This window comes from Ornithodoros turicata, chromosome 5 (assembly GCF_037126465.1).
Source record: "Ornithodoros turicata isolate Travis chromosome 5, ASM3712646v1, whole genome shotgun sequence".
Lineage (NCBI taxonomy): Eukaryota > Metazoa > Arthropoda > Arachnida > Ixodida > Argasidae > Ornithodoros > Ornithodoros turicata.
In genome coordinates, this window is record NC_088205.1 from 84,028,480 (window position 1) to 84,252,955 (window position 224,476).

Below are 224,476 nucleotides of genomic sequence, written 5' to 3' on the forward strand. Positions count from 1 at the left end.
TTTTCAAAACCTGTCCAGCGCCGGCATCACCGACCACAGCCTGGTTAACCTGGTCTACCCCATGGGCCCACGACACCATCGCCGACTTATCCAGAGGGAGCTGCTGCAGTTCCTGAGCTCTACCGGCCTGGACACCCGCCTGTAGCTGCCACCATCCGGACCTCCACAGCCTGACGCTGCTTAGGGCAGCGTAGGACCGCAGGACCTGCCAGGACACCAAGAGCCACCCGTGACCCTCCCTGACCACCTCTCCAGCTGCCGTCGCCCCCCCCCTCCCCCCGCCTGACGTCACCCACGGCAGCGTAGGACCCCCAAGGACCTGCCCAGACCCAGGAGAGCCAGGACCCCAAGAGCCCCCCTGCCTCACCCAGACCTCCAAGACCACCCCAGCAACCTTGGACCTTTGCCACCCCGACCACCCCTGACTGATTCCTTCTCTCCTCTCTCTTTCTCTTTCCCTCCCTTTCCCAGCGGGAAAAACTTGCCGTCGTTGTTGACAGGCAGACCTCTCCCGTCTTCCTCTACGCCACTCCACTTCTGTAGGTCTGCGGTTCCATTTGCGAGTTGTTGAATTCACAGAACAGTATATGAGCAGGCTTTCTGTATCTAGATGGTGTTGGCCGTGCTGTGTTTCCTTCCTCCATGCTGGCACAAGTGGTTGGCCCCTACTTCCTCGTAGCATCAACGTAACGTAAGTAGATTGAATTTAAAATAATGAATAAAATTAGATGATATAATGCAAAATCTTACGTATCAATTGCGTCTTTCTTGCTATTTTCTTGGGATCCCCGTCTTAACTAGGCCTAACGTTAGCGACGAAACAATTCATTTGCGCATAACATAAACAATGATGGCGGAGCGAAAGTTGCAGATGCGTGCATGAGGATATATACTCACAGTATGAAATTAAAGTAGTCTGTGAATTTTTTTTTTTTTTTGCCATAAATCTCCGCTTCGCCGTTCCAAGCACCGTCCTCCATTTTGGAGAGATTTTTGTGTCATGGCGGCCCCCATGGAAAACAACAACCAGTGAAATGCACCCAAGGGTGTGTTGGTTTATTAAAGGGACTATGAAATCTCCCGAACCCCCTAAATCTTCTTTTTTTTTAGACGGTTTTTCCTGCCAAAAACCTAATACGGCAGAAAATTTTCCGGACGAAATCGCTCCAGTCTGTGAGAAGCGCGCGCTTGAAGTTTCTGTTCTGGATTCATCCTCTCCTGTGCCTTTACGTCACCGATGTTGCGCAATGCCAAGCAACGCTCGCCTCAGCTGTGAGCGCACCTACAAGGTCTCTGGTCGCATCTGAGATCTGCTTTTGATGAATAGCCTAGATGAATAAATGAATGAATAGCTTTTGATTTAGTGTGAATTGTTTGCTACATTTGCGCTGGCGGTATGACATGCAAGGAACGCAAGCACCCATCTCCGTGGCCATGAGGATTTTGCTGACGAGATACCGTCACGTTGTATCGCCGTCACCAATGGAAAGTGTGCGTTGTGAAACGCGACTGTGGTATTTGGAGCTGTCCTCCTTTCAAACTCGCCGTTGTAGGCCTCACCGGTTAAATGGGCCTCAGCCTATCATGATCGAGAAAGATCACGTGGTGGACTGGAGCCAATGAAAACCCAACAAAGTCGAAATTTGACGGGAAATGCCAGCGGCGAAACCTCTGCCTTAGAGCACTCACTGCACGGGCGTTTATGCGGACCGGGCTTGACAACGCCGGCCATGGTCGGGCACGTACGCGAACATATTTCGTGAGACTGGACAGCAGAATTTTCGTGTCATTTCCCCCCCATTCCGTGTAATGGGTCTGGATTTCACACACACACATTCGGGGACGATTGGTGTGGCGGACGCGCTGAGAGTCCTGCAGTTATAGGGTTAGGTGTACATTTCGTTCGCGTGAGTGTTGGAGAAAGGGGATCTAACACCGGTGCATGCGCAATAGAGAGGAGATGAGTCTCTCTTGAACCGCCCAAGCAAGCAAGCACAGAGCGCAAAGAACCACACTGAGCTGTTTAGTAAATCTAAATACGCCTCGAGAACATATATAGAGCGGAGGCGGGCTGTGACAATTAGGCCCGTGCCTCCCCTGTTGGGAACCCTGCCGGCAATGCCAATAGACTATTTCAGAAAATCCCAGTGCGCACGCAATGCATCCTGGGCGCTTACTGGGACCAAGTTTCACATTTCGGTTTCCCTGACCTTGACACGTCGTGTGCAATGGACCGGTAAGGGGAGAGTTTGGAGGCAAACCAGTTTCTTTCGTATTAGCAAACTCCCACAGTGCAAAGTGGGATTTTCTCAAATTGTCTACTACGTCACCGAAAGAGAAGCAGGTAAGGGCCGTTTCGATTACCAAAACGGATATGATTACAAAACTTTTTCTTCTTGGAAGGCATCTCGAAGTGGACATTAGATTAACTTTAGAATTGGGATTCCTCGTGGAACGCAACAGGTGCAAAGATAATGACCTCATCAATGAGCTGGGAGGTTACAGTTGGAAAATGTTTATCACCTTGGTCTCGTTCCTGTTAGCATATGATTGCAGACATTCAACAAGTGCTCATACCATGACCAGCATCACACATTCTCGGAAATTAGTTGGATTCCAAAATGAAATATTTTGGATTCCTGAAGGTAGTATGTTCGTATCAGGCAGTAAAAATGATATAGATAAGATTAACCGGGTTATTGGAGCTAGGTGGCTGCTGTAAGAGAGCCTGCAGCTCCAGTTCTTACGCACTAAAATATAATTTGGAGGGATGGAATTTAGACCATTATCATTTGATAAAGGCTTTGCATTGTAGCTGCTTTGTGGGCCTTCTTCCGGCAATCTTGCAAAAGTCTCGCTCTGCAGTCTGAGAGCATTAGCTGGTGCCCTGTAGTTCCTATTTGGAATTATGCTGTCTGCTTCAGGCTCAATGAATGCAAGCTTTTCCTGTGCTCTCATTGTGTGTGCATAAAATCCACGATGCCACAAAGATGCATGTAGTGTTTACACAAAAACACTGTGGCACACTTTATTTCGTGACCCATTCACCGTGAAAACTATGACAATGAACCCTATGTACAAGTTGGGGATGACGTCAGTTTGATTCCGCCACCATGAGCTCCGATGGTACCACACTGATGAGACCATTTTGAACAGTGAATGTGTACTTTGAGGCTTGGCTCTGCAAATATGTGATCATCAGTTGATTTTCGTGAGAAAGGTGAAAGACAAACCTCTATAGTGGAGTGCAACCCATTCGACACATCATCAGGATTCGAGCCATCATCATTGGAGTTCCTCGAAGGAGAACAGTCTTTCCGTGAGCTGCCAGAATGGAAACGACCTCCTTCCCCTCGGATGCGATTCATGGCATGTCGGTGACGTGATTCATGCAGGTATTTCTAGGAGAAACAAGTTTGGAATCTCATTTGGAATCTCAAAGACAAGACGCTCACCCGTCGCTCCTTGGGGATCCGACCCTCTGCCTCCAAGCGTGCTCTTGCCTGACGTCTCTTGAGGATTCGATGATATTGTTTGGCATTCACGTAGAGCGGTTCTTCTTCCACCAACTCAGCTCCCGGAAGAGGTATCCTCTGCACCGCTTGCAGGGCAGCCGTTTGATTGCTCGTGGCACCCGTCGCATTATTTGGCACCACCTGCTTGCAGGGCCAGCAAGTATGTTAGTAGTGGTGGACTCGAGTGGCCTTACTAACCATGACAATGTTTCCAGCACCCATAGAAGAAGGTAAAGTAATCGGCTGAGCCTGCTGAGGTGCCTGCGTTGCCTGAACCACCTGTGGAATCTGAATGATGCCTGCGCGCAGGGGACATGCTACAGAGACAGACAAGTCATAAAATATGATAAACCAACCTCCAGGCCCTTGAACAAAGTTTGCTCCTTCCATAGACATGGGCTGATAGACCAAGGTCTGACCATCTGAAGTTTGAATTATCTGGCCCTGCTGAGGTTGCTGGATAATTATCTACAAGAAGAGGGCAGATAAGCTTACGAGATAAGCTCAGGAGATAAGCTTACTTGCTGTCCTTGCTGGGCTTGCAGCTGTCCAATTGGAATCACCTGAATCTAAAGCCAAAATGAATTTCTCTCACGTAGGTACGGGTCATGTAGGTACCTGAGGGATTTGCTGTCCTGGCTGTCCTTGAATCTGAATAGCTGCTGTTTGTCCATTAGGCAATGTCTGAACCATGATCTGTTGCCCTGCCTGTAGGAGTTGTCCATTTGCAGCCTGGGATACCTGCAACACCTGGGGCTGACCAACGTGAGCTATAGGTGACAGAGACTGCATGACCGCTACTTGTTGCTGTTGCTCCGCTATCTGTTGACCCTGCGATGTTCCCACAGAACTCACCACTTGATACTGCTCCATCCTCTGAAACAACATGAGCCTTCTGTTGTCAAAACAAATAATTGGTGCTGTGTAGCATTGTACCCAAAATTAGGTTTATCTGCTCGAGTAACATTACATTTATGAGTTGCACATCCCTCGATAGTCGGATTTTCAGAGTCAAAGTTTCATCCGGTGTTTGAGAGAAAAGAAGCTACTGCCAACAACAAAGATAAGATCACTTTGTTATTTGGCTCGTAACAGGGTGCTGCCAGTCTTACTTTTTAGTAATATAACCATCCTCATAATTTCCTTCAACAGATGTGGTTACTTCTCGAGTAGTAACAAGATATAAACAAACTGACGACTAATCAAGGTAAAGTAAAATGCGCAGTAAAGCAACATCCCAGTTGCTGCGGCAAACACACAACAGGTGCCCGAAAAGTGTGCCACACCAAGACCATTTTGGAAGTGGCGAGATACTTTTTCTAGTTTGGATACAGTCATAGGCCTAACGGTATTTCTCAGTTTAACGACAATTCAAAATAAGACGGTTAATAATACCAGTGAACGTTGCTCACTGCGTAAGCTGCTCCAAGCAGTTCGTCAAGTACGCATTAGAACGAACAATTCACGTTGGTTTTGTCTGACAAAGTTGAACCCATGGTTGAACCGTTGAACGCCATTGTCTTGGGTGTCTCATAATATTCGGGGCAGCCACGTGAGTAGCTTAAATCTGGCGGTGATGAGTGCCATGGGATGAAGCTATGGACAAAATCGAAGATAACTTGCCAACCAACTTACGTTCTCAGAAGCAGAGTGGTTCGCTCCGAAGAAACTCTTGATTGGCTCGGGGTGACTATGGAAATGCTGCGCCAATGGACAACGAAATCAACCCTCATAAAAACAAGAACCGATGTCTTTATTGGTGACAAACTCCTACGTCTCTCTCTCAACTCAAGCTTTACGTCAACCATTTAGCTTTTTTAAGGAATCAATTATTACGTGTGTAGAAGGTCATGACGTTTGCAGCTCAAAAAGAATGTTCAAGGAATGTTCGCTACGAGGGAGGGTGACAACTACTAGAACAGCCGTCTCCCGGAAGCATGGAGGAGAAGCCCGGAAGAAATATCTGCAGCCATAGACCATAGATATGCAGTCGTTGATTGGTTGGATTGGTCACGATGCTGACGTCGCACAGATGGCGTCGGTAGTAAAATACCGAAAAATACTGGTGTATTCCTCTAGGTTCCATCCTTAGAACTTGAATTTCCATCGTGTTCATTGTGTTGTGTTTGTGTTCAGTGATGGGGGGGTACTGACAAGACGGCTGATGAGTGAAAAGCAACAGATACGTTTATTTATTTAGGTGTCTTTGGAGTAGGATGCCAGTTGGATAGCCAATGTTCTCAGTGAAGTGTTGTCAACTGTGTTGTGCGGCTCCTTTGTGTCTCCGGCTTCTGATGGCATGAACAGCATGAATACGCAGTAGGACCCTTCGATATATTCGAAAAAGAAAGTGCCAACTGTGCAAGCTGAATATAGACAAGCTTCGTTGCATGTTATACTTACGGTTCGATGAAGTGTGACAGTGGCCCGCGCTTGTCAATCCAGTCGTAAAATTTCGTTAATTCTTGCAATTCTTCATTACGGCCACTCTTTGTGGCAACGTATAAAAAAAGTGGTCGGATAATAACGTGGTATTAGGGGTGGTGCATTGCCCATTCAGGCAGTCCCGTTTGAGTCAAGGTGGGCTTCTGTCCAAGGCTCGCCGTAGCCTTTGGGACTAATAAAATACGCAGGAAAAAACGGAAGAAATGCAATTAAAATGTTACTCGTACTATTGCACAAATGCCGTCAAAAATTGACGTTTCATCGAATCGGTAGCTGCAGCTTTTTATTCCAGCAACGTGTGAAACCTGTAAAATACTCTCTTGACCTAACCTTGGTCAGGCGTCGATGGAATGGGTGGACACCTATTTGCGCTTCCTCCTCCATGCCATGAGACAATCATTGGAAAGTCCTTGCTTTCTCTTCCGGGTGCCTTGTCGTGTTTGGAACACCAGGCTGCTGCTTTTTATCTCTTATGTCTCCAAATATCTAGGTCTCTGCCACGCTGCATTCCAAATTAATCCTTTTCGTTTGCTCGATTTGTGCACCAAGGTAATCTTTGTGGATGACTACAATATTTTTGTCATTTCTGATGTGGATCCTCGATATTTGTATTCTCTCGGGATTTCTTTGCCTTTCAGGTACAGCTTTGGGTGATGGTCTTGACTCCAGTTTGTTTTTGCCTGCACTGAAGGGTCTTGCGAGTCTGTTTCTCGATTCTACGAAGAGAAGTACGTCATCCGGAAAAGTTTCTCTCCTTCGGCCGTAAATCCGGGTCGTCTTCATTGTGGTTCACATATAGATTAAATAGGGTTGGTGAAAGTCTTTGATGTCAGGTGAGCCAACTCAAAGACTGCGTCTGCATAAAGGTCTCTTTAGAAATGTTACCTCGACAAAATGGCATAGATGCAGTCTAGCTGGTCGATTGACTTCTAAATGAGTTTGGGGATTGTCTTGTGGAGTCCTTTTCCTATTGTTTGTGTGAGGATCAAGATGTTGTCTAAAGCCATTTTGGAATTTATGTAGTATACTCTCTTTCTCTACGTATTCAATTCCCTGTATTCTACTGTTTAAAATTTCGAGATAGAAGGCAAAAAATAGGCCATGTCAAGTTGCAGATGGTGAGTAAATCAAAGAGCATCAATTGAACAATTGGAGCAACTTATTTATTTACGCGTGATATTGAGCTTACAAAAATGTGAACATGGTACTGTTGACGGTGATGGAAAGGATGCAAAAGCAGAGTTGGGCAATGGGAATTCCTTTCTGGAGTAGTTTCATCTTTCCAGCTGTAGTGTTGAAGCTATCCCTTCCACCAGTCAGTTCAGAGTGCTTTTCTATTGTTCTCATCATTTCCGTGCTGGTTATGAGTTTCGATACATCTAGGTTCCTCTATGTTTCAACTTCTTTGGTTGTAATGCCTTGTCAGGTATTCCTCTATTTCTTGTTTTGTGGCCAACATCTCGTTTGCCATCCCTTAGTTCTGGCATCCATTCGCTTCATGTTTGTGCAATATTCCGGAGCATCTTACTGTCCTTTTCCAGCTGCTGGTGATATTTGTCAATTTTATACGCCAGTAGTTTTTTTTCTTCCTTTTGCTCTTCATAGCTTTCCCATAGTGCTGCTGTTGATGGTCGATGCAGAGCTCTTTTCACTTTTTCTCTCATATTCCTGGGTAATTTTGTCGGTTGTGGTCGCTGCTTTCAGTTTGTCTATTTCTATAGAGTTGATACGTAGGCCATGATGGTTCGCTAAGATGAAATCGATGGCAGATTCCTGGTGGTTCTGGCTCTATGCCCTGCCCTGGAAGTTGTCCTCTCCTGCCCCCACTGGTTTCAAATCCCTAAGAATGATTGTTGTTTATTTCATCGTTGAAAGCACGATGATTTGCATTACTCGGAGGCTCTTTCCACGAGACAAGTGGAGGCCTGTGTGACGTCAACCTCAGGCTCCAGTCATCAAAATGGCTTTGAATCGAGTTTACTTTTTCTTCTTCCTAACTGTCCATCTAATGACTCAACTCGAACAAAGTGTATTTTCCATCGGGTGCCGCCGTATATTTATTCGTTTTAGTGGGGCAACATCATACTGCAGCAAGGTGCTCTTTTGTAGCAACTGTGTTACTTTCAAACAACAATCGCTAAAAATGACAAGAAATACCCCAATTTTTTTATACGTGCAAGTGGACACACTTGAGCATTGACAGGACGCTCATATTGCATGGGCCACATTACCTTTCTGTTGCCAAAAACAGTATTTTGCCAATGAATGTTACATTACGGTACTAGCGTAAACCTGGACTCATAGGGACTTAACCTAAGTACCAGTGACAAATCCTGTCAAGTTCAATCTGCTGTGCCTTTATTAACTTGCAAGAACCTATTGCTGATCATCATGGTAAGGTACATACGAAGGACAATCTTTTGACTGTCTTTGTCACTCATTGTTGCCATTTTTGTTTCTTCGAAGTGATCTGGAATACAGAGCTCTCGTGCGTATTTCTCCATTTTTTTCTTATAAATTCAACTCATACTTATGGTAGAAATAAGAGGGTGCTGGCAACATCTTTGCATTTGATAAAAACAAAAATAAAAACTTGCTTTTCACCCTTCTCACTTATGACCATGTAGTTCCTGGCTCATCTCGCAAAAATGTACACACAAAGTTATTGACCATCTCCTCAGGAAAATGATCTTCTCTGCTCTTCCTCATTTCTTGGGTTATGTTTGGAAACACTAGAGCCAGCTGATGGGTGATATTGGGTGCGCAATCCTTGAGAAGTGGATTCATAGAACAATAAGACCATGACTGAAGCAAAGTGTTATTTGGGATTCCCAACCTTTCATCTTGCAAACACGCCACGCTTGTGCTATCTAACTAACAGATTGCCATCGGGACTTTTTCTTCTGGCTGCGAGCCTCGCTTTGGTTGCGACCTTTATTTATACAACACCTACCATTTACAGAAAATAAAAAGTACTGCAATGGTGCCCCTCCTTAAATGTGTGGTTCACTCTTGGTGGTGTGATCCAACTGGTGTTCCTTTGAGGGGGATGGATCCGTTTGCAACCCTGGGGATCCTTTCTAAGGGGGTGGGTGACATCATTGAAAAGTCATTTTGCCCATCACTAAGCTTTTCAGGTATTCCTTCCGTGTGGCAAGATCCCTACTGAGTGAACATAGTTTTGAGCCAATCATCTCCGTAGCTACGGCCGCGTTGCTTCCCTTTAGGGACCCATCAACAGAACTACGCTCCGAGGAAAGAATCGTAAGCATTTATTATACAAAAACAACACGATTATAACGGCGAAAATAGGTCTTACTTTGTCTCTACACGAAGAGTCTTGGCATTTTTGAGTAAAAATTTATTGTTGAGTCCATTGAGGTAGATGCCATTGAGCCCTGCGCGCCTTCTGGAATCTCCTTTGGGGTACTTGATGGAGAATATCCACAGGTCAAGGGCATCGCGCAAGTCCCAACTCGCATACGTGAAGTAGCGGGCAAAGTCCATGATGCTGTACACCTGTGGGCAGCTATAGGTGTCACACAATGTCATCCACCATAGCACCGTACCCACCATAGAACAGAGTAGTGCTGATTGGATGGGCAATGACATGAGAAGGAGATTGAGGCAGAGAAAAAGAGGGGCCACCAGACTACTGTCCCATTTATCCATGTCTCCATAAGACACAGAGGTCATCTGAAATGTCGCAAAAATAAAATAAACTCCAACCAAGATTTTCAACCGGGCTATAAGTACCACTAAAGTGACAATGAGTTTGGCGTAGGCAAAGCCAAATGTGACCAGGAACAGCGTGGGATGATCCTGCATGAGCCCTGCAGCAAAGCTCATCCACAGGCACAGGGACAGGACCAGGACAGGTACTGCTGGACTAAAGGTTCTTTCCTTTTGCGGAAATAAGATATTTTGCCGAGGGTCAACTCGAATGTCAACTCTTGACTCACTTGCTTCCTCTGGACGTATGCGTCTAGGGGTGTTCTCTTTCCCAGCACAATGAGAATGTTGCTGGCTATGACGAATGTGAGCGATACAAATGTCATCAACATGAGTAGTTGACGCAGTTCCAGATGATGCAGCACCTGCACTGTCAATCCTTGAGCATTTTTTATCCCTGCCCTAAATACAAAGTCTCACCTTTGTTAGCCACAGGTTCTGTCCATAAAATGCACTCACAAGGTGTATAATGATCATTAGAAACTGGCACTCGGAGACATCCACCCTGCCGTGAAAACACACCAATGATGCGTCTTTCTCACTTTCACATTTTTCACTCACTTTCCAAAAACCATGACATGAGTGACATGATCCTGCCAGTGAGTTGAGTAGAAGCCACTCATGGAAAGGAAGAAAAATGTCACCAGCAATACGGGAGAATCACCCAGACGCAGGGCTATGGCTATTGATGTCGTCAAAAAAACTGCAAAAGGACACAACAGTATGGACACAATTGCAATACAAAGTCTCCCACTTACAAGTAGAAAGAGCATCACAGCCATGGTCATAAACCTCCTCCAATTGTGTATTTTGTACATTAATTGCCTGTTTTCCATCCAGCGCATCCAGCAGCTGATAGAGGAACAGGGAAATGGCACACAGTAGAAATGGCCATCGTGGGACCTGTTGACATTCAAACAGATAAGCACTTGGAATCACATCAAAGATATGATACTACCTCAGAGCTCAGATCAGGACTGAACCAAAGCAATATGAAGCAGCAGAGCACATTGATGCTTAGTCCCAAACACGTCAACACGCAAGGAGCCACATATTCTGGAACAAATTTGGAGCACCATGTCCAGAACCTAAACCATTATTAATATTTCAACTTAATCGTAGTCAGATAACACTGAAGCAAAAAATATAGGAGAAACAGCTAGGTACCTCTGAAGGAAGAGACATTCTAGGAGAGACCCGGCACTGGCGTTGTATTGGTAGGGTACCTTACGCAAGTGATCCATTTGTTCCACAGGGAGTACCCAGCCCCCAAAATTATCCCGAGTCTTTGTGGTCTTTTCCATTGCCCCTTTTGAAAAAAAAAAAAAAAAGCTCAAATCCGGATGGCAAGAATGACACACTAGGCAGCTGGAAGGAACTATCTTTAGGGTCAACATTTCCCTTTAAAAATGGCTGAAAGGATAACGTAGGGCATTTCAAGCTCAAAATTCAAATTCAAATTGGGAGTATTTCGAGCTAAAGAAGCCGATTACAATCATTGGCGTTTTTTTAGCGCGGCTGCGCCCAACAGTCATTGTTCCGTGTCTACAGTTTGGACCACATCCTCTGGAGGTTTTATCTTATCTGATTGCAAAGTGTTTGTTCTGCAAATGTCCTTCTTTCACAAACGATCACTTTCACAAGGTTGCCAACAATAAACGGCAATGAGAGTCTACTGATTCCATCGGCCTTTGATGGGTTTGATCTATTGGATTTTCCCAACCCCCAAAATGCACGCAAAAACATCCCCTAACGAATGGTACTTACCTCAAGTTAGAGCTGGAATTATACGATACGTAGGGAGACATTCATAGTCTCCCTATATGTCGTATAATTGACCGAGAAACGTCAGTGTGATGTTGGTATACACACTCAAACTGACACAAATTGGAAGGCCCACGGTAGGACCGAAGGTCGTGGCTTTCAGGTGCAACCTTGTTCGAGCGTACTACAGCTCTACCAAATTGGTGGCGCTGTCCAACACTATGACGTACAAACGTCTATTCCTTTAGGTAAGTACCGTTCATTAGAACTGGCGCACATATGTTACTATCAGGGTTAACAACTTGATATACACCCGAGAAATTAAGCTATCACACACAAAAGTCTGCTCTCGTGCTAGAATCTTCACTGTAGAACTTGTCGAATATTACGCAAATTATGTCCAGATGCCACTCCGCTCAAAGTTGTCTTGAACTTGGAAGTAGCTCTAGTGGAATATGCCTCGAAACTTTTGCTGTGGACGACGCCAGCACAGTGAGGGAAGGTATACGAGACAACACAAGAGAAGCCACTGGGATTTCCAAGAAACGTATACGAGGATGTACATTTCAAGCGTAAAGTCTGTGAAAATTTTCTCTCACATTGTGTTTGCTTTCGTCGCCATTTTGGGTAAAAAGCAAACCAATCAGAGGCACGAAACTATGCCTTTTTTTCTGAACGTGAAGCAGACGGACGAAGAAATGACTGCACAGGCCATAGGAAATGCATAGGGTGAGACTTTGCTTTGCTTCCAACTTTTTTTCTACAAAGTGATGGCATTTGAAAAAAATATGCATAAAACTTGAAGCAAATGACTATAAGTCTACAGAGTTTGAAGCGCCAGAAACGTAATTTTCTTTTTTAACGACGCGATCAACATGTGCAACCTTTGCTAAATTCACCCTGTACTTGTTTGTGCGTCGCTGGCATCTTCCCTGTCGGCTGTGACATTTCCAAGACATTAACTTGATCCGGCCAGCGTTTTTAAACAGGAAAAATCGGAATTCATAGACCAACCCAGAACGCTACACACAACATGAAGACATACGCTGGTTCCAGCTGCCGACGCGCTGTCGCCTGTTTGAGCGCTCGCGTACAAATTTTAAAACGGCCAATCATCACTCAGAAAATAAATTTATCCCCATGAGAACCAATCGGTAAGCACTAGCCCACGGATCGCGTCGTGACGTGATTTTTCATGACGTTATCTGACGTCGGATGACGTAATCGCATGAAGCGCCTCTGTTTATCCCGCGAAGGGGCACTGCTATCTGCTACTGACCGAAACCTTGAGTGGTGAGCTGCCACGAATTTTCCTCCAAGAGGGAGACAAAATCTATCATGATAGCACTAGGATTTACAAAAAGATGACTGGTAGATTCAACAAAGAAGAGGCTACAAGCTGACAATGAACTGACGGAAGGATTTCTTTCGTTTCTTTTATATTCATTCTTCGTATTGTCAACTGTGGGACAATCGCGAGCTTGCTAGGACGTGCAGGTGAAGCTGCGTTGTCCGCCCGCTACAAGGGGAAAAGCAAACCCGAGCAAGGGCACCAAGATCATCATATGCACAAGTATAACAAACTATGCATGTACAGCATGGCTCAAACAACGGAGTGCAATAATATCTTCTGCGCACTGGATTGTGGAGGCATGCAATTACCCACCTCACAACAACAAAAATCTTCCCCTCATGTTCGTGCGCACACGTTCAAGTATACCAATGTTTTACGAATTTTTAGCGGGACTACAAACCACACTTTTCGATGCCTTATCGAAGACACCGCGCAGCGTTGTGTGGATAAACAGAAACCGCACTGAATGCAAACCAAAATAATAATCACGTCGGTATATAAAAGAGGAGCGTTGAATACCACTTACTTTACACAGCGTGAAATGATGTCGTCTGCACACGCACTTATCATCCGCTAGACGATGTCTGCGCCGCCTATGACGCTCCAAGTGATGCAATCAGCGCCAAGGGAAAAAAACCGCCCGATAACGATATTTCAACGCTTGCAGAATGTTCATTTCTATGAATAATTTTTGCGCGGGATCAAATGTTCGCAAAATACGCATATTTTCAAGTCCTGCCCGTTGCCAGACTTTATCTTTGGCTGCCACAAAACAAATCACACTTGTAAAAGAAAGAGAGAAAGAGAAAAAAGGTGGTTCAAGGTCGTGCGTCTTATTCAAAGATGAACATGACATAGCCCAAAATAAAACGAAAGTTATTTCTTTATAGCATATGAGTGAAGTATATACAAGACTCATTCGTCGTCATCGTCCAAAGTGTGAGCGGTGATGACAACATCCGCCTGAGATCCCTCGGCCAGGATGTCCGTCGAAAGCAGCTGGGCTGGATTCACTACCACTACAATCTGCTGACCAGATGGAGTTTGCACAAAAGTCCCTTCTTCCTGTGGTAAGAAACTCAATGCACACTCCAAGAAAAGGAACCGCAAAAAGTAACTAAACACTCGTTACAATACAATGATACCCACTGTAAAATCAACATGCGCTCGATTATTATCGGGACTTTTAACACGCATTAAATTTTAGCAACACCCGATATTGGAAAAATTGATATCAGATATCTCGATTTTCTTGCAAAAACCTAGCCGATGGAAGCACTGTCCTTTTCTTTCGCATTAGTAAACTCCCACAGTTCAAAGTGGCACTAAGCACTCTGGGATTTTCTGAACTGGTCTATCGCAAAATCGCAAACCCAAATTGTTCTCTGGATATACCTATGGTCTCCAGAATTGTTTTAGCAAAGGTTAGCCGGCTATCTACCAAAATGAGGTTATGGACACAATCAACAATTTTAACTGTTGACAACGTTAGAGGTCTCCCTGATCTTCCAGTACCTTTGTTCTGAAAGTTGTTCACGGTTAAGTATGAGGGGCACTTTTTCAGTTAATGTTTGCATCACGCAGTCATAGATTTCCCTCAGAGTTTTTTGCTGCATGAACAGGAACTTGATGATAGCCCAAAGTTCAACTTTGGAAAACTTTTGCTCTTTCTTGTCTCGCTCTTTGTGTCAACTGTGACAAGATGACATTTATCTGCAAGTGGGACAGGCCTCTTAAAACCTCGGACCAGCCTACAAGAGCTCATTTCATTCCCACCATCTCGCAATAAAGTTGTTGCACTGTTCAAGATTCGCAGTAACAAAAAAGAAGGTACCACAAGGACAAACCTCGTTACAGCGAAAACGCTTACAACGAATTATCAGTTATTGCGAGGTTCTCTTTCAGTTTGGTTGGTCACGCTTTATTTCTATGGCAGTTTTATTTTTATAACAAACTAGTAACGAATTGGGGTGGCCATTTTGTGGTAATCTTTTCTTGCCATACCCCGAGCGCCATGAATTTGCCAGCTAGCACACAACTATATAGCCCACACCACGAGGGTGGGTTCATTAAGAGAGAGTTCTCAGACCTAGCAATAATTTATTGCTTCATCTCAACTTCAAAGTTAAAAATCTTCAAAGGGGTGCGAGAAGGATAAGTTTCCCCTAGGGAAAATCTCTAAGGATTCCCGAAACAATCTTCGGTGTGTGTAACGTCCCACACAACCACGGTGGTACCAGTGATGGCCAGTAGTTAACTACATGTAGTTCAACTACTTGATTGCAGTTAAAAAGTAGTTATCAACTACTTGCAGAAATGTAGTGGCAACTACTAGTTAAACTACTTCCGACTTTGCCGCAAGCTTTACGGCACGATTGTGCTTCCGACTTTTACCTTGAGCTTTGATGAGAACGGAGGTGCAGAGCAATTGTGCCGTGCATGTGTACTAAATCCTTACTTTTTATCGCTGCTTCATATTTAGGTGTCCAAGGACACTATAGAATACAATAGTATAGAACAATATAGAATAGAATGGGGTTGGTGTTGATGGACAACGTTAAGTAGTTATAGATGTAGTTAAAGAACTACCTCCACTGAAAAGTAGTTGAACTACTAGTTAAACTACTGCATTGTGAAGTAGTTATAGTTAAACTACTGTAGAAGTAGTTAGTGGCCATCATTTTTGTTGACAATTGTTTGTTTGTTCAGAAGAATTGTGTATGTATTGGATATCGAGATGGGAAAGCTGACGGGTTGTGGGAGTCAAAAGCATAGTTTGATTTGTCAGTTTGTTGATGACATCATTGTTATCTCTGATGCTGGTACAATATGTGCGGATTCTACCGTACAGTTTGTTAGTGCCCGGGTTTTTGCTGGTCATATGGAAAGGAAAACTGCGAGCCGGTCCTGCCCTACACGAGTGCACATTCTAAACTTGTCACTGTGTTCTGTGTTTGGTAACGAAGAAAAGTTGTTTTCATTTCGTCCGGGGTAGTTTGGAGAAGCAATGTGCAGGCTGAGTATGACATCCAATTGAATGCAAAGAGGGCCATGAAATTGCTCCAAAGTTGACAGTAATGACGTAAACTCTCGTAATGTTGTTGTTAAGGAATGTGCAGCAAATGTTAAAAGAATGGCTGGGTCTTCGGAACTGGGGATCATTTACGGGAATGTAAAGAATGCTACTATATTGCCTACACACACCGAAGGTTGTTTCGGGAATGCTTAGAGATCGCCACTAGGAGAAAAGTAGTTAGTATCACACTCCTTGGAAGATTTAATAAATTATTGCTGCGTTTGAGAGCCGGAAATGGATATTCCATGGGTTGTCCAGAGCAGCGTGACAAGAAAAAATAAAAACAAGAAGAAGAATTGTAGGAGCAACTCCAATCTGGATATGCTTGAGCGTCAAGGACATTACAAACTGACTAATCCACGACCATGTCATAACCCCTATGAGAAGTCCATCCGCACGATCTGCTAGGGGCACTACTCACTGACCCGCATGAGTGGAAATTTCAATTTTGAACGTGCAGAAGCGGCTACTGTAGCAGACAACAGCAATAGCTCCTATGAAAACATCAACTTTCGAAAGAAGCATCTCTCGTGTGGCTTGTCGCAAAATACTAAGGCAAGCTCAAGTTGAAAGTATATCGTAGAGGAACACCTCCAAATGCGGTGCTGGTCTATTAGGTTGTGGTCATATCAATTCCCACTAGGGATTGTGAGAGAAGCGTCGCAACAAAACTCGGAAACTAAGGAACAACTGCCCTTGGAACAAACCATAATGCCGAATAATGCGTTTTTCCAAATAAAAGGGTCCCAATTACTTTACTGCGTTTTTTTGGCTTTCTCATATCCATTCCCGGCTAGAGTCATATTCAGGAATTCGTAAGCAGAGTTTACAGTTTTTTCTATTATAGTGTTACGACGAAAATTGGATTATGTTGAATTGGATTGGACGAAAATATGTTTTTTCTTGGCGCGCACCAAGCACAATGCAGATTTTGGATCCAGAGTGTATTAAAAGTTGCGCGAGAAGCTGGGCTAGTTGGCCGAAGATGCAAACAAGAGCAGAGACGAAAGGGAGGACAGACTGTAGTTTATTACTGAGCGTGACAGATTTTAAGTACGTTTTCTGTACTTAAAATCTGTCGCGCTCAATAAGAAACTCAAGTTTCAGCTTTTTCTCGTAGAAATCACACCTTTATTTCGCCAAGTAAGTTGGCACTCAGTTTGCAATGTGTAGACAAACATATGGTTTACAGGGAAGAACTTACCCCGAGTGTGTCCAATGTAAGCCCCGACTGCAGGGTTAAAACATTTGTGCCGCTCTCTTGTTGCAGGACCGTTTTCTTCTTGCTGCTCTCTTCATCCTCCTCCGCTGAAATTATGAAGGACCCGAAATATAATTTGCGCTTTCCAGTATAATGGAAGTGATAAAGGCGAACCCTTGTCGATGAGGCCATGAGCCGTTCTCCTATGCATAGCCAGGGTAGAAGTCTGTCGATAGTTTTTACCACACAGGTTGCACAGGTAGGGTTTGCTGTGGGTGTGAACTACGTGATGTTTATAGAGGCTCGAATACTCGGTGAAACGCTTCCCACATGCGGCCACCATGCAAACGTACGGTTTTTCTCCTGAAATATGAAATATGCTTGAGTGAGTGCACTGCTTGAGTGAGTGTTAACTGACCAGTATGAATGCGGATGTGATTCTTGTAGTTTGTAGCACTCGCAAATGCTCTCCCACATCCTTCTTCTTGGCATACATAGGGTCGCTCTCCCGTGTGTGTACGCATGTGAACTTTACGGATGTTGGAAGTTGTGAATGCTCTGTCACAACCCTCAAAGGGACACACAAAGGGACGTTCCCCAGTGTGAGTACGCAGGTGTTTCTGCAGGTCTCCAGAGGTCTTGAAAGTCTTGCTGCAATGGCTGCACTTGTAAGGGGTCTCACCCGTATGAACCCGTGTGTGACTCTTTAGACCGTAACCCGTCGCAAAACTCTTCTCACAAGCTGTGCACTTGAAAGGACGGTCGCCCGTATGCGTTCTCTCATGAACCTTTTTTTCAAATAGAGAAAAATTGAAGAGATTATTTCGTTTCATTCCCGAGTCACCTTGAGGTGATGCGGTGTTGTGTAGAGCTTCCCGCAGCCTTCGTAAGTGCACTGAAACGCCTTGTCACCCAATGCCAGTGCACTGGCACTGCCACGGCTCACATTCTGTAAGCAACCTTCTGCCTTTAAATTCCTTCCCATTGAGCCCAAACTTACCAAGTGGACGTCTTCTTCCTGACTTCCATCGCTGGATACCTGTAAAATTTTTGGTCTCATTATTCGTGACTCAGACGAGAACAGTTAAGCTCACGTGAGCCGAAATGCCGTCATCCAAGAGGTGTTCCGCCGTTGTTGAGATGTACGCTGTGCTGCCGTCTTCCAGCTGGACAGCTTCCAGACCTTCTACGAGAGGAAAAAAAAAAAAATTACGTACTGTATCCAAGTATTGCGCGATACAGTCCCTAAATAAAATTTCGAGAAAAATCTGCTGCCAACGTATCTGCGAGAGTAAGTTAGGGTGAGTACCCCCCAACGATCAAGTATCTCCAATAATTTTCGGGAAACGAAAGTGAATATAAATAGTATGCTATGTTATATAGTTGAGGATCCCCGCAAATTTATATAACAATTGCCGTTTTCGAGCATAGCTGAGAACTGTTTGCATATTAGTTTATCTTCATCGCGATATTCATTTTGAAACATTTGAAAATGGTTTAATACAGTAGTTCATGTTCCTTAACTACAAAGAGCGGTATTTTTGACAGAGCGCCCATATTTACCGATGGTGCCTTTGCCAGTGGCCTGAATATAAGCGGTTGTTCCATCTTCTAGTGTAAGGGTCGTGCCCAAGAACTTGTGGTCCAGTCCTTGCAGAAAAGCAGTGGATCCGTCACCCAGTTTAACACCAAGACCAGAAGAACCGTCCACCAGGTTTAAGGTAGCCACTGCAGATTCCACTTCATTCTTGCTCCCATCCTGTTATCGACAGACTTTCATATTTTTCAAGAAAAACAACTTTCATAATTTGAGTCATAAAAGAGGGCGTACATTTGGAGTAAGTAGCAGCCCTATAACCTCCTGTACGCTGCTGTCGTCCACATTTTCTTCTTCCATTAAGGACGCTTGAAGAAAGGCCACAAGTTTATTATGACACCATTGCGATAACAAATTAAGCATTTTTACCATTCTCGATTCATTGTGACTGACTCGGCTTCTTGAATAACATCAGACAACCACAAAGAATCTTGGGTAATGCTGGCTAAATGAACGACGGGAATTTACTCACCTGGCCTGCCCACCATGCACAGCGAAATAAATATGGCGGAGTACTAGACCGTGTTGCCAACATATTTGTCGGACGGCTCGGTGGCAAGATGGACTTGAGGACGTAAACTCCCGTTCCAAGGCCGACAGAAAGATCCCAAACTTTCCATGACGACGAAAAAGAATTATTTACATACGCATTGCAATATCCTTCACAGACACGCAGAAACTATGTTACAAGTGCGTAAGAAGGATTAGAAGGTGGAATCATATCGACGACCCAGACGGATTGTCACTCAAGTGATTTATCCAGACCCCACCAATACTTTTTGCCTATGTACCTCCTACCATAGGCAGGATCGATCTCATTCAGCGCCCCAATCAATTTCAATGAGAATATATACCTAGTAGATGTACCTAGCATATATAACATTTAAAAAAAATGTCCCAACAAGGTACCAGATCATGTCTTTAGAAGACATCCCAGCGACATGATATGGATGCTTCTTTTAACATCCATGGGATGTCCACTCTGACATCATCGGGAGGATTGTGGACGTCCATATGTCCTGGTAAGGATGTCTTGCTGTCATCCCAGGGACATTTATGGTTTACTGGGTCACCCAATTCATTTAATGCGAATAAATCGGGTACTTCTCATCCAAGTAAGGAGAGGTGTTGTGGGAAAGCTGGCCTCGTGTTTCAGCGCTCTGACAGGTGTTGTGGTGAACAAGATTCCCAGGAAATCGAGAACCACATCAAGTAGCCATCGGGTGCCAATGAGAAACAATGATTCCCACTTGAACTAATGTGAACCGACGTGTCGTGCACTGAAGATCCCCTTCACAGATCATCATGATCAACATGTTGTGGGGGTAAGAGTAGTCCATGCATAGATGAAAGAAGACGAAAGATGTTCGAAACCAGTTGGACTTGAATGGGCACAAATTAAAGGAGTTTAAAAGTGCTGTTTTAAAGTTGACGAGTTAAAGTGCATATATATTTTTCGTTATGCATGAGGGTGAAAGAGAATATTCTTTCCCCCAGCAGGTCACGCCCTGGGCCGTCTGAGGAAAAACCCCACAGCCGGCTCGAAGACCTCCAAGTCTCGCGGGAGTACCGCCATCCAATCGGGAGAGCCAATGAGGACACTCTGCCGGCTGGGGAACCGGAGAAAACTTCCCCAGCAGTCCCTCCCATGGTGTATTGCACTAACTGGAATCAGTGACTATTAGAGCACGAATTTTCGCGTCATTTTTATATTTGTTGACGTGGTGCGCGCCCTGTCCGGTTTCACTTTAGAGCCGGCGGCTGCCTAGACCCGTCCGAACGGCAGGTCCTGGCAGTTTAGTTGGACAGTACAAACTACGAATGAATATAATTTGAATTTACGGTTGGCGTTTTCGTTTACAAGACGTGACGGCAGTGAGCGTGCATGGGGGCGCTTCAGATCCCGCTACGGCTCGTCTACGGCTCTGCCGGCTGTTCAAATCAGGGTGGCGGAGCGAACCGAAAACGCTATTTTGGTGCGAACCGGAACAGAATCGAAACCGTAGGCGTTTGTTTTTTTTTCGCTCTGGACTGAAACCGAAAAATTTATTTAACGGTTTTCGGTACAAGAAAAAAATTTGGCCGGTTTGGACTACGGATAGGAGAATGAAACTGACGTCACGTGTTCTCAAGTCATGACACAGATACTTTACGAGGGATGCGGTTACGGTTCCACGTCGAGAAGGCCTATTTCAACAGACAGTCTTTCTTTGTTTCAGGATTGTTTTCTTTCAATGTTCTTAACTGGAGCCAGGAGCTACCAATTTCTCAGCTGCCTATTTAATATTAAATACAATGTATACGGAATAAACCGGTTTACATTTTGCAACATCGATTTTTATTTTTTTGCTCGCACCGTTTATGATAGAACCGGAACGAAAAACGTTTCGGTTCGACACCCTGGTTCAAATTCCACAAGGAAACCGTAGATTAGAAGACACAGAAATATGCAATAAAGAATGCTCGTTTACGTGGCTAACAGTCGAATGTTGCGAACAAATATACTTGACGATAGTCTCTAGAATGGTGCATATAAGAACATGTCAGAATATGTATTTAACGATTGAATACTTTTATACCGACGAGTAGAGCCTCAAGTAAAGCTTCCACACCAACTAGCAGAAATGGTATCATCCATTTCCTATCGGAATCTCTCTCAATGTTGTCACACGTTATAAAACCCAGGAAGCAGAACATTCAAAGAGGTTTATTTGACCAACCATTCATGGCCACAAAAATAGGTTCATGCAATTGAGACCAATTGAGCACGCAGTGAGGCCAATTAATTTAGGGTTATAAAGAGGCTACAATTACTCTCTCGAGCAATTGAATTATTTGCAAAAAACAATTTATATTTTTGGGTGCCAAAATAACATCTCCTTTAAAACACATCCACAAATCTGTACAAACCACTCATCCATGTAAAACGTTGGAAGAAAAGAAACAACAACAAATAAGCGTCATTTACAAAGTCTCGCCCCCTTTTTTGTTATACTCTGTGTTACAATTAATGCTCTCAGAAACTAGATATGTAGCAAAAAAATAGTGACTCTATGTACAGACCAAATGTGACCAAGGATATGTATTCATCTAATGTTATCCAGCCATTCACAATGGAACGCCCACGGATGAACAACTTTTCTAACCAGGCAAGTAAAATTTATCCGCAGTTGTCAACCAAGTGGGTGACACAATCAGTCACAACTTTTGGACTTGCTCGTTGCTGCTCAACAAATACTCAACATTTGCTTACGAGGACGAATCAATGAGTTGTTGAGACACGTTGTGATCAAAGATGATGTCAAATTACGGTGCAAAACAGAAGACTACTCTGTATCTAATGAGAACTGACAATCGCCCCACTACACAGAGAGTCTCCAAGATAGAAATGAATTTGATACTTTGCTTCACTTTCATACTCGTTATTTCATACGACCAGACTAGAGCATCTCTCGAGACAACAAAAACTTTGGAAATAATAATAATAATTAAAAAAACTCGACATAAAAATAAATAGGTGCACTTGAGGTAGTAAAATGTTTATGGTGCATCAGGAAGACCCTCTAAAAGACTGCACCACACTTTGCAACCTGTGCAGTGCGTTGTGCACACTTTCGTAGGTGGCCTGCAATTCTACACGACGTTTCTGTTGAGTCTGGCAAGAAGAAAGCATTCATTAAAATGGCTCAGTCGAAAGACTCTCATCACGGACTCACTGCTATCATTTCAGACAACTGTTGTTTCTTCTCTTGGAGTTGCATGCGCTCTGTTTTCAGCTCAAGGCTCCTCTTCAACAGCTTCTGCTTCTCTACTGCTTTGGCTGAGTGCACAAATAATATATCTAAACACACATGCTCCTCACCTCACCCGTATACTAGCTCACCATTCTTGAGCAAAGTATAGTCGCTGACCCAGGCTTCCAGGCGGTCCTCTTCCTTCTGTCCATTCCAAGGAAAAACATGTTTGTAGAAAGAAGCTACTTTATGAATTATCTTAAGAGTACCTTAATGGCAAGCACTGGAGGTGAGACATGTCCATTGGTGCTTTCTGCTATAGGATGGAGGGAACATTTAAGATCCTTTCCCACTCTTCTGTCCCTCTCACCTCGAAGCGCATTCTTGCGCTCCAGGGCTGCATTAGAAAAATGAGGATTGGCTGTTGTACGTCGCTTGCGTTCTCCACGACGGCTCTGCAGCTCTTTCAGGGCTTCTCGTGTCATCAACCCCAATGCTCTCATCAACTCCATCTTCTACAACGAGAAAATCCATTAGACAAAAACAGACTGCTACATGGCCATTCCTAATTTCAATTGATTTAAATGATGCAAAATCCCTTGAAGAGTGCGAGATGTACGTAAGAAAAGTTGCTTTTCTACTCTGGTACAAAAATGCATATTGGCGGACCACCTCAAACATGTAGGAAACATATTCAGGAACTCAAAGTACATTTGCACACGCGTATCACATTTCTGTTTCTGCACCTCTAGCGGAACCCAAATCTCTACCAATATTGACGTACTATTGTAATGTACCAAAGTCCAAGTTTGGTTGCCGTATTCATTTTCAGTTTAGTTTAGCCTTTTATTTCAAGCTGAGAATCGTGTGAGTGCAGGGAAGGAGGTCATTTTCTCACTTCTTCGACATAAATGAGCGGCGCTTTGCATAGCCACGTTTTGTAGATGGACCTCATCCGATATATCTCAAATAAACCACCAAACGCACTGTGCGTCAACTCCATTTACCTCATCATTTATATCTCAAAAATAGGTATTCATTTTTTTTTACTTTTAAGAAGGGCTGGATTCAAATAATGATTGCCTCCAATTGTGCTCTCGCATATTTTCCAAAAAATATATAATTAACGAGCGAATAAATAAATTTTAGTTAATTAGTCACTTTCCCTGCCCGCAAAAATGGCATCAGTGCTGCTTTTTTCGAGGAGACCAACTACTGCAGTCCTCGTGACGAATGAGCAAAAATTGGTGCTTCTTCAGCTGAGAGAGGGAGGTTGCCCCTACTTTTGTCTCCCATTTACCTCAACATTCAGTTGCCTATTACACATTATAAGTCATGGAGGAGTCGCAGTCATAGCTGTAAACAAGGTGCAACAACTTTAATCGAGTTAAAATCACGGCGGATTGGTGAACCATTCTAAAAACGATAAAGACAAACTCGATAAGGTGGTCAACTTTCTGCTGAGCTAAGTGCTGCCCATGTTGGATAGGAGAAGAAAGAGAAAATAAAAGTCTTTGCTTTTTGTCCCTTTCGTTGTCCCCTTGCACTGGGGGGCTTTTATCGTTTTTAGAACAACTACTTTATGTTGAGCTGTTGAATGGGGAGCATCCTTGTATACTATTTCCCCGCAAACAAGGAAATAGTCATAGCAGGTCGTAAATCTTGGAGGTAGTTTCATACTACTCTCATTGTATAGCATAGAGTAGCCGCAAACGAGGAAATAGTCGCGGGTCATAAATCACGCAGTTAGTCCCACACTGTCCCATAGTGGTGCTTAGACTAGTCGCAGTCATAAAAAGTCAATTTATAGCTGTAAACGAGTAAATAGTCGCAACGGGTCATAAGTCATGCAGGTAGTCCCACACTATCCCAAATAGAAATAGTAAATGACAAGATAACCCAAAAATTTGCGATTAAATTCCGCGGCATAAGGATTAAATTGCACGGTATAAGGAATAAATACCTGTAGTTAGCATATGTGGCGTACATAAAGTTGACTCAGCTGGCATTGTTAGACATTGTTAAAGAAAGATTTCTTGAGAGTAAGACTATAAATGGTAAGACATTTCAGTCGTTTATGAATATTCTATCTGGAGACACACTTGGTGCTCTAAAGAGTCCAAAATCTCAAACTTGAAGATTACTTTGAATAGCCCAGGATTCAGGTATGCATAGAGAGTAATACAGGGGTTGTTTTGGGGAGTAGCTGTTCAAACACAAATTCTGCCGGGAAAAATGTCACACAATTTCATTTATACTGAAGGAAACGTAACAATTCCACAAATGACATTTACCGAAAATTTTGAAAACAAAATCAAATCAAAATTGTCCCAGATTTTCGTCATCATGTGGAATACTCAAACATTAATTAATCATTCGACCCATATTCTGAAAAAAATCACGAGGCACACTTTTCCAGACATTGTTTTTGCGCTGCCTTTTTAATCTTAGCCAAAACTCGTGCCGTGCCTCACCCTAGTCTGGTCCTAGTCAATGTGACACGAGGAAATACACAAACGTCATCTTATTAAAGCATGCACAAAGATCATGGAACTGAACACTCCTCTCTTATTTAGTTGGACAGAACATAATGGTTGGCAAATAGCTCTTGAATGAGCACAAGTTCCTCAAGGTGTTCTTTTGTAATGTTCTTGCTGCTCCACATTTCCTGGTGCCTACCCAGGTGTACTCCCTGTACCATGTAGCTGAATGTCGTGCATCTCACAGAACGCGATCAACATGTGATTGGAGTCGCTTTAGGCTAAGTGACTGTATCTGCTGCCGAAATGAAATGTGTCCAGCGTATCATCAACTAGCCACGTCCTCCACTATGCAAGCCCAGTATAATAACTCTGCTCTCTTCTAATTTCGCTCAAGTTTGCCGTAATGATCATCTCATGAAGGTGCTTCACCAAACTCTGTTCACTTTCCTTTCCAGTCATGCAATCTTTGGTATTTTTGCTAGCATTGGCTCTGTTACGGGCTGTTTTTGTGTGTGTGACCTTGTTGCTGATTGTTTTATCCCATCAGTTCCAGCAGCAGCAACTAATTATTACTAATTACGACTATAATAAAATTGAAATTGAACCGAGGGCAGGGAGTTGGGACTGAATTGCACGTCCCAGACATCCAGACTAAAATTTTTTACAGCACCAGGTTACTTTCAGAGTGATGCTTGGAGGTGCCTGAAAGAGTAAGTTTCCATTCCTGCAGAAAACTAGAGCCTGATGTCCAGGTGTCTCTCAAGAAAATTGGAAAATTTAATTTGTACGCAGTCGGCCTATCTAAGCGCACATAACGTGCACTGCTCATTGGTGCCATTTTTTACAACGCGCGCATCATACACCGGAAAATATGGTAAACAGCGGTGTGAAAAAGCTGATAAAATCAAACCGAGACATAACGACAAAAACAATGAAAGAAAATGCACGTTGCCCTTTCTCCGATACTTTCCAGCTACTTAATTAATTTGCGTACCAATTTTAACGAACAGTCTCTGGAAGTAACATGCCCTCCAATATCAGATCTGTGTCAGGTGGCCAGCATTATGTATTGTTTAGTTGGGACTAAAAATGTCATCCGATCACCTTTAAAGGGAGACGGAATTTCATTTAGCGTGGCTATTCGATAGTCCGAGCCATCAGTACAAAAACGCCGCAAATTTCATTCCAATCGGCGGTGCAGTTAATTAGAAAATTTAAATTAAAGATTTCGGACAACACTGTATTGGGTATTCGGAAGGGATCTCTACTCTCAGCTAGACATCCCATTCCAGAATCCTTTATTGATAGCAATCACCATGGTGCTTCTTACACTCACGGGCTCTGCGTCAAACCACAGGCGTATGACACGGGGCCCGACAGCCGAACAGCGCAAAGAACCACACTAAACAGGGGTCACTCCTATGGAAATATGATACCAAATAATATAGCCACAAAAAGCGTGACAAAATAGTGCTGCATACATAATACATATTCAACAGTGTTGCCCGCTGCACAGGGGTTTGTTCGACACCAGGCGCCGGATTTTTCGTGATAAATTAAAAATATTTAGAGAGGTTGTCGGTCGTATGGTTCCGCATATGGGATTTACGAGCAACGAAAGTCTCAAGCCACGTCGCCAGCATACCAGTACCTTTAACCAGAGTTCGAGGTAATTCGTTACTGTAACTAAGTTCCTTTTTTTGGTAACTTGTAACTTAACTTTTGCGCCGTGGTAACCTTCGGAGGAACTTGTTTCTTTTTCGGGTAACTTTGCAAAAGTAACTTAAGCTAAGTTCCTAGTTACTTTTAATTCGCTTTTCACTCACGTTGACATATTTTCTCGCGTTCTCTCCAGTCTTTTGTGGCATTGTATGCCATAAAATGCGATATTCAATCAACAACAGTATTCTATTCAGGAAGTAAGAACCTCTGCCATTGAAATGAAGCTGAACCATTGTGCGCCCAGAGGGAGTAAGATGCAAAGCGTCAGAATTGTTTGACATAAACGAAAACCATCTCAGCATGTTGCATTCCTCCACAGGCACCTCAAGGTCCGACTCATGGCATCGTTTGGCTCAGGCAATCCTCACATGTGGCTGGCAAGTTCCACTGTGTCCAAGGAGGCACGGGATGACCCAAACACGACCATGAGACCAAACAGCAGTCATCGCAGTGGAGATCTCAAAGGCAGTAGACAAGTGCAACAAAAAGCATGCTGGTTGTGCACCAACAATTGGTCCCACATGGTCAACTCTCAACTGTACTGCAAAATTGGGTGCTCCCTCACACTCGTATTTGCCGGACTTGTTCCTGTTCCCTAAGCTCAAGTCCAGGTGGAATTGCAGAAGGTGCATTCCGGCAATGACAATGTGGAGACTACTTTGAAGGGGCACAAATTTAAATAAATAAATGATCGGGCAGCATTCTTATAGGGCTAGTCCAGGAACTTTTTCATCAACTCTCGTATACTGTAACAAAACTTACGGTAGCGTAAATTTCTCAGTCTTTATTTTTCGGCAGTATTTTAACCGAAATTCCGCGGGACGGATAATCGATAAAAAAATAGGAATGTTTCTCTGTCAAATGGGTAGTTGCTCATTATGGGATCTACCTTTTAATTGCTATTCTCTTACTCCTCCTGCCCTTTTTCACTCAAAGAGCACATTCTATCACACGTGTCCAAAAACTTGAAAAAATGAAGGGTGACAGAACATAGAAAAACGTACTGTGTTTCTCTGTGTTATCCGCCTTTTTTACGAGTCACTTTTAGGCACGTTGGACATCCACCGACAAGCCCAAAGGACATTGAGGAGAGCCAAACCGAAAATAAACCAAACTAAAAAATTACATTAGCTGTTGGTGTAGTTCTGCGTACCAGTTCCATCGTATCAGAGGTAGCCAGACAGGTGTTCATTTTGATCCGTAAGAACGTAGACTTTGAGGGCATGCTCTTTAAGCAGTTGTTGTAGAAATTCGTACAACTTGCACTTGCATAATGCCTATCGATTCATGTATCTATTGTGTATGCCTGGCAAGAATAGAAGGCTTATCCTTGGATGATCTTAAAGGTGGCCATTTGGGAGAATCCAACAGATTCACTCCATGTGGAAGTTGCACAAAAGTGGGTCTGGCCATCATGAAGAATGGGGACAACTTGCAAATAGTATTGTGAATGAATAGATTCAGCTCATTGATCACCTATTCAAAGGAGTAGTGTCTTAGTGTTCCAATTCCCACATTTAAAAAAAAAATTTCCCATTTCACATTACAAGTATCCTTTAGTGTGTGACATTTTTTTTCCCCGATATGGCCTCCCCTGGCGTGACTCGAATTTGAATGTTAAAAAAAGAAAAGAAAAAGGATTCAAGTGTGGTATCAGCTACGAGTTGTGCAAAGAAACAATATACGCGAGTCACTTTAATATGCATTTTGTGCCGTATAATTAGGGTTCTTTGTTGCTCTCGTATATGTATATAGCATACCACAGAGTATGATTTTACGCAAGATAAGATGTACTAGTAGCACACAGAATTCACAGGAGTTACTCTGCCACTCAATCAAAGGCAGATGAATATAGGTACAACTGTAAATCTGCTGCTTCACTTGAGATCTCAACAGCAACAATGGGGATGACGTTGCGAGAATAAGATACGTACTTTCCATTTGTTGCGAACAGATCATGGACTGGAACACACTGCAAGAACATTATAAAAAGCTTCACAATTTAATGTACGATTTTCTTTCAATTTTGTTGACACGGTCTCAACTGATATTGTCCCACGATTTCAACTGTAACAGCAGTGAGTCCCAAAGGATTGAAAGACAGCAAAATTTCAGAGGGACTTACATTATTGTCCTCCTTACTTGGCTTGGCTCTTGACGACACAACACTGGGACATTCTGCCTTACAGCTTGTTGTGGACACCACCACCGTTACAGTCTTGGGCACACGTGGAACCTGAATGGAGCAATTTTATAGAAATCCCTTTTGAAAAAAAAATGAGGGTTGCTTACATTCCTCGGAGGATATTGTGGAACACGGATTGGATGGTTGGGCAACACCACCATACTGGGCAACAGCACCCCTTTTAAAGTACCCTTCACGGGTGAAACAGTTTTTAAACCACGCGTAAAGAATGCTTTATTCGTTTCCCTCACCACTGTGCGAGGAGATTTAAGGGAATTATTCCTCTCCAGGTCGGACCGAAGTTGCTGCACTACTTGTTTCTGAAACACAAATTCACCCTCAAGACAACAAACCTTTACAAAAACATCCGTGGAACTGAAAAGATAATAAACTTACTTGCTTGTCACTCAGTGCTTTGATTTCGGCTTGCAAGTCGTGCAGTTGCTTTTGCAACGCGGTATTCTGTGACAACATATCATCCAACCCATCCAAATATTATTACGACAGTTCTCTGAGGGATCCGGTTAAGTGCTACTCAACAACGCGATCGATGAAAACAAAGTGAAAGTGCCTACCTGAGGATCAATGCGCATTTTTGACAGCACGATCTGCGATGAAAGAAAAAAGTACCGTTGCAAACACATTTAAAGAAGAAAAAGAAGAAAAAGCCAGCATAAAAAGGAGAGGAAAAAAAGTTTGCGAGAAACGTCCCGACGTATGGCTGCCACACAACTGCAATAAACTGCAGCAACAAAGTTGCGGTTACTCAATAGAATACTAATCTCCATGTCCATACAACAAGCTTAGACGACTTTTCTTTTGGTTTCAAGCACGTCTTATTGGATGTCCTTAAGTTATGGATGCATAGGTGGAGGATACTTTTTCAAGATTTATCAAGTTGGCTAAAGTCGTCCGACAGTACCTGATGGCTTTGAATGGCACTTTTAAGTTGGCTCTGAAGGTTTTGTAGTTCCATCATGTTCCCTCGAAGAGCATCCAGCTTGACTCAGGCTACCACTTAATGCCAGGGTAAAACAGCTTGCCAAACAAATTACACCAAATGCATCAAGTCCGAGATGCCGTCGTCCCTGCCTACCTAGGACCACTAGGACGCTGCGCTCAAACTGCGAAAATAAATACACTTCTCGAAACTCACAATACAGTTGCAGTGGAAGCTACAAAATTCAAATTAATAGTTACGCACAACTTTCCTTTTTTGTAAACGACGTTAGCAAAATCTTGGAAACAGTGCACACGAACTATTTTTCTGTAGAGCAAGAAGTGTGATGAGGCGCTATTTCTGAAATGCGTGCCCCGGATGAGAAAATATTTTAACTTATTAGCGTCTTCCAGGCAGTACCGTTTACCGATATGCCCAAGGATTAGTTTTGTGAGCCCCTCAAGGTGGACGTTGTTCTTATTGGGTTTGAGAAGCACTTCTGCGCAAGTAGAAAAAAAAAAAAAAAGAAAGTTTAACGGAGCACACATTTTGCGGTCACTGTGCAAGTAGTACGCTTCGAAGACAGGTGGTTTCATATTTTCCTGTGATTTGGCTTTCATTCTACTGTTAGACAGTGACAACATAACAGACACCCAAGAGGTTGAGAGCACCAATCTCAACATGATGCACCTTGACATCGTCGGTTGATAGATAAGGCATTCTTTTCAGAAATGGCCAAGCGACGAGCAGATAAAGAGATGAACCACGACAATTGGGAAGATGATGATGAAGATGAAGAACCAGGGCAGTTTAAGCAAGCTCATCCGGAAGAAATGAAGCGGAGAGTTATTAAAATTGGGAGACGCAGTGCAACCAATACTCCAGTGAGTTGTTTAGCATTAGTATTCTATTCCCATGTGACAACCTTCCCCTTGTTAGAGCCCATTTTCAAAGTTAACCTTTGGGGACGTCAATGGAACTTCAAATCCTCCCGAATTCCTGGGCAAGCTCAAGGTTTGTGGCGATACCGTATTTATGCGGAGTGCCTTAGAAAATATTTTGCAGTCCCTGAACGATTGTCTCGTGCGGTGGATGAAACAACACATGGAAAACAGTCCGTACTGTGATTTTACCCCAGTGTTCAACGACTACCAAAGACACCTGCAAGAACTCAAGCAAAAATACCATGCAGCAAGTAAGATTGAGACTTTATGGGTTTTTATCCTCTTTGGTGCGTGACAAATAATATTATGCAGAATCCCCTAAAACAACGGGCTTCAAGTCTCTACCAAAATTGAGCCTCACAGTTGACAGCGTCCACAACTCTACTGGAACAACATTGGAGACAGGGGAAGAGGCTTATGTGCCTCCAAAAAATGAGTTCACTGCGGTGCAAGAGGAAGGTGCCATATACAGTAAAAGGTACTCCTTTCCTCAAATAGAGAAGAAAGACTAATAAGATGTCATAGGTGCAAGCTCTTCTACAAGAAGGATAATGTCTACGTGGACAGGGGAGTTGGAACATTGTACTTGAAACCTATGGATGGGAAACACCAGCTTCTCATGAGAGCAGACACAAACTTAGGTAAGTCTTATCTTTCTTACGTAGAAGAAACAAAAGGAGTTGTTCTCTCATTCTCAGGGAACATATTACTCAACATCTTGTTAGTTCCTGCATTGCCTGTGTCGAGACTAGGAAATAATAATGTGGCTCTCGTGTGTGTCCCCAATCCTCCCATCCCAAACTCCGAGGGTCCCACAACTCTTCTGCTACGTGTGAAAACTGCTCAAGACGCCGACCAACTGAGAGAGACCATCGATAGATTGAAAGAAACTTGTGTTTTGCAGAAATAAAGCCAAAGAAGAGCTTTTATTTTGGAGATACCTGCCATGTGTACAGGAATGATGTTTCGAACCCAACGCAACTCTCTGGAATGCTTTCCTAGTGCATGCTTAGGGTAAAACCCGAAATCCTCGCGGTCCTCAGCTTGTCGGAAAAATGAATCACAATACGTATCAGCAAAGGGGGCTTTTATGCAGGAGTGGAGCTGTGGCAAGTGTTTGAATAAGAGAGTTGAACCGAAATGTTTATCGGTTCAGCTCCGGAAGGTAACTTTGAACCGTTCAGGGGATACAGGTGGGAATGAAGGCAGGTTATTCAGTTTGTGTACTTGAAATGGACAGGAAGGTGTCAGTCAACCCCTTTGTCACACAGGCAGTCTTCAAGGAACCTTCATATCAATGTAGCACCACCTAGCGTGTGATGTGTCAACCTGTCAGGAAACATTGGATCCAACCCTGTTTGAGAAGTTGACACGCTTGGTGGCGCTACGTGCATTTTCCATGGTCCTTGGTTTCAATGGCCGTTGAAGACTGCCCGTGTGGTTATAAGTCAACAGACACTTTAACTGGATTTGAGCAGGGGTGGGTCTAGACCGCTTCTCAGAAAAATCCTGACTGCTGCTGTGCTACCATGTCACTGCCAAGTCTCTGTGGAACAAAGACCAAGCGTGGGCAAGAGGAACTGAGAGAGTTGGACGCATTGGCAAATCCTAAATATGTCCACCTCACCTCTTATTTGAAATGCAAAGTTTGGGTATGTTAATTATAACCAGCATGAGGATAGCTGGCACTTTGTAAGGTGCGTGCTTATGTAAGCTCACAAGCAATTATGGTGGCCACCCTGTATAGCTGAAGCTTGGTAGTATATCGATGAATGCTACCCAAAACTGTCGTTAACTGTCCTAATCCTTATATATTCATGTACATGTCTTAGACATTGGTAGTCGTGCAAGTTTTAAATTACCATGTTTGTTGTGGTTATGTCACCCAGAGCATTCCAGCAGGGCAAGACTTTTTCGGATAGAAACGGGACAAAGGTAAAAAAAAAAAAAAAAAAAAAACAGAAAAGTAGTTATGTTCATACAGCAACATACAAGGTTTTGCCACTAGTGCCGTATGAACTGTTTAGTTCCGGTTCAGCTCCAAGATGGCATCAACTGTTTCCTTTCGTTTCGGTCAAAAATACCTAACCGGAACGTCATTTCACCCAAAAATTCCCTAATGACATATCAAACAGAGATCGTAGCACCAGATTCCCCCCCAAATTTGAAAAATCCTAAAATCCATAAAGGAAGAATGTCAGATTTACAATCTGAGCCACTGCAACATAAACCAAGCACACACCTATTTTGGAAATTTTAACCCACCAATAAAACCTATTTCAATACTTTCCAAATGAGCATCGTAGTTTGAGTGACTTTATTGTCGATGGAACTTAGGAGTCCTCCCCATCGAGGGTCTCCTTGTCGAACATGTATTCGCCGAGACCCGGACCAACACGTTTCAGGTTAGTGACGTAGTCGGACAGCTCTTTGATGGCTTCAACCTGTTCCTTTAAGTATTCAGACTCCAGGAAGTCGCACAACTATGAGAAAGAAAGAAGGAAAGATTTAAAATAAGCTAACTGAAAGTGCGAGTGAGAACCTGAGCATCGTTGTGGTCTGTGGCAATACGGTGCAAGTCGAGCAGTGATTGGTTGACAGTCTTCTCAAGCTCCAAGGAAGCCTGCATTGCTTCCAGTCCAGTTCCCCATTCGTCCTGCGAGGGTTTCTGGATTGGCTGCAAGACAACTCTGCCACCACGCATGTTCTGATACTTCATCAGCTTCTCAGCGTGCTCCTTTTCCTCGTGGCTACTCTTTTTAAAGAACTTGTGGAATCCACGCAAGGCCACGTCGTCTCTGTCAAAGTAGTAAGCCTGCAAAGACCACACGTATTAGATTGAGGCTTCTTTAACAAATACCAAATCTCTCGGCTACAACTCGATAACTTTGTCCGGAAATTCAAAATCCACATATTCTTCCAAGGGTTCAGACAGAGTGATCAGTAGGCCCACTAAACTATGCATGTGATGCAGAAACATGCCATGACCTTCTTGGTGCAAATTTTGCTTAGACTGCATCCCACTTACACCTAGATTTGCAGAATCAAAATGATCAAATGAAATGCATTTTGCCCATATAACGTCAATTCCACAACTACGAGGGTTCTTGGTCGGATCCACATCCAGAAAAACTGTCTGACAGAGGAACGCGAAATGTTCAAAGAAAAGATGGCTAAGAAGCGAGCGACCTGGTCAAATGGATGCATAATGGAAGGACTGAGACTCTGTGTACCTGGGTTTTATATTACGCGCAATCTTCATTTTTGCTCAGGCTATCAACAGAGCCATGTCACTATAACAGTCAAAACTTTCAAAGGCTCAAAGTTCCTGTTCATGCAGAAGAAAACTCAAATGGAAATCCACGAGTGCATGATGCAAACATTGACTCAACCGCGAACAAGTGGTAATTTTGACGCACGATGATGGAAACCTCCAATGATGTCAACACCCGAAATTGTATCCATGACCTCAGTTTGGCAAACCTCAACGGAAACAATTGCGCAACAAGAGGAGGCATCAGGTTTGCAATTCATCCAAGTTTGGTATGCCAAGTGGGTGTTTGAATGCCAACGATAAACAATGCCAAATGGATGCCTCAAAGGTCATTTTCAGCATTCTAGCGACATATTTCCTGTAGTTTCAGTTGATGGAACATGGTTGCCATCATGGTTTTTTTTTTTTTTTTTTCTTTCTTTCCAAACCCGAAGAAAAGTCTGAGGTGATAGGGGCATCCAGAGCAGGGTTTCTTTTTTTAGAGGCTCAAAAAAGCGTCAAATCTAGAGGTATTATATGTTGAACGGTAATTCTTCCTTGTCATGCTTCTCAGCACCCCATTTCTGAGGACTCTGAAGGGACACGCATCAAAGCAGACTAAAAACCATGGGTACAGTCCATTAGTGAATGGTTCCCTCGAAAATCGTGCACAAAATGGGGTATCAACGCGAGATGAAAATCCTGATTAGTCTACCTGGAAAAAAGATTTCTCATTGACTCTCCAGTGTTGACATTTCTGGATATGAGCCACTATGTCATCCTCTCTATAGCCTGGACACCCCAGATAATGACTTGCAGGTTGTATATGTAGGAGGTTGTCTCATTCATAAGTTTCCTGAGTTTGGTGTGAGCAAAATGTGTTGAGGGAATTCACGTGCCAAAATTTGAGATGGTAGCGACAATGGAAACTCATAATTATAGAAACGAATATTACATTTTATTTTTCTATTTGTGGGTCGTTGTAACAAGAGCGTGGAAAGTGTCCTATTCAGCACAACACATGCAAACATATGGATGCAACATTGGAAGGTCACACCCATCTAGAGTTGCTAGACCCCCACTTTGAACACTGTACTCTACACCATCAAGACTCGTTCTAAGGATCCCACCAAAGCGTCATTACTTGTGGAGCGGACACTGACGCAGCATGTAGGCAAAAGGGAGTGCTGACAGAAACAGTAATGGTAACTCAACAAAAATGAAAATATGCTGGTCAGAAGCACCACCAAAAACAGACAGGAAAGTAGTTCAAACTGCTTGGGATTAGCAAGCAACGCTATTTTCACCCGTGTCAAGTTTCGAGAACCATCAGAGAAATTCTGTTGGTGGATTAGGACTGTGTCATCGTATTTAGAGGGCGAAGGGAAGTCTTTTTCCACGAATAATTCCGTCGGGTTATTTGTAAGGATTAACACTAATGCTAAGTGTGCAATATGTAACCTACACGGTCCTCAAGAGCAAAAATTCCTTTAAATACCTCGTCCAATGTGTTATGTCCACAGATAACTGACGAGTTCCTTCTTACTGTTAGATAATGCCCGGGCCTCTAATCCCTTCTCACTCAAATTTTGCGTTGTATACATTCCCCACCTGCAGTTCCTACCGTGAGACCCCCCTCCCTATAGTACCATGTCACCGTCTTGCATTCTTGCAATGAGAGTCTTATACCAACAGGCCCAAATGGACGTTTGAGTGAGGATCTTCTGTGCAAACTCCGTAGCAGATTATGGCCTCACGCTCCGGCACCTAGTCATGAACAAACTCTGCAGGAGTGGGTGTTTTCCATTGATGTCTATCCACTGTCGTCCTTTCGTGAAGCCATTCTGCGTTATCTCAGCTTTGACTTTTGGGCACGCAAGAGTCGTCCTATCAAGCCTATCGAGAATGAGTTCACTTTTATGCAAGCGGGCCAGAGTTGACCAACTACGCTGCCAAGGAACAGACCCACTCACCATCGAGAGATACACGTAGCTAGCGTAAAGCTCCATGTTGATCTGCTTGTTGATGCGTGCTTCGCAATCCGAGTGGTAGTTTTGGCGAGGTTGAGTCATCTTTCTCAATTATAAAACGGTCGTTTGGCGATGCTCGTTCAATCACTGTTGAAGCAAAACATCTACCAAAACATGGCCGTTGATAGGTAGCCAACGCTTATATAGCCAGCAGCTGCTGTTCCGATACCCGCTGGCACCCCCCACCGATGATGGCATTTCACGGATGTCATAACTCTTTAGGAGGTGCGTTCGAGGGTCATTCAAATCAAGTTGTGGGTCAAGAGTGGTTAAGAGGTGCCAGAACCGTCAAAACGTCCGAAATGATCAGCAGCCACGTGACATCCTCCAAGTTATGATTCATGCTCACGAGCAGCACGAACAAAACAACACATTGCAACTTGCATTGCAAACTCATTTGGTTGCAAAATATAAAGAAATGGTACTTTGACAACAGTCTTGAATGATCTGTGCATATTGGATTAGGTATTTTTTAAGACGATTTTTGAGAAATGTGCTCAAACTATATTGTCGGAGCCGCAAAGAAAATAAATACTTGCAAACCAAAACGACTGTCATTTTTCAATTTTCTCTGCTCCATGCACTATGGAGTCATAGTGTGGGATTTTCAACTGATTATAATAGTGACAGCACCAGTAGCCAATTCGGCTCCAACAAACGATGGAAACACTCCTTTGAAAAAATGAAATCCCTAGATGCTCAGGTAATCGTAATTTATCGATTTGGAAACTCATTGTTGGGCATCTTTTTGCCTTCCGGAAATTCCTGTTATCGGTAACTGCAGATTGCACCATAAAATATATATATATAGAAAGGGAGTGGTGTCTGCCCAAGCCTAGTCGTTCAATCCCGGGTGTTGAAAATCTCAGATTTCTTGATTAAAGCTTTAAGGTGAAGAATGGCGGAATGATAGTGTTGTATAACACATATTACTGACAAGCCTCGCAGTAATGCGTGATAATGACGTCAGTAGAAGTCATTGTCGTGAATAAAAACCCGGTTTTTGGCGACCGTTAGGCATAGCATGGCGCAATATGTTAGCATCAGAGCAGTGGCGTAGCCAGACCTCCTAGGTAGTGGGTGCTCGATACGAAAACTCGCCCCCCCCCCCCCCCGCTGATCCTGTGTCGACAACACACACATACTTGTGCACACTGCAAACTGAGGATTAAAAAAAGGAACGAAAATAGTTGATTTAGACGTTCACAGTACGATTACATGTAGCTGTCATGACCAATGACGGTGGTGTCACGAGATTAGAAGTATTTTGAAAAGCTCATACTTTGAAAACCATTCAAGAGTGCTTCTTAGATAGACGTCATGAACTGCAAGAACTTTCGCGATCGTCACACTGGTATTGTACGTATGGTACACACACATATATTATGTTCTCGGATTTGCACGATTTGTGTGGGTCGGTCCGTAGCAGGTAGGGGGGGCTCGAGCCCCCCCTAGCCCCCCCGTGGCTACGCCACTGCATCAGAGTAGCAAGAATTACTAGATTTAGGTTAGGTTAGATGGTTTTTTGGACAGTTGACGACTCACAGTTGGGCACGCACGCAACGCTACGCTAGCACCGCTTGGGATTTTGAGCATATGCGATTCTAAACGGTGTCATTTCGGGGCCTAGTCTTATTTAACAAAATATCAGTGGCGAAGATCCTCCGGGAACGCGAGCATTTCTTTGATGCCATTTCAACTGTTGAGGGAATGGCGACCAAACAAAAATAAACGTTTACAAATGTCCACGCGTGCAACCATTCAAATGTCCTACGAGCCTCGCAAATATTTCATGGTGGTGATGCCCACTACTTGGTCATCCAAGGATGAACTTTGTCATTCTTGTTGACGCGCGTATCAAAGCTCTCGCTGTACAAACATGATAACGTTTGACGCTGCAAGTGATAAGTCTTGTGGTTGTGCAATGACAACGTGGAAGTGTGTCAGACATTTCAAATTAGCTGCTCTCTGAGAGTCAAAAGGGGTTATGCGTATATGCCCTAGTTTTGGGAAGGCACCGTACTACAACAGAACACAAAAACTGAAACACTCGAGAAAGTTTACACGAGCAAGATTGCATCATTTTGCTTTCAACATTCTAGCTGATGGGAACTACCACTGTGGTGGGTTATTCTTTGCAGTATAATGCCTAAACAATATAAAGGTGCTACCTAAATTTTCTACGTGAACCAAGAAAGTACCTTGAGCTTGAGGAACACAAGGACAAAAGACGCAGCTCATAACCATAGCAAACTCAAGCTTTAATGAACAATCCTGGAAAGCACATCTTTTATTGTTCGGAGAGTGTGATAGAAACAAGTTGTCACGCAAGAGAAGGAAAGTTCCATATCCTCATCATTATTTCTAGAACCTTTTCACGCTAACCTATAGGCACGAACAAACAGAATTAAGGTTCTTGCTTGAACCACGCTAAAAGAACTTTCTCCCTTAAGAGTGTGGTGACAGTACTGATAATCTCTTGAGGATGAAAATGGTTTGTGGCAAACAACAGCTATCTTGAAAAGGTTCCCAATCAGCGTCTAAAGAACTCAAAGAAACTTGTAAAGCTATGTTAAGCACAGTTAAGAGATGAGTCATTTCAGTCCGACACACAGGAATCTTGACTGGCAGTCGAGAGCATCAACCACTACATGACTTACCGATAAGTGAACTCAAATGGGACATCCTCACACAACTGTCTCCCTGCCATATTTCAATCTCTCGTGTTCTTTCCCTCATGTTTACGGATTTATACCGCGGTATGCGTTACGGACATGCCAAAGTAATCCGTATCGGTTAAATCGAGTTTATTTATGCGTTCTAGACACAGCCAGCTGAGAAGGAACGCATCTTCAACTCGGACACAATGAAGAGAAGTTTATTGCCTTTGCCTGACAGAAATCTCTGCAGTTGTTTGGTACAAACGTACATTACCATTACGACTTTAGTGTTGCTCAGAATTGTTCTTCTAAACTAGCCTTCAGCACTAAAGAAGAACTTTGATTTCAAACAAGGTCTATGACACAAAGGCCGGATCAATGAAAGACAAGCTCCCATTTTCTTGTCCAAACTGCTACTCTCAACACTGCCTTCGGTTATGAGGTCCATCCATGAAGGCCATCAGATAAGATATACGCCACACAACCACTGTTGGAAGGACTAGACAACACACAAATGAGCACTGATGCCTTTCAGTTCTTCTTGTCCAGCTCAGAAACTGTCGCATCAACGTGACACGTTTTTGTTACGCTTAACAAATCCAAATTTATTCCGCATAATATAAGGCCAATTGAGAGTGCCTGTATTTATCCATGGTGGGAAGGGTTTTTCACTCAAATTAAAAAAATTTTGTGCTACAAGTTTCTGGTAGCCACGGATTGACTGACACTATTGATTCCCACATGTGCTACAACAACACTGTAATGCTTGCAATAACTTGAACCTCAAAGACTTTCAAAGTATTTGCTACAAGGTGGAATGCCCATAGAGGTCCAGAGAGTCCAATCCAAAGTGTCACTCAGAAGCAGTATTCAAGTGTGCTTACAACACGGAGCTCTACGTGTTGTGTGTTTGGCCACCAAATGGTGACTTGCAACTGAGACACCAGTTTCCAATGGGAAATTATGCTAATTGGTAATTTTCAACTGTGACATCTGTTCCATCGCCATCCTGTAAGAACGTCGGTTATTAATCAATTACAACAAGTTGGCATAGTTGACTAGACAGGATTTAGAATGGCCAAGAAAAGTGTTTATTGTCCTAGTTAGCGAACCGAGTGAAAACAAAATGAGTGCTTACTGCAGGCGTCAAGTGCAATTATTTCCTTTCATATTGCACGCTTAACCAAGGCCAGATTTTAACGTGAAATTCGGACCTAATATGTTCTTGAAGAACATCACTAGCTACCAAAAGCTTCACCTCATGAAATTGCTCATGCTTGTTGTTTTCTCAATTGTTTTGAAATTGTTTTTCTTTAGTATTGCAGTACAGGTATAGGACATGAGGTACTTGGTGATGATTCCAAGAGTGGACTAACACCCTGCCTAAAATAAGAATCATTTCAATCAATTCACACCATATGGAAAAATCATGAATAAAAAATCAATATTTGGCTGAACCTTTATTTAATAAAACTATTCCAAATTGCTCCAGAGTGTCAGCTGGCCAAAAAGTCCTTTCCATAACGCAGAGAGAGGTCCCGAGCAAACTCTCCTTTGATGATGGAGAGGCACTTGCGGTATTGGGCACTGGAGCGGAATCTGGCAATGTCGAAGGACGGCGCATGAGGCATGTGTACCATGAACGCATTTGGGAGAACAACAAACTCGTAGCCTTGGGCATGAAGCTCCATTATGTGAGAAACCTGCAAACAAGTAAATCATTCCCTTTCTGTGAATCAAATCAACATCATCCAATGGAATCCTCAAAGTTAGATGGCGAGTTACCAAGTCGCTTCTTTTTGTCCCTGTATTCTTGCAACCCAATTTTCATTAATCTTTTCAGCGAGTGGTCATCCTGTCTACTTCTCTGTCCTTGTCACATTAAACGTTTAGCAACTAACAACCGTCAAGTTAGGAAGCAGTTTTCACAAAAGAAGTGGCTTTCAAGTTAAACACATTGGTGTTGCACTGAAGAAATGTCCCTCTTTGGAACTAAAGTCAAAGTTCCAACGGAGAGGTTTGTTTCGACGCTCTTAAAGACGTGTATGTTGTCTTGCACCCTGTCATCCTTGCGACTGAGGATGGCTTTGCTCTAGTTACAGCTCCTGAAATGCTCCTGAAATACTCCCAAGCCGCTAAATGAGTTCACCAACGATATCAAAAAGAAACCACTTGAGAAACCAAGTAACGGAATACCGCTGCTTCACAAAAGAAGCGGCGCAATGCTAGCCTCGCTACAAATTTGACAAAGTAACGCGCTACTGCTACCAATAAAAGTAACAAATATATGTCTCTACTTTTCCACTACACCTTACCAAATGCGTCTAAAGACGGTGTAATATTTTTGTTCCTTCACATAGCCAGCCACTACTTAGAGCCAAGACACATTATTTCACATTCATCTTCACCTTGAGATGATGCACATTTAAAACATAATAAGACAGTATTTTGTTCGGGATATCCATATTGTTGCAAACTTTCTTCTTTTTTTAAATGCGTTAACATTAGGAGTGTCAAAATGGAAAAAGCTGTATGTATGTAGCCTCACCGTGACAGCTGTATAAGTGCAAAGGGGATATAAGAGGATAAATGTAAATGATTTGAAATTGAAGTAATTGAAGGTAATTAAAGGAAATTAAGCAAAAAAGTTGAGTTTAAAAGTAATGAATGTAAGATATACTACATAATTAAGAGGAAGATTAAATGATATTGAAGAGTAACGAAGGTAACCGCAAGTTATACCATGGGCAATTAAATGTAATTAATGTCAATTAAAGGGAATTGACAGTAATTAACGCGAGCAAATGTAACTAAAGGTAATTAAGGAATGAAAATTACCTAATGTAACCTGCAGTCACCCAAAGTAAATTAAGGGGTAACTGAAAGTAACTGAGGCTAATTAAAGGTAATTAAATGGAGTTACATATAATAATTCACAGTGTCAAAGCGGGAATCAAGCATTTACTGGAGTTGGGTTTAAACCGGAAGTCAAGTATGGACAGGAAAAGGCGGTTCTTATTTATAGCTTTTGCTCGATCCAGTGTAGTCAGAAAACAAAGTTAAAGGCTAATATGTCGGAATGTTGGATTCATGTGTAGACAATCCGACTGGTTTGCCTCCTTGTCCACATCTGGTGCCAAAACCTAGGAAGACCAATCCCTGGTATAAAGCACTTTTTACTTGCACTGTGCTGTTTCAAAGCCAGTAAGGCCAGTAAGTAGTACTGGCAGTAAGCCAGTAAGTATTCCTGAAGCGACAATGCTTAAAGCGAGCATCCAAAGAAATTTAAAAGCCTCCCACTACATTTGCTGGAAATTGATTCTCCAACGAGCAGCTTGGGGGGAAATAATGACTGCAGGCGTTAAAGCAGTATTGCGCAGAAATCCTCACTTACCTCGCAACTAGCTACATTTTTGACAGAAGCTGACGCAACGAATCACTTTGTGGATGGACATGGAATCACAACGTGGATGCATACGACAGTGACAATGTGGTAACCCATTTTTTGATTGGAAAGCGGCTGACCTGTTTGACTCATCAGCACTAAAGCCTTATGTTGCTAACTACAGTGGGTCAAAATAACGATGCAGGAGTAATGCTTATCTTTCTGTCTTAGGTTCTGCGTTTACAAGTTTCCACACGGGGAATACATTAAGGGAGACGTGGTGGTGCACGACGAGTACTTTTGGATGTTGGGAACTGTTAATCTTGAGAGCATATCTTGTCAAGATTGTCTACATCAGGGAGACTAGGATGAAGAAAGATATCAAGACCTTGATAAGCCATCCATTCTTGCACGAGAAACCAAGTGGGGTGCACGGAATCCTGGTACAACCACCCTCTCCCCACCCCTCTAATACATAAATAAGCTTCTTCCGATGATAGGACCCCAAATGTCAAGTATAATGTTGTTTAATGCGTTGCTTGCCGGTGCGCTCAATTTATTAAATCTGTCTACTCCCGGGCTCTGGACTATATTCAGTTCTGTTACGGTTCAACAGTGGCATAAAAATTCCTGTTTGGGTTCAGTCGTATATTCGGGTTCGGTAAAATGTTGTACAACGATTTTTGTTCATTGGAACACGAGCAGTCCACGATGCCATTTCTTGGTGCAAGGGCTACTTGGACACGAGTGATCTTCCTTTCATCTTGGCCCTTCTTTCTGTCAAGTTCGCTTCTCTATTTCAACACAACACCTTGTTTTCTACGTTTACAGTCAAACTCCTTTACAACGAAACTCAGGGGGACAGCAAAAAAAAATCGCAGTAAAGGTATTTTCGTTAAAAAGGATGTCTATCATTGGACCTATAGGCTCCAGCGGGACCGCAAAAAAAATTTGCTGTAGTGGTATTTTCGTTAAAAAGGTGTTCGCTATAAAGGAGTTTGACTGTATTACCAACATCCTCAGTGGACACATTTTTTTTTCTTTTTCAGGCATGGCAAAATGAACAGAAATAAATAGTGCACCAATTCCTTATTTGTTTTGAGATTTCAATTGCAAATTTTTATTATGTGCTGAACAAAAGACGTGCGGTGTGATTAAAGGGGTCGATATAAGAGCAATGACGTTCATTTAACTCTGAAACATCTTTTCTTAAATTACGCAAGTCAACAATGACATAGCTGCGCACTAATCTAGATAATGCTCCGCTCTCAAAGTTCTCACAACAATAGGAGCGACGCCATTTTGATGTTTCGTGCGGGCCACCACCCATGTTGATGCATTTTTGAGTAAGTGTTTCTTTTTTTTTTTTTTTTTTTTCAGAGCCACTAGACTGTATTCACGAGGGACGTCCTTTGTCCGTATTATTTATACATGGGTTGCCTTGATGAACAGAAATGAGATTATTTTAGTGAAATCCCTCCACAGCCACGGATTCACAACAATGGAACAGTTTCAGCAGGTTCTCCCCCGCGGCTGACCTTGTGGGAGTCCAGGATTGGTTGAAGACGCCCTGTTTTGTGTAGCAGAGTGACGTCTGCGGATGCATCCAGTATATATGGGTGAAATAGAGCTTTGGAGTAATACCCAACTGACTGGCCAGGTAGCTTAAAAAGTGCATAGGATGAGCCTCAGTTGAAGCGACCTCCCTAACCGTGTCCTATCGTCAGCCATATTGATGCTGAGCGTTGTTTAGAGCTTCCCTTAGCACAGGAAGCTGTAGGTCGTAAGCCGGTGATTGACCGCGACAAAACCACCAGATGGCTGATGAGAGGATTACACTTGGAATCAGGCTCCAAAATCTCTCTATACATCCTGTAGCGCCATCTAGGAAAAGCATCAAAGAGCTTTTTCTCATTTTGTGGTCTTCCCCAAAGAGAGACACAAATCATGTTCAAAGCATTCCAACTCACCTTGTTCCACCCAAATCCAACAAATCTTTTGTCATACTCTGGGACGTCTCGCTTGACGACAATATAGGGTTCAAAGTTGGGTTCCCAGTTCACCTTATATGCCGTGGTAGCAGTACGCCACTTTGCAAAATTTGTCGGAGCATGCCCTTTCTGCCAAACATGATACCTACAAGGATGACGCTAGTTTAGCTACCAGGGTTGCTCACTTTTAGAGAAGGTACCTGAATGTGAAGAGTGTACCCATGTCGAGCATTGATAGTAGCTCTGCCTTGGACTTTGGAAAGCTGAGACGGTACCTCTGAGTCTCAAAGGCTGGAACGATGAGAGCCTAAAAATACACGCACAAAATGAGGCACACAAAGTGAATGAAAGCTTTCTTTTTTTGAAACCTTTCTGTAGGACTCAAGTCCCATGGCCAGCACAGAACGCTTGAGGTACTCATACAGTCCTTGCATGGGAAGGAAATCAATGTCTGTGAGAAACACAAATGGGGTGTTGACCTGTTGCATGGCTACGTTACGAAGCAAGTTCACTGGGTAGAAAGTCTGAAAAAGAAACAAATGGAGCTAAACCAGAAGAAGGAGCTAAAATAAAAGTTATACCCCATCTTTGTAAACCACGTGGTAGCCAATGTTTTTTCGGCTCTGCAGAATCTCAGAGTTGAGGGTGTAGCTGAGAAATTGCTGCACTTCTGAGTCAGACATGTACAGTGCTAGACTAATGGGACCTGCAATTAAATGACCCTTAATAATAAGTGGCCCTTAATAAATAGGAAACCTACCTTCCCAGTTCTTGCAGAGTGATTCCACCATCTGCAATCTATCCATAGAGAGTTGTGCCACCAACGTTACGTCATTGCCCTCTGGTGACTAAAGAAAGATACTCTCTTTGTGTCCTTCTCGGTCCTTTACAGTCCACTTACAGGCTCGTAGTCGTACTCGATGTAGTACAAGTGAGTTCTGTGTTGCACGACCCTGGCTCTCCGGAAATCGTAACAGGGATCCTCTTCATCTATCAGGTTCAACTGTGCAAATTCTGATATGTTACAACACTGCAAGTCATCATACGGCATCATCACTCACGGCATCTTGTAAGTGGGAAGTATGGGTGCTGCCATTGCAGCCGATCAATTCCCTTCGAAGCAGGTTGCCGTCGTACTCAAGAAAGGTCAGATAGAGATTGCGGAAAAACTTGACATGCTTGTTCTTCACCTTGAGCTTCTTGGGCGAGTTCCAGTGAATAATCTTCAGGTCTTGAACCTCAGTATAGCATACCTGAAGAGAGAGAGATTTAAAAGAGGAAAAAAAAGAGAAAAGGAGGTTGTACCTCACTCAAGGTATTGTCCCCCAACTGGACATTCCACTGGCAGGGCAGACGATACAGAAGGTCCATATGTTGCTTCAACATTGCATTGAAGATATCCTGGAAAGATGACCTTTCCTAAGCTTGCTGATAAAAGTTGCCAAGGGTATCCAAATATCTTGTCATACTGCCTCAGTTGGAGCACGAATCAACACAATCATCAATAGCATTCTGCTAACTGAAACAGTGTGGACAAAACAAACACTACATCAACATTGCCCAATATTTCATCTGTGAGCAAGTACCAAAGATATTACTTAAATGCACTGCGCATAAAAGGATTTTCATGGAGGACTACAAGAATACAGGAAGTATCTAGATAAGACAAAACAGCCAGCGTCGTTTTGCCTGGTGTACAATTTTGTGATTGGAGCATATTCCAAGATTGGTAGTGTTAAAGCGTGAGTGATTGTGGCAACGACAAAGGCATGTCATGTGCATTTTCATTCTATGATTAAATCATTAGCTGTCTTTGCTTGGTCCGCGCTTTCTCAACTGGTTCGATTCAGCAGTGGTGCAGCCTTTGCACTACATCCACCATTCCACTATAAAATGTACAGCACGAGTTGACAAAATTGCTGTCTCGGACAATGTGAATAAAGCCAAAAGCTAGCGCTACTCTATTCACATTGTCCGAGACAGCAATTTTGTCAACTCGTGCGGCACATTTTATAGTGGAATGGTGGATGTAGTGCAAAGGATGGAATCTATCTGATAGGCGTTTCTATTTGATTGGGCTCAGTGTACTCTGCACAAGAGCAGCACCTGTCATGCATCCTTTACACTGTGCACATTTTCACAAATTGAAGACAGCTGTGGCCATTGATGTCCTAATGCCAAGAAGGTGAGCTGCTATTGACCCCGAAAAGAAGAGCATTGTATTGTGGTCCATCCATGATGTTGTGCCTCCACACTCAATACCTTAAAGGGGTGCTCCACAAACATTCTCCAATTATTATGCTCCATGCAAGAACGTGGCTCACGATATCCAAATACGGAATTCATTTACTTTCAACGAGAGTCTTTACCACGAAACAATGCCATTCAAAGAGCACATCCTTCATCCCTGGCACCAGATCTCGTCACAGCGTTCCACGTATAGAGGTGGCTGAGATTTTGCTCTCCTAGTCAATGACAGGCCCCACTGAGTCAAGCTACAGCTCACTAGGGAACAGGTTGTGCGGAGAGAAAACATAGTCAAATGGAACATTGTGAGGTTTTCGTACTCGTCCCTTTCATCTGGCTGATCGACAAGTGGAAAGATGTTTACGATTGACATGAAAATGATGCGTGGTTGCCAGGGCATCGCAAGGGCAGAGCGCCAAAGAGTGCAGTCAATATTCGCTCAGTTTAGAGCCATTATTTACTTTCTTGAGACAATTTTTGGCAAACGTTCACCGTAGGCAATGAATCGCGCTGCATTAAGAAAAAAGTGCTCCTTTAAAAGTTTACAATTTTTCCTCGTGGAGATGATTCACCTTCCAGACCAGTTCCTGTTTGGGTTTGAGCTTATTTGCGTGGCAATATTTATCTACGGATACTGCCTAAGGTTTATACGGATTTTGCTGCACGTACTTGTTTCAGGATTTTTAAACGGGCTTTCAACTAGGATTATCTGCCATTCTCCCTTAAATATATGGAGTTATTTAATGAATTTAGGTAATTAGTCATTTTGTAGTTTGATAATCTCTCGGAGAGGATGGATCCCTTGGAGCCTGGCCATGGAACCCAAATGCAAGAATGACATCCATACTTCTCTCGTAGCTTTCTCACGAGGGAGGGCAATGATGAGCTGCACTGATGTCTCTCAGGATGACATCAGTGAGGCTGTAATATGGTGCCGTGAAGGGGATGTGTTTCAGGCAGAGACCAAGTGGATCAAACGCGGTACATAACTGAAATTCACGAGAATGTTTTTCTCCCAGAATTTGCGTCTAGCGATGGTGAAAAGTGACTTATTGAATTATTTTTTCCCTAAAGAAAAAAGCTAGAATGTGATCATAGCGGCAGTTGGGGCTTTGTGTACGATTACCTGGTCAGCGAGAGACGTGAACCACATGCTGATGAGCTCCTTCTCAGCAATCAGACGCCACATCTGCATCCAGCCACGGTCCCTCAGCCGTTGAAGGTGCAGGAGAATAACGCCAGTGTTAAAGCCACGGCCCTGTTGACATAAAATAAGCCTCACTATGAGACCCTCAATATGGACAGAAGCTTACAAGTGCTGGCCAGGGACGGTGATTTTTCCACAGCTTGCCCAAGTACCAGTCGCTCTGATTCTCCACAAGTCCTATGGCCTGAAACTGCAAACGTACAACCTTTGCAAAGAAAACCAGCTACCTTCCTACCTGTTTGGAGGTGAACTCGTCAAAGATACTCCACAGTTGGGCTATGTCAGATGCGAACGTGATGTCCGTATCCAGAACGATCACCTGCACCAAACATTTTCTCTTAGCATTACAACTCGGATATTAGGCCAGAGTAGATGATTTCACCTTTTCGAGAGTGTCGGGCAGGGCCTTTGGTAAGACCAACTTCATGAGTCCATAGACACCAGAGTAGTGTTTATTGGGAATCCAGGACACTTGGCCCTGAAGGTTGTCAGCCAGGTAGAAACTCACCTCCACTGTAAATTTCTCGGTAAATATTACTTATTTTGCTACCACTCCGTCTGTGTATTCCATTACCAGCAGGAACATTCCAGGTGCGGAACAACGTCTGCAGAATGGTATGGGCGACAGAGTCCGAGATAAAATGCAAGTGGAGAGGGTTCTTTCGGTAAAAGAGAACACTCTTGACGAGTGTGACCACAGAACGGGATGCATTGTAACCTGCACACACGATGGCTACGTGCAGTACTTGGCACTTTGGGACTTCGGAGGATGGTCTACACGCTTCACTTTCATTACGAAGACCCAACAGCTGCTTACGGGAGAAGCTGCAAACGTCACTTTCTACTTTTTCTTATTATTTTCCACCCACTCGTTCCTTACCCGAGCTGACGTCGTAAGAGCTGGTTTTCTTGTTGTACCTCTCTAACCCGCTCAGCCAGTGCAGCTTCTCGTTTGGTGAAACCCAACAGGTTGTCCTCGGCTGCACACAAATATACAAGTACGTTCCAATCTGAATGAGGAATTTCGCTTAATGTTCCATGTCCAGCTTTTTAAGTAACCAGTGAAAGGCGAAAAACAAGTTAGTTGGGGTAGTTGATAGGTAATGATGAATGGGGATCACCAGGGGCTGGTGGTAATGTGGGAAATGGTAAAGGGCAGAGCAATTTTGACAAAAAGTGGGGTCCAGTTGACCCAGAAAGTGGAAGGTATGGGCAATCAAGAAGAACGATATGACCGCGGTGACAACAGGCAATATATTCTAAGCATTGACGGGCAAAATGGATGAAGGAAAAGTAAGAACCTCGATCCTGCAGGTAGAAGAGAAGCAAAGTAGGCACAGCCAATACAGCCAAGGCCAGAGACAGCAATGCCACTTGTTTCCTACGTCGCATCACCAGCCTCGAGAGTCAACCTCCATGCCACCCTGTCAATCATTTGAAACGTTTCTCTTCTCCAATATGGACCCTTGCTGTGACCAATCCTATTTCCAAGCGTTTCCAACGCAACAACCATTATTTTGGTGACAATCTCATAAAATTTCATGCACAAAGTACACAAAACTTGTTTATATAACATTTTTCGTCGACAGCAAACGTTTTCTCGCAATACTACCTAAGCCCGATCCAGACAGAGACTGAATAATACCTGAGTAATGAGAGCCGGCACGCCTAGGAAAATGTTAACGTCTGCACCTTTGCTATGATAAAGGTTTCCACACGCTTTACAAAAGCCATTGCGGTTACAACTACTACTCTCCAGACTCTCCCATCCCGAATGCTGATCTCGATGCGGCCTCCCACAATTCAAATCCCGCATCGTTGGCATCCCTTGTCCACGTCAGTCGAGGGAAGAGAGCTCGCACGAGCCCGTGATTATGGTAATGGTACTGTAACGTTAGACGTTACACGTATAAGTTTAAATTTTTGTCACACGCGTTTCTGTCTTTTTTTTTTTATGGTCATAAACCGCTGTATGTAAATTAGCGAGAAAAAAAAAATTTCGTCACTATATTCCATTGCAGCTCATTGCTTAGACAAGGTCGCTAGGACAGCATTTCCCAAACTTGTCATTATTTTGGATAGGAAATGAGGAGGTAGTATTTCTGCCTTCTTTAGAATCATACTTATATCGTTATGCATGAATATCGTGCCCCTACGAACACTCTCGGGGGTCAGCGGACAACACTTTGGGAACCACTGGTCTAGGAAGTAAAAAGTGATGTCTCTCTCGTGTGAAGAGAGACCCTCTCCTTTTCCATATTCAAAATTTACAGGTGCATATTTCTTGTGCGAGAAAAAAAAAATTCATCACCATATATCCTCATCCCAAGCAGCACCCCGATGTCGGACTGACATCGTCCCGATGTGCTCTTGCCGACACCCCAGACATCGGCCTAACGAAAACTTTGCAACATCGCCCAGAGTTAGACCGATGTCGCATCAGGATATTGGCCTGATGTGATTTCAACATGCTGCCAATTTGTTGCTGATGTTGCGCCAACACAATTTTGTCTTTTCATTCAGCAGTTAACTACAAAAACAACCTAAGATGGGTATAAAATGCCACGAAAGAACTGGAGAGAAATCAAGAAAATATGTGGACGTGATTGAAAAGCGAATTAAAAGTAACTTAATTGGAACTTAGCTGTAGTTACTTTGGAAAAGTTAGATGAAAAAGAAAGTTACCACGGTGCAAAAGTAGTTACCAAAAAAAGGAACTTAGTTACAGTAACGAGTTACCTCGAACTCCGTGTTTTTGTAATGAACACCAAGGTTACATGATCCTTCGGAAACACTTACGCTCATTTCTACTTACATATACGAAGAGAATACATACACGCGCAAAATGCTGCAAACGATAGGTCTCTGCTCCAAAATTTCTTTTTGGCAAGGCCATTCCCCTGAAACAAATGGACTGTTATGAACCAATACGGCTAATTTTCCCCAAATATTCTGCGCATCATGCAGTTTACAGTTTAGAGAATTGCGTTTTAGGGAAAAAGAGCTGTTTAGCAAATACCGTTTTAGATTTTGGTTTTGGTATGCTAGCATCAAAGCACATACAAAATGGAAAGAGGAGGGAAAGCAGAAATGATAATAGTTGTAGTTACAGGTTTGAGCGAAGACCAGCAAGCATACATTTCTTACGCATCAGTCTGATGTGCTTGATAAGGTAATGTGTTTTGCGCACAGTACTGCAATGCGTAATGAGGTGGACATGAGATGAGTTGGTCCCCGAAACTGGGGAACGTCTCCCATTTTCACCAATTCCCCGGGCAAAATAGGGAAGCCGACATGGCTGGGTCTCAAAATAATTCAAGGTAAGCTTATCGTGTCATTCCATATTTCAGTCGGACCGGCTGCTTATTGCTCGAGAAATGAGACTCCATCCATGACACCCGAGAAGAGACAAACACAGAGCTGTGTTTGTCTGTCCCTACCTCGTCTTGGGTTTGCAAGTCATGGATCGCTTGCTACCTAACTTTCCTTTCGTTATCGAGACTCCATGTAAGACGCGTGAAAGTGCGGGCAGTCAGACAACAATTCTGGTGTTGGAATTTCTCAAGAAAAAGCTATAAATTATGGAACGTTTGCAGCGGACACACACAACTTTTCCGTAAGAGTGAAAATGAAGAAAATAGCAGGTATCATGATAACAGCGAGATCTTTCTGGAAATGATAAAGATTAGTGATCCTGAGATTATGGGGAAACCCTGAATGCTGTATCAAAACAGGACGGTATAGCATAAAAGATGGTGGCTACTTGGGGAGCATTCTGGTCAGACTTGATAGGCCACCGTGCACAGTCTTTGCGTGCCATGTCAGCATAAAAGGGCACCTCCCCCAGCACCAGGAGTTTGGATGGCTTTGGTAGGAGGATATCAGCTCCTCAGCACTAAAGTCCATAAAGTTATCTCTCTTTTATTCGTCATGATTAGGGTTCCGGGTTTTCGGATTTATCCGAAAAACGTACTACGGTAAAATTTTAAGCAATTCGGATTAATCCGAAAAACTTCGCTTGGCAGATGTTTTCCCTAATAACCGGGTTATTGTTCTTGGCCTCCTTTTGTGTCCTTGGTTTCTTCTGACCTCGGATACTGACCCCACCGCAACATAACAATGGTTTCTGTGACCTAGCATTTCCTTCGACGGTTATCTCGACCACTTGAGGATTCACCGGCCGGGTTTTTTGCCTAGCCAGTTTTCCGATTTCCTTATCCTACGTGTGACATAAGCACTAAAATAAGCATCGAACCGTTGTCATACAGAGTTGTCTTTTTGAAAGGGCAACTAGTTGCAGTGCTGACGACAAGATGGGACGCAAGCGAAAGCTGCCCTGCGACTACGTCAAGTAGTACCCTGGTTTCGAGGAGTTCACATCATCCCTCGATCGCGATGCAGAGGTTGTCCTATGTAAGTATTGCCGCGTAACAGTGAGCACACGAAAAGGATGCTTTCGGAATAGCGGAACACCTCAGTGTGCGTCGCACGAAATGTATTATTAAGGTTATGTCTCTTTAGTGTTGAAGCAATAAATGTGACAACTGCGTTTTCGCTGCACAACTGTGTGTGCGTCGTCAAGTGCTCTCCGAGTTTCGGATATTAACTGAGCTGTAAATGATACACTCCAAAAAAATCTGTTTTTTGAAAATAGAATAAACTCCGAAAAACATCCTCCGGTAACACCCAGAAATAAACTCCGAAATCCCGGAACCCTAGTCATGATGTACTTTGCGAACTTTGCTCAGCATAGAGCGAATATTAAGAGCTGCTGCGTCGAGAGAAACACTCACTTCAGCTTGTAGGAAGAATCTCTTCTCCTGGAACTGTTTCTTTTCTTCTTTGTTTTTTTTTCTTTCTAGTCCAGCTGATTCATTCTGATTATATATCAACTGTGAAATAAAATTTCAGTTTCTTTTTTGTGTATTGGTGTTGATATTCTTCAATAGAAACCTTGTTGCACCGCGCCGGGAAATGGGGGACTGAGTGTGTGACTTTCTGTCTAAACAGTATGTCACCTTCCACTACCTCTAGTACGATGTTTGCGACAAATGCGTAGTACACCGCAACTTTTGCTTGTCAAACCGCCCGATTTCATGTTATGAGGTAAACAAGGAGCAGCTTGCATAATTTGATGTCAAGGATTAATGGAAGGATTTGTGTGACTTTCTGAGCGTGTATCACGATCCCAAAACGGAAGTGACTTTTCCTTGGGAGACGCTGCCTTTACCACAACATTCCAAATGCGAACTCGTCCGTCCGTCGTAATCATATCAGCGAAGCGTGACGCATCGGCGCCCATCCACTGGCGCCCATCACGGGAACTCCCTGGAATCCACCGGTTAAATGAGCCTCAGCCAATCATGATCGAGAAGGGTCACGTGGGAGACCGGAGCCAATGGAAAGTAAATAGCCGGAATTTGGTGGGAAATGCCAGTGACGACACTATTTGCGCGGCGGCGAAACCGGCTTACTGTGCCTCCTCTGTCCCTGGCGCTCCAAGGTGCTCTTCGCATATGGGGTCACGTGGCCGTGAGGGTGCAAAATGCGGCAGCGAGCCGAGCGCAAGATCAGTGGCCGAGCCCTTGGTAGCCACCTGTCGGCAGGCCCGTCGTCATCCCCTAGTGCCAGTGGATCCCGCCAGGGAGACCTGCCTCGACGGCCTCGAGCTCGACTCAAGGAGGAACGGCGCCACCTGAACCTAAACGCCTGAACCTGTCATGACCCGGTTTCAGTCGCTGTTCAGCACACCATTCATTCTAGCTCACAACATGGAAATACAGCCGAAAAGAGGTTCGCTTCGTCCCTTTTGAAACAGGGCTAGGTAGAGAAGCAAGAAACTAGACAAGACGTAGACGTCGTAGACGTAGACGTATTCAACGTAGACGTCGGTACATTCGGTAGACGTCGCTGGTTCTCGGATTTTCTTGGTTGATTCTGATACGCTTGACCTGGCTGCCGGCTTAGCCAAGGTCTTTACTTTTGTCCCAAAGGGTCCCGGTTTCGGAATCTGGAGATAGTACGGGTGCTGTCGTCCTAGTTGGGCGTGGAGGAGAGAAGAAAAGGAGGCGACAGAAGCGTGGGGCAAATGGAGCCACGCGAGGATCGTTACCGGAAACTTCTCCTTGGGTATGAGGAGCAACGAAGGGGGGAAACCTGGTTGCTCCTCAGACTCAAGGAGATGTTTCCGTTCAATCGTATACACCTTGTCTACTCTACTTATGTTCAGGTAGCTTTGCACACGTCACTTTGGGGGCGGCGCGTTACCACCACACCTCTCCAGGTAATCCGGGGCAGTAAACGTTGGGGGCTCCCATAGAGATGTACGTAACCGGAAGGCGAACGGTGATTTCACTGGACAGGTCCCCAATCTCGGCTTCAGTTCTCAGAGCAATCCTATTTTTCCTTCCTCCATGCCACCTAGGGCGGTGCTTGAATGCATGAAGAAGACACACGTAAGTTCTCAGAAGAACTTATGTGTGTCGTCCCCCCCTTCTGTGTCCGTGTCTCTCGGTCTTCTTCATGTATACCAGCTAGCCTGCACACTTTCCCTTGTTTCATGGGTGCCTCAATACTAGCGCCCTCTGCACAAAGGGCGCTAGTAGTGAGGCACCCAATTTGGGCCAAGTTCGAGGCGCCCCTAATGTTCAAGAAAACAAAACCTTGAGAAAAAGTTTTTATCCTACATGCACACTCCTAAGGGAATAAACAAAATATTTTTGCGAAACGCCTCTGGCTGGTTTCTGCTGGAATGACCCACCTGGTAGGGCATTTGGGAGAGGCAAACGAACGCAACGTATCGCCATCTGACGGAGCAGCGTGGAGTGAGGGAAGCCGCGGCAAGGAGCCAAAGAAGCGGCCGCGTGTTGGTCTCTCAGTCAGCTGGACTCTCGCCACCTCTCTTTGTCAAAATTGCTTGGTCCATGGCCGAATTCAGCCGCTCTGCCCACAACGCTCTTCTGACCTTCTTGGGCACCGTAGGACTTGTGTCCCCACTCTGAGGAGACTCCACAACCAGAAATGTGGTAGGGTATCGTCCCTGGCGATCATCATCATCAAACAAAGTTGTCGTTGCGTACTTAATAATCTCGGCTCACCTCGGTAACGCTATCCAGCAGTGTATTGGCGCCAAATTCACAAGCAACAACATTTCACCCAGCCTGGTCTCAGGTGACTAGTCGTTCATGATTTCAGGAGAACAACCAGAATTTGTTCTGGTAGGATTAAAAGCGATGCGTTAATTTTCGTGCGACAGCTAAAATCACTTTCTAGATGAATTTAAATAAGGATCCTACGTCATGGTACAATACCGGAACACAAATTCTATTGGATTTGCAGATCCACCTTGACAAAAATCAATTCTGTCTATCCAGAAGGAATTTCTATGTAGTACAATATTTGTGCTATTCCAAGGTGAAAGGACAAATAATGACTTTCCACGGGAACTTTACTTTTCCCAAATCCACTACGAAAGGTCTGCGCCGTTGCAATTTCGAGATCGGGTAAATCGAGACTGTCCTCCCGTATTGATCCTTCCTTCAATCGAGACATTGTGCACTTGATAGCTCTAGAGAAAATTGTAACAAAAAGGTAAAGTTTACGTAGGAATATATTTCTGTCAACTGCTTCTCCGGAGCCATCCATCTAGAGAATGGTTTTCTACACCACTGAGTTAGATTGCCTCTTTCGTGGCCACCTGGATTTTCATTTATTTATTAAGAATCTCAAGCACGGAGTATTACACGCAGTTACATCACAACATTTACGACATTTGATCGAACGTCGTTTGGTCGAAACGGTCGTTTCATCCATTGTTTTATTAGTTCACTCGGAGCGTTGATGAACCAAAAAATAACGAGAAACGAACTATCAGAAGGCCGAATGCCAAAAGGCCGAAAAATCACAATGCCGAACTATCATAAGGCCGAACTGTCAGAAGGCCGAAAATGGAAAGGCCAAAGAGACAGAAGACCCTGGAATGGAACTGTTCTTGTCATAAGATTATAAAAAAGTTTCCTGCTGGCTCTTGATCAGAAATCGAATAATTGAAATACGTAGCATTTGGTGCTCAGAAATAGACTGGCTGGAGAAAAAAAAATTACATGTTTACTACAAAAAGAAAGTGACTCGTGGGTGAATACCAGTGAATGACTAGTATCACCAACTGAATGGATTGTAGAGGAGATGGTGTTTCTCTACATTTGGTGACCTCAACTACTCACCGTACTTATCGAAAGGCCGAACAATTAGGTGCGGGTTTGTGATGATAGGGAAGTGGTTTTAGGAATGACCGAGGTTGAAGCAGTTGTGGGATGAGAATGGGAAACATCATCGCATAGCTCGTAATTTTTCATTTTAACTTATTGCCATTGTGTAAAATAAACACATACAATAACACAGTGGTTCATATGCCTACTTTTCCTTTTTTTGTTTTCCCCTAAGTGATCGAAAGTACGTTATTAACGCCAAGTTCGGTGAAATAATTTATTTGCTGTATTAATTCGCAGCAAGCCTATCCTACTTAATTTGTAAAGCTAATTTTTTATCGCAGTTGTAATAAAAGTTTTCGTATCCTGGGTTCCTTATATTTCGGCCTTTCGATAATTCGGTTTTCTGATTTTTCGGCCTTCTGATTGTTCGGTGTTTTGATTTTTCGGTCTTCTGGTTTTCGGCCTTGTGATTGTTCGACGTTTTGATTTTTCGGCCTTTTGATTTTCGGCCTTCTGATAATTCCGCCTTATGATTGCCACCCGGTCCAAGGACCTGGGTTGTTCACCCTCTCCCGTTCCATAACTTGATAGGTTTTTCCGCCTTGACAGATAGTGACTAAACACCTTTCACCCCCAACTCTTTGTCAAATAATAATTGACGTCAATTGTCAAATAATAAACATTTTTGACAAATAAATAAACGAAATTCTCGAATGATCTATTCGCGTCGAACGTGGACACATTTTAACGATGTATTATTAATGTTTGTAGTTAATTGACCATTGTATAGGAGAAAGAAGATGGTGTTCCACTCCATGAGTCCTGACCGGCAATGATGCATGGAATGTCCCAGCGGGCAGATGTGTGTGGCCCCAAGCTAGGACGGTGCCACCCGTCGTCGTCGTCGTCTTCCATGCCTATGTGCAAGTGAATCGAAATTTGCTTCTTCCAGCATACTCTAAACAAGGTTGAAGTAATGTTTTATATGGCCGTTAATTAAATATCTTTATTTCCAGACTTGGAGTGGCACAGCAGAAGAACCGCCGTCTATCGACTACTCCCAACCTGAGCAAATTTTCTTCAATATGTGCTTCTCTTTCGCATTGTTCTATTCAGCTGTGCTGTTCGTGCAAAAAAACAGTGGTCTCCTCCCTTTAGATGAAGAAAAGCAGAAAAAGACACTCCGTATGCCCGAGCTAAAAGTTACAGAAAAAGAGGTGCTAAGGACACGCTGCGAGCTTTTAACTCCCTTGGAACAAACGGCGTCGATCAACCGGCTTTCGATCGAGCGGACTTTCCGATGTGTGCCTAATGCTAAAATAGCAACCCCTGTAAGGGGTGCACAGATAAAAAAGTTTGGGGGTGTATAAATCACTGTTACAAATGGCGTCCTAAGTGTGCAAAGTTCAAGGAGGCGCGTTGTGTGGGTTCATATTCCAAAAAGAGGAGAGCTCTTGAATACGTGAAAGCAGCAGAAGATGTGGGTTCGAGTCCTACAGCCTAGCGAAACTTTTGAGTTCTTTCATCAGTAAGGAGAGCACTTGTCGTCTGCTTTCTCCTTGTTTGTACCGGATACCGCCTTGATACTCTGCTAAGTGCTGGTCATCACGCAAGGAATCGGCTTCAAATAAATAAAGAGTTCACTGTGTGTTTCATTTCAACGAATACCTCGTCTCTTTACCGCCCGTAGACGGTGAGCCTTCACAAAGTTTCTACTGCTGTGGCGGTATGAACCAGACTCAACAGCATGTCAACGATCGCCGAAAAACCGGTTTGAGAGCCGCCAGGATTCCTGCAAATTATTTGCAAACACACGTGTCAAAAGAGGACCAAAAATGTCGCCAAATATTTCCGGACGACAAAATAAATTATTTTCTCGTGCTAGATGTGCTGACTGAAATAAGGTAGGGGGAAACATCTTGCCGGATGCAAGGTTTTAGACGAGTATCATGGAGATCATTCCAACAAATGACATATATTTTAAGACAGAGCACGTGGTGGTCTCACAAAAAGAACGAGAAATAGTGTTTTAATATTTGCACCAAACACTAACGACAAAATCGCCTCAGGTGTGATGAGACGAGAAATATTTCTATAACCATATGAACATCAGCAGAAGAAACGGCGTTTATTTTTTGCCAGCGCAAGAGAGGCATAATTGCGCTGTTTCATCACGTCTGCCTTAGCTGAATATTTGCACATTCAACTTCACACAATGTGTACAAATAAATGCTGAAAATATTCATTACTTGGGCTCCCAATCGGAAATTGACAGATTGGGGAAAATTCCAGGGTGATCTTAGGCGATGAAATGTGGTACTCCTCGTATCTTAGGGATGCCATTATCTGCTTTGTTTGGACCAAGGTCAGCCTTGGAGGTTCAACCCTTCCCATTGACCCCAAAAAGTTGTCGACCAATGGCATTTCCCAAAATAGTCAGAAATCCCCAAAAATCCTCGAGCCCAGTGGCGGGTGTCGTGTCCATATAAGCGACCATGCACCAGTCATTAGGGCAGTATACTTCGAGGGACAGCAGCAGGAGCATGGTAAGCCACTTTGACTATGTTGTCAATCTGTGCAGTTTTACAAATTGATTATTGCAACCGTTACAAGTGTTAACGAACAGGTTGTCGCTCAAGGTCGAGGTAAACTTCCGCCACTGGTGAATATAATAGCGCAGTAATTTCTGTCTTTGTCGTAGCCCAAACCGGTTTGCAAGGGTACGCGAAGTACTCTCGTACCAAGGCGCCTTCAATTGCAACTCCCCCCGCGAGGCTAGACTGTAGGTAGGACCAACCACGTGTTGTTCCGTCCGCTATTCCTTCCGTTTGTGAATTCCACCATTGTTCGTCAAGGGGTTTTGGCGGCAAGTGTTTTCTGAGAGGGAGAAGAAAAGCCTAAGGCAAAATTCTTGTTAACGCGCCTTCCATGTTCATTGGGACGGCTAGGGCCAATGGCAAAGCTCGAGCGGCAGTTTTAAGCCACGTGATTGGTTGGTGACGGAACGCGCTTCCTCCTCTCTGCCATCTTTGTTGAGAGGTCTCTAGCACTTGTGGCGTCTCGCTGGACCTATGCGTACGTTCCGCGTCCTTGTCCGAGATCCTCGGGAATTTATTTCGTGGCTATTGATGACTGTGCCTCTAGTCCATGTGAATCTAGCTCATGACTAGATCCACACTCATCCATAGAAACGGAAACACGTCGTCGCTTCGCTCGGCATTATCTCCATTGTGTGTGTGATTTCCCTCAATAATAAATTGTCGTTCTTATTCTGTGCCTCCTGTCTTTCGTTGCATGCTTTCAAGTTATGTTATGTCTAAACGCTGGCTTTATACTGCTCAAACAACTCGCCATAATAACGTTCATTACAAAGGGAAGACCGGTTTGGGCGCCATGACACAATTTCATTCCCCTTCTATAGTTACTTTATCCTGTATTTCCAGATCCGCGACAAAGAACGCTGACACTGTCAAAGCTCGATGAATGAATACTTGGTCGATGTTTGAAAAGCACCTCATCACCGGGTATACATTCATCCGGTTTTGGACAAGTGGCGCCACCTATAGCCGTCGTGCGCACCTACAGGCAGTCCTCGTTCATGGCGCAAGAGGACACCACGAGCCGCTACTTGACCACCTGGTGACCATGCACTGCAGTGTGGATGGATGGATAGATAGATACTGTGTATAGAAGTTCATGCTCTGGGCGCCGCCAGCGGGAGTTGCGCAAGGCTTCGTGGAAGGAGGATTTTGCCCATGACAAATGGCGATGGGAGAGCTTCTCTGAGCATTGTGTCACTGGGACTTCCTTTTCTTCTACATTCGTTATCGCGCGGCTTGGTATGTGTAATCGTTCAATAAATTTACCTAACCCTGTCTTGTTTTTGTTTGTTCACTTCATTTCCGTTTACGGGGTATATGACTGAAGTAAAGCCCGAGACAAGGAGATGGGACCAATTGTCGTATTCGGCAAGAGCCTCTATATGATGAAAGTCCTCCTATATGATCTATCTATAAATGAAATCATCAAGCTACCGAATCCAGCTACCCCCCTCCCCCCAGCCGGCATAGGTTAAGCCTTAAGGCCTTAAGGCTTTTAAGGCGCGTGATTACGGCCCTAACTGTGGTATGTGTTCTCGAAAAAGATCAATGGGGTACCAGCAGAGAAGGAAAGAGAGTGAATCGAAAGTGAGCTTCTTGCGCGCAAACTGCCGTCAGATTAAATTTCAGGTGACTGGTTTCGGTTCGGAAATTTGTATACTGTAGGGCATAAATTTATTTTTTTCGGGCTTTTCTGCCAAAATGCGGCGAAAGCCTGAATCCGCTACTCCCCTAAATTCAGCCAGGACTCCGCCAGAAATTCCACTAGCCGCTAAAGAAATCCTTTCCCGTTAGATGCAAGTCGAATCCGCCAGATCTGGCGGGAAATCCGCTAAATTGACAACTAAATTGGGGAGGCTCATGGATTTGGGACGTTCAGACCTGTTCAAATGGAAGATTGGAGTTGTGGTGGTGCAGAGAAATTCCGTTAAAAGACGCGGTTTTGTTTAAATCGTACTTGGCTAGGACGCGCCTCATCAGCGTTGTCCGCCCGGTACAAAGGGCACAGCCACTGATCTCGATTGTAAAAGGCTGGATCGCGGATAGGGAGCGCGAGCGTGAAGAAACCGGCCGCCATCTTACGGTGCTCACAACAGTCGCCGCAGCGATCATGGCAACTTCTTGCAATTACGGTCGTACCAACCGTACTGGCAAGGTTACAGGGCCTAAATTTATACAGGTGAGTCACTCTTTATCGAGGAATAAATAGGCGTTCATTCTGTATATTTAGTTGACCATTATGAAGTGTTTTTTTTGTCCAAAACGAGCATTGGATGCAGGTTGCTTGATCGCTCTTCCGACGTTCAATCGAGCACACTTGCATTTTACCCTGCGGCAAATACAGTTTGAGTGCATAATATGCTTGAAAGAACACGTTACACTACACAGGTAGTGTTGTCATCAATATATGTGCGAGCACTCGAGCGCTTTTTTGCATGCATTGCTAGCATGGTACACGGTGTTCTCTGCGGAAGCAAGTGCCACATGCATTTCTTTGAATTACCTTCACGCACAAGTTCGGTACTACGTCATAATGAGACCACGATTGTCACCTTTTTTCATGCATTGGTATTGTTTTGTGCCTTGGTTTGATTTGTGACAAAGAATCCTACGTAACGGTGGTGTGGCGCGACTTGAATAACGCCTTTGTCTGAGCTGTATCGTCAGCTTGTTACGTAGTAATAATTTGTAGCGTGTCGTGCTATATGAAGCAGTTTTTAAGGCAAAAGTGGTCTCTCAATACAGGTTTCGTCATGAGGGCTACCCAGTGAATAATCTGTGTAGTGTGATACGGCTGGGTGTACAGGTAAGTATCACGTTCCTCATCCACTGGTTTCTACTTTACAGGAAGGAACAACCTCAGTGCACGCACTGTGGTTAGCCTCTCTCAGTTTTGCATATTTTCTTACATGTTCACATCAGAAACACACCTTACACTTTAGGCTCCTTCACCCAGCAATATAATAATTAGATATTATAATTCTTTTTAGAAGAGTTCGCCATATTCTTTTTAGAATAGTTTTTCATCTTTTTAATTTTTAGAAGATACAGGGATTGTAAACCATGTTTTAAACTGATATTTTAACATTTGTCCAATGCATTTATTAAACAACATATTCATTTTTAACTGGTTGCACCCAAACCAATGTTCTGATGTATTATTTCCTTTGTTGTCGATGCACCATAAAAATTGGAATAATCATCATCAATGCAGGTTACTTCACAGCTGCCTCGACATACTCAAGAAATGGGTGCAGAACCTGCGTAATGCCCACAAACTTTGATTACCACAGCACCTCCAGAAAGTATGTGTCACATGGGATTTTTAAATGTATTCACAGTATATAATACCTTGTATTAACTGTTGTAGATCTAAGCCGTCTCTACAGTACACTCTCAGAAATTAAAACCGTGAGAACCGTGATAATTGTTTCAGTTAATAGGCATGCACATATATGCTATAAGAAGAAAATTATTTCTTGAGAATGCACTTCTCTGGCTACCGGTGTTGTTTACATCTACTGTTGATCACATTCATTTATCACGTATTATATTCTTATATATACTATTATATTAACACATATTTGATCACATTAAATTCAAAATTCATCATATATAAGAAAATACCAGGAGGGAAGTTGCTATTCATTGCTCGTTCTAACCTAAAATTGAGTGCTACAAATTTAGAGACAGTACCTGTTCCTAAAATATATATTGTCATTGTAGCAAGGTCATAAAACAATAAATGTAGTCTTTTGTGACCTCCCTGCACGTTCATTGTATCCTGAAACGCATAAGTGCAAGAAATAACTTTAATAAACTTGATGTTGTATAAACTTGATATAAAATGTTGAATAATATAATGTATGATATAAAATGTTGAATAAACTTGAACTTGTATATTCTCTTTACTCACCATCAGTGACCTTCTTTACAAAAGCATATCGTGTTAGATTTTTTTTGTTTACGTTTCACAGACGGGGTACACGAGGGCCAAAATGACAAAATCACAACTGTTTCAAGCTCCAAATCGTCCTGCTGCAATTATCCTGTTGCAGACCATACGTGTGTAGTGCAAGAAGGCCCTTGCACATCAAAATGTAAGATGGGAGTCACAGTTAATGCAAAGTGGTTCCTATGAGAGACTTCGATGCTGAACAAAATTGTGCAAACTGCGGAAGGTGCCATAGAAGATATTCAGAAAGCGTGTCTGGTCTCACAACGGTGCTACAACGCTCTCTTTTAGATGACGATGAACTCATTGGAGTTTCAGATGTGCAGCTGCATTTTTTTCGAACGTGCTCCACATAACAAGCATGACAAAGTCAGCACTGGATAGCAGGCCCCCGTTCCTAAGCAGCTTTGCTCACGCTGCAGTTGTATTCAGCAAAAGCATGTGAGTACTCGAGAAGGACATTCAGTTTGGCACAACCTCGCCTGCAAATAATCAGAACAAATGAAGGAAGAAACAAACAAACATAGAAGGGCTGTACTTCAAAAAGAGGTAAATCTTGCGTCTCAAGGAGGTGTTACCACTTTTAAGTAACTTAATTGATTAAGCTTACATCACTACCTGATTAACTGTCCTAACGAGCGTGTTCTAATTGCGTGAAGCAATTAGATCACGCTCACAACGTATTTGGGCTGCTTCGGTGTGTCGATATTTGCGAGGCAAAGCACCGCAGTCGTTCACTAAAAGACACTTTCTGCGGCGGTGCTTGAAATAAATCGTACGAAACCGATACACGGCTAAAACAACGGCTGTGATTCTACAGAACGATCTCTTTCTGCCATGCGAGTATATCCTTTCCCGGACCGTTCTTTATGGGACAATTTTTGTCCAGAACGCAGCACGGGATATTACATACATGGTGGTTGTTAACCTCACATCGTTTCTTGTTGAAATATTGACTGGGAAACGTACTGTAGTACAATCCCCAGCGCTGCACTGCTGTGACGGTCTAGTTTCGGATTGCAAAACATAACGTAATTAAGAATCGAACGGCAGGACACCTGTGAAACATTGTTAGGATACATCAGTATACTGGCACCTTACAAAATTCTGTGATGACAAGCAACGATCAACGCCTGCAGCGCCGTAAATACTCACAATCTCCGTTGCCTCCCATTGTTTTCTATGGGCGCACACTGCGCTTTAGGGCCTCCCAACATGGCGGCCCGAAGGCACGCCTCTCCCCCACGAGCCCCTCTCCCATGCGCGATCCAGCCTTTATACATAGAGATCAGTGGGCACAGCCGATAGGATCATCATCATCAGCAGCATTGATCATCATCCTCCAACGGCTCGAAGCTCGCGCCGGCGGTTGAGGGAATGTGACCACGTGACACACACATTCAAAATGGAAGAGCAGAGGTTTACTCAAAGACACGTAGGCTCGCACTTTGTCCAGTTTTTGCAAAAGAAGTACACCTATTAAGTCGGGTTTTGTCTTGCGAAGTGATGGCGCCCCAATCGATGCTGCCGTGATCAGTGGGTCGGACTCGTCGGACTCATAGAGATCAGTGGTCGGACTCGCTCAAAAAACCGTGACCACGCGGGAGCTGCCATCCGTTGGTCATAGAAGGTGTGGCCTTCCGTTGGCTGCATCATTTCGCTAAACTTGACGTGCTCGTTTTCCTAAATTCACCACTTGCTATCTAAATTCGGCGTACTATGTACGTATCTCATACGTATTCGTTAGACAAATAAGCAGCGAATATTTTCCCACTATATCACTTGCTTATGTGCTTCCCTTCGTTCATCAGTTTATTATCACGAAACTCGACAGACCAGAGCATGGAATGGCGGGTGGTTTCGTTTTTGCCATTTCCGGTTCCCGTTGGTTCGCAGAGCAGCATGAAAATGGCGGTTTACTTGTATTCATCTTTGGAAGTCTGTTGCCTTCGGAAATACATGTCTACATTTGTTACGATGGGTAACGATTTATTGATTTCGGGTGTAGTTCCGTATCGGGACCACTCGTTTTTAAAAATTAGTGAAACGGTTAGGAAAGTGAATATTGCATAGAAGTAGAAGAAGATCATATATCTAAAAATGTAAGAATTATAAAATTCTGTGGACTAGAAGTTTTTTATATGCATTTGAACAACGCCATCTGATTCACTTTTAGCGCAGGAGAAACACGGGAACGCTAAGCCTAACGGATTCGAAACTTGCTGTCTTGCGCAAGGTAGGGCCGTTGAAATGGGCTAAATCACCTCACTTTAGTGAGGTTAGGGCGGTCTGGGGGGCGCCGCCCCTCCCCATCCCCCAGGCACGCACTAGGCGGTGCGGGCGTGACTGTGCCTCGGGTTAGGTCAGTAAGGTCCTCAGCCAAGATGGCGGATCGCCATCAAGAAACCGGCGATAAAATTCAGTTTTTATACGGTTTACGCAATATACGAGGGTCATTCCTGTTTAATTTCGTTACTAATTACTTCCTCTTTCACGTAAAAGCGTTTGATTTTTGTTTTTATTGGGTTTTCTTTAAAAAAAGCCAGTGGTCCCAATACGGAACTACATCCAACATCTTCATCCGTGTCGGTGGAAAGCAAAGGGTTGGCGGTGTCGAAGGTAATCTCATCGATAATATATGATTCACGTTTGATATGGCAACGTTTAGCTTGTGATGCCGATATCACTACTCAATTCTCCACGTATCTCCACGTAAGATTCGTGCGCACTCAACGCAATTACACGGCAGGCCTCGCTTCCTACGGTGGACATCGTTGCCTCCATCGGCTCGTTCCCCCCGTTTGTCATGGATGGATGGATGGATTGTTGGTGCACCCCTAGTGGGCCTCTTTGAAACGACTGCGTCCCATGTGACTGCACAGGGTTGGTAACCAGCGGAGCAGCTCCACAGTTGTTAGGGAAATTCGTCCACTAACACTGTCCATGACCAAGGTTAGGTCGGTTAGGTCAGATGAATGCGTATTCCATGTGCCGAAAGGGCTGACGTAGACTGTGTATCCGGCGTGACTGAGGTTAGGTCAGGAGAACACGTATTCCACGTGTCGAGAGGGATGACGTAGACTGTATCCAGCATGACTGATGTTAGGTAAGGCGAACACGTATTCCACGTGTCGAGAGGGTTGACGTAGACTGTATCCCGCATGACTGAGGTTAGGTCAGGTGAACACGTATTCCACGTGTCGAGAGGGCTGACGTAGACTGTATCCAGCATGACTGATGTTAGGTAAGGCGAACACGTATTCCACGTGTCGAGAGGGTTGACGTAGACTGTATCCAGCGTGACTGAGGTTAGGTCAGGTGAACACGTATTCCACGTGTCGAGAGGGCTGACGTAGACAGTGTATCCGGCGTGACTGAGGTTAGGTCAGGTGAATACGTATTCAATGTGTCGAGAGGGCTGACGTAGACTGTATCCGGCGTTACTGAGGTTAGGTCAGGTGAACACGTATTCCACGTGTCGAGAGGGCCGACGTAGACTGTATCCAGCGTGACTGAGGTTAGGTCAGGTGAACACGTATTCCATGTGTCTAGAGGACCGACGTAGACTGTGTATCCAGCGTGACTGAGGTTAGGTCAAGTGAATACTTATTCCGCGTGTCGAGAGGGCTGACGTAGACAGTGTATCCGGCGTGACTGAGGTTAGATCAGGTGAACACGTATTTCATGTGCCGAGAGGGCTGATGTAGACTGTGTGTCCGGCGTGACTGAGGTTAGGTCAGGTGAATACGTATTCAATGTGTCGAGAGGGCTGACGTAGACTGTATCCGGCGTTACTGAGGTTAGGTCAGGTGAACACGTATTCCACGTGTCGAGAGGGCCGACGTGACTATCCAGCGTGACTGAGGTTAGGTCAGGTGAACACGTATTCCATGTGTCGAGAGGGCTGATGTAGACTGTGTGTCCGGCGTGACGGAGGTTAGGTCAGGTGAACACGTATTCCATGTGCCGAGAGGGCCGACGTGACTATCCAGCGTGACTGAGGTTAGGTCAGGTGAACACATATCCATGTGTCGAGAGGGCTGATGTAGACTGTGTGTGCGGCGTGACTGAGGTTAGGTCAGGTGAATACGTATTCAATGTGTCGAGAGGGCTGACGTAGACTGTATCCGGCGTTACTGAGGTTAGGTCAGGTGAACACGTATTCCACGTGTCGAGAGGGCCGACGTGACTATCCAGCGTGATTGAGGTTAGGTCAGGTGAACACGCATTCCACGTGTCGAGAGGGCCGACGTAGACTGTATCCAGCGTGACTGAGGTTAGGTCAAGTGAATACGTATTCCACGTGTCGAGAGGGCTGACGTAGACAGTGTATCCGGCGTGACTGAGGTTAGGTCAGGTGAATACGTATTCAATGTGTCGAGAGGGCTGACGTAGACTGTATCCGGCGTTACTGAGGTTAGGTCAGGTGAACACGTATTCCACGTGTCGAGAGGGCCGACGTGACTATCCAGCGTGACTGAGGTTAGGTCAGGTGAACACGTATTCCATGTGTCGAGAGGGCCGACGTAGACTGTATCCAGCGTGACTGAGGTTAGGTCAAGTGAATACGTATTCCACGTGTCGAGAGGGCTGACGTAGACAGTGTATCCGGCGTGACTGAGGTTAGATCAGATGAACACGTATTCCATGTGCCGAGAGGGCTGATGTAGACTGTGTCCGGCGTGACGGAGGTTAGGTCAGGTGAACACGTATTCCATGTGCCGAGAGGGCTGATGTAGACTGTGTGTCCGGTGTGACGGAGTTTAGGTCAGGTGAATACGTATTCAATGTGTCGAGAGAGCTGACGTAGACTGTGTGTCCGGCGTGACTGAGGTTAGGTCAGGCGAACACGTGTTCCACGTGTCGAGAGGGCCGACGTAGACTGTATCCGGCGTTACTGAGGTTAGGTCAGGTGAACACGTATTCGATGTGTCGAGAGGGCCGACGTAGGCTGTATCCAGCGTGACTGAGGTTAGGTCAGGTGAATACGTATTCAATGTGTCGAGAGGGCTGACGTAGACTATCCGGCGTGACTGAGGTTAGGTCAGGCGAACACGTGTTCCACGTGTCGAGAGGGCTGCGTAGACTGTATCCGGCGTTACTGAGGTTAGGTCAGGTGAACACGTATTCGACGTGTCGAGAGGGCCGACGTAGGCTGTATCCAGCGTGTCTGAGGTTAGGTCAAGTGAATACGTATTCCATGTGTCGAGAGGGCTGATGTAGACTGTGTGTCCGGCATGACTGAGGTTAGGTCAGGTGAATACGTATTCCACGTGTCGAGAGGGCTGACGTAGACAGTGTATCCGGCTTGACTGAGGTTAGATCAGGTGAACACGCATTTCATGTGCCGAGAGGGCTGATGTAGACTGTGTGTCCGGTGTGACTGAGGTTAGGTCAGGTGAATACGTATTCAATGTGTCGAGAGGGCTGACGTAGACTATCCGGCATTACTGAGGTTAGGTCAGGTGAACACGTATTCCACGTGTCGAGAGGGCCGACGTGACTATCCAGCGTGACTGAGGTTAGGTCAGGTGAACACGTATTCCATGTGTCGAGAGGGCCGACGTAGACTGTATCCAGCGTGACTGAGGTTAGGTCAAGTGAATACGTATTCCACGTGTCGAGAGGGCTGACGTAGACAGTGTATCCGGGTGACTGAGGTTAGATCAGGTGAACACGTATTCCATGTGCCGAGAGGGCTGATGTAGACTGTGTGTCCGGCGTGACGGAGGTTAGGTCAGGTGAACACGTATTCCATGTGTCGAGAGGGCTGATGTAGACTGTGTGTCCGGCATGACTGAGGTTAGGTCAGGTGAATACGTATTCAATGTGTCGAGAGGGCTGACGTAGACTGTATCCGGCGTGACTGAGGTTAGGTCAGGCGAACACGTGTTCCACGTGCCGAGAGGGCCGACGTAGACTGTATCCAGCGTGACTGAGGTTAGGTCAGGTGAACACGTATTCCATGTGTCGAGAGGGCTGATGTAGACTGTGTGTCCGGCATGACTGAGGTTAGGTCAGGTGAATACGTATTCAATGTGTCGAGAGGGCTGACGTAGACTGTATCCGGCGTGACTGAGGTTAGGTCAGGCGAACACGTGTTCCACGTGTCGAGAGGGCCGACGTAGACTGTATCCAGCGTGACTGAGGTTAGGTCAGGTGAACACGTGTTCCATGTGTCGAGAGAGCCGACGTAGACTGTGTATACAGCGTGACTGAGGTTAGGTCAAGTGAATATGTATTCCACGTTTCGAGAGGACTGACGTAAACTGTATCCGGCGTGACTGAGGTTCGGTCAGGTGAACACGTATTCAACGTTTCGAGAGGGCTGTCGTAGACTGTGTATCCGGCGTGACTGAGGTTAGGTCAGGTGAATACGTATTCAATGTGCGGAGAGGGCTGACGTAGACTGTATCCGGCGTTACTGAGGTTAGGTCAGGTGAACACGTATTCCACGTTTCGAGAGGGCTGACGTAGACTGTATCCGGCGTGACAGGTTCGGTCAGGTGAACACGTATTCTACGTTTCGAGAGGGCTCACGTAGACTGTGTATCCAGCGTGACTGAGGTTAGGTCAGGTGAACACGTATTCTACGTTTCGAGAGGGCTCACGTAGACTGTGTATCCAGCGTGACTGAGGTTAGGTCAGGTGAACACGTATTCTACGTTTCGAGAGGGCTGACGTAGGCTGTGTATCCAGCGTGACTGAGGTTAGGTGAGGTGAATACGTCGTGAGGGCCGACGTAGACTGTGTATCCGGTGTGACTGAGGTTAGGTCAGGGTGAATACATATTCTACTACGTCCAGTGGACATAATTAATGTACTTTTGTGACATCCACTAGATGTCAGTTCAAAGCACGTGAATGTCAATGGAGATCTGTTAGACTGTAATATGGGTCACAAATTTTTACATGTTACGTAAAAATCCAGCCACAGAAGTACTAATATATGCAGTGTTATATTGTATAGAGGGTTTGGCGTTTTCGATGTTTATTTTTGGGCGAATTCGGCATATGTCTTACGGTGTTTGTTGATCTGCACGAAATCGACGTCTTTCGATGTTTTTCCTTGCGTGTACACGGTTTACTCGACATTTATCGGCGAATAGAATTGACGCGCTCGACGATCATTCAACATGGCGTTTTACGGCTAACGAAAAAATAAACGGATATTTTGCACGACCACCGCATTTCTGTATCGTTCTCTGATCTGCATCTACAACTCACTGGGCATATGCAGCAATTTATCTCTTTCATGTCCTGGAATGTTTGGTGTTTTTCGATTAAAAGCGAAAACGCGGAGCCCTAATTATATATCATGGCAATTTCAGGGCACGACCGATGCCGAAATCTGTGTCCAATACGACTGAAACTCGCCCCTACAATTGTTAAACTGTCGTTGTTAGCACGGCATTTCTCCCTTGAGGAGAGGTGTGCGGGAGGAACACTATTTTCTTTCTTTATTCTCTGGAGACGTGTCTTCCCTTCACTCCCAATGTGAAAGGCTGAAGGCCTCTTGCGTCCTGGAAAGGGACGGAAAGAAAACAGAAAATTCAACCCGAGATAAGGGCAGTTCGGATTGAATTAAATAATTGGGGGTTTACGTCGCGAGACAACTGAGATCACGAGCGACGCCACAGCGGTCGGTCTGTGGATTGCTTTTGCCCACCTGAGGGTTCTTTAACGTGCGATGAAAGCTCATCACACGGCACCCCATATTTAACGTCCCTCGCGGAAGACGGCGTGTCTAAGCAACTTGTACCCTGCCACCAAGTTGCTGGCGTCCTCGGAACCCGCGATCTCGGGATCAGAAGGCGAACACGCTACCGACTGAGCCACCGTGGCCGGGGTCACTCGATGCATTTGCTTTTGGTCTGTTTACGCAAGTTATTCTTCACGCAAGCTCATCTTCGACGCATGAGGCTGCACTGTGGTCTTTCGCCCTCTCACAATGGGAGTGAAGGGAAGACGCGCCTCTGGAAATGCGCAATCAACAAAATAAAGCGAAAAAATGGTGTTCCTTCACGATTTTTTTTTTTTTTTGCGGACGATGTATTGAAAGGATCTTTGTTCTGAAAACGGCTACAGTATCAGGTAACCGAAGGGACCAGATGTTCTGAATTGGGACAACTTGGTAGGTTTTATAATTAAAAAGTTAATTATTGAAAGTTAATTCGGACATCGGTTAGGAGTTTGCTGGTGCCCTCCTAAGGAGTGCCCTTCAGCATATGCTATATTGCAATTATTTCATCTAAAAAAAGTGATATATATATATTTTTTAACAAATCTGTTCGCATTTAGCTGGGACACCCTGTATAAGACGGCCAAGTACTAACAGGCGAATTTAGTTAACAGTACGTCGTGGCCTACGTACTTGTAGGGTTCAACTTGAAATAGTGTCGCGTTAAGACGCTTTGTTATTATTTCACGGTAAGTTTCTCTCGAAATCTTTCGTCATTAACTCGCTAGCATACCCGTGTCATATACAAAGGGGCTGCACTGCCACTTGGATTTTCACCGTGGCATTACCATGCCTAAAATCTTTTCCTCGTTTTTTTTCGTGTCCTACAACTGAGGCGGCCCGGTAGTGGTCGTTGGAACAGTCTGCCTCCTGTGTCTGTCATCCAGGACCCCAAACAGAAAGTCATTTATTGTGTTTCTGCCCGATGCGTTTTTATGAACCTCCACGACATGGTGTCATTAGACGTGGCGCCCTCTAGCTCAACTTAGCTACACGAGGTACACGTTCGATTAGGCCTGCACTGCCTGAACCAGTTCCGGTGCTCCACTCGCCCGTTCGTTTCAAACCAGTGCACGCCAAGTGTAGCCCTTGTAGGTATCTTCGATTTGGCCTGCACCTCTGACACTACGTAGTTCAGGCAGGGGAGTGCCGATGTGGTGCCAAGAGCGTGCGCCGCCGACTGAGACAGTAGTGCAAGTGTAGGTTCAACACTAGCGCTTCCAAAACGAACGAGCGAGTGCAGGCGCGGGCTAGTTACGCTTGTCTTTCCTTTCATGCATACTGTTTGTGTGAGTTGTTTCATTCGCTTTACTAGTCATTGGTATAAGTGTTTGTTATGGCTCTGTACAGTAACGACGATGTGTGCATTCTATTGGCTTGCGGGAAGGAAGATCGCATGCGTGTTCCCGGCTATCACGGGAACATTGTGGGCAGATATACGAATAGGAGTCTTGTTTTCCTACTCGGTCCATCATTTCTGTATATACAGGGTGTCCCAGAAAACGTGTCATTGAATTATAATAAAAAAACTACGCCACCTAGAATCATGCGGTCAAGAGCATTTGTTCTTATTAGGTTTTTGCCACCTCCTAATGTGAATGTCATGTACTCCAAGTTTAATTATGTAAATATTTGCGAACTGAACTCTGAAATTTGCCAAGTAAAGGTCACTTTTTTACCCCACCAATATGAAGAGCGTGCCGAATTCACTCAAATTCATGATAATTCACAGTGATATTCACGAGCTATGTCATCGGAAAAAATAGCCGAATATCATGCTTTTCGGAGCACCGGACCATAGCGCGCGATGACTTTTTGAGCGCAATCGCTCTCAGTGCGATGAAAGGAGGTTCCGAAGCCAGACCACAGAGTGATAGTAGAAAAAGCAACAGTTCCTAAAATTGGGAGAGGGAAAACGTTATCCCAGCGAAAGTCGGACGTGATAAGCCGTGCCTGTTTTATCTCTTTCTGCGATATCGGGGAGGGCTGGGTTTCCAACCTCCTTTCGTCGAACTGACAAAGATTGCGCTGAAAAATTCATCGTGCGCTATTCTGTGCGACCTCCGTAGAGCATGATGTTCGGCTATTTTTTACGATGGGATAGCTCCTGAATATCCCTGTCAATTATAATTAATTTGACTAAATTAGGCACACTCTTCACATTGGTGGGGTAAAAAAGTGACCTTTACTAGGCAAATTTACGACTTAAGCTCGCAAAAATTTACATAAGTAAACTTACGTTACACGACATTCACATGAGGAGGTGGCAAAAACCCAGTAAGAACAAATGCCATGGACCGCATGATTCTATGTGGTGTAGTTTTTTTATTATAATTCAATGACACGTTTTCTGGGACACCCTGTATTTATGAAAAAAAAAAAAAAAAACGATTCTCGGCCGCTCCAAAGCTTGCGCCTTTTTCCAACGCAGTAAAGACAAGTGTAATATGCTTCCCGTGCAGGCAAACATTCTAATAATCCGTTCGGCAGGTCTCAGATATGACCGCATTATCGCTACCCACGTGTTTATGGCGACAATGCAACTGGTATTGCATCGCACACATATCAAGAAACCGTCAGCGTTACAGACGACATGTCTGTTCCGTCCGTTCCAACACGTCTACTCCGCGTGCACTCATACTGCACTTTCTATCCAGCAAGTGCAGCCCGGCCGTGAACTCGTGCAGAACTAGTGCTGCACCGTTACATAACGAATACGACAGTGCAGAAGGCACGAGCTGCACTGACAAAACCAGAAGTGCTGCACCGCCGGAACTACAGCTTTTTCCGGCGTTATTAATCCTCTTGTCGTACATTTTAATCCTTATACCATGACATTTAATCCATTTGCCATCGGAATTAATCCTCTTTTCATTATTTTTAATCCTCATTTCACATAATTTAATCCGTTTGTCAAGCAATTTAATCCAAGTGACTATGTGTGGGCTACATGACTTTTTTTTTGTATTTTGGGACAATTCCCATGTGTACGCATATTGCACATGCTTTTCACTAATATTGTGGGTTTCTGCACCATAACGGGATACTGTGGGACTGTCAATGTGGATTACGGTGTTGTGGGACTATTCCCATGTCTACGAGCATTACCCATGGTTTTCATTAAAAACGTGGGTTTCTGCGATACTGTGGGACTCCCCGATCGAAAAGTCCATCAGAGCCAATCCTAATGGAACCATTAGGCCAATAGCCCTATCGTAATTTGGGACATCTCCAATAGTGCTAACGGTTTAGCGGTTTGATGGTACCACTAGGACCCAAGGGCCTGATGGAAGGTGTACAAAAGTAAAAAAAATTGAAGAAATACAATTCCTTTCTGTCTTTTACGACCCCTGTCATGACAGAATTTAATTTCTCTTGCTTCGATTCTCACATTTGGTTCCAAGACGTTTCAAAACGTACATATACGGATTACGATACTGTGGGACTATTCCCAGGTGTACGGATATTACCCATGCTTTTCATTAGATATGCGGGTTTCTGCACTGTAATGGGATACTGTGGAACTGTGAATCTTCATTACGATATTGTGGGACCATTTCCATGTCTATGGGTATTACCCATGCTTTTCATTCAAAATGCAGGTTTCTGGAGTATAACGGGATAGTGTGGGATTGTCTATCTGGTTTAGGATATTGTGGAACTATTCTCATGTGTGCGGGTATTACCCATGCTATTCATTAAATATGTGGGTTTCTGCACTGTAATGGGATACTGTGGGACTGGCAATCTTGATGACGATATCGTGGGACATATGTCTATGTATATTCCCTGTGCTTTTCATTAAAAACATGGGTTTTTGCACTAATGGGATACTGCGGGACTGTCAATCTTGATTAGGGTATTTTTAGACAATTCCCATGTCTACGGGTATTGCACATGCTATTCATTAATAATGCGGGTTTCTGCACCATAACTGGATACTGTGTGTGTTTTTTTTTCTTTTCCCTTCTTTCTTTTCGTTTTTGTTTTTCCTCCTTTTTACGGAGACTCACCTTTTCCTATTCGTCCTTTCCTTTCTATTTATTCTTCAGTTTTCTTTTGATTATTTTTAATGGAATAGCATGCCGACCTTGGTCCGGCAGACCTTTCCATTCAATAAATATATATCCCCCCCCCCCCCGGATACTGTGGGACGGTCAATCTGGATTGTGGTATTGCGGGACTATTCCGATGTGTACGGATTTTACCCATAGTTTTCATTAAAAATACGTGTTTCTGTACCGTAATGGGATACTGTGGGACTGTCCATCTTGATTACGATATCATGGGACTATATGCATGTCTACGGGTATTCCACTTCCTTTCCATTATAAGCGTGGTTACTTGCATTGTAATGGCATACTGCGGGTCTGTCAATCTGGATTACGATATTGTGGGACTATTTCCTTGTCTATGCTGGGTATTACCCATGCTTTTCATTCAAAATGCAGGTTTCTGCAGTATAACGGGATACTGTGGGATTTTCTATCTGGTTTAGGATATTGTAGGACTGTTCCCATGTGCGCGGGTATTACCCATGCTTTTCATTAAATATGTGCGTTTCTGCACTGTAATGGGATACTGTGGGACCGGCAATCTCGATTACGGCATTCCCCGTGTTTTTCATTAAAAACGCGGGTTTTTGCACTATTGGGATACTGTGGGACTGTCAATCTGGATAGCGGTATTGTGGGAGTATTCCCATGTCTACGGATTTTACCCATGGTTTTCATTAAAAACGCGGGTTTCTGCACTGTAATGGGATACTCTGGGACTGTCAATCCTGATTACGATATTGTGGGGCTATTCCCACGTTTACGGGTATTCCCGGCGCTTTTAATTAAAAACGCGGGCTTTTGCGCTGTCATAGGATTCTGTGAGTCTGTCAATTTGGATCACGATAGTGTGGGACTATTTCCATGTCTACGGGTATTACCCATGATTTTAATTCACAATGAGGGTTTCTGCACTGTAATGGGATACTATGGGACTATCTATCTGGATCACAGTATCCCATTACAGTGCAGAAACCCGCGTTTTTAATGAAAATCATGGGTAATACCCATAGACACTGAAATAGTCCAACAATATCGTAATCCAGATTGACAGACCCGCAGTATCCCATTACAGTGCAAATAACCGCGTTTTTAATTGAAAGCAAGGGGAATACCCATAGACATGCATATAGTCCCAGTATATCGTAATCAAGATCGACAGTCCCACAGTATCCCATTAAGGTGCAGAAACCCGCATATTTAATGAAACGCATGTGCACTACCCGCACACATGTGATTAGTCCCACAATATCGCAAGCAAGGTTGACGGTCCCACTGTATCCCATTACGGTACAGAAACCCGTATTTTTAATCAAAACCATGATTGAAAAGCATGGGTAATACCCAGCATAGACAAGGAAATAGTCCCACAATATCGTAATCCAGATTGACAGACCCGCAGTATGCCATTACAATGCAGAATCCCACATATTTAACGAAAAGCATGGGTAATACCCGCACACATGGGAATAGTCCCACAGTATCCCATTACAATGCAGAAACCCTCATATTTAACGAAAAGCATGGGTAATACCCACATACATGGGAATAGTTCCACAATATCCTAAACCAGACAGACAATCCCACATTATCCCGTTATACTCCAGAAACCTGCATTTTGAATGAAAAGCATGGGTAATACCCATAGACATGGAAATAGTCCCACAATATTGTAATGAAGATTGATGGTCCCACAGTATCCCATTAGTGCAAAAAACGCTTTTTAATGGAAAGCACTTGGAATAACCGTAGACTTGCTTATAGTCCCACGATATCGTAATACTTATACACAGTCCCACAGTATCCCATTACAATGCAGAAACCAGTTTTTAATAAAAGCATATGTAATATCTGTACACATGGAAATAGTCCCACAACACCGTAATCCAGATTGACAGTCCCACAGTATCCAGTTATGGTGCAGAAACCCATGATATTAGTGAAAAGCATGTGCAATATGCGTACACATGGGAATTGTCCCAAAATGCACACAAAGAGTCATGTAGCCCGCACATAGTCACTTGGATTAAATTGCACGAGAAATTGATTAAATTATGTGAAATGAGGATTAAAAATAATGAAAGGAGGATCAATTCCGATGGCAAATGGATTAAATGTCATGGTAAAAGGATTAACGCCGGAAAAAGCTGTAGTTGAACGAGTGCAGCCAAGTCGATGATACCTAGTGTAAGCAGTTCAACGGTAGTGCAGAGTAATGGCAGCAGATGACACGAGGCAAATAATAGTTAATGTAGAGAGTCGTTTCAAGTTCCAAGTCCAAATAACGATTCACTACAATTTCGGTGTCACGGTTCCTGTCAGTTCACAGAAGATTCAGTCAGTTTGCACAATTGTTGAACAGTTGATTGTGTTCCAAATAAAAAAGCAGCAATGCACATGTGGCACAAGGCCTGCACTAGCGCTGGCCTAGTTCAGAACTGGCCCTGCACCGTAGTGTAACTGGAACTTGTTTGGATTTACATGTGCCAGAAGTCACTGGGTGAAGACAGTATGGGAGCTACGGAAAGCTCTTGAGGCGGTGCCGTAACTGAATGGGAACAAAAGCCGGAGATGAACGTACTACCTCAACCGCACACTTGGAGAGATTCTAAATTGACTTTTGTGGAAAATGAGTTCACCGATTGGAAGAAAGCCCTCGATAGATTTCAGACACATGAAGCGACAAATTTCTACAGGGACTGCATTAACAGCTGTGAAACAGTGAGCAAATGTGGGAAGGAGAGCAGTATCTAGCTTGCCAAGGGTTGGCCGGCCATGACGACAAAGAGAGCAATCTGCAATAGCTCTTAGAACTTGGCGCAAATGACGTACAGGAGGTCGAGTCATGGCGCACGAAATTCAAGTGGATTTGGCGCGACATTTTAAACCAACAGTTGGAAATGATGGCTCATGATTGCCTGAAGCGGGGTACTATGTCGTGATCATGGATGACATATCCGTCCAGGAACAAGTGTCGAACACTGCAAGCCAACTCAAAAGTGGCTCTTTTGAGACACTGGAGCGAAAAACCTCTTGGCCATCTTAAAAGACATCTTCCTATTGACAAGTGTCCGACGGTTGGGCAAACATGAAAGGGTAGCACAGTGTACGACGATCTACTCGCACTTAGTGCTCCAGGACATGACCCTATAAACAATGTCATGTCCTCTCCAAAGTGCTTCATTGTGTTGCAAGAGTAAGAACAAGAAGCCTCAGAGAATTACAGCAGACATTTCTTGAAGAGATTGGATCAGTAGAACGAAACGAGCGAAAGCTAGTAAGTTTGCGAAAGTATTATCGAGATTGGAAAATATTTTTACGCTCAGTCTCCCGACCCTAGTGTTCCAAGACTAGAGACCATGAGCTCAGCTTTACAGAAACCGGGATTGTCTCGAGACGTAATTAGAAACCGGTATTGAGATTTGACCAAGCCATAGCCTCAGTATATAGGAGGCTATGACCAAGCAGAACAAATGGTGGAAAATGTCTTCACTTCCCCCAGTTGGCCGTGCTGCAGTACATCCGCGAAGCGATTCTTGTGTGGGGTCAATTGTGTCGCTGACAATACATACCGCAATTTTTACGGTGCAGATTTTGATGCCGGATATCTCCAGTTCCACCGGGTCATGGCGATCGCTATTGGTAAGCAGCGTCGTGTCCTTGAAAACATTTCAAGATTATGACGGGAACCATAAAAGCTTTTACCAGAAATAAAGTCTTTCTTCTGCCTCCGTCACATCAAAACGTTCCATGTTCCATGTGGTGCTCCTGCATGACCACAAACCTTGATGCCACTGCCAGACAGGTTCATTGCACAGTCCGCGTTTCAGTGTAGTCTCGAGGGACAGTGACTACATCTATTCTTTCTGGGTCTGCGAGAGTCTTATTTATGCTAATTGTAATAGTGTTCATACCCGCGTTACCTTCGCTCTGTGCAATCACACTTAGTACGACCGACATTACTTTTACTTTTTGTACGTTATTCTTTTCGCCCATTTCAGTGAGAGTTTTGGAATCAGTGCACTGAAAGCGCGTAACAAAAATACTAGAAAACGTTAGAAATTATGCGCATAAAAGTTGCCCCGCACGAGGGAAGCATGGAGGAGTTGAATGTCACACACACTTGGACCAAAGTCCTGGCAAAATGAAAATCAGTTCCAGCAAATGATCCAAGGAGACATTTCTTTATTTTTTTTTTCTCCGAGTGACCGTTACAAAGAAGTAAGTTCTCAGGCTCCTCGCAAGATCTGACAATATTTTAGCAGGCCCTTTTAAATTCATGTCGCTGAAAAGGAAAGGACTCATTGAGCATCCGATAACAACAGAGACACTCCCGGGACAAACGCAAAAAATAAATAATGGAAAGTGCACAAAAATGCGCTATTCCAACAAAACTATCTCGGGAACAACCATTTCACGTTCCTGTTGCGTCTCGTGTACAAATCCTCCCGCGCGCAAGAAAAAACAATGTCTCGCGATATTCTTTTTTTACAGAAATGGTACAGTGGTAAATACCCTATATTATGTTTCAATATTAATTATATCGGTAAACTTCTACAGCCGCTCGCAAAATGCCAATGATTAAAAAAAAAAAAAAAAGGGACTACCGCATCGCCATTCCCTTCCGCAGATGGAGGAATTTGGACATGATCTACAAGGGGGACACACACCACAGAGGATAGCATTGTGTGGCCTAAGTATCGAGAGCGCAACCAAATCACTGGGGAGAGGGTAGGGGCGACGCCGTAGCCAAGAGATGGGAATGCGACCACATCAATTGTCACCACCTTCTTGCTGTTCATCTCCGTCACCTTGAGTGTCTGATGTCCACAGCTGAAAGGAAAGGTAACTCAGCCTCTTCTGTATCATCAACAACAACAACAACTTACAGTGAGGTTGTCTCTCAAGAGCTGCATGATGAGTGTGCTGTCTTTGTAGCTATCCTCATTTAGTGTGTCCAACTCTGCAATGGCGTCATCGAATGCCTGCAAAGTTATCATCAATATGATTAGTATAATTAGTGTTTTTGGGTGGTTGTATTGAAGGAAGGCCCATCTTGTGTCAAACAGGGGATTAGCTACCTGTTTGGCCAGATGGCAAGCCCTGTCTGGGGCATTGAGAATTTCGTAATAGAACACGGAAAAGTTTAGGGCCAACCCTAGGCGTATGGGGTGTGTGGGCTGCATTTTCCCCTTACTGATGTCCAGGGCCTCTTGATAAGCTTTTTGAGACTCCTCCACAACACCTGAAAAATAGACAAGTACCTGCTTTGCCAGCTGACACGCCTTGTCGGGAGAATTGAGGATCTCGTAGTAAAAGACGGAAAAGTTTAGTGCCAGCCCCAACCGGATGGGATGCGTGGGTTGCATTTTGCTCTTGCTGATGTCAAATGCCTCCTGGTAGGCCTTTTGGGATTCCTCTACAACACCTGAGCCACAACAATGTTGGCCTCAATGCCAATCCTTATTATGGTAAAAACAAAACTCACTGTTTCTCTGTTCGCCGGTCGCAACTTCTGCCAAGTACCTGTAGTAGTCACCCTTCATCTTCAGGTAGAATACTTTACTCTCTGCATTACTCGCCTTGGGGACCAGGTATTTGTCTAGTAAACCCTGAAAAACAATGTCCGGGCTCAAACGGCCACGCCCACCAGAGAGAGATCGATAAAACCACCCTAAACGCGGCGCGATGAATCACACAACTGTAAATTTAGCAAGACGGACCGAATATGTCGAAAAAATTCTCAAAGCCTACATGTCCAACATGCAATTGGATGCATTGAGCAAGAACGTCTCAGACATGACGACCTCCAAAGCAGCAGATACAAAGTGTTCTCCCGCAATATCCACAGTGTTAGATTAACACACAGAGAGAGAGATACACACCGACGTGCCCCACCCGTTCGCATTAAAGCTATCCTGTTAGGCCTAACTTTCCCGGCGAAAATGGCTACCCGCCCGTACTCACCAGCACGTCGTAGCAGATCTCCCGTAGTTCTTTCTCTACCTTCTCCCGGTATTCCCTGGCCATCTGCTGCTTACGTTCACTGCCTTCTGTCTTCTGCTCTATGCTGGAAATAACTCTCCACGAACTCCGCCGAGCACCGACGACATTTTTGTAGGCGACGGAAAGTAAATTCCTCTCCTCGTTGCTGAGCTCTACTCCAGTCTCTGTGACCTGTTTCATTGCTGCAGCCATATCGTCGTACCTCTCGGCTTGCTCTGCAAGCTTGGCCCGTTGAACCAACTCGTCTTTATCCATTTTGGGTCTTTAACTGGAAGCAGGTGTTGGAAAGGCTGTCAAATTCGATCACAAGTCTCGAGCCGGGCACAAACGCACGTCAAAATGGCGGACTCAAGTGTTCAGGTCCTCTCACACGTTTTCGTATCCGGTGCGAGATTATTTTCTTACTTACTGCAGCCCTTCTTTCAAACACCGCGTCCGTCAAACTACCACTCTATAAAATTTGTGCTACCACTACGGATAAACATAAAGTATCCTTTACCAACTGGCGGATGATTTCCCCAGGAGTAAACCGGCCGAGGAAGATTCTTTCCGACAAGCACGGGGTTGCGTTTCTAATGCCACGGCGTTTTTGACGTCACACGTTGCTTAGGAACCGACCCAGACGCGTCTGAACAAAGGTTTCGAAATCGCCTGCAAACTATCGACCAACTCTCCAGATTTGCAAGCAAATTTTGCAACTATCGAGAACGTGGAAAAAAATGTTAGAAGAAATCGGCAAACGATGTGTATGTATAATGCTAGCGGATACGTTTAGATGATCAGTTGCTCATTGAAGAAACGTGTAGAGGAAATGTTTCATTAATAAGCAACTCGAAAAAAAAAAAAAATGATGATTTCAATCTCATAAGGACCTATTTTATGTTATGAAGTGGCATAATGAGATTTTCAATGAACCACCCAATCGTTTGGAAAAAGCACTGCTGAGCTAGTATTCGCCGTATCGGCATCGTGCAACTCATCATCATCATCATTTTTACCCACGCGGTTTATCCGTTTATCCAGGTTTATCGTATTCGTATATTGGCTTATTTTATTGCCATGCCTCGTTCCAAAAGGAGTCGTCAAGGTATGGCTGAGTACTATTTCATTCAGATTGTGAGGTAGCTTTCTTCTTTCAGTTTCGCTGACGCAGACGAAAAAGAGGGGAATAGAGCAGAAAGAGAAATTAATTAAAGAGGTAAACGGTACGGTATTGATTACGTCGTAGCGTAATAATGGAATGGTTGGTCCAGGTACGCGATGCTTTTGACCAGTATGACAAGGTGTTCGTCTATTCCGTAAAAAATATGAGAAATTCCAAACTGAAAGACGTTCGACAAGAGTGGAAAGACAGTAGGTGAGAGTAGGTAAAAGAAGAGAGTCTTTTTGCTGAGAAAGGAGTCTTTTTGTCGTAGGTTTTACTTCGGAAAGAACAAGGTGCTGGCAGTTGCCTTGGGCAGGTGCATTGACGAAGATCATCGGCCTAACCTGCACCACGTAAGCGAACGGTTGAGAGGCCAGTGTGGGTTACTCTTCACCAACAGAGTCAAAGAGGATGTACTCAAGTAGGTTTTTTTGTTTAACTTAAGTTGTTGGTAGGGATCCCAAGTGGTCAATTGCAGCTGGTTCCAAGAATACCGAGATAGCGACTACGCGCATGCTGGATCTCCTGCTGCCTGGCGTGTCTTCTTGGACAAGGGTCCCCTGACTCAGTTTGTGCACTCTATGGAACCGCATCTCCGTCAACTTGGACTACCCACCACCTTACAGAGAGGTATATATACAGCATAATTGTCCTCATACTAATGAGGATATTGGCAGGTGTGGTGACTCTCAGCAAAGAGCATGTCATCTGTGAAGAAGGAGACATTCTCAGGCCAGAGCAAGCCAGTTTACTGGTAAGGGTCCTATATTCACTCGTCCGTGCAATCCTGTGACTATGGAGGCCACGTTGAGGTCGCTTGAGGAGTTTCATTAAAGTGCCATAAAGTAAAGGTACTTTGGTTCTCTGCCAAATGTTGTGTCATGAAACACACCAGCGAAGCCTTTCCCTATGTTCATCTCCTTTGCGTCATCGAACAAAGTTTGAGTGACTTTCGTCCCTTCTGATGCATTAGATGTCTCTTTTCATCCTCTTTTTCAGAAACTGTTAGGTATTAAAATGGCAGAGTTTCGAGTGTTCCTGGAGTTTATGTGGAATGCTGATGGGACATACACATCACTTGAAGAGCCCCAGGAATCCAAGAGGGGTACCAAGAGGAGCATCCTATGCGATGAGGAAATGGAGCCAAACAGGAAAGCCACCAGAAGAAACAAACAATAAATTCGGAATAATGACGTTCCTTTGGCATCATTGTGCTAGTAAAGGGGTTCACTATTAGTGGCACACAGATGGAAGGAAGGGTTAGTCTATGACCACGAGGGCTCACTTTCAATGTTGCAAAATATGCTAGAAAATGGAAACTGCCAAAGAGTAATACATTATGCAATACATTTCATGTTTCTTTGACGCATAACAGGTTGACAGGCCACACTTTGGGAAAAGTGTGGACAAGTGTGTGTTTACAATGGACAAATGAACAGATTGTTATAAAGATCGAGAGCTTACTTATGTTTTTACGCGGACTGTTTTGCTGATTTTGGAACGGCACTGTGTGTGGGGTGAAATTCAGTGTGCATAACTCGTATTTCACCTTGGCCGTTACAAAGACCAACCAGATGATGTCATAGGTTTCGTCCACCAACTAGCCTCCTATTTGTCGATGCTATTTTATCAATGACCTTCACGTGTCTGCACGTGTATTGTTGTGTGCTGCAGAATGAAGGGGGCTTTATTTCACTTCCTTTGGTCCATTACTTTTGTACCAAAAACAATGGAAAACACTACATATATTGAGCATTTTTACTGCCCATTTCCAAGATTTGCAGTGCATATTTTGCGAGTTTTTACTACACGTTTATCCGTGCTCTAGTAATGGGTAGCCTGCGAAAAACATGGGAGACAGTTGTGCACTGAAAACAGTATCAAAAGTAACATTTATTGCAACATTCTAGTTTGCAATGTGTTTCATGATGGGTGGGATATTCAGATGGTCAACATAAAAACGACTCCTGTTTACAAAGACTTACTCAAAAAGCGGTAATGTTTCGGAAATAGAAAATGGAATGAATCTGCGCAGAGGCAGATCTTGCTCAACTGCGAGGTCTTGTGTTTGGCAGCATCCTACTGCACCACATAAGTTCAATTGAAACCATATGTAACGACAGAAATCGGGGGGGCAGGATGTCCCCTCAGATCTGCCTCTGTACCTGGGATCCTCTGCACTCAGTCCACTTACTCTGAGCTGAAAAATAAAATTGAAACATTTTCACCACCTCATGAGGGTGATGTCAGGGGAAAAACAGTGGTGTTGATCTGCGGGCAGACGGTAGAGGAGGTTGGTGTTGGGGGAAGTATACAATGGAGTGTCAGGTCAAGTAGGCAACAAAGGAAAACAGAATATGATCAATGGGCTGAAGAGCAACGTAATTAAAGCAAAGGCTTATGCTAATGCATTTCCGATGGATTCACCAATGGCTCTTCCTACTTTTCCACCTTGCTTTAATTTTTGTGCCTATCTTCCATTTTGTGTCATTTATACATAGGGTTCCGGTTTTTTCGGTTTTTATCGAAAAAAATCCGAAAAACGTACTTTGGTAAAATTTTAACCCCCCAAAACTCCGCTTGGCAGATGTTTTCCCTGATAACCGGGGTATTGTTATTGTCCTGGGTTTCTTCTGACCTCGGAACATAATAATGGTTCTCGGCCACTTGAGGAGTCTGTTTTACGATTTCTTTGTCCTACACGCGACCTAAGCAAGGTCATATGGAGTGGTCTTATTGAAAGGGCAATTAGTTGCAGTGCTGTGTCTAGGTCAAGGAGTTCACATCGTCCCCCGATCGCGATGCAGAGGTGGTTGTGTGTACTGTACGTAAGTACTGCCACATAACAGTGAGCAGTGCACACGGAAAGGGTGCATTTGGAATTGCGGAACACCTTAGTGTGCGTCGCACGAAATGTGTTGTTAAGCTTGTGTCTCTTTAGTGTTGAAGCAATAAATGTGAGAATTGCATTTTCGCTGCACAACTGTGCATGCGTCAAGTTTTCTCCGAATTTCGGATGTTAACTGAGCTGTAAACCATAGCCTTTTTGAAAAAAACAAACTCCGAAAAACATCCTCCGGTAACGACCAGAAATAAACTCAGAAAACCCGGAACCCTATTTATATTCCATGCTACGCGGTGTGCACCACCGTTATATTTTGGAACGTGTGAAAGCAGGCATAAAAACCTGAAACAAAATCAGAGTCAGTAAAATTAACTGTCCCCCCGGGGATAATTTTTGCTGTTGATGTGCACAAAGGACAGACAAGAAAGCAGCAATGAAGCTTTATTCATTTTGGAAGGGGGAAGCTTCCTAGAAGAGACTCAGTTAAATTTTGGAGCACACGAAACTGAGAATCATAAACCAAGATCAAAGTGCTGTACATAATTATCTGGAAAATTTACCTCGCAAATGGTTCTTGGAAAGTGTCTACGTGAGGCAAGGCCCCCCATTCCTCTTGCTTTGCTGAGCCAAAGAGGACAAAGACCACAGCGCCCAACATGTAGATAGTGGAAGCGAGGAAAAATATTTTTTTCCATTGTCCGAGGCTTTCCTGGGAATGAGGGAGGAGTTAGAAGGGAGAAAGGAGAAAGGAGTGTTCTTCTCACATTATGCTCTGTGAAGTAACCCGTAACAAGAGGTGCCAACATGCCAGCCATATTGCCCATTCCATTCGTGATTCCCATCACAGTCCCTGAAAAAGAATCGTCTTATTTTTGTCCCATGCAATAGAAAATTTCGTTCCTACCTGCAAAGTGTGGAGCAATATCCAGAGCCACTGGACTTTGGCCACCGATGGTAAATGCATAAAGGGACATTCCCAGGATAAGTAATGTGATGGTCAAATGGTGACTGCAGCCCATCAATGGAACACAGCCTAAGCACAAGGCTGGACCTACTAATCCTAATGGAAACATACATATGATGCTATGTAGGATGACAACAGACTCACCGATTGTTTGAAAGATTTTTCGAATTGTGGTAACAGCAAAGACCTTGTACTTCCTAAGCAGGTCAGCTGCAGGAGCACATAACAGCGTGCTCAGGGCACATGCCATGTGAATCATTCCATTTTGGTAACCATTCTGAAAGAAATATATGGCTCCAATATTGGTCCAATATTTCGTACTTGCCTGCTTACACTATTAAGTGGGTAATGAAGAACGCTCTTGAGGTAATTTGGAAGGTCAATGAGTAAAAGGTAGAAACCCCAGTTGGCACAGAACATGGTCACTCCCAGAGACCAAACTGCTCTGGAAGATAAGAGAAGACGCCACGGTACTTGAGCACTTGCTACATGGCTGTTGTCTCTGTGTCTCTGGATGTAGTGGAGCTCCTTCTTTGATATACGTGGATGCAATTCTGGACACTCGTACACGAACAATGCCCATGCCAGGGACCACAAACAGCCCAGAGAACCTAACAAAGTCCACATTACTTTTTCACTCTGGCACGCAACGTTACACACAACACAATACCAAACAAGTAGAAGACGGTGGGCCATCCTCCAAAAATGGGATTGCTGCAGAGCTGGCCGGTTAGGGGAAGGGTGATGACTGTACCAAGAGACGTGCCCACCACGTTGAAGCTAATCATGCGACTGCGTTCATGGCGAGGACACCAATGGGACAACAGAGCCATTGTTGAGGGAAACATGACGCCCTGCATTTGGAGCCTTTTTTTGTGAGCCAAACAATGAGATGGAGTGGTACCTCACAGCATCCTTCAAGAACCCTGAGGGCCATCAGGGCTGAAGGGCCCCAGTAGGCAGCCACAGGGGTGAGCAGAGTGAGCAGAGAAGTGAGCATGATGCCTCCTCCCAAAAGCCACTTGGCACCCAACAGCTCAGCTAGTCGTCCCCCAGGTACCTGACTCAGGACGTAGCCATAAAAGAAAGAGCCCAGAATGAGGCCCTGTGTGTTCTCATCCCATTGAAACTCTCCCTGAAAAAGATTTCATTCTTTCTTTCCCAATTACTACCCATCTATATACTCACATTTTCCATGTCAGAGGTGACGTTGTAGATGGAGCCATCCAAGGCAGGACACTCTCCACCATTGCTGTTATTAGCTACAGTCCCGTTGACCATGGCCACAATGGCTACACTCAGGTTCACCCGCAACGCATATAACATGAAGAATCCGCAGAAGAGGTACACAGACAAGACATACCTGGTTGGAAGAAGATCTATGTGACACAAGATTATCCTGCTGCTGTCCCGTTTAAGAGAATTCAAGGGGGCTTTAAAACTTTCTCACATACCCAATGGAAAAAGAGAGAGGGTCTTTTATATGCTGTCAGTGTCGCATTTGTTCTAGGGGTTCCTGTGCTCTTGCCTCCTGAGTTATTTCTAGCACACACATATTTCCTCGTATAATTATTGTTTCAAAGCTTCAATCATATTTGTGTAATCTGTGAATGACCATCTTAGCCAAGTATAATGTATTCATTTTCATGTCGTGTGTTGTTGTTGTTTTTCTTTTCTTTTTGATGATACATGTTGTATCCACTCCTACAATGACGTATCTTGAGCGAGCACGTTCTCTCTCTCTCTCGTTCACCTGCTTTTCCCCCTTTCCCTCTATTCCATCTCCTCTCCCTCGGCCGGTATTTTTCACTACGAAACGTGGCAACCTACTTCTGAGTAAACTCTTGAGAAAAAAAGAAAGCTATAAGCTTCACGGGACATGTTTAATTTAGATCTTTCAGGTAAAAGGCAGATATAATGCAGTTACAGCGGGTCTCCTTCCAAGTTCCAGGTGAAGCGCAACCCTCTTCGTCAAAGTCCACGTGCTTCGGGATGACAGTGCGCTTATCATTCCGTTGGAGTCATCGAGGTTGCAAGTGATCAAAGAGAAACGAGATAACATCTCCCCATACCTGTTATCTCGTTTCTTCTCTTAATCACGCTCGCTTTTCGGCGATGCGAGGTACGCGACTCACAAAATTGAGTCCTTAACAGCTGTTGCTGTAAAAAAGGCTTCTCCCAAAAAAATACGCGTTCAAAGTTCACTTGTTCAGTTGAAAGTTACGTTATTCGAATGACCGGCCACAATAGGCTGGACAACCGGGATATAGACACAGTCTTGAAGAACAAATTCAAAATCAGATACCACTGAATTTCCCACCACCACCAAAATCACTTATTTCGCACAGCTAAATGGACCAGCCCTTACCGGGTCGTTTCCGTTGCCCTCCTGCCAAAGGAGCATATTTAGACTTGTTGCCTTTTTCGGGCATAATATCGGTTCGACACCGGTCCCTCAAACCAGGCAAGTTTGCTCACGGATGTGGTTGGATTCACATAAGTTTACATGTGGCAGGCCAACTTCATTCGTCAGCATAGCACTGGAGGCGTGGCTTGCATCAAGCAGACGAATAGACAATATATCGTGCAATGCAACCAGCATTTTTTACAATTCTTTATGATATTGTATCCCAAGAACGGAGAAAGATTAACCATTTGCTGCATCGACCGCTGGACGTTTGCTTCGCTTGACGTCTGCTGTGTTATTGCGGACCTGTGGACCATAGTTTTACTTACGTTTTACTGGTTTTACGCCAACTACGCGAACCAACCAGGATGCAGGACGGAGACAAGGGGACCCTCTGGCGGGAAATTTTCCGCGCGAAATACGACGAGCATTTCTTTGTGGAGCGTTACGGGTGGTTCGACAGAAGGTAGACATTTAAATCCTAGTCATCTGGAGGATTTAAAGGGCATCGTTGATTCCATTTGTGCCGGATACCTTCAGATAACCCTGCTTGGCGTCTTGGATGACACAGTTTTAGTGCAGTTGTCGCAAATGACTGATATTTTCTATCAGTTATGAGAGCCTTTGTGCCACACGATGATGACGACTAAACAGAATGGATCGCTTCGTCAGGAACTATCGAAAGGAAGTTTCAAGACTCCTATTGCTAAAGGATCGAGTAAACCATGGATGGGACGCAGCCAAGTACCAATCATAATGGACGAGTATGGTCAAACCCCGGATCACTTTTACCTATCTCGGAATCTGCCGAAACCGCCAGCACATAGGAATCAGGTGAATTTACCCTCAGTGTCATTCGCGGACGTAAACAATATAGCGAAATTTGACTCGTAGGTAAAACGTCGACTAGACATGGAATCACCAGTGAAGCCGGCAAAGAAGGGTCGTCCACCCAGTAGCCCTCCGAGAGGTAGAAGAACACAAATGGAAAGCCTAGAATGATTTTTTTGGGAAATGTATTTCAGTGACGCAGGAACGGAACAGATATGACACCTCTTTGGGCTTGCTGACCAAAAAGTTCGTCAGTTTGCTACGAGGAGCACCTGATGGGGTAAACTTGTTTCTCCATTGTTATTTGTTCACTTGAGCTGGACTCTCAATTTAACTCCAGGTCGTGGATCTTAACAAGGCATCAGAGTCATTGCGAGTTCAGAAGAGGCGCATCTACGACATTACAAATGTCCTCGAGGGGGTCGGACTCATCGAAAAGAAGTCCAAGAACAATATCAAGTGGAGGTACGTTCGTTACGGCTAATTAATTAACGGGTATAATTTGAATGAAATTTCCCGACAGAGAAGGTCGTGGCAATGGCTTTGCCAGGGCACAGCACGCCTTGGAGATGGAATTAAATCAATTGGAATCCAAAGAGAACATTCTAGATGAGCTGTTACACAAGGCCACCATTGACCTTGGAGTACTCACTGAGAATCAGGACAAGAAATATCCTTTACAAGAAATATCTCTACTTTCTCTCTCTTTTGCACATTATTCCTTGACAGGCTTCAAACGCTTGCATACGTCACTTACCGTGATCTCCGAAGCATTAGCTCCCTGGACAACCAGACCGTGATCGCTGTCAAGGCCCCACCTGAGACCAAACTGGAGGTTCCTGACCCAAGAAAGGTCTTTCCTTTTTATTTTTTAGAAAGAGGAGGTCTGTGTCACATCTTGATTACAGAATCTGCAAATCTGGCTCAAGAGTGAGAAAGGGGAAATCGAAGTGTACTTGTCAAACGCTGAGGAACATTTGGAGCAACCTTCTTCGGATAGCTTCCACGGTGGGTTTCAAGATGATGATTCGTTGAAAAGCACCTGAAATGCTTTTCAATTGAAATGCTTTTCAGGAGACCCAGCCCTGAAGCATGCCCTCATTTCTGAGGATGATGATTTTGCTCCTATGGGGAAAAACTTTCTCCTGGAAACGGAAGATCAGAACTTTGTCCATTTGGAACCGCCCCTTTCAGAAGAAGATTACAACTTTACCCTGGACCAGGCAGAGGGCATTGCCGACCTCTTCGATGACTATGACCTTTGTTTCTCAGAAATGTGTGCAAAGTGAATCTAGTTTTTAACCAATTTTAAGCTTTTCGATGCACTTTGTTTTTTGCCAAGTTTTTAAAACTACTTTTTAGTGCCACCATTGTAGTACAAAGCCAGACTTTTCTGGGGTTCTGGTGACGTGTATAATATATATACTTCGACCTATTTTTCCTTTTATCGTAGCAGTTTGCTTGCCAAAGAAAAGTTGTCCCTGCATGTATATAATGTAACATATTTCTGTACATAATTGTGTTGGCCATAAAATAAAAAGTTGTGAACCCTCTGTGCTGCTAAACCTCAATTTATGAACCCTGTGTAGATTGAGGGTAGCAATATTAACAGTCAGTGTTTCCCATGTACACACACACACAGTCAAGTTAGAAAGAGATTTAAAAAATTCATAACAAACTTAAAAATCTTTCCAATAGGCTCAAATTGGGAGAAAAAACCTGCCAAATTTCTGTATAGTATTTTGTTGTCCTCTGTCAGGGTCAGTTTTATTTGCAGAAGGCAGCAACGTACCTCTATTTGAAACTTAAAAACTACAAAATTAGTGAGAAAAAATGAATAATTTGTACGGGGCTGAAGAGTAGCACAAAAAGTAGTGATATACAGCCACCATTCTTTTTCTTTGTAATATTTCACCCCTGCCACAAGACCTGGCTGTATTTATCGTGCCTTTAGTTTCATAGTGTATATAATTGAAACTGCTGCCCTCGCACATCTCAAGTGGTTTTTGATGCGAGTGTTGAAATAAAATAGCCACTTTGTACCTGTGTCTAAATTGAACACCTTAATCTCACTACCCTGGAATTTCAACTTGTGTTTTGAAATTATATCATGTAGCCTAATGTGGTGTTTAAAGCTCTTACATAAGGGGTTACATTTAATTCGTGTAGTCTTTTTAGTCCCACATATTCCCAGGGCCGGCGAGAGGGTGGGGCCTACTTGAGGGGCCTATCGTAGTCATTTCAAGAGGAGAGACGCCCGTAATTTCACCCGCCGACCCTGGCCGTCTGTTATGCTGCAAAGTTCAATTGCATGGAACTTTACATGGGCACATAAAAAATTTACATTAAACTGAAATTGCAACGTAGGTTACACTAGGAGCAGATCTGGATATCCTGTCTTTACATAGTGTTTAATTGACCTCGATTGTATATCTACCATGCTGGGCAATGTCAGAAAAATCCTGGGTTACATTATTCTTGGTTCTCAGTAGATTTCAATTTGGAAAACATAATCACTGGCAGTAATAAAGTCCTAGGTTATTTGAAATGTAATATGAAAAGGCCTGAAGTTACCTTTGTATGCAGTAAACCTGAGCAGCACACATAATAGCATGGCTTCAGATTCCTTTAATAGACCTCATGGTTTTCTGCCCTACATTTTGAATTTTTTCCTAAAGTAATTTATCTCATTTACGTATGGAATACCTTACCTTCATATATATTTACTCCCCAATTCAAAATCACCATTTCTCGGTTTAACCTGACACAAAAATGAGGTTCGTTCTCTGAATGGTGCATTTATCGGTCGAGTCAACTGTTTCCAGCCTGTTTGGCAAAATTATGACGAATTATTAGTTTTCACTCCCAACTGGCGCATTATAAAGAGCTTCTGGTAGCCGTCCTAGCATCGAATGTGTTCCTCTACAGACCTAATATTTTATAAAGACATTTAGAAAAAAACTTGTAACACAGTTTAAAATGGCAAAATGTAAAAGCCGTTTTTCAGAGTGTGTCTGTCATTTTTCGAGAGAACAATTTTCGTGCATTTCGTAACTGTGTCAAAACAGAAAAATTTCATCAGTTCCACTCCAGGATGACATTTGACAAAATGGTAAAGGGATTCATCGTATAAAATATTTATCGAGAAACTACGGGTGTTTATTTATTGCTTCAGTGGCGAAAATAATCACATGGAACAGAAATCTCGTTGGTGGCAGAGTGAAAGATTTCTTCAGGCGATGATTCAAACAGCTCTCCTAAAAGTAAGCATACGACCATTAGCACTAGAGTGACCTGACCTAGAGTACTAGCACTAGAGTGACCTGCCTCACCTTTCTTGCACTGCTCGCTCCATCTCTTTGGATTTACGAAAGGCATTCCTAATAATCTACAACACATTTTATAAGAAATTCATCGCCATAACTTTATGATGACTTACCTCGACCTGGATCCCTGCCAGTTTTGCAGCGTTGAACCCATAGCTCTTGGGACATGGACCACCAACAAACTTGTACAAGAACTGAATGGTTTCTTCTGTGGGATCATTCGCGTTTTCATTCTCTACCATGCAAGCCTGCAGTAAGGTGTCTTTTTAGATGTGCCGAGAGTCCCTTACCAGGTTCCCTACCATGTGCCCCAGGTAGATGTTGCGCATTTGTCCAAACTCTTCCACCAGGTGGTGATAGTGAGTGGAGAAAAGAGTGCGACAAGAGATACGTTGGGAGAGCTCTTTGACGACTGCGTGCGCGATGGCCATCCCATCGTGCGTGGATGTGCCTCTCCCTAACAATAGACAATTACTTCCGGGAATGGTTAGCCAGTTGCAACGTACCAAGCTCGTCCAGCAGCACCAGAGAGTGGCAAGTTGCATACTTCAAGATTGAACACGTTTCATTGACTTCCACGAAAAAGGTACTTTCCCCTGGAACATACGGGAGGGTAAGACTACCCATTCAGACAACTGGAAACTATGAGGACTACCTGATACTATCTTATCTCTTGCTCCGAGTCGCGTGAATATTCTATCAACAGGAGTGAGCTCACACGATTCAGCTGGAACTTTGGCACCCTTCCAAGGGAAAAGAGAGACGGTGGAAAGAGAGATTACCAATATATACCAATATTTACCATTTGGGCTAAAACAACAGTGAGTCCCGTCTGTCTCATGAGTGTTGATTTTCCTCCCATGTTAGGCCCCGTCATGAGTACCAGAGTCGACTGAAATAAGGAAGAAAGGATCCAGAGCTCCATCCCAGTGTCCAGGTACATACGTACATCTCCCAGAAAAATGTCATTAGGAACAAAGCCTCGTAGACAGGGATGTCTTCCAGCCTTGATGTGGAGGCGAGGTTTTCCAGAGGTGAGGATCCGTGGTGTGCACGCGATGTCTCCTAGAGATGCACTATACTCTGCTAGACTCAAGAGGCAATCCAGGACAGAAAGGCATCTCACTGCTGCTTCCCATATCTTTCTCCTGCACAATAGATGGATAAGGAAACCAAGAGACTCCATAAAAGCTGAGGACCTTTTGTCAAAATTGTTAAACATCCTTCTCATGATGTCTTTAAGCGCAGCCTCGGAGGCCTCTTCTGCCAATTGCAGGTCACAAGTGAGTTCCTTCAACCGTGCCGTGGAGTAACGCCGATAACCCTTGCGTTGTCCTTGAAGGTCGTACGAGCCATCTGCCAGCTTGTGGGCTGACTCAGGAACCTCCAACTGGAAGCGATTCTTGCCAGTGCCAAAATACGTTACCTTGCAGCGGAAATGGCGCCGCTGCTCAACCAGGTAGTCGTCCAGAGTTTTGGTAGCCGCCTGTTGCAATGTTACAACTTGCTCAGCCAAAAGGGGTCAGTCACAGTCATGCGAGAGCAATTCTAGAAAGATTACTACAGCATTCAGCTAAATAAATTTTCCCAAGCTTTTTATTCTATGTCCCTCGTGAGATTAGAGTATTTTCTTAAATGGATCAGAGATGCCCAATATCTGCGCAAAATAGTCGTCTGCAATTACACGCTGCAATGGGCGTCAATGACATCATTTGTTTCCAATTGAAATTAACACTTTCGTTAAATGTCCAGCTTTGATCCCGCATCTGGTATTGCTTGGATCAATCACTGACCTTATTGAACACATGATAAAGAAAGCAAACCAGGCACGAGTTTCCCCACGAAAATTTCTAGAAACCATGGTAGAAAAAACAACAATTGCCAGGGGTGTCAAGTAGGGGTGAGCAATTTTGGGCCAACTGACAAGCCCAAAGAATGGGAAGGCAGAGGACAACACTAGGGTTGTCAATCGGGCTATCCTGGGATCCTATAGGCCACAGAGTCACTCCTTCGTAAGGAAATGACACATGCTTACAGGTATTTGCTGGCTGTCGTTTCTTCCAGCGCGGACCAGTATTTGCACAAAAGTTTGCACCGAACTGGGGGCACAATGGGATAAGCGACGGTGCTGTTCTTCATTCTAGTGGAATGTTACACCGTTTGAGGAAATTATTAAGTAATATTTTCTGTTGCTTCAACTTGAGCGGGACTCGCCTTCTTTTCGCGTGCAACACTCAAATGCAGATAAATAAAAAGGGAGTATCGTAATAAAAAAAAAAGTAAAAACAAAATAAAATGTAACCATTTCGCCAATGTGGTTACACATGTGGTGTAATTTTCGAGTGCTTTCCTTCAGGAAAAGACAGAACATGAACTGCGCCAGTCACTTGATGTAAATGGACTTGGAAGTAGAGTCCTGCACGGACGTTGTTGCGGGTTTTCAGTCTGGTCAGGTGCGGTGGACGCATTTTACAAAAACTCTATTAAACCGAGTTGCTCAATTTCTTACGCGAAAGTGCTTCGAAATATGATGCAAAACGTCGCTGACAGTGGCGGAACCAACGGTCACACCCTTCTTTGTCCCTGTCACGCATTTGCACCTTTTTGCCCCATGCACTGATGTCGTACAAGAAACCACATCTAATCATCAGGCATAGACCAGGGAGTACTCTGAGTTTACTCATCAACGTTCATCGGGTGAGCTTTTGGAAAAAGATATGCAGACTGCGGGCGGATGCGGGTTAGATAATTCCCACCAGCGCAGGACTATACTTGGAAGCAGCATCTGAACACGTCACAATCCCAAAATCTCGTCTTGGAATCCCGGGACTGCAAAAATGGCTCAGGATTAACAACCCTAGACAACACTGAACCAGGACAAGTACTCACTATCGGCATGTTATTAGGAAAAACTTTCCGGAGGCTTAAATAAAACCAGAAGAGGATCACACAGAGGCTTATCTGTATGTTGTACTCTCTACGGCATAAAGTGTTTCTGCTGCTTCTCAGTATCCAATAGAGTCAGTGATGATGACAGAGTTTCATTTATCCCACCCTGTATATTCACTATTAAATCTTAATTATTAATTAATACCGCAACTCAGATAATTTTCTTGTAATCAACAGCCCGACGTAACAAACTCCTCAATTTCCTCATCCAGCAGCCAAGCATAAATTCGTAATGTCAAGAAACGGCACCATTGACGGCAGGAACAGGCTCCAATATTGCTTTGCCCTGTCTGTGGCATCCACCTACTCTATATGTTTGCTGAGCTAGGTTTCACTGTTAAAATTCAATGTGAACATCACTTTCGGAAACTATGGCAGTACAATTTTTTACTATCAAGTTGCGATAATTTCCAACTGAGGTTTTCCTTCCATCCTTCTGTACATGTACGAGGCAAAGTTAAAATAATATACCGAGGAACATATTTTAGCGTTTTGGTGCAGTGAGAATTTCCTTGGAAAACGTGGGCTCATGTTTCTCAGTGACCTCAGAGATTTGCCCATTGTGCAATCCCTGGGTTCAAAACACTTATCCTACTTATTCATAGGGTTTTATCATTTTTCCAATTTGGGGGGTGAAAATCGGGATCATTGGATATCATTTGATCACTCGCGATAATTTGATATGTCATCGGGGAATTTTCTGGTGAAACGAAAGGCATATGAAACAGGCCATTGCTGTACCATGTGGATGAGAAGCAAGAATCTTTATATTTCTACTTGTAACTGGGGCAGTGAACAGTTGCTCGAGCCCCATTTCGAGTCTCGAGTGTTTCATTCCTGGGATTATAGAAAGAGGACAAATAGCTCTCTTTGCTGATATTATGATTCACTTTTACGACGGTTTACCGAGAATGACAAGTTGAAGGACCGCAAGGATTTCGGGTAGATATCGGGTTTTACCCAAATTCTTGAAACCTTGTTCGGGGTGGAACTATCGTGAAAAATAGGGTTTAACCCAAAAACCAAGAACCCTATTTATTCATTGGTGTGCACTAGGGATGACATAGGACATCAAAAGAACCCCATTGGGAATTTCATATCCTGCTGGTGTTGTTTGAGTTACGACATTATCCATCATGTTCATATCAGAGACAGAGCTTATTTACAGTAAAAAGCGTATCTATTTCGTGGGGGAACTTGCAAAAAACCGTTAAGCGAGCGTAAAAAAGGAAAGAAAGTATTTAAAATATTGCAAATGCCAGGAACATATATCATATTTATTACGTAAAACACACGCAACATTTAAATCAGTTTAAAAAGACATTTCGGAATCCATTTGGGTTCCATAATGAGAATGGCATGCGAGCGCCTGCCTATTTAAAGGATTACAGAGGGCCATCGACATTAAGATGTCTGATGAAAGTGTGTTTGTTTCCCAGAAAAAGCTCACCCGGGTATAACGAGGAGGAGAAGGTACAATGCCCAGTTCTCCCGGAGGGATAGAACGAGCGGCCGAATCATCACCAAACAGCAGACAACATTTCTCTCACAGGCTGGTACTGCTCTACACCACATTTTGTGGCATATTTTAAATTCAATTTTACTGGCCTACTTAATAGTTTTAGAGGAAGAAAGCAGCATGTTAAAAATGACTCCTGCGCTACTTTAAGTACCAAGGGGGCGTAGCAGTCAGGCAGAGGTGTTTGTTTTTTTATGTAGTACCAGAATTGCAATTGTTTGTAATGATTTTCCCTGGCTAAGATAAGCGGCCTGTATGCCGATTGCTTTATTGTAGCTGTTTTTATATCCCTATGATGTTCATTCATGCGTGTCTTTCTTCCTGTCTCACCAATGTAAGACAGTCCGAGCAAGACACACAATGCCGCTCGTTAACAGTTGTTTGGTCTTTAGCATGGCAGAGTAGTTGCCTTCTGGTGGTCCTAGGTTTAAACACTGTCGTTAGGGCGTACGCAAACAATTGGAATCCTGGTACTTAAATAGGCAACCGCTTGCGTGCCATTCTGATGATGTAATCTCAATGGATTCTGAAACATCATTTTAAAGCAAGGTGTCCAACCGTTATTTTTGCTACAACTGAATCTGAACCGCAATTTTTATGACACTGTTGAACCGGAGCAGAATCGGAAACCAGTCAGCAACAAAACGGTTCGGACGTAAAAGAAGCAGTTGTATAGGAGATATAAAATGGAAGCGTTGAACTGGTTCGATTTCTGGCATGGCCAAACCAGAACTGAACCGGAACCAAGTCCAAGCAATGCGAACCCGAACCTCAACTGAACCCAACACACTGTTTTAAAGAGTTTGAAATGTTGCATGTGCCAGTGTGTATTTTACGTAATAAATTTTCGTGGTATCTACCGTGATATCTACTAGTACCAAAACGACAATCATAAAACATTGCATGGCACTGTGTGAAACCCTATATCATGAAAATAGTCATAAAACACTGTATGACACTGTTTCAAAATGCGGTACTAGTCCCATTAAAGTGATTCCTGGCACATATCAAGAAAATAGTCATGAAGTGTCGTAACGACAAGTAGTAGTCATGAATCATTGCTTGGTACTCTTCCAAGCAGCCGTGGTTGCGCAAACTTGAGTTATGACCCGTATGTGCAAAACAGTCATGAAATGTCATAATGACAAGCAGTAGCCACGAATCATTGCAAGACACTGTTTGAACCAGCTGTAATCGCGCAAAGTTGCCCGTATCTCGGAAGTGTCATGATGACAAGCAGTAGTCATGAATACTTGCGTAGAACACTGTACTCATGATAAGAACCAATTTTAATGCAAATTTCAGTTTGACACGCGGCATTATGAATATTTTTGCTCGGATAAAATTAGGTAGCGCTTGGATTAAATTAAATGAGCAACGAATTGAAAAGATTGGGAAAACCTGAAGGAGAGCAACTGTTGTTCTCAGGGCCAAATTGCGATGATTATATAGACTGTTTTACACGAAAGCTATTTTGGAAGCAAGTTTCGACACATCCCTTTTCTGATTGCTAAGTTGGCTCACTTTGATCCGGCTCATGGCGTCATCATAATCGTTGTCGATGCCATCACGTGGAATAATTTTCCCGTCTCGACGAGCTTCCTCATGATCAAAGGCAGAATCGAAGAATCTCAGCGTGTCAGACATGTCGGGAAAGTCTCCCTCAAGACAGCGGCTTAGCGCTCTCGAGCGAAAACCCGAGCCAGCATCTTGCAGGGTCTTGATGGCTTCCTGCGCCGCTTTGAATCCATGCAGTGCCAGGAGCAAGTTGTCAATTTTGCGCTTGTTGTAAGTAGCATCTTCATAAAAGACAGCACGGCTCTCAGGATGATCTTTACGGGCCAGTCCTTGAGTGTGGATCCTAAAAGCATTTTAAAAATCATTTTCACGAAGCAACAAACATTATCATGCTACTAACTTGGCCAGCAGTCTTTCCAGATCAGGCAATGTCTTGAGTGACTTGCGAGTTTCATTCATCCGGTCATAGACACGCAGGAGATCATCCACCGCTTCTTGTCTCTCATATATTTCCGCAGGATGACAGAGGGGTGCGCACAGCCATTGACGGAACAAACGTTTTCCTGCAAACATCTGTCTCTGTTCACAGAACAACCATCTCAGGTAACCCCAAATGAGCATTTTACAAAAACAACATCCTGACCTACTAGGTTATAACGACCACGTCATAATCGGCAAACTCAATGAGGAGCTCGTCTGCACGATCCGCTACTCATCAGATTGGACGATGGAAATTTCAATTTAGAACACGCAGGAGCGGACGCACGACCACCGTAGCAGACGGCAGCAACGGTTCCTATCAAAGCGTATAATGATGATGATTATCAACTTTAGAAGGAAGCATCTTGTATAAAAATACTAAGGTAAGCTGAAGCAATTGAGGAAGCTCCAAATGGACCCGTATGACATGGTCTACATATTCACAAGTTGATTCACTACCAACGTGTCAAGCTTTGCTAACAAATACCGTCTCAACAAGGTTCAATTTTTTCAGACAGTGCTATTGACTTATATCTTCCGCTTATCTAACAATAAGACATCTACCTGACAACAAAATTCCCCTTCAAACAGATCATTTCCACTAAAATCCATTCTCACCAAAATGGGTGCAGCAAAAATCCACAGTGTCAACAAGCGTGCCCTCCAGGGTTCCACTGGCACTTGCGAGAATTTCCAAGTTTTCAAGGGTAACTCCATCCAGGATCTAACAAAAGTAGAGAAACTCTGCAAAAATTGTAAAAGGTCTCAATCGAGTTACCATGTTGTGTGCTTCTGATTCATCGGGTGTGTAAACTCGAAATTTTCTCAAAGTCAGCAACTCCTCCTCAATGAGGCAATCAGAAAGGTACCTGCAATGCACACAGTTGTTCATAAAATAGCCTGATATACAATTTCATAGCCTGATATACAATTCCTTACCAAACACAAGCCCCCAGGGCTTTGACAGCCAGATGACAGTCATCCTTTGCAGTCATCTTGTCGCCTAAATGGAAAAGATTAGCAGTGAAAAAAAGTCTCGTCAAATGAATTAAGCTGTGACCTTCATTGAGGAACTCGAGAAGATGAGTTGGGTAGCCTTCTGCCTCAAAGTAACGTCCTTCCCTAAGGAACTGTAGCGTCTTGGGAATGTCCCAGAATTGCTTCCGAGGACACAGTGGCTCCTTGAGTACTGCAGAGAGAGCTCCTTCCAGGATCTGCTCTACCTTCCTTGTCACTTGTCCCTTCTCATACAACACCTGAAATGAGACTTTGTCTACCATCAACCGGATCACCTAAATGTCTTAACCTGAACGGGGCGATGATGAGAAATCATTGTCCGAAACTTGGAACAGTAGCGGTCGTCATGGAACTGACCCATCTGCTCAGTCAAAAAGATTGCTTGCAAGTAGACTCAAGTAGCAATTGCAAGTAGACTCACATGAAATGTTCCTACAGATGTGTCCACAAAGCAGATGCCAAACTCACTTTCTCCACTGCCACTCACTTCCAAACTCTATGGATTCATACATGAAAGTCATTTAATCTTAACAATCTTGAAGCAGTTTTTTGCAAAAATTTAGTCTGAAATAGAGGCATCAAAATGGAAGAAAAGTTTCCATTCAATACTTGTATGATTGCGTAACGGTGTTAGGGCCTTTCCTCATGTCATCCAGGGAATCTTTCTTTCCTTACCAAATGAATTTATGACTGGACCCTCCAAACATATTCCTTGCCTTCGTAACTCATCACTTTAAAACATCACTTTTTTATCCTCAAATGTGCATTTGACTCCCAGCAAACCTTTTCAGCAAAGGCTAACAGATAGGTAGGCGTGTCACTCTGACATCCCTGGCCATCCTGGACACCAAAGAGACGAGTTCCGAGGGAAGTGATGCGGCAAATCTCACGCTTCACCACCTTGTCAAACTTGCTCACTTTGTGCACTACGTACAAACATCGGACAAACATTGGACAAACGCTGGACAAACATTGGACAAGCATTGCTGAGTACTTTTTCTGCAGCGTTCTTCCATAAGCTGAGGTGTCTCCGTTTGTTCCACACGTGCCACCTGAACAATTAAAAGCTTCTTGAAATTTTTTTCTCTAACAGACAGGAATTTACCTTGTACCCCTTCTGGATGAGGCTCTCAGAGTAACGTCCATACGATATCTCTGGAAATCCGCAATGAGCAAATTCACCCTGCAATTAATTTCTCGTTATTCCAGAGGAAAAATCAAAGTAAGGAGTACCTTCATGTAGACCAGGCCCAACTGCTCCACTCCAATGACGGCATCCATGTGATATAACTCGTAAAATTTCCCTACCTAAATGGTGTGAGTGAGACTACACACTTGAACTGATGCACTTTTCTTACTTTGAAGAAGAGGACCACATCAAAGTGCTCACATTTCAAGTCCCACCACTGCTTCATGGCCTATAAGGGGTAACAACTTATTGACATGAACTGGACAAACTCCATTTACCGGTGTAAGGCTTTTCTTGAAGCTCTCTGGCACTCTCAAGGTGTTGGCCTCAAATTCTGGATGGTCTGCCAACCGCCCGTGGCCATCACTGGAAAGCTCCGCGAGAGTGGATATTTTTCTCGGAAAAAGTACATACTATTTACCGTCGCTCTTTCAAGAAGTCGTAGCCCAGGTGAGCCCATGTCTCACCCACCTATCAGAAAGAATGCTCTTTTATTCACTCATATTCCTTTCATGGGTACGTGGGTACCTCTTCTCTTCTTCTCTTTCCCCGCATTTGTACCTTGATGGGTGAATCTATGTTGTTGTCCGGGTTGTATTCCTCGTCCGAGTCTTCACTCTCTGATGCAATTCGACGCTTCTTGGCTTTGGGCTACATGATCATCATTATTATTATTGTCACTCTGAGAAAAGTCACGTCATGGTACCATCTCATCATCACTTTCCCGTTCCATATGACCTTGACAGATGACGACCAGCGAGGGCCTCTTATCTCTTTCCATGGTGAGAGCATTGTGTGCATCCTGTACACCCTGTTTCCATACTGGATCCCTCATTTTGGGTACCTCCACTTGATTGGGTCCAGTGAATAACTTGACTCTCCTGCACGTACCTGTCCTGTACCTGGCATCCTGTAACTGCACTCAGTGACTCACTTGAGTTTTATCCAGCTCCGAGATACGGGGGAATCGAAGAACTGCACATGGATGCGCTTGCTATCGTCCAAAAAGTGGTTCTCGTCGGGAGGGCAGCAGACCAAAGCTGGCCAGTATGGGTAACCCTCCAACTTTGCCCATACCACATCGTACAGCTCATACGGACACTCCGCTACCCAAATAAAATAGCTAAACTTTACAAATGGCTGTTTCGTGCCTACAAAGATGCCTTACCTTTATGTTCCTTTTGTGTTATCTCTGCAAATAAAATAGCTAAACTTTACAAATGGCTGTTTCGTGCCTACAAAGATGCCTTACCTTTATGTTCCTTCTGTGTTATCTCTGCACACTTTGCGTCACTTACTTTTGGTGACTTGGTGAAGTAAGAAAAAAGGGTATTTACTTTCGCCATGCTTCATTCATGCATGCCAAAGCGCGCCTTTCTAGCCGGCTCGGCTCGGCTCTAGCTCTAGCCGGCTGCTCAGCCAATGCCTGTCCAATGAGGAAAGACAGACGGGTTGAAGATAACATGAAAGAACTGATGTTCTGAGGCTGGAACAACATAGAAGGGACAAATACATACAAAGCCTCAATTTGCCTAAGAAATTAACGATGAAAGATGAAAGTCACTGAAAAGGTTAGCCAGCTGTCCTCTGGCTAACCTTTTCAGTGACTTTCATCTTTCAGATAACATCTTTATTCTGTCCTAACCCCAAGAACACTCGCGATCCTCAGGACGTCCTCAAAGTGTCATCGCGTCCTCGTCCGTGATAGGATGTCCGGAGGAGATCCGTAGAGTGTCATCATGGGATCTTCCAGTGAGAGTCATTTGCGTACATCCTGCGGCCGCGAGCCGGAGGACATATATAGGAGAAGTAAATTAGTTTAATAATGCAATGTGCATTTCTATGGCTACGCCCATTAATTAGTGTTTTGGTTTGTTTGTCATAACCAAATTCAACCAAAATCAGCAGTGATCATTTATAAACTACAAAAATACCACAAAGAGAAAATACAAAAAATACAGTGGTACAAATACAAATTGGATGATTTCAACGGATACTCCACGCACTGGGTTCAATGTGCGATAAAATATAGCTTGCTAGACCTTTTATTGTGATCTTGTTGCCATGAACATCCGTGCAACGTCCCTGATGGGATGCTGCACGGAGCATTTCCGTGGAAGATGCAGAAAAGTGATGGCATTTTACAGTGCGTGCTTGGCTTTCGTTGGATGCTTTAAATCAACTAAGTAGGAAACACGGACGTCACCTTGGTTGTAACCTTATCATCCAAGGAATTCGTCACTGGTGTGTTGCTTATACATGGAATTGAAGTAAACTTAGGTACCTCACCCTTGGTTTTGACTGCGATGCTAGGAGGACTCTCGCACATGCAGGAGTTTGCAAGATAAGCAATAAATAGTATATGTTTTATCTGCGAAAGGAAATGCCACTTTTGGATATTCCTTTCAAAGTTGGCTGTCTTAGTCTTACACTTAGTGGCACATGGCCTTTTATATATTTTTTGCTTTTTATGCCACGGCACCCATTGTTCGTCATCGAAAAACAATCAAAAATGAGAGACGGAAAATGACAAGCTGGTGGCCGAGGTTGAAAACTGCACGAGAGAGAGTCCGTTTCCACTGTAAACGTTTGCACACTTGTAGAAATGAGAAATGAAAGCAGATGTACTGGCGGATTTTACATTATCCTATACTGCTCCTGAGAATATCCCAGTCTTGTCCCCATATGTTGTCCCGAGGACCATCTCTGGAGTCTCATTCTAACACTTTCCTAACAAATTGAGGATCATGTGGGGATATTCCCAGGATGTCACTGCTGTCCCGCAATGACATCCTCAGGATGAGTGAGGGATGTCAGCGTGTTCTTGGGGAAGTGCTCGAGATGGGCCAAAAATGGGGGGCCAAGGTCCATGTAGCATTCGTGGGCATCCGAAAGGCATAAACCCAGCAAGCTATGCGAGGGTTGTCGAATGGGAGGGCTGCCCCATGTCAACCCTTGGAAGTAGGCTGTTGGAATCTGGGATTGGCTTCTCCGTGGGGGAAAATGGGCTGAAAAGAACAGTAGTCATTCCAGGGATTCTTTATGCTCACTACTGGCAGAGAGACATGAGCGGGGAAGTAGCAAGCAGTCTAGGGCTGTCCTTCAACCCAACAAACCCAGACAACGATGCTGAATGCCACCATAGTATACAAAGCCAGCCACTGGCGAGAAGCGACACTTATACGTACTTTGGGATTGACATCGAGTTCCGAGGCCTCACCCTTTTTGAACAAAAGCTCAGAGCCAAAGCCATAAAGTCAGCTTCACAGATTGGCATAATGGCGGTGCCACACCCATCATGGTCAAGCGCCCAGGGTGCAAAGTCTGCTTCGGCAACATGGAAGAGGGGCAATGGCCCCCTATGATATATCCCCCACCGCATGCAAGTTGTCAGTTGAGAGCATCACAGTGGATTCGTAACGGGATAACTCAATTTTATTTCATAATTTACATGTAGGCCACGTGTCCGTCTCTCTCTCGTCATCCGAAACCTGTATTTTATCAGAGAAGCTCTTACTTGGCTAACAAAGTGCGAGTGGAGTCCCATGACGTGTCCCTGGAATGTTCAGCTGTAGAGACAGGATGTGTCCAGAATCACTGGACACAGGGCATGTATATATGCGTCCATGTGAAAAGCATAGAGCCGCAATTTGGCGGGAAATGTGCATTTGCCATATGAAGATGCTACAGAAAAAAATATGTTCCACTTGCAGATGACGTGTTACCGCTATAATCTAGGTATTTTTACGTTTTTCGCAATTTAAGTCATATCCTGGGGGGCAGCACATTGCTCGGGATAAAAGGGTTCCTGTTGGTTCCTGGTTGGTCTAAACAGAAATAAATGCGGGAAACCACAGAGCTTGTATCATTTTTAGTGGCTACCTATAATTTTGTAGCATATTGTAACCTGAAACCGGTTCCGAACCGGTTAATCGAACCGATATATGTAAACTCTGGAGCTGAGCTGGAACTGAACCTGAAACAAACTGAAAAGATTGAGAGACTCCCATCCATGTAGATCACCATTAATTTGTCCTAGGTTTATTCTGCCATTAGCGCCACCTGTCCAAGTGGCCGTTACATATTCTCCGACTCTGTTACTTTTTCCTTTCCTATCTATGATTTATGTAAATACAAATGTTTAGTGGTTCTGTACAAAATTATTTGTGGTCTGGTAATGTCCTCTATGAAGTGTATATGCATATGGTTCTCTTATTTTTCCCGTAAATTCTTTCCCTGCGAGTTACGTAACTCTAAATTCATCTAGATGCAGTCTGTGAATACCTTCAATTTCTATATCCGTATATTTTTCTTTTTCTCACTCGAAGAATATGTTAGTTACTTGTAACAGTAGTGGCGTCGTTTTTACCCCAAACAGGAATTCTCACACCTGGCTGTGAAATGGCATTTAAATTCCCTTTAAAAGGTCCCCTTTGCAAATCACACTTTCTCTTATATTTGGAGACTCTGTGGAATAGTTGACTTCCGGATGGTATCTCGTTTTGCTTACCTATTCCAACTCGTCTCTTTACCCTGTGTTTCCATTTTGACATATGTGGTGGTAACTTCCAGAGTTTCATTCCAACTGCATAAAATAGGCTCCCAATTTGTCACCATGATCATTATATGCAGGACTGATACGGGGGCAAAGTGGTGAGCAAAGAAACTGCCTCAAGATGGCTCCTCATAGGTTAAGGACAGGATGCATGTATGTGGAAGGAAGAAGTTGGTGATGAGTAGAGGTATGCATCATGTAACTTGCTTGGAAATTTGTAAACGCTCGATACCTTCCTTTTTGACCTTGTCTAAAAGAATAATCACATTTTGTCGAAACAACTCTTAGTGCAAGATGTTGCCTGTCGGATGAACGCTAAATGTCAAGGATGAACATTGAGAGCAACTTGGGGGCAAAAGGAGCTTTCTTGTTAGAGGATGCAAAAGAACAGACTCAAAAGAGAGTCATTTCCACTCTTGCCCCCTTGGTAGCCCTCTTTGTCAATCTGCTGTCCTGCATCGTAAAACGTGATCCAGATCCACATCTGAGATGAGCAAACCCTCCCATGCTCGCGACTGGCAGTGATTTATTTCCCTCTCCTATCCGCATAGCAGGTGAAAGAGACAACTTTGCTTTGAGTTTTGATATTCAGGGAGACCCTTTGTGCCACGATGGCATCGGAGCAGAAAAATTGCAAAGCTGCAGGCAAAACTCAGGCCTAGATGTTCTGCGGGAAAATATGCGCGTGACACGTACTATTTACCGCGAGAGACCACAGCACCCGTCACCACCAACCACCATAACCCGAGACCGTGTATCGGTACTTTTTGTCCCGTCCTCATCCAACACATGCAGCTCATGGGCATAATCGCATCGCCAGTTTCGACAGCATATCGTTTCTTAAACGAGAAAAACTCAACGCTACTCTCTGAGGAGTGGACTCTTGAATGACCATCTTGGAGGCAACAGTGTGCATTGGTGCTTTGCTCGGCAGCAGATAAAATGAGGCTTGGTGTAAGAAAGACAGCAAAGGGTGCTCACTGATAGATGGCAACAATACGAGTACGTCATAGGTCGTCCATGCTATGGAAGGCATTCTCATTTTAGCACGAAAATCCCCGTGAGAGGCCCACTGATGCTACACCACAGCTACCATCGGCCCAGGAAGTCGCGTCGTGACACACGTGGATGGAAAGGACAAAGGGGAACGGAGCTGCTTTCTGTCATTCAGGAAGCTCTGAAGCATCAACTTTTTCTTGGGTACATGGCATGGCATTGTCAGGCCCCTGACGCAGCTGATCATACAGGTTTTAGCTGGCCTACTACTCATTTCGGTCAGAAATCCCACATACCACTTGAAACAGGCCAGCAAAACCGGATTTCTTGGTGCCTTCGCCTAGGATGTCACCAGTATCATTGAGGACCCATTCCGCCCGTTCTCGCGGATGAGTGTAGAGACATTCACGGACCTCACCTCCGCGAGTGGCCAATTTCGAGTTGTACCTGCGACACCCCTTCAGTAAACTAATGCTGTCATGATTTCTGGACCCTCGTGACATTTCCTTGGTCGATAACGGGATTGAGGCACGACTACTCACCGGATTTAAGCTGAAACTCCTATGGAATATCTATAACGATCTGACCAGTATTGCGAAAGATGGATACTTGCGCTTACAGCAGTATGGAAGCCGACGGGAGAAACACAGCCAGCACCTAACGCCATACAAATTTCAAACTAATTGTCTACGGGACTCTTTTTTCCCGGTGGCCATCAGGGACTGGAACAGTTGACTGTGACACACTGTCTTTATTTGAGGACGGCATCTCACAGAGCGTTATAGGTTTTCTCTTATTGTTAGTGTCCTTTTTAATTTGTGTGATTATCTGTTCATTGCATGTCTTCTGTATACCTCCTTCTATGGCATTCATGCCAGAAGTATTACAAATAAATAAATAAATAAACCTTAGTGCACCGCATGTACAGCTGCAGGAAAAGTCCCCAAATTAAGTGCAGGAGACGCTAGTCCAGTCACGATGGCTCTCCTACCGTGGGAGTACTAAAGTATTATGTTGGGCCGATGCCTTCTTCTTGAAACAATCTTCATTCTAGTACTTTCCGCCATCCTCAGTAGGACACTGCACTCATCCAAGAATATCATCTCGGAGGCCACGAATGCGGCCACGATAGATATCAACATTCGTGGTTTGAGGCAAACGACATCCTAAGCGAGGCAGAAGGATTCATGTGGACGTATCCGCTCTCTCTTAAAGGTTGCGGAGAGTTATACAACAACAGTTACGGATAATATGAAACTTGGTTTCTCAGATAAGCCTCAAGAACCAGCGAAATTCCACACAATGCTGGAGAATAGAAGCAAAATAACGGGCATTGCTGATCCGTGAAGAACAAGCAAGGATGAGACAGAATTCAAAATATATCAACTGTATCCTGGTGAGCCTGGTCATATTGGTGTATTCAGAAGAGAGATGTTTCCTGCCTAGAAGATTCTGCTCTTGCCAATAGGGTGTTGAAAGGAGTTTCTCTGTGATGAACAGAATTTCGTCGTCCGAGCGGCTTCTCTCTGAGCACGTAGATGCCCTCATGAAGGGCCTACCATTCTATGCATGAGGGACAGCTCTCAAGAGCAACTATGAAGACGTGATTGACAGAGCTCTTGATATATGGTTAAATACGCCGCATAGAAACCTTTGAGAACGGAGTAGTAGCCACTATGCCTATATTTCGCGTTTGGTTGTGAACGCAAGTCCTACCTTATCATTTGTGTTTGTCGTGTAACTTTGCAATGTACGAAACTGAAAGTAATATCTTGCTTGTGTTCCACCGTAAATAAAGATTGTTGGAAATAAGTGTTGCGAATGTCGTCAGCACACACCCCCAGACAAAAAATTCTGGATAAACCACTGTTCTCAGTGTGGCCTCTTTAACGTCGACCTCATTTCTTTTAGCCAGTCCAATCCTATTATAATAATTTTTTCCAATATTCCAAGCCACAATGTTTTCAGGGACATGTGCTACCCATTTCCCTGCAGAAGACATCATTTCAGGCAATCTTCTAGAAAGCTCTCTTGTGTTTTCCACTACATTATGTTTCATATGAAGGGAGAAAATATTTTTTAAAATAGGCATTCACCTTTTCTGTTCCAAGGGAAAGTTACAAAAACCTACCATCTCTGCTCCGTGCACACGACAGACACTGTTTCTGCATCCAGTCACTATTTATTGGATTGGGTGGTGGAACTCTTTTCGGCTCCATTCACCAAACACACTATGAGCAAATACAGCGTCACGCTGGCTTCATTTGTTCCCTGAGCTGAAAGAGACGATCAAAGTAAAAATCCAGAAGACGTACATTCGTGTTGTACGTACATTCTTCTCCACGCACAATTTGAGCTTGAGGAATTCTCTGATGCAGTCACCTTTCTTTATGTCCTCCTTAGCAATAGCACACTTCCCATACAAGACTGCCTGTTTGAAGGGCAACTTCTTTCAATTGCCAAAGAGCTGAAAGAAGCACCATAAAAGCCATACCTGTTGAGAGCATCTTGCGAAGGCGCTTGGATATGCCAACATGTTCTTTCGTGCTCTTTGAACAGCGTTCATTGCAATGCTCGGAGTTCCGTAGCCGGGCTTTTTTAAACAAACGGAAGTAGACATCAAATAACAGATGATTTTACCAGAAAGATGAGAAAATTACGGATGAAATCAAACAAAAATCAACGTCGTATAACGTACCAAACATACAAAAATTAAATTTTATCGCTCGTTTCTTCGAGGCAATCCGCCATCTTGGCTGAGGACTTTCCCACCACAGTCTCGCTCGACGCCCGCCTAGTGCGTGCTGGGACCCCCCAAGCGTTCACACGGGGCAACTTTTTGCAGCAACTATGAGCAACTTTGGAGTTGCTGTCAGCCGGCAACCTCCAGCAACTCGAGTTGCTCCGAGTTGCTGCGAATCGCTCCCGGACCGAAAACTTGAGAAGTTGCTCGTGCATCGGCCAATCAGAGAGGGAAGCATTGCCACGTGACTCCCGATGGCGTTGTGGATTTCGTTCGTGGGTTCATAGGTTCAAATCCTGGAGGTGCAGCTAAAAAATAACGTTTTCTTTTTTACGAACTTCACGGAAACATATCAGTTGCCACTTCTGGACGGCAATAATGATCTATTTGAGCAATAAAACTGACTGAAAGTTGATAAACAGCAGCTAAAGAAAAGATTCCACCAGTTCGATTCGAACCCACATTGTCCGGTCGCCATAAGGTTGCTTGTGGGTGGAGCTACAGAGTTGCTGCGTGTGAACGCGGACTCGAAATTGCTCAAAAGACGTTGGTTTGAGTTGCTTCGAGTTGCTGGGAAAAGTTGCCCCGTGTGAACGCCGGCTCTTCTCAAGCCCATTTCAACGACCCTACCTTTCGCAAGATGGCAAGTTTCGAACCCGTTAGGCTTAGGGATGTATAGTTCGTTACCGGGACCACTGCGTTTTTGTAAAGAAACAAGATAACTAGGTAAATGATATGTTTTTACCTGAAGCAGGAGCAAATTAGGAACGAAATTAAACAGCAATGACCCTCGTATATTGCGTGAAACGTATAAAAATCAAATTTTATCGCCCGTTTTTTGATGGCGCTCCGCCATCTTGGGTGAGGACCTTCTGACCTAACCCGAGGCACAGTCTCGACGCCCGCACCCCGCACCGCCTACTGCGTGCCTGGGGGGGGGGGGGCGCCGACCCCCCAGACCCCCCCCAATCTGTAGAACCTAACTTGACCCAACCTCACTAAAGTGAGGCGATTTAGCCCAATTCTCTTGCAAGTTTCGAATCCGTTAGGCTTAGCATTCCCGTGTTTCTCCTGTGCTAAAAGTGAATCAGATGGGGTTGTTGAAATGCCTATAAAAAAACTTCTAGTCCACAGAATTTTATAATTCCTACCTTTTTCGATTCAGTATATGAACTTCTTTCACTTCTACGCAATATTTACCTTTCAAACGCTTTCACAAATTTTTAAAAACGAGTGGTCCCGGTAACGATCTACACCCGGTCTACGACCCCTTTCCAGCACCGCATTCAGCTTACTTTTGTAAGCGGTGGGTATCCCACGGAAGATCTTTTCTTTCATTCTAAAGCTGATCATCATCATCATTCTACGCGTTGCCGCTAGACACAAGACTCATGCAAGACGCTATAATATCCCATGGAGGCGCTGCCATGGAGGAAGGAAACAGTGTTTCCTTCCTCCATGCTAGATCCTGAGGGATATTGCCGCCATAGAGTTAATAGTTAATATATGAAGACTCTAGAGAACGTACTTGGCGCGCCTTCAATGGGATTCTCCGATTCACCTATCCCCGAACGTCGCACGGGCGCAGCCATGATGATGATGATGATCTTGTTGGCTGCGCCCTTGATGATCCCATGACCTACTACTATACTCACTGATCTCTATGTATAAAGGCTGGATAGCGGATGGGTGAGGGAATCGCGGGAAAGGGTACGACAACCGGCCGCCATATTGCGGTGCTCAAAAGAGCGATTACAGCCCATAGGAATGCATGTAAGCTGTGACAAGTTTTGCTGTTTGTGAGCGCTTCCCTTGCTGCTTCGCTAAAATTTTGCCACGGATCGCTGCAGAAATCCCTCGTGATTGGGTTCCTTACGTTTTTTGTGTGAAATCCCGTCACATACATGTTATTTCCTGTCTATTTTGCACTAGCGTGAGGTCGTGTCGTTCCAATTTTGCACTTCGAACTTCGATTATGTGATTTGCTGGTTTTGTGTGGTGTTGTATTTGTTGTGTTAGGCTTCCTTTCTCGTCAGTGTGTGCAGCGTGTTGCTTCCCGTGTTTCTCATGTTTCCTTTCTGCTCGGCGGTGCGGAATGCCAAGGAATGTTTGGCACTCTTTGCACAGGAAGTTTAGATATGACTAGTTATGACACGAAATGCCGAACGGCACTAAAGCACTTCCAAAGGACTAGAATGATATGTGATCTAAAGGCTATATGGCGGTAAAAACATATCGACTAGAAATATGTGCACTGGGGAAATAAATGGCGGTAAAGACAGTTCAAAATGACTAGAGGTAGAGTGGATAACTCATAAAAAGGCTAAGTAGCAAGGTCTTGTGGTGAAAGCTCCAACATCAAAGTATCACAAGTCCAGTTGCAACAGCAAGTTTGAAGCAGTCAAGCAGGTAAGTGGGCAGAGTGCATTACTGGTTGTTGAATATGATCAACCTTGACAATTTCTTTCGCAGCTGAGGCCTGGCTGCCACCTTCTCTGTATATTCCTTGGCAAGGTGGTACAGTCCGATACTGCTGTAGCACTGGGAGACTTCTTTGATCAGACGGATCACGTTGTTTTCATTTGGGCTGCATTCAAACATATGTTGTTGCAAACTTAAGCAGCGAGAATAAAGAGTAGACATTCGAGGTTGAAAAATTATTTATTGTCTCTAAGTAAAGTAAGCATGCTGGAACGCACCAAAGAGACATGTGGCTGGTGTGTTTGTATGTCCCACTAATACGAGTTTGTACGTTAGACAACATTTTCATGCAATACTTTTTTCTTTATATGCTTTTGCCCATCTTCGTATTGTCCTATCCAATATGGAGTGGCTTTTACTGCATATGAATGCATAATTCAGGAGTGTTTTCATATATTGGACTAGCTGCAGCTTTAAGGTGCCCTTCATGCAGTACTGATTCCAATCATTAACCATCGCTTGAAACTCTTAACTAGGGAACATGATTCTAGAGGCTAGATTTTCATGCAAATACACACTTTCAACCAGAGTTCGAGGTAACTCGTTACTGTAACTTAGTTCCTTTTCTTGGTAACTATATAACTTAACTCGCTACTTTTGCGCCGTGGTAACTTTCAGAGGAACTCCTTTTTCAGGTAACTTTGCCAAAGTAACTTAAGCTACATTCCAAGTTACTAATTCGCTTTTCACTCACGTCCACTTATTTCCTCGCTTTCTTTACGGTTCTTCGACAGCATTTTATGTCATAAAACATGATGTCCAGTCTATGACAGTATTCTGTTCAGGAAGTAAGAACTGCTGCTATTGAAATGAAGCTGAACCATCGTGTGCCGACAGGGAATAAGATGTAACACGTTAGAATTGTTGGACATAAACGAAAACTCAACCCAAGCAACTCAGGGTCGAACTCAGCTGCACCTGTGTAGTGTTATTTTGTGTCCGAAGTAATTTGGGAGTAACTCGTTCTTTTTTTAAGTAACTCTGTAACGTTTCAAGCTACGTTTCGGGCTGGATAACTTAGTTGTATTTTTCACACGGTAACTTTGTAACGAGTTCCTTTTGACGGGCAACTTCTCGATCTATGCTTTCAACTCTGCATGCTTTTTGTACACTACATAAAGTAAGATACTTTTGCCTCAGTGAATTTGTTGCATATTTTAAATGCATGCAAGTGAATTCCTAGAGGTGCATATTTTGAGCAAGATAAATGAATTTTTCATGCATGTGAGTTCAACCAGCTTTTAGTGCATATAAATCCGGCCTCTACATTTGACGCATGCATTATTACTTTCTGGGGGTGTTCTGGGAAGTCGAACTTGTTGGGCACAGCGTCAGGCCTCAGTCGAACGGTTTGGCCCGTTCTGTCGAAGCATTTGTTTTTAAAATGTTTGCTGCAGACCAGTGATGTCGTCGACGGCGTCCAGTCCTTTCGCCTGACATTTACCGCACACTTTGTTTAAATGTTCTGGGCGGCCGTGAGGGAACCTGCAATGAACAATTTATGCCATCAATTACGGAAGGGATGACAAGGCTAATCCAAGCAAGCAATCGTCGATACCGTGACCAACAAACTGAGCCGTAGATATCACAGCTGACAAGCGCACTTCAACGCCTGCTGCGTGCCGAGACCATACCCGTGAACTGCAGGAAGGCTAGACTATCACAATGACTCTATCCAGATAACGTACGGCTTAGAGTTTAACGCTTAGATCTTGAGATACGATTCACAAAGTGCCGCGCACATGCATCAACAGCAACGTTTTGTCACCCCGCTCGTGGACTAATAAATCACATTTATTTGTAAAACCAAGTCACTTACTTGTGAAATGTCGTCCCCGGTGCCTTGCCAGTGCGGTCAGCACACCCATAACCACAGCAGGCGGGCATGACACCACAAAAATGCTACGCAAAGGCGCATGCACATAATGCAGCTGAGTGGCGGACGGCAATGTTTTGAGCTTCCCAAGATGGCGGCCGGTGACCGTACGGTTGCACCCTCAATCCGCTATCCATGGACATGCGCAATGCTCCCAGCACCGGGGTAGTAGTTCCTGCAATCGCCGCTTGGCTATGGGATTTGGCGCTAGCTCGCACTATTCGTTACCACGTGACTTGTCGAAACCGCGGCGATGTATGGTAGGCTGTGTTGACAACGACGAAGCAGTCTGAGAGAGATAATAGCGCGTGCTTAGCAACAGCCTGTGTATTGTATTCCTGCGTAGCAGACTAAAGGCGGTGGCAAGGGTGATTCCCTCTCCCCAATAACCAATAATGCTATGTGGCGCTTGCAGCGGTCACTAACGTAACTAACCCGTGACCCGTCTCTCCCATAGGGGATCGCCAGCTGTCCAGGTCTCTAGTATAGAGTAGGTCGTGGATGATCCGTTGGTCATGGACAGAGTTAGTGGACGAATTTCTGCCCCCTAACTACAGTGGAGCTGCTTCGTTTGTTGCCGACCCTGTGCAGTCACGTGGGATAACGCGCTATCCGCCCGGAGCAGATACGGTACCATGCAAGGGTGATGATAGATAAGAGTGTGGGTGGAATGGATCCAAATGTATCGCATATCTCCTTGTTCGTCAAGTGGACGTGGGAGGTCGCTCTTTTTTGCGCGACAGAAACATGCTCCGTCCAAGTTTCGGTAGTCCGGGCGCATTTCGGAAGACCCGGGAAAAAACAAATCGTACCAGCCAGAGAGATGAAAACCACCTGGATTGTTTTCTAATGGCAGCGCCTACAGCTTCACAATTGATATGTTCGTTGTAATCCTCGTAATTAGAAAGTTAAAAAATTAATTTCCACTAATTAATTTGTTAATTGCGGTACAAAAATACTCTGAAACACTTTGGGCTACTAGTAATACTATGCAGTTGGTTTCGTTGTGGTGATGCAATCAGCCGTTTAAGGTGGGGTTCGAGTTAAACTAAACACCGCACCGAAAAGGGGGCTAAAGAAAAAACGGAGTGCTCTCACAAATGGAACCAACTGTACGTGCTTTGCAGTTGTGTGGTCTATCCAAAAATATATTTTTCATCGCCCCAGATTGTCACAGTCATGTCATAGTCTTGTGGGAAGAAGAAGAATGGCCATTCTCTGTGCTGAAGGAGAAGAAGAAGATGTTCCTCCTAGCCCTGCTTTTGCTTCTAGAAGGATGCTGTTCTACGAAAGCCTTTCAAGAGGTAATGTAAACGTTGTTGCCGTTCCAAGTAATTGACGATGAATTTTCGTCCAGGAGCCTATGCAGTCTGTCAAACAGGTTGCTCAACAACAGGTGAGCATGGAAAATGTCCAGTCATGTGGAGTCATTTATATGGTCTGCTTTGGTGGTCCAGGCCCGTCGGATTTTCGTTATTCATGACACTGAGAGAAGGGCCAATTCGGAGAAGGTTAGTAGTGACTGGGTGATCTGCTGTAATGCTGATGTATGATCTGCTCTGCGCAGGTAATAGGTGAAGATCATCCCATGGAACTGGGGAAAGTGAAAATCCGACCAGCGCATGTGGTCCTTTCCGCAAACGACACACTCCAACTGGAGTGTTTCGTGGCCTACAATACGCATGCATCAGTTTCTTGGACTCTTAATGATCGCGTCCTGTTGGAGGTAGATGAGGCCAAGGTGCAAACAATAAACTACAAGGGTGTCAAGATTATGATATCATCTATATCTATTCGCAATGTACTCAAGTAAGACTCGAAAATATACTCGTCTCGCCTTTAATTCCAAAGTATTGCAGGCTTCCGACCTTCAAGGAAATCTATGTCTTCAAGTGCATCTACCTTTTCGACGACGCAATGCAAACGGCCCAGAGCGTTGTTCATGCCCGGGTCACTGATGATTGTCAGTCAGACCAAGACTGTGCTCCTCGCAATGGGCGATGCGTTAACTCCCGCTGTACCTGTTCTAATCCCCAGTTCCCAGTGAAGTTACAGTCTGTACACACCACTTGTCGCGTGGAGTCTTTTCTAGAAACGGAATGTCTGTACGACGAGCAGTGCGAGAATGTAGAACCGAAAAGTGAGTGCACAGTGCATCATTGGTGTGCATGTTTGCACGGTTATGCTAGAGATGCCTGGAGCAACTGTCTTCCGAAAGCTAATTCTGGTAGGTATACGCGTAACCCAGTCGCCTTTTAAATATATCTATTTTTTCAGGGCTTCGCTCCCGTTGTAACTCTGATCGTGACTGTATAGAGCACGGAGCATCTTGCGTCCTTAGCCACTGCTCCTGTCTCGGTGAAACTCAAGAAAAGAACGGCATTTGCGTGAAATCTGCGCAAGACACATTTGCAACAAGTATTGTGGCTCGTGTCTCTCAGAGCAAAGGATTCTCATCAAGGGGCGCTTTATCCCTTATCTTTCTTCTCCTGTTGGTTCATTAAAGTGGTATGGCATGAACGACGAGAGTCAAATCGATCATCAATTTTAGAACACGACCATCTCTATAATATTATAGAGATGGTCGTGTTTTAGAACGGGACGTTGTGACGAGAGCATTTTCGCTCACCAACATGTGAGAGACATTCAATCATTGTCTTGGCCTAGGATGTGGCACCCTTTCAAATATCTCCTGCTACTGGCTGAAAACAAATGCACGTGCGCCGCGGCTTTGTTTTCGTCACTTTCGTTCCAGCGTGGGTTCACTTTTTGAAACCCTCTGTCTGCTTCTTCAAGCGCTGATGTATGCGCAACATGACCCTGCCGTGCCATTCCATACCAGGCCAATAAGTCACTGTTTTGAAGATTCTTGCGCTTGCTGAGTGCATTCTGCATTAAAGCTGTTTGTGTTCTCTCCTCCTTTCCCTGCATTTTTTATCTTAGGTTTGGAGCCCTGTTTCTGCTTCTGTTTCTCCAAGCGTTTGATGTATGCAACATGACCCCGCTGTGCCATTCCATACCAGACCAATAAGTCACTGTTTTGAAGATTCTTGCGCTTGCTGAGTGCATTCTGCATTAAAGCTGTTTGTGTTCTCTCCTCCTTTCCCTGCATTTTTTTATCTTAGGTTTGGAGCCCTGTTTCTGCTTCTGTTTCTCCAAGCGTTTGATGTATGCAACATGACCCCGCTGTGCCATTCCATACCAGACCAATAAGTCACTGTTTTGAAGATTCTTGCGCTTGCTGAGTGCATTCTGCATTAAAACTGTTTGTGTTCTCTCCTCCTTTCCCTGCATTTTTTATCTTAGGTTTGGAGCCCTGTTTCTGCTTGTGTTTCTCCAAGCATTTGATGTATGCAACATGACCCCGCTGTGCCATTCCATACCAGACCAATAAGTCACTGTTTTGAAGATTCTTGCGCTTGCTGAGTGCATTCTGCATTAAAGCTGTTTGTGTTCTCTCCTCCTTTCCCTGCATTTTTTTATCTTAGGTTTGGAGCCCTGTTTCTGCTTGTGTTTCTCCAAGCATTTGATGTATGCAACATGACCCCGCTGTGCCATTCCATACCAGACCAATAAGTCACTGTTTTGAAGATTCTTGCGCTTGCTGAGTGCATTCTGCATTAAAACTGTTTGTGTTCTCTCCTCCTTTCCCTGCATTTTTTATCTTAGGTTTGGAGCCCTGTTTCTGCTTGTGTTTCTCCAAGCATTTGATGTATGCAACATGACCCCGCTGTGCCATTCCATACCAGACCAATAAGTCACTGTTTTGAAGATTCTTGCGCTTGCTGAGTGCATTCTGCATTAAAACTGTTTGTGTTCTCTCCTCCTTTCCCTGCATTTTTTATCTTAGGTTTGGAGCCCTGTTTCTGCTTGTGTTTCTCCAAGCATTTGATGTATGCAACATGACCCCGCTGTGCCATTCCATACCAGACCAATAAGTCACTGTTTTGAAGATTCTTGCGCTTGCTGAGTGCATTCTGCATTAAAGCTGTTTGTGTTCTCTCCTCCTTTCCCTGCACTTTTTATCTTAGGTTTGGAGCCCTGTTTCTACTTCTGTTTCTCCAAGCGTTTGATGTATGCAACATGACCCCGCTGTGCCATTCCATACCAGACCAATAAGTCACTGTTTTGAAGATTCTTGCGCTTGCTGAGTGCATTCTGCATTAATGCTGTTTGTGTTCTCTCATCGTTTCCCTGCATTTTTTATCTTAGGTTTGGAGCCCCGTTTCTGCTTCTGTTTCTCCAAGCGTTTGATGTATGCAACATGACCCCGCTGTGCCATTCCATACCAGACCAATAAGTCACTGTTTTGAAGATTCTTGCGCTTGCTGAGTGCATTCTGCATTATAGCTGTTTGTGTTCTCTCCTCCGTTCCCTGCATTTTTATCTTAGGTTTGGAGCCCCGTTTCTGCTTCTGTTTCTCCAAGCGTTTGATGTATGCAACATGACCCGCTGTGCCATTCCATACCAGACCAATAAGTCACTGTTTTGAAGATTCTTGCGCTTGCTGAGTGCATTCTGCATTATAGCTGTTTGTGTTCTCTCCTCCGTTCCCTGCATTTTTATCTTAGGTTTGGAGCCCCGTTTCTGCTTCTGTTTCTCCAAGCGTTTGATGTATGCAACATGACCCCGCTGTGCCATTCCATACCAGACCAATAAGTCACTGTTTTGAAGATTCTTGCGCTTGCTGAGTGCATTCTGCATTAAAGCCGTTTGTGTTCTCTCCTCCTTTCCCTGCATTTTTTATCTTAGGTTTGGAGCCCTGTTTCTGCTTCTGTTTCTCCACGCGTTTGATATATGCAACATGACCCAGCCGTGCCATTCCATACCAGACCAATAAGTCACTGTTTTGAAGGTTTTTGCACTTACTGAGTGCATTCTGCATTAAAGGGGTTTCTGTTATCGCCCCTTTTCCGTACATTTTTTATCTTAGGTGTGGAGCCCTGTTTCTGCTTCTCCAAGCGTTTGGTGTATGCAACATGACCCCGCCGTGCCATTCCATACCAGACTAATAAGTCACTGTTTTGCAGGTTTTTGCACTTACTGAGTGCATTCTGCATTAAAGGGGTTTCTGTTATCGCCCCTTTTCCGTACATTTTTTATCTTAGGTGTGGAGCCCTGTTTCTGCTTCTCCAAGCGTTTGGTGTATGCAACATGACCCCGCCGTGCCATTCCATACCAGACTAATAAGTCACTGTTTTGCAGGTTTTTGCACTTACTGAGTACATTCTGTATTAAAAGGGTTTCTGTTATCGCCCCTTTTCCGTACATTTTTTATCTTAGGTGTGGAGCCCTGTTTCTGCTTCTCCAAGCGTTTGGTGTATGCAACATGACCCCGCCGTGCCATTCCATACCAGACTAATAAGTCACTGTTTTGCAGGTTTTTGCACTTACTGAGTGCATTCTGTATTAAAAGGGTTTCTGTTATCGCCCCTTTTCCGTACATTTTTTATCTTAGGTGTGGAGCCCTGTTTCTGCTTCTCCAAGCGTTTGGTGTATGCAACATGACCCCGCCGTGCCATTCCATACCAGACTAATAAGTCACTGTTTTGCAGGTTTTTGCACTTACTGAGTGCATTCTGCATTAAAGGGGTTTCTGTTATCGCCCCTTTTCCGTACATTTTTTATCTTAGGTGTGGAGCCCTGTTTCTGCTTCTCCAAGCGTTTGGTGTATGCAACATGACCCCGCCGTGCCATTCCATACCAGACCAATAAGTCACTGTTTTGAAGGTTTTTGCACTTACTGAGTGCATTCTGCATTAAAGGGGTTTCTGTTATCGCCCCTTTTCCGTACATTTTTTATCTTAGGTGTTGAGCCCTGTTTCTGCTTCTCCAAGCGTTTGGTGTATGCAACATGACCCCGCCGTGCCATTCCATACCAGACTAATAAGTCACTGTTTTGCAGGTTTTTGCACTTACTGAGTGCATTCTGCATTAAAGGGGTTTCTGTTATCGCCCCTTTTCCGTACATTTTTTATCTTAGGTGTGGAGCCCTGTTTCTGCTTCTCCAAGCGTTTGGTGTATGCAACATGACCCCGCCGTGCCATTCCATACCAGACCAATAAGTCACTGTTTTGAAGGTTTTTGCACTTACTGAGTGCATTCTGCATTAAAGGGGTTTCTGTTATCGCCCCTTTTCCGTACATTTTTTATCTTAGGTGTTGAGCCCTGTTTCTGCTTCTCCAAGCGTTTGGTGTATGCAACATGACCCCGCCGTGCCATTCCATACCAGACCAATAAGTCACTGTTTTGAAAGTTTTTGCACTTACTGAGTGCATTCTGCATTAAAGGGGTTTCTGTTATCGCCCCTTTTCCGTACATTTTTTTTCTTAGGTGTGGAGCCCTGTTTCTGCTTCTCCAAGCGTTTGGTGTATGCAACATGACCCCGCCGTGCCATTCCATACCAGACTAATAAGTCACTGTTTTGCAGGTTTTTGCACCTACTGAGTGCATTCTGCATTAAAGGGGTTTCTGTTATCGCCCCTTTTCCGTACATTTTTTATCTTAGGTGTGGAGCCCTGTTTCTGCTTCTCCAAGCGTTTGGTGTATGCAACATGACCCCGCCGTGCCATTCCATACCAGACCAATAAGTCACTGTTTTGAAGGTTTTTGCACTTACTGAGTGCATTCTGCATTAAAGGGGTTTCTGTTATCGCCCCTTTTCCGTACATTTTTTATCTTAGGTGTGGAGCCCTGTTTCTGCTTCTCTAAGCGTTTGGTGTATGCAACATGACCCCGCCGTGCCATTCCATACCAGACCAATAAGTCACTGTTTTGAAGGTTTTTGCACTTACTGAGTGCATTCTGCATTAAAGGGGTTTCTGTTATCGCCCCTTTTCCGTACATTTTTTATCTTAGGTGTTGAGCCCTGTTTCTGCTTCTCCAAGCGTTTGGTGTATGCAACATGACCCCGCCGTGCCATTCCATACCAGACCAATAAGTCACTGTTTTGAAGGTTTTTGCACTTACTGAGTGCATTCTGTATTAAAAGGGTTTCTGTTATCGCCCCTTTTCCGTACATTTTTTATCTTAGGTGTGGAGCCCTGTTTCTGCTTCTCCAAGCGTTTGGTGTATGCAACATGACCCCGCCGTGCCATTCCATACCAGACTAATAAGTCACTGTTTTGCAGGTTTTTGCACTTACTGAGTGCATTCTGCATTAAAGGGGTTTCTGTTATCGCCCCTTTTCCGTACATTTTTTATCTTAGGTGTGGAGCCCTGTTTCTGCTTCTCCAAGCGTTTGGTGTATGCAACATGACCCCGCCGTGCCATTCCATACCAGACCAATAAGTCACTGTTTTGAAGGTTTTTGCACTTACTGAGTGCATTCTGCATTAAAGGGGTTTCTGTTATCGCCCCTTTTCCGTACATTTTTTATCTTAGGTGTTGAGCCCTGTTTCTGCTTCTCCAAGCGTTTGGTGTATGCAACATGACCCCGCCGTGCCATTCCATACCAGACTAATAAGTCACTGTTTTGCAGGTTTTTGCACTTACTGAGTGCATTCTGTATTAAAAGGATTTCTGTTATCGCCCCTTTTCCGTACATTTTTTATCTTAGGTGTGGAGCCCTGTTTCTGCTTCTCCAAGCGTTTGGTGTATGCAACATGACCCCGCCGTGCCATTCCATACCAGACTAATAAGTCACTGTTTTGCAGGTTTTTGCACTTACTGAGTGCATTCTGTATTAAAAGGGTTTCTGTTATCGCCCCTTTTCCGTACATTTTTTATCTTAGGTGTGGAGCCCTGTTTCTGCTTCTCCAAGCGTTTGGTGTATGCAACATGACCCCGCCGTGCCATTCCATACCAGACTAATAAGTCACTGTTTTGCAGGTTTTTGCACTTACTGAGTGCATTCTGCATTAAAGGGGTTTCTGTTATCGCCCCTTTTCCGTACATTTTTTATCTTAGGTGTGGAGCCCTGTTTCTGCTTCTCCAAGCGTTTGGTGTATGCAACATGACCCCGCCGTGCCATTCCATACCAGACTAATAAGTCACTGTTTTGCAGGTTTTTGCACTTACTGAGTGCATTCTGCATTAAAGGGGTTTCTGTTATCGCCCCTTTTCCGTACATTTTTTATCTTAGGTGTGGAGCCCTGTTTCTGCTTCTCCAAGCGTTTGGTGTATGCAACATGACCCCGCCGTGCCATTCCATACCAGACCAATAAGTCACTGTTTTGAAGGTTTTTGCACTTACTGAGTGCATTCTGCATTAAAGGGGTTTCTGTTATCGCCCCTTTTCCGTACATTTTTTATCTTAGGTGTTGAGCCCTGTTTCTGCTTCTCCAAGCGTTTGGTGTATGCAACATGACCCCGCCGTGCCATTCCATACCAGACTAATAAGTCACTGTTTTGCAGGTTTTTGCACTTACTGAGTGCATTCTGCATTAAAGGGGTTTCTGTTATCGCCCCTTTTCCGTACATTTTTTATCTTAGGTGTGGAGCCCTGTTTCTGCTTCTCCAAGCGTTTGGTGTATGCAACATGACCCCGCCGTGCCATTCCATACCAGACCAATAAGTCACTGTTTTGAAGGTTTTTGCACTTACTGAGTGCATTCTGCATTAAAGGGGTTTCTGTTATCGCCCCTTTTCCGTACATTTTTTATCTTAGGTGTTGAGCCCTGTTTCTGCTTCTCCAAGCGTTTGGTGTATGCAACATGACCCCGCCGTGCCATTCCATACCAGACCAATAAGTCACTGTTTTGAAAGTTTTTGCACTTACTGAGTGCATTCTGCATTAAAGGGGTTTCTGTTATCGCCCCTTTTCCGTACATTTTTTTTCTTAGGTGTGGAGCCCTGTTTCTGCTTCTCCAAGCGTTTGGTGTATGCAACATGACCCCGCCGTGCCATTCCATACCAGACTAATAAGTCACTGTTTTGCAGGTTTTTGCACCTACTGAGTGCATTCTGCATTAAAGGGGTTTCTGTTATCGCCCCTTTTCCGTACATTTTTTATCTTAGGTGTGGAGCCCTGTTTCTGCTTCTCCAAGCGTTTGGTGTATGCAACATGACCCCGCCGTGCCATTCCATACCAGACCAATAAGTCACTGTTTTGAAGGTTTTTGCACTTACTGAGTGCATTCTGCATTAAAGGGGTTTCTGTTATCGCCCCTTTTCCGTACATTTTTTATCTTAGGTGTGGAGCCCTGTTTCTGCTTCTCTAAGCGTTTGGTGTATGCAACATGACCCCGCCGTGCCATTCCATACCAGACCAATAAGTCACTGTTTTGAAGGTTTTTGCACTTACTGAGTGCATTCTGCATTAAAGGGGTTTCTGTTATCGCCCCTTTTCCGTACATTTTTTATCTTAGGTGTTGAGCCCTGTTTCTGCTTCTCCAAGCGTTTGGTGTATGCAACATGACCCCGCCGTGCCATTCCATACCAGACCAATAAGTCACTGTTTTGAAGGTTTTTGCACTTACTGAGTGCATTCTGTATTAAAAGGGTTTCTGTTATCGCCCCTTTTCCGTACATTTTTTATCTTAGGTGTGGAGCCCTGTTTCTGCTTCTCCAAGCGTTTGGTGTATGCAACATGACCCCGCCGTGCCATTCCATACCAGACTAATAAGTCACTGTTTTGCAGGTTTTTGCACTTACTGAGTGCATTCTGCATTAAAGGGGTTTCTGTTATCGCCCCTTTTCCGTACATTTTTTATCTTAGGTGTGGAGCCCTGTTTCTGCTTCTCCAAGCGTTTGGTGTATGCAACATGACCCCGCCGTGCCATTCCATACCAGACCAATAAGTCACTGTTTTGAAGGTTTTTGCACTTACTGAGTGCATTCTGCATTAAAGGGGTTTCTGTTATCGCCCCTTTTCCGTACATTTTTTATCTTAGGTGTTGAGCCCTGTTTCTGCTTCTCCAAGCGTTTGGTGTATGCAACATGACCCCGCCGTGCCATTCCATACCAGACTAATAAGTCACTGTTTTGCAGGTTTTTGCACTTACTGAGTGCATTCTGTATTAAAAGGATTTCTGTTATCGCCCCTTTTCCGTACATTTTTTATCTTAGGTGTGGAGCCCTGTTTCTGCTTCTCCAAGCGTTTGGTGTATGCAACATGACCCCGCCGTGCCATTCCATACCAGACTAATAAGTCACTGTTTTGCAGGTTTTTGCACTTACTGAGTGCATTCTGTATTAAAAGGGTTTCTGTTATCGCCCCTTTTCCGTACATTTTTTATCTTAGGTGTGGAGCCCTGTTTCTGCTTCTCCAAGCGTTTGGTGTATGCAACATGACCCCGCCGTGCCATTCCATACCAGACTAATAAGTCACTGTTTTGCAGGTTTTTGCACTTACTGAGTGCATTCTGCATTAAAGGGGTTTCTGTTATCGCCCGTTTTCCGTACATTTTTTATCTTAGGTGTGGAGCCCTGTTTCTGCTTCTCCAAGCGTTTGGTGTATGCAACATGACCCCGCCGTGCCATTCCATACCAGACCAATAAGTCACTGTTTTGAAGGTTTTTGCACTTACTGAGTGCATTCTGCATTAAAGGGGTTTCTGTTATCGCCCCTTTTCCGTACATTTTTTATCTTAGGTGTTGAGCCCTGTTTCTGCTTCTCCAAGCGTTTGGTGTATGCAACATGACCCCGCCGTGCCATTCCATACCAGACTAATAAGTCACTGTTTTGCAGGTTTTTGCACTTACTGAGTGCATTCTGCATTAAAGGGGTTTCTGTTATCGCCCCTTTTCCGTACATTTTTTATCTTAGGTGTGGAGCCCTGTTTCTGCTTCTCCAAGCGTTTGGTGTATGCAACATGACCCCGCCGTGCCATTCCATACCAGACCAATAAGTCACTGTTTTGAAGGTTTTTGCACTTACTGAGTGCATTCTGCATTAAAGGGGTTTCTGTTATCGCCCCTTTTCCGTACATTTTTTATCTTAGGTGTGGAGCCCTGTTTCTGCTTCTCTAAGCGTTTGGTGTATGCAACATATACCCGCCGTGCCAATCCATATCTGACCAATAAGTCACTGTTTTGAAGGTTTTTGCACTTACTGAGTGCATTCTGCATTAAAGGGGTTTCTGTTATCGCCCCTTTTCCGTACATTTTTTATCTTAGGTGTAGAGCCCTGTTTCTGCTTCTCCAAGCGTTTGGTGTATGCAACATGACCCCGCCGTGCCATTCCATACCAGACCAATAAGTCACTGTTTTGCAGGTTTTTGCACTTACTGAGTGCATTCTGCATTAAAGGGGTTTCTGTTATCGCCCCTTTTCCATACATTTTTTATCTTAGGTGTTGAGCCCTGTTTCTGCTTCTCCAAGCGTTTGGTGTATGCAACATGACCCCGCCGTGCCATTCCATACCAGACTAATAAGTCACTGTTTTGCAGGTTTTTGCACTTACTGAGTGCATTCTGTATTAAAAGGGTTTCTGTTATCGCCCCTTTTCCGTATATTTTTTATCTTAGGTGTGGAGCCCTGTTTCTGCTTCTCCAAGCGTTTGGTGTATGCAACATGACCCCGCCGTGCCATTCCATACCAGACCAATAAGTCACTGTTTTGAAGGTTTTTGCACTTACTGAGTGCATTCTGCATTAAAGGGGTTTCTGTTATCGCCCCTTTTCCGTACATTTTTTATCTTAGGTGTGGAGCCCTGTTTCTGCTTCTCCAAGCGTTTGGTGTATGCAACATGACCCCGCCGTGCCATTCCATACCAGACCAATAAGTCACTGTTTTGAAGGTTTTTGCACTTACTGAGTGCATTCTGCATTAAAGGGGTTTCTGTTATCGCCCCTTTTCCGTACATTTTTTATCTTAGGTGTGGAGCCCTGTTTCTGCTTCTCCAAGCGTTTGGTGTATGCAACATGACCCCGCCGTGCCATTCCATACCAGACCAATAAGTCACTGTTTTGAAGGTTTTTGCACTTACTGAGTGCATTCTGCATTAAAGGGGTTTCTGTTATCGCCCCTTTTCCGTACATTTTTTATCTTAGGTGTTGAGCCCTGTTTCTGCTTCTCCAAGCGTTTGGTGTATGCAACATGACCCCGCCGTGCCATTCCATACCAGACCAATAAGTCACTGTTTTGAAGGTTTTTGCACTTACTGAGTGCATTCTGCATTAAAGGGGTTTCTGTTATCGCCCCTTTTCCGTACATTTTTTATCTTAGGTGTGGAGCCCTGTTTCTGCTTCTCCAAGCGTTTGGTGTATGCAACATGACCCCGCCGTGCCATTCCATACCAGACCAATAAGTCACTGTTTTGAAGGTTTTTGCACTTACTGAGTGCATTCTGCATTAAAGGGGTTTCTGTTATCGCCCCTTTTCCGTACATTTTTTATCTTAGGTGTTGAGCCCTGTTTCTGCTTCTCCAAGCGTTTGGTGTATGCAACATGACCCCGCCGTGCCATTCCATACCAGACCAATAAGTCACTGTTTTGAAGGTTTTTGCACTTACTGAGTGCATTCTGTATTAAAAGGGTTTCTGTTATCGCCCCTTTTCCGTACATTTTTTATCTCAGGTGTGGAGCCCTGTTTCTGCTTCTCCAAGCGTTTGGTGTATGCAACATGACCCCGCCGTGCCATTCCATACCAGACTAATAAGTCACTGTTTTGCAGGTTTTTGCACTTACTGAGTGCATTCTGCATTAAAGGGGTTTCTGTTATCGCCCCTTTTCCGTACATTTTTATCTTAGGTGTGGAGCCCTGTTTCTGCTTCTCCAAGCGTTTGGTGTATGCAACATGACCCCGCCGTGCCATTCCATACCAGACCAATAAGTCACTGTTTTGAAGGTTTTTGCACTTACTGAGTGCATTCTGCATTAAAGGGGTTTCTGTTATCGCCCCTTTTCCGTACATTTTTTATCTTAGGTGTTGAGCCCTGTTTCTGCTTCTCCAAGCGTTTGGTGTATGCAACATGACCCCGCCGTGCCATTCCATACCAGACTAATAAGTCACTGTTTTGCAGGTTTTTGCACTTACTGAGTGCATTCTGTATTAAAAGGGTTTCTGTTATCGCCCCTTTTCTGTACATTTTTTATCTTAGGCGTGGAGCCCTGTTTCTGCTTCTCCAAGCGTTTGGTGTATGCAACATGACCCCGCCGTGCCATTCCATACCAGACTAATAAGTCCCTGTTTTGCAGGTTTTTGCACTTACTGAGTGCATTCTGTATTAAAAGGGTTTCTGTTATCGCCCCTTTTCCGTACATTTTTTATCTTAGGTGTGGAGCCCTGTTTCTGCTTCTCCAAGCGTTTGGTGTATGCAACATGACCCCGCCGTGCCATTCCATACCAGACTAATAAGTCACTGTTTTGCAGGTTTTTGCACTTACTGAGTGCATTCTGCATTAAAGGGGTTTCTGTTATCGCCCCTTTTCCGTACATTTTTTATCTTAGGTGTGGAGCCCTGTTTCTGCTTCTCCAAGCGTTTGGTGTATGCAACATGACCCCGCCGTGCCATTCCATACCAGACCAATAAGTCACTGTTTTGCAGGTTTTTGCACTTACTGAGTGCATTCTGTATTAAAAGGGTTTCTGTTATCGCCCCTTTTCCGTACATTTTTTATCTTAGGTGTGGAGCCCTGTTTCTGCTTCTCCAAGCGTTTGGTGTATGCAACATGACCCCGCCGTGCCATTCCATACCAGACTAATAAGTCACTGTTTTGCAGGTTTTTTCACTTACTGAGTGCATTCTGCATTAAAGGGGTTTCTGTTATCGCCCCTTTTCCGTACATTTTTTATCTTAGGTGTGGAGCCCTGTTTCTGCTTCTCCAAGCGTTTGGTGTATGCAACATGACCCCGCCGTGCCATTCCATACCAGACCAATAAGTCACTGTTTTGAAGGTTTTTGCACTTACTGAGTGCATTCTGCATTAAAGGGGTTTCTGTTATCGCCCCTTTTCCGTACATTTTTTATCTTAGGTGTTGAGCCCTGTTTCTGCTTCTCCAAGCGTTTGGTGTATGCAACATGACCCCGCCGTGCCATTCCATACCAGACTAATAAGTCACTGTTTTGCAGGTTTTTGCACTTACTGAGTGCATTCTGCATTAAAGGGGTTTCTGTTATCGCCCCTTTTCCGTACATTTTTTATCTTAGGTGTGAAGCCCTGTTTCTGCTTCTCCAAGCGTTTGGTGTATGCAACATGACCCCGCCGTGCCATTCCATACCAGACCAATAAGTCACTGTTTTGAAGGTATTTGCACTTACTGAGTGCATTCTGCATTAAAGGGGTTTCTGTTATCGCCCCTTTTCCGTACATTTTTTATCTTAGGTGTGGAGCCTTGTTTCTGCTTCTCTAAGCGTTTGGTGTATGCAACATATACCCGCCGTGCCAATCCATATCTGACCAATAAGTCACTGTTTTGAAGGTTTTTGCACTTACTGAGTGCATTCTGCATTAAAGGGGTTTCTGTTATCGCCCCTTTTCCGTACATTTTTTATCTTAGGTGTTGAGCCCTGTTTCTGCTTCTCCAAGCGTTTGGTGTATGCAACATGACCCCGCCGTGCCATTCCATACCAGACCAATAAGTCACTGTTTTGAAGGTTTTTGCACTTACTGAGTGCATTCTGCATTAAAGGGGTTTCTGTTATCGCCCCTTTTCCGTACATTTTTTATCTTAGGTGTGGAGCCCTGTTTCTGCTTCTCCAAGCGTTTGGTGTATGCAACATGACCCCGCCGTGCCATTCCATACCAGACCAATAAGTCACTGTTTTGAAGGTGTTTGCACTTACTGAGTGCATTCTGCATTAAAGGGGTTTCTGTTATCGCCCCTTTTCCGTACATTTTTTATCTTAGGTGTTGAGCCCTGTTTCTGCTTCTCCAAGCGTTTGGTGTATGCAACATGACCCCGCCGTGCCATTCCATACCAGACCAATAAGTCACTGTTTTGAAGGTTTTTGCACTTACTGAGTGCATTCTGCATTAAAGGGGTTTCTGTTATCGCCCCTTTTCCGTACATTTTTTATCTTAGGTGTTGAGCCCTGTTTCTGCTTCTCCAAGCGTTTGGTGTATGCAACATGACCCCGCCGTGCCATTCCATACCAGACCAATAAGTCACTGTTTTGAAGGTGTTTGCACTTACTGAGTGCATTCTGCATTAAAGGGGTTTCTGTTATCGCCCCTTTTCCGTACATTTTTTATCTTAGGTGTTGAGCCCTGTTTCTGCTTCTCCAAGCGTTTGGTGTATGCAACATGACCCCGCCGTGCCATTCCATACCAGACCAATAAGTCACTGTTTTGAAGGTGTTTGCACTTACTGAGTGCATTCTGCATTAAAGGGGTTTCTGTTATCGCCCCTTTTCCGTACATTTTTTATCTTAGGTGTGGAGCCCTGTTTCTGCTTCTCCAAGCGTTTGGTGTATGCAACATGACCCCGCCGTGCCATTCCATACCAGACCAATAAGTCACTGTTTTGAAGGTTTTTGCACTTACTGAGTGCATTCTGCATTAAAGGGGTTTCTGTTATCGCCCCTTTTCCGTACATTTTTTATCTTAGGTGTGGAGCCCTGTTTCTGCTTCTCCAAGCGTTTGGTGTATGCAACATGACCCCGCCGTGCCATTCCATACCAGACCAATAAGTCACTGTTTTGAAGGTTTTTGCACTTACTGAGTGCATTCTGCATTAAAGGGGTTTCTGTTATCGCCCCTTTTCCGTACATTTTTTATCTTAGGTGTGGAGCCCTGTTTCTGCTTCTCCAAGCGTTTGGTGTATGCAACATGACCCCGCCGTGCCATTCCATACCAGACTAATAAGTCACTGTTTTGCAGGTTTTTGCACTTACTGAGTGCATTCTGCATTAAAGGGGTTTCTGTTATCGCCCCTTTTCCGTACATTTTTTATCTTAGGTGTGGAGCCCTGTTTCTGCTTCTCCAAGCGTTTGGTGTATGCAACATGACCCCGCCGTGCCATTCCATACCAGACCAATAAGTCACTGTTTTGAAGGTTTTTGCACTTACTGAGTGCATTCTGCATTAAAGGGGTTTCTGTTATCGCCCCTTTTCCGTACATTTTTTATCTTAGGTGTGGAGCCCTGTTTCTGCTTCTCCAAGCGTTTGGTGTATGCAACATGACCCCGCCGTGCCATTCCATACCAGACCAATAAGTCACTGTTTTGAAGGTGTTTGCACTTACTGAGTGCATTCTGCATTAAAGGGGTTTCTGTTATCGCCCCTTTTCCGTACATTTTTTATCTTAGGTGTGGAGCCCTGTTTCTGCTTCTCCAAGCGTTTGGTGTATGCAACATGACCCCGCCGTGCCATTCCATACCAGACCAATAAGTCACTGTTTTGAAGGTTTTTGCACTTACTGAGTGCATTCTGCATTAAAGGGGTTTCTGTTATCGCCCCTTTTCCGTACATTTTTTATCTTAGGTGTTGAGCCCTGTTTCTGCTTCTCCAAGCGTTTGGTGTATGCAACATGACCCCGCCGTGCCATTCCATACCAGACCAATAAGTCACTGTTTTGAAGGTTTTTGCACTTACTGAGTGCATTCTGCATTAAAGGGGTTTCTGTTATCGCCCCTTTTCCGTACATTTTTTATCTTAGGTGTGGAGCCCTGTTTCTGCTTCTCCAAGCGTTTGGTGTATGCAACATGACCCCGCCGTGCCATTCCATACCAGACTAATAAGTCACTGTTTTGCAGGTTTTTGCACTTACTGAGTGCATTCTGCATTAAAGGGGTTTCTGTTATCGCCCCTTTTCCGTACATTTTTTATCTTAGGTGTGGAGCCCTGTTTCTGCTTCTCCAAGCGTTTGGTGTATGCAACATGACCCCGCCGTGCCATCCATACCAGACCAATAAGTCACTGTTTGAAGGTTTTTGCACTTACTGAGTGCATTCTGCATTAAAGGGGTTTCTGTTATCGCCCCTTTTCCGTACATTTTTTATCTTAGGTGTTGAGCCCTGTTTCTGCTTCTCCAAGCGTTTGGTGTATGCAACATGACCCCGCCGTGCCATTCCATACCAGACCAATAAGTCACTGTTTTGAAGGTGTTTGCACTTACTGAGTGCATTCTGCATTAAAGGGGTTTCTGTTATCGCCCCTTTTCCGTACATTTTTTATCTTAGGTGTGGAGCCCCTGTTTCTGCTTCTCCAAGCGTTTGGTGTATGCAACATGACCCCGCCGTGCCATTCCATACCAGACCAATAAGTCACTGTTTTGAAGGTTTTTGCACTTACTGAGTGCATTCTGCATTAAAGGGGTTTCTGTTATCGCCCCTTTTCCGTACATTTTTTATCTTAGGTGTGGAGCCCTGTTTCTGCTTCTCCAAGCGTTTGGTGTATGCAACATGACCCCGCCGTGCCATTCCATACCAGACCAATAAGTCACTGTTTTGAAGGTTTTTGCACTTACTGAGTGCATTCTGCATTAAAGGGGTTTCTGTTATCGCCCCTTTTCCGTACATTTTTTATCTTAGGTGTGGAGCCCTGTTTCTGCTTCTCCAAGCGTTTGGTGTATGCAACATGACCCCGCCGTGCCATTCCATACCAGACTAATAAGTCACTGTTTTGCAGGTTTTTGCACTTACTGAGTGCATTCTGCATTAAAGGGGTTTCTGTTATCGCCCCTTTTCCGTACATTTTTTATCTTAGGTGTGGAGCCCTGTTTCTGCTTCTCCAAGCGTTTGGTGTATGCAACATGACCCCGCCGTGCCATTCCATACCAGACCAATAAGTCACTGTTTTGAAGGTTTTTGCACTTACTGAGTGCATTCTGCATTAAAGGGGTTTCTGTTATCGCCCCTTTTCCGTACATTTTTTATCTTAGGTGTGGAGCCCTGTTTCTGCTTCTCCAAGCGTTTGGTGTATGCAACATGACCCCGCCGTGCCATTCCATACCAGACCAATAAGTCACTGTTTTGAAGGTTTTTGCACTTACTGAGTGCATTCTGCATTAAAGGGGTTTCTGTTATCGCCCCTTTTCCGTACATTTTTATCTTAGGTGTGGAGCCCTGTTTCTGCTTCTCCAAGCGTTTGGTGTATGCAACATGACCCCGCCGTGCCATTCCATACCAGACTAATAAGTCACTGTTTTGCAGGTTTTTGCACTTACTGAGTGCATTCTGCATTAAAGGGGTTTCTGTTATCGCCCCTTTTCCGTACATTTTTTATCTTAGGTGTGGAGCCCTGTTCTGCTTCTCCAAGCGTTTGGTGTATGCAACATGACCCCGCCGTGCCATTCCATACCAGACCAATAAGTCACTGTTTTGAAGGTTTTTGCACTTACTGAGTGCATTCTGCATTAAAGGGGTTTCTGTTATCGCCCCTTTTCCGTACATTTTTTATCTTAGGTGTGGAGCCCTGTTTCTGCTTCTCTAAGCGTTTGGTGTATGCAACATGACCCCGCCGTGCCATTCCATACCAGACTAATAAGTCACTGTTTTGCAGGTTTTTGCACTTACTGAGTGCATTCTGCATTAAAGGGGTTTCTGTTATCGCCCCTTTTCCGTACATTTTTTATCTTAGGTGTGGAGCCCTGTTTCTGCTTCTCCAAGCGTTTGGTGTATGCAACATGACCCCGCCGTGCCATTCCATACCAGACCAATAAGTCACTGTTTTGAAGGTTTTTGCACTTACTGAGTGCATTCTGCATTAAAGGGGTTTCTGTCATCGCCCCTTTTCCGTACATTTTTTATCTTAGGTGTTGAGCCCTGTTTCTGCTTCTCCAAGCGTTTGGTGTATGCAACATGACCCCGCCGTGCCATTCCATACCAGACTAATAAGTCACTGTTTTGCAGGTTTTTGCACTTACTGAGTGCATTCTGTATTAAAAGGGTTTCTGTTATCGCCCCTTTTTCCGTACATTTTTTATCTTAGGTGTGGAGCCCTGTTTCTGCTTCTCCAAGCGTTTGGTGTATGCAACATGACCCCGCCGTGCCATTCCATACCAGACCAATAAGTCACTGTTTTGCAGGTTTTTGCACTTACTGAGTGCATTCTGCATTAAAGGGGTTTCTGTTATCGCCCCTTTTCCGTACATTTTTTATCTTAGGTGTGGAGCCCTGTTTCTGCTTCTCTAAGCGTTTGGTGTATGCAACATGACCCCGCCGTGCCATTCCATACCAGACAAATAAGTCACTGTTTTGAAGGTTTTTGCACTTACTGAGTGCATTCTGCATTAAAGGGGTTTCTGTTATCGCCCCTTTTCCGTACATTTTTTATCTTAGGTGTTGAGCCCTGTTTCTGCTTCTCCAAGCGTTTGGTGTATGCAACATGACCCCGCCGTGCCATTCCATACCAGACCAATAAGTCACTGTTTTGAAGGTTTTTGCACTTACTGAGTGCATTCTGCATTAAAGGGGTTTCTGTTATCGCCCCTTTTCCGTACATTTTTTATCTTAGGTGTGGAGCCCTGTTTCTGCTTCTCCAAGCGTTTGGTGTATGCAACATGACCCCGCCGTGCCATTCCACATCAGACCAATAAGTCACTGTTTTGAAGGTTTTTGCACTTACTGAGTGCATTCTGTATTAAAAGGGTTTCTGTTATCGCCCCTTTTCCGTACATTTTTTATCTTAGGTGTGGAGCCCTGTTTCTGCTTCTCCAAGCGTTTGGTGTATGCAACATGACCCCCGCCGTGCCATTCCATACCAGACCAATAAGTCACTGTTTTGAAGGTTTTTGCACTTACTGAGTGCATTCTGCATTAAAGGGGTTTCTGTTATCGCCCCTTTTCCGTACATTTTTTATCTTAGGTGTTGAGCCCTGTTTCTGCTTCTCCAGCGTTTGGTGTATGCAACATGACCCTGCCGTGCCATTCCATACCAGACTAATAAGTCACTGTTTTGCAGGTTTTTGCACTTACTGAGTGCATTCTGTATTAAAGGGGTTTCTGTTATCGCCCCTTTTCCGTACATTTTTTATCTTAGGTGTGGAGCCCTGTTTCTGCTTCTCCAAGCGTTTGGTGTATGCAACATGACCCCGCCGTGCCATTCCATACCAGACCAATAAGTCACTGTTTTGAAGGTTTTTGCACTTACTGAGTGCATTCTGCATTAAAGGGGTTTCTGTTATCGCCCCTTTTCCGTACATTTTTTATCTTAGGTGTGGAGCCCTGTTTCTGCTTCTCCAAGCGTTGGTGTATGCAACATGACCCCGCCGTGCCATTCCATACCAGACCAATAAGTCACTGTTTTGAAGGTGTTTGCACTTACTGAGTGCATTCTGCATTAAAGGGGTTTCTGTTATCGCCCCTTTTCCGTACATTTTTTATCTTAGGTGTGGAGCCCTGTTTCTGCTTCTCCAAGCGTTTGGTGTATGCAACATGACCCCGCCGTGCCATTCCATACCAGACCAATAAGTCACTGTTTTGAAGGTTTTTGCACTTACTGAGTGCATTCTGCATTAAAGGGGTTTCTGTTATCGCCCCTTTTCCGTACATTTTTTATCTTAGGTGTGGAGCCCTGTTTCTGCTTCTCCAAGCGTTTGGTGTATGCAACATGACCCCCGCCGTGCCATTCCATACCAGACCAATAAGTCACTGTTTTGAAGGTTTTTGCACTTACTGAGTGCATTCTGCATTAAAGGGGTTTCTGTTATCGCCCCTTTTCCGTACATTTTTTATCTTAGGTGTGGAGCCCTGTTTCTGCTTCTCCAAGCGTTTGGTGTATGCAACATGACCCCCGCCGTGCCATTCCACATCAGACCAATAAGTCCTTGTGCCTCGAGTGCATTTTGCATTAAAGCTGTTTGTGTTATCGCCCCTTCTTATTGGGAGACATTCCTCTGTGTACAGTGTGTTCATAAAGGACACAAGGTTGCTCAATAATATGGTGGTTCAGCCCACTTTTGTATTGCAGAGAGGCACACACTGAAAAATTGTGCTCTTTCAGAAGCATAGTCTCACCTGGTGCACGAAATGCTCACAAGAGCCAGGATATACATTGGGGGCTAGTCGATTCCATCTTGAGTGCCATTTTTTATTGTGCTTTCCTAACTTGAAATTGCATTGAATTTCTTTTTTCCTCCATGGTACAATCTCATTTTCAGGAAGAATGATATGTTCTTTCATAAGCTCAACTCCACACTCCTGAGCAGAGAGTTTACCACGAATTGCAAAACTGTGAATGCACCTTGGCTTGTTTTCAAATAATCTATTCATGTGATCATTTTCCAAAATACCTTGACAAGGGTGGTCTGAAAGTGAGAAAGTTTTTGCTATATAAGACAAGGTTAAGAAACATTAGAGACAGTTCAACTGTTTCGACATACAATCTCTGTACTGGGGATGTACAGTATGTACCAGTTGCATGAACAGGATCCAGAGATTTCAGTGTGGGTAGAACCATAGACTACACATCCATCTTTGAACGTATCTGTACACACGTAAGAGACATGTCCTGTCTGCACCCAACGTTTTGTGGGAAAGTACTTTAAGAATATTTGACGCAACTTTAGTTCCTCAATATGGACCCCAAATGTGAGCTTGGAATCAAATATTAAATCGAGGAACTTATATTCTTCCCCACTAAGGAGCAAGTTCAGTTGTTGAGGCAGGCCACGCTTGCGATGAAAACAGACCCAAGAAAATCTAAAGCCATTCTCATCGGCCCATTCGGTAAGGTGATTAATGGCTACCTGTATTTGCCATTCACATATAGTAACGCGCGAAAGCCTATTTGTAGGACATCTACATATAATGAGTATTGGACTGTAGGAGGGATGACACGAACAACGGATTTTCAGGACAAAAAGCATAATGCTCAAGATACTGCCTTGAGGGACTCCGTTTTCCTGTCCAAACAGATGTGATAATGTACGTATTTCCGAGGCGGACTCGAAAAGTTGGGTTAGAAAGAAAGTCTTGAATGCAATGGAACACATAGTTCCTCCGCAATTTATGATGTTTCGTAAAATTCCATATCTCCATGTGGTGTCATAAGCCTTCATTAGGTCGAAAAACACAGATAAGCAATACTCCTCCCTTATCTGTGTTTCCAGACGCTGATCAAGTGTGGATCAGCTACGATGAAACCCACACTGAAAGCGGTCTAGCATTTTAATACTTCCGAGAACATATACCAAACGGTTACTAACGAGCCATTCAAATGTTTTACAAAGGCAGCTCATCAAAGTAATGGGCCGATAACTTTCTGAGAATCGGAATAACAGTCCAAATCCTATTGAAGAATGACAACAGAGTCCTATAATGGATACTGTCAAGCCTGTTGCTTTGCAGCTCGACAATACCGTCTCCAAAGCCTCAGCCTTTTCCCCCGCAGTATGCTCTCTGTCCATTTTTCTCAAACAGCTTTTACTGGTGTTTGGCTGTTTATTCCACTAATGAGCCACGATTTTCACCTGGCTTGTTTTCTAGTGCCTAGGCTTTTGACATAATCACATTTTCTGTTGTGTTCCAGGCTTTGTTCTGCACCTGACGTGTTTTGCGGCACTCTTCGGGATCGCTTTTGATGCTGCATCTATTATTGTGCGTATAATTGCTTCCTTTTCTTCCTCTACTGAGAAGTGCATCAGATGTTCATGATCGATTGTTGCAAGTTCTCTGTATGTATCCCAATTTGCGTGTTTCAGTTTCCATCGAGGTGGATTCACCTATAAGAATGGGAAAGTGGTCACTCCCATACGGATTGCGGCATTCCTGAAGAAGCTAAATGCATGAGAATGTTTTATGTGGGCTCACCATTGTTCAAGATAGTCATGTTCTAATACTTGTTCAATTAATTTGTGTCTCTCCTTTCATTGCCCCAGAGAGGGTGGTCAGCATTTAGGTCTCCTAGAATAAAGGGTGGCTCTGCTAACTGCTTGATAAGGTCAAGAAAATCGCCTGCTTAGAGGTATGTAAAGAGAGATTCCAATTGTGCCCTGACAGCTACTGCTTCCAAAGATGTATTACGATTACACCAGAGTTAAGCCCGAATCCCATAACAAGCGACACGCGAGCGTCAAGAAAGCTTTGTCAATATTTCTGCATCTACTCCCAGTAGATATTTGTAGCATGTTGCTAAGTTTGTTGCCTGTTGTTTGACGATATCAGCTAGATTTGGCGGCGTGAAACAAGGGAAAGGGTGGAGAGGACAACCAACAAAAGTAGGAAGTGGGTGAGGCGTTGGGAGCGCCACTGCGAATATTACGTAGCACCTTCATTACAAGTTCCTCCTCTCTCCCGAATGGAATATTATTTTTGGTATATTTATGGCAATTTACAACTTATCTCGAATAAAATAAGCGTTGCTTCTCTAAAAACATGATTTCTCGGCGACGAAATGTCGCTGCTCAAATGGACCGCCATGGCGAGACGCGACAAATTCTGCTTGTGCAACACCCCCTCCGGTTTTCTGTGTTTGTTCAACATGATTTCCTGCAGGCAGAAGATATCCAGTAGGGCACAAATATCATCATAGTTTTGAGCAGCACCACGGCAGTTCCATCGTAATAAAGAGATGCCCATTATACGGGTAACTAAAGGGACAAACAGCCTTCACTGGAAGGGCTTTATCTTTTCCAGGCAAGCTGATTGACCTTGGACATGACACTTGCTGGAGTCTCAGTTACCTGAAAACAGGTCTGAGTCTCCACAGACCTCCAATGCACCTAACTACTGTAACCTAACTACTCAACTACCATGCTTCAGTTTAACTAGTATAACTACTGCATATTCCTGGAAACATAAGGCCATGTGAGAATAAGGGACTAACTCGTTTCAAAAATAAGAAAACATCTCGAGTGGAACAGCTCCTTATGTCAAATATATAGTGATGGAATAAATGTGCATTTATTGTGTGTCAGTAAAAAGTTGTTCTTCAATCAGTACCTAGAAGTTGATGGAGGTGGTGTCACCGATCCGACGGCCACGACCTAAGCCCAAGAGTTTCATGCGTAGTCCAAGGTCGTCATCCTCATCATCATCATCTGGTGCAAAAACAAGTGTCAAATGTGTTTCTGTCTAATAAGTTTTAAATCGTACCTGCTTTCTGTGTTGTGAGCATCTGCTGAAGAACCTTTGGCTGACTTTTTGGTTGTCTAGGTATTGGCATGCCATCTTCATTCCTATGGGAGGTTATGCACTCTTTAAAAGACTTTTTCCACTCATTAAAAGAGGCTTACGAGTGGAGGGAAGCATAGAAATGTCTGCGTTCGGCGGGTGTCATCTTCTGGACATTCTGGAAGACGGGTTTCACGCTCGGACGGACAATCTTGTGTTCCAGGGGGACGACCACATCGGTTTCTGCACAAAACATGCTAATCTCGAGTACGTTGCAACAAGGAGGCGTCTCCCCACCTGCGTCCCAGTTTTCTTCTGGTTGTAGCTCTGGCGAGTTATACGGAGGAACTGACAGGTCTCCTCTGCAAGCGGGACTCTCTGTGATACAACACAGGTGTCAAGAACGACAGGGCAACTACATCCCCCATGCTTACCCGTGATGTATCTGACGACCGTGCTCTTCATGGGGCAGGTGTTCATATGGTGCATGAGTTCGCTGGCGGGAACCAGGTGCTCCGCAGAATAGGGACAACGATTTTAAGTCTTTCTCAGGGTAGTTCTAAATACAAAACGTCTCGTAAAACCTCACCCACGTGAAAAACGTTTTCAAGCCTGAACGATCTCACCTTCCGGCACTTTGTGATGTGAATCTGAAGGCGGCCACATTTCACTTGATGTGCTGGGTTGAAGGGGCACATCACCAGAGCTTCGCTTCTGTACTTGAATGTAGCCATGCGCAAAATCCTAACAACCTTCTGGGAATGCCTAAATGAACAATAAACCCCACGAAGGCGAAATGCAAAAATTACGGACAAAATACAGGAACCGGAACAAGTCCGACAGCAGCGCCGCCGCTCTCCCTCCTTCAAAATGGCTGATCGAAGTGTCAAGAGAGGTATTGTGGAAGTCGTTTTGCATCACATACGTTGCACGTTTTCCGCTTTCTTAAAGTACCCAACCCTCCGCAATTGTGTTCACCGTCGTGTTGAAATAAAAGAGCTTGAAATAAAACACCTTAAAAAATGCAGGAGTGATGGACTCGTCTGCAAATTTTGCTCTACTTCCGCTTTGGTTACATTATGCATCTTATTGTTGCACCTCACTCATTTTATTAATCTTTTGTAGATTCGACGGATGGCAGCTCGCCCGCACAAGCTGCTGGCAAGAGAATACGTCGACCCCCACCACAGACTACTTTGGTGACCCGGCGTACTTCCAGTCGGCGGTCGACTGTATCTCGCCGCACCGTAGCTTCCCCTCGTAAACATGGCAAGTACAAAAACATGTCGGACTCTAGCTGACGCCACAGACGAGATATCAAAGTGTGTATTTCAAGACTCCTTCCTTGGCAGTCAGGATGGGTAGCATTATAGGACCATTTAGTAGTCCACTCAGTTAAACTATGATTTTTCTATACTACTTTCTCGTCAACAATATTAAATCCTACTTTTACAGTAGTTGCCCTTGACACATGCAAATTCTGCAGCAGAACCCGGTTGGGAAAAGTGGGTGATTACTATTACACTCTTTGACTTTGTTGGTCCTTCTGAATACTCCATCCAAGAAAAAAGGCTACAGTACTGTACACAAACGCCTAGAACCACGCGATACAGAATACTACTTTTAGTTCTTCACCCTCAAAGATATCGAAAGGCCAAATATTTTGTTCGATTATGCATGAACCCTTTCTAGTAAACCAAGGTACTGAAGGAAACGAAATGAGAGAAAAAAATACTAATAACAAAATGCAGAAACAAAAAGTAAAATGCAGCACTCAGCATGAGACTGAAAGGTGCACTTGCACCTCTACAAAAAGGTCGCCAACTAAAAGTGTTCAAAAAGTCTACAATTCCATAGAGTCGACAAAATGTCACATTTAGGCGTTTCTAGGCATTTTTAGGCAAAAATTGCTGGCCGTAGTAATTACACACAGTATCAGGCAGAGACATCTCTTCTTTCTTTCTTTAAAACCTATATCAAAGCATATTGGCAGTGGAAGTAGTTGCAAATAATTGGCAATTATTTTTTAATCAACTATCATTCACATGTTGACCTGTCAGCCACAGCACTTCCTATCAAGTTTGATGCCACATATCTTGATAACTATTAAACATGGCCATGGCTAGCGTTAAAACAATGATAACGGGAATGGCCAATAAAAGTTATCACAACGGTAACAGCTAATTAGAGTTTCTCGGAGGATTAAAAAGTCTGAAAAATGAACGGCGCCGATTTCGCAGTATTTCGGAGCAGTCATCGCAGAGACAATGAAAGGAAACTGAGAGCGCACAATATAGCGCATTGATGCTTTACTACGCAGAGCTATTGAGGTACAAACAAGCGTATTGGCTCAAAATGAGTAGCAGCTGTCCTGTTCCAAGCTAGCCCAGTGCCAGTAGAGTCACTAGGACAAATGTCCTTTTGGGCCGACCACTTGTGACTCATTTTTTTGGTTGGAGATCTGTTTCAAGTCGAAAAGTAGGCATGGAAGAAGGAAAAACCTTAATGCTGCCACGTGGGCGTTAAAAAAATCCGAGTTGATTGGACAAATGTAATTTTTTTGCAAAAAACATCGGAGGGAGTTTATTGGATAAATCCGAAAAGTCTGAAGCCTAGCTATAAGCTATGATCACTGTCTGCATCAGGAGTTGCTGATTAAACTTACAAATCCAGTGCAGGCGTGCGGCTGAAAAACTGCACTTTGGTAATCAGCTACCTTAACTGCTGGTACGGCAAAACTCTGGTATCCAGTGGAGGCAGGAATAGAAAGGACCTAAAATGGCAGATTGTTTCAGCAACCGTGATACGTAGAAGCTGGGAGGTTTCACAGCAATTGAAAATCATAGCCTTTGATTTGTACTTACATGATTCTGTTGAGAGGAAGTCTCTGTCTCTTACCAGACATGAGTAAACTGAGTGATCACCAAATCTTTATTCACTCAAATGTAACTTGACAATGTTTTATCAGCTTATTTTTGGCAACATTTCTCACAAACAATACATTCCTCGTCTCTCTACACAAGTTGCAGTCCATTTGAAATAATGTCCAGGTTGACTGTTTGGGAAGATCCCCGCCTTTGAAGAGGATTATCTCTGGAGTGGTCTGTCTCCTGCGTTACTGAACGCTGTGGTGACTTGAATTACGCCCTTCACCGGGGGATTTGGAAGGATGCCCGAAGGAGTAGTGAATGTTCTCCGACGATGACTCCCGGGTTGTGGAGGACTGACTTCTCCATGTTTCCAACATGCAGTTTTTCCTATCGGGTACGCCACTCACCCGATACGCTAACGGAAGCGCGTCACCAAGCTTGCGTCCTACATGGCCTTCTGTAAAGTTCTATGTCAGGCAAAAGGGGCACTTCCATCATGCCCTTATGTCCAATGCGTTCATCCAAGGGGAGCTTAAATCTGCAGTTGCAATGCCGGATGCACCGACTGAACAGAATCAGCCATCCTACGCCAATTCCTCACATTCCAGTGTACTGTACCATTTGCTTGGTCATGTTGCCACTTGGACGTGCAACACGGATGCTCTTGGTATCCTCAACAGCATGTATAAGGAAGTCCCGCCATTGACCTTTCTTGGTATGCTGAAACTAAAGTTGTTTCGTCTGGCACCTCCACTTAAATATCCTCGTTCCTGCTCTACGCCGTTATCTTACGTCTCATGTTGTCAGCAATACCGTTGACAAGCGGCAGATTAATGATATCCATGTACATCTAACTGGGCCAAACCCTCCTCTAACTGCCATCAATAAAGCTCTCTCAGGATGACCAATGCGATTCTTTACACCCGAGCGTATCTTTGGCACCAGGTTGGCTGTGCTGAGATACACCGGGGTTCCGTCCTCTCTAATAAGCACCCAAGTATTGTTGCCTTTAAAGAGGGTCAGTTCTTCCAGCTATCCCATTACTTAACCATAATACTAAATAGGTTACTCGCCAATGAAATCACAGCTGCTTTGGATTTATACACAAACCACTCCATCATAATGTTGTTGACCTTCTTCTTACATTGATTCTGAGTGTCCTCTCTGATATGCTCAGAAACAATGGGCAGATCAGATTCCACAGGCTGCTTTTTTCTGCCAATTTGTGGAGGGTACTAGAATGCCAGATGGGACTTTCACTCAAAATGTCTCTACGTCTTTCGGCATTGTATGATTGGAAATAGATAATGTACAGATTTGTGGATTTCAGGTTGTGTGTGTCCCTTTGTTTGGGGTTTTGGGATTGGACTGGAAATGTAATAGATGCTACTCCGCAGCAGACACGGCAACCTCTCTGGGAGTTCCCCAAAAGGATAGAGAGAAATTACAATTGGAAGATAATCGAGTTCCCAAAATGAGGCAGCTTTGCAATTTGTTTGCAAGTTCACCTAAATATCTCGAATAGTTATGAATATACGTGGTGTGAAACTTGATATGAAGGCTTGCAAGCTTTGATATAGGTGCACAACCATTTGGCATGCAATGACAGTGTTGTGGGGTTTATGAAAAGGATTCTTTTTAAAGTGCGCAAGTCTTCCAAGGCAGACGATGACATGTCAGAGGATGATTCTGACACTGACCCTGCTTGGATGCCAGATGCAACGAAGGTATTGTTGTCTACAAAGGAATCCTATCTGCAGGATGTACTACATGTGTTCCCTCTTGACAGCCCGCTGAAGAAACTGAGAAGAAAGTCACAAAGAAAGGACAGAGGGTGAGAATCTTAAAAAGTTTAAAAGGACATAAGGATAGAGGACACTCTTTCAGGCCAAGAAGAAGGTTCCTCCTGTCGCCCTGGTAGGACCTGCTAGTGTACTCATATAGGCTTAATTGATTGATTGAGTTATTTGACAGCAGAGTTGCTCAACATCCGTTGATCAAGAGGAACCTCCCCTGAAGAAGGACTACACAAGACGACGAAAAACGTGCGATCCTGTCGAGGTGAAAGTGGAAGGAAGCTTCAAGGTTGTCTTTCATTGTCCTCCAATTGTCCTAGCTCTTAGTCTGTTTTGATTGGTGCAGACTGGAGATTACATAATGGCAGTGGAAGATCGCAACAAAGCTCGACCTCCCATTTGGCGCATTGAGGGTCGATCTTTGCTGCAGCGCTTTGAACCCATGCTGGCTGATGGACTTGTTCTGCATCGTAATATCTCATCTGTAAGTCTCTTCCTTTTTGGGCCCTTCTAATGTGCAGTGTAGTTTTCAGCGTGGAATTCATTGGAGCAGTCAAAGTACACAAACATCACAGTTCGGATCCATTCCAACAGTAGGTCTGCCACTGTGGTGCAGGTTCTGGACAACCCGGAAGATACCAAGCAAGTCTACCAGTTTAGAGGTGTTGCTATCAAAAGCTGCTAAAAATTGACTCCTTTCATGCAGAAATGGGAAAAGAAAAATTGACAACCTGTTGGACAAGTACCAGGTGTACCTTCAGACATTGCTAAGCCACGTCCTCGACCCAAATTTTCTTGCGGAGGTTCACAGGGAAAATGGTGAGTGCAAAATGTAGATTCTGGCAGTTTCATTCGCGGACGTCTGCTACAAACACCAATCTTTTCCATTTCACTTGCTGTTACAAAGAGAATGCAGAACGGCAGTCGTCTCTTATTTCAAACTGAGCATCCGTGCACCGCATGAGCAGACATCAGGGAGCCAGCAGTTGTTGTTTAGTGGCATCTCGTACGTTCTCCCGATTTGAGTGCACCAAAAGAAGGGCACCTACCTAATGCAACGAATGGCTCCTCTAGGTTAGGTTAGGTTGGGTTGGGTTGGGTTGGGTTAGGGCTCCCCTGGATCTGAAACTGCACTAAAGCGTGTCAAAACTAAGTCGGCCATGCTCGCTCGCTCTGTCCGAGCTCACAGCAGTGTACCAGGTAATCTACAACACAAAAGCAGTGTGTCACCACACAATTGCATTACCAGTAAGTGCAACTCCATTCACTTTTTGAACCATGACCAATCAAACAGGCACCATTCTGCATACACTCCTTCTCATGTTTCTGACCCGATTAATTTGTACTGCCTACGTGTAAAGGGCAATGTTGATTAATCGCATATTCATCTTCTAGGGCTACACAACTCCTCCCTGAAGAGTAGATGCGTGCATGTGGCATTCACACAAACGCTTCAACGCGTTAGAAAAGACGCTCAAAGCATACTTACTATATGCCCTCGTTGGACTGCTAGTGATTAGTGAACTCAAGTTTAAAACGTCTTAGATTGTGAGAACAGTGCTAACTAGCGGATTTAGAGCGATTCCAATATTCAAACACGTTCGGAGATTGAGAGGCACTTGAACTCTTATGTTGACTCCTTATATGTCAGAACCGTTTTGTTGCCAACCGGTTCAGCAGTGCGATAAAAATTGCGCTTCTGTTCAACACCACGCTCAAAACAAGCATCAACCATTCACCGCCGCTCCATGAGGCTTTCAACAGCAGGAAGTACAAATTATGAACCATTTATGAACAAGGCTTTACCCAACATTTAGCCCCACGAGTGTCCGAGACAGTCTGGTTAGCAGTGGAAGGTTTCCTCTTCGACATAACACTACGATTTAGATTGAGAGGTGAATCGAGGTATTCCCGGCCATTTGTGTGCATTCTTTGAACCTTCAGGTCGTAGGACCAAACTGCACTTGTCATCATAAATTCCGCCATACCTTTTGCTCTGCCACTTCTGGCTGGCGCCACATTTTGCAGTACTTGCGCATTTTTGCAGGAAATATGCGTTTTTATGTAACTACTGCGCAATATATGCATTTCCAGTCATGTCTCACTTGTCCGACAGCAGACAGCATTCTGTCACACGCACTAATTTTGAGCAGCCATCTTTTCTTTTTCTGGAGCTATAAAGATATCTCCAAAAAGAAAAACTCTCAAGGATAACGATGCAACGCAAGATCATCGTAATCAGGTCCCAAATGAGGACCACATGCAGGACCATGTTGAGAAAAAAAATATGCATTTGCACGAATCTGCTAATGAAAACAGTGAAAACGTACTAGTATTGTCTCAGTCTCGTGTAATGAAAGGACGTACAGCGTGCAGACCAAGTTGTGAGTCTCGGTTCTGAGGATTATTCTCTTTATTTGAGGACGTTTCCAGGCTCACTATACTTTGTGATGCATAATGTGAGACAGCAGAAAGTCTCAAACACAGCTGAAAATTTTACTTTGCATACAAGAAATATATACGCAAACAGAGGGAAGAGAACCAACCAGTTGAGGATAAAATAGGGAGCTCAAGGCCGGACACAGTTCCCACTTGCGATGCCATTCCTCCAAATGCTTGCCAATTTCCGAGTTTGAAGCTTTATTTTTTTACTTTTAACGAATGCTCTCCCAGACTTGGTGCTGCCCATTCGTGTTCCATAGTCATACTTTGGATGAGGAATAGTTGAAACAACTCTTGTGTGTTGGAATGAAGACATTCGGAACGTACAAGCCAGGTATTGACAGCGGCATTCCAAAACCTTGGAGTCACTTACAGGAAAAACCTCCAGCTACCATCAAGAAATTAAAGGCATCCGCATCAGTGGAGCATTTACACTGGGCCTGAGTTGGTGCTCCCAGTTGTCCCAGCATTGATCCATCATCAAGAGCCAGGCGTAGCATATGGTTTTCACGTGATGGTTGGAACAACGATAGCAAACAGGGCTTTCATTCGTATTGGACACACTCCCAACTTTAGTAGCAAGGCCGGATAGTATGACGTCGTCGCCAGAGTGAGGAATTTGTTGGAGGCATTCTTTCGAGTTTTTCTCTGCAACCAGTGGACAAATGCGCAGTGCAATGAAATCATGATGCAATCAACATTGAAAGAGAACGTCTGGGAGTTTCGTAGTGACATACCTGATGGAATGGGAGACTATTTGATGTGGATGTATGCTGTTGGGTTCCAATTTTGTCCCACATATTCAACGCACACCTTTGATGTTTCTATCATCTGAGAATATTAAACAGGGACCAAGAACACGTATATATAATCCCTTTCCTACCCAACACTTTGACCAGCCCCTCGTGGAACACAACAAGTACCTTTCTGCTTTTCTCTACTTGACACTTGGAACTAGCTGGGTGATTCCCTCACAACATTTCTTCCCAGGTGCTGGACATGATCGCAGTGGCTCATAGAAAGCACCTACAACTGTATAGAGGCGTCCAAATCCTGCTTGTCATGCTGGTATACAAAGGCCAGGACACGTAACATTTAAATGCTGAGCGAAGAAATTCTAATGCCATGGCAGAACTACTGGAAGCGTCCTACGTTCCAGTGAGGCTCACAGCTATATAAACCCACAAAAAACTTGCGATAGAATATGGACGCTTGTTGTGATCTGCAGTTTGCTTCACACAGGCAGTCTGGCAATAAACTCTACTTATCCCATTTGTTGCAAAATGTGTTGCTATTCTTTCGTGGCAGCTAAATCTGTGCTTGCATCATGGACGACAGAGAAGGTCAAGTTCGTGACGGGAAATGGCGTTTATGTAATTGGCTAGATATATTCAGCACAGAAACTCAACTACTGCATCAACGCTAATCCCCAATCTCTGTCGCTGACACCATGCACGCCAAAACTTAATCACCCAGGAGTGCAACTATGGTAACCTTGCACAAGTCTGTGCCACAGCTCATTAAAACCAGAGAAAAATTGGAAATACAATGAATTCCCACCAGGTACATGCAACGTAATACCCTATACGCACAAAAAAAAAATAATTATTTTCCCTCGTATACGAAGAAACACCCTCGAGAATATGTTGTAGAGGAAGGCTCGTTCTATAAAACTGCATTGGTTTCAGATGTCTCTTCATAGCATGTTTTACGCACGACTGTAGCAAATTTTGGAAAAACCGCCCCCTATTTTTCCTGCAATGACTATGAAAGTTACATGTCTCGCGATTTTTCCTCTTCAAGTATTCCATGAGACCTTGGAAGGAAAAAATATTCATTAAAATTTCACAGTTGGATTTTCCGCAAAAGAAAACCGCACACTTGTAGGTGCTTTCTATGAGCCGCATCTAGCACCTGCCACATTGAGATCTGGGAAGAAATGTTTCATTATGCCGAGCAGGTCGTGTGGAATCGCCCAGCTTCAATGCTTAAAGGGTATATGGAGGAGATAATCTCCGTGCCATACTCATGGACGTTTTCAGATGAGTACTTCCTGAGCAACCTGCAGGCGATCGACAGTGAGAACGATCACTGGCGTAACAGTTTACGAGGCACACACAGGTGGAGTCCGGACCTGTTTGAGGCAGTCACATCTTTCCCGCGTGTCAACCTGACAGAACATAATGCAGACACTGCCTGTCAGGTAAGAGTTATTTTACTTTCCTTCTGTGTGTAACAAGCTTTTCAGAGTTGCCAGGACAACGGTGTGAGCTTCGAGTGTAGCTTCTCTGGCTGCCATTATGGACGAGTGGATCTATGTGTGGTGGAAGAAGAACCTCAAGAAGAGCGAAAGCAGTTGTGCTCTTTGTGCGTTGAACCACTGCAGTGCTACAGTCGCCTCTACCACTACAAGTTGCACACCTTCCACAAGTGTAAAGAGAAGGTATCTATGACAACATTTTCAAATTTAGAAATGAGCTATATTTTAATTGGATTGCAGGTAGAGGGAATTGAAAAGGAAGGCAAACTAAGAGAGTCTCACATTATCCTGGAGCACTGCCTTCAAGACGATGAATGGGTTAACCAGGTGAGAATTGAGGTCTCCTCGCATGGACTTGGGAAATATTTTTATTTGTCTCGCAGATGCTATTGGATCTGGAAAACCTATGGCAGTCGTGCAGCTGACTGATATGTGTAAACAACAGATATGTGTAAATAATGTTCCTCGTGCTGCTGTCGAACAAATATCTGCCAAATGAACCAGTAGCGGGTATTGTGCAACAACTGTATTCATTGTTGTCGAGAATAATATAAAATAAAAAAAACTGCGTTACTTTTGTGCCTCAGTACAACACATTACACAAACAAGGAAGTTCCTGCCTTGATTTCAATTGAATAGACAGGATTCTCTGCTTACCAAGGCTTGATACAAGTTGAAGAGAGTGAAGGCAAAGAAGAAGAGGAAGCAGATAGTGAGAAAAGTGGCAAGAATGTTTTTGTGCTTCCGCCAGTCATGAAGGTCCTTCATGTATGAGAAACGGTTCCGGTACTCTGGTGTTAACTCAAACGAGGACCGTGTGGGGAACAAGCTGTCATACAGGTCTCTCACCACAGCCTTGACCTGCATTTGTCCCATGTTACTCAAGTGGGAATGTTTACCTATTGTACCTACCATCTGTGCATCTTTTCTTGAATGGTCAATGTTATCGTTGAGACAGATGAATTTCCTGTTGGTATTACTTGGATGAGACTGGACAAGAAAGATTGCTGGGAAACAACTCACTTTGGCCTTTTTCGAAGTTGATCCATTTGAGCCACAATGAGGGATACATTGTTTTTTATCATCACAAATGCATAATCATCTTCCTTGATGGTTGTGAAGTGATTCACATGTTTTGTCTCCAAGGTCTTCTTGAGGAGCTGCACCAGAGGATCACAGTTGATGACAAACTGTTTGGATGGCTCAGCTGTACCATTCTTCTTGCAACTAATGAGCATTTCTTGGAGTTGTCCAACTGTGGATTCATATTCGAGTGGCAGGTCATTTAGATTTGCCACCACTGTATGGATCTCGTTGTCAGACCATGTCCTACGAAACAAGGAATCTAGAGCGGCCATCGACAAATACCTCCTCAACATACCCGGACATATCCACGTCAAATGTGTCAAAGATCTCTTGTACTGACACTTGCACTTTCTCACTCATCAAAAAGTAGAAATAGGAAAATGCAAACTGCATGTCATCGGAGCTACGGATCCGATGCGACGATGTCTTGTCAAATTCCTCTGGAAACCTGAATGATAATGAGTGTGAAATTTTACGAGGCAAAAGACTGGATTACCTCGCTTGAAGTCGTTCAACTACGTCCTTGTCTATTATATGTGCCATGTGTGAGGGCACCTTGCGAGCCTCAAAGCCAAAAGCATGGTTGTAAAGCTGGTTGACGTGTCGCAAAGAGTCTCCAAATGTGTCCAACAGTCTTCGGCTACGCCTCCCACCATGTACAGCTGGATACCTGGACAAAGTCATTCCATCAATCTTGTGTACGTTGTTGTGGGACTTGTTGTTTACCTCTCATGCTCCGGGAACTTTGGAAACACCAGAGGCTCTTGTATTGTTGTTGTAGAAGGTGTGTGTTGTTGTGTGGGGACTTGAGAAACATTCAGATGCACTACAAAAGGAAACTGCATTCCAGGTAATTGATTGATCCAAATAAAGAAAACAAGTGTGGCACACCTCGAATGAGAGCCCTTTCTTGATTCCCTTCAAAACTATATGTACTTGAGTTGATTTCTTGCGAGGGCCAAGTACCAACGTAAGGATTTTATGCTGCAGGGAAACAGCCACTGTGCGTACATGCTCCGTATATTCATAATGACCATCTGTGACCTTTGAATCATTCTGAAAGAGCTCAGTGAGGTTCAAGTAGACGTGGGTTTCACCTAAAAGTAAGAGCAGTTACTTTGTGTTACTTTGCTTTCAGGACCCTTTCTTACCTGCAGGAATGTAGTAATGTTGCACTCTTGTATCCAAGAAAATACCATAAAGTAGGTGATAGCTTGACACTCCACAGTCTCCAGCATCAAAAGCACACTCTAGCACATTACACGCTTGATCGCAGTATCTGTCCGCCAGCCAGCTATTAGCACAGCTGCTACTGCAGTACACTGTGAAACCATTTAGTAACAAGAGAGGATGACAACAAGAACTTACTTTTGTGAACATCCACTTTGGCAGATGGTAAAGTAGTAATCTGATTGCAGTCACCCCCATCCCATTGACAATGACTGTTGTTGCAAGGGCGATCACAATAGCCATCACGTATCCAAGAGGTAGGACAACCCAATGCACAATCGGGGACAGACCATGCAAGACGAACCTTGTAGCCATTTGAGTGAGAGTAGAAGTCATCTGGCCAGACTCGTTTCCCAAACATGACATCATCATTGAGGTAGATGAATCTCTTTGAGAGACCAGGAATGCGATGCAAGTGACACTCTATAGCTGGGGAACTAAACGTTGGCAGGTGGCTTTCATTCACAAAGATCTCCTAGGATGGGTACCAACTGGGGTGTAGATAGTGGAGTAGTATTTCACTTATCTCTTACCTGGTGGGTCACCACAGATATTTTGCCACTGTTTAAGTTGAGCCAGGAAGGGATCTGGCCATTGGTAACTAGGAACACTCTTCGTATCCACGCTGCATTTTTCTCTAATGACCTTAAGGAGTACTTGAGTTCCTGCAACAGCCATGCTGGTTAACATCTGACATGTTAGGATTTCAGCTAGTCTTACGTCATTATCGGCAAATCTGCTCCTGTCCACATCTTCATTTTCCTAAAGTGAGCAAAGACATCCCTTTTTAGACATCCCTTTCCACTGTGTCTATTGTACAATTCCACTCACAAAGTGTACGATTAACGCAGCCGTCAATAAAGACGCACGCTTGCCCAAAGCTGTAAGATTAGAAGCAAGTAGAAGCTCCGATGCTGCAATCCCAGAGGTCAAAACGAGTGCCACATTTTCCTTCTTGCACGGGATTACCTGTACATGCAAAACACTCATTTGTGGTCTGTCGCCCCTATTTTTTTCTACTTGCCCTAGAAACAAGATGGTTGAGAAAGATGTTCTTATCTGGAGATACTGTAGCACCAACAAGGAGAAGCATCTCTGCTATCTCAGATGACTCTGTAATGTATGCCCTGGTAGCTGTCACATTCTTCCCTCTTATCCTCACATATCCTTGGCTGGCAACATTTTCTGTTATTCGAGCATTTCTGAGCATTTTACGTTAAGTGGCAGACAGAATGCTTATACCTGCATAGTGAGAATCGAGCACAAGCGCAGTAGCTTTGTGCTCTTCTTTTCCAATTCTATACTTGACTGGGAATGAGTCATGTCCTATCCTATCGTCAGTGTGCAGCACCACTATGGGAATCCTGTTATAGAACAATCAAAATCATTTTATTGAAAGTACAGCTGTATGGTTTTTTGGGTGCTCTTGATACAAACGACAACTCTGGAAGAAATCTAGCTCTGTTTCATATGTTTCGAGTCAAGCAAAAGGAACTACTGTGATGAGAAAAAATAGCCTCCGCTCGGGCAGTGCATTCAAACACAAAAGCTCGTCCTTTTTCTCCTGCACGAGGGGATTATAAAAGGTTTTCACAAAGAACTGTCTTTGCTCATATTATGATTCACTTTTCCGACGATTTACCTGCGATGACAAGTTCGCAATGATTTTGGGCAAGATATTGGGTTTAGCCTCAACACTTGAAAACCTTTTCGGGGCGCGGAGGACTATCCGGAAAAATCGAGTTTAACCCGAAAATGAAGAACCCTATCTATTACATGCAGATGGCAAAAATTTGGTCCATTTGGCAGAATGAGACAATTATTCGCAGAGCCTGCATCAGGCGTCCCCAGGAAGAACTGGGTGTCTTCCTTTCCAAGCAACTGGAATCACGGGACGACAACGTTTTGTGAGGCAGTGTACATAAGTTGCATAAAATTTCTTACGTGTTTCCTCGGCGTATTTTTCTGTTCCAACGTTTCGCGCAACTTTAAATTTGCCAAGAAAAGACAATTTGGCGAATATTAACGGTGACAACAGCACCTGCTTCGCTTTGTGTGTCCTATGATGATGACATCGCTTTGTAGCTCTACTAGGATACACCTTACCTGGTTTTGTTGTTTTCCAAAAGGGACTTGATGAGAGTTAAGTTTCTTACAACTCCGGGATCAGAACCATTGACCCAAGTGTATACAGCGTCGATGGGAACATTTTGACACAGACTACGAGAAAGACAAGAGCCGTTACAAGAGCCGTGCACATGCATGCATACATACATACGTGTCTTGCAGGTCTTCACTTGCAATGTTGTCGGTGAATACGCTGGACACGTGCCTCAAGGCAATCTGCGTGACATGTGGATCGACATCGTTTGAGTTGCAAGCAAACCGCTGACATACCTCACTGATGCGGTAGACAGACACGCCCATCATGAGCAGTCCTATTAAAACAATCACGAACAGATGCCTCTGCGAAAGAATGTTGTAAGTCTGCCTTTGGACCAATTTGCAGAATAAACTTGTCTTCATCTTGCTTTAGCTTTGTTTATCTGCTGAACGATGATGATGATGATGTACATTACTCTACTCTACAAGAGGGCTACTATTTAGCTAAATAATGTAAAATTGGAATAGTATTTAATAAAGCCCTATTAGGTATTTATTTTCTTGGGCGATCGAGGTTTTGTCACTATTAGCGTCACAAAACACTCTGCAGCGCCCTCTTAAATAGTGTCTTTCAAGCAGAGGAAGACATGTCTGTGAGCATGCGCGGATGACACGTCTCAAACAGGTATACAGCAGAAATATCAACGAGGATGGGTAAGTATTACTTTGTGCACAATTTGATTGAAGGCATCTGATTGTATGGAAATGCAGGCGGCCTCTTAAGTTACTTTCGAGGCCTCTTGGGGAGCAGGGAAATGCGCATCCTCATTCTAGGCTTGGATGGAGCAGGAAAAACAACTATTCTATACAGACTTCAAGTGGGCGAAGTGGTCACTACCATACCCAGTGAGTGCCATCCTTTAGTTGCTCCCCTTGTTCTTTCAAGGCTATTTTCCTCCTAGCTATCGGCTTCAATGTGGAGCAGGTGACGTATAAGAACCTAAAGTTCCAAGTGTGGGACCTGGGTGGGCAAACAAGCATAAGGTAAACAGGGAGAGAACAAGAAGAGCGGGCAGGCGTTTCTCTTTATCCTTTCTTTCTAGGCCCTATTGGCGATGTTACTTCTCCAACACAGATGCCATCATCTATGTAGTAGACAGTGCTGACAGGGACCGTATAGGCATTTCCAAAGAAGAGCTGGTCTCTATGCTTGAGGTGAGGCTTATTTTTAAACTTGGTTCCTTCGCTAAGACTCGTATTGCAGGAAGAAGAGCTTCGCAAGGCAGTTCTGGTTGTCCTGGCTAACAAACAAGACCTGGAAGAGGCCATGAGTGTCTCAGAGATTCACTCTGCCTTGGGGTTGGATGCCCTCAAGAATCGAACCTTTCAAATTTTCAAAACCTCTGCGATCAAAGGGGCTGGTCTGGACGAAGCCATGGAATGGTAAACAGTACACATTGGAAGGACGATGACTTTGACATGGACCACTTTTCAGGTTGTCCAATGCTCTGACCAGCAACAAGTGACGTTGTTTATGTGGTGGTGCTGGTGTTACCGAGAGACATTTCACGAAGCCTCGGTCTAGTCTGCGAACATTCCGCCGACTTCTGTTGTGTGGCATCTCCAAGAATAAATTTTTTTCTCCACAGTCTCCGAGGACATAGTAAGATAATATCCAAATGATTATTGCACACTGTCATTACTTCCTGTGGAAATCGGAGGAATAATGGAACCACTATGGGAAATATCTCTAGTCGATTAGCCTTCTGAATAGGTTGGATTCCTCCAGACAAACAACCAAGAATGATGAATCCTCGTCTTGAGTTGACCATGTAGAATGGGACCGGATATAGTAGCCACAAACTGTGAGAAAAAAGGCCTTTTCTACGGAGTACATTTCTGAAAATGTGCTTGATCCTAACCCCTGGTCTTTTTTGGTGTTATGAAAAGAAGAATCCAAAAGGGTCTGCAACCAACCTATCTTGTTCGGGACATCACCATACCATCTCTCGCAACATTCTTGCAGTTGCAAGCACTGATCTCTATGTATGAAGGCTGCATAGGAGAGGTGTTGGAGTATTTATTGCGCTTTAAATGCTCCTCTTTATTAGGAATCAGTGTGTATTCCTCTGTATTCTAAACGTGCTTCAGCCGTGTTCCTGGAGTTTTTAATGGTGATTGCCTTCTTTTTCTTCTCCGCTGCCTATGTATTCCGAATACGGGGTCGTAACTGTTGTGCACAAGGCGCATACGCATGAAGGTGAATTTGTGGAATGTCAACCTATAAAATTAATTATTTTTGCTCAGAAAGGTTTCACACTGTTTGTTATTGTAAGGTACTTCCGTTTTTATATTTTTTGTTTGTTTTCGTTTGTAGTTCGGTTTTCGTGTTGTGTTCCGCGGTTCTCTTTCGTTATTATGTGATTTGGTATTGTACGGTTCTCGTTTTACTTTTTCCATTATCGTATTATGTTCTACGAGTGTCTCTGTGTGTGTTCTGCAATAAGACCTCGATCCTTCTTCTGAAGGGGCTCATTATTTTATTCCCCATTCCTCATCTTAAAATAACCTTATTGTCACGAGTGCTTTGCAGTTGTTCAGCTGTCAGCGTATTTCATTACAGAATTCCATGATAGGCAAGCCTGAGCGATGGGCAAGACACGTAAACAAACACGAAGGCTGAGCCTTCGTGTTTGTTTACGTGTCTTGCCCATCGCTCAGGCTTGCCTATCATGGAATTTATCCACCAGCTAGCCTGCATTTACGCCATTCTGTTCATTACAGAAATTCCAAGCGCTGTGCACGAAGAGCATGCACATGCATGACTTATCGCACACACTGTAGGAGCGACTGCACATACGAGGTTAACACAGTAGTTTATTTACTTCTACCGTACCTCAGAAATTAAAAGAACAGTGGAACAAATTGGCATATTGGCGCAGGTTCTGCATCCGCTTCTTCGGCACAGCTGAGTGACTGTGAGGGAAACCTGCAAGCACAAGCGCATTGTTTATCGAAAATGGTCTCGAAATGAACATGGTCTTAATTGAGATTTATAGGAGTAGCCACACATACTTTCTTAGTACGTAATGGCACCAGCGAAGTAGCAATGCAAACAAGTCCGAGTTGTGAGATGCGTGCGATACAAATAGATTTTTCCTCAAAATAAAGAGCTTACCTATGAAAAATTATCCCTCTTTCTCTGTCCGTGTGAAGTGTACTCAAAGCTGCAACAAACTGGCATGACATGCCCTTTAGTTTAAAGTAAATTTTAAAAAATCTGGGCAGCCCCGCTTGAACTAAATGCAAACGACAGAATGCGTTGGGCCCACCAATATGGTGGCCGGTGACCACGCTCTGGAGCACCCTATGCGGGGCTCATCCTCCCCGGTGGTTTCCATGCCAAGACTGGCGCTGTGTGCGTTACTTCCCCTTCAAGTCGTCCTTCCTTCGCTTGGTTGGACAAACAGGTTGTTGTTTCGTCTATATAATTATAAGTGAACGCAACCGAAATTGCAGATCTGCAGTTGTCAAGCTTTCCATTGCGGACTGCCACGATTGTCTGCCCATTCTTCCCATGTATTCGAGTTGGGATGATACGAACGCGTTATCTTACTTTTACGAACGATGCGACAGAGGTCGTTCCCCCATGACGTCATGCTCCTCCTTCTTTCGAAAAGGATCCTCCCTTTGGTGGTGGACCAGATAAGATCAAAGATATTTGCACGGGCCGGAACCTTATCTCTGTTTTGACCTTTTTACCCCCCTCGCAACAACCCAGCCAGCACAATGTACTGAAAGTCCAGTGCAATGGGGGTGTAGAAACTATATTACATCCAGGGGGGGGGGGGGGGGGTGACTGCCAGATTCCTACTGTTTTCACATCCCAGGACTGTCGCATAGACATCTATTTTGGATGTTCCGGGGATGTTTTAAAATTTATGCTATTTTTGTGTTGAATCAATTTGAAATTGATAGTTATTATTGATTGCTGTAGCAAATAAATGCTGCGCGCACTAATTAAACAAAGAAGCATCTACTTTTGGCAGCACACCCCGCTTGGGGTGCGACCTTTCGGCCATAATCCAAGACCAATGCAGACTGCAGGTTAATAAATGTGCTTTCGCCATGTGAGACTCAGGCTCCCTTTTTCAAAAATACCAGAGCGAGCATATATTCAAACACAAATTGTTGGAGTATGTTCATCAAGTGTAGCGTGGCGTATCACATTTGCAACTGTGACAAGGTCTTTGTAGTTAATTTGCGAGTCTACAAACCACGATATCTGCGAACGTTCCTGACATCCCATCCTAGCAAATATCGTGTTTTTAACTCAAGCTAGCGAACCCCAAAATTTTCCCCGTTTGCTTACGTCATGCCACTAACGGTCACGTGTCCTAGATGTCTTGGAGAAATAAGGCGCGATTTCCCATCTACGAGATGTCCCAGAGACATAGAAAGTAAGACATTGTGGACGTACATGTAACGTCGCATAGACGCGGCGGATATGTGAGACGTACCTAGAACATTTCTGGTTTACTGGGTGGGAATAAACCGTGCGACATCGCTCTGGCGGAAAAGAATACGCGTCACCATTCCGCAAGTTGGCTTCACCTAACGTCTGCATGCTTTAGGAGAAGCTCGCTTTAGAACACCGTCGCGTGTATCTTGTCTTTTCAAGTCTTTAGCGTCTTTTGAATCATCTCGCGAATTTGGACAGCATTGGACAAAAACGGAGACACAAAAGCGTTACGACCGACCTCTTTCACTGACAGTAACGGAAAATGAACAGACAGTGTCTATTTTCTTGCCTCAATTTTTATTTTGGTTTAATTCATTTGATACGATTTTTTTCCGCTACCCCGTGAGATTCGTATCATCGAGATTCTACTGTATGAAAATGGGAGTCATATTGATGCGCTTATTAGAAATGGCAAGCAATATCCAAGCAAGATTGTGAAGGTTCTATAATGCAGACCCGTTCTTGATTACCTCGAGGTGAAAAAGACATTAGAGCGGCAGTTTCATTAAATGCGACAAATTTCTAGAAGGAACCGAGCGGTTGTACTCGTTAAGAGATTTCGTCTCCAAAGGGTGGGCTCAGGCGAAGACAGAGCGTTTATGAAAAACAAGGCCCGTCTAAGCAAGGCTACTGCATGAATGGCGACGAGGGTGAACATCCATGACACAGCAGAAGAGGAATTTATTGAGAGAGACCAGAAAGCGGCTATGTTTCTGATTTAATTGCTTTTACATCCTAGTAAATGCTTGGTTTCTACTTTTGCCTCTCTGCGTTGCTTTCAAGGACGGGAACATTCGCCATCTTTAGACAGGCATTCCACAAAATGCAAGCAAGGTGGTCGCCCCGCCAGCTCTCTCCACACGCTTCGAGAAAGCAGAGCCTAGTCCCGTTTTCACCTTTCTACCAGGGAGTGCCTTTGCGATTATAGCTTTAGCAGAAATCATATGTTAGGATTTTTCAACACCCCTTCACACACACGCTGTAGACAGGGGTCGAAACCGAAAACCATAAAAACGTTATTTTTTTCTCTCCCCTCGAACGAAGCAAAATCCGAGTGGATTGCGCTCGAATTCATAGAGCGGCCAAATTGATAAATCAACAAGTGGTGAGTCCATGCAAGTCCTACAGCGTCACCTCCAAAAGGTTCACGACATCCCATGTTGCGTCTGCTTTCATTCAGCATCGCAGACACGGACGCGTGGGGATACCATGCGACCGATTTCTTGTCGTGTTTTCTTTAGAAATTTGGCGATTGCCTTTTACAATGGAGTTCAATGGTATGCTGTACGCCATTTCCCAGCACTTTTTGTTACAGTATCTGCTGTCAACTGCATGGTTCTTTGTGCCTATGAGGTTCCCAAGTAAAGGGAAAACTGTCGAGGGCACTAAACAGTTTCATTTGCGAAAAACGAGACTTTCGTGCAGTAGGCTGGTCCAGGTTTGAGGACCTGCTACAAATAGTCAAGAATATATCGAGCCGTTTAAACTGTTTAATGCTCCCAACAGTTTTCTCGATACGTTAGCGCCGGCACATTGTTTTTTCACGTTCTACGATACCGGCGAGGGAGCAAGGCAGGAGGAGGGCAAGCCATCACCGGAACCTGATATTACCTCTCACATGTGGTCAGCCCACGTAGGTTCCGCTGAACCCGAATCCCAGCCTTGAACCGGAACTTGAACCGAACCCCAAAAAATAACGGTTCCGAGCCCTGGCTGTAGATGCTGCTATGGCGTCAATGAAAGAGCGAGCAAGACAAGAAGCTCGAAGCGGCTCGCAAAGCTCACGCAGGCCCCCGTGAGATGGGTAGTGCGCAGGGCTGGACTGGCCAACACCTCGTGGCGCTCGTCGACTCGACATAACAATTAAGAGTCAGCCAAGGATCGTGTTTTCAACGGTCGTAGCCAATCACGAACGTGCTTTCAGCGGTCGTGGCCATGGAGAAGAATCTGTCGTCTGCGAGTTGTGATCGAACGTTTCAACCTTCGTACTAAATGGGAAAACTTGGAAATAAAACGCCAGAATGGTCTCAGTATTTCTCAAAAGTCATATTCTGGAAAGCGTATTGCACTTTTTGTTTAAATATTTAGGTCCGCAGGTTCCAAGTTAGTGGTGAATCGCAGTAGCAAACGAATTCTGACTATATCTGTCTACGTAGCGAAGGAGGGAGAGAAGGCAATGAGCAGGCTTTGTGGTGATGATGATGATGATACTATTGGCTACACCTTTACACCTTTGTATCGGGTGGACAGCGCAGGCACCTGATGCACCACTGAACGGAGTGTTTCACGGTTTCGCTGGTTTCGCTCATTCCCACTGACAAGCAATAAAGGCTTGAGGTTCTGGCTGGATCCGCCTAGAGCTGTGTTTGTCGTTTGTTCACAGACTCAGGGAAATCTTACTCAAAACTAGACTGTGTCTTTGTTCTTGTTTTGCCATGTCTGATGCCACAAGTGTATAATGAGTTGTCTCATTCTCGTTGTATCGGTTGGAAACACTGGTCGTAATGGCCGTCGACAAATATTCGCTGGTACACATACAAGAGAAGGCTGTTCACGTGCCTTTACCACCTTCTTACATCGGATCTCGAAATCGGGGTGTGCGCCAACTACTTGACAGCTGGAAAGGACAATACGTGCAAAGGTAAATAATTTGAAATAATTTGTTTGTGGGTGAAAGATTTCTCTCTAGGCTGCATGGGATACTGTTGCGCTACGAGAGGCTTCGTTTCCAGCACCGTTCAAGCGCCATCATCGACGATCAGCCTTACGTGCACGATGATGTGGTTGCAGATTTTTACGTCTTCACCCCCGAAGTGGGCAGCATCGTTCGGGGATGCATTAACAGGTCAGTATGGACGTTCATAGTCGCTTTGGAGTTCATAGCTGTCTTTGTGGTGCAGGATGACAAAAAGCCACCTGGGTTGCCTCATTCACGGCTCCATCAACGGCTCCATTCCCTACAATCCCCAACTTGTGCCGTACTTGCGCGTGGGACAGGAAGTCCTGTGCAAAATCCAGTTAGTGTATATGCACAAAAACCATACTCTCAGGCTTGGCGCGACCATCGACCGCCAATGGTGAGTTTTGGAGCTTCCGTCACACACTCAAGAGTACTAAAGAGAGCTTTTACTTTTGCAAGCGTGCAGTTAATGTTGGAGAGTGGCATTGCATGTCCTCCTGATTGGAGTGATGGAGTGCTGAGTGAAGACCAAGAGCAGGGTAAATGATCTCACTCTTTTTGTCCCATTTCACATCAGATCAGAATCGGGTCACCCCACATTTCGAGTGTTCCATCTGCTGCTTTGGAAACAACACCTTTTCCATCTAATTTTTAAATGGCTAAACTAAAGTGCCGTAGAAATGCTCAATTTTATTGTGGAACTCATCAAATTGGGCGTTTCACTTGTCAAAAGTCGAACTTGAAGGACTTTTTGGCAGCAGAAGGAAGGTACGATACATAGCTGTGACATTTTCAACTCATTTATTGCTTGAAAAGGCCGATAAATAACAAGCTTGGGGTTTGGATGGTCACTTGGTGTTAAAACCATTGTGTGTCGTGTCTTTATGTTGATAATAAATGTGCGACTCTAGTTGAAGCTCTTTTGTGTGTCTATGCTTTCTGCATTCATCAAGCCACGAAAAGAAGATGTGCTGTAATTTGTGGTCCCTCCGTTTTTAGTGCTAAACATCCAGGCTCTAGTCCATTGCATAGGAGGAGCATTTTCAATCTCCTGACACAATATACAAAGGTCGGCAGGGTGTTACGGTGTTGTCACATAATGAGACAAATTTTTACGGGTGCATGAAACACCCTCGAAACGTTCATCTTAAGTGTCAGCTGGGTAGACTCTGTTCCCTATTCATGCTAAAATTATTTCAAGATATTTCTAAAAATTGCTAAAATGAAGAATGTTTCCAAGTTGAGCACTTTTTGGCAACTTTGGGTCGCAGCGACTGGTCGTGTAAGAGAATGTAAAGCCTTCTCCCTGTCAAGTTAAATCGCTGCAGAGCTCGCGGGTAATTTTTCCCAATTTTGCAAACTTTGACATTTAATTTCTCTGAACACTTTGGGAGTTGGTGTTTGGTACGATTTTGTTGAGGGGAATACGCTCATTCTGCTCATGTATTCTCCTCCGTTGAACGAAACGGTTTCACAAGTTTACACTTGTTTGTGTAAATTTGTTCTGCACTCCTCTGTGAAACAATTTTCTTATTCACCTGATTTTATTGACTCACGTGTTGAAAACAAAGTTGCGGGCGGTCCGTTGCGGGATTCGAAAGTGAGTGTAATACAACGCCAGTGGCAAAGGTTCCGCAAATTCCCCTCGAGAAGAAAATGAGATCCTCTCGGGCGCCTTGGGAGAACAGTGCAGTCTCTTGGCTGACTCAGACTTGACCGCAGTGCTTGGATAGGGTTCGTGGGCCCTGCTTCACCTCTGGCTGCTTTGTGGGCAATTTTTATTCTCAGATATTAATGTTGGCACATGTGCCTAGCATAGTAAGCAATTTCAACGAAATCCAAGTGGGTGTTTTAAAATTTTTGCTGAGTGGTCCCAGGTTCAGAAACCGTTTCGTTCAGCGGAGAAAAAGTAACACGAGTAGAATTAGCGTATTCCTCTCAACAAAATGATACCAAACACATCAACAAACTCCCATGCGCTGAGAGAAATTAAATGTCAAATTTAAGAGGAACACTCAATTTTCTCAGAGTTTTCAAAATTGTCTAAAATTACCTGCGAGCTCTGCAGCGATTAAACTTGATAGGCAGCGGAAGAAGGTCTTTTATCTCTGCGATAGGGGTGTGCAAAGTTGCCAGACTTGGAAAGTGCATGCCATACCTTCTTAACTTTGGCCATTTTTAGAAAAGGAAATATTTTAAAATACTTTTAGCATGAATGCACTATATAGATACTGGGGCATTGTCCAGACCACCCTGGCTGATCTGAAATGAAAATTGACTGACTACCACTTTTGGCTACACAGAGTCACCCATTTTCTTTGTTGTAAGACATCGACACACACAGAGTAGGGCCGCGTTTTGACATATTCATCGCCCATCTTTTGAAGCACAATTTTTTTTAGCAGTGTAAAGGACTGACATCGGTGTTTTTTATTCATTGCACAATTTTTATTCAAAAACTAACAAAGCAAAAATAGATGCTGTTTTAGCAGGTGGGTTATATGGTCATGCAAACATCCTGTAGGACAACGTACGCAACAACTGGACGACTAAATAGCCAAAAATCATTATATAACTATTAATTAGATGTTTTCCGGGAAATGCGAGATAGCAGACACATTACTGAAATCCATAGTCCTCAATAAACACCCTGTGGAGCGAACATACTTTGAGATATACTCTGGCTTTGTGGACACACTTCGTCCTTAATAAACGTCTGCAGTCCTTTTCCACAATCCTTAATTAACGCCCTGTGGAGCGAACATACTTTGAGATATACCCTGGATTTATGGACACCCTTCGTCCTTAATAAACGTCTGCAGTCCTTTTCCACAATCCTTAATTAACGCCCTGTGGAGCGAACATACTTTGAGATATACCCTGGATTTATGGACACCCTTCGTCCTTAATAAACGTCTGCAGTCCTTTTCCACAATCCTTAATTAACGCCCTGTGGAGCGAACATACTTTGAGATATACCCTGGATTTATGGACACCCTTCGTCCTTAATAAACGTCTACAGTCCTTTTCCACAATCCTTAATTAACGCCCTGTGGAGCGAACATACTTTGAGATATACCCTGGATTTATGGACACCCTTCGTCCTTAATAAACGTCTGCAGTCCTTTTCCACAATCCTTAATTAACGCCCTGTGGAGCGAACATACTTTGAGATATACCCTGGATTTATGGACACCCTTCGTCCTTAATAAACGTCTACAGTCCTTTTCCACAATCCTTAATTAACGCCCTGTGGAGCGAACATACTTTGAGATATACCCTGGATTTATGGACACCCTTCGTCCTTAATAAACGTCTGCAGTCCTTTTCCACAATCCTTAATTAACGCCCTGTGGAGCGAACATACTTTGAGATATACCCTGGATTTATGGACACCCTTCGTCCTTAATAAACGTCTGCAGTCCTTTTCCACAATCCTTAATTAACGCGCTGTGGAGCGAACATACTTTGAGATATACCCTGGATTTATGGACACCCTTCGTCCTTAATAAACGTCTACAGTCCTTTTCCACAATCCTTAATTAACGCCCTGTGGAGCGAACATACTTTGAGATATACCCTGGATTTATGGACACCCTTCGTCCTTAATAAACGTCTGCAGTCCTTTTCCACAATCCTTAATTAACGCCCTGTGGAGCGAACATACTTTGAGATATACCCTGGATTTATGGACACCCTTCGTCCTTAATAAACGTCTGCAGTCCTTTTCCACAATCCTTAATTAACGCGCTGTGGAGCGAACATACTTTGAGATATACCCTGGATTTATGGACACCCTTCGTCCTTAATAAACGTCTACAGTCCTTTTCCACAATCCTTAATTAACGCCCTGTGGAGCGAACATACTTTCAGATTTACCATCGATTTATGAACACCCAGGAAAACATTGACATTAGCCTAGGAGCGAGACCGGTTCTTAGAGCCACAAAGTGTTTCTGTCTTGGATATACCATTGAAACTGACGGCCGTCACCCTCACAAACAGGTCAGTCAACCTCTGGTAATTCTTGTGGGATACTGCACGGCTGCTCGACCTTCATTCTTTGTTCATCTTTATTGACGCAATCCCAGTACTTCTGTGTGCATCAACTACACCGTTCATAAATCTGAGAACAGAAACCCATAAACTGTTGAATCCATGGCACAATGAGTCATCACGTGACGAGCATCTCGTTCATATCTCATTTGCGGCAATAACCACGTCGTCAACCTGTCTTTCACAAATTGGTGCTGAAACCCGGCCTTCCAGATCTTGTACAAAAACCGAAGGAGAGTTTGGTTCCTTGTGATGCTGTTCATAAATCGTCCAATTTCGCTATGCAGGTGGGCTGGTTCGAGAAATAGATGCTTTTTGAGACCTTGGTCTTATCTACATGGATTGCTCTTTCTGCGCTCGAGTGTTGCTCATTTGCCTAGCGAAATTTTGCAATTTATATCTCACTTCTCTGGGATTTCAGTAATGACTGGCTCCAGTTCTGCTGTGTGCCACAAAACATTAAATTAATAATGAGAGAACTCATGTTCTGAGGCTCATGTCCTACAGCCGGCTAACCTTTTCAGTGAATCCCATCTTTCATCAAGAACTTTAGGATGTTCGCCTGGCCGTATAACCTATTTTCTCTAATGAATAAAGGAAAAAACCTGTGTGCCACAATTTCTGGTTCGCCTACTGGCCTGGGTATATACCATGTCATAGGCGCTACTCATCGTCCCAGTTACTTCTATTATCCTTTGTACTTCAACTTACCTTAGTATTTTTGTACAAGCAGTGGATATTTCACGGAAGATGTTTCATCCTGAGGTTGATTACCATCATCATTCCACGCGTTTTCATTAGAGCTATTGCTGTCGTCTGCTACGGTAGTCGTACATACACTTCTGCACTTTCAGAATTCAAATTTCCATCGTCCAATCGTGATGCAGATCTCGCGTGCCGATGCGTAGCGCCCTCTTGCGGATCGTGCGGACGGGCTCCTCATAGGGGTTGCCCATTATGACATGGTCGTTATAATCTCGTAGGTCGTGGTATATACTAAAGCATAAAAAAAATTATGCTTTAGGGGAAATAAAATGCTTTTAAAAAAAATTTAAAAGAACATGCTTTATGCTAATTTACGCTCGGGAATATGTTTTAAAACTCACGTGCATGCAAAAACGGTAAAAGTGAAACGCTTGAATTCAGAGCCCGATTTTCTCTGCTCTTACTATTAAACAGAAATGGTTCTATTTTCTGCTGCTTGTTGTCACATATGATGAGCTGATCTGATGTGAAATCATTAAAGGGACCATGAAAGGATTTCCGCGAATTGAGAGTACTCTCGCAACATGGCAGGTGGGTTGTAGCAGCCGAGATTAATATTTTACAGAGGAACAAATTGTCCTTTCATGGTCCTTTTAACTATCATACACTGAACCACACTGGGTTGGACAGTAAAGAACTCTTGTTAGAATGGTTTTGTGAAAATTGTTTACGAGGGTTGACACGAAATTGACACACGAGGGTTGCAGTCTCCCTTTACGGACAAATTAATTTCCTCTGTTCTCTATGTTGATTTTGTCACCGTAGATGTGACATCCTTCTAGAAGTTACGCAGGCAGTGGAACAATTAAGGGAAAACTTTTCGTGAATGTCTCACACGATGTCTTGCAAAGCTTTTTGATAATTATAGGCTGGCTTGAGTGCGAAGCAGCAGAAAAATCCAAGAAAGGGAAAAAGAATATGGATCCTTACGACTCTGATGAGACAGTGGCCCTTGAACCCCTCAACGAGGAGCGTCAAACAGAGAAAAGAAATGCGTCTCACAAGAAGCACAAAAGACAGCATGTTAAAAGCGTCCGCTCATAACCAGAAATAAAACGCACATCTTACAAACAGCTTTCACATATGTCATTCTGAGGCAGCATGTCACTATCTGGCTGCTTTGGGTTGCAGTCCTCCACAAGCATTTGCCTGAATACAGGAGACAAATTCCTGACATATTACATTACCTCACAACGGCATACTTGAATTGTATGATTCCAACTTTCACTTTCTGGAAGTGTTGAAAATTAATTGGTTTGAAAAGTATGGAATACTGAGAGGTAATGACACCACACAGCCAAGTTATGCATGAACCATCATGGTGGTTATATTTCCCCCTTTAATGGGTCAACTCCTCATCAAGAAATGGTCTGTTTTGATATTCCTAAGGGGAAGCTGTCACTTGTACATGCCAATAGTTGTTTTCAATCTCCTTCGTACTAAGTGGTCCACCGATAGATCCTTTATCCACCGATAGATCCTTTATCCACCGATAGAACCTCTGTGGAGTCTAATTAGTGAGCTCAAGTTCGTGCAGCAAGTAATTTCTTCCGCTTCTTCCCGGGTGCTTGGAAGCACTGTTCAGGCCATTCTTGTTCATCTGTTCCACCATATGTCGTCAATGTAGTCAGTTCAAGACCTCGAGTCTGCGACGTTTTCGGTCCCAGGACAGTGTGTTGACATCGTTAACTTTCCTTCGAAAGTACTCTTTCCAATTCTCGCTCTTACCTTATAGCCAATACAGTAAGATTGTCGAGTCAGTTGAGAAGAAAACTTGTTTGATGCCTGGGAATGCGTCCATCAACATTCTTGACATTTTCACAGCTTCAACAGCGGCTTGGAGTTCCAACCTTGGAAGCATCTGCTTCTTGACTGGTGCTCCCCTGGCTTTTGCCAGCACTATGTTTGAAGAAGCAGAGTCCGCTGTTTTAATAACCAGCTTGCGTCACAGAAAACATGCAACGATACATTTGGCGTCCGCATGCTGTATTACCTGTCGATTTTTATCTTAGGTGCTTTCTCAGCTCTCCTGTAGATCCGCCGGAATAGGTTGATCCCAAGTAAGACACATTTTTTTGCATGTAGATCCTTGCAGCGATTGTGTACGGTGACATGAAACCTAACGGGTCGTATATGCTTTCAACCGTCTGCAACACCTTCCTCTTGGTCCATACTGCAGGCTTTCCACCTTGAAGAAGGTCCGTATTCCAGAACCTTTATCACGCAAGAATCTCCAGCGAAGGGCGAGACTTCCTCCGGGTCCTGCAGGTACAAAGCGTTCAACCGTGCTCAGTTGGAGGCCACATGTTCATGCTTCCCTTCTCCACTTGGTTGTACACGTTGATAGAAGCTTCCTCGCAAAATCATGGACACAATCGTTGAAAAGTCTCGTTGTTTCTGGATACTCTGCTTCTGACTCTCTCAGCAGTGTCTTCAATGACCAGGAATGTGACCAGTCTCGTCATTCTCCATATTTGCAACTTATCCTGTGGGCATAGCTTGATACCAAATGGAATTGCAGGGCGGTCCCTTTTGTGGATGAGTATTTGGCCTTTTCTATGTCTGCAGTAAAAGCAACAACATGCTCAGTAGGAGAATGCTTCCATGAAATTGGGTTCCATGTGAAGATTCTCGTTCTCTTGAGTTTCATGAGCGGTGTCGTTGTGATGCGATTCGTGCGAATGACCGCGTCATGAAGTAAATATCTATCCATTTGATCGCAGTCGGGTGTACGAAGTAAACGGCGTTTCGTTCATTTGGTCTATGTCGTCTTTCGTACCTTCTGTTGACGCCCTCTGGTCCCCAAATGTTGTGAATGAATGGGAGGTTCCAGGTCGACACAGAGCATTACAATTACAGCTCATCATAATTCTCCCGATGTCATCTTATCCAATACCAATCGGTCCTAATGAGAATGGAGATAGCAAGTTGATGATCTGCAGTGGTGACATTCGATGCTTCCTCAAATAGGAAAGCGCGCCCTTGAGATGCGCGCATACCTGCTGCGTTTGCAGTGCCCTGCGTATAGTTTGGAGCTTGACCCAAGTTTTGCTCAGTGCCTCGGTGACTGCTGCTCCACCGAACGGATTCCGTAGGAGCTGTTTGGTGCACTGGCTACCGCTGTCAAACAGGACGCGTCCGTTCGCACGTGCCATTGTTGTGCCAAGAAATATCGTGCTTGACTGTTTAGAGGAAACTGTGGAGGCTGCTAAAACCACATCTCCCGTGTTGACTTGCTGGGCTTGCTGGGTATACTCCTATCGGGTATGTAGTCTGGGTCACAGAGGGTCGGAGCCGATGCACTTGCGACACCTGATGTACGACTGACAGCGACTAGCAATGGGATTTCGTCTCGTACATTTTAAGCAGCATCTTGCTTCAATTAATAGCTGCTTCTCCTGTAGTGGGATATCGCTGTCGCAAGTGACCGTCCGCGATGTTGATCAGATTTGCAAAATAAACACGAGATCACTATTTGCCTTATGTGGTGTCCGTAGACGTTTAAAAGAGCAGAAGCCGTTGGTATATCGTCGGTTTTGACCTTACGCTTCTTGCTTCTCCTCACCGGTATACCCTAATGCACGTTCCTTGGACATTATTTTTACCCGCAAGTAGTCGATAAAATAGCCAGAGATTCCCCCCGAGATTTCTCAGGTGACCCTGTAACAGCCGACGGAAATGGACGACGAGCGCCGCCGTTTCGTCCGACGCGTATCTCGCGCATGATTTTCTATCGAGCGCGCGTATCCTCGATTCTTTCAGTTGTGGCCACATTAAACACTTGGCATTCAGCCTTCTGTACCCTACAACTTGGTGACTGGAACGCTGCAGCGGCACAGCCCCTACCACTTATTCCTCGGCCTCCGACGATGCATCAATCCAGCACTACGCCGTTCTGGAGCCACAATCCGGGCGTATGGTTCCTACAGGTGGAATGTCAGTTCGCTCTCGGGGCATAACATCACAGCTGACCAAATTTCGTCATGTGGTGAGCGTACTGCCGCAAGACGTTGCCGCCCAAGTGGTCGACATCCTTTCCGCTCCACCCGCAGCCAACCAGTACGACGTGCTCAAGACCGCTGTCCTCGAGCGAACCACGGCTTCGGAACGCAAGCGCTTCCAAGAGCTCCCGTCTTCCCGTCCATCTCAACTATTGCGACACATACAGGGGCTGCTTGTCCTTCGATGCCAGCCTCCTCAAACAACTCTTCCCTCCAGCGCTTACCAACAACTGTGCAGATGATCCTAGCGTCTGCGTCGACTCTGCTATTACACGAGCTTGCGGATCTTGCAGACAAGATCATGGAGGTTTCCCATCCGTCCATCTCAGCCATGCCCGCCCTTGCCTTCAGCTGTTTCCCCCGCGGCGTCTTCACCATCCGCGCAAGTCCGGCTAACTTCTCCGCCCGGCGACTCCATAGCCCAACGCCCAACTGCGCCAAGATTTTGGACGCCTCTCCGCCACGGTAGCGTCTGTCCTGTCATCGCGTGCGCCTTCCAACGCAGACCCCGCCCAGGCGTCGCCGACGCGATCGTCCACGCCCGCTCCCCCAGTCGACGCCGTTCACCTCGTCCCTCTGCAAGACGAGCCCACCGCCCCTTGCTGGTACCACCAGCGGTACGGCTCCGAGGCCCGTCGGAGCACGCGACCCTGTACTTGGACGGAATACTTGCCCGGGGACCGTTAGCGGCTGCGACTGTCTCCACCACGCCTAGCAGCCGACTACATTCTACGTTGTTGACCGGCCCTCAAAGACGCGTTTCCACGTTGACACCGGCGCCGAAGTGAGCGTGCTTCCCGCTTCAGGAAGTGACAAGCGTCGTCCAGTCATGTTCCATCTTACGGCTGTCAACAATATCGGCGTCTTCCAACAGCTATCTGCCGATCTGGCCTTCGCAGAACGCTCCCGTGGCTTTCCCTTGTGGCCGGTGTCCGCCAAGCCATCCTGGGCGCCGACTTCGGCTTATCTGTGGACGTCGCTCGCAAGCGCCTGGTAGATGCCTCCACCTATCTGTCAGTTCAGGCTCTCTCCGTTCATTCTGCGAGCCCTCTTTGCGGCATCTCCATTTCTGCCCTCCACTCGCCATACGCTGCCGTCCTCAAGGATTTCCCTAGTCTCACGCAACCACCAGATTGGTCACACCCAGTCGCACACGATGTCGTGCACCACATACAGACCACCGGCGCACCTGTTTTCGCCCGGGCACGTCAGCTAGCTCCGGAGAAGCCTCAAGATTGCAAAAGCGGAATTTGAGCACATGCTGTCCATCGGTGTAGCCAGACCTTCCTCCAGCAATTAGTCCTCCGCTTTGCACATGGTGCCCAAAAAGACCGGCGACTGGCGCCCCTGCGGTGATTACCGGGCACTGAACCTTGTTACTGTGCCTGACCGTTACCCGCTCCCGCGGTTGCAAGACTTCATGGTCAACCTCCACGGCACTACCCTCTACAGTAAAATCGATCTGATGAAAGCATATCGCCAGATCCCCGTCGCCCCTGAAGACATCAAGAAAACGGCAATTACGACTCCGTTTGGGCTGTACGAGTTTCCGCGGATGCCATTTGGTCTCCGCAACGCGGCCCAAACGTTTCAACGTTTTATAGACAGCGTCATCAGGGGCCTCCCCTTCGTCTTCGCATACATTGACGACTTGCTTGTGGCCAGCTCGTCTCTAGAAGAGCACGAACATCATCTCCGCCTGCTCTTCTCACGCCTGGCCGCTCACGGCATTGTTGTCAATGTACAAAAATGCGAATTCGGCGTGTCATCCACAGAGTTCCTTGAGCACAAAGTCTCCCCGGAGGGCATAACACCGCTTCCCTCCAAGGTCGAGACTATCTCCAACTTTCCCCAGCACCAATCCATCCGGCAACTTCGGCGCTTCCTCGGCCTCATCAATTTCTACCGGCGCTTCATTCTGCCCCTTGAAGCCCTTCTCACTCAGTCGAGCCGAAGAAGTTTATGTGGAATTCTGACGCCGAATGGAGCTTCCTCAAGATCAAGGCCGACCTCGCCGCTTGCTCTCTGCTTTGCTATCCCCGGCACGGCGCGCCGACTACACTCTGGTTGACGCCTCTGGTATAGCCGTCGGTGCGGTGCTGCAGTAGCAGATTGGCACAGCATGGCGCCCCATAGCCTTCTCCAAAGCCCTGAAACCTACCGAGCAGCGCTACAGCACTTTTGGCCGAGAGTTGCTGGCCGCCTACCTCGCGGTCAGGCATTTCTGTTTCTTCCTGGAAGGTCGCGCTTTCTCCATCCTAACCGACCACAAGCCCTTGACCTACGCTTTCCGCTCTGCCAGCAGCCGGTATTCCCCAAGGGCGATTCGACAGCTCTTGCACAGATATCAGGCACGTACCGGGGGAAGGAAACGCTCCAGCCGACGCCCTTTCTACCACCACGAAGCCCTCGCTTCTGCCCAACTCCACCTCCCTCAAGCTGCAAGACTTCCCCGTTCCCGACACTTCCACGTCGACTCCCCAACCTAGTCCCTGTCACGTGTCGCCGGGCCGTCTTCTCTTCTCTCCACGACTTGGCGCACACTGGCAATCGGAAGACTGAGAAGCTTGTCGCGGACCGCTTCGTGTGGCCTTCGATCAACCGAGACGTCCGCGCTTGGGTTCGCTCCTGTCACCGCTGCCAGCGTGCGAAGGTCCACCGCCACACCTCCGCCCCCCTCGGGAAGTTCCAGCCGCCTGACGCGCGTTCCGACAACGTCCATCTTCATATAGTCGGCCCTCTCCCACCATTTGATGGCTGCCGCTATATCCTAGCCGCTGTCGACCGCTTCACACGTTGGCCCGAGGCCACGCCGATGGCAGATTCTACCGCCGAGACAGTCGCCAACACCTTCGTCGCTTCATGGGTCTCTCTGTTCGGCGTGCCGTCCCAGCGGCCGTCCCACTACGGACCGGGGCCCACAGTTCGAGAGCCATTTATTCAAGGGTCTCACCGACATCCTCGGATCAACTCGCGTCCGAACGACATCCTATCAACCCTGCATCCAACGGCCTCGTAGAGCGCCTCATCGCCACTTGAAGGCCGCCCTCGTCGCCCACGAAGATAGAGCACACTGGGTACACCACCTGCCTTTGGTGCTCCTCGGCATCCGCGCAGCCGTCAAGACCGACATCGGGTGCATTGCGGCTGACCTTGTGTATGGCTGTGCTCTGCGTCTTCCAGCCGACTTCTTCGTGCCGCCCGACCCGTCCCCATCCCTCTACCTGGACCGCCTTCGTCGGTTTCTCGACACACTCCGACCCGTTGCCACCCGCGCTTCCTCCACCCGCCGTGCTGACGTCCCCCAAGACCTGCCATCCGCAACGCACATCTTCCTGCGCACGGACGCCGTGCGGAAGTCGCTCACGCCGCCCTATTCTGGTCCACATCCCGTCTGCCAGGGCAAGAACCTACGCATCTCTATCAACGATCGAGAGGACGTGGTTGCCCTCGACAGATTGAAGCCGGCCTACATGGACCTTGCCACCGTCGACTCCTACACCACTGATTCCTCAGCCTGGAACCGTTTCCCTCCAACGCTTGGTGCCCCGGCATCAACCGACCCCTTTATGCACGAAGATCATCGAGAAACACGTCACGTGGGTTGACAGCTTCAAGCTGCCACTCGAGCGCCGCCATGGACGTTTCGTCAGTTGTGGCCTGGCTGCCACATTAAACACTTCGCATTCAGCCTTGTCTGCTCGTCCTTCTGTAACCCCACCCAGCTCTGCCACCAACACGTTCTGGTAGTGAGTCAGACACAACGAATTACATCCTGTACTGTCAAACTCTGGCTGTAGGACTAGGACCACAGTCATGCAAATGATCGTACCTTGCATTTGTCCAAAATCATTTGAAAGTGATTGTTAGATGCATATATTGCGCGCATATACGAGCAAAAATGCGTGCTCGTGGATCATCACGAACCATTTGGGCCCAACTCAATCAAGCGAGGTATTCTGCTCTTTTCGTCTAAGGTTTTCACCGTTAATTGCTAGGTATCCATTGAGCTTCGTGAGACAATGTGCTAGTCTTTTTTTCTTTGTCGATCGTGCGATATTATGCACATTGAAATGCCGTTCATAATGAATCTGTATTCTAATGTACTGTGTTGTAACGTAATAACGAGTACAAATAAACCGGGAAATAGCTGAGCAGATATGTCACCTTAGTGCCCGATTCTTTCCGTCTCTAAGAAAAATTCCGTGAGTGCAACCTGCACCAAGCATCCTCCAGCAGTGAATTTCTGGGGAAATCACTGCGATAAGGTCCTCCTGGCTGTAAACGTGTACCGCGAGTACGGTCATTAAATTCTTGTCGCTCCTGATGTTCAACGACCATATCTTGGGGCAGCGTCTTAGTAGTGCGGCGTCTGTTGACATGCCCAAAACATGGAGGCCCAGGATTGAATTTCATTATAGAATTGCCGTAGTTTCGGAATATCTGCAGGATCCGCGACTGGGAGCATGCTTCCTCATAAGCTATGCGTTTCGGTTACCCAGAGATCAGTGGCGTTCCCAGTTAACAGCGATGTCAAGTAACACAACTTCTCAGTGGCGGTAAGCGCGTTGTTGTGGTGTACTGCAACCTCATAACGTCGAGAATGAAAATTGTTACCGACTTAACGCAACGGGAAATAATTTATTTAGGCGTTTCGTCTCCTACGCAGGAGACATCATCAGTGCAAGGCTATAGGGACGGGAATGAGGAGCACCAAAACCAGTCTTGCTATTTAAGGGTTTACCGAGGCCAGAGTACAGTCCAGGAAGTGGGCCACGGTTGACATTACATGCTGTTGGCTCCCTTTGTATGTGTCACGATTCGAGGAATTTCCTCGGTCCCCACCGCTGTTCCCGCGCCAAGGTGACGGCACGTGTTCGACTGCAAGGGTGCCTGAGTAACTATTCATCCCGCAATCACGGCCATCCGGCCTCAGCGTGGCTGTCGGCGTGTTCAAGTGTGGCCATACGGCGCTTGACACCTGAAAGCAGTAACTATTCATCCTGCAATCACGGCCATCCGGCTTCAGCGTGGCTGTCGGGGTGTTCAAGTGGTGCTATGCGGCGCTTGACACCTGAAAACAGTAACTATTCATCCCGCAATCACAGCCCTCCTGCCTCAGCGTGGCTGTCGGCGTGTTCAAGTGTGGCCATTCCGCCCTTGACACCTGAAAACAGTAACTACTCATCCCACAATCACAGCCATCCGGCCTCAGCGTGGCTGTCGGCGTGTTCAAGTGTGGCCATTCCGCCCTTGACACCTGAAAACAGTAACTATTCATCCCGCAATCACAGCCATCCGGCCTCAGCGTAGCTGTCGGCGTGTTCAAGTGTGGCCATTGCGCCCTTGACACCTGAAAACAGTAACTATTCATCCCGCAATCACGGCCATCCGGCCTCAGCGTGGCTGTCGGCGTGTTCAAGTGTGGCCATTCCGCCCTTGACACCTCAAAACAGTAACTATTCATCCCGCAATCACAGCCATCCGGCCTCAGCGTAGCTGTCGGCGTGTTCAAGTGTGGCCATTGCGCCCTTGACACCTGAAAACAGTAACTATTCATCCCGCAATCACGGCCATCCGGCCTCAGCATGGCTGTCGGCGTGTTCAAGTGTGGCCATTCCGCCCTTGACACCTCAAAACAGTAACTATTCATCCCGCAATCACGGCCATCCGGCCTCAGCGTAGCTGTCGGCGTGTTCAAGTGTGGCCATTGCGCCCTTGACACCTCAAAACAGTAACTATTCATCCCGCAATCACAGCCATCCGGCCTCAGCGTAGCTGTCGGCGTGTTCAAGTGTGGCCATTGCGCCCTTGACACCTGAAAACAGTAACTATTCATCCCGCAATCACGGCCATCCGGCCTCAGCGTGGCTGTCGGCGTGTTCAAGTGTGGCCATTCCGCCCTTGACACCTCAAAACAGTAACTATTCATCCCGCAATCACGGCCATCCGGCCTCAGCGTAGCTGTCGGCGTGTTCAAGTGTGGCCATTGCGCCCTTGACACCTCAAAACAGTAACTATTCATCCCGCAATCACAGCCATCCGGCCTCAGCGTAGCTGTCGGCGTGTTCAAGTGTGGCCATTGCGCCCTTGACACCTGAAAACAGTAACTATTCATCCCGCAATCACGGCCATCCGGCCTCAGCGTGGCTGTCGGCGTGTTCAAGTGTGGCCATTCCGCCCTTGACACCTGAAAACAGTAACTATTCATCCAGCAATCACGGCCATCCGGCCTCAGCGTGGCTGTCGGCGTGTTCAAGTGTGGCCATTCCGCCCTTGACACCTGAAAACAGTAACTATTCATCCCGCAATCACAGCCATCCGGCCTCAGCGTAGCTGTCGGCGTGTTCAAGTGTGGCCATTGCGCCCTTGACACCTCAAAACAGTAACTATTCATCCCGCAATCACGGCCATCCGGCCTCAGCGTGGCTGTCGGCGTGTTCAAGTGTGGCCATTCCGCCCTTGACACCTGAAAACAGTAACTATTCATCCAGCAATCACGGCCATCCGGCCTCAGCGTGGCTGTCGGCGTGTTCAAGTGTGGCCATTCCGCCCTTGACACCTGAAAACAGTAACTATTCATCCAGCAATCACGGCCATCCGGCCTCAGCGTGGCTGTCGGCGTGTTCAAGTGTGGCCATTCCGCCCTTGACACCTGAAAACAGTAACTATTCATCCCGCAATCACAGCCATCCGGCCTCAGCGTGGCTGTCGGCGTGTTCAAGTGTGGCCATGCGCCCTTGACACCTGAAAACAGTAACTATTCATCCCGCAATCACAGCCATCCGGCCTCAGCGTGGCTGTCGGCGTGTTCAAGTGTGGCCATTGCGCCCTTGACACCTGAAAACAGTAACTATTCATCCAGCAATCACGGCCATCCGGCCTCAGCGTGACTGTCGGCGAGTTCAAGTGTGGCCATACGGCGCTTGACACCTGAAAACAGTAACTATTCATCCAGCCATCACGGCCATCCGGCCTCAGCGTGGCTGTCGGCGTGTTCAAGTGTGGCCATTCCGCCCTTGACACCTGAAAACAGTAACTATTCATCCAGCAATCACAGCCATCCGGCCTCAGCGTGGCTGTCGGCGTGTTCAAGTGTGGCCATTCCGCCCTTGACACCTGAAAACAGTAACTATTCATCCCGCAATCACAGCCATCCGGCCTCAGCGTGGCTGTCGGCGTGTTCAAGTGTGGCCATTGCGCCCTTGACACCTGAAAACAGTAACTATTCATCCAGCAATCACGGCCATCCGGCCTCAGCGTGACTGTCGGCGAGTTCAAGTGTGGCCATACGGCGCTTGACACCTGAAAACAGTAACTATTCATCCAGCAATCACGGCCATCTGGCCTCAGCGTGGCTGTCGGCGTGTTCAAGTGTGGCCATACGGCGCTTGACACCTGAAAACAGTAACTATTCATCCAGCAATCACGGCCATCTGGCATCAGCGTGGCTGTCGGCGTGTTCAAGTGTGGCCATACGGCGCTTGACACCTGAAAACAGTAACTATTCATCCAGCAATCACGGCCATCTGGCCTCAGCGTGGCTGTCGGCGTGTTCAAGTGTGGCCATACGGCGCTTGACACCTGAAAACAGTAACTATTCATCCAGCAATCACGGCCATCTGGCCTCAGCGTGGCTGTCGGCGTGTTCAAGGGTGGCCATACGGCGCTTGACACCTGAAAACAGTAACTATTCATCCAGCAATCACGGCCATCTGGCCTCAGCGTGGCTGTCGGCGTGTTCAAGTGTGGCCATTCCGCCCTTGACACCTGAAAACAGTAACTATTCATCCAGCAATCACAGCCATCCGGCCTCAGCGTGGCTGTCGGCGTGTTCAAGTGTGGCCATTCCGCCCTTGACACCTGAAAACAGTAACTATTCATCCCGCAATCACAGCCATCCGGCCTCAGCGTGGCTGTCGGCGTGTTCAAGTGTGGCCATTGCGCCCTTGACACCTGAAAACAGTAACTATTCATCCCGCAATCACAGCCATCTGGCCTCAGCGTGGCTGTCGGCGTGTTCAAGTGTGGCCATTGCGCCCTTGACACCTGAAAACAGTAACTATTCATCCAGCAATCACGGCCATCCGGCCTCAGCGTGACTGTCGGCGAGTTCAAGTGTGGCCATACGGCGCTTGACACCTGAAAACAGTAACTATTCATCCAGCAATCACGGCCATCTGGCCTCAGCGTGGCTGTCGGCGTGTTCAAGTGTGGCCATACGGCGCTTGACACCTGAAAACAGTAACTATTCATCCAGCAATCACGGCCATCTGGCATCAGCGTGGCTGTCGGCGTGTTCAAGTGTGGCCATACGGCGCTTGACACCTGAAAACAGTAACTATTCATCCAGCAATCACGGCCATCTGGCCTCAGCGTGGCTGTCGGCGTGTTCAAGTGTGGCCATACGGCGCTTGACACCTGAAAACAGTAACTATTCATCCAGCAATCACGGCCATCTGGCCTCAGCGTGGCTGTCGGCGTGTTCAAGGGTGGCCATACGGCGCTTGACACCTGAAAACAGTAACTATTCATCCAGCAATCACGGCCATCTGGCCTCAGCGTGGCTGTCGGCGTGTTCAAGTGTGGCCATTCCGCCCTTGACACCTGAAAACAGTAACTATTCATCCAGCAATCACAGCCATCCGGCCTCAGCGTGGCTGTCGGCGTGTTCAAGTGTGGCCATTCCGCCCTTGACACCTGAAAACAGTAACTATTCATCCCGCAATCACAGCCATCCGGCCTCAGCGTGGCTGTCGGCGTGTTCAAGTGTGGCCATTGCGCCCTTGACACCTGAAAACAGTAACTATTCATCCCGCAATCACAGCCATCTGGCCTCAGCGTGGCTGTCGGCGTGTTCAAGTGTGGCCATTGCGCCCTTGACACCTGAAAACAGTAACTATTCATCCAGCAATCACGGCCATCCGGCCTCAGCGTGACTGTCGGCGAGTTCAAGTGTGGCCATACGGCGCTTGACACCTGAAAACAGTAACTATTCATCCAGCAATCACGGCCATCTGGCCTCAGCGTGGCTGTCGGCGTGTTCAAGTGTGGCCATACGGCGCTTGACACCTGAAAACAGTAACTATTCATCCAGCAATCACGGCCATCTGGCATCAGCGTGGCTGTCGGCGTGTTCAAGTGTGGCCATACGGCGCTTGACACCTGAAAACAGTAACTATTCATCCAGCAATCACGGCCGTCTGGCCTCAGCGTGGCTGTCGGCGTGTTCAAGGGTGGCCATACGGCGCTTGACACCTGAAAACAGTAACTGTTCATCCAGCAATCACGGCCGTCTGGCCTCAGCGTGGCTGTCGGCGTGTTCAAGTGTGGCCATACGGCGCTTGACACCTGAAAACAGTAACTATTCATCCCGCCATCACGGCCATCCGGCCTCAGCGTGGCTGTCGGCGTGTTCAAGTGTGGCCATTCCGCCCTTGACACCTCAAAACAGTAACTATTCATCCAGCAATCACGGCCATCCGGCCTCAGCGTGGCTGTCGGCGTGTTCAAGTGTGGCCATTCCGCCCTTGACACCTGAAAACAGTAACTATTCATCCAGCAATCACAGCCATCCGGCCTCAGCGTGGCTGTCGGCGTGTTCAAGTGTGGCCATTCCGCCCTTGACACCTGAAAACAGTAACTATTCATCCCGCAATCACAGCCATCCGGCCTCAGCGTGGCTGTCGGCGTGTTCAAGTGTGGCCATTGCGCCCTTGACACCTGAAAACAGTAACTATTCATCCCGCAATCACAGCCATCCGGCCTCAGCGTGGCTGTCGGCGTGTTCAAGTGTGGCCATTGCGCCCTTGACACCTGAAAACAGTAACTATTCATCCAGAAATCACGGCCATCCGGCCTCAGCGTGACTGTCGGCGAGTTCAAGTGTGGCCATACGGCGCTTGACACCTGAAAACAGTAACTATTCATCCAGCAATCACGGCCATCTGGCCTCAGCGTGGCTGTCGGCGTGTTCAAGTGTGGCCATACGGCGCTTGACACCTGAAAACAGTAACTATTCATCCAGCAATCACGGCCATCTGGCCTCAGCGTGGCTGTCGGCGTGTTCAAGTGTGGCCATACGGCGCTTGACACCTGAAAACAGTAACTATTCATCCAGCAATCACGGCCATCTGGCCTCAGCGTGGCTGTCGGCGTGTTCAAGTGTGGCCATACGGCGCTTGACACCTGAAAACAGTAACTATTCATCCAGCAATCACGGCCATCTGGCCTCAGCGTGGCTGTCGGCGTGTTCAAGGGTGGCCATACGGCGCTTGACACCTGAAAACAGTAACTATTCATCCAGCAATCACGGCCATCCGGCCTCAGCGTGACTGTCGGCGAGTTCAAGTGTGGCCATACGGCGCTTGACACCTGAAAACAGTAACTATTCATCCAGCAATCACGGCCATCTGGCCTCAGCGTGGCTGTCGGCGTGTTCAAGTGTGGCCATACGGCGCTTGACACCTGAAAACAGTAACTATTCATCCAGCAATCACGGCCATCTGGCCTCAGCGTGGCTGTCGGCGTGTTCAAGTGTGGCCATACGGCGCTTGACACCTGAAAACAGTAACTATTCATCCAGCAATCACGGCCATCTGGCCTCAGCGTGGCTGTCGGCGTGTTCAAGTGTGGCCATACGGCGCTTGACACCTGAAAACAGTAACTATTCATCCAGCAATCACGGCCATCTGGCCTCAGCGTGGCTGTCGGCGTGTTCAAGTGTGGCCATACGGCGCTTGACACCTGAAAACAGTAACTATTCATCCAGCAATCACGGCCATCTGGCCTCAGCGTGGCTGTCGGCGTGTTCAAGGGTGGCCATACGGCGCTTGACACCTGAAAACAGTAACTATTCATCCAGCAATCACGGCCATCCGGCCTCAGCGTGACTGTCGGCGAGTTCAAGTGTGGCCATACGGCGCTTGACACCTGAAAACAGTAACTATTCATCCAGCAATCACGGCCATCTGGCCTCAGCGTGGCTGTCGGCGTGTTCAAGTGTGGCCATACGGCGCTTGACACCTGAAAACAGTAACTATTCATCCAGCAATCACGGCCATCTGGCCTCAGCGTGGCTGTCGGCGTGTTCAAGTGTGGCCATACGGCGCTTGACACCTGAAAACAGTAACTATTCATCCAGCAATCACGGCCATCTGGCCTCAGCGTGGCTGTCGGCGTGTTCAAGTGTGGCCATACGGCGCTTGACACCTGAAAACAGTAACTATTCATCCAGCAATCACGGCCATCTGGCCTCAGCGTGGCTGTCGGCGTGTTCAAGTGCGGCCATACGGCGCTTGACACCTGAAAACAGTAACTATTCATCCAGCAATCACGGCCATCCGGCCTCAGCGTGACTGTCGGCGAGTTCAAGTGTGGCCATACGGCGCTTGACACCTGAAAACAGTAACTATTCATCCAGCAATCACGGCCATCTGGCCTCAGCGTGGCTGTCGGCGTGTTCAAGTGCGGCCATACGGCGCTTGACACCTGAAAACAGTAACTATTCATCCAGCAATCACGGCCATCCGGCCTCAGCGTGACTGTCGGCGAGTTCAAGTGTGGCCATACGGCGCTTGACACCTGAAAACAGTAACTATTCATCCAGCAATCACGGCCATCTGGCCTCAGCGTGGCTGTCGGCGTGTTCAAGTGTGGCCATACGGCGCTTGACACCTGAAAACAGTAACTATTCATCCAGCAATCACGGCCATCTGGCCTCAGCGTGGCTGTCGGCGTGTTCAAGTGTGGCCATACGGCGCTTGACACCTGAAAACAGTAACTATTCATCCAGCAATCACGGCCATCTGGCCTCAGCGTGGCTGTCGGCGTGTTCAAGGGTGGCCATACGGCGCTTGACACCTGAAAACAGTAACTATTCATCCAGCAATCACGGCCATCCGGCCTCAGCGTGACTGTCGGCGAGTTCAAGTGTGGCCATACGGCGCTTGACACCTGAAAACAGTAACTATTCATCCAGCAATCACGGCCATCTGGCCTCAGCGTGGCTGTCGGCGTGTTCAAGTGTGGCCATACGGCGCTTGACACCTGAAAACAGTAACTATTCATCCAGCAATCACGGCCATCTGGCCTCAGCGTGGCTGTCGGCGTGTTCAAGTGTGGCCATACGGCGCTTGACACCTGAAAACAGTAACTATTCATCCAGCAATCACGGCCATCTGGCCTCAGCGTGGCTGTCGGCGTGTTCAAGGGTGGCCATACGGCGCTTGACACCTGAAAACAGTAACTATTCATCCCGCAATCACGGCCATTCACGCACTTCGCGTGCTCTTCTGCTCGCGCGGAATATCCTGCAGGTCAGTAAGAAGATATTCTGTAGCAGATGACAGGACCAATGCTGTCGTTCGCTGTACTCCTTCTCCAACTCCCAATGCCTTGGCGCATTGGGAGTCCCATCAGCACTTTTCTTCTTCTTTTTTTTTTCACTTGTCCTTCCACTAGAATGTTCTGCGATGAAGTTCCTCATGTGAATATCGGTTATAGTGCCTGAATTATTTCAGACGGCACCTGAATTAAATCAGATGGCATTTGAAGTAATATGCAGGACGGGAAAACCTGCAGAATGATTTATATTGAAACGGATATCACTGATGACAGGCCAAAACAAATGATTTTGCGCCCACTTTTATCAACGCCATCTGCGTGGAGAGAGGCATGTTAGGAAGACTCAAAACTGCAGAACTAATTAGCCAGGAGAGCGGCAGAACCGCTTCTTCGTAAGGGCCGGTACCCATATGCGGTAAAGATGTGCGTGTATGCATGCCGGCCCACACTGCCGCCGCCGGCGACTCTCCACAGCGCTTCTGAGACCGTGTTTGGCAAGACGGCGAACGCCAGCAAAGTCGAGTTGTTGACTGTAGTGAACGTGTCCGTTCTTACATGTGAGCTTTTGCGAAAGCACAGACGCAAGAAACGCAGGCATTGGGTTCACTCGCTGTGATGATAGCGCATTCTTTTCTTGTGAACAGTGTTTATAGCTTTCAACTTCCTGATAGTATGACAGTCAATATCTTGCACTTTACTTACCTGCACTCCCAAATTTTATTCCATTGTCGGCCCAAAAAGTAATTTTAATGCAATACTATAATGTAGGCAGCAATTACCTTTTATTTATTTCATAAATTCGCCGGTTGAAAAACGTGAGCACCGCTGCCCTTCCAGTCAACGGCGCCGTCAGTACTCTCCGTGCAGTAGTGTATGCCGAAGGGAGTCTGGCCATTAGGAGGAGCCTAAAAAAGAGGCTCGACCTGTCAGTCAAACTTGGGCGCATTTCATTGGTTACCGTTTTCTATGGGAGCTGCATGACACCAAATTTTTTCTAAGATGGAGGATGGTGCTTGGAACGGCGAAGCAGAGATTTCATGACCAAAAATTTTCACAGACTACTTTAATTTCATACTGTGACTATATATCCTCATGTACGCATCTGTAAAATCAGCTTCATATTTCGCTCCGCCATCATTATTTACGCTAAAATTGATGTATCGTCGCTAACGTTAGGTCTAGCTAAGACCGTGATACCAAGAAAATAGCAAGGAGGAGGACCCTTATATGTTTTGCATTAAATAATTGCATTTTATTTATACATACATCTTTACTCATTTTTGATTCGATCTACTTACATTACGTGACTTAAAACTTGATACCGGCAGTCGTCTGCTACGAAGAAGCGGCTGTACCGCTCTCCTGGCCAATCACTTCTGCCAGCAACCATTTCTGCAATTCTGAGCCTTCCCAACATGCCTCTCTCCATGCAGATGGCATTGATTAAATTGGGCGCAAAATCCGTCATTTATGTTGGTCGGTCACCAGCGATATCCGTTTCAATCCGAATCAATCGAGTTTCTCCAAAATTGTAGCACCCAGTAAATAAGGGTGAGGTATACGCACTGGATGGATGTAATAATAGACAACTGTATTTCGACCTGTGATTGGCTAGGTACCTCATAAAGTGGGTGGAGCTTCAGGTATAGGCAGGTGCCATTAATGGCCAGACTCCCTTTGGCTTACACGGCAGTGGCCGGAAGAGAACAAGAGCGTCACGCGACTTCCATTTACTTCCTGATTGGCCGAGAGTGTGCGGATGCCGCTAAGGGCCCGGTGGACGCGGCGGAAATCTTTCACGAAGTCTGCCGAGAGCGGTATATACTGGTCACCAATAGGGTTACACAGAAAAGCTACGCCTACTGATTTTTCGTCTGCTTTGGACGGCGGAAATGAGCCTCTACTTCCGCCGCCCACTCAAGACGTCGGAAAGAGGAAGATTCTCCTCCATGTGGGTATGCGGCCTAACAGACGGCTGCCGCTATCAACTTTTAATCACGTAACGTAAGTAGATGGAATCAAAAATACCCAAAGATGGATGTATAAATAAAATTCACTGATATACTGCAAAATCTTACGCATCAGTGGCGTCTCTCATGCTATTTTCTTGAGAACGCAGTCTTCACTAGGCCTATCGGTAGCGACGAAACATGTCATTTTCTCGTAAATAATGATATGGCGGAGCGAAAATTGAAGCCCATTTTGCAGCTGGTTACAAGAGGACGTATACTCAGAGGGTAAAATCGTCACGAAATCTCTGCTTCGCTGCTCCAAGCACCATCATCTATTTTGGAGATATTTTGGTGTCATGGCCCCCATGGAGAGCGGCAACCGATGAAATACGCCCAAGTTTGATTGACAGGTTGAGACTCTTTTTTAGGCTCCTCCTAATGGCCAGACTCCCTTTTAATACACGGTACTTGTTACATAGGGACAGCGGCGCCATCTTTAGTTACAAAATTAAACCCTTGCTTTGAATTTGACAGGAGAAAAGCAGGTTGTTGACCCTGATAGTAAATGGGGACATATACGAGGGGCTTTCAAGTCAAACCGGGACTTTTCATTTTTCGCAAAAGTAAAATGAACTTGCAGATGAGAAATCAGTTTTATTTTTCAACGCCATCTCCAGCTGCACTAATGCACTTATCCCAGCGTTTTACGAGGGATAAGTGCATTAGTGCAGCTGGAGATGCCAGCAGCGTAGAAATCCTTACCGGCGCGTATAGCAGCCATGATCGGACCGCATTATTGACCTCGTCGTCGCAGCCGAAGTGGCAGCCCCAAAGGAACGCTTTCAGTGGACCGAAGAGATGGAAATGGCTGGGGGCGAGGTCTGGACTGTAAGGGGGATGTGGCAGCAACTCCCAGCCAAGTTCCTGTAAGGTGCCTGTCGTGAGATGTGCGGTATGTGGGCGTGCATTGTCCTGTAGGAGGAGGACCCCTTTGGTGATGAGGCCCACCACCACTATTTGTCACCATTTTCAGATTTTATTCAACCTGCCAAGTTGGCAATATGTCATGCAAAATAATGTAAGGAATAAACAATTTCCTATAACTGTTCTCGCTTTGGAAAGTGATCTTCATCGTTCTAAGAGCACGTTGTAGTCGCACAGAAAACATGTAATTTTTGAGTGTAAAGTGCCTGTGGTTATGCTTCAAAAACTATTTTGGATTAAGTAGTCTAAATGTTGAACAAGCTATGGGGATCCATATCGGGCAGATAGTTAAGGAGCAGCAAAAGTTATATTCTATTGGTGGTGATTGTTGGAGCAATGCGAAATTCAGAAATATCGTGAGCTATTATGTGTGGGATGGAATTAGGTTGCAGTTGGGGCCGCAAAATTTCTTCAAACAGTGTCAATGCAAAGTATTTAGAGTGGTGGACGGGATGATCAAGTTCCACTTAGTGAGTAAGTATGCATGAAATTGTTTCTCCAGAATTTTAAAGCTTTCCAGGGGAGAGAATCGGTAACCTTGAGAGTGGGATGCTGCACTTTAGTGCGATAGCAGTATTTTAGAACTTGCCTCAATTGTTGACTCAATAACAGAAATAGGCAAGATACGGCTAAATGGTTAGGGAGAGTTTAGGAAGATTTTGTGTCTCATCTTATATAGAGTCTAATCTTATAGAGTCAACAATACAAAGAGCTTATGTATGTACGTCTTTAATTTTGCTCTGTGAAACTTGGTGCTCACTGTCTGTAACGGAAGTACGACGAACAAAGAAGAGCAACAGAGAAAGAAAGAAATTGAGAGGATTGAAAACCGTGCTTTGAGATTTATATACTCTGCTTATGGCAGACACGTTTCAGTAACGGACTGAAGGCATCACAAAAAATCGAAACATTACAAAAACATAGGAAAATTGAGAGATTAAAAACACTTTGTAGGATAATGAACAGTCGTTGGGAACAGCACTGCAATCAAGTATTCTTTAAAACCTTTCCAAAGCCGAATAAGTATTTTTAAGCATCGTACTCTAGACGATTGGAATATGAAATGTAGTACACAATTTACCGGCTTTTATTAGGGCATTAGAGGGTTTTATGTAACTCTACATCCATGAGCTGCATTTTTCGTTTGTTTTTTGTTCTTGGTTGTTTTTCTCCTTTTCTATATTGCATGTGTGAGTGCTTTTGGCGTATGCAGGAACTCCAGGTTTTGTTTTGACTTTACTTCCCTATTGAAAAAAAAAAGTATGGAAAATATACGGGACGCATACATACAGGGCTATCGAACATGGGGCATATGTTCATATGGACATATAGGTTATATAGACCATATGGGTGCTCATATGGCCCGTATGACCCATACGGGAACCTCCATATCCAACAATCCCGTATAAATGTATCCCATATAATTCCCATGTCTCATATATCCACATGAGTGTGTGAGCCGCGGAATTATGAGACCGCTTATACGGGGCAAAGAGAGCACAATGTTATGCTACTGGGGTAGGCGGCCGTATGACGATGCGGAGGAAAGTGACACATAGTAGGGAACCGAAATCCACCTACAAACAAAGCACCAAAGGGTGGGATACATTCTGAGAGCTCTTAGAAAGTGTACACAGAGAGAAACAGGTCACTAGCAAGGCACAAAAACGCGCCACGACGACAACACTCGCTCCAACTGTCCAAGTCCATTGTTAAGCCACTCGAAAAATCTGGAACCACTCAAAACTCAGTTTCTTGAACGTTTTGCCTTCAAATCTGTCTGCCTGTGTCTCTAAATTAGTGGAAGAGCAAATGCTTAGTATTTCGTTCCACTGCTGAAGACCACAGCAGGAATTTATTGCTGCGGCGCACTAGCATTACGCGTTGGAACTTTCGGTTTGCGATGTCCCGTTTTTTGTGACTGGAGTGTCCGCCACAATCACACACACACAAAAAAAAAGTGTCACTGCACGTAGACTTTAATACTTTGACAGCTGTGGCGTGAACATTACTCGTTCCACCATCACAGTGATGAGCGAAGATCACAATGAAGCACAAAAACCATATATTATTTTCAGAGAAATAATGAAAGAGCCAGCCAAGTGAAGGCTCGCAGTCGATCAAGCCCCTTCAGTTTTGTGTGGCCAGTTCTTCTTCTTCTACCTCAGGGCAATGGCCGTTAGCCACTGAGGGCGATTGGCCAGGGCTAGTCATGGTGTAACGCCAGTGGTGGTGGCCAGTTATGGTGCTCGTTCAGAGGCTGTTTCTTTGCTTCGTTTTCATCAAATTAACCCCGGAAAATATTCTAAAATATAGTCGGAAAATTCCCGCGCTCTGCTGACGTTTTTCATCTTGTCGTTTTGTGTGAGACACTGTGCCAGTGCCGGATTTAGGGGAGGGCAGACGGGGCATTTGCCCCGGGGCCCCCACCACAAAGGGGCCCCCAACAGTAAAGGTCTTGTCCAAGGGAAATCTGTTTTGCATGCGTCCTGCGTCCACGCATATCGACCATAGATAACATCACATTGGATAGACATAGAATACACGAGGGAACCCCCACAGCACAGTGCACTGTGCCGAGTGATCCATTCGTTGGAGCAAAAAATGATGAAATTTGTGTAGATTTTTCAAAATGTAGGTCAGCTGAGCAGCAGAGGGGAGAATGTAGTGGCAATGCTCAAAGAGGACGTTTTCCCGTGAAAACGAAACCTCGATGACTGACGGACATTTCTCGACTACCGTTCTCACAAACCCCTCGTTCAGGGATGTTGTCTTGAGGACCATTTTAGGCCTCTATATTGGACCAGCCATGAGGATCTCCGAGAGCATCTGTATACTCCAGATAAATGCCTCCGATACTTTGAGTACGGGAACAGGTTACAAAGGCATGTTAGGGCATATGTATTTTCAGCAAAATGCGACACGACCCGCCTAACCTCACGTACCGTTTCCGTTCTGTCACAGGAATTATCTGCACATTCCTCGAGACACAATTCATTTTTATAAGGTAAGTGGATGACGCAATTAAGTGGTCCATTTCAAAACTGAGTTTGGCATAATTGTAATCATAACTATGTAGCAGAATCAACGTTTCCAATTATGTACGTGTCATATGTAATTACTATGTCACCCATACAATCCTAATGTACATCATACCGCCCATATATTGCCACGAATCATCTTCGAGAAACTTCCAGGTCAGGCACGAAACGGTACATCTCATCCCGGCACGTGCTGAAGAAGAAGCAAGAAGATTCCAGACACATCGCCTGCTCTCTGGCAAACGCACGTTCTGTTTCTAGACTTTTCGGCGCTCCAGACTGGAGCATTCATTCTTTGGACTCAGTTGTGTTCAGAAAGCTATCACTCTTGTGTTTTCTTCCTGACTTGTAAGTGACGGTTACGTCATACTCCTGTAATCGGAGGCTCCATCTCGCTAGGCGTCCTGAGGGGTCCCTTAAACGAGCCAGCCAGCACAGAGAATGGTGGTCTGTTACCACCTTGAACGGCCGTCCGTACAGATAGGGGCGCAACTTTGTGATAGCCCATATGAGTGCAAGGCACTCTTTTTCGGTCGTCGAATAGTTCTTCTCTGCCTTGGTTAGCGTTCTGCTTGCGTAAGCGATGACACGTTCGACGCCGTCGTGAAGTTGAACGAGCACGGCTCCTAGACCATCGTTGCTTGCGTCGGTGTGTATTTCTGTTTCGGATCCAAGTGGGCAAGCACGGGTGCGGTCTGTAGACGCGTCTTCAATTCATCAAACGCCTGTTGCTGGGCTTCACTCCAGATAAACGTGGATCCGTCCTTCGTGGGGCATTCAGGGGTGACGCAATTCTTGAAAAGTTCGGAATGAACCGTCGGTAGTAGGCGCAAAGGCCAAGAAAGCTTCGAACGTCTTTCACGTTAGAAGGAACACGGTACTTTGCGATGGCCGCCGTCTTCTCGGGGTCGGGGCGTACGCCGTCGCTGTTCACGAGATGGCCGAGAAATCTGAGTTCCTCGTAGCCGAATCGACACTTCTGAGGCTTCAACGTCAGCTCTGCAGTTCTGATAGCCTCGAGGACTTGCTTTAGCCGTTCAACATGTTCTTCGAATGTTCTTGCGAAGACGACAACATCGTCGAGGTACACCAGGCAGGTTTGCCACTTGAACCCGGCGAGAACTGTATCCATAACACGCTGGAACGTCGCTGGTGCTGTGCAAAGGCCGAAAGGCATAACCTTGAATTCGTAAAGTCCATCCGGAGTGACGAAGGCAGTCTTCTCACGGTCCCGTTCGTCGACTTCAATTTGCCCGTCTTGAGGTCCATGGAAGAGAAAAATTTTGCGTTTTGAAGGCGATCGAGCGTGTCGTCGATGCGCGGTAACGGGTAGACGTCCTTCTTCGTTATCTCATTGAGTTTCCGGTAGTCGACGCAGAACCTGAGTGTTCCGTCCTTCTTCACTAGTACCGCCGGCGATGCCCACGGACTGGTCGACGGTTGGATAATGTCATCTTTTAGCATCTCTTCTACTTGCGTTCGGATCGTTTCTCGCTCTTTGCAGGAGGCGGTGAATTGGACGGGCGTCGACGGGGCTTCGCAATGGGCGTTTGTCTTACTTTCGACGATGCAGCGAAGCAGTCACTGAAATCGTTGAGCATCTGGAGAAGGGTTTGCTTTTGAGTTGTATTGAGTTGAGGGTTTACGTCGAAATGTTCGGCCTCGTGTTCCGTGGTGACCGCGATGCGAGCAGTGTCCATCAGGCAAACATCCGTGGTGGAGTATTGGTCTACGATGACGGCTATCTTCGTGCCGTTCGCCAGGTGTTGTGGCTCCGGGCGAAAATTTGTGACCAGGAGTTTGAATATTCCGTTTCTCACGGGCACAATTCCTCGTTCGAGGAGAAGCTGCGTGTTGCCTTCAGCCAACAAACAGCCAGTCGGTGCTCTCTCGCACGTAGCGGTCACAAGGACTGACGACAAGGGAGGCAGGTTGACGTGCTGAGTCGTCACGGCGGTTACGTCCGTGTTTGTGAAGTCGATGATTGCTTCGTTTTCGACTAGAAAGTCCATTCCGAGTATTACATCCCGTGGGCAGTTCGGCAAGATGGCAAAGCTGACGACGTACTGGATGTCACGCACTTGTATGACTGCCGTGCATCGGCCAGTCGGTGTTACGACTTGTCCACCAGCAGTGCCGATGTTAGGCTCATCCCACTTCGTTTGCACCTTGCGAAGCTTCTTAGCCAACCTACCACTTATAACAGAGTCGTCGGCTCCGGTATCGATTAAGGCAATCATCTCATGGCCGTCGATGAGTATTTTCAGGTTATTGGTAAGTTTTCGAGCGTCGTGTTGGTGCTGCGTTGCTGTTCGTCGAGTTGGAGGAATTGTAACTTGTCGTCGGTCCGCAGCTTCACCTCCCGGAGCTGCAGTCTTCAGTTTTCCCGGTTACGGCTGCGCCACACAGGTCGTCTTGCCGGTGACGGTGAACGTGCTCTTCCTGGTGACCTGCTGCGGTGGGGGACGCTCGGGGACAGGTCGCGTCGCGAGCCAGCCAATTGAAGACTCTCTACGGCAGCAGCATGCTTCTGCTGACTCACGACGTGACCAGTCTCCGAGCTCGACGAATAGCAATACAGACCGCCGCGACGCTCAAAACCTTACCAGCGACCTGCAATTACTCATCGACGACCACGAGACAACTGCATTAATCGATAACGGCGCCGACGACAATGTTAAAGACGATGACGTGCGCTACGAGGCTTCGCAGGGTGCAAACGAAATGCGATAAGCTGACACAGGTTCTGGTATCGGGACGATGCCACGTCTACGGAGGGGGCAATGCCACGAATCATCTTCGAGAACCTTCCAGGGCAGGCGAAACGGTACATCTCACCCCGGCGCGGGCGTGAGTCGTGACGTTGCCCACATACGTGAGGCCGACAACGGCAAGCCCTATCACCACCACCACCCCGGCGCGTGCTGAAGAAGAAGCAAGAAGATTCCAGACACATCGCCTGCTCTCTGGCAAACGCACGTGCTGTTTCTAGACTTTTCGGCGCGACGCTTAAATGGTTGTGCGCTCCAGACTGGAGCATTCATTCTTTGGACTCTGTTGTGTTCAGAGAGCTATCGCTCTTGTGTTTTGCTACAAAGTAGTCTAATAAACCGTTCGCTGTTTATTCGACGACTCGCCGACCCATTTCGCTTCGTGACAATATGTACTATTGCTGTCCCATACGATGTCGTACGGCACCACTTCAAACGGGTGAAATATATGGTATACGATCCCACTTCATCCAAGACCTATATAAGTATCATATTTTACTCCATATGACTCCGTAAGAATCCATATTACCTACTTATGAGTTCATACGCGGCCCATATATATTAATATATGATCCATACGAATCTGTAAGGGAACCATACAAACTGATATAGGAACCATATGAGTCTCATACCGGAGTTTTCAATAGGGTTCAGTATGACATTGTAGTTGCTGTACTTAATATTTATTGTATGAATTGTATCTCTCCTGTTACGGCCCATCAAGGGTAAAAAAAGTATCAATAATAATGAGAAAATACAGGGCCTTGAGGGCGTACGCAAGTAGGTCCGTGTAACGGTTGGACATCTCCGTGTAACTTGGTGTGAGAGCAAACGCCACTCTGATATGTCGAGGACGTCCGTCGGAAAAATGTCCCAGGGAGATCCGAATTTCCGGGAAAAGGATACCCCTCCCAAGAACACACGCGGTCCTCAGGATGTCCTCAAAGTGTCATCACGTCCTCGTCCGTGATGGGATGAACGGAGGAGGTCCACAGGCTGTCATCATAGGAGCTTCCAGTGATTGTCATTTGCGTACATCCTGCGGTCGTCAACCGGAGGACAAGCACAGGAGAAGTAAATTATTTTAATACTGCGTTGTGCATTTTAATACCTGCTAGCCTGTAATCAACTTCCCGATTTATTTCTCATTACCCAATACAATCAAAGAAGGAGTGCTCATGCACAAATAAAAAAAAACGAACAAAAATATAAAATAAGAAGAGATATAGTGGCGCAAATACTGATCGTCGGATTTTAAAGGAATCCGTCCATGTGCAGCGTTTGACGTACACTAAAATACAGTTTGATAGACCTTTCACTGCGGTCTTGTTGCATGAGTGTTCGCAAAGGGTCCCTGGCAGGAGGTTGCGCGGAGCCTTTTATTTCCGAAGAGACAAAAAATAATAGCGTTTCACTGCTCAAGCTTCACTTACTATGCATGCATCAAACCAAAGCAGTAAGAAACACGGACACTACCTTGATAGCGATTTAGTACCCCAAGGAATTTCTCACTTCATTGTTGGTTATGTGCGAAATCAAGTTAAACTCAGATACCTCACCCTTTGTTTTGACTGAGATGCGAAGACTCCCGAATCTGCTGAAGTTCGGAAGGCAAGCAATAACTTGTATCTGTTCTGTCTTGGAAAGGAAATGCTGCTGCATCATATGCCTTTCTAAGTGGTTTCGCAGTGACCTAGGGGCCTTTTATATATACTATATCCCTTTGAAACTGTGACACTCATTGTTTGTGATGAGAAATACGCTGAACGAAATACAGATGAGAAACCACGAATGGTAGCTGGTGACCGAGGTTGAAAATATATAAAAAACACACACACACTGGGTGCTGCAAATGTGCCCTCACTTCCCAAAATAAATAATCCCAGAACGGTACTAGCCGCGTCATTTGGTAGCTCCCATAGGAGGTCCTGAGGATATGACGGGGAGTCTCACTTTGTCACATTTCTAACAAATTGAGGACCTGGTAGGGAAGTCCTGGGGATGTTATCCCTGTCTGCTGATGACTTTCCTCGGACGTACCTCGGAGGTCATTGTGTTCTTGGAACACTACGAAAAGTTTTGTTCCGTTTGGGCCGTATAGGTAAATATATTTTTTGTCCATCAGAGCGGGATAGTGAAATGTGCGTGTCGTTTCACTTATGACATGCGATACAAACCGCCGCCACACTTGGATGTCGGGAGTCTACGATGGGATGAATATACAGGGTGTTTGCTCTAACGTGTCCAGTAAAAGAAAAACAAGTGGCGCTTTTGAGAAGGTTGGCTTCAAGCGAGGCAGTTGGATAAACATTCTATTCCCGTCTTCCTCCTCATAGACAACGTAGAGGGGTAAGAAAATATGAAGGGACTCAACCCAAACCACTCTCAACGGGAACTAATCTCAACCGAAATAAATTGAAGCGGTTCAGATGTGACAGAGCGGATTGAGCCAAACAAATACGAAACCGAAACTGAAGAAAACAAAACCTTTTGGCTTCCTTTCGTCATCAGCACCACCTTGTACGCGAATTTTGTCGTCCAGCAACCCAAAGTTTTTATTTTGGGCTGTGAAAATAACGGCCAGTCCCTGAGCAAGTTGTAACACGGTGTATACGTTGAGTGAACATAGAGAGTACTGTATGCTACCGTAACACCTGAAATGCAGATCTGTAATTCAGTGCTGATGTGAACAACGTTTGTGTTATTTGAGAATCGTAAGGATGTAGTACTTGCTTTTCACCGTGTCCAAAATTCACTTTCCTGAACCGGTTCGGAGCTGAACCCGAACCAAAAAGGGATACCGAAACGGGCGGAATTCGCCTAAGTGGTGAATCCTACCAATGTGGGATTCACCTGATAATCGTGCTGTCACTTCCCTTCATCTCGCTCTAGATGATGGAAGTCGTTCGCCACGCCCTCGTACGGATCGAAATACAACAAGTAGTACGACTAAGAACAAAATAGTGCAAACAAAAAGTAGTATACACTACGAAAAGAGAGAAAAACTTAGGCAACAGACTAGGTTGACGACGAAAACGGACGCCAAATGCTAAAGTAAAGTTTCGTGTTAGCGCCGCGAAGCAACTAAAAGTAAAGTAGTTATATAACTGATAAAGTTGCAACACATTAAGCAAGAAGTAGTAATAATTAAAAGACACACCTTAACTGGTAAAGTGAGCGACGCTCCAAGTGAGAAGGAGGCATCCAGTTATCCTTTGTTTAAACGAATGCCAGATTCCACGTGAAATAAATGATTTTTGAAAATAATAATAAGCTTTACACAATATTCGCATGCTTTGTAGGCACGATCGAGTCGTCAACAACTATAATTGGCACAAGTTTGACGTAATTCGCTGTTTCGATGCATTTTGTATTTAAAAAATAAGAAAGAAAGAGAAAAGAATGATGAGACAATATAAAGACAGAGACGGCGGGAATAATCACCAAAGATGAAACGCCTATCCTGTCATTCGGGAAATAAGGTAATCGACTGATAGACACCAGCGAAAATTAGACGTGTATTTTCATAGGCACTTGCAAGTTTGGAGAGAGGCAATTTAATTTATTTCTTTAAATATACAGTCATAATGTACACTGGTGCCGTATAACAAAATAGCCGTGGTGACGATGATGATGACGTAAGGTCCGTTGCCTTTTAACCATACGTCGGGTCGTGGGGCTTGTTGCTGTAAAAGACATTTGCTGTGGATATGTGCTCTTTAGAGGAGCCGGCATCAAAAGGAACTTACGACATGGAGCACTCGGTGTTTCCAAGATGTTCACCCTTGTCCATGGACAGTGTACCGGCACCACCACCAAATCCGTAGCCCTTAGGTCCAAACTTTCGCCCGTAGCACTGCTTGCAGAAAATTTCTCCCGCGTGTTCCGTCGAGTTGGTGCTGTCCAGCCTCTTATGGCACAGACCTGTTGTAGGCACAGGTGAGTGAAAGACTGTAAAAGTAAAAACATGCATGTGACATACCGCACAGGAAGCAGGTCTTGTGCCACTTGGCACCAGCAGCCAGCATTTCTTCGGCCGCATACACAGATTTGCAGCACTTTGGGCACTTAGGCATTTCCACGGGCTTGAAAGGCATCTTTGTGCGTTGTTCGTCGGGCGACGTCTGCAGGTTGCGCCGGCGCTTCCATATTTCTAAGAGTTTGCACACGGCCCGCGATGCCTCCTGCGAGACATATTAGGGGGACGGCTCCGGTTTCCTACTCTCCTAATTTTGCTCTGACTCACTCACGTGCCATTCTGACGTCAGGGAGAGGGACGTCCCCGCCCGCACACACGGTAGTCATTCCAATCCAAAATAGATGTCTCTACGGCACAGAATGCAACTAATGTTAGAATAACAATATCGGAGATGATCCACCACGCTCGTGACGATCGTCCCACAATGCTACCGTATTTAGTTGATTCAGTTAGGCAACTTCACAGCTACGAATACAAGTCACAAAATTGTTATTTGCGTTGTGGTGAAAAGATGGCTAATAAGCCCTTATAAGAAAGAGCTCTCCAAGAAACTCTTATATGTTTCCTTCTCGCATCACGTTCACACTCCGCAGCGCTTGTTTTGAAAATGACTTTCGCAGGACAGATATATTCTCCGTTTTCTCAAGATGATATTTATTTGGTTGATCCACAGTGGCGAATGTTGTCGAAACGCTTCTATATTGATACCGAAACGTACTTCGTTACGACATTTTTGCCCTGGAACCCAAAGGGCTTTCACGAAGACATAGGACAAAGGCGTATTCCTTGCAGACGCCATCGACAAGCACTATGTGGGTGTTGTGCTGTTGTCTGGCAACACTGATGCTGACATCCGGCACTCAACAAACTTCCTTTTCCGGTTTGCATTCATAAGGTGGTGGACGCTGTCAAATTCCGAGGTAGGATTTCGATCCTTATAATCTGGCTTTTATTGACGCTTAAATCTCTTGGAGACTGTGGGAATTGTTTGTAACTCGGCGGTGTCGTCGGAATGCATATATATTGGATGATTTTTGCTGTACGCAGATAGCAAGATGTTGATGCCCAAAAAGGACCGTGTGGCTATCTACGAATATCTCTTCAAAGAGGGTGTGATGGTAGCGAAAAAGGATTTTCATGCTCCCAAGCACCCAGAGTTGGAAACTGTGCCCAATCTACATGTAATTAAGGCGCTCCAGTCCCTCAAGTCCCGGGGCTATGTGAAGGAGCAGTTTGCATGGAGGCATTACTATTGGTATTTGACGAATGAAGGTATTCAGTACCTACGTGACTTCCTTCATTTGCCACCCGAAATTGTGCCGGCTACCTTGAAGAAGCAATCCCGACAAGACGCGCCCAGTCGAAGGCCCAGGAGTAAGTCATCTTTGCTTTCTTTCCTTTTATTTATTAACCTTAATTGAATTCAGTGCCGGCGGAGATGCAAAGCAAGAGCGTGCCCGACGACCGCAGCGATTATCGTCGTGCGCCTGGTCTCGACAAAAAGGGAGAAGTTGGAGCTGGAACGGACACAAACTTTGACTTTGTAAGTGTTTGGTTGTGTTTTCTCGCTCAGGTTTTATTTCTTTGGAATTGCTTTCCACAGTCCATTTTGTGAGAATTTGGGAGTAGTCAAGTCACACAGGAGAGAGAGATGCAAACACTAACGGGAAACAACGTATAGACTGTGTTCACCTACGCCACTTTTCATGTTTGGGGCATTGAAAGATTTCTCAGTGCGGCAACCATGCGTACTTTTCGTAAAAAGAAAGTGTGAGAACGACAATGAGTCTTTGGGATAAAAGAAGGATTTTCAAAACACCATTCTAGGCGTTGTTCTTGGGCTGACTAGGGGATCAACTCTCTCCCGAGGAGCCCACAGTGCCATCTGTTGCACTTGTCCGGCGGCGTGATTAAAACGTCTGCTCAACAGAGGAGCAGTTTGCAGAGAGATTGAAATTGATTTGGCTATGTAGTTGACAAGTGTGATCTTTATTGCCATGACAAACCATCCATAGAGGCTGCACTGCTTTCCCTATAGCTTTCCACGCAAAATGGAAGACTCTGCAGCTTAGTGCCAAGAAGAAGCTTTTGTCAGTGTTTCCGCCGGGGTACTTAAGCTTATTGATTGCTCGAAATTATCTCACTCCTGTGCACCATTAACTCCGAGGTACTCAAAAACACCAAAGAAGCACTTTTTTTATCGTTCATTTTTATGCAATGTCTCAATTTGAACTACGTGCCTCGGGACTGGCGACAGGGCAAGGTCGTTCCAATTTTTAAGTCTCTTGATTGTCGCCGGATTTCTCTGACTAGTATTCCCTGCAAAATCCTCCAACATGCTATTTACTCAGCTATCTCATCTCGAACAGAAAAATTTTTCTCTCGCAAAACTCAGCTGTCGCTATTTACTTTTAAAGGGGCCATAAACAGGTACAAAAGGTGCACATTTCTTTGTGTTATATTATTGAAACTTAGGCAGTGAAAACTCCTTGCAATTACTAACGCTCAAAAACAAAAGGCATACGGATGAAATATTCACTGCACTCTTTCGCATTTTAGCTCTGCCCCGCGCTCTTAACTTTACGTCATTTTGACGTAGTGCTTTCCTCACCAATTACGATTGAGTGTACCACGTATGATTTTATTTCAAGTGCGGAATTGGACTAGATGAACGTGAATCCTCTTCTATTCAAAATCTAAACAATTACAGCCTCAAACTGAAAAAGAAATGCGTTTAATCGTACGCGCACTACGTTTTCTGGGCAGTAGCACGCAGCACACCACGAGCGTGAATGAATCTTAGATAAGTGCGCGATGGAACATCTTGGAATGGTTCCGACAACTGGACTTTGGTTTGAACATCACCAACGAAGGCCTCACCAGCTCGTGTGCTGGCCATGTCACATCATGACTGGGAGGAACCCGGGCTTGAATCGCGTCATGTGATAGCAGCCCAACTTTTGACGTTTGCGCCAGCCGGAGATGTTGAAGATGTCATGACGTTGAATTTCGGAACCACGGAGCGCAAAACATCGTTTCACACGAACAAACTGAGCGGTCCGACTCACAGCTGATAACGAAGTATGTTTATTGGCTGGTAATTTGAAACATCATGTGCGGCCCCCTGGTTGGACGCTACGTAGCCATGTGACGTGGTGGAGAGAGGCTCGCTGGTTACTCATCTTTGAAAGCAGTTATATGGCGAATGAAATGTATTATGATCTGCGTTATTTCGGAAATGTTTGGTGGCCTTTATTGTTAGCTCTAACAGCCCCTGCTATTTCTTATCTCCATTAATGATGTCCCATCTCATCCTCTATTAGTCATATGTCCTATTAGTACTATGTCCTTCTCTGATCAATTAGCACTCCAGCAGGACCTTGTGTCTACCTTTAACTGGTGTGTTACTTGGGGTCAATACTCTTAATGCTTCCGTTATATTTCCATGTCACGCTCTTGGTCACATAGGCCAAGATGTCATCCGTACAAATACTTTCTCCTCAAACCCTTCTTGGTCAGATCATATTCATACTATCGTTGGCGATGCAAATCGCAAGCTTGGTTTCATCCGTCACCACCTTCGACTTGCTCCACCTGAGGTGCGTACCAAACACAAGTTGGAATATGCATCAGTCAACACTTCTCGCTTTATTTTATTTTCCGTCCTCCTCTTGCACACCGTAGGAAATACTCTTGTCCGCGTTTATTTAATAAATTCTACTACACCACAACCATCCGACCTCGGTTCATCACTACGTCTCCTCTAGGATCGATCATGCCCATAAAATGGACCACATTCCATGTAACGGAATAACAGTAACACGATGAGGACTATCATACTAAAGACAGAACTGGCACCTCAAGTTTATTTTCATAATCCACCTACTCTGGAAGGTCACGTGAGAGAAAAACTCCGTTCCTGTAACCTCCGTTCTAGGCCTTGTCAACGTTGCAATTTTCATCTGCGATATTTGTGCATCAGTTGATTGAATTACTTGACACGATGCATTTTAATGGGCAGGATAGCCGCTTGATTTTTAAAAAATGGTAGTGGATTAAGTGCTTTCTGAGCTCCTTTTGTAAATGAACGGACTCCAAGTATGAATGTTGTGGGTAGTGTAAATAACAGCAGGGTGTGTTCTGGATGCTGTCCTAGCACCTGCAAGTGACTAAGCAGGAGAATTTCTCAATTGTTATTGCAAATGGCTTGGTCTTTGTTCGAATGGTGCTGCAATTGGATCATCTCTGAGCTCACAGAGAAGCATGAGTGAATTCTGTCATCTTCTGCCATTGTCATGACATGGAGGAGTAGTTAATGGGACTGTTCTCCTCGTTGACCAAATTGAGCATGAGTGAGCTTGTCAATTGACTGGAAAAATGCTCTCTTGTTGCTTCTGTAATGACCTTCCAAACATAGTGACCAATGTAGATGTCAATGCCTGTAGCTTAAATACATCATGGAAGCAAAACGTTTCGATGCACGGAAAACAGATCAAGTATATTAGTGAGGCCTCAGAGCTAGTCGTATTGGCCGACTGCTGCTTGCCGCTCAACCACTCATTGGATTTTCCAGGTAAAATAGCGGCATTCCTTAATTCTGCGCCCTTCGAGGTACCTACTTGAGTTTCATATTGCTGTGCCCTTCTTGACCTCTTACATAGGCCAGAATGCTGGTTTGGACCTCCCACGTCAAAGTCAAGAATGTCTTGTCAGAGCTCAGTCCCTTTGTAAACCAGTTGGGAATGAAGCCCAACTGGCAGGTGTGCGGGAAACTTGATTCTGCATCAGGGTGGCTTTACTTTCTAAGGGGGCTTATGTATGTTGGGAGTCATAGTCAATGGTGTAATGTAGCCGTTTCCTCTCCTGGTCAGAAAATGCCTCTTCCTTCATTGCGATGGCAGATATGGGTTCCCAGTTGGCTGAGAGAATTGGATGTGCACTAAATACAGTTAAAGGTGATGATAGCGATCTGGTTTGAATTGGCAAAAAGCATTTCATGATGGGTGCACAAAAGCTTTTAAAAGTGTACTTTCCTTCTCAACAGTTGTTTGTTGCTGTGCCTGTTGGTGAAAAGTATTTATTTTTCTTTTGCAGAGGGGTGGCTTTGGACGAGGCCGGGGGGCTCCACAGTAAACAATAAAAAGCCTTCATCTTGTAAAGACTGCTATTCTCTCTGGAGGCCACACCTACAGAAAGGGGGATGCAGACAGAGCTGCCCCAGAGCTTTCTTTCTACTTACCCTACACATAGCCCTGCCACGAAGAAGGCCCATTGGTACAGGACCGTATGTCCTTGAGTCTGTGGAATTTCCTTCATTGTCCCCTTGGAGCCAGACATGGCCAATGGGAACCACTTGTCCCGATGTCTGGATGTCCCCTGGAACAGCCTTGATGCGCTTGCAGACAAATTGTAAGGGATTGCTGGGACTCTTTGCTACCACGATGTCTCCCCTGCTGGTTGAGATGCTGGTTGAGCAGAGAAAGCAAACGCGAGATTTCTTACCTCTGGATGTTCCTCAGAGCAATGGAAACATGTTCAGTGAGGACGATGTCTCTCGTCTTGATGGTCGGTTCCATGGAAGCTCCTGAACACTGAAAACAATTGAACCTCATTCCTTACCCTCCTGTGACAGGAATACAGATGTCATTGAGGAGAAACCCTTATTGCATACATCCTATGTGGCCACTTTCTGGTTTCTCAAGGTTCTCTCATGGACACTGAGCACTTTCACAACTTACCTTCTGTACTGAATTTGTGGATTGATACCTCCAGTACCGTTCATCTTGCTTGCATGAGCATGTGGGTGACATGCAAAAGGGGTATTGCAGGCTAACCTCGTTAATTTAGAGTTTTAATACAGAAATATTTTGTGGTTCTCTAGTAGGAGGGGTGCAAAGCATGCTTTCCCTGGCCATGGACTGTATAGGTAGAGCACAGCACGGCCCGATGTCCCAGTGTGTGGATCCCGGCCTATTATTTTCAGGCGTGACATAAGCGTTTCTACCACTCGTCACAGAAATTTATAAGAAGAGAAGACATACAGTTTGACAGCACGAGACCAAATTATTACACTACCAAGTTTTTGTAGATGTAGAGGAAGCCATTGACAAACTCCTCCCAATCCTCTCTCCAAGCTTTGCTAACGTGTTTGTGCTTCAAGAATGTTGTCTAATCACACTCATAATGCAGTGTCCCTTGCTGATTTTGCAAATACTATGCAGAAGAATGACACAAGCACGTGATATGAAATAAGTCCTCCATTGCGGTCAGCCTTACTCTCGGAAACATGTTTGTTGGTCCGGGGGCCCGTGCAGGCTCTAACTGTGTGGGAGTTGATATATCTAAGAGAAATCATGATGCCTTGTGAATTGAACCTCTGTATGCAATAAGGGGATATGTCGAAAAATCCCAAACCTAGAAAACTGGCCTAATCTGATTGTCCGTCCCGGTTGACCCGTTTCTTACCCTCCTGTAGCGGGCCAATAAATTTTCTTTGGCAGGTATACATACTGGATCAGTCAACTTAACCCCTTATTGCATACAGAGGTTCAATTTTTCAAGAGTGCCCTTGTAGTCCCCTTTGGTACGCCCATGATTTTACCAGGCGGTTCATCTGGGCCACACTCGCGTTGTATTGAAACAGTTCTCCTGCGAGCAGCATAGAGCGGTGGCTCCCAAAGTGTGGTCCACTATGATCAAAGACAGTCTTGCATAGGGGTCACCCCATCCCTTCTCATTCCTTGCATGACTGTGCCTGTTTGTTCTTCTTTCTGATGTCGTCATGAATCATGCTTAAACTGGGGTCCTTGAGTGGAGTGCTTTGGGGGTTCCGACACAGCGATAAGTTTGGGAAACTAGTATCAAAACCTTTCCATAAGAATCTTGAAATCCCTTAATTAAATACTTGCATGGATTTCTTCCTCTGTCATGAGCATGAAGGATCACTCGTGAGAATGCTCAGTGTAGCGAACTGAAGAAACAGCTGGGCTCAGAGTGTGGGCGTATTTACTGCTATTGCCTCTTTGCAAACCATACTTGAGCAGGGTGTCTAGCAACCTGGAAAATCCAGGGAAATTTCCAAGAATAAATCACTAGTGCGGTTGAGTGGATCCCCCTGCTTCTGTTTGTTTGCATCCAACGTGGCCTCGTTCTTGTTTTGGTCGGGTCGCAGGCTACAATTTGGTTCATACCTGCCCACGTTTTATTTTTCATTATTACTGAATTTTGCCGGGTCTTTTTTTAAGTTCAATCTGGGTTACCCAGGGGTAACCATCGCTGGGCAAAAAAAAACTCTGCCATACTTCTGGTGATCGTATTTCTACTGAAAAATCGAGGTTAGCAGATACGGCGTTGTACAAGTCAAGGATGGAGTTGAACTAATGTTTTAATGGAATACCACAGCTGATGTAATCTTCGAGACTTCCCCGTTAAAACAATGGCCTTTAATCTGTGGATCCAACTGATTTTATTTGACAGGGTCTTATCGTCCTGCCCGGGCCCAGGATGTACTTGGGGGTTCATTTTACACAAAGAAGGGTAGCTCTTGATTAATTGAATGTAATCGAACTTGTCTCTGTTGGTGTAGGAAAAATGTGATCCAATAGCGAAATCTCGCAGTTAAAAAGGTCCAAAGGTTCGTGGAGGCAGATCCAATCTCGCTTTGTGGGGGGTGACCTCATGAGTGATCATGCTTGAAAAAGGACTTGTCCAGTGCTGCACAGGCCTGTACCACGATGACATTTTCCAAGTGCAAGTGCATACACTTTGGAGCGATTCTTCATCAAGCACGGCTCGAATATCCTGATTCATTGGGACAAGCTTAGTTTTTAGTCACCACAGCCGCGCTTTTCGCCCACGATGGCATTTGTTTGTCTACTACTGATAAAAGAACGCACAAAAAGCGAGCTTGTGCCGTAAATCCAGAAAGAAAAAAATATGAGGCTACTCACGTTTAGCGTAAGTTTTTCATGTTTAAATGTATATTGCACACGGAAGGTTTTTGGCACTTGTGAAAAAGGCCCATTGTCGGTACTTCCGTGGAACTTGAAAAGCGTCGAGATGTTGCCCGCAGAAACAACATTCCTTGCAAATATCTATCGTTGCCGATATTTCGCGGGAAAATGACCAAAATCACCGCAGTTAAACATAGGATCCTGCTGCTAGTGCCGTATCTTCAATTGTATCCTACGTATATGTTTGATGAATGTAGGATCAATGAGCCACATAGCACACTTACGATAACAAAGTCTGCACCAAATTCGACAATGCAATAAGCAACCGCTGCTGTCTGAATGCTACACTGCAACACACGAATGCATTTCTTGACAAAGTGCATTTCGAACCAAGATTGACCTTGGGGAACGGCGTATTCACGAAATAGTGGATAGGGGAGATAGTGGCTCTAGGCTCTAGCTCGTACTGTACTGCGTCGCTGGATGGGTGGATGTAGTGGCACCCCTGGTGAGAACCATGGTGAGTTACTCAGAGGCAATTAACTTTGCAACCCCCAAGCAAGCCCCAACCTCGCTATCGAAGGCGAGATGGCTTGGTCCACTTTTGCTTACAGAGATGCTCGCTCCAAATCCAGATACCTTGGACGGTTAATCCACAGCCCAGAAACCAGCTATATAAATCGTGTCTTCCGTTACATTCGCTACACACGCCACAAAACCCGGTGGGTGAAGAGGATCAACCAGATTGACCAGCAGAGGGACAGAGAATGGACCAGAATAATATCAAAAGAGATGAACCAAACCGAGGAAGAGCGCTGGCAGGCAGCAATGGGGAAAAAGAAAAGGTATAGAAGAAATAAACATCAACGGAACAATTCTACAGAGGAGACAACCGAAGCGGCCTACTCTTCCAAGCACGTACTGGATCATTGCCCACAAGGAAGCGCATTCAACAACTTTTCCATACCGACAACGCAGAATGCATACTTTGCATGACGGGCGAAGACGAGGACCTCCACCACATAATGTATTCATGTCGGGCACTACTACCAACGAAACCAGAACCGCTCCAAAGACTGCTAGGCTTTGAGAGAGCTACAAAGAGACACCTGGAGGCTTGGGAAAAAGAATGCAAAATAATTAACGCATTGCAAACATCAGCCACATCGGGACTGGCGTGACCCATCTCCGAAGGCGTCGTTTTATAGTCTTTCAAGCACTAAGTTTTGAAGCTTTTAAGTACAAATTATTGACAGCATGCTCTGAATGGGCGACTGTTTGAAAAAGCAGAGTTATATTTCGGATTTAACCAGTACAAAGAACGTGTACGGGCTCTTGTATGGCCTCTTGCCACGGCTAGCTCTTGCAGCGTCGATCCCTCTGCATCGGCGGCGGCAGCGAGGCTTATGCACTCGGCGGCGGCGCACACAGATCATAAAGCAGACAGACGTCGGTGGCGCAGCGGCTCGACGTGGCGCGAAACTCAAAAGGTCAACGATGATCTGTCCCCTCTATGTTGTTCCAGCCTCAGAACATCAGTTTATCTCTTGTTCGAAAGGTCAGTCTGCTTTTGATTTTGAAGATCGCGCGAAAAAAGAAACATCGATACATCCATGGAAAAACAGTGCTCGAACGTCGACAAGACAGAAAGTAGAGTTCAACAATTGGAAGAAAGAGTCTCTGCGCTGATTTATCGAATAACTAAACATAATTTGGCAACTATCCATCCATGGATAATCTGGAAACTGAAAATAGCAAACTGCGTGATGCTGTCAGACATGCTGAGGAAGTTCTGCACGACAAGCCAAGTCAGATAGCGATAAAACAGAGAAGGACATTACTGAAAATCTAGAAAATGGCGGGCTACAAGTCTCGTATGCCAAAAAGCAAGCTGAGAAAAGGGGTTCGCCCAATCACTCCAGCGATCCAGGTCAAATAGCCCAACCCACGACAGGCCGGGTGACCGAAGAAAGGGACCGAATACACAAAGGGGCAAAGCCGGACAAAGGTCAGAGCCAGCGCACTAGGTCGTAGGTCTTGCTAGTAGGGGACTCTAACGTCAATCGAATGAAGACGTTCTATCTACAACAAATCAGGAAAGAGTTAAAGTAGTTGCTCAACCGGGAGCTTCTCGAAACAACCCATTCGCTGCCTTATCTCACCCTTCTCGAAAGGACGTTTAGCGGAACGACTTTCATGTTTTATCCCATGTTAAAACGTCCTTTCTCGATCGGAATACTCTTCCCGGTTAGTCCAATTTGGCAAAAGAGGTAGAGCACGGTTGCCCCAGGACAAAACTCTGTGGACATTGACCCATGTAAGGCATTGACCTGAAAGTTTCCAGGGGCGGATTTAAGGCTCCCCTTATACGGCTGTGTTCCCTATGTAAAAACCCTATCTCCTGGATGATGCTGTGCCGTAAAGCTGGGGACACAACACATTTGAGTCTATATGTTGCATCAATAAATATGCATTTAGCCTATCAAAAATGTGTTAGTTTTTCTGGAATAACGGGCGCCAGGTATGAAAACCAGTAGAAGTCAATGGTAGCCAGGGCCGGCCGAAAGGCGAGCCAAACGGAGAGGTTGCTGATTGGCTGGCTGCTATGCATCACGACGCATTTTCATTGGTCGTATGTCCAGTGTTGCCTGAATTATCTCAAACTATGGGTGCTATATGGACCGTGCGACACCTAAAGGGGGCGCGGTGCTCCGTCGCGACAGCGCCACCAGTGGCGGTCTTGGAAGTATCCGACGTGATACCACGTCCCCCGTTCTATGCATTCTCAAGTAGAACCGTAGCTTGCGTGGCGACCGCCGTAATTAGAAGGGCTAATTTCGAAGTGCAAATAATGTGGAACCTTTCTGGGGCGCGAACGAAGCGAATGGAGACACACTGAACAGAAGCAACCAGCGTATTTATAATGTATCTAACAGTGCGGTTGGAGAACAGCCACTCACGTCTGTCTGGTCAAAACGGCTGTAAGTGATACGTCGAGAGGATGGTTATTTGACGCCTCACAAAATCCTGGCTTGCTAGCGAAGGCTATATACGTGTATTTCTCTGATTCCAGCCATTTGTAATATCATGTTTTTGACTGAGTCTTGTATTCCTTTCGTCCTCTTTGGACACACATAGCTTCATCAACTGAAATCTACATCGTGCGTCCGTTTTATCCATACAAATAAACACGTGAGGTCACAACTTATTGTCTGAACTTGTACTGCAGTTTTTCCAGTATCTTCAGATACAATAACGCTAAAGAGATCCTCAAAGAAGAAATTATATGAGTTTATACCTCGGCTATACCGCCGTAGGCTTGCGGCACGGCAGCTGTGAAATGGTCGGTGCGTAAATACTAAACCTTTTGGACAATGTAGAACTTCCGTTCTCACTGTGAGACCCGTCAACCAGATTACCGGGAGCAATATCGGCTCTGGGCACTGGCGATGAAACACCTCAATCATTATCTCGAAATAGGTTGCCGTTTGGTCGGTGCATTTGACGGTGATACAGTATCCAGCGGCGTTTCACCGTCACGAAAGTGGCAACTGTAATCATTGATCATTTTGCAGGTCCTCATTCAGTTTCATTGAAACTAGAACAAAAGAAATAGAATATATTCGCTCATGTTGTGCACACCTTATGCAATGGCCGAACGCGCGTCACAAACGCTATTCGCTGCGAGTCTAGTGCTCTCGATGGTATTGGAAGCATAGAAATCACGAGAAATGAAACATCTGGTCCCTAATGAAGAGTTCTTTTAGGTGCTGGCACAGTTAGCGATGCAACAGTTCCAGCGTGGCAAAAAAAGACTCCCACACTTCACATGTAAACAAAGCTGGCTACCCGGCGGCTATCACGCAAGGTACTTTAGGTTTAGGTTTAGGGTTGCCTATTCCCTTTTGAGTCAGGGCAGGTATACTTTCTCCGGAGGCCGCATGTAATACCACGTGTTTATGACGTGCAAACATTTTTTTAGAGCCGCGAAGAGGGGGAGCTGTGGGGGTCTGGCCGCATCGCGGCGCCACCAGTTTGTCGCCGCGCCTGAGGGAGACGAGAGCAAGGAAATAAAATTATTTACTGTACCCGTTCCAGCTGTTACCTTTTTCTGATTCCTTAAATTTTGCAATGTTTACAAGTTGTTTGAATCTCCATGGAAGTAATGAAAGCATTCATTCCAAAGCATAACTGATTTGGACGGTGTGTGGATTGGGCTGGCAACATCCTCACTTTAGATGACACTAAAATTTTGAGTGTGAGCTGTATTGTGGTAGCAAAAAAAAAACAGTATGACTCGAGGCTTTCTATTCGGGGGAAACGCAAATAATCAGAATCAAAGCAAGTATTTGGTTGAGTTCAAAGCGGGAAAAATGAGTCAGAAGGGTAAGATGGTGCACCCAGACAAGCGGCAAGGAATGGTGTATGTTCATCAGAGTGAGGATTCACTCATGCACTTCTGCTGGAAAGATCGTACCAGTGGTGCCGTGGAAGAAGTACGCTGTGTCCACCCTATTTACAGTGTTATTTGATTCATGTTGTCATATTTTCAGGATCTGATAATTTTCCCGGATGACGTGGAATTCAAGAGAGTCCCAGAATGCACAACAGGGAGAGTTTACGTCCTCAAGTTCAAGTCCTCGTCACGAAGATGCTTCTATTGGATGCAGGTTGGTGAGAATTTGCAGCGAACCAGGTTTGGCACTAAGTAAACACGCAGGAGCCTAAAGCTGAAAAAGACCAAGAGCTTGTTCGCAAAGTGAACGAGTTTCTCAACAATCCACCTAGCCGAGCTCCTTCTTCGGACCTGCAGGCAGAGTTGAGTAACATAGGGGATGAAAATCTACAGAACCTCCTCAACAACATGAGCCAACATCAACTGGTGCAACTTCTCGGTAACAAACCCTTTTTGTGTGTTCCATATGCTGTGTTGAAAACAGTGGTCGTACGTTGCAGGAGGAATTGGTGGAAGCAACCTGAGCTCCTTGTTGGGCAGAGGATCCTCAACATCAATCTCGCAAGTATCATTTTTTGTGTACAGCACAACATGTCACTCATTAGACAATTATCCGCAACAGTGGCGCTCGCAGGACAACGGAAACTTTGCCACCATCGAGCACTACGACCCAGGAGAGTGAACCCTCCATTCAGCTGAGTGACCTGCAGAGTATCCTCTCTGGCATCAAAGGTTTGCCAGCTTTCTGCCTTTGCAGCAACCTGCCTAAACAGCAGGATTTTCTTTCAGTGCCCAGTTCTGAACAAATGGGTGGAGATGCCAACAAAGAGCAGCCTGTCAATGGTAATGGTTCTTTTTGTTTGAGTATCTCGTTGTTTGATTGGGACATTATGTTGACAGTTGACCTCTCAACGGCACTCAATGCGGAGGCAGTCTTGCAACCTCTCCTCTCCAATCGGGAACTGATGTCACGTGTGGAAGCACTGCTGCCTCCTCAAGTGGGTCAAACGTCAGATGAACATCTTCGGGATACTCTGAGATCACCACAATTTCAACAGGCATTGAGCATGTTCAGCAGTGCTCTCCAATCCGGCCAATTAGGTCCACTCATGGCACAGTTTGGAATGGATGCCACAGTGGTAGATGCTGCTAACTCTGGAGGTAATGGGGAGCGTTTCCCTGTTTCCCCTTCTACCCTTTCTTCCTTTCAGACATGGAAGCTTTTGTGAAAGCCCTGCAGAGCTCAAAGTCTGATGAGAAGCCCAAGGATGAAGATGAAGACATGGGCCTTGACTGAACTAACGCATTAAACTCTGAATCATGACGTACACCAGAGCTTTATTTCCTTAAAAATAACATCTCGCTCGACATAATTTACAATTATTTACAAAACCTAAAAGTGAATATACACACGGCTGGCCCATTTTGTCTATGTACACAGGGACTGTTCGTATCGAGGTCCTTTCTCCACATACAGCTCAGCATATGGAGCCTCTTGGCTCAGTTCCACAGCTTGCTGTTTTTTCAATACCAGGAATGTGTAGAATTTTTGGGCCACCTGAAAAATGGCTAATGTAGAGAAAGGCGGGCAAGAAAAAAAAAAGTCACCTGTTTGCGGAGGTTGTTGCGGGCAACGTCACTGAAGCGTACTTTGCGACCACTCTCTAGGGGTGTCCTGATGACATGAAGCATGTGCACAGTACGTTTTGTCAGGATCCTCTCTTCAAACTGCTCATAAGTTTCGTCCGCTTGCTGCTCTTCCACCTGAAGAACAATTCCATCAAAACAATGGACAAATAAGAATGAACGACCAACCGGTCCAACAGATGCTGGTGCCCCATAATCATCCTCTTCTTCCTCATCCAGCTGGTTGTGTTCAAAGGGGACTGTGTTCACAGGAGGAGCATTGTAATGACCCACCAGGGCATCAAACTCATTCGGCTCATCACTTGTGGGCTGCTGTGAGGGGCTCACCGGTGCCACCATGCCAGGGGTGGGTGGAGGCTGCTGCACCATGACAGGGGTGGGCGGTGGCTGCTGCACCACGCCGGGGGTGGGCGGCTGCTGCAGCATGCCCGGGGTGGGCGGCGGCTGCTGCAGCATGCCGGGGGTGGGTGGTGGCTGCTGCAGCATGCTGGGGGTGGGCGGTGGCTGTTGCAACATGCCGGGGGTGGGTGGTGGCTGCTGCAGCATGCTGGGGGTGGGCGGTTGCAACATGCCGGGGGTGGGTGGTGGCTGCTGCAGCATGCCAGGGGTGGGCTGTTGCAACATGTCGACAGGGGAGCGCGTCCGATAGTCTGGCTCCATGTGGGGAAACTAGAGAGGAAGGAACTTTAGTTGTATGGCTTTGGACAGCTTCATATGGAGGTACCATTTGCTGCTCCTGAGCTTGCACCATGGGGGTTCCCATTATGTTCGCTCCCAGGTGGAATGGAGCACTGTATTCAACGGGTGGGACACTTCCAGGGAAGCTGTACTCAGGAGCCCAGCCACCAGGATACTCGGGGTACCCCTCAGGAGGGTACCCACTTGCCATCTCGTACTGTTCACCCTCCAAACGTGGCCGTTTGGCATGGTCGTGTCTGTCACACTCGGCAGATTCCTCTTCTTCACCCCCTTCATTCTCTACAGCTTTTGTGGTCAAGTGACGTTGGTAAAGCTGTTAAGCAAAGCACTTTGTTTAGTGGTGTTTGTTTAGAGAGGCGGATATTACCTTGGATAGATTCCTGGAGAGGATGGGTCGTCCTGGAAGAGCAAAGAGCTTTTCCACTCCACCTGTTTCTTTCCAGTGCATGAGTCGTTTAGTTGGAGGAGCCAGATCCAGAGTGGTCACAATGTCTGTAGTGTCTGACAGTTGAGACTTCATTTCTTCTCCAGAGATATTCTTCACTTCATCCACAATGAGTTTTCTCTTGCGTTTGGCTTTTGCACGCTCCAGCCCTGCTAGCCCATTTAGCTCGTCCATAGAGTCGTCCATAGAGCTCCATACAATTCAACTCACCTTGTACAAGCGTAGCATCTAGCGGTGCCAGGGCAAAGCTCTCGTCTTCATTGTGTATCAGTGTTGTCTGGTCCGGTGGTGCTGAGACTGTCGGTGCCATCAAGTCCATTGGGGGACCTTCTGGTTGAGGAGCATCTGAGGACTCTGGGCTTGAAGGACCACCCATTGATGGGGGTCCCATATCTAGAAAAAAAAAAACTTACTGTTGTAGCATTAGAAGGAGTAACCCAAAGAAGGTACCCACCATACATGTCATCATCATCACTCTCATCTGCCTGAGGGATTGGCTCCTGGACATGGACATCCATAGAAGAGACAGATACCAAAGGAGCATCCACAAATAGTCCTGCCGGCTCAAACAAGGACCCTCCTGCAGATCCTGTGGTGAGAGCCATGGTGAGAGCGTATTGTATTGTACCCAACATGCTTTTCTCACCCAATGTGGCTCCTGTTGGCTCAAAGTTGTCTTGCTTCTCAGCTTCTGGGGGAAGCTCAGAGGAACAGTCCTGTGCCACTGAGGCGTTGCCGAGTCGTGTGCTACCAAAGGCCTGGTCAAAAGCCTCATCAATGTTGGAGACGTCACGACCCATCTCAGCGTCTTCAAAGCCCATATCCCCTGAATTATCCATTTTGTTACAATTTGCCACAGACCTTAATGTATCCTCTCACCAAAGCCATCCTCGTGGATGAGGCTGATGTTACCGTAGTCTTCTTTGATGGTGATATCTTCCGCCCGGCTTTGGTTGAGGCTCACAGCTGCTTCCATGTCGATGTTGCTGTTGAGATATTATCAGCTGGTCAGACAGCCAATCTGTACAGAATGTACATACTTGAGGTCAGGCATTCCCGTTTCAAAGTCATGGAAGACCTCCGGCAAAGTAATGGCATTGACATGAGCCTGTCGGTTCTCCTCCGGCAGGTCGACAGCTCCAGGCCGAAAAGCCATCTTGATCTTAATAAAGGCCTCATTGCAGTCGGCCAGCAGGTACTTGGCCTTGCGAGAATAAATGCGTACAATGCCCAGCAGCAAGTGGCCTGATGTACGCAGCGCCATCTTGACCTGTCTCAAAAGATACCGTCAAGGTGTTGATTGAAAAGAAAGCTTAGAAAGAGAAATCCTTACCTTCGGCTGTAGGATTCCTTCAACACTCGACTCAATATTTGTCTCGAAGACGTGTGCCTTTGTCAGCTTCTTGTCCCAATGGGCCGCAAGCCAAATCCGGGCCAGAGGCCCTTTCTTGGCTAGCACAAAGTGGGCGTAGAACATTATGTCTCACAGCCCTGCACATCAAGGATTTAGAGTAAACATTTCTGTCCAGTGATGTCGTCCGGAACATCTTCCGAACGGCAAAACGCTTTAGTAACCGAGGACTGATCCAGGAGCAAATTGAAACTCTCCCGGCTCTAGTGCCTCCATCCCACCCTAGATGTCATGAGGAGCGTCTCCCTGGTTGGAGATCGGCTCGACAGAAATGCACATAATTCGTGAGACATTGGGGTAACTTACCTCGCCGCTGGTGGTGTTTCGTTGATCCTGAAGATTTGAGTAATCGGATGATGTATAACACAGTTAGACACGACCTTCAGGTCATCAATAAGACAGTCTCCAACAGGATGAAACGATTGCTCGCTTAGTTTTCATATCCAAAATGGCGTCCAGTGGTTGTTTCCCGCCGATTCCATCATTTCAAAATGAACGACGCGCGCGCCGTGCGCTGTACAAAATAGTTCTCATCCGCGTTTGCATCTTTGCATGCGGTAAAAAAAAAAACATTTGCGGACCACGTCTTTGAATATGGTGTTTGAGCTAGAGTTTCTGTCTTTGAAACCTCCAAAGTTTGTAGACGTTTTGTTCACGAACGTTAACATTTTTCTTTACAGGATAGCGGGATATTTAATTAAGTGCTTTGCATGCAGGACACTACAATCGCGACAGTTGAGAAATGGAACGCTTTATCTAAAAATAAAATCGATGTAAATAAAATTGAAGCAGCTCGGGAAAGAGGCCAGGATTCGGAACCCTCCAGATTTCCTTGATGGCTTATAGGGGGTCCGGCTATAATTTGGCCACAGTTATACATACAGTTACATCAAAGTATAAGACAGACCCGAGGGTATTTTGTGGAATGTCGCAGAATCCTTTAGGAAGATGACCTCGTTACACCAGGGAGAACTGCAGTAAAGTAGGACTCTCAATCTCAAGGATTATCCCCAGCTTGCTTGCATCCTACATTTATTAGTCATTCAAATAATCTCTATAAATAAGATTGTGACCTCTTTCATGAGCCTGAAAGAAAGGGTCGTCAGACAACTATGATAATGAGTTTTGGATTAATTTTGCCCATCTGAGTGCAAACAGTCCATTACGGAAGTACCCTGCCACCAAGTACCGTGGCCGTTTCTCGTATGCTCCGTCAAGCGGTCACCTCTTTTTACTGTACCTTTGAGTCTGAATACCATTTCACTTAGCACAATAATTTTCACTTAGGTCAGTTGAGTGCACTGAACCTTATTCAAAACAAAGTGCACAGAAAAGTACATTCCCACAGTTATCATCAAAGGCAGTAAAAGGTGGTTCAACCACGGTCTCCTTCGTCTTGGGAATAAAAAGAAACACTTGTATCGCCAGGTTATCTAACGCTCCTAGAGCTTGGGAAGCCTATCGGAGTGCCGCTAAAATATACTCCAGGTCCAAGCGTTTGTGTTTAGAACCACATTACCTGCATTAATCTCGAGCAATCCTTGTCAATTCTGGAAAGTCATCAACCTAATGGAGGAACATGACATGCTCCACTTCTGCTGATCATTTCCTCTCTGACAAATCATGTCAACTCCTTGTTTCTGTCAGTTTTCACCAGGAATTCCTTGTCACGTCCACCATCACTTTCCTCCCATGGGAAATATCACTGTCCACCCTCGTGGCATTCAAAAGTTGATTGATGACTTGAAAACATCCTCGTCTTCAAGATCAGACAATATCAACTGAAAAATACTAAAACAGTAAGTAGTTCTTTTCTGACACTAATCTTTACGCAGTTGCAGGAGAAATCCCCCACAACTGGCACCTGAACAAAGTAATCCCCATCTTTAAAGGTGGAGAAAAGTCATCAGTTGAAAACTACTAACATGTACCCCATGTAAGTTACTAGAACATATAATTTTCTCACACTTAATGGCATACCTGGAATAAAAATGCATTTTTCTCCTCGTCTCAGCACGGCTTCAGGTAACAGCACTCTTGCGAAACGCAACTTGCCATCTTTTCTTATGACCATTTTTGTAACGGTGACTCTGGTTACGAGACAGACACTATCTTCTTAGACTTTTCCAAAGCCTTTCTCACTCTCTTTTATTAAAAAAGTTATCCACACTAAACATCTGCCCGCATGTACTCGACTGGATTCGGAACTTTCTAAATGAGTTTTCTTCGACAATGTCCTCCTTGGTCCTCTTCTGTTTCTGATCTATATTAATTATCTTTCTTCTACCTTAACATCAAACGTAAGACTATTTGCAGACGACTGCGTAATATATCGTACAACTTCTTCGGGGGACGACAATGTAGCACTGCAGAATGACCTTAACAAAATATGCGCCTGGTGTACTACATGGCAAATGTCATTGAACATAGGCAAATGCAAAGTAGTGAATTTCTCCCGTAACCGTGACATGATCACTTTTGCTTACACGTTACATAAAATTCCACTATCACAGGTACAAGTATCTTGGAATTCATTTCGCGTCCGACCTTTCATGGACGTGTCGTCACATCATTTCCGCTGCCAATCAAGCTCTTGGATACTTAATCCGAGCTTAAATGGCTATCATACCTAGCGATTGTTCGTCCATCTGCGTCCATCCGCACCAACAACTAATTCCATTCATTCATACTCTCTAACTATGATTGGCACGCATCCACATCAAGCATGAAATCTCAACTTAATATTCCTGGCCTTTCAGACACACGATTGTGCTTGTTGTACAAGTTATTTTTTCTTTGTCTATCGCAGTCTGAATTACTGGCGTCTGCAGTACACATCTCATCACGACTAGACCACTCTGTCAAACATTAATATACGCTCCCCTTTCACCATTCCCCAATCCATTGTCTAACAAACTTCCATTTCCTCATCAGCACATCGTCAACAAACTCATTTACAATTCAATGCTTGCTAATCTGTGCACCAGCAATTAATTTTTTTTTCGTTTTGTGTTTTCTTGTGGGGCTGTTGTCTGTGATTTCAAACCACTGTCATTTTGTGTATTTTGTAAATACTCACTCCGTTCTGTAATGCCCTTAAGTGAGGGTCTTGAACATATAATAAACATGTCCCTGAGCTTGGGGAAGAACACATACTTTTAATGGACTTGATAGGGAAAGAAGGTGTTGCTGTAATCAATGCAGCTTCAGGGAACCTTTGACATACAAAGAGTCTTATTAAACATCTGTACACATTCTGCCACGTGCTTCGCGAATTCCAAACTCGGATCTTTGTTTTTCACGACTCGAGAATGCCCATTGGCATCTTCCAGTTTGTCCTATATAAGAGCACCCACATAGGAATAAGGAACTGATACCGAATCAAAACCGTTCGGAACCGTAACTGGTACACATACCTATACTGATACCCATCAACTGTAACCACAATTGAAAAATATAATTCTGGCTACCGGTTTGCAACATATGGTTCACATGTAGAGACACACTGGCTAGCGAAAGTAATAGCCTGCGCAATTTGAGTGTGAGGGACAGTACTGTAATATTGTTGAAAATTGTTGGTTATGTACGCTTCATTTGAGCACATTGACAGTAGCCTAAACTCGCCACCGTCAGCAGGTACTTGGAAACTTAGGAGGAACATTTCATGAACCACTTGCAAAAAATTTGCACCTGGGGACGGAACATGTGATACTGGAATGTAACCAGAACCCAAAGAGGACATCAAAGTCTGGGGAGGCATAAGAGGATGCAGAATGAGCAAAAAAAAAGAGGGCGGTGTTTATTAAAACAAATTTCGTGACTATGCCAATAAAGGATACCGGGAAATGCCCAGCCTGTGTCAGGTGGGATACGGCACACAATAGCAGCAAAAGTGGATTTGCATCCGGTCTATATTGTCGTATGTTAATCCAGTAGGAACATCCATATGTCCCCTGGATGTGACAAATGTCCAGCAGGTACGCATTTATACAGTTATGGACGAGCTTCCGACAATCCCATCCATGGAATGGAATGTGGACATATCTGGATATCTATTAGACACCCTCTGGAGGTCCATTAGACGTTTTTGGTTTACTGGGTTACACGAGAGAGAGAAAAAGTCCAGTTTGAGGTATGAAAAGAAAGGATGTCTTGCTCGTGCTCTTTATTCTGTTGCACAAGATCCACAAGCGAAATCGATTCACCCTGAAACAAGCAAAAAATTGTGTACGCATGTTGAGAAATCCTCACGCACATGGGCTCTTCGACTTGGCTGCATTCCTTCAACTAGTTCAGGCGTTCAGGCAGTGCAGCTGGTGCAGCACTTGTTTTGTCGTGTGCCCTCTGCGTTCGTTTTGTAATGGTGCAGCACTAGTTCTGCACGCGGAGCAGACAGCGGCATGGATGTTGGGACGGTTCATCAAGAGCGGATGCGAGGCAGCAGTCTAGTGAAGTTGCGTGGTCGTGATAAAGACGTGAGATAATGCGGTTATATTTTGAGTCTTAAGAACGAAGGGATAACTCTAATTCTCGCCTGCACGGCCGGTCGCTTGCCTTGACTGCCTTGACTACACCGGCAAATGACATAAGCTTTGGAGCGGTTCGGAATATTTTTTTAATAAACATATACACCCGATATAGTGCGATCGCAAACTTGAATTATCTCACGAGATATTTGAAAGCGAGGCGTAATTCAATTAATAATCACGATGGGCAACTCATTCTGAACTTGCACCCATCGCAAACATAGTCGAACGAAAGCTTGTTCTATTAAATTCGTCATGTTTCGTTCTATAATCCGTTCTATGTAATTCTTTTGTATTTCATACTTATTAGTAGCTAGACTGTCCTTTCTTTCTTTTTCTTACTGTTTCACTGGCGCTGGCCTCGAGGACGATCATCATCATCATCATCTCGTCTTTCGAAAGTAGCCGTGCATGTGGGTTGGTTAGAGACGACATGGGAAAGGCGAGTCGGATAAAAGTTACCAAACGAAGCAGAAATGTGCCTTTGGACGAACAGATCGAAGAGCGTCTTCCGGATCCAAGACCGAAGAGCAAGACCCGAAATCGCATGGATCAAGACGAGACGGTTTGTTCGTGTGCAACTGACGTCAGGTGAACGTAGGTCATGTTCTGTTTCTTCTACTAGTTGGTGGATGAGAAGCTATCAAGAAAGATCCTCGACCAGGCTCGTAGGCAACAAGAAGACTTAGAAGAAGAGTACGGCACAAAGAGGTAAACTTTGGTTCTCTTGAAAGATCCATTGTGGATATCGTGTATGTTACAGTGGCAGAAAAAAACCTGTCAGTCTGATGCCAGATGAAAGCTCAAGTGAAGACGAAGCACCCGACGACACCTTCTACGAAACCATTGTGAGCTGGAAAATAGTCTTGAGTGCGGTTTTTATCCATCTTCCATACCTACCAGGATGTGGACGAGGCAGACGAAAAGGCTATGGAGCTATTTATGAACGAGAACACTTTGGCACGGAGAACGTTAGCAGACGTGATCATGGAGAAGCTACGGGAACACGAAACGGAAGTGGAGACTCGTTTCTCGGTCCCAAGGTTGGATCCCAGGGTGGAAGAAATGTATCGAGCTGTCAAGCAGGTGTTGAGCAAATACAGAAGCGGAAAATTACCCAAAGCTTTTAAGATAATTCCTGCTCTCTCCAACTGGGAACAGGTATGGTATAAGGAACATATAAACTTTGTCTATACTTTCTTTCTACACAGGTCCTCTATCTTACTGATCCTGACTCATGGACATCAGCTGCAATGTATCAAGCCACCCGTATATTTACTTCCAACCTGAAAGAAAAAATGGCACAAAGGTCAGTCCCATATAACGGTTGCCAGACACAGCTCTCAATTACCAGTCGATTTGGATTTCTTCTTGTGGCTTCATTTGACTGACGGGCCGTGCATTCACTCGTGAGACTGGAACATAGAAACGCAAGTCTCATGTTGGAACATGAACACTCATCTCTAGATTACAAGTGGATTTTCTGACGACTTGTCTCATGTTCCAGCACTTTTCATCGTGAATGTCAAAGGGTTTGCATCCTGGGATGGTTTAATTCGCTCCTCGTGGAAACTTCTTTGTTATCACCGGGTTCCCATAGTTGAAAGCTACTAAGCTCTCTCCTCAAGGCGGACAACCTGTAATCAAAAAATGTCTGCCACATTTCAACTGTTCATGGCAACCCGAGGCTCGTGTTTTTATGTTCCAACCAATTACTTTCCATCATGATCACTATTATTTAACTGACTGTGGTTGATTTTGAGTTGCTCCCGCGATTATGTCCCTGAATTATCTGCAACATTGTCACAAATGAAAGTGCTTCACGTGGCTCTTTCTTGACAGACGTGAGCTAAGCCTAATGCAATATGTGTCGCTGGATGGCATTGATTCTGACTAGAGCCCGGATTCCTAGGCCTATTTTTATCGTGTGGTTCTAATAGTGCCTTTTCAATGCATGAGAACCAATTGGAACCTCCTCTATTGTTCTGATAGTGCCTATAAATGCCTATATGCTTTGGTGGAGGTGCCTAAAAATCTGATTAAACGTGGAAAAATGCCTATAATGGCCCTTGAGAATGGCGATACTCCGTTTTACAGGCAAAATTAGCATCGGTCACCATTTTGAAACCATCGATATCGCTTCAAAGAATCTTAAGGGTACTGGAATTGAACTCGTTGGTTCTTTTAGAAGTGTGTTGTTGCGTGGATTGCTATTATAAAATATAGGCACGCTTCGTAACAGTTTCGTCAAAAGCTACAACTCTCAGTTCTATGGCGTTCTAAAAGGGCTTTTTAGTTTTCTTTATTTACAATCCCTCCTCCCAATTGGGTGCGTGACCCTAATGTGCAATTCTGGCAAACGCGCACTGTTGCAAGCGTTTGTCTTTATTTATGGCTTGGATTATGGACCTTTGTTGACGGCTGTAATTGTGCATCCATCCAGTAATAACATAAACTGAATTATCGTATTATGATTCAATGACATGTCAATATTACTCTTTCCACCTAAAAATACATGTGGCATACATGTCAAATAATCATTTAAAAATTAAACGAGCAGAAATATTTTACGTCGGTGGTCGACATACAACAGGAATTAGTGTGTCTACCAACCTGGAAAACAGGGAATTGTCAGGGAATTTGGCCAAAAAGCAGCTCAAGTGAGGGAAAATTACAGACAAGTGATGCGCAGCGAATCGCGAGTGGTGGTTGAGCTGTGATAACGTTACCGTGAGTAGCCAATACGACAAGCTCTGAGTCAGAAATACTTTATGAGGGATCTTCTCAAGGAATTTGGTAGACACCCTGGTCTTGTGAATTTTATTTCATATATTTTCTGGACTGTTACCAAAGATACTTTGAAGCATTCCTGTATCCCCTAAAATACTTGAACCACTTCAGAAGACAGTAGACACCCCAACTATTACCTTGTTCACATTCAAATGAAATATTCATGAAGCTGGTATTTTGCCACAGTATGATCCCTCAAAGCTTGTCAACTCAGATGTGCATTTAAATGGCGGGAGATGCACTGATATTATGCACACGTTTGCTATATGCCCTCGTCGCAAAAGCAGCATGTCGTTGGTGTCACCAAACTCGATGGTTCTGACAGAGTTTGCCTTTTCACGGTCCCAGTATTTGGATGTGATTCAAACGCACACACACTAATCACAAACAAAGGCTCGTAATCGAAGCCCGAAACACAAAGACAAACGCACGTGATTTCATTTGTCAATATTACTACTGAAACATGTCGTGATACGGTGGCAATGGCAAGAAGGTTAGCGAAACTCCTGTTTACAGTTTCAGGCAGAACCCATTTATTCACTCTGTTTTTGCAGTTCCAGTGCTACCGATGGACAAAGTAACCGACAATTTATAGTGCTTATAATGCCATTTTTAGTGCCTAAATCGGTATGCTTAGGGCCTTTTATAGGCGCCTAAAAATCCGGGCCCTAATTATGACATCTGCTCGGGTTGTTTCCACTATCCAAATATGAGTCCGTTTTAGGTGTTTTTTATGTTTAAAAAAGTACAGGCTGTGCTCTCTAACAGGTTCTTGAACCTTGTGTTGCTGCCACGAGTGCGAGATGACATTGCAGAGTACAAGAAGCTCAACTATCACCTCTACCAAGTAAGAAGCAAAAAGTATGAAAACAAAGCATTAAAAGAAAATTTCTCGTAGGCACTTGGGAAGGCCCTCTTTAAGCCTGCGGCATTCTTCAAAGGGCTGTTGCTACCGCTTTGTCAGGTAATATTTCCATAAACATGAAACATGAACAGGACCCCTTTTTAATACGCTATTCAAAAACAGGGTGTCTACCAACCTGGAAAACAGGGAATTGTCAGGGAATTCTGATGTGACTGGAAAAGTCAGGGGATTGTCAGGGAATTTGGCCAAAGAGCAGCTGAAGTCAGGGAAAATCGCAGACAAGTACCATGATGATGCACGGCGAATTCGCGAGTGCCGACCGGTGGTTGAGTGGCGATGCCGCAGCAACTGTACTGCGAGTAGCAGTTTGCCAGTACGACAAGTTCTGAGGCCAGAAACGTAGGATAGCTTCACTAATACTTAATAAATGGTCTTTTTTATGAGGGATCTGTATCAAAACGTAGGAGCAGGAACCAAGTTCCCTTTTAAATTTGTCAGGGAATTCGCTTGAAATGATCAGGGAAAACCTGGAAAAGTCAGGGAATTTGAAGGCCGCAGTTTGGTAGACACCCTGAAAAAGGATTATGTGTCCGTTACCAAAAAATACAAACTAAATAACGTTACCCATTACTTCAGGAAAAAGTAACTAAATACGTTACTCATTACCAACATACAAAAGTAACGAGTTACTTTTACGTTACCGCCGCATAGTTAAAGGAGCCAACAAACATGCCGTCACTTGCCTTCAACTCATTATTAATGAGAAACTGCACTTGACAAGAAGCTGATACTCGAAATTTACATAATTGATCTTTGTTCTCTTTCGTGTGAAGGCATCTGCTGCTGAAGTAGGGGTGATCGGAGGTTATGAAAACACAAGAAAAGGCACCACTGATCACTTTAGGGCGCTCAGGAGCGGTTTTTGTAGCCATAGCACAACTGGTGCCCATTCTTGGGAAGGAGTGATGGTCGGAAATTACGGAGACGAGACAAGGGCACACATCCAGTGAGGGACTGCGCCACATGGAGTGCCCAAATGCGCTCAAGAAAAGGACCAAATTTTTAAATTGATTCCATTACTATTACCATTTTTTAAAAAGTAACTGGATCGTTACTTCGTTACCAAAAAGTAATGAGTTACTTGTAACGAGCTAGGCACAACTCTGCATTTTTTCTGTCCCATGGGGGCAGCAAGTAAAGAAGAATGAACTTGCAGAAAAACTTGTTCTTGGAGATTCTCCAGATGGATTATGTGCTCCACATATGTCAACACATAGGGTCGTGTGTAGCGCCCAATATCCGATATATTTTTCTTGCTGCTGTCGACCAACATCTACATCAACTTTTACCGCAGCATGTGGTCAAAAAAGGTTTTAGGTAGGTGGACGACTTTCTAGTGCTTTATCATGTGGATAAGGACAAAATGGGGCACTTTGATGAACATGACCCCACACATGCGATATACACCACCATAGAAAAAGGCTGTTTAAAGAACCCATTGGAAGTGTCGTTAGCAAGATGGTGCTTGTAAAGGATGGCCACTAGGATGTGCCAAGTAAAAGGAAATTTGTATTACTAATGTGGGAGAGCCTTTTCAAAATGAGGTGTAAAGGGAAGTTAATTACAGCTTTACTTCTTGAGCCGACGTTGAATGATGGCTCTCAAAAGGGTTCTTAATGGGTGTGCTATGCTTTCACACAGATATTGGCAGTTATCCTGATGCTCATATGTTCCACTGTTACAAAGAAAAGAACCACTTTACTGTAGGTATAAACTAAGCTGTCTGTGCACAGACAACAAGAAGCCAAAGTTGCTTTTCCCCCCCCGATTTGAGTGCGCCAAAAGAGAGGGGTGCCTACTTAACGCACCCAAGGGTGGCAACCGTCAATTGTGACAGATTCATTTGATGCCATCTTGGAAAGAAACTTTCATCTGACAGAAAATGAGTTTGAGAAATTGTAAAGGTAAATGTAAAGGTTTATGCATGGTGTCTCTCGTGCAGTCTGGAACGTGCACTCTACGTGAAGCAATCATCGTAAGCAGCATCCTCAGCAAACACTCTGTGCCCGTGCTGCACGCGTGTGCAGCCATGCTCAAGATAGCCGAGATGGAGTACACAGGAGCAAATTCAATCTTCTTGCGTGTGCTCCTTGACAAGAAGTACACTCTACCATACAGGGTGGTGGATGCTGTTGTATACCACTTCCTCAGGTACAACTCTCTCAGCTTTTTCACATCCCCCCCCCACATAACTCACGTTTGCAGGTTTCAACATGACAAGCGGGAACTGCCTGTGCTGTGGCACCAGTGCCTGTTGACGTTTGTACACAGGTACAAACAAGACATCTCTTCAGAGCAGAAGGAAGCACTCAAGCACCTACTGCGCATTCAGAGCCACCCAAAGGTTACTCCAGAGATACGATGCCAACTTGAGCACTCAAAGTGTAGGGATGCAGAAATTGAATAAATTTCAACTACCAGAGACATTTAATGCACAATTATTATAGTTTCACCAGTGCCTTTGGAGCCAGACAAGTCCCTTGACAAGAAAATAAAGGACTCCCACAGAATAGAGCACCACTTCTCGTTGCTGTCTCTGTTGGTTGTCTTGCTCAAGTAACATGATGCGTCTACTGAGAGTCCTCATCTGTCTGCGCATAGTACTCAGGTCGTCCTCAGTGTGGGCGGGAGGAGTGGTTGACCTGTTACAAGAGCTGCTTTCAGAGACGCCCCCAACAATATCTATCTATCTATCTAGCTGACATTACCCTCCATTAGGGATGGTGCTCAGTGTAGTTTTCTGTCGAAGCTTCACTGCTCGGGGCCAGGTTTCCTCCTCTTCCTCTATGCTCGGATAATTATCCATTCCTGCATGTTGGCCTGCAAGAATAATGTCAGTGACTTCCTTCTTTCATCATTAATTTCTTAGGCACTCGAGGCTTTGTATGTATTTGTCCCTTCTATGTGTTCTAGCATCAGAACATCAACTGACACCTTCGACGAAAGAGAGAGCGCAGACAAGCTGGTGCATACGACAAATTTCTCTTACACAGCAACGGTTTAATATATCTCGATGAACCTCCGAGAGATAGCCACCAGGGGAATTTCTCCCTTCGGAGGTTCTTGGGGGAAAGAAACGGTCGATTGTTATTAAACCGTTGCTGTGTGCCTTCAACTGACATCATGTTCAACGTTGCTATGTGGCTCTCTCTTTATCTGTCGTGGGGTCTTACCTGTGACTAATATCCTATCCGGAACCTGCATGTAAAGCGATGCATCCAGTGGTTTTGGTTGATCCGCTTGATCTTGATCAATGACGCTGATTCTCTGTGGGACCTGCATCTTATTGCTTATGTCTGCCGTGAACTCCGGATCATACAAGGAATCAGTAGAGATCGAATTAGTGGTCATGGCATAAAACTTGGCACTACACGAGCATGACGTAATCTTTGACTGAACAACGACCTCCAACAACAGCGAATCGAGTACGTAGAGTTCGTTCAAGAGACAGTTCAATAACTGAATGATGATGATGATGATCCTGCTGGCGATTCGCGATTCCAGGGGATGATCAACTCGCGAGTTAAGGTTAAGGTTAAGGTTCGCCTAATCCCTTTTACAACAGGGCATACATCCATAAAAGAGTCACAGGCGAGTCTCCAAGCTCTCATAAGAGGAGCGCGGAATTTGAGTCAATGCTGGGGGGTTCATCGGTTCATCTTGCGGAGGCGCCACTTGATGGCTCTGCCTTCGGTTGGCCATCCGCTGTGTTTGGCCGGTTTCGGTTTCGAGACGGGGTCTGCCGGCAGTCTCGTGGAGCGCCCTTGATTTGATTTTGGAGGCCTTTTCCCACTTGAGGAGGACTTTCTTCGGGTCGTTGATCTGGGATTGGGAGCTGGGTGATGCCTCGAAGCCCAACATGATGGCGATAGGGATTGGTGTCTTGGGCACTCCGTCTTCGCGTAAGGCCGGGCAAGTCTGCAGGATGTGTTGTATGTCCTCTTCTTCTCCGGTGTTACATAGGGTACATGCTGGGTTTGCGTTTCCAAAGAGTTCGCTGAGTCGCTTTTGTGTTGGGAGGGAGCCTGTACGGGCTTGAAACAAGAGGCCACTTGCTCTGTCTCCGTTGTAGAAAGTTTCGGGTGCCGTCTTGTTTTCAGAGTAGATGGTCATGCTTCTTTTCTTCGCTGTCTCCGAGTGTCACCGTTTCTCTTCAGTCCGGGTTAGTTCCTTCTTGGTTGTCTTGTTCCACTCGCGTTCGTTCCTCCCTTTGTGTCTGGTGGTGTCCTTGCTATATGTGCGGTCAATTTGGCTGATTTTTTTTATCCAGTGCGTTCGGGTGCCCCTGTAACGGAGGTGTCGGAAGACTCGTGTTATTAGGGTGTCGTTTGGTCTGTGAATGAGACGTCCAAGGTAGTTTGTCATAGCCCGGGTTTCTCGGAAATAGTAGGTAGACCAGGCCATTTCTCCTTGAATGGCGGGATTTGGTGTGACGAATGATCCCCCGAGAATCCATCTTCCGATCTCGCGTTGTTGCCGTTCGAGCTGGTCCGTTCCCTGCTTGCTGAGGCAAATGACGTCGTTCGCGTATGTGGCACGGCGTAAGCTTTCCATATCAGTCTTCCCACGTCGTATGGCTGGTAGGAATGGCGTGCTATATTCCACACCTGGCCTTTTTTCATGTTTGTTTTCAGGATGAGGTTCTGTTCATGTTTCTGGAAGTATTCCTTGCAGTTTTCGATCGTAATACCGAGGTACTTGTACGTGTCTGCATACTGAATATCAAATTCTTGCAGGCGCAGCATGGGTTTGTCATCGGACGGTCCAAAGTGCATGATATTTGTCTTTTCCTTGCTGAACCGCATGCCCTCATTTTTGGCATGGCGCGTGCAAATGTCCAGGAGTTTTTGCATGTCGTTTGCATTGGTGGTTAGTAGCAATAAAATATCGTCCGCAAAGGCAAGAGCTGTAATACACGTATCTTCAGTCGTTCCGTTTGTTTGTTGTGTGTGCATATGGATTCCTTTTCCTGACGAATGCAGTGCCGCAAGGAGGTCGTCGATGAAGATGTTGAAGAGAGTGGGCGATAGAGGACAACCCTGTCTCAGGCCGACTTCTTGTTGAATCGTTTTTGATGTAAAGTTCCCGATGTGATATTTGTTCGTGCAGTCCCTGTATATAGTTCCTGGATAATGTCTATGATGTCTTTTGGTAATCCCATTGATCTCATCTTTGCAGTGAGTATGCTATGGGGCACAGCGTCATATGCTTTCTCCAGGTCGAGGAAGGCAAGGAACAGATCTTTGTTTTCCATTTGCGCTATTTCTATGATTTGAGTGAGTATGAATATGTTGTCGCTTGTTCGCCTATTCCTCCGAAACCCGTTTTGTACGTCGGATAGTTTTGGGTCGCATTGGTATTGTAGTCTTTCCGTCAGAATGGACGCGAACAGTTTGTACACGTTACTCTGCAGCGCAATTGGCCGATATGAGTTAAATTCCTCTTTTGGCTTGCCTTTGTGAACTAGCTGGATATTTGCCACTCTCCATTGCTTCGGTATGCTTTTGGTCTGTAGGATATGGTCGAGTGCGTTGGGTTTTAGGACCTTTAGGAGTTCGTTTGGGAGATTGTCTGGTCCCGTTGCCTTTCCTAGTGCGCGACACGTCTTCGTGAGCTGGCATGTGGGAGTCTTTGTTGGAGTTGTTTCTGTTGGTCGCCGAAGAAAGCCCGTTTACGATATCGGTGGTGCTTGACAACCTATTTCCCTCTCTGTCGTGGTCTGTCTGTTCGCGTCCTGATATCTCCACAAGGCTACTCCGCTTCCCTTCTTTCCTTTGTGCAACTTGTTTGTGGAATTGATGGACCTTCTTCGCCACGATCTGTTTTACTTTATTTTTCTGTTCCACATATCGTCGCTCTTCTACTGCAGAGTCCGTGTTTAGTTTCACTGCTCTCCGAAATACCTTGTTTAGCTTCTTTCGGTGGGTGATTTCCGTCTTGCGGACTAAAGTGAGGCGCTGCGAGCTTTTCGCGTCATGAAACGTCAGAAATTTTACGTTCAAGCGCGAGTTCTCAACCGTAACGAGCCCATTGGCTCCTTCGGTATGCGAGCGCTCATTGGTTGGTTCCTTGGCGCGCTCAAGCCGGTGACGTGTCGGCGGCACTTCTTCGTAGCAGACGACTGCCGCTGTCAAGTTTTAAATCACGCAATGGAAGTAGATCGAATCAAAAATGAGCAAAGATGTATGTATAAATAAAATGCAATTATATAATGCAAAATGGGTCGACCTTCTTGATATTTACTTGGTATCACGGTTTTCACGTAGGCCTAACGTAGGCGACGAAACATCCCATTTTCGCGTAAATAATGATGGCGGAGCGAAAGTTGAAGCTGGTTTTGCAGATGCGTACATGAGGATATATACTCACAGTGTGAAATTAAAGTAGTCTGTGAAAATTTTTTGTCACGAAATCTGCATGCGCTCTGCCGTTTCAAGCACCATCCTCCATCTTGGAGAAAATTTGGTGTCATGGCAGCTCCCATGGAAAACAGTAACCAATGAAATGCGCCTAAGTTTAATTGATTGACAGTCGAGCCTCTTTTTTAGGCTCCTCCTAATGGCCAGACTCTCCTTGGCATACACGGCACTGAGCGGTTCAGTTCGGTCCCTGGCGTCAAAGAACGACACGAAGAATCTATCGGGAAAACGCCAACAACAGACCGAAGCTTACGGGAGGCGACCACCGATGGGAACAAGGAGGAGGCCCCAGCCCCCACCACCGCCGCCTCTATGGGGATCCCCCCGACGGCCAGCAGGGAACTACTACCAAACAGACGCATATCGGTGGGACTACCCGCCACCCCCTTGGATATTGTAACAGGCATGAATGACGCACAGCGCCCCAAGAAAACAAACAAAACAAAACAAAAAGAACACGCACAAGGGCCAAGTGAAGGAAAAACACTACCACCGTGGTAATAGGTCTACTTAAATTACAAGGAACAAGCGCTTTAAAGTGGAAAGAGGTGCAAGCGAACGCAAAGGAGGAGTCCACCTCAGGGACGAAGAAAGGGCGCTACTAGAAGGGACTGGTACAAACAGACGCCATGGGACAAAGAAAGGACATGTTCAATAAAAACCGCGTACGCTTAGCGAAGGTTGGACATGAGTGAAAGGAACACCTGTGGGCGGAGGTTGACGGAGAAAAATTCCAAATCGGCGTCGTGTACATGGCAACCCGAAACGAGGAAGCAGCTTGGAACAAAGAACTTTACAAATGTATCAACAGAGACCTTGCGGACGTCGTGTCCAGTCATACTCCATGACGAAAACCCGAGACTGGGAAAAAGACGAAGTCTCAAACACAGCTAAAGTTTAATGGACAACCGCACACACATCAGGTGGGGGGACAGTGCAAAAGGCTCGCCAAAGCAGGGCCGAAGGTCAGGGTGAAAAGAGCTTGAAGCCGAAATGCGTTCCGTTTGTCCCTTCTTTATCTGGTTCGCATTTCGGCTTCAAGCTCTTTTCACCCTGTGCAAGCTCGGCCATTGAGAGAAACGTTGTCAATTTTGGGGGCTGGGAACTGTGTCAGCAAAGCGTCTGTGCCCTGCTTTGGCGAGCCTTTTGCACTGTCCCCCCACCTGATGTGTTAAAAGTGTGGGGTTGTCCATTAAACTTTAGCTGTGTTTGAGACTTTGTGTTGTGTCGTCTGTTTTTCGTCTTTTTCCCAGTCTCGGGTTTTCGTCATGGATCTTAGCCACCAGCTCGCTTGCTTTTTAACCATTTTATCTGTATCAGTCATACTGGCAGGCGACTCCAACCACCACATATTTGAATTGAATGGAAAAGATTTGTAGCAGAAATAACCTTCAGGTTGTAAACTTAATGGACATCTCCATCGGGAAGCACACATGGAGCAGACGACCATCGACTACGTATTACGAAGGCAAATACCAAATCAGACACCTGCACGTGGACGAATCGAAATACTATAGTTGCACCACAACAGGCTGAAACTGGTAGTCCAATGTGAGTCAGGGTAAAACAGGCTC

General features: G+C 45.1%; 25 protein-coding genes and 6 long non-coding RNA genes across 60 annotated transcripts; 15 read left to right on the forward strand and 16 right to left on the reverse strand.

The window, feature by feature from the left end:
- Window positions 1-2,991: 2,991 nt before the first annotated feature.
- Window positions 2,992-5,326, reverse strand: LOC135395096 (nuclear transcription factor Y subunit alpha-like). 6 transcript variants are annotated; one of them, XM_064626319.1, is made up of 8 exons: window positions 5,151-5,326; window positions 4,134-4,391; window positions 4,037-4,078; window positions 3,872-3,983; window positions 3,714-3,814; window positions 3,456-3,659; window positions 3,234-3,401; window positions 2,992-3,181 (listed from the first exon to the last, which is right to left on the reverse strand). In XM_064626319.1, exons 2-8 carry the CDS (start codon window positions 4,386-4,388, stop codon window positions 3,095-3,097), a joined length of 969 nt encoding a protein of 322 aa, XP_064482389.1. In that variant the 5' UTR covers window positions 4,389-4,391; window positions 5,151-5,326; the 3' UTR covers window positions 2,992-3,094. The 6 variants fall into 6 exon arrangements, with proteins under 6 accessions (XP_064482389.1, XP_064482390.1, XP_064482385.1 ...); XM_064626320.1 differs by having other exon boundaries at window positions 3,456-3,656; window positions 3,720-3,814; window positions 4,037-4,084; window positions 5,151-5,319; XM_064626315.1 differs by having other exon boundaries at window positions 4,037-4,084; window positions 5,151-5,315.
- Window positions 5,327-7,101: 1,775 nt separating this feature from the next.
- On the reverse strand, window positions 7,102-13,574 carry LOC135395094 (choline/ethanolaminephosphotransferase 1-like). 5 transcript variants are annotated; one of them, XM_064626310.1, is made up of 11 exons: window positions 13,337-13,574; window positions 10,860-11,001; window positions 10,651-10,780; window positions 10,451-10,595; window positions 10,254-10,395; window positions 10,113-10,197; window positions 9,923-10,057; window positions 9,717-9,863; window positions 9,534-9,656; window positions 9,280-9,479; window positions 7,102-7,800 (listed from the first exon to the last, which is right to left on the reverse strand). In XM_064626310.1, the coding sequence occupies exons 2-11, from the start codon at window positions 10,994-10,996 to the stop codon at window positions 7,749-7,751; spliced, it is 1,296 nt and encodes a 431-aa protein (XP_064482380.1). In that variant the 5' UTR covers window positions 10,997-11,001; window positions 13,337-13,574; the 3' UTR covers window positions 7,102-7,748. The 5 variants fall into 5 exon arrangements, with proteins under 5 accessions (XP_064482380.1, XP_064482381.1, XP_064482382.1 ...); XM_064626311.1 differs by lacking the exon at window positions 13,337-13,574 and adding an exon at window positions 13,123-13,330; XM_064626312.1 differs by lacking the exon at window positions 10,860-11,001 and having other exon boundaries at window positions 13,337-13,428.
- On the forward strand, window positions 13,331-21,163 carry LOC135395104 (uncharacterized). Of its 2 annotated transcripts, none has more exons than XR_010422992.1 (3): window positions 13,331-13,880; window positions 18,703-18,808; window positions 20,182-21,163. It is a non-coding gene; the product is annotated as an uncharacterized LOC135395104 (long non-coding RNA). The 2 variants fall into 2 exon arrangements; XR_010422993.1 differs by having other exon boundaries at window positions 20,185-21,163.
- Window positions 13,676-19,220, reverse strand: LOC135395095 (zinc finger protein 143-like). Of its 2 annotated transcripts, none has more exons than XM_064626313.1 (10): window positions 19,157-19,220; window positions 18,919-18,992; window positions 18,651-18,846; window positions 18,182-18,273; window positions 18,088-18,126; window positions 17,932-18,036; window positions 17,506-17,875; window positions 17,262-17,450; window positions 17,091-17,194; window positions 13,676-13,875 (listed from the first exon to the last, which is right to left on the reverse strand). In XM_064626313.1, exons 1-10 carry the CDS (start codon window positions 19,170-19,172, stop codon window positions 13,726-13,728), a joined length of 1,335 nt encoding a protein of 444 aa, XP_064482383.1. In that variant the 5' UTR covers window positions 19,173-19,220; the 3' UTR covers window positions 13,676-13,725. The 2 variants fall into 2 exon arrangements, with proteins under 2 accessions (XP_064482383.1, XP_064482384.1); XM_064626314.1 differs by lacking the exon at window positions 19,157-19,220 and adding an exon at window positions 19,054-19,146.
- A 210-nt stretch (window positions 21,164-21,373) lies between the features above and the next one.
- LOC135395098 (PHD finger protein 21A-like) lies at window positions 21,374-30,296 on the reverse strand. 3 transcript variants are annotated; one of them, XM_064626324.1, is made up of 11 exons: window positions 29,731-30,296; window positions 29,384-29,416; window positions 29,205-29,270; window positions 29,060-29,128; window positions 28,916-28,999; window positions 28,749-28,859; window positions 22,789-22,933; window positions 22,688-22,734; window positions 22,568-22,622; window positions 22,397-22,504; window positions 21,374-22,339 (listed from the first exon to the last, which is right to left on the reverse strand). In XM_064626324.1, exons 1-11 carry the CDS (start codon window positions 29,785-29,787, stop codon window positions 22,248-22,250), a joined length of 867 nt encoding a protein of 288 aa, XP_064482394.1. In that variant the 5' UTR covers window positions 29,788-30,296; the 3' UTR covers window positions 21,374-22,247. The 3 variants fall into 3 exon arrangements, with proteins under 3 accessions (XP_064482394.1, XP_064482393.1, XP_064482392.1); XM_064626323.1 differs by having other exon boundaries at window positions 22,401-22,504; window positions 22,688-22,731; window positions 29,731-30,295; XM_064626322.1 differs by having other exon boundaries at window positions 22,401-22,504; window positions 29,731-30,287.
- Window positions 30,077-31,632, forward strand: LOC135395099 (uncharacterized). 2 transcript variants are annotated; one of them, XM_064626326.1, is made up of 7 exons: window positions 30,077-30,408; window positions 30,478-30,632; window positions 30,688-30,762; window positions 30,814-30,943; window positions 31,005-31,170; window positions 31,218-31,333; window positions 31,391-31,632. In XM_064626326.1, the coding sequence occupies exons 2-7, from the start codon at window positions 30,480-30,482 to the stop codon at window positions 31,600-31,602; spliced, it is 852 nt and encodes a 283-aa protein (XP_064482396.1). In that variant the 5' UTR covers window positions 30,077-30,408; window positions 30,478-30,479; the 3' UTR covers window positions 31,603-31,632. The 2 variants fall into 2 exon arrangements, with proteins under 2 accessions (XP_064482396.1, XP_064482395.1); XM_064626325.1 differs by having other exon boundaries at window positions 30,077-30,334.
- Window positions 31,633-32,992: 1,360 nt separating this feature from the next.
- On the reverse strand, window positions 32,993-36,109 carry LOC135395101 (soma ferritin-like). The gene is made up of 3 exons (XM_064626328.1): window positions 35,919-36,109; window positions 33,235-33,507; window positions 32,993-33,175 (listed from the first exon to the last, which is right to left on the reverse strand). The coding sequence occupies exons 1-3, from the start codon at window positions 36,015-36,017 to the stop codon at window positions 33,026-33,028; spliced, it is 522 nt and encodes a 173-aa protein (XP_064482398.1). The 5' UTR covers window positions 36,018-36,109; the 3' UTR covers window positions 32,993-33,025.
- A 431-nt stretch (window positions 36,110-36,540) lies between these two features.
- LOC135395105 (uncharacterized) lies at window positions 36,541-42,601 on the forward strand. Of its 2 annotated transcripts, XR_010422994.1 has the most exons (3): window positions 36,541-36,678; window positions 38,800-38,892; window positions 42,252-42,601. It is a non-coding gene; the product is annotated as an uncharacterized LOC135395105 (long non-coding RNA). The 2 variants fall into 2 exon arrangements; XR_010422995.1 differs by lacking the exons at window positions 36,541-36,678; window positions 38,800-38,892 and adding an exon at window positions 40,084-40,652.
- Window positions 40,063-52,834, reverse strand: LOC135395093 (xylosyl- and glucuronyltransferase LARGE2s-like). 5 transcript variants are annotated; one of them, XM_064626307.1, is made up of 18 exons: window positions 52,259-52,834; window positions 50,302-50,365; window positions 48,767-48,889; window positions 48,346-48,445; window positions 48,040-48,290; window positions 47,848-47,978; window positions 47,701-47,784; window positions 47,572-47,649; window positions 47,385-47,516; window positions 45,317-45,412; window positions 45,073-45,264; window positions 44,913-45,014; window positions 44,772-44,859; window positions 44,593-44,717; window positions 44,380-44,535; window positions 44,212-44,318; window positions 43,991-44,156; window positions 40,063-40,338 (listed from the first exon to the last, which is right to left on the reverse strand). In XM_064626307.1, the coding sequence occupies exons 3-18, from the start codon at window positions 48,855-48,857 to the stop codon at window positions 40,132-40,134; spliced, it is 2,106 nt and encodes a 701-aa protein (XP_064482377.1). In that variant the 5' UTR covers window positions 48,858-48,889; window positions 50,302-50,365; window positions 52,259-52,834; the 3' UTR covers window positions 40,063-40,131. The 5 variants fall into 5 exon arrangements, with proteins under 5 accessions (XP_064482377.1, XP_064482374.1, XP_064482375.1 ...); XM_064626304.1 differs by having other exon boundaries at window positions 48,767-48,946; window positions 52,259-52,833; XM_064626305.1 differs by lacking the exon at window positions 52,259-52,834 and having other exon boundaries at window positions 48,767-48,946; window positions 50,302-51,174.
- Window positions 52,835-54,285: 1,451 nt separating this feature from the next.
- On the forward strand, window positions 54,286-57,330 carry LOC135396273 (uncharacterized). 2 transcript variants are annotated; one of them, XR_010423363.1, is made up of 3 exons: window positions 54,286-54,635; window positions 56,466-56,642; window positions 56,692-57,330. It is a non-coding gene; the product is annotated as an uncharacterized LOC135396273 (long non-coding RNA). The 2 variants fall into 2 exon arrangements; XR_010423364.1 differs by having other exon boundaries at window positions 54,286-54,490.
- A 751-nt stretch (window positions 57,331-58,081) lies between these two features.
- LOC135396274 (uncharacterized) lies at window positions 58,082-59,551 on the forward strand. The gene is made up of 2 exons (XR_010423365.1): window positions 58,082-58,221; window positions 59,119-59,551. It is a non-coding gene; the product is annotated as an uncharacterized LOC135396274 (long non-coding RNA).
- An 801-nt stretch (window positions 59,552-60,352) lies between these two features.
- Window positions 60,353-61,938, forward strand: LOC135396275 (uncharacterized). Its single transcript, XR_010423366.1, has 3 exons — window positions 60,353-60,454; window positions 61,021-61,081; window positions 61,490-61,938. It is a non-coding gene; the product is annotated as an uncharacterized LOC135396275 (long non-coding RNA).
- Window positions 61,939-78,193: 16,255 nt separating this feature from the next.
- LOC135395106 (14-3-3 protein zeta) lies at window positions 78,194-80,524 on the reverse strand. Of its 2 annotated transcripts, none has more exons than XM_064626332.1 (5): window positions 79,993-80,524; window positions 79,514-79,637; window positions 79,107-79,270; window positions 78,915-79,010; window positions 78,194-78,858 (listed from the first exon to the last, which is right to left on the reverse strand). In XM_064626332.1, exons 1-5 carry the CDS (start codon window positions 80,284-80,286, stop codon window positions 78,799-78,801), a joined length of 738 nt encoding a protein of 245 aa, XP_064482402.1. In that variant the 5' UTR covers window positions 80,287-80,524; the 3' UTR covers window positions 78,194-78,798. The 2 variants fall into 2 exon arrangements, with proteins under 2 accessions (XP_064482402.1, XP_064482401.1); XM_064626331.1 differs by lacking the exon at window positions 79,107-79,270 and adding an exon at window positions 79,290-79,453.
- A 485-nt stretch (window positions 80,525-81,009) lies between these two features.
- LOC135395109 (mRNA turnover protein 4 homolog) lies at window positions 81,010-82,368 on the forward strand. Its single transcript, XM_064626339.1, has 7 exons — window positions 81,010-81,118; window positions 81,171-81,229; window positions 81,285-81,388; window positions 81,447-81,596; window positions 81,654-81,805; window positions 81,853-81,929; window positions 82,175-82,368. The coding sequence occupies exons 1-7, from the start codon at window positions 81,091-81,093 to the stop codon at window positions 82,352-82,354; spliced, it is 750 nt and encodes a 249-aa protein (XP_064482409.1). The 5' UTR covers window positions 81,010-81,090; the 3' UTR covers window positions 82,355-82,368.
- A 680-nt stretch (window positions 82,369-83,048) lies between these two features.
- Window positions 83,049-87,771, reverse strand: LOC135395107 (sialin-like). Of its 5 annotated transcripts, none has more exons than XM_064626337.1 (10): window positions 87,721-87,771; window positions 86,173-86,347; window positions 85,889-86,119; window positions 85,655-85,838; window positions 85,318-85,595; window positions 85,129-85,261; window positions 84,925-85,080; window positions 84,785-84,870; window positions 84,581-84,729; window positions 83,049-83,375 (listed from the first exon to the last, which is right to left on the reverse strand). In XM_064626337.1, the coding sequence occupies exons 2-10, from the start codon at window positions 86,308-86,310 to the stop codon at window positions 83,366-83,368; spliced, it is 1,365 nt and encodes a 454-aa protein (XP_064482407.1). In that variant the 5' UTR covers window positions 86,311-86,347; window positions 87,721-87,771; the 3' UTR covers window positions 83,049-83,365. The 5 variants fall into 5 exon arrangements, with proteins under 5 accessions (XP_064482407.1, XP_064482405.1, XP_064482404.1 ...); XM_064626335.1 differs by lacking the exon at window positions 87,721-87,771 and adding an exon at window positions 87,353-87,700 and having other exon boundaries at window positions 85,889-86,044; window positions 86,173-86,363; XM_064626334.1 differs by lacking the exon at window positions 87,721-87,771 and adding an exon at window positions 87,353-87,700 and having other exon boundaries at window positions 84,925-85,071; window positions 86,173-86,363.
- Window positions 87,738-89,775, forward strand: LOC135395108 (transcription factor E2F3-like). The gene is made up of 8 exons (XM_064626338.1): window positions 87,738-88,225; window positions 88,286-88,361; window positions 88,417-88,502; window positions 88,563-88,687; window positions 88,746-88,892; window positions 88,961-89,075; window positions 89,131-89,230; window positions 89,297-89,775. The coding sequence occupies exons 1-8, from the start codon at window positions 88,028-88,030 to the stop codon at window positions 89,509-89,511; spliced, it is 1,062 nt and encodes a 353-aa protein (XP_064482408.1). The 5' UTR covers window positions 87,738-88,027; the 3' UTR covers window positions 89,512-89,775.
- A 1,560-nt stretch (window positions 89,776-91,335) lies between these two features.
- On the reverse strand, window positions 91,336-101,617 carry LOC135395110 (DNA mismatch repair protein Msh6-like). The gene is made up of 28 exons (XM_064626340.1): window positions 101,473-101,617; window positions 101,389-101,412; window positions 101,155-101,326; window positions 100,927-101,101; window positions 100,749-100,871; window positions 100,642-100,691; window positions 100,499-100,586; window positions 100,390-100,449; window positions 100,265-100,339; window positions 100,137-100,214; window positions 100,026-100,083; window positions 99,815-99,957; window positions 99,453-99,527; window positions 99,321-99,392; window positions 99,075-99,270; window positions 98,954-99,017; window positions 98,793-98,883; window positions 98,633-98,738; window positions 97,935-98,097; window positions 97,541-97,877; window positions 92,748-93,034; window positions 92,351-92,696; window positions 92,204-92,291; window positions 92,055-92,144; window positions 91,851-92,005; window positions 91,662-91,796; window positions 91,555-91,610; window positions 91,336-91,479 (listed from the first exon to the last, which is right to left on the reverse strand). The coding sequence occupies exons 1-28, from the start codon at window positions 101,564-101,566 to the stop codon at window positions 91,467-91,469; spliced, it is 3,414 nt and encodes a 1,137-aa protein (XP_064482410.1). The 5' UTR covers window positions 101,567-101,617; the 3' UTR covers window positions 91,336-91,466.
- Window positions 101,618-107,799: 6,182 nt separating this feature from the next.
- Window positions 107,800-109,108, reverse strand: LOC135395113 (uncharacterized). Its single transcript, XR_010422996.1, has 4 exons — window positions 108,266-109,108; window positions 108,104-108,202; window positions 107,903-108,047; window positions 107,800-107,814 (listed from the first exon to the last, which is right to left on the reverse strand). It is a non-coding gene; the product is annotated as an uncharacterized LOC135395113 (long non-coding RNA).
- A 4,334-nt stretch (window positions 109,109-113,442) lies between these two features.
- LOC135395112 (uncharacterized) lies at window positions 113,443-115,391 on the forward strand. Its single transcript, XM_064626341.1, has 7 exons — window positions 113,443-113,501; window positions 114,039-114,175; window positions 114,229-114,267; window positions 114,329-114,382; window positions 114,439-114,680; window positions 114,731-115,098; window positions 115,149-115,391. The coding sequence occupies exons 2-7, from the start codon at window positions 114,113-114,115 to the stop codon at window positions 115,373-115,375; spliced, it is 993 nt and encodes a 330-aa protein (XP_064482411.1). The 5' UTR covers window positions 113,443-113,501; window positions 114,039-114,112; the 3' UTR covers window positions 115,376-115,391.
- An 18,319-nt stretch (window positions 115,392-133,710) lies between these two features.
- LOC135395968 (gametocyte-specific factor 1 homolog) lies at window positions 133,711-137,483 on the reverse strand. The gene is made up of 7 exons (XM_064627050.1): window positions 137,376-137,483; window positions 137,184-137,262; window positions 137,047-137,127; window positions 136,872-136,992; window positions 136,732-136,814; window positions 136,579-136,676; window positions 133,711-133,943 (listed from the first exon to the last, which is right to left on the reverse strand). Exons 1-6 carry the CDS (start codon window positions 137,481-137,483, stop codon window positions 136,579-136,581), a joined length of 570 nt encoding a protein of 189 aa, XP_064483120.1. The 3' UTR covers window positions 133,711-133,943.
- Window positions 137,484-137,592: 109 nt separating this feature from the next.
- On the forward strand, window positions 137,593-146,690 carry LOC135395115 (uncharacterized). Of its 3 annotated transcripts, none has more exons than XM_064626343.1 (13): window positions 137,593-137,644; window positions 137,875-138,018; window positions 141,264-141,346; window positions 141,409-141,453; window positions 141,507-141,536; window positions 141,594-141,704; window positions 141,762-141,899; window positions 141,942-142,057; window positions 142,122-142,234; window positions 145,900-146,060; window positions 146,106-146,300; window positions 146,358-146,444; window positions 146,501-146,690. In XM_064626343.1, exons 1-13 carry the CDS (start codon window positions 137,620-137,622, stop codon window positions 146,540-146,542), a joined length of 1,290 nt encoding a protein of 429 aa, XP_064482413.1. In that variant the 5' UTR covers window positions 137,593-137,619; the 3' UTR covers window positions 146,543-146,690. The 3 variants fall into 3 exon arrangements, with proteins under 3 accessions (XP_064482413.1, XP_064482416.1, XP_064482415.1); XM_064626346.1 differs by having other exon boundaries at window positions 146,115-146,300; XM_064626345.1 differs by having other exon boundaries at window positions 141,597-141,704.
- Window positions 146,470-150,968, reverse strand: LOC135395114 (N-acetylglucosamine-1-phosphotransferase subunits alpha/beta-like). Its single transcript, XM_064626342.1, has 17 exons — window positions 150,831-150,968; window positions 150,712-150,776; window positions 150,540-150,653; window positions 149,676-149,797; window positions 149,458-149,618; window positions 149,265-149,402; window positions 149,154-149,195; window positions 148,967-149,098; window positions 148,572-148,908; window positions 148,355-148,525; window positions 148,095-148,300; window positions 147,930-148,042; window positions 147,700-147,873; window positions 147,499-147,651; window positions 147,141-147,446; window positions 147,030-147,084; window positions 146,470-146,978 (listed from the first exon to the last, which is right to left on the reverse strand). The coding sequence occupies exons 1-17, from the start codon at window positions 150,957-150,959 to the stop codon at window positions 146,745-146,747; spliced, it is 2,652 nt and encodes an 883-aa protein (XP_064482412.1). The 5' UTR covers window positions 150,960-150,968; the 3' UTR covers window positions 146,470-146,744.
- A 193-nt stretch (window positions 150,969-151,161) lies between these two features.
- LOC135395116 (ADP-ribosylation factor-like protein 1) lies at window positions 151,162-152,187 on the forward strand. Of its 2 annotated transcripts, none has more exons than XM_064626348.1 (6): window positions 151,162-151,250; window positions 151,308-151,446; window positions 151,499-151,580; window positions 151,640-151,751; window positions 151,801-151,979; window positions 152,032-152,187. In XM_064626348.1, the coding sequence occupies exons 2-6, from the start codon at window positions 151,377-151,379 to the stop codon at window positions 152,060-152,062; spliced, it is 474 nt and encodes a 157-aa protein (XP_064482418.1). In that variant the 5' UTR covers window positions 151,162-151,250; window positions 151,308-151,376; the 3' UTR covers window positions 152,063-152,187. The 2 variants fall into 2 exon arrangements, with proteins under 2 accessions (XP_064482418.1, XP_064482417.1); XM_064626347.1 differs by having other exon boundaries at window positions 151,308-151,442.
- A 5,202-nt stretch (window positions 152,188-157,389) lies between these two features.
- On the forward strand, window positions 157,390-163,632 carry LOC135395117 (DNA-directed RNA polymerase I subunit RPA43-like). The gene is made up of 5 exons (XM_064626349.1): window positions 157,390-157,699; window positions 157,748-157,903; window positions 157,959-158,135; window positions 158,198-158,277; window positions 163,428-163,632. Exons 1-5 carry the CDS (start codon window positions 157,563-157,565, stop codon window positions 163,601-163,603), a joined length of 726 nt encoding a protein of 241 aa, XP_064482419.1. The 5' UTR covers window positions 157,390-157,562; the 3' UTR covers window positions 163,604-163,632.
- A 27,568-nt stretch (window positions 163,633-191,200) lies between these two features.
- On the reverse strand, window positions 191,201-191,792 carry LOC135395120 (muscle LIM protein 1-like). The gene is made up of 3 exons (XM_064626352.1): window positions 191,636-191,792; window positions 191,403-191,577; window positions 191,201-191,339 (listed from the first exon to the last, which is right to left on the reverse strand). The coding sequence occupies exons 1-3, from the start codon at window positions 191,748-191,750 to the stop codon at window positions 191,309-191,311; spliced, it is 321 nt and encodes a 106-aa protein (XP_064482422.1). The 5' UTR covers window positions 191,751-191,792; the 3' UTR covers window positions 191,201-191,308.
- A 650-nt stretch (window positions 191,793-192,442) lies between these two features.
- LOC135395118 (small ribosomal subunit protein eS10-like) lies at window positions 192,443-196,791 on the forward strand. The gene is made up of 4 exons (XM_064626350.1): window positions 192,443-192,552; window positions 192,680-193,006; window positions 193,060-193,175; window positions 196,727-196,791. Exons 2-4 carry the CDS (start codon window positions 192,688-192,690, stop codon window positions 196,763-196,765), a joined length of 474 nt encoding a protein of 157 aa, XP_064482420.1. The 5' UTR covers window positions 192,443-192,552; window positions 192,680-192,687; the 3' UTR covers window positions 196,766-196,791.
- On the reverse strand, window positions 196,692-200,089 carry LOC135395119 (mitochondrial inner membrane protease subunit 1-like). Its single transcript, XM_064626351.1, has 4 exons — window positions 199,869-200,089; window positions 197,135-197,223; window positions 196,872-197,085; window positions 196,692-196,818 (listed from the first exon to the last, which is right to left on the reverse strand). The coding sequence occupies exons 1-4, from the start codon at window positions 199,965-199,967 to the stop codon at window positions 196,780-196,782; spliced, it is 441 nt and encodes a 146-aa protein (XP_064482421.1). The 5' UTR covers window positions 199,968-200,089; the 3' UTR covers window positions 196,692-196,779.
- Window positions 200,090-203,789: 3,700 nt separating this feature from the next.
- On the forward strand, window positions 203,790-205,368 carry LOC135395124 (proteasomal ubiquitin receptor ADRM1-like). Of its 2 annotated transcripts, XM_064626357.1 has the most exons (9): window positions 203,790-204,080; window positions 204,138-204,254; window positions 204,305-204,479; window positions 204,541-204,601; window positions 204,663-204,772; window positions 204,830-204,883; window positions 204,941-205,038; window positions 205,099-205,201; window positions 205,252-205,368. In XM_064626357.1, the coding sequence occupies exons 1-9, from the start codon at window positions 203,877-203,879 to the stop codon at window positions 205,335-205,337; spliced, it is 1,008 nt and encodes a 335-aa protein (XP_064482427.1). In that variant the 5' UTR covers window positions 203,790-203,876; the 3' UTR covers window positions 205,338-205,368. The 2 variants fall into 2 exon arrangements, with proteins under 2 accessions (XP_064482427.1, XP_064482425.1); XM_064626355.1 differs by having other exon boundaries at window positions 203,791-204,080; window positions 204,941-205,201.
- On the reverse strand, window positions 205,359-209,094 carry LOC135395122 (double-strand-break repair protein rad21 homolog A-like). Its single transcript, XM_064626353.1, has 12 exons — window positions 208,549-209,094; window positions 208,165-208,322; window positions 207,872-208,101; window positions 207,711-207,817; window positions 207,478-207,657; window positions 207,286-207,420; window positions 207,042-207,224; window positions 206,754-206,980; window positions 206,412-206,699; window positions 205,856-206,356; window positions 205,649-205,804; window positions 205,359-205,598 (listed from the first exon to the last, which is right to left on the reverse strand). The coding sequence occupies exons 2-12, from the start codon at window positions 208,306-208,308 to the stop codon at window positions 205,470-205,472; spliced, it is 2,280 nt and encodes a 759-aa protein (XP_064482423.1). The 5' UTR covers window positions 208,309-208,322; window positions 208,549-209,094; the 3' UTR covers window positions 205,359-205,469.
- Window positions 209,095-213,135: 4,041 nt separating this feature from the next.
- Window positions 213,136-218,909, forward strand: LOC135395123 (bystin-like). The gene is made up of 9 exons (XM_064626354.1): window positions 213,136-213,333; window positions 213,394-213,479; window positions 213,532-213,616; window positions 213,672-213,929; window positions 213,980-214,077; window positions 216,327-216,405; window positions 216,457-216,522; window positions 218,426-218,634; window positions 218,689-218,909. The coding sequence occupies exons 1-9, from the start codon at window positions 213,202-213,204 to the stop codon at window positions 218,888-218,890; spliced, it is 1,215 nt and encodes a 404-aa protein (XP_064482424.1). The 5' UTR covers window positions 213,136-213,201; the 3' UTR covers window positions 218,891-218,909.
- On the reverse strand, window positions 218,888-219,960 carry LOC135395125 (mitochondrial fission factor-like). Its single transcript, XM_064626358.1, has 3 exons — window positions 219,657-219,960; window positions 219,192-219,303; window positions 218,888-219,125 (listed from the first exon to the last, which is right to left on the reverse strand). Exons 1-3 carry the CDS (start codon window positions 219,832-219,834, stop codon window positions 218,933-218,935), a joined length of 483 nt encoding a protein of 160 aa, XP_064482428.1. The 5' UTR covers window positions 219,835-219,960; the 3' UTR covers window positions 218,888-218,932.
- Between the last annotated feature and the right edge of the window lie 4,516 nt (window positions 219,961-224,476).

What these genes read in the sequence shown, in the direction of transcription:
- LOC135395096 (XM_064626315.1), bottom strand. Translation starts at nt 4,388, where the DNA reads ATGGAGCAGTATCAAGTGGTGAGTTCTGTGGGAACATCGCAGGGTCAA. An exon ending in GTGCTGGAAACATTGTCATG is followed by an intron (nt 3,660 to 3,713) that starts GTTAGTAAGGCC and finishes TGGCCCTGCAAG; the next exon opens with CAGGTGGTGCCAAATAATGC. An exon ending in GGATCCCCAAGGAGCGACGG is followed by an intron (nt 3,402 to 3,455) that starts GTGAGCGTCTTG and finishes TGTTTCTCCTAG; the next exon opens with AAATACCTGCATGAATCACG.
- LOC135395094 (XM_064626308.1), bottom strand. Translation starts at nt 11,089, where the DNA reads ATGTTGACCCTAAAGATAGTTCCTTCCAGCTGCCTAGTGTGTCATTCT. An exon ending in CATGTCATGGTTTTTGGAAA is followed by an intron (nt 10,198 to 10,253) that starts GTGAGTGAAAAA and finishes TTTTCACGGCAG; the next exon opens with GGTGGATGTCTCCGAGTGCC. An exon ending in ACTCTTCGTGTAGAGACAAA is followed by an intron (nt 7,801 to 9,279) that starts GTAAGACCTATT and finishes AATCATTCTTAG; the next exon opens with GGATTTGAAACCAGTGGGGG.
- LOC135395095 (XM_064626313.1), bottom strand. An exon ending in GGCTGCTACTTACTCCAAAT is followed by an intron (nt 18,847 to 18,918) that starts GTACGCCCTCTT and finishes TGTCGATAACAG; the next exon opens with GATGGGAGCAAGAATGAAGT. An exon ending in TCACATCCGCATTCATACTG is followed by an intron (nt 17,451 to 17,505) that starts GTCAGTTAACAC and finishes TTCATATTTCAG; the next exon opens with GAGAAAAACCGTACGTTTGC.
- LOC135395098 (XM_064626322.1), bottom strand. Translation starts at nt 29,787, where the DNA reads ATGATGGAACTACAAAACCTTCAGAGCCAACTTAAAAGTGCCATTCAA. An exon ending in GTGCCATTCAAAGCCATCAG is followed by an intron (nt 29,417 to 29,730) that starts GTACTGTCGGAC and finishes CTTTCATCGCAG; the next exon opens with ATCGTGCTGTCAAAAATGCG. An exon ending in GCGCAAGAATGCGCTTCGAG is followed by an intron (nt 22,735 to 22,788) that starts GTGAGAGGGACA and finishes TCCATCCTATAG; the next exon opens with CAGAAAGCACCAATGGACAT.
- LOC135395099 (XM_064626326.1), top strand. Translation starts at nt 30,480, where the DNA reads ATGGCCAAGCGACGAGCAGATAAAGAGATGAACCACGACAATTGGGAA. An exon ending in GCAGTGCAACCAATACTCCA is followed by an intron (nt 30,633 to 30,687) that starts GTGAGTTGTTTA and finishes TCCCCTTGTTAG; the next exon opens with AGCCCATTTTCAAAGTTAAC. An exon ending in GAGAGCAGACACAAACTTAG is followed by an intron (nt 31,334 to 31,390) that starts GTAAGTCTTATC and finishes TCTCATTCTCAG; the next exon opens with GGAACATATTACTCAACATC.
- LOC135395101 (XM_064626328.1), bottom strand. Translation starts at nt 36,017, where the DNA reads ATGACTCAACCTCGCCAAAACTACCACTCGGATTGCGAAGCACGCATC. An exon ending in GCTACGTGTATCTCTCGATG is followed by an intron (nt 33,508 to 35,918) that starts GTGAGTGGGTCT and finishes TGGTCTTTGCAG; the next exon opens with GCTTACTACTTTGACAGAGA. An exon ending in CAGACCACAACGATGCTCAG is followed by an intron (nt 33,176 to 33,234) that starts GTTCTCACTCGC and finishes TCTTTCTCATAG; the next exon opens with TTGTGCGACTTCCTGGAGTC.
- LOC135395093 (XM_064626307.1), bottom strand. Translation starts at nt 48,857, where the DNA reads ATGCGACGTAGGAAACAAGTGGCATTGCTGTCTCTGGCCTTGGCTGTA. An exon ending in TGCCCGACACTCTCGAAAAG is followed by an intron (nt 47,785 to 47,847) that starts GTGAAATCATCT and finishes TGTTTGGTGCAG; the next exon opens with GTGATCGTTCTGGATACGGA. An exon ending in TCACGTCTCTCGCTGACCAG is followed by an intron (nt 45,413 to 47,384) that starts GTAATCGTACAC and finishes TCATCTTTCCAG; the next exon opens with GATATCTTCAATGCAATGTT.
- LOC135395106 (XM_064626332.1), bottom strand. Translation starts at nt 80,286, where the DNA reads ATGGATAAAGACGAGTTGGTTCAACGGGCCAAGCTTGCAGAGCAAGCC. An exon ending in AGATCTGCTACGACGTGCTG is followed by an intron (nt 79,638 to 79,992) that starts GTGAGTACGGGC and finishes ATTGTTTTTCAG; the next exon opens with GGTTTACTAGACAAATACCT. An exon ending in GACCGGCGAACAGAGAAACA is followed by an intron (nt 79,271 to 79,513) that starts GTGAGTTTTGTT and finishes TCTATTTTTCAG; the next exon opens with GTGTTGTGGAGGAGTCTCAA.
- LOC135395109 (XM_064626339.1), top strand. Translation starts at nt 81,091, where the DNA reads ATGCCTCGTTCCAAAAGGAGTCGTCAAG. An exon ending in TTCCAAAAGGAGTCGTCAAG is followed by an intron (nt 81,119 to 81,170) that starts GTATGGCTGAGT and finishes TTCTTCTTTCAG; the next exon opens with TTTCGCTGACGCAGACGAAA. An exon ending in CAAGAGTGGAAAGACAGTAG is followed by an intron (nt 81,389 to 81,446) that starts GTGAGAGTAGGT and finishes TTTTTGTCGTAG; the next exon opens with GTTTTACTTCGGAAAGAACA.
- LOC135395107 (XM_064626333.1), bottom strand. Translation starts at nt 87,416, where the DNA reads ATGCCCGAAAAAGGCAACAAGTCTAAATATGCTCCTTTGGCAGGAGGG. An exon ending in TCACCTCTGACATGGAAAAT is followed by an intron (nt 86,120 to 86,172) that starts GTGAGTATATAG and finishes AATCTTTTTCAG; the next exon opens with GGAGAGTTTCAATGGGATGA. An exon ending in TATTGCTCCACACTTTGCAG is followed by an intron (nt 84,871 to 84,924) that starts GTAGGAACGAAA and finishes ATTCTTTTTCAG; the next exon opens with GGACTGTGATGGGAATCACG.
- LOC135395108 (XM_064626338.1), top strand. Translation starts at nt 88,028, where the DNA reads ATGATGACGACTAAACAGAATGGATCGCTTCGTCAGGAACTATCGAAA. An exon ending in ACCCAGTAGCCCTCCGAGAG is followed by an intron (nt 88,362 to 88,416) that starts GTAGAAGAACAC and finishes AATGTATTTCAG; the next exon opens with TGACGCAGGAACGGAACAGA. An exon ending in AGGTTCCTGACCCAAGAAAG is followed by an intron (nt 89,076 to 89,130) that starts GTCTTTCCTTTT and finishes TCTTGATTACAG; the next exon opens with AATCTGCAAATCTGGCTCAA.
- LOC135395110 (XM_064626340.1), bottom strand. Translation starts at nt 101,566, where the DNA reads ATGGCGAAAGTAAATACCCTTTTTTCTTACTTCACCAAGTCACCAAAA. An exon ending in TGGGCCTGGTCTACATGAAG is followed by an intron (nt 100,215 to 100,264) that starts GTACTCCTTACT and finishes AATTAATTGCAG; the next exon opens with GGTGAATTTGCTCATTGCGG. An exon ending in GCCCTGGGGGCTTGTGTTTG is followed by an intron (nt 98,884 to 98,953) that starts GTAAGGAATTGT and finishes TGTGCATTGCAG; the next exon opens with GTACCTTTCTGATTGCCTCA.
- LOC135395112 (XM_064626341.1), top strand. Translation starts at nt 114,113, where the DNA reads ATGTTCCTCCTAGCCCTGCTTTTGCTTCTAGAAGGATGCTGTTCTACG. An exon ending in GAAGGGCCAATTCGGAGAAG is followed by an intron (nt 114,383 to 114,438) that starts GTTAGTAGTGAC and finishes TGCTCTGCGCAG; the next exon opens with GTAATAGGTGAAGATCATCC. An exon ending in TCTATTCGCAATGTACTCAA is followed by an intron (nt 114,681 to 114,730) that starts GTAAGACTCGAA and finishes AAAGTATTGCAG; the next exon opens with GCTTCCGACCTTCAAGGAAA.
- LOC135395968 (XM_064627050.1), bottom strand. Translation starts at nt 137,483, where the DNA reads ATGGCTACATTCAAGTACAGAAGCGAAGCTCTGGTGATGTGCCCCTTC. An exon ending in GGTCGTCAGATACATCACGG is followed by an intron (nt 137,128 to 137,183) that starts GTAAGCATGGGG and finishes GTTGTATCACAG; the next exon opens with AGAGTCCCGCTTGCAGAGGA. An exon ending in GCTCACAACACAGAAAGCAG is followed by an intron (nt 136,677 to 136,731) that starts GTACGATTTAAA and finishes TTTTTGCACCAG; the next exon opens with ATGATGATGATGAGGATGAC.
- LOC135395115 (XM_064626343.1), top strand. Translation starts at nt 137,620, where the DNA reads ATGGCTGATCGAAGTGTCAAGAGAG. An exon ending in GGATGCCAGATGCAACGAAG is followed by an intron (nt 141,347 to 141,408) that starts GTATTGTTGTCT and finishes CCCTCTTGACAG; the next exon opens with CCCGCTGAAGAAACTGAGAA. An exon ending in ATGCAGACACTGCCTGTCAG is followed by an intron (nt 146,061 to 146,105) that starts GTAAGAGTTATT and finishes CAAGCTTTTCAG; the next exon opens with AGTTGCCAGGACAACGGTGT.
- LOC135395114 (XM_064626342.1), bottom strand. Translation starts at nt 150,959, where the DNA reads ATGAAGACAAGTTTATTCTGCAAATTGGTCCAAAGGCAGACTTACAAC. An exon ending in TATCTGTGGTGACCCACCAG is followed by an intron (nt 148,909 to 148,966) that starts GTAAGAGATAAG and finishes TACCCATCCTAG; the next exon opens with GAGATCTTTGTGAATGAAAG. An exon ending in TTTGACGTGGATATGTCCGG is followed by an intron (nt 147,447 to 147,498) that starts GTATGTTGAGGA and finishes CTTGTTTCGTAG; the next exon opens with GACATGGTCTGACAACGAGA.
- LOC135395116 (XM_064626347.1), top strand. An exon ending in AGTGGTCACTACCATACCCA is followed by an intron (nt 151,443 to 151,498) that starts GTGAGTGCCATC and finishes TTTTCCTCCTAG; the next exon opens with CTATCGGCTTCAATGTGGAG. An exon ending in AGCTGGTCTCTATGCTTGAG is followed by an intron (nt 151,752 to 151,800) that starts GTGAGGCTTATT and finishes CTCGTATTGCAG; the next exon opens with GAAGAAGAGCTTCGCAAGGC.
- LOC135395117 (XM_064626349.1), top strand. Translation starts at nt 157,563, where the DNA reads ATGGCCGTCGACAAATATTCGCTGGTACACATACAAGAGAAGGCTGTT. An exon ending in AAAGGACAATACGTGCAAAG is followed by an intron (nt 157,700 to 157,747) that starts GTAAATAATTTG and finishes ATTTCTCTCTAG; the next exon opens with GCTGCATGGGATACTGTTGC. An exon ending in GAGTGAAGACCAAGAGCAGG is followed by an intron (nt 158,278 to 163,427) that starts GTAAATGATCTC and finishes TGATAATTATAG; the next exon opens with GCTGGCTTGAGTGCGAAGCA.
- LOC135395120 (XM_064626352.1), bottom strand. Translation starts at nt 191,750, where the DNA reads ATGCCTTTCAAGCCCGTGGAAATGCCTAAGTGCCCAAAGTGCTGCAAA. An exon ending in CAAGACCTGCTTCCTGTGCG is followed by an intron (nt 191,578 to 191,635) that starts GTATGTCACATG and finishes TGCCTACAACAG; the next exon opens with GTCTGTGCCATAAGAGGCTG. An exon ending in AACACCGAGTGCTCCATGTC is followed by an intron (nt 191,340 to 191,402) that starts GTAAGTTCCTTT and finishes TGTCTTTTACAG; the next exon opens with CAACAAGCCCCACGACCCGA.
- LOC135395118 (XM_064626350.1), top strand. Translation starts at nt 192,688, where the DNA reads ATGTTGATGCCCAAAAAGGACCGTGTGGCTATCTACGAATATCTCTTC. An exon ending in GCCCAGTCGAAGGCCCAGGA is followed by an intron (nt 193,007 to 193,059) that starts GTAAGTCATCTT and finishes AATTGAATTCAG; the next exon opens with TGCCGGCGGAGATGCAAAGC. An exon ending in CGGACACAAACTTTGACTTT is followed by an intron (nt 193,176 to 196,726) that starts GTAAGTGTTTGG and finishes TTTCTTTTGCAG; the next exon opens with AGGGGTGGCTTTGGACGAGG.
- LOC135395119 (XM_064626351.1), bottom strand. Translation starts at nt 199,967, where the DNA reads ATGCACTTTGTCAAGAAATGCATTCGTGTGTTGCAGTGTAGCATTCAG. An exon ending in TTGGTGCAGACTTTGTTATC is followed by an intron (nt 197,224 to 199,868) that starts GTAAGTGTGCTA and finishes AATTGTTTTCAG; the next exon opens with TGTTCAGGAGCTTCCATGGA. An exon ending in GCTCTGAGGAACATCCAGAG is followed by an intron (nt 197,086 to 197,134) that starts GTAAGAAATCTC and finishes CATCTCAACCAG; the next exon opens with CAGGGGAGACATCGTGGTAG.
- LOC135395124 (XM_064626355.1), top strand. Translation starts at nt 203,877, where the DNA reads ATGACTCGAGGCTTTCTATTCGGGGGAAACGCAAATAATCAGAATCAA. An exon ending in GGATCCTCAACATCAATCTC is followed by an intron (nt 204,602 to 204,662) that starts GCAAGTATCATT and finishes TATCCGCAACAG; the next exon opens with TGGCGCTCGCAGGACAACGG. An exon ending in AGATGCTGCTAACTCTGGAG is followed by an intron (nt 205,202 to 205,251) that starts GTAATGGGGAGC and finishes TCTTCCTTTCAG; the next exon opens with ACATGGAAGCTTTTGTGAAA.
- LOC135395122 (XM_064626353.1), bottom strand. Translation starts at nt 208,308, where the DNA reads ATGTTCTACGCCCACTTTGTGCTAGCCAAGAAAGGGCCTCTGGCCCGG. An exon ending in CACCAGCATCTGTTGGACCG is followed by an intron (nt 205,805 to 205,855) that starts GTTGGTCGTTCA and finishes ATTGTTCTTCAG; the next exon opens with GTGGAAGAGCAGCAAGCGGA. An exon ending in GCAACAACCTCCGCAAACAG is followed by an intron (nt 205,599 to 205,648) that starts GTGACTTTTTTT and finishes GCCATTTTTCAG; the next exon opens with GTGGCCCAAAAATTCTACAC.
- LOC135395123 (XM_064626354.1), top strand. Translation starts at nt 213,202, where the DNA reads ATGGGAAAGGCGAGTCGGATAAAAGTTACCAAACGAAGCAGAAATGTG. An exon ending in GAAGAGTACGGCACAAAGAG is followed by an intron (nt 213,480 to 213,531) that starts GTAAACTTTGGT and finishes TGTATGTTACAG; the next exon opens with TGGCAGAAAAAAACCTGTCA. An exon ending in TGTTGCTACCGCTTTGTCAG is followed by an intron (nt 216,523 to 218,425) that starts GTAATATTTCCA and finishes TCTCTCGTGCAG; the next exon opens with TCTGGAACGTGCACTCTACG.
- LOC135395125 (XM_064626358.1), bottom strand. Translation starts at nt 219,834, where the DNA reads ATGACCACTAATTCGATCTCTACTGATTCCTTGTATGATCCGGAGTTC. An exon ending in GGATAGGATATTAGTCACAG is followed by an intron (nt 219,304 to 219,656) that starts GTAAGACCCCAC and finishes TTATTCTTGCAG; the next exon opens with GCCAACATGCAGGAATGGAT. An exon ending in AGCACCATCCCTAATGGAGG is followed by an intron (nt 219,126 to 219,191) that starts GTAATGTCAGCT and finishes CTCTTGTAACAG; the next exon opens with GTCAACCACTCCTCCCGCCC.